Consider the following 263,292-nt stretch of genomic DNA (forward strand, 5'->3'; position numbering starts at 1 on the left):
GCCTCTCGTAACTGGTTGGGCACCAGTTTGATTCTCTGTTCATCTGGATAATCCAGTAAATCAAACAGTATTTCTATGTCATCTAACCAATTCTCACAATCTTCAGACGTCTCAACACCCCTCAGAATCGACGGCTGAAATGACTGAAACTGTTTCAACTGTGTTTCCATCAGAGTTTCTGATACATCTATCTGATCAGTCGAAGTACTACCCTTTCCGGAATTCTTCGAGGAGGTATATCTGATCACCACAAGGGTTAGCAATCACAGGAGATAAATCCATCTCAATCCCGTTCTGATCAGCTTACCTCTGATCAAGAATTGGTTCTGATTCATTTTCAAATCAGACATACTACCAAATCAATTCAGATATTCAGGTAATCATGTAATTAACAGCAGTAAATCATACTTAGCATGCTAGCATACACAGTGTAAGTCAACATTATAATACATCACATGCTAGCAATCACATGCAAGGAAAGAAAACACATTCTACCCCGCTCACTAGCTTCTATCTCAGTCTCAAGAACCTACAGTTCTAGAACCTACTGTTCTGGAACCTAATGCTCTGATACTACCTGTTGTGGGGACCCGGACACTAATTCATTCCTTAATCGTCTTTAGGAATAATTTAAACAATTATATAATAAACAGGGTCTGAATTTTTTTTTTTAAAATACAAAGCGGAAACGTAATGTAATTCACTTCAGATTACATACTAAGCATAAACATATAAATCTTGTATTATTTACAAGAATTCAACTAGGTTCAACTATATATCAGTGCTGAATCCTAAGTTGCTTCGAAGCCCGGATCTCCACGCTATCTAGTCCAGCCTCGTTCTCTTCTTGACCCTGAATGGTATTCTTATTGAACACTGGCGCTCGGGCGGTCATTTCCTACCGCTCGGGCGCCAACAGTTATGTCCAAACATTGTACTTTTCATATGTTTTGCCCAGTCTGGTCTCGGAATGGCCCGGCTATAATCACCTCAGTTCATAATCAATAAATCATCTCAGATTACAATAGTCAAATTCTTGGGCATTACAATACTTCTAAAGTAAAACTAAGTACTTTAAAATTTTCATGTTTATTTGAGCAATTTTTTTTTACAAAAAAATATTAATTGAGATGAATATGTCATCCAAATGCATTTTCCATTGAAATACCAATACTTGGTGAATTTACGTTGTCTATTCGAATATCCAGTATTATAATACATATTGTAAGTATCTCATTTTCGAAATCAAGTATTTGCAAACTCAAAATAGGTATTTCTCAAGTAAAACTAAGTACTTTAAAATTTTATGCTTAGTTTGGAATTTGATATTTTTTAAAAAAAAATATTAAATGAGATGAATATGTCATCCAAATACACCTTTCATTAAAAGACAAATAATGACTGAATTTATGGTGATCGTTCGAAGATCCAGTATTTTCTTACACATTTGGAATATTTAAAGAGCCAAATCAAGTATCTGAAACTTCAAAATAGATACTTTATATGTCAAAATAAGTACTTAATCTTATTTCATGATGAGTGAAGAACTATATTTTTTTAAAAATAAAATGACATGAATAATTCATCATAATGAATTTTTAATGAAAAACCAATAATGATTGAATTTAAGGTGATTTTTCAAAAATATAGTATTTTTTTACACATTTGGAGTATTCAAATAACACAATCAAGTATCTGAAACTCCATAATAGGTACTAATACTTTGGTAGATGTAAAACACACAATTAATTTGGTGGGTAAAATTATATCTTTATTTAAATAATAAAAGGGCAAAAATGTAAATTTATTTTTTAGAGAGTTAAAACTAATTTATAGTGTGTGTCAGGTACTGATTTGTAAAAAAAATCATCTAGGTACTGAATCTTAAAATAAATATAGACAGATGTATTTTTTTCAAATTTACCCTTAAAATAATCCCTAATTATTAAATCGATTTTGTTTTTTTTCTTTTTCAATGTTTAGTAAGATGATGATCTCCATATATATTGTCAAATGAAAAAGAAAAAGAATACTAACAAAGAGATAACACCGAAAGGCGAAGGTAACTGTAAGAGAGTCAAAGCAAAAACGAAGGTCCCGAGAGAATTGAATGCTTGTGACTCATACAGTGGGGCCATATTTGTTCTCAAAATTAACAACAAACTTCAACGACTCACTACATTCATTACTCATTCAATACCAATAAAATCTCACTCTATTTTTAAAAAAAATAAAAAATTAACTATTGAGTGCAATAATTGTCCCTGTTTGGTAGAGCGATCGAATCGTGGTGCTTGAACTGCTGTGCTGTGTAAAAAATTTGAGTTGCATCATTACTATTAGTTATAGCTTTTGGTAAAGCGGTAAGCACTCGGTCCTACAATTGGTATCAGAGCCAAGGTCTCATTGATTGCGAGGAATGTAATTATTGGGAGGGAGATTGTTGGGTGCAATAATTGCCCTGCTTGGTAGAGCGATCGAATCGTGGTGCTTGAGCTGTCGTGCAGTTTAAAAGATTTGAGTTGCACAATCACTATTAGCTATAGCTTTTGGTAAAGCGGTAAGCACTCGGTCCTACATTAGGGTTTTCAATATTTATAGTTTCATTATATTGTCTACTAACTATATCCACTTTTGTTTTTATCAATAAATTGACATTCGTCTATTAGATGTGATGAATTATATCAAAATTATATATCCAACGGAGGAGTATATATCATGTGTGGAAAGTTTACCTAAATGTGCATGTGTTCGTGCTTCATGGGAATTGGGAATAAACAACAGTTGGAAAGAAAGATATTTGCACAACGCAGAAGAATAGCAGGCAACAACAGTTGGACTTCATGCTTCTTGCTTACTTATTTTCAGGTTGCTAAAATATCTCAACTCCTCGTGGGGCAATACTGCTTCTGCCAACTATAAAACGAAAGACTAACCAGGTTGATTTCTGAAGTAGACATGCTAATTGAAAAGGAAGGTGTTTTGTAAAATTTCGGCTTTTTTGTTCATTCATACTATAAAGTTGCAGCGTATCAACCCTTTCGACACGAGCTATTCGATAAAATCGTGATCTCGTAGATCGACGCGATTTGTTCTTCCCTGATATGCTGGAATTTTGGACAACATGTTAAGAAATTACATTTCTCCATGTATCAAATATATATCGATCACTGAGATTTGAATCATTTCATCGGTAAAACAATCTAAGCCTACAATCCGGTGAACTAGTTGGTGTTCGTTTTTCTTCTCATACTCTGGTTACTCGTTCCCGTCTAGTTACCCAAATACTAATTAATACATTATTTTCCCCTTTTGTTTTTATATATAATATTCTACATGCTTATTTTGTTACATTCATAAAAATTTATAACCATTTCACCACATATATATATTATTTCATAAGACTAATGGCGTGCAAAGAAATTACCAACTCAACCCACTTATTTTAAGTGATGAGACAGCCGGTCAGGTTGGGGCGGCCAGCCCGCAATCAGTCCCAACCTGCACAACCCATTTTTAGGAAATTGCAACTCAATCCACCTATTTATTTATATGACGGGTTTATATCACTTTGACATTTCTAGACAATTATTTTCCTAGTTACGTTCTAAAAAAATTGTGACGAAATTTAAAACAAGGCTGCACAATAAGCTTTCTAACGTAATTAGTCTGACCTCATTTACTTTACCACACAAGTCTTATATGCTTAAAAAATGTTTAATAATAAACTTCTTCCGGGACATGTTTGATCAAGTTTACGTATGGGATTGTGCAACATAAATCAACGTCTCAAAATATGACTAATTATTGATTAAAAATGTAATTTAACAGTTTTTATTTACTTTCCAAAAATTATATAAGACTGGGAGAATTACATAGTGAAAAAGGTAACTCTATATTCACCGAAATATAGAGTCATAAAAAACACATATTATGAATAAAAAAGTTTCATATCTATAAGCTGACTAGCTACACTCTTTTCCGTGAAAAATTAATTCTCATTGTACAATAAAAGTCATATGTCTCCATAGTGATATGATAATATTTACTTTGGGACTAAACCTTCGTGAATTTATTTTTAAACTTTATCCAAAAAGCTTCATACATATGAATCTTCCATCTTATAAACACAATATCTTCTCCATATATGTTAAATGTGAGACTTTGGTTACATTATCAACAATCCTCCTCTAATGAAAATGATCACCATTCTTCTCATGGTTCGGATCTCTCCTCAATCCCATCAGCCCATCCTCTCCAATTGGAGGATCATACACTCCTTGCGTTGGGAGCACACACCTTACATGAAATACTTAAGAGTACCGCCTAATTGGAGAGCTTATCACGGATTTACTAGAAGTCTCACCTCATTCGATAAGTCTAACATCATTCGTTTAAGTATCTGAGGATTTCACTCACATGGCTCTGATACCACTTGTTGTACAATTAAAGTTACATATCTCCACAATTGTATGATATTATTCACTTTGGGCCTAAGTTCCCATGGATTTGCTTTTGGACTTTACCCAAAATATTTCATACCAATAGAGATATAAATCTCTCATTATTCATTTATCCAACATTCTTCTTTTCTCTTCATTTATCCAACATTCTCCACAATCACTCACCTTTCCATCGGCTATTTGGTGTTTCGACTTTACCCAAAATAATTGTCCACGTTAAGTAAAACAATCGAAACTTAGTGTTTCAGCTGTTTTAAGATTTAAAAGTTTTAAGTTGCACTGTTACCATAAACTATACTTTTTGGTAAAGCGACAAACACTAATTCATTTTATTTTTGCAATATGTTAAATTCGAGGAAAAAAACCAGCTGATCAAAAACCTCAATTAATTCATGGACAAAGAATTTTACTAAAAAAACTAGAGTATAAAAAAGGTCAAAAATACGACGATTTCCAGATTAGGGTTTTCAACTTCGACTATTTTTTTTTAAAAAAATGCAAGGTTAATTAGCTTATTAATTTTCTTAGGAGGTTTTATGTCACTTAGTAGTTTTACTGGAAATTTTCCATTGGCCCAATATATATCATGTCAATCGAATTTTAAAAAATATGACCACTCAAAATTACCAATGCTTTTAAAGTCGTCATCATCTTTGATTTCGTACTAAAAACATTTTTTTTTAGAAAAATAGTAAAAATAATGAGAAAAGAACAAAAATTAACATTTTTAAGACACTACTGACAATAACATTAACAATTTAATATCTGCATTATTATGTATATGGATCGGAGGAATATAAAAACAAAGAACGACTAAACATTATTAAAATTATGTCGTGTTTTACTTTCTTTTTTTCACAAGACATTTGCTTACTGAGTAAGTCTCTTGTGAGACGATCTTACGAATATTTATCTGTGAGACGAGTCAACCTTACCGATATTCACAATAAAAAGTAATAATCTTAGCATAAAAAGTAATACTTCTTCATGGATGATCCAAATAAGATATACGTCTCACAAAATACGACTCATGAGACCGTCTCACACAAGTTTTTGGCTTACTTCCGTCTCTTTCAAGGAACACTGTTGAGAAAGTCGTCCCTTTTCCTTTCACAAAATCACTATATTCATATATATATATATATATATATATATATATAAGCCAAAAGAGAAAATTACAATTTTTATCATTTATATATATTGTATATTTTGGTTTTTTATTTTTTTAAAATTGGGTTTTAGTTCTGTGCCTTTAAATTTTTGACACATTTTAATTATTTTCATCGAGAATACTGATGTGACACTGTACAGATGACCGCACATCAACGTCATGTTGGTAGAAGGACCAAAATTGTAAAAACTTACAATGGTAGATAACATACTAAAACTGAAATTTGACTATGCGTGAAACCAAAATCTAAAAAAAGACCAATTTACGTGACCACGCTATAGGTTCTCATTTTTTTTAAGAGTTTGATATATTCTAAATTGTTTTTTTTTTATAAAAAAAGTAACATTTAATAATTTAACTAAAAATTTGCACATTATAGGCATAGTTTGGGAAATGGGATAAGGGAGGGATTGATAAATAATCCTACTTATCCCATATTTGGTACCTTTTTAAAAAGCCCATGATCCCTTGATAAATAATTTTTTAGAAGGATAAAATGTCTTTTCTATTAGGTGTGATAATTTTAATTTAATGATCAAATACACTACAAATGACTTAATTGCCCTCAATTTATAAATGATTTTTATAAATCTATGCTAGTAGGTAGAAATTAAAATCAAATAAATATTTTTATTTATTTTTATATATTATATAATATGATAATTATATAAATGAATTCGAGATAATTATATAAATAATTTTTATAAATATCAATAAAATTTAGTATCACTCGATTAACCTTAAAAATTGATATTTGACTTGACTCACAAAATCAATGGCTCAATTATCATATTATATAATATATAAAATTAGGTAAAAATAAATAAATCATGCAAGCACTATCGGCGCATGAACAGATAAAAATATGAATTCAAGCAACAAATTTAAAATTATAAAATTTATTATGATAATGTTAATTTTGTCATTACAATCTAATATATAAATTTAATCACTCTTATTAAAATCATACCAAACATTAAATATAATATCCTACATCTTATTTATCCTTAACTTATCATTATCTTATATATCACATGTTTATCCTATCATGTGTACCAAACTATGTCTATACTTATTAGCAATCTGTCAGATATATTATTTCTACATAATTTATCATTTTAAAATTCACTTTTATGATTAATTAATCAGATCTTAATAATCAAGATATAACTAACTTATGCATGTATTAGATAAAACTTTGATAAACTATGCAGAATATTGAAATAAGAGAGAATTAGATAATCTACTATGAATCATGCCATTTCTTTAGATAAATTATCAAATTCAAGTAATTTTAAAAAAATTATCATTAAATTTTTGATTTAAAAGAGTAAAGGGATATTTATATCCCGTGCATATTTTATTTTGTAAAACGTGATTTCATTGAATTTTTCATATAGTAATGTTAATTATATTGAGATTAGGACTCTTGTGAAACGGTCTTACGATTTTAATTATGTCAACTCTACCGATATTTACAATAAAAAGTAATACTCTTAGCATAAAAAATAATATTTTTTTATGGATGACCCAAATAAGAGACACGTATCACAAAATACGACCCATAAAACCGTCTCAGATAAGTTTTGCCTTATATTTAATATAATAACGATCGTTTTTGTAATTAATATCTTGTTACACGTATCCTGCTATTCTCTCTTTCGGGATTTCTCCTTAAACCGACACTAGGAAAACAAGAAATCTCCATCATCGGAAAATGAACGAAAAAACATGTTAAGAAATCTGTCTTTAGCATTAAAAAAATATATTTTCATGGTCGTTCGAGTCCTATTTTTTTCGAGGCCCATAAATTTTTTTAAAAAAACTTATTATATAGTAGTGTTTGACCTAATATAAATTTATTATTTATCAAAATTTCCTGTTCATATAACAAAAAATTGTTTTTCGTGTGTTCAATATAAACTTTTTTATAATTTATGGGCCGCTCGATAAATTTATTTATAAAATTTATTATTTTTAGGTCGCTTGTTATTTTTTATAAATATAATTTTTTTTTCCAGGGGCCAATATAAAGAAAGAACTTTTTTTATTTCATAAATTTATTATATATATAATTGGACCAATATAAAAACCCACTTTATGTCTCATAGAGCTTTTATAGTGAATTAATTGAAGAAAATAAATGAATATTTCTCAATTGTTCACTTTACTTATAAATTCTTGTTGGTTATCTTTTATTTTTCGGTTATAATAGTTAGTGTAAAATGAAATTTCTCAAAGTTAAAGTTCATCAAAACTTTTCTCTGTAATCAACAATGTCATAAGAAAATATCGAATGACTTGATTATGCTATCAATTGATAAATAAATTACTGAATAAAATTTAGTATTTTTAGCTCTAAAATTTTAAGACGAATTGTTTTTTAGTGATTATTTTGTACATGTTTGATTTTATTACTCAATTATAATATATTTATTTTGACTATTGCGTATTGTTTAGTTTTTATATTATTTTTTAATTCAAGAAAATTATTATGAATCTAAAAAAATATGAATACATGTTTTGATTTAAGAGCCTCTTTGTAAAATTAAACTCAGACCTAAAAGTTGTTACGATCGATCTTGTATATATATACATATTATATACCACTACAAAATATCACTATTTTTAAAATTAGGCTACGAGGCCTCGGGCCATATGAATATATATACATGCGATGCCCATAACAATTTTATGTAGTGGTTTTCTGAAATTGTAATTCATATTCAAATTATAACCATGCAAAAATTTGTGTGAGACACTCTCACGGATCGTATTTTGTGAGACGGATCTCTTATTTAGGTCATCCATTAAAAATTATTATTTTTTATGTTAAGAATATTAATTTTTATTGTAAATATCGTTAGGGTTGACCCGTCTCACAGATAAAGATTCGTGAGACCGTCTCACAGATAAAGATTCGTGAGACCGTCTCACAATAGACCTATTCTTATAACCAATGAACATGAATACAATGTTTACGGTCATTATATATAAACATCCATCCATTTATTATTTATTATATATATTAATCTTCAAGAAAATTAAGTAATAGCTTCTAAAAAACAATTATTACATATAAAAAAACGCCGATGGACGCTATCGAAGTAAAATTGTTATTTAAAGACGTTGAAATTTATAGAACTATCTACTATATTTTCAAAATATTTATATCTAAAAGGTATCTAACGTGTTACATAATTATTATAAGAAACATCCATTTGTCATAATTTGTATCATTAATTAGTTGAATATGTATGTTTCTGAGTGGATGTTATGTGAGACCGTTTCACGGATCTTAATATGTGAGACGGGTCAATCCTGCCCATTTTCACAATAAAAAGTAATAATCTTAACATAAAAAGTAATATTTTTTCATGGATGACCCAAATAGAGACCCGTCTCACATAATACGACCCGTGAGACCGTCTCACACAAGTTTTTGCCTATCTTTTGATACGGTTTTACGGATCTTTATTCATGATACGGGTCAACCATGTCTATATTTACAATAAAAAATAATATTTTTGAAATAAAATAATAATTTTTCACGGTTGACCTAAATAGAAAATACATCTCATAAAATTGACACATGAGACTGTCTCACAAGAGTTTTTGTGCAATTAATTTATACTGAAAATTTAAGGGATCGGGTCCAAAAACACACCAAATTTCTTTTTTTTTTTTAAAAAAAAATAGCCACTCTTAAATTTTTTTCGTCTTCATTTTCATTTAAGTATAAGTGTGGTCCGTGATTTTTTTAAAATAAAAATATATATTATATTTATGCATAATTAACGGCATCCATAGTAAAGACAAAAACACTTTAAAATTTTATAACTAATCTTACTAAACATGCAAATTTCATCCCCTACAATACTAATATGCATAATATGTATTTACAATATTTTATTTATCTTTTTTTTTTTTTATTATGGGTTTTGATTTAAGAGTAGGTCTCTTGTGAAACGGTCTCACAAATCTTTATTTGTAAAACGGGTCAACCCTACCAAATTTAAGGTGACCGAGTGTTTGCCGCTTTACCAAAAGCTATAGCTGGTGGTAATGATACAACTCAAATCTTTTTAAACCGCAGAGCAGCTCAAGCACCACGGTTCGATCGCTCTACCAAGCAAGGACAATTATTGCATCGAATAATCTCCCTCTCAATAATTGCACTTCTTGCAATCAATGAGAATCGAACACATGACCTTGCTCTGATATCAATTGTAGGACCGAGTGCTTGCCTCTTTATCAAAAGCTATAGCTGATAGTAATGGTGCAACTCAAATCTTTTTAAATCGCACAGTAGCTCAAGCACCACGGTTCGATCGCTCTACCAAACAAGGACAATTTTTGCACCCAACATAAGGGATCGGGTCTAAATGCACACCAAATTTCTTAATTTTTTTTTTTAAAATAGCCACTCTTAATTTTTTTCGGCTTCATTTTCATTTCAGTATAAGTGTGGTCCATGATTTTTTTTTTAAAATAAAAATATATATTATATTTATGCATAATTAACGGCGTCCATAGTAAAGAACAAAACACTTTAAAATTTTATAATTAATCTTACTAAACATGCAGATTTCATCCCCTAAAAATACTAATATGCATAATATGTATTTACAATATTTTATGTATCTTTTTTTTATTTATTATAAGTTTTGATTTAAGAGTAGGTTTCTTCTGAGACGGTCTCACGAATCTTTATCCGTAAAACGGGTCAATCCTACCGATATTCACTATAAAAAGTAATACTTTTAGCATAAAAAAGTAATATTTTTTAATGGATGACCCAAATAAGAGATCCGTCTCACAAAATACGAACCGTGAAACCGTCTCACACAAATTTTTACCTTAATTTGATATGGACATTTTTATTAAACCAAATTGGTGAATATATAGTATATTTAATTTACTTTTTGTCTTTCAGATATTGTGAATTTTCATGATTTAACTATGGCCATACTTGTAAAAGTTTGTGCCTTTTCTTTTAAATTAAGAGATCATGATTTATTTTTATTTTTTTCTTAGAAAAATGTTTTCATCATATCATAACCCTAGGTGTATCATATTTTATAATATTAATTAATAATAGTATATATGCATAGTTGCTTCTAGTATAATGTTCTTTTTTCTTAAAAAAAGAAACTTCTTGTATAATGTTACACTTGCCTGATAATGAATTTCATACGTGTGAGTTGTAAATTATTTAATCTTTATAATATTATCAAATTAATTAAACAATAAAAAAGTTCATATTTCAAATTTTATTATTATAAATCTCAAGAAAATTAAATAATACCACCTTCCAAAAATCTGTCATTCAATATAGAGTAAGTCTTTTGTGAGACGATTTCATGAATCTTTATATGTGAGACGGGTCAACCATACCGATATTCACAATAAAAAGTAATACTCTTAGCATAAAAAATAATATTTTTTCATGAATGATTCAAATAAGAGATCTGTCTCACAAAATATGACCCGTGAGATCGTATCACACAAATATTTGCCTTCAAAATACAACTACTATTGAATAATGATGGTATGGTCGTTATCCAAATCTATATACTAAATTGTTAGATATATATTTATACAGAAAACGTATAGTGTATATCAATATAATATTAATCAATATATATGTCTCTAGAAAATGTTTGAGTTGGTTGAGTATTGAACATTGGTTCAAGTGTCTGATTTTATCTATCAACATTTTATCAAGTGAATATGTCGTACATAACTTGTCCAGTACGATTTTTCTGATTAACGAAGTTTGCAAGCTAATGTATCCGCCAAAATTTTTTTTAAGTGCGTATAAAAAGGTGACTACTGCCACTTTTTTCGTCATAAAAAATCAATATTTGTACCTGAAAGACATAAAACATGATACACATATAAATTATCTCTAGAAATATTTATCAGTCATAATTTGTATGATTAATTATTTTATATTGCAAAAAAGGAAGAAAAATAGGATTGTAGCAAAATGCCCACCAATTCAATAATATTTTTTTTAAAAAAAATATCTTTGATAAAATAAAATAATAAAAAAAATTAGCGACTCTTATTTTTTCTTGATTTTTTTTTAAAATAAATATATAAGTGGTCCATGAAATATTTTTGGCCTCTAATGTAATGATTCGCAATCTCGGGCCATACTCTGCCCGAATTAGGTCCAATTAATCAACACGCGAACGTGGCCATCTATATATATATATATATATATATATATATATATATAGATTATAACTTTCCATTTTTTTTATAAATAAATCTTAAATTTATTAAACCATTAATTGTAATTAAAAACAGACATAATTTAATATATATCCTTAAAAAATTTTAAAAATTATAATTTTAAGGAAATCATAGAGCGATAAATATTGATATGGTAGTTGTACATAGATTATAAATTTATTAAAATAAATTATTGTGATAGTTTTTGTTAAATACTTAGGCGACCTTTTCGGTTTTCGGACCACTAAATAATTGAGACATGTCGTTACAAAGAGTTTATTTATTTTTTCATTATTTTTTAATTAACGTAATTATATAAAAGTATGTATCTTGTGAGACGATATCACGAATTTTTATCTGTGAGACGAGTCAACCCTACCGATATTCACAATAAAAAATAATACTCTTAGCATAAAAAGTAATGTTTTTTTATGGATGACCCGAATAAGATATCTGTCTCACAAAATACGACTCGTGAGACCGTCTTATAAAACATTACTTTTTATGCTAAGAGTTTTACTTTTTATTGTGAATATCGGTAGGGTTGACCCGTCTCACAGATAAATATTCGTGAGACGTCTCATAAAAGACCTATTCAAAAGTAATATTTTTCATTGATGATCCAAATAAGAGATATTTCTCACAAAATACGACCCGTGAGACCGTCTCATACAAATTTTTGTCATTCTATAATGCTAACATCTCATTAACCACTCCTCGGAAAATAAAAGCTCATATGTTTGGGCTGAAGAAGTCTTATGAATAATAATCGCGGGAGAATGATATCGGGTCATTACAGTAAAAAACGGATACATAAACTTAGCCATACATATAATACTTACGATCGATTAATAATATAAAACATAATTATCAGAAAATATATTTTTTAGTGAGCATGGGCTGCCACTTACTCTCTGCAGACAACCAAGATACGTAAATTTTGGTTGAAATAGAATCCAAAACTCCTCATCACCGGATTACCATATTCGCAACAATTTTCACGTTGTTTGCTTACAGTGTGACAAATAACGAACCCCACATCTCTCTCAATCTTTCTTCTCATTCTACACAAACGTTATCACACCATTTGTGTTAGACCCGGAAGCTTCTCGAAAAGCAAAGACAAACTCCTCTATTTAAGGCCCATAGGAGTGGCGATTGTTGTGTGGGTATTGTGGTGATGGATGAGTACATTGTGGGAACTGTCTCTGCTTTTACGATGGGAGTGGTTCTTTTCTACGTTTTGCGAAGAAAGACCGTGGAATCTTTGCGGAAGAGGGACCGTGAAAGTGCAACTGTGGACAATGGGTACGAGATTCGGAGTGAGCAGATGAACGGGGAACGCAGCCCAGATGAAGGGTCCGACCCGGATGTTATTGTAGTGGGTGCTGGAGTTGCCGGAGCTGCTCTGGCTTATACACTTGGGAAGGTCAATTCTTGTTCATGCTTCTTTTGTTGTCATTATTTGTTCTTACGATTCGTTGTTATAAAAACGGCAGCCTTTCTTTCTGAAAAAAATATTATCTTGGTAAGAGTTGCAGAAATGGAGGTTTTTACAGAGTTCAAATAATGATGGTGAAAGGAAAAATAGACTCTTGAGATCTGAAAGATCGATCTTTTTCTTATTTCTTTCAGATTTGTGGATTCAGCAGATGACACACTCGTATTTTGTTCAATAAAATTGTTAGAAATGTAATTATTACCGTTGGCCAATTTATGTAAAGATGGGATTTCAACAAAAACTGGATGGCTTTCCAGGTCCAACCTCCTCTCCAGTTTATGTTAGGACTAAAGGACTTTAGTTCGCTCACGTTGTCCGAGATTATAGTGGAATCATTGTCTTCGGATGCTAAATATGCTCAATTGAGCTGATTCACATGAATTGATGTGTCTGTTTTAGTATCTTAATTTGTCATGTTCTTGTTGATATCGTGGGATTGGGGTTAATTGAATAGTCTTACTTAATCGTCAGACAGGTCAGACTGATTTCTCTATTGTATAATTCTCTAAAATGACTTGTAGAAATTAATATTTGAGATTTGGCAAGGATTATGCTTTATTTATATTATATACTAATACAGTTCATTGGCTGGCATGGTTGATTAAATTAAAATTTAAAAAGGTTAGTGGTGACGTGTGGAGGAAATGACACCATATTCAAACTTGCCACTTGTTGTAGCATAGATTTTCGAGTGCATTTGGTGTTGACTTAGAATGGAGTTATCAAGCATGGCTTGTCTCAGTTTCGAAAAGAGGATCATGGAGACGATCAGACCCCAACATGTTTGAAACTAAATCTTGAACGATATGAATGACAATGGATTGCGTACAAATACAATAATACTTCCTTACTTATTAGTATATTCATCTAAAAGAATTTGAAATGCGAGTTTACTTTCAATATTTCTTGTCTCAAAGATATGCTGGCGCTACGGAGAATTGATGAGCTGGCTGAAAAATAGTCACATAACACTGGTGTTGAACTAGTTCACAGCCTTTCACTGATCTAAATCGGAAGTGGTTTGCATGTTCCATGTAGCTGTCTTCTACAGATTGTTTTTTTTACTAAAAAAACTGGTCTTTAAGCATCTACTTGCTTGAGTTCTCAACTTCTCTGTTGATGTTTGCTTTTAGTTTATCTTTGATAAATGTATTGTTTACTGTTAAATATTTCAGGATGGACGACATGTACGTGTCATTGAAAGAGATTTATCAGAGCAGGATAGAATCGTTGGTGAGCTCCTACAGCCAGGGGGATACCTCAAACTGATCGAGTTGGGCCTTGAAGGTGCAATTGAACATATCCAAATTATGCTCATATTATGAAAAGTCCTGTTTTTTTCTCACATCTTAGCTTATGTTGATTCCTTGATTTCATTTTCCTGTATAAGTTATATTTACTCTTTTGCTTTAAAGACTGCGTTGAGAATATTGATGCCCAACGTGTGGTCGGATATGCTCTTTTCAAGGATGGGAAAAACACTAAATTGTCATATCCCTTGGAAAACTTCCACTCAGATGTTGCTGGAAGAAGTTTTCACAATGGACGATTTGTTCAGAGGATGAGAGAGAAGGCAACTACTCTTCCCAAGTATGTACATTTTTATGCCCTTTTAATGTTGCGCTTACATTTATGCATGGTCTTAGTACTTATGTTTCAAGGCCTTGTTAAGTCAACCGTGGCATTTATTGAACAAACCGTTATTTACATTTTGGAAAGAAAATTTTGGCATAATGGGAGCATTGTTGATAGTTTGAAGAAAAGGAAATTTCATCAATCTGATCCAGTTTCACCTAGTAAAGGAATTGAGAATGAGTTTGACAGTGAAAACGAAGTGTTTTGGAAGATTAATTTTCTTACTTTAAAAGATTTTTTAGCATGTTTGATGTCAGCAGTCAATGGTTCTGCCATCTTTCAACTGTTTGTTTGTCTTCTTTTTTTCAAATACTCCTTGTTCAACAGTGTACAACTAGAGCAAGGTACTGTAACATCTTTGCTCGAGGAGAACGGAACTATAAAAGGCGTGCAATACAAAACTAAAGCCGGCCAAGAGCTTAATGCTTATGCTCCTCTTACAATTGTTTGCGATGGATGCTTCTCTAATTTGAGACGTTCACTTTGCGACCCAAAGGTAATTTCAAGAAAGGACAGGATGCAGATAACTGGACCATATCTTCACATCATATTTTCTTTCCATTAAAAGTGTTTTGGCGCCTGAGCTTGAAGAATTGCTCTAATTTTTTCAGGTGGATATTCCTTCATGTTTTGTTGGTTTGGTATTGGAGAACTGTCAACTCCCATGTCCAAATCATGGGCATGTTATTTTAGCCGATCCCTCTCCAGTCTTGTTTTATCCAATTAGTAGCACCGAAATTCGCTGCTTGGTTGATATACCCGGTAAAAAACTCCCTTCTCTTGCTAGTGGGAAAATGGCAGAGTATTTGAAAACAGTAATAGCTCCTCAGGTATGTCAAATATTATAAAAACAGAAATTTAAATATCCAAATTCTAACTAAAAGGTCGCGGACTCGAAAATGTCTTGCTTTCTCTTAGTTTAGACTAAACTTTTCTCGATTGTTTTAGGTTCCATCAGAGCTTCATGATGCGTTCATATCTGCGGTTGATAAAGGAAATATAAAAACAATGCCGAACAGAAGCATGCCAGCAGCTCCTTATCCTGCTAAGGGGGCTCTATTGATGGGCGATGCTTTCAATATGCGCCATCCTTTGACAGGTGGAGGAATGACTGTGGCATTGTCTGACATTGTCGTATTACAAAATCTTCTTAGGCCCTTGCGTGACTTGAAGGATGCCGATTCATTGTGTAAATATCTCGAGTCATTCTACACTCTACGTAAGGTAAAGTTAAAGTACAGAGCTTGATATATCGCCCTAAAGTGGCAAATATATCTTCATTTAGTATTTTATACCGAAATTTTCATATTGTCCTTATTTCACAGCCAGTGGCATCAACTATTAACACATTGGCTGGGGCCTTGCACAAAGTGTTCTGTGCCTCTTCTGATCAAGCAAGAAAGGAAATGCGCCAAGCATGTTTTGATTACTTGAGTCTTGGAGGGGTCTGCTCGAGGGGACCCGTGGCTTTGCTTTCTGGCCTGAATCCCCGCCCATTGAGCTTGGTAATCCATTTCTTCGCTGTTGCTATGTATGGTGTTGGTCGTTTGCTAGTACCATTCCCTTCAGTAAGTCGACTGTGGATGGGCGTCAGATTAATTTTGGTATGTTACTCTCGCCAGCTTGAGTTCATTGCAGTATAACACGAAGCAAGTCCCCCTCTTCTGAACTTTCTATATAACATAAAACTTAAGCATCTTTTTAGTGAAACTCCATTGATCTGCATCTAATATGTTTACATCAACACGAATACCTTATGCTCTGCTTGCATCGTTCATAAATATACGTTATTCATTCCAGGGAGCTTCAAGTATCATCTTGCCCATCATAAAGGCAGAAGGCGTTAGGCAAATGTTCTTCCCTGCTACTGTTCCGGCATACTATCGAGCTGCTCCGGCCAAATGACTGCACATTTTCTTGTTCTTTTTTTCTTTTGTGTCGTGTATGTGTGATACAGGTTCCATGGCAGTGGACCTTGCTGAATGTGTAAAGTGGAACGAAATATAAAAAAAGAAAAGAAAAAATAGTAGAAAAACTTGTTGAAATGGGGAAAATTAGGATATGGAATTGGCTCCAAGAACTGTGAAAGTGAGGGCATCGTGTATTGTTCAGTTCTCCAGTTATTTTTTCATAGGAAGTGTACTACTGTTGGCTAATGCACTGACATTTCCTGTCATATCAAAGAATTTGAAATAGATCTGGAGCTGGGCACAACACCGCTTCATTCGATATTACCACTGTGGACATTGTCCTCATCCATTCATATTTTGTCACGTGTCAATGATTTTTTTTTTAATTTGACCAACCTGCTCAACCATGGTTTCATAATTTCAAAATTTTCAAATCTTCTCTCTCAAGCTTCACGTCATCTCTCTCAGAAGTCAAAACATTAATCTTCCACCCACTAATCTTCCACCACACCGTCAACACATCGACGAACACCACCGTATTTCCACCACGACGGTTTCAGAGTCCACTGTTAAGATGCACCATTAACAAACCAACGGTTTACACCCCCTCTTTCTCTAAACAAATCTTCCACCGTACCCTACAACGCCAACGAAGACCACCGTACCTCCACCACGGCGGCTCCGAAATCCATTGTTACGACGCCGAAGCCAGGTCCGTGAACAATGTTATGTGTTCTATTTTGGTTGTAACAAATTTATAGAACTTGAAAGTACCCATTATTTTCTGATGTAGTCTGTGTGTTTATTAATCTTGCAAACACGCAAAAATAAGTGGCTCAGTAAACTATTGTTCTTTTGACACTAAACACTTGAATGTGGCAGATATCAAATTGTGTAAACATACTTGAATGTGGCAGATACTGTAATAATCCTCTTTTGACACATTGAAGTGTATGGTTGAGAAAGATGAATATAATTCATTTTCGACCTTTCATCAAACTCATATACAAAATGGCGTCTATCTTCTCAGTTCTCAGCAAACACACACCCACAGTATTTAACCAAATGTTTCTGTGATCTGATAACATATGAAGATATTAATTGGGTAAAAAAGCAAATAGTTAAAATAATCAACTTTCATTTACCATCTTTTCATTTATGTCACGGTTCTTGGAGATTATTCACTTGTGTTTTCGTGTATTGCATCAGCAAACATATCATATCAAGAAGATCATGTACACAAACACAGAGATTTAAATCTTCGAATTGAAGTATTCTTACCAGGACTTTGTGAGGGAAAGCACGAAATATCCTTACATATTAAACAAAAACACAAATTAAAGAACCAGCAGTGTCTTTTTCACGATCTAGCATTTAGATTTTGTACGTTCGATCACACTTGAAAAGAATTAAAGATCATTCGGCGGGACATTTTTCCGAACATGTGTAGAGCTAAATCTAGTAAACAAAGGAAAATATATCCGTCGAACATATATCCATCAACGAAGGAAAAAACAACATAGGAGACTAAATCTTGCAAACCAGTATAATAATAATAAAAAAGAGAGCATAAAATTATGAAGACAAACATAGAATTCGAAGGTGGGAAAGCTAACTCGGATTTTGGAAAGAACTCCCTTATTCTCGAGAGTATGAGTATCCGTCGAATTCTTCTGCGCTTGAGGTGAGAAATACGTGTAAAATAGAGTCGTCCAGTGTTAGGATTGGAAAACTTATGCAGACGATAAACTCTTATTATTGTTAAAAATAAACCATAGTTGGGTTAAAATAGAATTTAATTACCACGTGCAGCCATCGGCTGGTTCAGGACAGTGCTCTTACAGTCAGCTTCGACCGAACCCACGACACCGTGGTGTGTACGTCATCATTATTGGATCATCTGAGTCTAATATACATCACGTGCCAAAAGACTGATGTAATTGTGAGTTACAAAACAATTTTGGCTGGTTTTATCTGCTGTAGATTTTATTTTCGGACAATGAAAAAAATGAATATGAATTTATAAACGGTTTGTATTTTCTTTTAAAACAAAATTAGATAATAAAAAGAATTTGGATTTGTGAAACTTTCATACATGATATTCATCAGTTTCTCCTCAATATTTAAAAATCTCGTGCGACATATATTATAATATCGGTTTTTAGTTGGTGGAAATCTATTTTTCTATTTTAATTTTGAAATAATATTGAAAAATAACATTAAAAATATTACATAAAATCGTACAGTTTTTTTCATAAAAAACCAAACCAACCAAACTGAATTAAATTAATTTATTAAGTTGGCAAAAATTTGTGTGAGACGGTCTCACGGATCGTATTTTGTGAGATAGATCTCTTATTTGGGTCATCCATGAAAAATTATTACTTTTTATGCTAAAAGTATTACTTTTTATTGTAAATATCGATAAGGTTAATCCGTCTCATAGATAAAGATTCGTGAGATCGTCTCACAAGTGGACCTACTCTATTAAGTTAGTATCCAAATAATTGAACTGTTGGAAATTTTTTGAAAATTAGAAATTTAATTTAAAAAGCTAATATAAATTGGAATTTAATAAAAATTAATTCGCATTGAAAAAAAAAATTCTTTGGTTTAACTGATTTCTTTACAGGAGTAACCGAAACTAAATTGAATAAACGAACATAATTTCCGATTGAAAAATCAGTCGGTTAAGTAGAAATTATTCTCAAACTAATTTTCAAATAGTATTTTATTATTGATTTTAATTTTGTTAACATCGTTAGCTTTAATATTTACAACGATAATTTCATAAATTACGCACATTTTTTTTATTCGTTATTTCAACACTATTCTTAGTTTATTTATGGTTGATAATCATAATATAATTGATCGATCGATAGATTTATTTATTTTATAACTTGGGAACTCGTAGCCATTAACCATTAGGTGTACACTGAGTAAATTGTCGGATTAATGCAATAGCATGCAAAAAACGTTAATTAGATAAACACACTGGACAAGTCATGTGTGATAATTGTGCCTGAAAATATATTGACATGGAGAATCGAATTAATGATTATTGATCAATCGTTCACCTACTCCACAAACTTGAAATACAATTGATTTATTTGTCGTTCGTATAATCAATAATAGTATTTCAAAAAATTCATGCGTCATATTTATTAATAATTTTAAAATGATAATATCTTAAATAATTTAAAAAAATTAAATTAAAAGGAGGGGCCGCGTTTGAGAGCTCGCCGGCTCGACATTTTTGAATTTATTTTGTTTTTTGTTTTTTATGATTATTATTTTTTATTTGTATTAATTAAAATAATTAAAATCCCCTTATTAGGAATGACAATAAATTGGATTTGATTATCATTCCATATCATCTGTCATCAAGCCCATTTATTATATCTGATCACATCCTCGTAGGGATTCAATTTTATCTTCATTCTCGTACATGTCGAATGATCGAATATTCATATAATACTCAAAAGTACGTCTCTTGTGAGACAGTCTCACGAATCTTTATCTGTGAGACGGGTCAACCTACCGATATTCACAATAAAAAGTAATACTCTTAACATACAAAAATAATATTTTTTTATAGATGACCCAAATAAGAGATTTGTCTCACAAAATACGACCCGTGAGACCGTCTCACGTAAATTTTTACTCATACCCAAATATCATATTACTACTTATAATTATATCTTTACCAATGGAAAAATTTAAAGCTTGAGCAAGTGTGGGACCTACGGGGCGGATCCAATCCATTGGCAAATGAAAAATATATCATATCGTTAATTTCTTCATGCTCGTTCCAAGTTCGTTTTCTTAAATTTGAATTATTTCGAGTAAGTTATAAATAGTTATTTAATTGCCAAGAACAATAAGAGAAAAAAATTAAATATAAACATTAGCAAATTAAATAAAATAGAAGAAATAACAAAATATTGTAAATAGTTTATCTCAATATTATTATCCAAAAAATAATATCAATTTAATACTAATAATTTTCTTCATTCCATCAAGTAAAACATATTAGAATTACCATCATAACCGAAAAATAATGTATGTATACATATACATATATACATATATATATTAATTTAATCAGATATTCAAGTCGGGTATGAGTATGATTATTTAAGATTCGCCTTCATCCTCGTACCCAATCACAATTTATTTAATAGGGTTAAAAATCTCCTCTATACCTTCTTTGATTTGGATCTGATATTGAATTTTCATTGAGTTCGGAGAAAGTTATAATCCCATTCTTGACAGATAGCAGGCCACTCATCTCAAATTCCTCTTGAAATGTTTGGGCCCTTGCATTAGTTTATGAATTAGCTAATTATAGTACATATGGGCCTGTCCAATTATAGATGAGCCCAAATCATACACCCTATCATGAATATCAAGCCCAAACCAACTATTCACCGTCTTCTTCCCTCCCCCGATTCCCGACATTAACAGCTCGATATCCAGCATAATCAAGAATCGATTCAAAAAAAGTTAGTCGAAAAATGCTGAGAACTATCGTTCACCAGCATCGTTCATTATCTTTTTCACCATCGATCACTTCACACTTCCCGCCCCTTTTTTCATGTTTCTCCAACTCTTCAATACTGCGGAGAAGGCAGCAGCATGATGTTCATGGAGATAAATTGAACAATGATCCCGATGCTCCGCCGAGGCTTTTTGTGGTGCAGCCGAGGCTCCGGCCGCAAAATTTTTTGAAAGCTAAACTTGATGAGGCACTCAATCTTGCAAATTCTCTTGAACAGCAGCGAGATGGGTTTTACCAGACGGAGTTCTTGGATAAAGAAATCCCTCCTCATCTTGTTGTTCAGAACCCAACTGCAAGGTCTCCTCGTGCCGGTTAGTCTTATCTTGTCTTTCTTATCATCGTTTTTGTGTTTCTGGCTTTTCACTTTGAATTTGTTTTGAGGTTAGTAATTCTGAAATGTGGGATTTAGCTTTTAGATAGATTGGTGTCGGGCATTAAAAATAGCCGTGGTTCTTCTTTTGAGTGCTATGTGTTTAATACTTGTGGACTACCTCTGGGTTTTTGTGATTACTCAATGTTCCATGGAGATGGTCCATCTTAATAAAACTGATATATGATTATCCTTTTTTATTGTCAAAACTGCAATCGGATAGGACTTATATTCATCTACATCATATGATTTACAGACACATATTTTGGAGTTGGGACTGTGAGCACTGTCAAAATTCATATAAATGAGTTGGAATCAAAGGTAGAGAATACCATGGTTGAAGTTGACATTTTCTCTTTCACTGAGACGTATGCGGCTCTCATTATTTGGATATATTTTGATACACTTTTTCCCCACTGGCAGCATGGAGTAGATGCTATTTTTGTGAATGCTATTCTTTCTGGTATTCAACAGCGAAATTTGGAGGTAAGTTTCCTGATTATCCCACTGTCATATCGAAATTATATAAACGCGTAATTTCTTTTTCTAATCTACTTCATTTATTTATTGTTATTTATTTTCGAAAAAATCTAGCTAGTTATTGGTTATTGGGATTGGTTGACACAAACATATAAGTTATGTTACACTGTCGAATAACAGACTTTTTTGGTTGTTTCAACTTCCAAATTCGTATGTGCACAATTTTCTTCAATGTGGGAGTGTTGTGTGTGCATACATAAAGAAGTTCCTTAAATGTTGGTTCCACGGACATGATCTTTGTGTTGATTTCCTGTGCTTCTTGTGTTGCAGCGGGCCTGGGGCAAACCTGTTCTTGACCGTCTGGGTCTCATAATAGAGATCTTTAATGCTCATGCCCACACAAAGGAAGCTAAGTTACAGGTAACCTGCTATCTTACTCTGCCAAACAAAGGAGCTTGGAAATGTGTTTTTATTTTTCTCTATTAACTTACAGGCTGAGTTAGCAGCTCTTATCTACAAGAGAAGCAGACTTGTTCGTGTACGTGGTCTTGATGGGCGTTACACATTTGGTGGGGTTGGAGAAGCAGAAGTTGTTAGTGCCAGAGGGTGAATTGCTGCAATTTGTTCCTTTAAAGGCTTATTAGCCATTATTATTTGTATGAAAGCATGTGGATGTTTACTAGAGACTTCTTATGGATTTATTTACGATTTTCAGGAGAGGGAGTGGAGGGCGTGGTTTTATTAGCGGTGCTGGAGAAACTGAGCTTCAGCTGCAACGACGAAGGTTTGTTAATTTAATAATCATTCTGATTATTTCTTTCTAACTTATATGTGATTCATCCCAATTGGGGGATATGTTTTCTCTTTATTGAAATTATGCAACTGTTGTCTAAACTGCTTATATTGGTGGTTCCACTGAAAGCAACTTATGGTGCACCGTGTTTTTGTTTTATTGTGATTACTCTTTGACTAGTATGATACAATTGGAGACAAGTAAATATTATTCTGTGCTAGGTAAGAATTTTTTGTCATGAAGTTTACTAGAGGTCTTTGATATGACATGCTCTAGCGTCGTTGCTTCTTGGTAATTTAGAAATATTTAATGCAATTCAAGTCTACTGGCTTTTAACACATACATATCATGTTATCTTTATTGGTAGTGATCTTTCGATTTAGGCATCTATACGTATCACACTTGTAACATATTTACATTCACCTTCTCTTAGAATCCTGGATCGGCGAACTAAGTTGTTATCTGAAATCGAAGAAGTACGTAGAACAAGAGCTGTACAACGTGCCTCCCGTAAAAGGCATGGAGGTTCACAAGAAATTGCTACTGTTGCTGTTGTTGGTTATACAAATGCTGTATGTGGCTCTAATTAAATTACTTGTTCTGTATATGCTTCGTTATAAAATAGCCTGACATTAACTCTTTGGTTTTCTCAAAACTTTTCCCAGGGTAAATCTACGTTAGTTAGTGCACTCTCAGACAGTTATCTTTATTGTGATGATCGGTATGGCAACACTCTGCCCTGGATTGATATATTTTGTAGTGGAACTCCTTTCTGATACCAATTTTGATAACACTTGAGTCTTGATGTAACTCCATTTGTATCAGATTGTTTGCCACGGTCGATCCGAAGTTAAGTAGTGTTCTTCTGCCATCTGGGTAATAGCAGTATCTTTATTTGGCCTATCCTAAATTTTGTAGACTTTGATTTTTGTCTTCAATCCTCGCTTCTACGGTATTAACTGGATTCTGATACTATCAGGAGGAAAATTTTGCTTAGCGACACTGTTGGGTTTATCTCTGATTTGCCTGTCCAGGTGAATATATAGTTGCCTGGTAGACTTCATTTTATTCCAGTTACTGTTTTTCTTTAGGGTCATTAAAATGTCAATTTTGTAGCTAGTGGAAGCATTTCATGCAACATTGGAAGAGGTTGTTGAAGCTGACCTCCTCGTGGTATGAACATTCAGTATCCTCTCTATCGCTTTCAAAGTAAAACTGGTATACTCTGTTTACATGGGTGTATATTTATTTCGCAGCATGTTCTGGACTCAAGTGCTCCAAATCTTGATGAACACAGGGAAACTGTTTTGGAAGTTCTTAGGCGAATTGGAGTGCCTGAGGAGAAGCTTCACAATATGATTGAAGTTTGGAACAAGGTTGCAGTTCCTGACTTGGTCTTGTTTTCATATTTTAGTTTGCATGTAAGATATAGTTTGCTCATAGATAAGATGATGAATGATACATAATATAACGATGATAAATCAATATACTTCGATAAGATAATCGTACATGACGTGATCTTTTGTAGAACTTAAGTTAAGCATTGATCAAAACAAGGATGAATAATCAATTAATGTTTTATCATCCACTCAAGCAGTGTCTAAATATATATACAACAATACATGTGCTAGCACATCGCATTTAATTGATATTATGATCTACATTTCTCTTTTACCATAAAATAGCAAAAATTGTCATCAATTTAGGAAAAATTACAGCCAGAAAAAAACTGTTTACTTTCATCAAATAAAAAAGAAAAAAAGAAAAGATCTGTTTACAAAATAGAGATCTGCTAGACAAAACGAAGATTATATGATTCACCTTGTCCAAAATTATCCTCAGGTCGATCTTCAAGAAACAGAATTAGACCAGACCGAACATGAAGATGAAGATTTCAGGAGCAATTCCTCAGGAGAAGACACATGTGATGTTGCATCTGACCAATTGTATGTTCAACACGATAATGATCAAGATATGAAGTCTCAACTATTCTCTGCCGAAGAAGACATTAGTGTTGGAGAAGCTAACTACGCTGATGGCTGGCTCTCATGTAGGGAAGAGCAAGAATCGTGGGTTGATTATGATAATTGCTCTGTGGGAAGTGGAACATCGGATAACCAACAAAAGGAATTCTCATGGGATTGGAGGGCTGCTGTTGAACGTTCTCAATCCCAACCAGAATCCACTGTACATGTAAAAACATCATCCATAACAGGAGTTGGCTTGGCAGAGTTGTTAGAACTCATTGATGAGAAGTTACCCTGCATGCAAGTGGTGGAAAGGAGCATCTTTGATCGGAAATGGAGACCCCCACGGGAAGCAGACAGCAAACTAGCAGTTCAGCAGTAGCAACATATCCTAGAAATTTAAAATGGCAGTGGTGTTCAGTTCCTGATCTTGGCATCTTGCTCGTCATTTTCCGAGCCAGTAGAGCCTTGATATACGTGAATGGACTCGTGACTGATTGGCTCAATCTTGAGTTGAAATTGGGTTTCAGACACGAACTCCAAGCTAAAACCCCAAACAACAGCATCTAGGGTCCAATTGATATCCACATACAGATCCAGTGCCTTGGGCAACGATAGGAAACCAGGTGAACATAACTTTATTTAGAGTTAGAGCCTGATACACATCTATGTTCTAATAATATGACGAGTATCTATACAGTTGTGTTAAGTACTGTTGTTTCTCATAGGCAACAATAAATTTTTCGAATAGAATGGAAATTTTGTCGGTCAAGTGTTTATTATGCTTCACCAGAAATCATTGCATGAACCCCGACCCTCTCTAAAGCTGTGAAATCTATGGCAATCCCGCACAATAATCTCCCTGTTAGTGATGGCAGATACAACCTTAACAGCACTATGACAGTCCCCCACATATTCTGAAATTCTTCTTTACTAGTATAGGAACAACATGCTCAGTATACAACAGACCAAATGCCACAGCCAGCTTCTCGCTATGATGCCTTAGAATTCTCTCCTCTTCTTCCCTTATTCCATCTTCCCTAACCGAAACCCATCTCACATCTGAAACATACCCGGCTCTCTTCATTTTCTCTGACATGTCCTCCCAAAACTTGTAAATTTCCTTCATCATAGGGTGAGACATATGTTCTGCCACAAACACATGAATCTTTTTCTCCACCTCGATCCAACTACATCCTGGACTCTTTTTCACCTTTTTGTCTCGCATCAGCCTTTTCATGGCCGCCACATCTTCCCGTCTCTTCTCTCTTGTATAAATATGTGAAAGTGTAACATATGGTGCTGCATTCAAAGGATCCAACTCTAGGCAGTGATTGGCAGCCTTTTCTGCTAGTTTCATGTCAGCGTGCGTTCTTGATGCCCTAAGCAGTGATGCCCATACCATAACTGTTGGATTATAAGGCATCATTTCTGTCAGCCTCTCTGCTTCTCCTAGTTTTCCTGCTCGCCCCAAAAGATCAATCATGCATGCATAGTGTTCCGCCTCTTGTTCTAATTTAAAATTTTCGGTCATCATCTTGAAATATCTCTGTCCATCTTCAACCCTACCGGTATGTGCACAAGCAGAAAGAACAGACACAAAGGTTATGCCAGTAGGAGCAATATCTTTGTCAAGCATCTGTTCATAAAGAGATAAACCTTCAAGTCCAAGGCCATGCCGAGCATAGCATGCAACGATAGAATTCAATGAGACGCCATTGAACTCTGGCATTTTATCAAATATTCTCCTCGCATCTTGCAAATTTCCACATTTGGAATACAATGCCACTATGGCATTATTTATGGCTACTCTGTTTGATGGGAAATCAAATTTGATGGCCAAAGAATGTATTTGTTTCCCTTGAGAAGGTGATGACATGTTAGAACATGCGCTAATCACACAAACGAAGCTACTGTCATCGGGAATGTGACCTGCACGTAGCATCTGCTTGAAGCAAACAAGAGCCTCCTCTGAGAACCCCGGGGTTCAGCAAATGTCCAGACTCCAGAGATCATAGTATTCCAGAGAACCAAATCTGGATCACGTATTTCTTCAAACACCTTTCTAGAATCAGACGAATGACACCCACATTTCGAGTACAAGTCAATCAAACCACTACCAACATGTGCATTGCCTCGAAACCATGCCTTGATCATCCGAGCATGGAACTGCCTCCCACCGAGCAAATCCCCCATGCTCGTAAATGCGGTCAAGATACTTGCCAAGATAAACATGTCCACATACTGCTCACATCGGACCATTTCTTGATACAATTTAAGACCTTTAGATCCGTTCCTATGTTGTCCGTATGCCACAATCATGGAGTTCCATGATACCTCATCTTTAACATCACCCATCTCAAAAAACAACCTTTCTGCCTCATCGAGAAACCCATTCCGACTGTAACATGAAATCAAAGCATTATTTACTGAAGCATACCCGTTAAACCCACCTAAAAGTGCCAAACAATGCAACTATTTCATCAGACCTACTTGATCACAACACCTGTGACGACAGCAGAAAAGGTGAACCCATCCATATCTGAACCTGAGTACCGCATGTCCAGAAAGAGTTCTGACACTGACAAGACAACGTTCGCTAACGAGGAGATGAGGGTGTTGTAAGAAATGACGTCCGGTTGAGGAATTTTTTCGAAAAATTGGCACGCATGACGTGGCAATGATTCTTTGGCATAGGCAGCCATCATAACATTGAAGGAGAAGACATTGGGGTCCACTACGGCGTCGAAAGCCTTCCGAGCAGCGGAGAGGCGGCCACATTTGGAGTAAAGGATGATGAAATGGTTGGAAATATAGGTGCATTGTGGGATTAGGAATTTGATGTAAAGGGAATGCAAACATTTGCCTGTAGTGAGGTCCCTCTGTTCTATGCACATTTTCAAAATCTGGCGGAAATTTCTGAGGCTCCACGCCTCCACCCCATTGCCCCAAGATTTGGGTCATTTAAATTGAAAATCAAAATATAGCAGTTTAAATTATATTGTTATTGGCATTTTTGCACTTGGGAGCTTGATCCATATATTTTCTTTAATTTGAATTTAATATTACATACATAAAAGGAATCAATTTAGAATGCAAGTATTTTTCCAAATTCTAAATATACATGAAAATATTTTATTTTTAAAAATTCATATTAAAAGGAATTGCATGTGTGTGTGTATATATATTAGAACCTCCTTGCAAATTCATATTATCTATCTATACTATATTATGAATAAAAAATACCTAATAAATTATTATAAAAAATACCTTTTATATGTACACAAAATTAGGAAAAATTGTAATTTTGATCAGATAAGTTGGTTTGTTTTGGGTTTTAGTCATGTAATTTGTCAATTATTTTTCATATAGTAACTTGAATTTTTTTTGGAATTTTTTTTGTCCAAAACTATTAAATTCACCATTTTTTTTTGTTACAAGAGACGGGTTACCCAACATTGAATTATTAATGTATTATTATTCTTCCACAAAAGTCTATTCTCATCTTGTTTTCTTCAATGATATTGATGTTGCTGAAATCCGGGATGGTAGCTGGGATGTTGAATCTTCACTTGAGGAGCTCGGATCGGATCTTCGAAATCTGGAAGTACAACAAGAACGTTAGAAGGGGACGGAATGTTGTTCCGGCGTAGCCCCGCTCAATTTAGAGAATATAAAACTGAGAGAATACTGTGCCTAAAGTGACTAAATATATGAATGAATAAACGATGAATGAAATATGGTATTTATAGGAGAAGAATAAATATTGATTTGGCAGGTTTAGATTCTCTGAATCTCGGATAAGATTAGATTAAATCTTTGTGGGCTTTACCTTTTTGGGCTTTATTTCTGTGGGCTACCCGTTAATGTCTGAGTAGAAGCTCTCCTAGGCAGGAGCTCGTCTACAGTCTAGACCCTGTTGGAGCTCGGCCGAGACATTTCCAATCAACGCGTTATCATAATCTGGGAGGTCATCTCGATTCGTGATGGGAGGTCGGTAGGGGAGGCCGGCCACATCTTTCTGATTGACCTCTATGCCGACCTCCTGGATGACCTTTCACAAGCTTCATGTGAATGAGGTGACCTCCTAACGGGCTCTGCTATGAAGATGACTTTTCGGGACTTTTTGAATGCTGGGCCCAAATCCACATGGGCTATCAAGATTAGGCCGATCTGGGCCAAACCGACCTCCTAGGGTATGAGATATCATGGAGACCTACATGACTCATGTGACAAAGAATAAAACTTATGTTACACATATCAAAATATATATAACCAAAAAAAAAGGAAACGATATTTTTTTCTCTCTTGTTGAAGTATTGGGAGGTTTTGCTAGATTTCTTCTTTTGGATCATATGAATTGTAATGTGAGTCATATGAGCTTTATTATCGTCAAATATGTCACATACGAAATAATCTATTCTACATAAGTCATATTCGATGTATTGGTCTTTATGGACAAAAAAAATGACTAAATAAAATCTAAGTTACTGAATGAACCAAAATTTGCAAGCTACACGACTTAACAAAAAATAAATCAATTCACAAAACTAAAATTATAATTTTCCCACCGAATTAACTAGATTCGCATATATAATTTCTCGTAGATTTTGAAGAAAGGTCCCTAGATATTACTCGTATATCGATGTTAATGTTTCCAAATAACATAAAGCTGAAATTTTAAATTCAAGACATACTAATTTCTCATCACTGAGACCATTGCTTCCTTTGGCCTCAAAGCACTGGTTGAGGCGCCAAGTGCCTGTTTTTTGGTAACAAACGAACAATTTGTTGGGGACGTATACTTTGTTCCTCACGGCATTGACTTTATAACTCCTTTTTAAGTACATATTTCCCACTCCTCTTTCAAAGCTTTGAAATGGGATTTCTGAATAATATATACTACATTTAATGTAATGTTGACTTGTGGATCGGAATAACTGTTTGACTTCGCCGAAAAGTCAAAACAGAACCCTACCATTTTTTGTTTGTTTGTTTTTGAGTTATGTTCGTTGAGTTTTCATGCATTTACGTGTGCCCTATCGCGGATGATATACGGTCGAGTTGTTAAATGTAGCTCTCGTTGACTTTGGAGCATGTTTTGTCGATTGTCGTTTTGCGCTTCACATCTAGTTTCTTGACCTATAGAATAAATAAGTAATAGCATACCCTAGGCACATGTAATAATAAACTAATAATGCAATGTGTGGAATTATGTTTTTAAGCTTGTTTATGTTAGTTGTCTCACATTGGTTAGATAAAATCTCTGAGAGTTGCATATATGGACTTGAACAATCCTCCCTCTTGAGCTAGCTTTTAGGGTTGAGTTAGGTCCAAGTTTCAATCTTAACATGGTATCAGAGCTCATGTTCTACCATTATGTGTTGGATTGCCCATAGTTGAGACAGTCGTTCTGCCTATAATTGAGTCATTTGTAAACTTCACATAATTGAGACACACGTTCTGCCCATAATTGGGTCATTTGTAAACTTCACGCTCCAGATGTTCATTCTTGGGCGTGGGGGATGTGTTAGTTGTCCCACACCGGTTAGATAAAATCTTTGAGAGTTGCATATATGGACTTGGATAGTCTTCCCCCCTTGAGCTAGTTTTTGAGGTTGACTTAGGTCTAAATCCTAATCTTAACATGATATCAGAGCTCAGGTTCCACCGTTATGTGTTGGACTGTCTATAGTTAGGCCACCCGTTCTATCCAGATGTACATTCCTGTGCGTGTGAAAACTTTTGGAGCGTGATGGAGGTGTGTTAGTTGTGTCACAGCTAGCTTTTGAGGTTGAGTTAGGTCCAAATTTCAATTTTAACGGTTTATGTTTTCTTTTTTCCAAAATTTATCCAAACAAACATGCAGAGTGTCCTTGTTTGTAAAGAATTGCCAATTATCCCAAGATTTGTGGGATATGCTTTCGATACATGGAATCAACCGTATTGATTGGAAACATGTGTGGCACCGATCACCCCATTCAATATTCTAAATTCGAGATTAAATTTCGAGTTCGATATTCGGTTGTAACAAACTTCCGTCTTTATCTTTTAAAAAAGAATGGGTTCAACAGGTTTGTGGATCAACCCATTAGACAAGTTATACCATGCATACACTAGTATGAGAAGCATAAGGTCAGATCTTATGTGAGGTCTGTTTTACCCATACCCGCAATGGACCCGCACGTATGGGGTGGGTTTGGGCTTACTAAATGAGTCATGGGGCAGGTCTCGAGTATAATTTTTCAGATCCGTCCGAGTATGGGGCGAGTCATGGATCCTATAATACCCGCCTCACACCCGTCCCATATATGTTGATATAAATACTCTAGGGTTTTAGTTTTATTAATTTTAATTTTTTAGTAGCACACCTCAATCATAACGGTCTTAGCTATTCCTATGTCAATTGTTGCATTTAAATCTGCTTTTAGCAATAGTGAAGAATAGTTGATCCTCATATTAGTAGGCTTAATTCAATGACTTTGGAGGTGTTGATGTGCTCGTGAAGATGGTGTGAGGTGAGTGAAAGGTAAATAAATCATAGTTTTATTTTGTTACTGTACTTTTATTTTAATTTGTTACTGTACTTTCTCTCTTTAAATTACATTTTTTCACATTTTTAAATTACCGTTTTATTTTCTCAATATACTTTATCTCTTTAATTTTATAGTTAATTCTTCAAGAGGAAGACAATCCTGAAGAATGTGTCTGAAATATTGTATACTCGTTGATTTTATATTGCTCCGTTTAAGTTATGTTATGACTTATTTTTGGGGATATCAAGATTTTTTTGGAGATCCAGTAATTTTTTTTATGTAATTATTTATGTCATGAAAAATACTTTGTTTGTTATTATTCAGTGTGGTCGAAGACATTAATTAATTTTTTATTGTGTTGTATTTAGAGGTTTATCTATTTCATAATTCAGTCATGTGAGAAAAAAATTAATGTTTTTATTTTAAAAAAATTCGGATCTCACGGGTCTACCCGACCCCGTTCCACATCTCCAATATTGGGCAGATACAAGTACAAAAACAAAACAAAAGTACACTATTCTCCCAAACGGGTCCTAGTTCTCGATTGAAATTTTTTTCTACGGTACTTAACTGACGTAGCCAGATAAAGCATTGTATTATTCCATTTGTACGTATACATATACGTGTTTATGTATATGTTATTTTATAGTAGGATCTTTAGGGTCTCTTGTGAGACGTAGACGTATCAATCATACACATATTTACAATAATAAATAATATTTTTGACATAAACAATATTATTTTTTAATAAGTGACTCAAATAAAAGATCTGTTTTTTCAAAATGGACTCATAAAACAATTTTATAAAAATTTTGTGATTGTTTTATTGACATTTACATTTGGACTAAAAAATTTGAATATGGTATCACCCTATGAAAATAACAATGATAAAAACTTGTGTGAGACGGTATCACGAATCGTATTTCGTGAGACAGATCTATTATTTGGGTAATCCATGAAAAAATACTACTTTTTATGCTAAGATTATTATTTTTTATTGTGAATATCGATAAATTTGACACATCTCACAGATGAAGATTCGTGAGACCGTCTCACAAAAGACTTAGTCAATAATAATCAAGGTGCATGAAACCGCCACAATTTTAAATTTGTAGAGATCACATATCATCATTTAATTTATTAATCCGATGACTTTTTAACCTATGGTTTGGCAGTTGACTCAGCCGGCTAGGAATTAATGGTCAGGCTGGTTAAATTTTAGCTCACATATTATATTATACTAGCGATCACACATACGTTGTTTCTGTAATATAATATATGAATATTTTGTATATGAATATTATGTATTATATATTTTTTGTTTCTCAAGTTTTGATTTAGTTATATTATTTACAAAATCAAATATGACATGAGATTCAAAAATCAAATATTTTTATAATTATGAAATATAAAAAGGTAAGAATACTCTATTACATAAAAACACCTTGTAGTTTTTTTTTTTTATTTTTTTGAGAAAATTGATTTTTTTTTTATCTATTAACTTGTTCAATTTTGGGTTTTAGTTAATTAATTTGTCAAATTTAATTTTAGATTACTTTGGACAGCTCGCTGACGTGACATATGACAAATCATCAATTTTCGAGGTTACGTCTGCATTTTTTAATATCAGGTCAGCATTTTTTCGGCGTTACATCAGTGTCACATCAGCAATTAAACCATAATAGTCGAAAATTAAATTCTATTTTACCAAAATCAAACTTTGAAAATTTAGTAAATGAAAACGTAAAAATAAACAAGTTAAAGTTTTATGATTTTTTTAATTAAATTGGGATTAAATTTTATTAGATTTGGTGTCTTTATATAATACTAGTCAAATTATTATTGAAATTTCTCTCAACTTCTGATCTATTTGACTGAAGTAGTGATACTAACGGTAACGATATTTCCTACCGAAAATGTAATCGTAATATTTAAATAAATGCTAAATAATTTTATGTTAAAGTTTAATTAAGAAAAAATGGAAATGCTATGATTTTGACTTAATTATTAATTCGCCCATACACAAAATAGTCAAAATTTGGGTTTACTTGCTTTTCATTTTCAGAGTTGACTAAAATTAAAAAATGTTAATAATTATAATTAAAAAAAAAGGAGCTGTTACCATACATGATGCTGTCCAAAGCATATTTCATAAATAATAAATTTATATTTTAGAGTAACTATATATCTTTGTTTGTGTATCAAAGTTTATTCTAAAAATAAACTAACAAAGATAAAATACCCATAAAAAGTAACTATACGTGACCGTAACTGAAAAAAGCTAGATAAAAATGAATACGAATAGTAAATTTATAAAATCTATTTCTAAGCTACTACATCTGATATTACAATTTGCAATTTCATTATTAAATATCCTAAAAAAAATTCAATGTCAAATAAGTAGTTGATCTCTTTTAATTTTAGGACCTCCTCGTTGACAAAAAATTGCATAATCGGCAAAATTCTAAGTATAGGACAATGCTTAAATAAATAAATAAATATATATATGTGTGTGTGTGTCTAGTTAAATTAGATGAGTTAAATGGACAATTTATCACTCGGGTCGTATTCTTTTATTGGGAAAACTCGTATTCTTTTCCTGACAATATTAGTAACCATGCAAAAGCATTCCGGGATGAGTGACCTGTACACTGGGAAAGAAAATAATACTAGCAAGGTATCGGAAGGGTTTCCAACAGTAGCCACTTAGACATTCAAGTCATTCGGATATTCACGGAAAGGAAATGAAAGTACTATATAGAGAGTAAATAGTGAGTGTGCGTGAAAATATCAAGTGGATGTCCTAAATGATCGATCAAATATGAGAATTTATAGGGTAAAAATATTGATGAGTTTGTTTTCAGTGCCCGACTATTTCTCATGATCGAATGACTGCCCATACTCTGCCTGTCTGACACGGTCACTACTGACAAGTCATAATATTCTCAGTCTCATCATATCACATCTACATGCGACTGACATGCTAATGATTTAGTGGCATTGTGGCCCAGAACTGTGGGCCCAGAATCGGTACCTGTCCCAAGATGCCGGGACACTAGTGTGATGTGACATAAAGAGGATTCCGGTCCCTAGACCACCGGTGGACAGGGTTTTCAATCATCATCTTGGTCTTCTTATTATGTCCAAGCCAAGCAAAGAGCTCGGGTTTGTACGAGCATGTAGTAATCCTATCAACTTTCCTGGTATCACATACCCAATGATGGTTTTTATAAACACACCTCCTTTACCCAAGTTGGTTTCTCACGCCGATATCTCCTGACTTCTCGGTCTCTCATATATTAAAAACAAAGATCCCGGTTTTTTGTTTTCTCTGATTGGACTTTTTGTGGAGCCATCTATAACAATTAAAATACTCCCTATAATTACACACCTTGTTGGAACTTTTCAAATAGTAAGTCTCTTGTGAGACGCTCTCACGAATATTTATATGTGATACGGGTCAACCCTACTGATATTCTTAACATAAAAAGTAATATTTTTTTATGAATGACCCAAATAAGTTATCAATTTCACAAAATACGATCCTTGAACCATCTCATATAAATTTTTGTACTTTTCAAATTATTAGAAGTTTTGATAAAAGTAAAACTTAGGTTTACAGTTCCTAATTATTTTTTTAATGTTTTCTAATTTATAGGTGGAAGCAATGCCAAATCAACTCGTGCTTATCCAACTAAACGTGACATCGATTGATGCACATTAAATATTATTGGCAATAATAACTACTAACTAATTAATTAACCACCAACTTTGATTTACACTTCATACACACAGATTACACGGATTTATTTAAAAGGAGCGTGACTTAAATTAAAATTGGACTGGCAAGCGCGTGGGGTTCGCAAATCGAACACGTGACAAAAAGAGGGGGCAAGAAAATGACTTCAGTACTCGTACTGCTCTCTCTATATATACATGGGAATCCCGATGTCGTTCCATTCCAAGAATCTCAAGCATTTTCTCTCTCTAAGATTTCACACACCAAGTTCGGATTTTGACAGATTAAAATCTCTTCGAAGAGTGCCATTTTTTGGAACTTTCATAAGTTTAGTCAAGCTTTTTTTCGAGGGAATTAGAAAATGAATCTGTCGAGGAAAGCCACGTGCGAATCTCACGGCCAAGATTCCTCCTACTTTCTGGGATGGCAGGAGTACGAGAAGAATCCGTACCATGAGGTCCGAAACCCCAATGGAATTATTCAGATGGGTCTTGCAGAGAATCAGGTTACATTTTTTGGGGGAATATTGGTTTTTTTTTTCTTTTTTTGGTTTATTTATCTTATCGAGACTCTCTTTTTCTTTGTTTTTATGTTGTGTACAGCTCTCTTTCGATTTACTCGAATCGTGGCTCGCGGAAAATCCAGATGCAGCAAGTTTCAGTAGAAATGGGGAGTCCATTTTTAGAGAGCTTGCTCTCTTTCAGGATTATCATGGTCTTCCTGCTTTCAAGAATGTGAGCATGCATTTTGCATAGTATTGATCTATACCATGAATTTATATAACATCAATACACGCATGATCAATTAATAAATATGAAGTATATATTTGTATGTACGTGCACAGGCTTTGGCACAATTTATGGCAGAAATCCGAGGAAACAAAGTGGGTTTTGATCCAAAAAACCTAGTACTCACCGCCGGGGCCACCTCCGCCAACGAAGCTCTCGTTTTTTGCCTCGCCGAGCCGGGCGATGCTTTTCTTCTCCCCGCTCCATACTATCCAGGGTACGTACGTGTATATTTTTCTTCTTAACTTCAAATTTCATTATTAGATTACTTTGCTATCAATGTTGGACCAGCTAACTAAATACTAGTTTTGACTTTTTGTTTGATAATTGATGGAGTACCACACTTACCAAAAAGTAAACATTTTCAAGCTTATGTAGTTATAATGACGACGCCCTAGCTATTATATATCCTATATCTACAGAAATATATATTTGCTTAAAAGTTTGATATTAACTCCATTAAAATTTATTTTGTCAAAGAAAGAAAAAATCATCGATGTCAGACACACGTACGTACTAAACAAATATGATTTAAGGACCACATGTAGCTCTCGCTACAAATTAATAAATGTATCAAATTTTTAAGAAAATTATTATTATCTTGGTTGCAAGTTCTTGTACTAATTATCCAAATACACTTAATATGTGCAGCTTTGACAGAGATCTTAAATGGCGAACTGGAGTCGAAATCGTACCGATACAATGTACTAGCTCAAACGGATTCAGAATCACAAAAACAGCTCTTGAAGAAGCCTACCACACGGCACAAACGCGTAATCTCAAGGTTAAGGGAGTACTAGTCACGAATCCTTCGAATCCGCTAGGAATAACCATGAGCGACGAAGAACTGAATCTTTTAATCAACTTCATCAAGTTGAAAGATATTCATCTAATCAGCGACGAGATATATTCTGGCACCGTTTTTAACTCCCCAAGCTTTGTCAGTGTGATGAAGGTTCTTATGGACCGGAACTGCGTGGATACAGAAGTTTGGAACCGGGTTCACATTGTGTACAGTCTGTCAAAGGATCTTGGTCTTCCGGGTTTCCGGGTTGGAGCAATATATTCAAACAACCCCACGGTTGTGGCGACGGCCACCAAAATGTCGAGTTTCGGACTGGTTTCTTCGCAAACACAGTATCTTCTGTCCGCGATGCTTTCGGACAAAAAGTTTGCCAGGAAATACGTTGTCGAGAATAAAAAAAGGCTCGAAAACCGGCACAAAATGCTCGTTCGAGGGCTGGAAGATGCCGGGATTTCGTGCCTGGAAAGCAATGCGGGACTATTTTCTTGGGTAGACATGAGACATCTTTTGGGTTTCAACACTTTTGAAGCAGAAATGGAGCTGTGGAAGAAGATAGTGTACGAAGTAGGGTTGAACATTTCACCGGGGTCGTCGTGCCACTGCGTCGAACCCGGTTGGTTCAGGATTTGTTTCGCTAATATGTCGGAGGAGACACTAAATCTCGCAATGCAAAGGTTGAAATCTTTTGTCGATGCCATAGATCACCAAAGCAAGAATATTAGCAATGGTTTTTTGCATAATTTTTCAGTCAAGGACTCGAGGAGAATATTACTTAAAAAATGGATACTTCATCTATCCTCTAGTGATCGTGATTGTGAACGAGATCGATAATATATTGGCAACAATTCCAATTTCACTTTCTTCTTCTTTTCTTTTCTTTTTTTTTTTTCTTTTTTTCCCCAATGTATAATTGGGTTTTGGTTAATTTGTGATCAAATTATTTTCTCTTATTGGAGACATTTCATTGATATCCATATATACATGAAATACGAGATAAAATTATGTTCAGAAGTTAACATATAAATTTTGATATTTCAAGAATGATTTATCCAAGTCTTAATGAAATCTCTTGCTTTCCATCATGATAATGATGTGAAATCATACTTTTGGCTACATTTTTCAAATTATATACAAATTTTTTTGTGTGTATCAGAGTAGAAATAACTATTTACGGTGTACAAAAATTGCACGTTGTGGTTTTATATATTAGATATAAAATAATTAACAGTGCACATGGAAAGACACGCCGTAAACAATAATATTTGCGGCGTGCTTTTCTTGAGCATAGCTGGGAAAAATCACTTTTGTCGTAATGCGTGTGTTAATGAAATCTATTGCCTTTTTCTAGTTATGATAATGAGGTGAAATTATTCTTTTGGCTATATCTATCATACCTCACTTATATACAAAATAATTTTTTCAAACAAATAATAGCTATCCAAAATTCACACCATATTTTTAATTTTCTAGTCTAATATATGCATCGATACATTAAAAAGAAATAGATCCAAGTTGCTCGAATAAAAACAATAATCGAAAAAACCCTTGATGCCCAATTCAATATCTAACCAAAATAAATATAAAATTACACCCGAACTCATTAACAATTGAGTAGGTCTCTTGTGAGACGGTATTACGAATCTTTATCGGTGAGACGGGTCAACCCTACCGATATTCACAATAAAAAGTAATAATCTTAGTATAAAAGTAATACTTTTTCATGGATAACCCAAATAAAAGATCTGTCTCACAAAATATGACCCATGAGAACGTATCACACAGGTTTTTGTCTTAACAATTGGGTAATTGTTAGTAACTCGTGAATTGAAATGATAAATGATGACAATCATTTTAACTATAGGCAGACCATTATTATAGAACCCGAATGTAAATATAGCTAATAAATATATGACACGTGTCTTTGCTAGACACAAATGGGCCACACACTCAACTTTCAATCACGGGCTTTATGAGTTTCATTGATATTAGAACTTGGGCTTTGCTAATTGGGCTTTACTATTTGTTCTCTTTCGACCCTAAACTGATATGAACCGCCGTCCATAGTTTCTTGCTTGTTTTTAAACCGGAGAGGTAACACGCAGCAAATCTAATATAATTTTTGGTGAACGGTTTCTCAAAGTTTTAATCAGAAATTCTTCGTTTTTGAGTTCGCTTTGTTAATTGTGTGAAAATATTGAAAGTGGTGAAAAATGGGTGATCCGTGTGAAAGTTCTCTAGCTGCCAATGCCGATGACGATCAAGCTTCAGGTGATGTTATTGTTTTTAATCCGGGAAATTAAGAATTCTTGGGGATTGCGGCACCTACGTTTCTCTAATTTGAAGGGTGCGGAAATATATTTGACCGTTAGGGCCCTGATTTCGTTGTGTTATGTTTTCGTGGGCTTTATTATTATTATTGTCTGAAATTCAAAGTTACCCATCTTCTAGGTTTTAATACCTTACTTTTCGGTGCTTGTTGTAATGAGATTTAATTCTATGTGTAACTTTTTTATGTAGTCATTCTCTGTTTATTTATTAGTTATGATCACAGCACATCTTGTTTCATGGATGAAAATTAGCCTCTTCGATGACTGGGAGAGGCATGGGATTAACCCATAGTTTCAAAAAGAACCCCTCTACCTACCATGAGAAAAAGGGTTCCCTCTTGGTTTAAGCTTTTCTATGCTTTGGCAAGAGTCATAATACTTGGTTTTCAATTGGTGGCCTATGTGCCTAATATCTAAATTTACGGTTATGCTGAGTGAGATGTGTGATTTGTTGAACAGGTTGTTGAATGAGGGTACTGGTCTATTTAAGATGTTGATTCATTGTTTTATTATTATCCTTGTAATGTTTGATGCAGGGAATGAGGTGAAAGAGAGATGTTGGGAGCAAAGAGAAGCTTTACCAGGGGAGTATCAGTGTGTTATATGTGGACGATATGGTGAATACATATGTAATGAAACTGATGATGATATTTGCAGTCTTGAGTGTAAGAAGAGACTACTCTACCTGCTGGAAGAATCACGGTCTTTACCTGCACAACGACCTTTGGTGAAACTACCAGCAACCGATGAGTGCTACTATGTTCAGGATGGGAATAACGAGCCGAGACCTCAATGTCTCACCAATTACCAGACTGATCTGCTCAGGGAAAAACTTGAGATCTGTGTACGTGGAGATTCGATTCCGAAACCTATTTTGTCTTTTAGTTCTTTTGATCTTCCTCAGAAGCTCATGCAAAACTTAGAAGCTGAAGGATTTGAGATGCCAACGCCTGTACAAATGCAAGCCATCCCAACTGCATTAATCGGCCAGAGCATCCTTGTCTCTGCTGAGACTGGATCAGGAAAAACTGGTTCTTTTCTGGTTCCTATAGTTTCTCATTGTGTAAAAGTTAAAAACAACCCACAAAAACCGCTGGCGTTGATTCTCACTCCAACTAGAGAACTCTGTATTCAAGTTGAGGAACGAGCTAAGTTGCTTGGCGAGGGTTTGCCCTTTAAGACGGCATTAGTTGTTGGTGGTGAGGCAATGGCAGGACAAGTCTATCGTATCAAGTAAGGGGTGTCGATGATTGTGGGAACCCCTGGAAGATTGATTGATCTGTTAACCAAGCATGATTTCGAGTTAGATAGCATATCAATTCTTGTTCTTGACGAGGTGGATTGGATGGTAGAACAGGGATTTTACGAGCAAGTAATGCAAATTTTTAGGGCTTTATCACAGCCCCAAGTGTTAATGTACTCCGCTACCATTTCAAAACAAGTGGCGAAGGTGGCAAACTCATTGGCGAGGGATATTGCTTATATCTCACTCGGAAAGCCGAACGAGCCTAATGAGGCTGTGAAACAGATTTTGATTTGGGTTGAGTCCAAGAAAAAGAAGCTGAAGCTTTTTGACATTTTGACAAGCAATGATCATTTTAAGCCCCCCGTTGTGGTGTTTGTGGATTCAAGACTGGGGGCAGATTTCTTTCTGAAGCAATTACAATAGCAACTGGAATCAAAGCTCTATCAATTCACGGAGAAAAACCGATGAAGGAGAGGAGAGATATAGTGAGGTCGTTTTTGGTTGGTGAGGTCGATGTGGTAGTGGCCACGGGGGTTTTGGGTCGAGGAGTTGATCTTCTTCCAGTGAGGCAGGTGATTGTATTTGACATTCCAAATTCGATCAAGGAGTATGTTCACCAGATTGGAAGAGCGTCTCGAAGAGGGGAATCTGGTACAGCAATTGTCTTTGTGAATGATGACAATAACAAACTATTTCCTGAGTTGGTTGAAATTTTGAAATTATCTGGTGCTGCTATTCCTCGTGAACTTAGTAATTCGCGGTATCTGTTGAGTTCCTTCTCTACAGGCAAGATTCAGAAAAAAAGAAAGCATGGCTTCTGAAGGTACTTTACCTATATACTTTTATGATATTTGAGTTACAGAAATCCTTAGAAGTCAGATTATGAGTGTTATATAACGTTCTAAGATTTTTCTGTACTTCTCTGTGTAGCAAACTATCTTTTTGTACTCGTAACTTCATTTGCTCATGAGCAGTTCTGTATTGGATGTTGTAAATATGAACACCTTTTATTATGTCGCCATACAGAAACATACTTAAAAAACAATCACTTTCGTATTTGGGTGGAATGATCCAATTTTTTTGAGGTTTGTGTGCTTGATTTAGTTGGGTGATACAAAAGAATGGGTTATTCTGAAGTTATTTTGGGATCCGAGAGAAGTGGAAAAATACATACATACACATATGATTTCTGTTGAAGAAAACTCAAACCAGCTGGTTTTGTTGGTGGGGCAACTTAGTTTGCTCAAGGACTGGATCATGCACCCCCAAAACAAAAGAGAAAATTAATCGAGTGTGCTATTTATGTATGATTTCGCCAGCCAAAATTCATTAATCTGTTTTTGCTAAATTCTTGGGTCCATCACTAGTTTTAACAGTAATCATTTTGGACGATGTAACGGGATTGATGGCATTAAAGAAATCTGCCAGACATTTCAATCGCCTTGTTGCTTCTGGTAATGAAGATGGATTTGCGCTGAGAATGTTATTTATGGGAATTAAACTGGAGTTATGAAGGATTTTGTTGTGCATGTTCTAGTTGAATACAAGATGGTTTTTTCGCTTTGTATATTTTTGTACATGGAGTGAGTAGTGTGCTCTTTTGTTCTAGATTTCTTGAATCTTGATATACGAGTCAATTAACATCTTATTAGTAGGAACTGGTTCAAAGCCTTGTGTTGTAAATGCCTGAAAAATTCGGAACAAACACACTTTTATTCATGTGAAGTAAATACTTGTGATGATTTATAAAAAAATAGTAGATATCTTGTAAGACGGTCTCACATATCTTTATCACCAGTCAATCCTACCGATATTCACAATAAAAAGCAATACTCTTAGCATAAAAAGTAATATTTTTTCATGGATAACCCAAATAAGTGATTTGTCTCACAAAATACGACACGTGAGATCAGTCTCACAAGTTTTTGCCCTAAAAAAAATATTCCATTAGTATAAAGGGTGTTTTTTTTCAAGTTTAAATTTTCATACTTCTTCGAATTGAATTTCTGAACATCTAGATTCATAATATACATTTTATTCTCAATCTATAAAATAAATAATATAATACAAATCTTATAATAAAAATAATTTTTTTATGAATTTGTATTGTTCATTAATTAAATTATGTGACGAAAATGGGATGTTTACGAATTCTAATTTATTTTGTTTAACGATTCATATACTGTTTTCGAACTCATTTATTTAATATATTTGAATTGAAGGAGATTTCATTTAAATCCCCAACGACACAAATAAATATGCGTTTCTGCATTTTATTTGCAATCATTGATTCACGCAAACAACGTTTCTGCATTTTTTAATCAACAATTATTTTTTGGATGAAACTTGGTTTAAAATAGTTTATACTGAAATATGATATATTAATACATTTCTAGTCTTTTGTACCAATTTTCATTTGGAAAAAATACATGTCATCAATACCAAAATTTGTTATACATGTTTGGATATTCAAAAATTATATATAAGTGTTAGGTCTGAAACATGTAATACTCAAATATCATATATCAGTATCAGATTCTCAATGTTTAGCCCCAGTGAGTGCAGTAACATTTTTGTGTTGGACAAAAACTGCAGAAAAAAATCAGACAAACAAGAACTGAATACGTTTTTAACTATTGGAATGTTCATTTATTGATAATTTGTTCTTGAATTAAAGTAAATTAAAATAAAGTTTCTTTTTCTACAAAGAAAATTGTTTTTTTGTAAATAAATACCTCCAGTCATATTATAAAATAAAATAAAAATCTTCCATTATTGTGAACACGAGTTTTTTTGTTAGACCACGTATAAAATTAATCCAAAATTTTTAAATATTATTTCTCATTTTCTTATTTTTTTTAATCACTTTGATTATGCATCGCTTTTTCTGAAAGATTGATTATGTATCGTTTTTTTAATCATTTTGATTATGTATCGTTTTTTAATCCAATTACTGTGCACTTAAACAATGAGAGTGTTGCATGACAGCGTCCGTAATATGGGGAGTCGATGCCGTATAGAGATCAAGATGAGGCATATCGGAATGCTAGCATATTATCAATTTTAAGGACTGAGCAAGCTCTGCTGATTTTGCTGTATTGATCGCTGAGCTGAAAAGAAACTTGTCTGTGTATGCTTCCCACGTTGTGCTTTTCGGTGGTTCATATGGCGGAAGTAAGAAAATCTTTCTTGTGTTAGCTTGATCCTATAATCCAATATTGTGTCAATATTAAAAAGATCAGTTGGTTTTGGGACAAATGTTCATTAGATTATATTTAACAGTGCTGGCAACATGGATGAGGCTCAAATACCCACACATTTCAATTGGGGGCGCTTGCTTCCTCAGCGCCAGTTCGAGGATTTTGTGCCTCCCGAAACATTTTACGACATTGTCTCCAATGATTTTAAAGTCTGTTTTTCCCTTCGTATTGAACTTAACATTTATGTCACTTTTAATTCAAAAGTGTTCTTTAGTATGGTAATCTTGCTGATTGGTCGTCATGTCAGGGGGAAAGTGTCAGCTGCTTTAGTACCATAAGACATCTTGGATGTAATAGAACCTATTGCTGTAGTTATTTGGCTACGGCTGATTACCCTTATGCTGCTGATTTTCTTATGCCAATGCCTGGAAATCCAATAAAGGAGGTTGATTTGCTGTAAATTTAAAGTTCATATATCTCTAATCTCATGTATAAAAATATATGAATTTTTGTAGCTTAGAAGAATCACTAAAACCATTTTTTTCTATTATATGATATGTATTTGCTGAATTAAATGCTGACGAATCTATGATTTTTGTCAGATACGTAAAAAGATTGGCAATTGCTCCGGTAAGACCGACATCTTAGAGTGAATTTTTGAAGGAGTTAACGTGTGATTGTAAAAAAAAATAAAGTGGATTAACGGATCGTCCATGATGGTCGACCCGACCCGACCTGACCCAAACAATTCAAATTGACAGTTTGAATTAATTGGAGGGAGTGGTTATTTTTCTGCAATGTACACAAGTAAGCATCTTCAACGCTGTCCACATCCCTTCTTCTCGAGAGAGTATCCATCGAATTCTTCTGTGCTTGAGGTGAGAAATCGTGGAAATGGAGTCTTCAGTTTTTAGATATGAAAACTTATGCGGACCGAATAAAACTTGATATTTGTTAAAATAAACCATGGTAGGGTTTGCCAAAATTCACAAATAATTATAAACAAAAATAAATTCATGCATTTTTTTTTAAAACGGAAAGTACTTGTCACGTGTCATGCATCAGCTGGTTCAAGGCAGTGCCCTTACACCCACCGTCGACCGAACTGGATTTTGGTGTCATTTTTTCAAAAATGTTCAATAAATTTTTTTTTATGTAAATAAGCATTAAAAGTTGGGAAAATATAATTTGGAATTATTGATAAAAGTAATTTGTTTTCCATACTGCGATATATAATATTATTTAGATCAGGTTGTAATAAACTTACTTTTCTCATGATAATAAAATTATTTTTAATATATTATTACATATTATATCTATTTTAATTATTCATGTGTTTATGATTTTTTTTTTGAATTTTATAAATTATTTATTATTTTATGTATAAAATAAGTTTTATATATCCATTCTACATCCTAGAATTGGAAATTATTGTATTGCAATTCCTAGATCGTTGAGGCCTTTTCACATCAAAATAAAAAAACAGCAATTCGTATCTCATTTACGTCTTTTTTTGGTATTTTTTTAACCTTCGTCAGCTTGTTTTTTATTTAAAAAAAATCACCTCCTCGAATATATTTTGTATAATTCAAAGCATGAGAGATTTTTATGAATTGCATTATTGCATATACATCGTATATAGCATAAATTGTTGAGTATAGTTACCCGATATATTATAGATTTAACTATGTATATTTATAGATAATAATAATAATAACCTAATATGATAATTGTCAACATATTTTTTCATCTCACAATAAAATAATAAATAAAAAGAAAAAGGTATATCGTTAATAAAATAAATAAATATTTATTATTCTTTCATTCCATTATTTTTAATAGGTTTATTGTGAGACGATTTCACGAATCTTTATCTGTGAGACGGGTAAACTCTACCGATATTTACAATAAAAGTAATACTCTTAGCATAAAAAGTAATATTTTTTCATGGATGACCCAAATAAGATATATGTATCACAAAATACGACATATAAAACTGTTTCACACAACGTTTTTGCCAACGTTATAATATCTTCTAAATTTGGGAAAAGTAATGCATTTGACTTTTGGAAAAATAAAAAAATAAAAGATTGACGCATGTGTAAGTAATCCTCGGTCAACTGCCATAAATAAATAGGGTTTTATAATCTAATTAAGGCAATAATTATTAACTTCTCAATTTAATATTACTTTGACAACCCACCCGATTCCACTTCCCATTGTTAAACCCGGAAACGGCGTCGAATATCGAAGGAGCATAATAAAATGGAGAAATAAATTAAATGGAGGAGAAAAAGTAGGCAGTGGAGTCCACGCCTTTCTGAACAGAAGAACCACACCGAACTCAAATTCCAGCGATTCGAAGCAGAAATTTGAGAAAAAAGGGAATTTTTTGAAGCATTGCGATTACAGGGTTTCGATCGATTGATGGCTAGCTCGAGTTCTCAAACGGAGAAGTTAGCACTGACTCCCAGGGCACCTGCCACCGTTGCACTTTCTCCGAATCCAGGTTCAGTTAGGGCTTTGAAAACCCCTTTGACCGATGAAGTTTTGTGGAAAAGGCTGAAAGAATCAGGCTTTGATGAAGAGTCCATTAAACGGAGGGATAAAGCTGCTTTGATAGCATACATCGCAAAACTTGAAGCTGAGGTATAAATTAACGTTTTGAGTTTTCTTTCTTGTGTGTTTCCTGTGATATAATTTTTTGGAGTAGTTCTTTTTTTAAAAAAACTTTTTTTTAGTAATTCTCTCGATTTTCTGGAGTGGGTTTTAATTTTAGCACTTGAAAGATTCATTGGCTGGTTTTCGTTTTTGTTCGTTCTTCCTTGCTAGAGAATATTAAGAAAATGAGCGTTTGTTTCTTAGCGATTAATGCTAAGTTTATGCTTTGATTTTTGGTTTCAAGTATTACAGCGGGAAATATTTCATTGATTACTCACTGTATTGGATATTTTAATGTCTTTATCTTTTCCGCGAGTGTATTGGTGCAAGTAAGTGTATTTACGCGTGTAGTATTTGTTAGCCATTGACGTTACCTGCACTGGCTTTTATAGTTATACGAACACCAACATCACATGGGCCTTCTCATTCTGGAGAGAAAGGAGTGGCTTTCACAGTTCGAGGAAGCTAAATCTGTGGCCGAATCTACTGAACTGAAGTATAAGCGGTTACAAGCTTCTCATGTCTCTGATTTGGCAGGTGCCAAGAAGCGGGAAGATAGTCTGAGGAAGGCACTTGGAATTGAGAAAGAATGTCTTAAGAATGTAATTTTGTTATGATATATACTTTGCATAAGTATTTGAGGTTCATCGCAATGTGTCCCTGACTTAATGTTTTCCTCAGATCGAGAAGACATTGCATGAGCTGCGGGCAGAATATGCAGAGACGAAAGTTGCTGCAGAAAGTAAATATGCTGAGGCACAAAATATGGTGGAAGATGCTAATAATAAGTTGTTAGATGCCGAGGAGAAACGGAGAGCAGCTGAATGTTTGGAATCAGAGGCGAGTCGCTACCATCGAATCGCTGAAAGGAAGTTGCATGAAGTTGAAGAACGTGAAGATGATCTAAGGAGGCGTATGACGACATTGAAGTCAGAGTAAGTTTTTAGTTCATTTATTAACTTTCTGAAGTGGTTGATGACACCCATTTTGTCATTATTATGAAGGCTTGATGTTAAAGAGAAAGACATCCAGCATGAGAGGCTATCCTTATCCGAAAGGCAGAAAGCTCAGCAACTCACACAAGAAAGACTACTTGAAGCGCAGGGCTTGCTAAACCAGAGGGAGGAATATGTCTTCACTAGAACTCAAGAGTTGGAGAGATTTGAAAAAAAGATGGAGGATTTGAAGTCAGGCTTGGAGAAAGACCAAAGATCCCTGAATGAGGAAAAACTAGCCCTGGAATTGAGAACAAGTTCTTTGTCAGCAAGAGAGGAGGTTAACATATGATTTTCGATTTCTTTGGGCCAATAAGTCATTATGCTTATATATTTCATTATTAGTTCTCTTCTTTGTTTCCTGTATTGGTAAGTCTTGGATATAGGATTATTAACACGATAATTTATTTTAAAATTTTGCTTGGTTCTAGGCTGTGATCAGAAGAGAGCGTGATCTTCTCAAGAAGGAGGAAGATTTACTTCTGTTACAAGCTAAACTTTCCAGTAAAGAATCTGTAAGTAAACTGCTCTAAATGAAATAAATCAGGATACAAACGGTCGAACTTATATATATATTATATATATATTTCAGTGTATCACTGTATGTATGTAATCATATCTGTGTATGCAGCATGAGCAGCAATTTGCTCGTGTATATAGGTGCTTCAAAAGTTACATCCAAAACATTCATTTTAGTTCATGTACCGATATCTTTGTATGCAGCATGAGCAGCAATTTGCTTGTGTGTATAGGTGCTTCAAAAGTTACATGCAAAACATTCATTTTAGTTCATGTACCGATTTAGGATTAATTATTATTATAGAAGGCGAATGCTATTCACCCTGGAACTTTCTGTCCCTTCCTCAATTTTCCTATTGGTACCTTGCAGGACAATGTTCAAGAAATAATTTCTAATCATGAAGCCGCTCTTCAGAAGAAGAACTCTGCTTTTGAGACAGAGTTGGTAAATAGACGCAAATTAACGGAAGATGAAATGAATGCGAAGAGACGTGCATGGGAGTTAAGAGAGTTAGATATGAAGCAAAGAGAGGACTATATCTCAGAAAGAGAACTTGAACTGGATATTGAATCAAAACGTCTTCAAGAACGTGAAAAAGAAGTGGAGGAGAGGTCAAGTTTAGTTGAAGAGAAAGAGAAGAATCTTTTCACTGCAGAAGAAGAGTTGGAATCGAAGAAACGCTCTCTCCAAGTGGAGAAAGAAGAGATCAGGTCAGAAAATGATTGACCTGCAAAGGTCTTTGGATTCTCTGGAGAAGAAGAAAAAATTTATTAATGATGCAGAAGAGAAAGTGAAGGCGATGAAAAGTGAAACAAATGAATTTATCGCACTTGAATTGAGACTCAAAGAAGAGATCGACACTGTAAGTGCTCAAAAGCAGGAAATTGATGCTGAGGCAGAACGCTTAAAAGAAGAGAAGGCGAAATTTGAATCTGAGTGGGAGTCAATTGATGAGAAAAGAGAAGAGCTGGCAAGACAAGCTGAGTATATTGCTGAAGAGAAATTAATCACCTCTAAATTTCTGAAGGATGAGCGTGATAGTTTGATAGCAGAGAGGACTGCAATGAGAGATCAATATAAACAAGATCTTGAGTCACTTTCCCGTGATCGCGAAGCATTTATGAGTGAACTTGAGCATGAACGCTCTGAGTGGTTCAGTAAGTTTCAGAAAGAACGTTCAGATTTCTTGCTCGATATGGAGTTGCAGAAAGAAGAGCTGGAGAATTGTGTTAGTAAAAGGCGTGAGGAAATTGAGAGCTATCTTAAAGAAAGAGAAATGGAGATTGAGGAAGATAAAAAGAAAGAACTCCAACATATTAATTCTCTCAAAGAAACTGTGCAAAAGGAACTAGAGCATGTTAATTCTGAAATGAAGAGACTGGATGCTGAAAGAAAGGAAATAAATCTGGATCGGGAGAAGAGGGACCAGGAATGGGCAGAGCTGAATAATTCTATAGACGAGCTTAAGGTGCAGAGAGAGAAGCTGGGGAAACAAAGGGAATTGCTACGTGCAGATAGAGAGGAGATTCTTGCTCAGATAGATAGTTTGAAAAAATTGGAAGATTTGAAAGACAGATTGGATAGCATTGCTGAAAAGGAGATGCACCTATCCACTTTGCAGGCAAATATTCAGAAATCTTCAAGCTTTTTGAATCCGCAAAATGAATTAGCTTTGGATCAAAACGATAACATTAGCAATGGGTTTGAACATGATATAACAAAGTCTCTGAAATCATCTTCACCTATCACTGCTTCTTTTTCGTGGCTGAAACGGTGTGCTGATAACTTACTGGAGCAAAGACCAAGTAACAAAAAGAGAAGGAAAGAGAAAGATGTGTCAACACAACTTGAATTAGAAGCTGCCACCCTATGGTACTCTCAGACCTATCAATTCATGTTGTTGATGCTGCATATTGATCCTCTATGCAAGTTCATGTTTTCTTTTTGTGCAGTTTGAGTGAGAAATTAAGTGTGCCCCAGATTGATAACGTTGTGGTGCCATTTGATCAGACTCCCGTTAGTGAAGTCAAAACCAGTGTATGTATAGATAAAATCATCACTATTCAAGAAGTAACAACAACAGTTGCTGTTGAAAGAACCATAGGAGACTCTAAGGTAGTTTCTTGTTATTAGAGAATCGCCTTTTGTTGTGCACCAACAAATTTCGTCATATATAATATGCATTTATGGATGATTGTTTACATGCAAGTTCATAGATATCTAGGTTTTTCTCTTCTTTTTTTAGGTCATCTTTGATGATATGTTGATGTGCTATCTTATTTGCTCGCTCATGTTTTTGAACAGAGATTTGCATTGCAACTACATTACGCTTTCACTGTTATGTTTTTGAATAGTTTTCCACTTCCTTTTCTTTGGTCAACATTTATGAGACAAAATGGCTGATTTTTCTGTAGGAAACTGCATCCCAACAGGACGATGAAAAAGCAGAGAACAATGGCTGCTTGGAAATATCAACTAATGGCAAGATTTGAAAGGGTGTCAGATATTAGTCTTAAATATAAATATGTATATTAAATTCGTTTGATCATAATATTGGGGACAAAAATGATTATTCACATTTGGTGCAGGTTTTTGAAGCTGTTGGTTTGCAGACTTGCTGTGTTCTTTAGTTGTGGATCATTATCTTTTCTTATATACATACATAGGTCAAGAATGTAAATCATGTAGGCTTGTATGAGTACACATGGTGTGTAAATTTGCTGATTTCGTTGTTGTGTAGCATTTATGATGATGAGTTCTAGTTCTGGCTCTGGTTCGGATGTATGGTTACTGTTCAGTAGAATATGTTGCTGAGGGGGTCTTATTTTCTGTGTGTATCATTTGCTACTTTGGTTGTGGATTTTGAGGAAATACTAGAGGATGAATCTATGATTTGTTGGAAGCTGCACTGAGATTGTGCTGTGCAAATGAAGTTACCTTTGTGCATTCTTTTATGAAATTGAATATTGTGGCCAGGGGTGATCAAATTTTTTTATTAACCGTCCGAACCGTCTAAACTGAATTGCACCGCACCGTTTTTCATAATATTTTTATAAAAATCGCGATTAAAAATATTGATCATAAACCGTACTGCATACGCGGTTCGGTTATTTTTTTGTCAAGAACCGCACCAAACCGTACCGTTTAAATTGTTTGTCATAATATTGGGTCTAGAATTATAATAATTTGTAAACAATATATTCAACTAAAAAAGTCATCATTTATTATATCTCAATTCTCTTCAAAATTATTATTATTATAAATAAAATTTATCTTTTTTTTAAATTATTCTTTGTATTAGTTTTTTTATTAAAGTATTTATTTCTTTTGCTATAATATTTTGTTTGAAGTTTGAAAGTTAAAAAAAGATAAAATAGTGTAAATGTCATTTTTGTTGTGAATGTGTTGTGTTGTTGAATTATTAACTTAGTTTTGAATCTTGATTATTATTTTATCTATTTTGATCTTTATATGCTTTGAACTATATTTTATATTTGAAAATAATATATTGTTGTTGTTTTCAAATAAATTAGAATATATGTTCTAATATTTTTCATTAAAAAAATCGTAAACCGACCGCAATCGCTTGAAACCGCTCAAAATCGTAAGGCTAATTTTTCATGTAAAATCGCGATTAATTTTTCAAAATACTAACCGATCGCATATGACAATTCGGTTTGAATTTTTAAAAAAAAAAACCGTAAAATCGCACCGTGATCACCCTAATTGTGGCCTTGGTTGCCTGGGAAGTAATCAATGGAGTACAAGATGGCCACTCGCTCTCTTAAATTTAAACAAAATTTATATGCCTCAGATTTCAATATTTAAAGTTATTAATAAATTCAATTTTAAAGTCAAGCATGTTAATTTTTTTCATATAAGCTAACATTAAAAAATTAATAACTATTTTGAAATTAAGAAAAATACTTGACACATTTGCTGACATAATTGTATTATATTTGTAGAAGTATCTCATTTTTATTTTATTTTGTTGTTAATTTTGTTAAAATCATTATTTTTATTATTCACTATTATTATTATTATTTTATTTCATATTATTTATTGTTGTTATATTCTTAGGATATTCGTGGTTAATAATCATAATATATTGATTTATTTATTATATATATATGTATTTTTTAAAAATTGAAGTTTTTTTAAAAAATAATAGTGATTTTAGTAATTAAAAATTTTAATTTAGAAAATAAAAAACTAACAAAAAGCCGGGGTTTGAGACTCCGGTTCTCACTTAATTTTCCAGGACCCCGGTTTATTATTTTTTGTTGATATTCTGGTTAATTTTTATTTATATTATATTATTTAATTAAAAAACCGCATGACAAACGTTACCAAGTGGTAGAAACAGAAAAAAGCCCTAATTTTCCTCGTGGGATTTCTTCCAAAATTTCAAGTTGGGAGCTCCATTTAAGCTTCGAATCGGTGTTTACTACGCTACCAGCTACAGTTTGGGGGTAAGCTTCTTCGTTTTCTGAGGATCTAACTGAAAAAATTCATGGCTATGGATCCTTAGATCTTTAATCTAAACTATGTAAATTTAAACTATGACAATTTATGTTGATTTATCAAGAATCAAACTGAAAATTTAAGGAATGAAATAACAATTTTTTATGCCTAATTCTATTTTGAATTTTAAGCATTGTACAGGATCGCGTATTGAATCTTCATCTGATATTGTTCATTATCGATTAACGGAAATATGAGATATGCCGATATTAATTGAGGATTTGTACTTTGAATTCTGGATCTCCAAGCCAGGTTATGCCAATAATTGAAGGACGATGTTCGTTTTATCTCACCCAAGAATTAGGTGGTTTGATGGTTCACGGTTTGAAGAAGTCATGTTAAGAATGATTCACAATTTTATGCTCTGTCTCTAGAATTAAGAAGGAAACTTCAAAGTTGCCGTTATCCTTGTTATTTCTAATTGTAATATGGAATTAAAGAATCATGGTTATTTAGAATTACCTTCTCTATATCCTTGCACATTTCTTGATTGCTGAAATATATATTGTTTGATTGCATAGTTGCAGCCCCTGTTTTCAATTTCTTTACCATTCCTTTTGCTATACAATCTAGGGTAATTTGTTAAGCCTCTGCTTAAGGAAAAGATGAAAATAGGGTAACATACTATGTTCTTTATGTGATGTTACTTGTTAAGTTGAAATCTGTTGTATGAATTTAATTGTTGTATTGATGCGTAAAATAACTCTTGAATTTCCCATGTTTAAGGATTGGATTTACCTCTTTATTATTATTTTTCTTCCAGTTTGATCGATTAGCCGTAAACATTGAGATGAACGAGCAAGCTGCAATGATGAATCAACAGCAGCAGCAATTGATGAACATGAATCAGAACTTGATCAGTATGAATCAAATGAATCCGCACCACCAGCCTCAGCCACAGGTAATTGTGTTTAATATTGAGTAAACCCTTCGCAAATCCTCCATTTATTTCTAATTTGGGTAATCTGATTGGTTACGCGTCTTGTCGGCAGATGGCTCTGATGAACCGGAGTTATGGCTTGTGGGCTCCTCCGTCACAGTTCCATAACCCTAATCCTGGTGTGATGCAACCGCCTCATTCTACCTTTAACAAAGCATTGGGGCCAAGGAGTAGTTGGAAGGGCAAAAAGGTAGACAAGAGGAGAAAGGAGCAGCAGAAGTCCTTAAAGGCTGGCTCTAATGCTGGTGGAGTTGGTGGAGGCATCAACGTCGTTAGCGGTGGTGGTGTTGGGAGTTCGAATTTTAATAACTACAAGCCTCCTACTTTGAATGAGCTGCAGTATCAGAATCAGTTAAAGACCCGGAAATTCTTCCCAAAGAAGAAGTATAATAAGAACTATACCACACATATGAATGTGGGTGGTACGAACAACAATAATAGCAGATCTGCTCCATTTGCTCCTAGGAATACTACTTCCTTTTTAATTAGAGCAAAGAAGAGTGGCGGTATCGCTTCCTTAGTTTCTCCATGTCCAGTGACACCTGCAGTTTTGCCTACTCCTACATTCTCTCCATCCAGGGAGGTTTTGGTGGATATGGCTAAGGAAGAATGGGGTGTTGATGGATATGGGTCGATGAAGGGGTTGATTAGGTTAAGATCGCCTGGGCATGAAATCGAGGCTCAAGAGGATGAGGAGGAAGATGAAGGATGTTCCAGCGAGAGTGATGTGGAGGAGCACGTCGAGGTGGAGAGGAGATTGGATCATGACTTGAGCCGTTTCGAGATGATATATAATCCAAACAGTGTTGGTGGGATGGAGTATCATAATGTGCTGGAGAATCGAGTGGATGATCAGGATACCCATATTGCTCAATTGGAGGAGGAGAATCTGATTTTGAAGGAAAGATTGTTCTTGATGGAGAGGGAGTTGGGTGATTTGAGAAGGCGGATGCGGCGTCTAGAATGGAGGGGAAATAGAGGTGATGAGATTAATGAGGAGGTAGTAGAGAACGAATCTGAAAATGAAAATGAGAACGAGAGCCATGGTGAAGAAGCTCATTCGATGGAGGACAATGATGAAGATTTCATTGAAGAGAATGTTCAGGGAGATGGATCTTTCACAGGGAAAGGAGACGATCACCATAGCGCCAAAGGTTTTGAAGTAGCTGCAAGTGCAGAGAAGAATCCCGTATTAAATCTTGAAGATAAAGAACTCCTTGGAGGTGATAAGAATGATAAACTTGCAGATGCTGAAAGGAAAGAAACAATTAATAATGATGAGTTTAGGGAAGCAAATAAGACGGTCAAAACTTTTGAAGTTGCTCAAGGTACGGAAGCGGAAAATAAAGATGAAAACGTGATTGTTCATGAAGAAGTAAAGGCACATGAGAACGTTAATGCTGGATCTTCTAACCGTTTGGCACCAGATGTCTGTATGGAAAATGATGGAGCTGCAAAAGATAGTGAGGTTGCAGAGAAGGTTGCTGCAAATTGATGTATGACAGAGGTTAATGAAATCTCAGAGAAGAGCATTGTTCTTTTTTAATAATTGTCTTCTCTCTAAGTTCTTACTTTCCGTAATGCATTCACATTCAACTCGGTTCAGTTGAATATGAATGTGTAGATAATATCATTAGATAATCCTTGTCAGCGGGTATGTCTTGGACAACGACAAGTCTGAGCGGAGATTCGGCACGGTGGTTATGTTCTTGGTTTTCCTTTCTGGGTGTTGAAACTGATCATGTTTCTCTCGGTGCTTGTTTCCTTGTTTCTCTACATGTGTTTTCAATCTTTCCTCACTTGACTGTCATGTTCTCCTTTATAATAAAACTTGTGAGTTTCAAGTATTTGATTGTCTGTTCTGTGCCCTCCCGCTACATTGATTGTGAACATGCCATTAGCACAAAACATTAAACTATGCATTTCCAAAGTTTTTGAAGCATTAATATAAAAAATGTCGACATTTTACAACTTCAGTATATAATTTATTATTATTTTCAATTGATAGTCTCTTCAACCTCGAAATACATGAAGTTGGAATGCAGACTCAAACCATTGTTGTGTTAAATTTATGGTTTGTATTATATTTTTAGCTTTGCTTCTTCACAAAAGTCAAGACAAACCACGTATTCTTTGTTGCTCACTCACTCAACAACCATGGCTGATAACTCTTTACATTTTTCAAATAATCATATTAAAACCATAAAAATCAGAAACTAAAATTTTAATTTAGCCTCGGATCCTCAAAATTCTTACATAATTCGTATCGCAGAGTCACGATTCTTAAAAATAAACTAAAAAGATGGAAAAATATGATACAAACAAATCCTAACAAGGCCAGTATGTCTTTACAACTTTAAGTATAAAAAACCACGTTCCTCTTCAAATTGATAGTCTCTTCAATCTCGAAATACATTGAGGTTGTGTTTAAATTGATATATTTCAAGTTCACTTAATAACATATGTATTTGAAATTCATTCTACTTTGTGTAACTGATGTGTAAATAATTAAGATATGAATTTAATACTTTATCTATTGTTTTATTCTTAATATATGGATTTCAAATTCATCCATCCAAATGCAACCTAAAATTTATATTGTTAATATGAATTCAAATTTTAAAAGAAAGAAGAAGAGTCGATAGATTCTTTAAGAAAATATGGCATTTATTAATTTTTATAATTTTAATAAATTATATGAGCATTAACATTTAACACTTCTTGATATTCGATCTAGGCAAAAAATTGTGTGAAACGATCTCACGGGTCGTATTTTATGAGACATATCTCTTATTTGGGTTATCCATGAAAAGTATTACTTTTATCCTAAGAGTATAATTTTTTATTGTGAACTAGTTTTCCACCCGTGCGATGCACGAACAATTATTTTATCGAATTGATTATTAAAATTAGTATGTATGATAATTTGTTTACTTTCTCTATAACGTGACTTTTTATCAAAGTAAAATGTTTATTGTTTTCATATACATTATACATATAGATCTTAACAATGAAACACTGAATAAAAGAGTCATTTTTGTATTTCGGCTGAAAATTAATATCACGCTTGTATTAGACAATGAATGACATAATGCGTTTATCAATTATATTGTATTCACATATAAATTTATGTACTATGTAGAAAACAATAACTGTAACAAAATAAAATGATAAATATGATACAAACTTTTAATGTGGTTTTAGTTTCAATAAATAATTTAAATTAAAATACAAATAAACTAAATGGATTATAGATCATACAATTAGAAAACAAAAACAAATTATAAATTTTGAAAAACTTTCTTAAATACAACATTTGTCGTTGAATTTTTCGGGTTGCTATCACATATCAAAATTTTTAGATTCTTAGGATTCGTAACTCCTGACCATAACTAAAAACAAGGTTCTTAAAAAAAAGTCCTACATGAGACAATGATTGCCCCTGACTTTTGTTGATTATCATTGCAAATGATACAATCAAAGAATACTGAACTGTCTTCGTTGAAATTTAAAAGGAAGTCTTAGATCAGAAGGCGTCAATGACATTATTGGAATAAGCACTTTATGATCTGCATTACTTCCAGTAAGAATTTTTCCTTCCAAAACATGATTTCCGAGCCTTGTCCCGATCAATCTACATTTTATAATCTAAGAGAATTATCTATGTTGGAGATAAAGTACTTTATTTAATTAAAAAAAATCATATCATTTGTAATATCACTTAACGTATATATATTGATGTTAGAATCAGCATCTTGACTGAACCATGAAAACTAAATTGTTGAGATACTCTGGTTCTCAAATCCATATTTTCTGTTTAAATATTTACAACAAAAAATAATTAAAATAAATAGAACTAATTCTAAAAGAAACATTTATAATAATAACTCACAAGATAAATATATTCAAGTATAAAAAATTAGTAATTTGTATTTAATATAAATTTATTTAACAGAGATTATTAACAATAGCCTACTATACAACTCCATAATCAATTTTGGCCTTTAAATAATTTAACTAACAAAATTTTCCTGTTAAGTATGTCAAATTCCATACGTATATTTTAATTTCAAATATGTTAATTAAACATTTTTCCTTTTTTATATTATTTTTCATGAATAAAAAAATAATAAAAAAGGTAGTTTATATTAAATCGACATACGATTATTTTTTAATCATCTATAAAAATTCGAGAATTGTTGGTCTAAGATTAAAGTTAATTTATTGAAGAGAAAAATGATTTTATACTATTATTGAGAAAAATATATTAGATATCAAAAATAAAATCAAATTAAAAATTAGTTCATCTAAAATATAGATGAAATTTTTTAATTATAATAACCTTACATCTATATATATGTGTCATTAATTTTAAATTAATAAAATGATTTCAATGGAGCACAATTTTTTAAACATGTTTCAAATTTTCAGAATTCATATTTAAATTTTGAATAATAATTTGAATTTGGTTTATAATCCCAGAATGTAATTTAATTTCTGGATTTGAAATTTGAAATGTAATTTAATTTGGTTTGTAATTCCTATGAGAGATTCAATTTTCAAGCAGTTATATACACAGACATTAATATATAGTTTTAATAATGAATTAAATATATTTAGACATTTATTATAATATATATTACCACATTTTTCGTTTATTTCCTTTTTTAGAATGTCATTTAGGCGTGAATTTACTAAATTTAACAACAACTCTTCTTTTATATATATACTAGTATTTCACACGTGCGATGCACGGAGTGTTATTTTATTTAATTAATGATAAAACTTAATAAGTATTAATGTTTGAATAATTATTTAAAATTATTGATATAATATAATTAATATATTTGAATTTTAAATATAATTATAAAAAATTATTATATCAAAATATTAATGTCATTCGAAATAACACTCAAATGATGATAACAATATTTTGTCGTTAAATTGACTTATTATCTTGGTTAAATGGACTATAAATAAAAAGAATAGAAAAAAATGTAAAAAATATTATATTATTTTTTATCAAAATTTTAAGGAATAAATAAATTTTTTGTCATTTATTATATGAATTAACTTTTTATTACAAAAATAATTATTTTTTTGATATGTTAAAATTATTTATATTAAATTTCTATTAAAATACATATTTTGAAGTTCTATTAAGATACATAACAATAATTACAACAATTTACGGACACTCTTTTTAAAAAAATGAAAAACATAATATTATATAAAAGTTTTTATATTTTATTTAGTACGATAGATAGTAGTAAACATAAATTCTATAAAAGTAACACATAACTTAAAATCATAATTGAAATTAAATAGAATGATATAATCAATACATATACTTAAATATAGTTTATAATATAAAAAAACATCAAATTTAAATTCAAATTTTTTAAAAAAATTGAAAACAATTCACATTTAATTATGTATTTATTTCTTATTTGTTTCAAATATTAATGCAGTATGTGAATACATTAATATTGATAATTTTTTTAACATATTATTTTTGACAAAAAATTTTGTATATATATGTGTGTGTGTGTGCGTGTGCTTGTGAACTATATAAAATAAAGGAAATATAAATAATACTCTTAAATCAAAAAATAAAATGTATGAAAAAAATAATAATAAAATTTTGATAATGAAAAATACATTTTAAACTTTAATTTACGTTGTTTCCATATGCTGATAGATCATATTAATGAACTAATCAGAGTTTAAGTACTAAATGTATTTTTGAATGATTTAAAAATAGTTTATGTTTTCAATTGAGTCTAGTTTCAATTTGAATAAATAATATAAGAAACATATAATTCATAGATTACATTTAAATTGATATAAAAATGAATTAAATTCAAATTTAAACTAATAAAGATAATGATATAATCAATTCAAGCAATAATTGAATATTATATTTTCAAATTTCTTCCATTCACATTTGAATTTTTTTAAAATATATATATAATTCTTTATTACAAAAATATTAATAAAAATCACATAAAGAAAAAAAAAAACATATAATTTATAATTAGTAAAAATGAATAGATATTTAAAATGAAAAAAATAATATAATTATAAAAAATAAAAATAAAAACTATTTTTTCGCTAATTTTAAAAAAAATTATTAAATACAACGCATGTCGATTAATTTTTTTGACTAATAATCACTATCATATAACAAAATTTTAGATTGTTTTAGCCTAAATCAATGACATGATACGTATCGTGTTTAGTGTATTGATGTCGGTCACCAATCTTAATACATATTTAATTCTTTAATTTTCGAGAACTATATATTATTATTTTTTAACATGTGATAAAAAAATATTTTTAAATCACATTCAAAAAAATTAATGAGAAATACTTTTTAGAACATTCTGTAATTTCGTCTAAATCCACATTCACAAACAATTTTGTGACATGACACGTGTTTGACTCATATGAATGATAACAATAATTGTTTCATCAATATCTTTATCCAAATGGGTTGTGATTTTATTTACAAAATCTCTTCATAATATACACAACAGCCTATTATTTCGAAAGAAAAATGAAACATGTGATCATATGTAAATTATGTATAAATCAGAAAAGTTATTTTATTAACATTTACTATGTGTATTCCAAAATAATGTCAATAAATTTTATAATTGTCTTCTAATAAGATGTTTACTTTTTTTAGAATTGGTTTAATCATTTTTCATTACGGGACATTTTATACTATCATGTATCCGTGACTTTGTAATATAGAAGAAAATTATCATATTAGTAATACGTAATAATTAAAATTTTGTACGAATAGAAGAATAATATTTTTTACTTCTCGATCATGAAAGACATATTTCAAACTTAATGTCCGTTGTTTTCGTTGTTTCCATATGTATGTAATTCATCATAACAACGAACAAATCTAAATTTAAACGAACATTACATCTTAGAATGATTCAACTCATATATGATGCTGAAAAGAAGAGTAATTTCAGAATTCATTTTTGGAGTAGATAATTTTAGTAAGATAAATAGAATAAAATTGGTTTCTAATATAATATGCAATATTGCATTATTTATAGTTTAAAATTCAAATAAGATATCTCAATGGACAAAAATTATACATTAGATGCTTTTGACAGAATTATATCATACATTAACTATTTCAAATTATGAAAATCTCGAATTGCATGCATTGGGTGTCAAGCATTTCTGATTATTGAGGGTAATATACATGTTTATTGAGAGCAATTTAATGTCTATTTGAAACTCTTTTAAATATATCTCTTTTCTAGTGCTCTCTTATTTGAATTTCTAAGAAGACAATTCAAGATATACAATATACATATGGTTTTGGAAGAAAACTACAATGCATTAATTCTTTCACATTAAGGTAATTTCGAAATAATATATATTTAGAATTAAAAAAATTATAATTATTAAATGGTAAATTAATGTCTATTGAAAAACCTTGTTATAGTGATAACTTTTAACACTCAACCAATTTTATTTTTAGAATTAGAAAAATTAAATAAACTAATTAAATATTGTATTTCTTTTTTAGTAAGTAATATGAATAGGAAATTACTTAAAATAGCAAAATTTATTTTTGAATGATTTACCTCATGAGTGATACCGAACATTGCAATCATTTGTATTTTAAATTTATTTATGCATTTTTTAATTAAACTGATTGATATAATCAATGAAAGTTTTTTAATATAATTTACGTTTTCAATAGAATTTAGTTTTAATTTGAGTAAAAAAAATAAAAAATATATAATACATAAATTACATTTGAATTAATATAAAAACTAATTAAATTCAAAATTTAATAATGAATTGATATAATCAATGTAAACAATAATTGAACTGATCATTTATTGCAGTACACATATGTCAATATTCATGATAAATATTTTTTTTTAGAGATGACATTTTGGCGGGAAATTACTATATATATATATATATATATATATATATATATATCGGGTTGAACCGTTTCACAGATAAAGACTTGTGAGAATGTCTCACAAGAGACCTACTTTTCGATCTAACACTCAAACTAACATCCCACGTGATTTATTTGCACGATCTTTAATATAAACAATGAAACAAATACTTCAAAACAATTTTATATCTACCTAGCTATAAGTTCGTCAGCTTTGGACAAACTTTACGTAGAATGAATGATCTTTCCATAGAAACTCCAGCTTTAGAGACTTCATAAGCTCGGAAAGATGTAAAATAATCAATTGAGATTGTTTTTCAGCACCTCCGATTTATATTTCCGTCATCTTAACCCATCCGATATAAAAATTTCTGATTTCAAAAATCTTGAACAATTAATCTAGCTCTTTCACCAATTAAACACGTGATTACGATCATCTTTTTTCTCTTTATTTACCCTCTCAAACTATTATAACTAATGTAATAAGCTAGGGCTAGATCAAATTCGAATCTGAATTTGATTAGAGCCACATTTACAACATAATCATGCATACAAGCATTTCCATAGAATTGATTCCAATTCTATGGAATCATGACCTTTTTGATTAATTTGACCAATAAAAAATGAGACAAACATGAGTTTAACAATCTATCCTTTGTTTATCACTCATACCAAACATACCCTAAATGTATATTTTGTGTGCGGAAGGGCAAAATAGACTTTTTAGTTAAATTTCATCGAAAATGAGCCCAAATTCGGTCAATAAGTACAATTAGAAGAAAAATTGTGTACCAATTTGTTATTTAATCAAAATTCGAGTATCAAATTATTTTTACTCATATAAATTTAATATTTGCTCAATAACTTGTTTTTTTTAAAAAAAGTTAGTTTTTTTTTTTTTTTTGATAGAGTGACGATTCTGATGCTTAGATATATAATTAATATCTGATATCAAACCAGCAATCATGTCAACAAAAATGACGAAAAATAAAAATTAATCAAATTATTTGACTATAACCAAACTTATATTACCAAACTTATTAACTAAATGGGGAAAATAAAAATTTAGATCAACTTAGAGGAACCATACATGATTACATAGTGGTTTTGATTTTTACTAAGAAAGTATAAATAAAAGTGAAACCAGAAGGTGAAGTTGGGTTGAAAGGTGTGGTGGGTTTCATGAGAATATGGATAGGTATTTTCTACTCTCTCTCTTTCTTTCTTTTTTTCTAATCCCACAAAAGAGTCTTCCAAAGCTATGATGAAATGATTTGTCAGATTCTTTTATTTTATAAAAATAAAGATTTGTATCTTATATTTAATACAATTAGGTAAATTTTAATACAATTGAATATAGAAGTAATTATTCTAGTTAGGTATAATATAATAAGCTAATAAATTTTTTAGTCTACATTACATTTTTTTGCTAATGATATTCATTTTTTTTTTAAAAAAAATTCTTTATGATTTCTAAAATTATAAATAATGATCATTTTAAAACTAAAGAGTGAGGGTAAAGAATAGAGGATAGAAAGTGAGAGAGTGGTAGTGCCAAAAGACTTTGCTTTAATGAAAGTCATTGCCACATGATAAGCCCTTTTACCCTTTGAGGTTAAAAGTTATCTTGTACTTTGCTATTGGCACCATCAAAGTTCTTTTTCCATGTAAATGACACATAACAATCCTTCTCGTCATTCACTATGCAAAGGGGTCTTGATGAAATTAATATGAGTATTGATGATTGTGTTGTGGCACTACTTTATGTCAGACACGTTTCATTATTTTTTATGATATAGCAATTCTCAGCTGCTATCATTCGATGTGTATCGGACAAATTCTCGAACTAGCGCAATAATCTGCAAAATATGATAGCGAAGTAAACCACACTGGATAAGCTCTATTTGATAGGGTCACCCGACCGATGAACACCGATAGGATTTGGCATTGGGCAATGTTGGCTGGCTAAGCGGAAGAACAGGAACTAACGATGGACGCCACAAAACCTTATCCTCTCATAAATATAGTTTGCCAATTAATCATTGGGCAATTTGGCAATAACTCTTAATTCTCAAATTTCAATTTATCCTAACTTTTTAGCCCTTGAAATTTTTGTTTGAGATCCCTATTCACTTAAATATTTTCAAAATTATCATTTAGCTCCTTGAATTTTGTATGTGGCATTTTTGTACCCATCGAGCATGTTCTTAAAAACATATAGTTGCACAAGGTTTTCAACCTATATACTATAATTTAGATGATTTTTTTACATAGTTCTTCATGCTTCTGTATAATAAACTAAACATTGTATTTCTTTGACCGAAGTGCATTTGAGTTATATCCACTGGATTTTATATATTGTTTCTCACAGTTTATCATTTTTTATTCGTCGGTTAAAGTTTTTGGTATTACTTTGGTCTTCCATCTTTTGTGTAATAAGGGTTTGGTACCAAAAAAATGTTGTAACCTTCCTTTCAAGATTCTTTTATTAGAACTTATTTGTTGTTCTATAGTTTGATTTTTTGTTTGAATATCATTTAATGTTCCAAGAATTTCTTCTTGTTTTTCAACAGTTTTCTCAATTTTATGTGGTACATAGTATAGCTAATTACATTAGTTTTGTAACATTTTCTAAATCTTTCTAAAATCTCTGGAGAGTTTAGATTAATTCGATATTATTTCTAAAAACATATTGTTTTGAATTATAACCTTACCTTCATGACTCTTATGTGTTCATCTTTGTTCCTAATGTCTAACCTAGGTTAGCTCTTCTTGTAAATATTTCAAAGTATTGAAACAAGTCATGTACATATTAATCTCGAACATATATTCGGATTCATAATTTTGAGAAGATCTCTCACTCAAACATTTAATTATACAATAATAATATTATTGTATTTTTGAAATGATTTTACACGATTCTGATATCATTTTTGGCCCAGTAAAACAAATAAAAATATTTTTGACATTATTAGGGAGTTTTAACAAAAAATTTATGCTATAAAAAATAAATAACAAATTATACTTTGATTTAGATATTAATTTTCCGTTAATCATTTAACTTAGAATAGAAGTTACCAAAACGCAATCCATTATCAATATCAAATCATTGGCGGGCCCCGTTTGTCTGATCAAATAAATTTTAAAAGTACAATACCCTTAGCAAAAATTTGATTATTATTCGAATAACTAAACTGTTTCAAGATTGAAAATTAATTTATTTTCGAAGTTGATGACGTGTCCACTAGATTTAATGTTTATTACTATTATTATAATATTTCTCAATTCAATCTTACCGATATTCACGATAGAAAAGTAATATTATTAGCATAAAAGTAATATTTTTTCATTGATGACCCAAATAAGATATATGTATCACAAAATACGACATGTGAGACCGTCTCATACAAGTTTTTGCCATATCATATTTTCAACTTGTTTACACATTTGAACCTCGACAATTAATTGTAGGAAAAACATTGTTTATTTTTCAAAAAATTAAATTAAATTTTTGAGTGTTTTAAGAGATGCATAGGACAAATACATTGAATCTATATTAAGAGTAGATCTCTTATGAGATAATCTTATGGATCTATATCTGTTAGACATGGCGACACGATCCATACATGTAATGAAAAGTAATACTTTTGACATCAAAAATAATATTTTTTTATAAGTCGATTTGGGTTAAGTCGGATCGGAGATCCGTCTCAAAAAATTGACATGTGAGACAGTCACAAGTTTTTGCCTTATATTAATGACTGACCTAATTTTCCGGTTTTTCTAAATAATCCATCACTAATATTATTTAGGAACTGAATTAGGGACCACCTACTTTAGAACATTTTTGTGACCATTGTGGACGTTGGCGAAAAAAGAGTTGTGATGATGCATGTGCAAACGCACAATTTTTTAGCCCCCTTTTGACTTTATCAAACAAGTATGCGTGTGTATATATATATATATATATATATATATATATAATTTTGATATGTTATACGATGAAATTTTGATATGTTGCACACTCATCGTGTATACTTATGTGAGTATCGTTGATCATGTGACACTCACTTATTAGATGCACAATTTTGATATGTTTCATCACATCCAATAGATGAGTTATATATAATTGGTGGGCACGATATAGATACGATGGGTGAGCAGTATATAAAAAAATATGTGGGCACGAGGGTGGACACTTCCATATGACTAGATTAATAAAAAAACAAAAATATCCAAAAATTAAATGTAATTAATCTTAATTTATCATTAGTTTGGTATAAAGTTAGGTTTGATAAATATGTGAAATTTTGATGATGTAACACAAAATGAGAGTGTGCAAATTGTTTGTGACCTTGAATCAACAAACCTAACTTTTAATGACCAAATTCGACCATGCATTTATAATTTGGGATGTGATCACTGCCCAGTGGAATGATAATACTCCCCCACTTTCCAATCCACAAAAATACTCATTTTTGTTATTTTTCCATCTCTTTTCCATCCTCGAATTTTTTTTTAAAAAAAGGAGGCAATTTCGACCTTGCTTGTTATCATTCAAGAAGATAGATAATGGATTAAATAGAAAAAAACATACAAAAACTAATATAAACCTGTCTCATTCGTCAATTTTACGATAGAGATATCCAACCAATTCCGATTCATGAAAAAATATTACTTTTCGGTCCACTACTTACTATGACCATCAAAAATCAGAATGGCAAATTTGAAATTTGTTGTCCAAAACAATTATATGACCCAATTTTTACTTTAAAAAATGCCTTTTAAGGAGGATAATTTTTTGAGGCTAATGGGTTGGGAGATGACAAGACAAAACAAATTGGTGATGTATGTGTCTCCCAGCTATTCATTATTTACAATGATTCTAGTTGACATGTTAAAAGGAGGTGGGGAAATGGAATGAAAGGGGCTTCTTTCTTTTAGTTTCCTCCTTGTTGGGCACAATAATATATAATAATAATAACAATAATAATAATAATAATAATAAATATATAATTGGAAATTAGTTACAAGTAAAGTGGGGTTCAAATTATTTATTTGTTTTTTGTTTTTTTGTAGTATAAATTAGGGTCTATTTCGATGCAAAATCTTTCAACTTTAGAAAGTAGTGTGTTTTAAATGGTTTTTTAAGAATTATAAAACAATTTTATGTTTGGCTGTGACCATGATTAAAAAAAAAATTGTTTCATTGGTAAAGAGATATTGAAATATATAGAAACCTAAAAATCAGATTTATGAACTCTCTAGGTTTGTTTTATCTAAGTATTTTTTAAAAAATAATAATAAAAGTTTAAAATACTTATTAACAAGAAAATGTTCCAGAAAGTAGTAGTTCTTTTGTAGACGGTTAATAAATAATATTTTTTTGATCCATGAGCTTGTCTCACAGAATTTTTTACGTCTAAAAAAATAACAATTTTTTTTAAAAAAAGTTAGATTCTCCGTAAAAAGAGGTTCACAAAAAGGCTGTATCTCTCTCTATTTAAATTCTTACATATTCTCTGCTGATCATCCATTTTAATATTATGCCTAATCTCTTAAGCTTAATCGATTTAAGTAAGTTTAAAAATAACTTGAAAATACAAATATTATTATTTTAATAAAACAACTTAATTATCAATAACAAAAATATTAACGAAGTTTTTCATTTAAAAAAAAAGGAAAATCATTTCCTATATCTTACTTTTCCAAATGGTATTGATGTATGCTCCAACAAATTAAAATACTGATATCTAGCGTTGTTAATTGCATAATTATCTTTCACTCATAAATCATAATTATCTAAAAATTTAATAAATATAAGAAAATTGACCGAAATTTAGTGGTAAATATTTTCCATGTTTTTAAAATAAAAAAATATCCCCGATCCTATTACCCATATGAAGAAGAAAATATCACTTATCGTTTTGAAATTATTTAAAATAATAAACATTTTCTATACAAAATATAATTTTCTTAGTAATGATTTTACACACTTAATTTGGATAGTAAAATATTAAAAAAAAAATTAGATTCTTAAAACACCTTCCAACCATCTAACTACATGTAACACTTTGTTTTTGTTTTTTTTTAACAGTTTTGCGTATATCATTTTTGTGTCCTGCAATCACAACTTTCATGATAGTCCATGGAAACATACTCACAGAACTCTCAACTCTCGGCCCGGTAGTGAGTATGTCTCTCCTCATATCTCGAACCCAAAACTTCTGTCCAGACCATAAATACTAGATTAAAAAGACCTGCTACCAATTGAGCAAGCTTACCAATTGAGCTGCTCAGTAAAACAGCTATATTCACTCAAATTTTATGAAACTGATTCGATAGGGCTAATTAGACCGCAACATCAAGAAAATCGTGCTACTCTGACAAATAATTTTCGTTCAAATCCCTAACATAAAATCTAAATTAGTAAATTGTTTGATCACAGCATAATATTATTTCGTTATTACTTTATAATCCCCACATAACTTGGGGGAAAAAGCGCAGCTTCTTTCGGTATATATATATATCTGCAGACGCCACTCTTCAAACACAGAACTCCAAAATTTCCACGAAAAAAGCCTCCAATCTTAATTGAAAAAACAGAAATGGGTTTCGATGAATCATACAAAACACGTCTTGTTTTAGGACTGGGAATCCCATCTTCAGCAGAAGCAAAGAATTCAAGAAAACCACCTTCAGAACAAGGTGATATCGATCGTTTCTGGAAATTTTCCGAGCCGTCGTTGACTCTGAGCTTGTGTGGTGGAACCCAGGATCAGACTAATGTCGCTAAAAGGTCAGATTTTGATGATTTCCACAGGGTTTTTAAGGATCGTGAGACTGATGATTTGTTCAGACAAGATAGTACTGGTGCTTCGTCTTTGTCCAACTTGAGTGTGAAGAGGGAAAGAGAACATGGCAGCTGCGAAGAGGTTGAAATACAGAAAGTTTCTTGTGGAGAAGATGATGGGTTTGGTGAAAGGAAGAAGCTTAGACTCGATAAGATTCAGTCTGCTCGTTTGGAGGAAAGCTTCAAGCGCCACAGCACTCTTAATCCAGTATAGTTTTTTCTCCTTTAATTTTCTTACCACCGTGATTTTAATCTAGTCTACTTTAAAGATTATTTTGATTGTGAAATTTTTGAAATGTTATATACAATAACTTTTTGTTCAATACTCATTTATCAGAAGCAGAAGCAAGATTTGGCGAGGGAGTTGAAGCTGAGACCTCGACAGGTTGAAGTGTGGTTCCAAAACAGAAGAGCCAGGTTTCATATTCGTATCCTTAATTGTATAATAATTATTCAATAATATCGAAGTTGTAGTACGGATCGTGTTTTAGACAGAATTTTCAATCTTAAACTTTATTCGAAACGAAAATATGATATCAAAAACGGTTATTTCCGTCTCTGCAAGTCTTGTTTTCTTGTACGAGAGTGTTGCCAAACTTCTATTGGTATATTTTTGCAGGACAAAGTTGAAGCAAATGGAATTAGACTCTGAATTCTTGAGAAAATGCTGCGACAGGCTGACTGATGAGAACCGGCGGCTGCACAAGGAGCTCAAGGAGTTAAAAACCCTGAAATCAGCGCAGCCGTTGTACATGCAGCTACCGTCGGCCACCCTGACTATGTGCCCGTCGTGTGAGAGGATACACGGCGGCAGCGGCTGTGTAGCAGAAAGCGCGGCGAAGAGCTCTAATAAGATAAGCTCCAACGCAGCACTCGTATAAACCCTTTACCCATCAGCAGCCGCTAAATGCTAATCATTTATTCTAATTAATCAAAATATTATATTTTATTTTGAAAATTGACAAGTTATTCTACCTCAAAGTACATGGAGGTGGTACACAGGCTCAAATTACTTTAGTTTATGATATTTATTAAAATTGGGCAAAACCATCTCAAAAATGTTAATTTTGTGAGACGAATTTTTATCTAATTTAATTCATGAAAAAAATATTATTTTTAATATAAAAAAATTATTATTCATAACATTTATAAACATACCGGACCGTCTTACGATAGATTTGATCTCAAATTTGGAGCGATATAATTAATTCTTTTCCCACAATTATTATTTGCAAGTAAAACTCCGTCACAAGTACTTAAGACTGTAACAATCATCTTTAAAATAAAAAAATCGTTGAAATTAAATGTGTCATTTAATTTTTCTTTGGCATGTGTTTAAAGGTCGCACTTAGTTTGACTAAAATGGGTATATATCCCACGACCTATATTGTGATTATTGAAATGATTAAACATGGTATAATGCAGATGATTTTTTTTTTGGTCATACTCAAATATATAATCCATTGAGAAAGCAATCATCTACAAGAATCGTAAAAGAATAATGCAATTTTTCCCAAAAATTTAATATTTTCCGATAATAATTTAACACAAAAACTTATATGAGACGATCTCAACATATCAATTTTGAGTGACATATCTCATATTTAAGTCTGTCACGAAAAAATATTAATGTTATGTTAAAAATATTATTTTTATTATAAATATAATGAAAGATGACTCAAAAGATTTTTGAGACTGTCTCACATGAGACCTACTCTGATTATAATCGACATATTAAAAAAAGTCAAAAAATAAAGGCAAAGAATTGTGTGAGACGGTCTCACGGGTCTTATTTTTTGAGACGGATCTCTTATTTGGGTCATCCATGAAAAAATATTACTTTTTATGCTAAGAGTATTAATTTTTATTGTGAATATCGGTAGGATTGACCCGTCTCACTGATAAAGATTTGTGAGACCGTATCGTAAGAGAGCTACTCAAAAATAAAAACATATCCCATAAAGGAGTGGAGTACAATTCGACTTTGTGCTTTTTTCTTTTTTTTTTTTTGACAGCTGAAATCTTGAAATTTATTAAGAAGAAGATAGGTATGCAAATAGAAGTTTAATCAACCACAAAGAATATCCATGCTTCCAAACAAAATGAGAGGAGGATGAAAAAGCAAAAGCAGCAATCGAGTGAGCCACCCGGTTAGTCGATCTCCTAACCTGAAAAAGATGATAACTCTCGAGTGCCTCCATAAGTATGCTAATATCCGCAGCAATAGAACCCACATAACTAAGATCCTCTTCTAGCCTTGTGACTGCTTGCACTGCTAGAAGAGAGTCCGAAAGTGATTTGATTAATCTGAATGTTGTGCTGCCTAGCGACTTTAGTGCTTTTTTGAACACCATAACTACAAATTTCTCATAAAATACGTCATTTGCCTAAGTAATCTTAAATTACAATTGGCAGACACTTTTAGAACCTATAAGCTTATAAAAATGCTATATCCGTGTTTCTTCACTCGATGGACAGGTAGCCCAACATCTTGTAAAGATTGAATCATAAAACCTTTATGGAATCATTGATATTGTAGCATTTGAATGAAAAAAATTGAATTTTTGAATTCTTGATTTAAGATTTTATATACAAGTTTACTATTTTATTTTTGTAATATTAAATAAAAAAATCATAATCATCCATCAATCTAAATCATCTTTCTTATTATGTATATGATTCAACATGTCAACTATTAAACAACTTGTTAAAAATATAAGACAATGATTCGAAACGTCACGAAATCCCGGATACCCTCAACGTCAGGGAAAATGCGCTACACAATACCCAAACTGTTATAAACAACAAGACTTTATGTAAAAAACATGGTGAACAAGGAATCAGAGTCTCTTTGCAAACATAAATTAAGTTTTTTGTCTTTTATTTGGGGCTTTTAGATAAAAAGATAAGTTTTTTATTTCGAAAGAATAATAAGGAAAAAAAGGATAATTTTGGAGGCAAATACTTGTGCGTAAAAACTTGTGTGAGATGGTCTCACATGTCGTATTTTGTGAGACGGATTTCTAATTCGATCATACATGAAAATGTATTATTTTTTTATTCTAAGAATATTACTTTTTATATTAAATATTAGTGAGATTGACCCGTCTCACAGATAAAGATTCGTGAGACCGTCTAACAAAAGACCTACTCAAATTTGTGTGATACGATCTCACGGGTCATATTTGGTGAGACAGATCTCTTATTTGAATTATCTATGAAAAATATTACTTTTTATGTTAAGAATATTACTTTTTATTGTAAATATCGTTAGGATTGATTCGTTTCACATATAAATATTTATGAGATCGTATTAACAAGAGAACTAACTTTGGAATATCAATAAAATAAAAGAGATAATATCATAAGATATAATTAAAACTAAAAGAGAGAGATTGCAAATTGCATGATCCAATGTTTGGGGATTTACTTTGAAAACCTTCTACGCGTGTTGAAGGGCGTGGAAAACGCTGCCGAATTTCAAGGGAATTCGTCGAAATAGCCGACACCTTTCTCTTTCTCTCCCACATATACATACACACACACGTGTGTGTGTGACAAATCGTAGCACAAGTGGCATAAACAGAGTGATGCAGGTTTCAGATCTATTTCAACGATTCAACGACAAACATTTGCGAATTGTTCAATCCCTTTTGACAGTTTCATTTAACCTTTCTGGAATTTGATCCATACCCACCAAAAGTTATTATTTCATTTCAACAACTGTACGGATTCGATTCCCTTTTCCCGACGTTGCATTCCATTGTATTTAAAGCAAGCATTGATCGCCTGGTTATTAAATTCTCGTTCTGTTTTCTAGGGGGCTAATCAGAAGCTTAGAAAGGCCCTTTTTTTTTTTGCGGAATCAGGTATGATTTCGTTTCTAAAATTTCTTGATCTGTTCTTTGCATTTTCAAGATTTTATTTTTTTGGATTCGAGTTTGTTGTGTGATGTAAAATGAATGTGAATCTATTTGAAAATGTTGGAAGTTTTATCTTTTTTTATGGGCATTGGTTGAATGTGAATCTGTTGTTGGATCTGGGATAACACTTAATTGGCATTAATTGTTTATAATTTATCTTTCTATATTTGTTTCTTTTACTATCTTGTTCTGGGTTGGCTTAAGATTGACAAGATCTTGTTATTTCGTCATTGTTTATGAGGTCATTTGACTAATAATGGAAGTGGACTTTCTTGATACTTCTGTGAAAACATGAACTTGTGATGCTTGTTTCAGACACGGTTTGGGGGAAAAAACAAAAAAGAACTCTTGAATCTCCAGATTTGGTGTTCAAGTGTTCGATGCGGTTTCTTTGCTCGTGGATAAGTTAACATGTCTTTGTAATAAATGATGTTTTGGTTCAGGTATGGGTTGTAAGATAAACTATCATTGTGACATTGTTTGGTGTTGCTGTATACTAGGCTTGTAAAACGGTGTTTTTGATTTTGGAACTGACACCATCCGCTTACAAGAGAAGGTGTAATCAGAGTTTCACGTTTGTGGTGGTTTCGACTTAGTCGTTCGTGATGGGTTTGAATTAGATTTGGTTACGGCTCGTATTGAATCGAAGTTTCAAATTAAAAATACAACTTGATTTTATTGTATGTGAACGAAGGAATTGAAATTATATAGATTAAATTGGTTACATGTACTTCGATTTTTATAACTTAAGATGGATTTATTGTTTCATATACTTAGGTCCCGATCTTGATTCTGGAACGAAATCGGTTCTTAAGTAGATTCAAAGAGAATTGTGGTCGGTATACTTTTCAATTTTGTAAAGGTTGCTCCAGATGATAAATTTTCATTTTCTGATATTAATCATTTTAATCAGTAAACATTCCAAAGAAGAATCTTTGCTAAGTACATTCAAGTTTCGAATAATGTAACCTCGGATCTTTTTGCAAGATGAACAAAGTGGTTAAAGTTAACATTGTGGCTTTGGTGTAACATCAACTGCCCTTTTGTGCTGGATTGCTTCAAGAAAGTTGTTGTTCGTTCTTTGGAATCGTCGCCAACTATTGTGCTTGTTTGCACTTGAGTCAATATTGAAGCCTTAGATTTTTTTTTTCTCTCTGGTTTACTTATCTTGCTTATGTCCTCCGTCGATTTTATGTTTCTAACATTTGTAGTTTATAAGTTCTTATCGCTCTTTCTTTGACAGTACAAATTGGGAATCCGAGCTTTTCGGAGGGCGATTAAATCTACTCGTTGGTCAAGATTAAGTTGAAGTCGCAATGTTTCGGCAATCGCCACGTAGGAACCCGAGAAATAAAGGATTCAAGGTGAAGCATGTTCTGCAGCTATGTTTGCTTCTCGGAGTCGGTATTTGGTTGTTCTACCAAGTCCAGCACTCCCGTGACAAGAAGGCGTCCTATCAAGAAAATACAAAAGTTTCAGAGAAGGTGCAGGATGAGGTAGACACTATTAAGCTTGGGAGAAAGGATCTTTTGCCTAAAACAGAAGAAGAAGAAGATACTGTAGATGAGAAGCCTAAAGAGGAGACTTCTGAGGAAAATCCAATGCACTTTGATGATGAAAATAAGCTTGAAGATCGGGGGCAAGATCAAGAAAATACAAAAGAGGGAAGTGAAAATCGAGAGAGTGAGGAGACTAAAAGTACTAATGTGAATGATGAAAGTAAAATAAATGGCGAAGATCCAGAAAATACGGTGAGAGATGGTGAAGGAAGCAAAGAAGAGGAAAATGGAGAGAATCCTGAAGAAAATAATGAAAAAGAAGGTGAGGAGAAGTCGAATGTGGAGCCAGATGTTAAAGAGGGTAAGGTTGATGATGGCGAAAATGAACTTGTGAAAATTGATGAAACAGATCAAAGTGGAGAGAATGGCAAAGAAAGCAAGGAGGGAGAAGGTGAGGAGAAGGCAAATGTGGAGCCAGATATTGAAGAAGTTAAGGTTGAAAGCAGTGAGGATGAAGGTCTGAAAATTGATGAAACGACGAACGAGGAGAAAGTTGATGGAGAGAAGGTTGTTAATGAAGGGGATGGCACAGAGAACAAAAAAGAAGAGTCGACAGAGGAGTACGAGCGCAAAAGTGGTGATAAAAACGAAGAAAATGGAAGTGGAAAAAAACATGATAATGAAGAGAGAGATACGGAGGAGAGCAATGGAAAGAAGAATGCAGAAGATACGAAAGAGCAAGAGGGAAACAACATGATAGATGAGAATATAGATGGTTCGACTGAAAAATCAAGCGCATCAGATATAGCAAGTCATGGTGGAGCTGATAATGAGGGAAAAAAAGAAGAAAATGCCAAGGGAGAAAATATTTCAATTGACAGTATGGGCCAAGATTCGCAAAATTTGACAGAAACACGTAGTGTTAGTTTGGATGGCTTGAACGAGGAGGATAAGTTGGTGAGTGTGAACCAAAGTGATAGGGAGGATCATTTGAAGAGCAACAGCGATCAGGACGAGTTGAAATCAAGTGACCTTGATGATGGGACGATGGAGAAGAATAATTCATCTAGAGGCGATGAACATATGGATTCTCAGAACCACGATTCAACAGCTGAAACTACTGATGTTAATGATCAACATGATCAGGATAATGATAAATCTACCGATGATTCTGCTCAAAGCCAACAGGAACAAGATGAAAAAACTGTTACCCAAGATGAGAAGAGAGATGCGAAGTCTCCATCCTCAACAGCCGAAAATTTGGACGTTTCAAAACAAGATTCAAAGGGATCTGATCTTGATAACACAGGAGATGGGAAGATTGTTGATTCCCAGAATGCCCCAGGCCTAAAAAATGATACTGAAACATCGGCTGAAAATGTGAGTAACAATTCGAGTGAGCAACAGAATCTTGATAAAGGTTCAGAAACAGATGGGAGTGCGACCTCGTCTAATGACAGTAACGGGGCCGAGCAGGGCCAAAATACATTGGAAAATTCATCTGATACTTCAAATACGGTTAGTGATGACTCATCTCCAGGCTTAAACACGGACACTGATTCTAGCCAACATGATGAGGCTTCTTCGATTCCTCAGGATGAGAAAGAAGCTCGTACGGATCTTGATACTCTTCCAGATTTAAGATCGGAATCTAAAGATGCCATTGCTTAGTAACATTCATTGTTTGTTCTTTATTCAAGATTCTTAGGTTCCATGTTTTGTTTCCTTCGTTTTTTTACCTCTTATGTTTTCTTTCCTACAAGTGCATAGGCAACTGTGATAATATATTATTCTACACCCTTTTATCTTCTTGCTTTTGATGTCTGTTCAAGCAGATTCAAGTTATAGCGTGGAACTTCGCAGTTCGCAGTATGTTGAGTAATTTTTTTAATCTCAACCCAGATGTTTAAATTAGACACGGGCCGCATCACCTACGTAATGTGTGAACAAGGGAGAACTAAGTCTATGATTTTATACAAACTTTCATTCTAAAATATGACTTTCTTCATTAAAATATGTATGTTCCTGAAACCTGCATGTATATGTGTGTGTATAGAGAGGGATCTTAAAAAACAAACCCAATTCAATTATTTTGTAGTAATGGGTGTTGAAGAAAAAAGTTTCTTGTACATGATTTCTCAATTCGCTGGTCAATATGGAGACAAATGCACATCGAAATCCTTGGCTAGATGGAGAAAGGAAAACAAGGCAAGAAGCATACCAAATGTTGAAAACATTGCACGCTTAAATGCATGTTAGGAAAAAAATACACCTCAAATTTTACTCCAACGATCCTGTTTAGGAAATTTAGAATTGTTATTCTTGAGGATCCCACAACACATCAATACAATGTCTATATGAGTATTGATAACATTGTTCTAAAGAAGATCGTTTAGTTCCCCTTTTCAATTGCTCAAATAGAAGATATTCATGATCCTCAGTGATGAGGACCATCTCCGTGTTCCTTACCCTTCTCCGCAGCTGATCTTAGTTGCCGCTGCTCCTCCTTATAGATTCGGTTTCTACGTTGAAACTGCAATAAACGCGAAAATATTAAATGCATCATTAAGAAGATGATGAGAGGTGGAGGTGGCCAATAACTGCCTATCACACCTCACGGAAAGAAACACTTTCTATAAACCTTGTAGTTCAGTTCGCAAGTATCCCATATGTTATGAATGGCTTGTAACCCTTTTCTTAATCGGAATGGATAGAAAAGTTGAAAAACCAATGCCATATTGGTCACCAAAGATTGTGCCTAAGACTGACCAAAATACCATATGAAAGCTAATACTTTTACAAAGGGAAATGCAGAAACAAGGTGAATAACCTGAACCATAATTATAGCCAAGCTTCTGTGATTTTCTCGACTGGATTTTGGTTCGTAGATAAAGATAGAAATACAGGCACATGAAAAGACTTCGCCCTCACCACATGACGAATTGACCAGACCCTCGAGTTTCTGGTATTGCAAACCATGCTTAAGCCATTACGCTACTCCCACAGATTTCACCAAACCATATCAACTTGATACAAATCAACCCCAATCTTATCAAGGACACATAAGAAAAAGGCAAAGGACTTGTAGTGTGTTTGGATTAATTGAGCTCGTTGAATTAGAACCGGTAAGAAACATATTCACATTCAACTCGAAGCAGTTTTGAATTTTAAATCTAATTCTCAAAACTAAATTCCTTGATACACATAGCACTCTTTTACTGGTTGACCAATGGAGTCACTGGTTATCAATTGAATAAAGCTAGCCTTTAAACACACCACAATACACAAACTTAATCTTAATCGGCAACAAACACAAAAAATCAACAATATTAATACTCAAACAGAAGTGGGGCAACTGAAATCGAGCTGAAGAGCCCAATATGCACCATTTAACAGAAACAATACCTAAAATCAAAAGAGAAGGAAGCAAAAGGAAATCTTACCTCTTTCGAATGGTGGAGGCACTCGAAATAGTCTTCACGAAGGAGGGCACAATCCTTGGGCTCACGGCAGCGGGACATGCATTCGCTAAAATCCATCCAGAAATCGTAACATCTACACTTGTTTCCTGTTATTCCCCAACCAGATGCCATTTGTTTCAGTGTCTCCTTGCCAGGGTTCAGTCGACTGGATTAGTCTGGGAATTGGACGAATGCAAATGAGAACTAAAATTCATTAATAACTATATTTAAATAACAAACTAATTTGATTCAAATAAAAGAGTTTTTACAACAGTTTTTATACTGATAGAGGATAAACAGCCTTAACTAATGAGAGCTCAAGTTTTAGATTCAGCCATACATGTTGTAGAGATAACGTATTATGCTTCAAGGATGTAATATCATTACATACTGTAACAAGAATTTCCTCAAGTTGGTCATGAACCTCTTTTAGCATAATTCTCGAAAGAAAACAGAACCAAACTCTTCATAAACAAAAATGAAACCTGAACATAATTCTGCCCTATCTTCCTTCTCTACCAATCCAATAATCAATCTCCAATTAAGTCATAGCTAAGTGAATTCCAACAAAACCAGAGCAAAACATCATGAAGTTGACAGAATGAAGCCGGATTAGTGAATCTGTCCAACTCCATAAATCAAGTAGGAAATTCGAACAGTACACAATCCCACACACAACCCGATTTCAATTCGCTTTTGAACTCAGTTTACCAAACTATAATGAAGAAAACGGAACGAAATCGACATATACTCAGAAACGGATTGGAATCAATAATTCTGCCCAAAATTTTAGAATTTTTGCAATTGAATTAGGAAAAAATAATAATGCTCAAAATCTTCATGTGCAAATCCATTCTTACCTAGTACGTCGAACGGAATCGCGCCTCCTGGGAGAACAATAATACGATCAAATCGAAGGGGAAATTAGCACTCATACACGCTCGATAAACTCCTTTTTTTTTTTTTTTGAATTTCCTTGGGTCAATTTTCTCTGTTATGGGTCGGGTTTTGTAGAATAATGTGTGGGCCGTTCTGGGCTGGAGAAATAATAAAGACCCTTTTTCTTTGTCTTTTTTTTTTTTCTAAAATTATAAAATGTCAATTTTAATCCGTATTTATTGAGATGTGATATTCATGTATTTTTTTATTAAATCATTTATAGTAATATAACTATCTTTCGATGATTATTTTTAATTATTTATTTGTATAATTAAATTACTAATGTCATTTTTAAATTTTATAATTAATTATAAAACATTAAAATGGTATTATTAATTTAAATATAAGAGAAATACAAAAAATGATTATCGAGACATGATTACAAGACCATAATCGATTCAACAAAAGATACAAGACTAAAAAAATCACAATTCAAATGATTAAAATTGACATTTTGTTTTTTTTTATAACATTTCTTGTTACCTGATTAGAGTATTAGGAATAGAAAATTTGCATGATAAAAGAGTTTGTAACATCTCCTGAAATAATTAATACCCACAATTATTTGATTTGATATAAAAAAATTAATTAAATTGAACAATTATATTTTTGAGATGAGATATTACAAACAATCACTTTAATTAGAATGCCAATTTCAATTCCAAATTCTCTCAAACCCTAGCTAGGAAGCCAAAAGATAGGGAAAAAGAAAAATCAAAAACTTATGTGAGACGGTCTCATGGGACATATTTTGTGAGACAGATATCTTACTTGGATCATCCATGAAAAAGTATTACTTTTTATACTAAGAGTATTATTTTTTATTGTGAATATCGGTAGATTTGACTCGTCTCACAGATAAAGATTCGTGAGACCGTTTCACAAGAGATATACTCAAAAGAAAATGTCTGCAAACCAAAACTATTTCCTAAGTGCTATTAGTGACTCGTTTTTCTCGACCTGAAAGAAAAGAAACAGTTCATGTAGAAGTGAACTGATTCGCTGATCGTTTGACAAAAACAAAATATAAAGATTGAATTCTCATTGTCAGGATTTTACAATCTTCGATTATCAAACCAACTTGAGAAGAGTAATGCAGCATGTAGTGAATTAATAAGTTCAATGATTATTTGTGAAAAGTGCAACTCTTTTATCCAACTAAGCGCCTTCCTAATTCCCAACGCTTCAGATATCAAAGGATTTGAGAGTCGTGGGATTTTATTTTTCTTGAATGGACATATCAACCCGGATGGGACATTAATTTTAAAAGTTGTTAGAATATACTAACTCCAACATTTATTGGGAAAAAAATTGTCATAAAATATATATACATACATACCGATAGACATTTAGTTATCGGCATGTGAAAAAAAATTATTTTCAACTGATATACTTTCTCATAAAAAATTATGAAATTCGTTTCATGGAGCAATTTTTTTTTTTGTAGAAAGGACATAATCACAAGGTACAATTGCATTAGGTTGTGACTGAATTGACGGATTTCAAATATATTTTTGTTATTTAGATAAATAAGATCATAAACTTCAAATTCATCTCTCACATGTTTATGTAGTCACTACAACAAAAATGTTATACGGCTTTTATAAAAAATCATTGTCGTATGTGTGTTGTTGAATGACGATTTTCTTGTAGTGAGTATTTCATGTTAATAAGAATGGATTTCAAGTTTACCCAATAACGGTGTCATTTGAAATCTATTTTCTACTTTTTGTTACCCATAACAATAACGGTGTCATTTGAAATCTATTTTTTACTTTTGTTACTGATAATATGTAACTAAGTAATGTGTAAATTTAATATATTGTAATTTAATATATTGTTTCATTGTAAGTAATAGAATTAATCGAAGTAATTTCAAATTCTTCTTCCCAAATGCACCATTAGATATCTCGGAAGAAATTTTCTGTCACACAATATGTTACACATTAAAATTGGCTAAAAATCATGAATTGATAAAGGATTAACGACTGATCAGACATCCACTTATCTAAAATCTAACGATATTTTCGTAAGAAGAAGAAAGAAAACCTCTGGATTCAAATGAAATACAGCTATACAGCTACGTAAAGATCAAGAGAAGAGCATTTCTTGGATTAATTGGTTCACATCAATGGTTAATTTAGACACTAATAATAGAAGCAATTTTTCCTTTGATCCAAAAAAAAAAAAAAGAAAGAGAAGAGATCTCCATAATATGTAAGAAACTAGACCTGAAAATTGATGAATATGAAAGAAAAAGGACAAAGACGTTAAAAGAAACAAGAAGCTAATTTTACTTGGTGTTTATTCATCTCATATAAGATCATATATATAGGAGATACAATCATAATCAACTCCACTAAACAATTCCCTAAATATTCTAAATTAAAACAAAGATCAATTATTCCATAAATACTATGCAATGATCTGCAATTTATTAAAAAAGGAAAAAGGAATCAATGCTTGATTTCCGTGAAGGATGTCAACTTTCAACACTCCTCCTTGATATTCTTCTTTAACACTCCAAGCATTGATCGTAGCTGCTGAATCTTAGCTTTGGGAAGTGCCTTTGTGAGAATGTCCGCAACTTGATTCTCTGAACTGATATGTTCAAGTTTTATTTCTCCAATCTTCTCGGCTTCTCTAATTGCATGATATTTAACATTTATATGCTTGGTTCTTCCATGTTGCACATGATTTTTTGCAATGGATATTGCTGATTTATTATCAACCCAGATTGTTGTTGCTTGCTTTTGAGGGTGGCCAAGATCTGTTAGAACTTTTCTAAGCCAGACAGTTTGATTTGCTGTATTTGCAGCTGAGATATACTCAGCTTCTGCAGAGGATTGAGCCACCACCTCTTGTTTTTTTGAGTTCCGTGAAAAAACTCCACTTCCAAAAGAAAAACAGTAACCTGATGTGCTCTTTGAGTCATCAATACTCCCAGCCCAATCACTATCTGAAAAACCTTGAAGGTTTCCACTTTCAAGTTTGCTAAACCAAAGCCCAAAATCAGTAGTCCCTTTGATGTATCTTAAGACCCTTTTAGCCACTCCGAAATGAGTTTTACTTGGGGTTTGCATAAATCTTGAAAGCAAACTTGCTGAAAACATTATATCTGGTCTTGTTGAGGATAAGTATAGCAAACTACCAACAATACTTTGTAAATAGAAGCATTTGTTTTTTCACTTCCATCTTCTTTTGCTAGCTTCTCATTTACATCCAAAGGAGTTGCTGCTGGTTTAGCTTTGTCCATATGAAATTTTTTCAGAATTTCCCATGCATACTTTGTTTGAGAGATGAAAATACCTTTATTTGATTGGCTGATTTCCATTCCAAGAAAATATCTCATATCTCCCAAGTCAGACATTTCAAATTCTTGCTCCATCTTCATTTTAAAACCTTTTACAGCCACTGCATCTCCTCCTGTCACCAAAAGATCATCAACATATAACGAAATCATTAGCTTTACTTTATCTTCGGATTTTAGTGTATACAATGTGGCTTCATTTTCACTTTTAGCTAGGCCATTTTGTAACAAATATACATCAATCCTGCTATACCAGGCTCGTGGAGCCTGCTTCAACCCATAGAGTGCCTTGGTGAGTTTGTAGACTTTATCTTCTTCCCTGAAGACTATAAATCCTTCAGGCTGCTCTACATATATATCTTCTTCAAGTAAATAGACTTGTCAAATTGGGTTAGGCCCGTCGGGTCGGGTTGGGCCGGCCGCCCCGCTATAAAAATTTAACGGGTTGGGTTGATAAAATAGCGGCCCGTTTGGAGGCGGGTCAAATGGGTTGAGCCTGTTTGGGTTGCGGGTCAAGACGGGTCGAGCCCAAACGGGACGGGCATTCATTACTTCTGTCAAAGTGATAGTTGAGAGATCCCTCGAATCTTCCAGTGACGAGATTTTTGCATCGAATCTCGCTGGGACACTTACGAGGACTTTACTCACTATTCTTCGATCCGGCAGATCTTCTCCATGAAGCCTGAGGTGATTCACTATCCTCATTAGCCTATCAGTATAATCCTTTAAAGTTTCAGAATCACTCATTCTAAGAATCTCAAAACTCCCTCCACAAATTCAGTACTTGAATTTGCCTTGTTCTGTCACTCCCTTGGAACTCTTGTTTCAATTGGTCCCAAGCTTGTTTTGTTGTTTCGCAGTTCATGATTCTTGTGAAAATAAGTTCTGAAACCGATGAGTGAATTGCAGCCAATGCTTTGTATTTCTTTGCAATTTCTTCACTGTGTTGGTGGATTTGTGCTATTGTGGGATTTTCTCTCAATGGTGGAGGGTCTCTACCTGTTTCCACAACATCCCAGAGGTCAAATGCCTTCAAATATGCCTTCATTTTCACAGCCCAAAAAGGAAAATTTTCCCCGTTGAAACTTGGAGGTGAAGGAGTAGAGAAACCTTTGAATGCCATTGAGTTTTTTTTTTAAGTGTGTAAAAACAGTGGTTGGGAATGAAAAACTTGCTGGCTTCTTCTTCTTTTTTTTTTCAGCCCTTATAGATCATAATGCTCTGATACCATAATGAATTTGAAAGAAAAAGGACAAAGACGTTAAAAAAACAAGAAGCTAATTTTACTTGGTGTATAAGATCATATATATAGGAGATACAATCATAATCAACTCCACTAAACAATTCCCTAAATATTCTAAATTAAAACAAAGATCAATTATTCCATAAATACTATGCAATGATCTGCAATTTATTAAAAAAGGAAAAAGGTTCCTTGAAGGATGTCAACTTTCAATAAAAATTAAGGTGGTAATATATATGTACGTGTACTGCCTGGCTCCTTTCTGTCTGCCTTTTCCAAAGCTTTTCAGAACAAATATCAACCAGTAAACCTCAGAGCCCACAAGTAACGAAATATTCGATGCTGCTAATTCGTCAACTTGAACTGAGACGAGAACTGATGGGAAATGACCATCGAGGGACAAGGAATTAACCCCGGTGGACAGCTTTTCTCCATGTTAATGAACGAGGGTAGATCGATCATGATTTACATAAAAAGATGAAAGAAATATGAGCTAGGAAGGGAGAAAAGAAAAGGGTTTTCTTGTGAAGATAGAATATATTATGTCATGTAATGAATGTATGGAAAGCTGGTTCCTCCTCCTCCTCCCCCTCCCGCGGCCGATTACCTCTCTCTTTCTCCGGCGTGCCGGGTGGTGGAGCTGAGGGAGGGAGGAAGTGTTGGAGAATGGGAGAGGGCGGAGGAAATGGAAGACAACGCTCGCACTCGCCGTGGAAGGAAAGACACGTCTTCTTCAAATCACGAGCTCCTGGTTTTCTGGTCATTGGAATATGATTCCTAGTTAGTTATATTATATTGTATGCAACCTTCCGTACATTTAAAATTATGTGAAACATTTATTAAGTTAAAATTCCTTATATTTTAAATTTGAGAAGCCATATGATAAATGTAATATCAAATTTAAGCTTACATAATTGCAATTATTCTGTAAAAAAAATACGAAAATAATCCTATAATTTGACATATATTGGATTTTGTTCTTGTAAGTCTCAATATATGATATTCGGGCAATAATCAACTTGTTATTTTTTCACCTTTTAGTTTTTTTTCGTAGAAGTATTATACATTAAAATTTTATTAAAACGTAGACACTTGAATTGTTATATATATTGTATAAAAATTTTAAATTAAATTATTACTATCAACTATAATTTTTACCAAAACGTCGATGTTATTTATGTGGTAGCTAAAAATAAGATGACAAAATTTGTGTGAGACGGTCTCACGAGTCGTATTTTGTTAGACGGATATCTTATTTGGGTCATCCATGAAAAAGTATTACTTTTTATGCTAAGAGTATTATTTTTAATTGTGAATATCGGTAGGGTTGACCGGTCTCAAAGATAAAGATTCGTGAGATCATCTCACAAGAGATCTATTCAAATAAAGGCAAAAACTTGTGTGAGACGATCTCACATATCGTATTTTGTTAGACTGATCTCTTATTTGGGTCATCCATGAAAAAATATTACTTTTTATGTTAAGAGTACTAATTTTTATTATGAATATCGGTAGGATTGACTCGTCTCATAGATAAAAATTCGTGAGACCGTATCACAAGAGATATAATCTCAAATAAAATAGTACTTTCAATATTTGCAATAGGTCCCCGGTTTCTGGTAAAATACAGTTACATTTTCCCTTTCATTCAATCAACTCATCAATGATTTGATGAATTATGCATACGGCACTCACTGATCCAACTGCATGGATTTCCTCTACCACTCATTCTCCTTCCTTTAATAAAATAATTATTTCCATTTTCTTATTATTATTTACATAAATATAAAATTCATATTAAACATTCTCGAAAAATCAATTTAATTAGACGGATTTTGAATATGATTTTTTATGCTTAAGATAGTATTTTCTTTATAAATATGGAGTCAAATCAACTCGTTTCACGATTAAAAATTTTTTAGACTGTCTTACAAGAGAGTTACTCTGACATAAATTATAATTTTTTTTATGAGTTTGATCAGTTATATCATATTTTATGAGTAATTATTCAAAGAATAGGTCTCTTGTGAGACGATATCACAAATCTTTATCTGTGAGACGGGTCAATTCTACTGATATTCACAATTAAAAGTAATACTCTTAGCATAAAAAATAATATTTTTTCATGGATGACCCAAATAAGAGATCTGTCACACAAAATACGACCTGTGAGAGCGTCTCACACAAGTTTTTGTCTTATTCGAATTATGTAAATTTGTTTTTATTATATATATTTTTTAAATTTGAGTACTTCAATTTTAAATAATATTTACTATGTAATTAAAAAAAAAAGTCGATCAATTCACTGATGATTAAGACGGCGGCAGCACGTGTAAAATTCAATGGATCTTTGAATGATCACCGGTGTCTGATTAAATATTGATATTAAGGAATAAAATCTAGGTCTTGCTAATTTTAAAAAGTAGTTAATTTATTTTTTTATTAATAATTTTTTATATTTTAAAAAAATCATGCATATCTTTCTAATAAATTTAAAAATTTGTAGTAAAATAGTATTTTATTATTTAATTTCTGTATAATAATAATTTTCAAATTTACTCTTTCGAATCATTTTACTATTAATTGACCTTTAGTTATAATTTAAAGTCTACATTTGGCCCTGACTTGGAGAAAAGGGGAAAATTAATGAATTGATATTTTTTTTGAAAATATATTCCAAATGACCTTTATATAATTTCTTTCTAAGTTAAGCTGATGTTCATTTCGAACAATTCTCAAATAAAAAATTATAAGGTGTCCCCTCAATATACAGAGATATTATATGCCATTTATATTTAATAAAATTATTTATATAATAGAAATAATAAATTATAAAATGCTCTCTAAAATTTTTAATTGTAATGGATCTATTCATAAATTTCGAGCTCAATAAAATTCGTTTTGAATATTTTTATTATATTATAATATGTAAACCCCTTAGAATTACTGTATTTGCTAATATTAAATAATGTTCAAATTTTTTATTATCATTCATCTTATATATTTAATAATTAAGATAAAAAAGTAAAATGTTCAATAAAAAACTCCCCACGTTATTTTTTTCGTTTTCCTATTATTCTAAGCAATGTCTTATTATCCTAACATGGAAGCAAATATTATAAATAAAACTTACAAGAAAAAATTATTATTTCCAAATACTAGTTATATTATCTAAAGATGTAAAACGTGTACTCGGTGAACTAGTATTCATTAAAACTCGACTAAACATATGATGAAAATAATATTACACTATATTTTTTAAGATTTATTTATTTATATCATAATGTAGGAGGGATAGAGGCACCGTGTGTCACGCCCCGAGATCAATGCGTAGATGACATTTGATATTGTTTAACAATTTCATTGAAAACAATAAGTCTCGTAGCATAGACAAAAACAAGTTCAATTCATAAAAAAAACATTGTCTTTACATATGTGAAATATGAATAATTCGGATGAAGAGAATAAAATATAATCATGAAATCGGGGACTTAATCTTCATAACTCGGTATTTCTTTATCAGCCCCCAAAATTGAGCTTGTTTCGTCTCTTACACGTGTTCTTCATTATTATCTGAGGAAGGACGTATCGGGTGAGCGTTTTGGGAAACACTCAACAAGTGAAGGTCGGTCAAATACAAGAATAATAAGTTATACATATACATATCTTTGAAAGGATCATTTTTTGAAGCAGAATAAATTATCTTTGATCTTAGACTCCATCTGGGGCCTTCTCAAATGAATAGGCTCCCTTTGGAGTCTTTCCCTCATTTGGGCTCATTCTAGGATTTTTTCCCATAGACAGGCTCACTCTGAGGCATTTTTCCTCACAAGATTTTCCGATGTGCCATCATTCGAATCATATCAAACAAACTTATCCCATTGAAATAGACGAATCATACGGATCAAATCGAAACGAAACGGACACAACGAATCGGATCATAACAAAACTTAGCAGAAGATGCAAATGCAAAACACAATATACAATTGAATTTTAAACATATATAAGCCTTTAAGACATATATAAGTCCACTTACTGTAATTCAAAGGTGCAATATAAACTTGATCGATACTTCTATGGATTATAGGAAAATTCCAGACAGAACTCGACAAGGGTCCAGGTAGCACTCTAACGTGATTTCCCGATAGAACAACACCTTAGAATGTTGATATAAGTTGCACGATCCTTGCTAGAATTCAGGAATATGGTAGCTACACTATCGAACTAGTACAGTTCAAACTTGCTTGGATTTTTAGCGAACTTTGGAATACTTGGGACGAACACGGGCAGTATTTTGGGCGAACTTGGGCAACACCTCGATCATGATTTGGGTAGCACTTGGACGTGTCTAGCTACTGCACAAAATGGTTGATACCGGCCTTTTCTTTTTTCCTTGAGGTGGCCGAAATTATGAGTGATTTAGGATCGGAGGATTTTTGGTGCAAGAATTTGTGAAATGGCTAGCATGTATTTATAGGTTAAATTGTGGCACTCCAAGAGGTGGTTTTGGCCAGAAACTTGGTGCCCAAGTAGTCAAAATTTTATCCACAACCAAGAGTCATTTTGGTTAACTCAAAGGTCATTTCTTGTACATTAAAGTTTCAAGTTCATGAGCTAGAGGTTTGCATCATCTAGATACTCGACTTCGGCCTTATGGTTTTTGCGAAGTCTAGAGATCTATTATTCTAAATTTTGAACAATTTAAGATGTTTCGTTCTTTGAAAGTTCCGGTCCTCGCACCGTAAGTGGAAAATAATTGCCCTAAATGTCAAATTAAAATCTAACAACCAAAGAGTAAAAGACATACATAATTGAACCTTTGAAAAGCTCCACATTTGGGCGCTGTCCCCTCCCCAACATTTACACTTTGCACCCAAAACTTGATTTATAATCATCTGTGAACAAATTGTCGATCAATCGAATAAATTTAATTCAAAAGTTCGATTTGATTTATTTGGTAATCCATTTTTATTTTTAAAATATTGTTTTTCTGATTCACTTCAAAACATGTTTGATCTAGCTTTTCCAAATTTCATCTTTTTAAAAAAATAGTTTATTTTGAAATTAAGTGATGAAGATTCTATTTATATTTAATTTATTTCTCAGTATCATTTAGTGCGAAGGATATGACTCCACCTTCTTGTCTTTTACACAAAACTGTCTTGAGAACAATGAGGTCATTGGCGAAGCTGAAAAAATAATCTTTCTTGAACAACTCATAAGTCGAATTTTAGCCCACCTATGGAGGAAGTAGGTCGAACTACTCAAGCCAAGAACCAAGGATCGGAACATCGAAGATCACGAAGGGACGATGGGGAGCGACGACAGCATACGACACTGGAACAAGGAATGGAGATCGGGTGACGGCTTTGTGTTTAACATGCGTGAGTTCAAACTTGTGTTTGGTTTGTATGACATTTTTGTTTCTTTATAATAATTACTTTTAAAAAGTTAATTGAGGCGGTGGGGCATGGGGGCAGGTGCCCCTTCATGCCTTAGGCAGGCAGGGATCGTCTCTGGATCGTGTGAGTTGAGTTCTAAAATAATCAGATTTAAAAACAGTTATGATATCCTTATCCATCAATTTTTTGTTGTCATATTATAAATTTTTATCGTCAAATCCCACAAGCTAAATCATGCCGATTATGATCAGTAATTAGGAAGATGGTCGTTTCGTTTTTATAATATTTTGTTATTTAACGTTTCAATTACTTTAATCAATATATCTAACTAACTGATTTTAAATCGATTTTCTTATCGATTTCCTGAAAATATTTGATGGGGAAAGAAATCAGGTTTAATCCATTCGACCAACTGTGTTACCCAAACTCACAATTACATAATTATCATCATCATCACATGAGGTTCGTGGGGGTATGAAAATTATTTTTTATATGGGCGATCACGTGGAACTTATTTAAAGCGTGTGGATGAAATTACCTGGGCCTCATCTATCGATTAAACCCAACATGGGCCTTAACTATATAATATTCGGCCCAAGTTATCAATGTATATGATTCCAAGATTCCCGCACATTGGTTCTAAAGAATGAGTATGTCTCTTCTTGTAAGATGGTCTCACGAATCTTTATCTATTAGACGGGTCAACTCTATCGATATTCACAATAAAAAGTAATATTTTTAGTATAAAAAATAATACTTTTTCATGGATGACCCAAATAAAATATCTATCTTACAAAATACGACTCGTGAGATCGTCTCACGTAATTTTTTGCCCTAAAGAATAATATATCCTGAAAACTCGAGATCTTTATATTAATAAATTGAGTAGGTCTCTTGTGAGATGGTCTCACGAATCTTTATATGTAAGACGATCAATCCTATCAATATTCATAATAAAAAATAATATTTTTAGCATAAAAAATAATAATTTTTCATAAATGATACAGTGAAGTAAATTTTTACCTAATATTTTTTGATATCATGACAAGTCTTTTTATTTAATTTCGAATTTACATTTATTTCACGCATCCCAAGCAAATTCTTGCGTCATCGTTCCCAGAAATCCAATTTGTAGGCATTTTCTACGTGTTAGTGTACAAATATAAGCTCGATCGGTGACCCATTTCACCTGCTTTCAGTTTTCTCTGATCATCCTCATTCCTCCCGTAATTTGCTGCTTTAGTTTTCTGTTTCAATCGAAATCATGCATCAGTGTTCGGATGTTCATCAACGCATTGCTAGAATATCAGTTCACCTTAATCGTCCTATCGATAAACTTCATGTATGTGATCAATCTTTGATTTCATTTCCCTTTGGTTTCTCAATTTGTGGTGATAATTGTGAATTGCCTGGTTTAATTTGATTCTATGATTCATATGACATGACTGAGCTAAGTTGAAGTTCTGAGTTTTTTAGTTTAATGGATTCAGTTTACTTCAATTTGTAATTTTTACGATAGATGAAGTTCTTGATCAGGTAATGCCTGATTTTCTTGGAAAACCTTGTTTGTTCTGGCTGCTTTAGGATTGAGTTGTTTTCACTTGAAAATCTTTGGAGAAAAAGAAATTCTACGCCATTATGGATACCCTAGCATTGCTCCTTCCCAAAAGTAGAAAACTAACTTTGAATTTCTTGTTAGTTTGGGTCCCAAAATACAAGAAGACGTTCATTCTGATGTCTTGATTCACCCCTGATGCTTGTTATTTATTCCCTGTGTATGTATGTGCGTAAAGATTAGGGGGACTTCGAGTATAAGTCGTGTAGATTGGCAATGCTGATGAAGATGAATCCTTTGGTTTCTGTGCTTCCTTTGTACAATGTTGTCAACACTCCTGGCGTAACATCAGATATCAGCCATATGGATACTGGTGTTGTGGTAATTTCACCTTTAATCTCTTCATAATTTCTGTTTTGTTTGTAAATTCCTTATGCTTAAGTAGCTGGAAGGACGGAATTCGCAGTTTTTAATTAATTTTATTCTATGGTTGCAATTCATTGGTAGAATAAGAATGGTCCGATGTGATGCTTCACATATTGGTGCGCTAAAGTTTCCTTGCTTCCTGGGTCTAACATTTGTCCATTTCAACACATTTTGGGTACTTTATTGGAAGAAACTCATTCATGACTCGTGAGCCAGTGGATCATGCTTTTATATCTATAACTGAAATTAAATATGTCAAATGACTGGTTGTCAGCTTATATTTGACATTCAAACCGGTATTGAAAACATCATTTTTGACTTCGTATCTCTGAAGATGATCTTATTGCAATGGAAAAAACTATGCTACTTGAATATGACTAAATTTATGGATTTGTAGGTTCGTGGTTTTGTTGGTCAACAACAGTTGGAGGACGCACTCACTGGAATGGACCTTGTAATCATTCCTGCTGGTGTTCCCAGGAAACCGGGAATGACAAGGGACGATGTTTTTAGCATCAATGCAGGAATAGGTTAAGACTCTTTGTTTGGGAATTGCTAACTGCTGTCCGAAGGCCATCGTAATCTTGATTAGTAATCCAGTGAACTCCACCATTCCAATCGCAGCTGAGGTTTTCAAGAAATCTGGCACCTATGATCCTAGGCGACTACTTGGTGTCACAAAGCTTGATGTAGTCAGAGCTAACACATTTGTGGTAAGAAAGTTTATCTCTGATGTCTATAGTTGAATCTAATTTCGTACTTAATTTATCCTTAATTGATCTATGCATTCTGTTAATTGTGATCGGTTACCTGTATCTATGTGGGACTTGATTTGTATGTTCTTCACGTCTTAGTTCTCTATTTTTCTGTGATTGTATTTTTATGTTCTCTATCTTTAATGTTCTCTATCTTTAATTCTTGCTTGATTATACGTGAAAAGAAAATAAAAAACCGGTGTAAAATTAATAATGGTGAGTGATTATTCATGCTGTATTCTTCTGTCAGAACTTTGCTTCTTAAAATCCCAAAATAGCTGCTTTCATTTGTTTTATTCGTATAAAATATGAGCAATTTTTATCTTTACTCTATATTGATCTATATCTTATCCGATAACAAATCTACTTTATCCCCTCACTATCTTTGAATCTTTGATAATTGTTGGGTTTCTTGGGTCCATCAGAACTGGAAAAATGACATATCAACATTTATTTTCTTTTTAAAACTGTATGGAATGTCTATGTTTGAAGGGTGAAGTTTTGGGGCTAGATCCACGGGAGGTTGATGTCCCGGTTGTAGGAGGCCGCGCTGGTGTGACAATTCTACCTATTCTCTCCCAGGTTGAACTATACTTATTTCCAAATAAGAATGCTTTTACTGCCGTTTGCGGATTAAATTATCTTGTGGAATGTAGGTTAAACCTTCTGTTTCTTTCACCCAAGAGGAAACCGAGCGTCTGACGTCACGCATTCAGAACGGAGGGACTGAAGTTGTTGAGGTAAGCATGTTTCTTGTTTTGAATTTCAAATTTGGACACCGTTCGTTTTGCACTGATGATTCTATCTGGAAATCTTTGGCGGCCTCTAAACTCGAATTTTTCTTCTTTTTTTTAAATAAACACATTATTTCATGGTTTTAGTTGCTCTTCAAAATACAACATTGGTACGATCAAATAAATTATTGATCAAGATTGGAAAATAGAGTTGGTGATTTTAGACTGAGAATAATGTAATTCAATGTTTCAATCAAGAAATTACACACATGAGATAAAGTCCTGGGCATTGGTATTTAAGATAAATTATGGTTTTTTTATTGAACAGGCCAAAGCTGGAGCTGGAGCTGGATCTGGATCTGCGACACTTTCAATGGTAGGCTCATTACCATTGTTTTCATTGAAGTCTACCATGAAACAGGTTTCGCCATTATTTTCTAATCCCGTGACCTAAATGGAAACTTTGAAAAAACGTCACAGGCATATGCTGCAGTAAAATTTGCTGATGCGTGCTTGCGAAGCATGAGGGGAGATGCAGGTGTCGTTGAGTGCGCTTTTGTATCTTCTCAGGCATGTATTGTAAACCCTCTAATCTGTGAAATCAACCATTCTGTTGTATCCACTGAATGACACTATTCTTTGGTCTTTCAGGTGACTGAACTTCCTTTCTTTGCTTTGAAAGTACGACTCGGCGCAATGGAGTCGAGGAAATATACTCACTCGGTCCACTTAATGAATACAAGAGGTGCGAAAGAAAGAGCTCATGATCTTCCATTATACATTACGATGTTTTTTGGATAAATATTTGGTTATACTAAATACGACATGAGGATAAAATCTAAAAATGTGCACAAATTTCCCTGTGAAAAAGAAACAGACGTAAAATCCCAGTCGTTTTCAAATCAATGCTAAAATCCCCTATATTGAACCTTTTTACACATGCATGATTCATGTGTTTAGGTTCTTGTCGACCAAGTTAAAAAAAAAGTATGTATATGTTTCTTATTTTACTAGACAAACCAAGCAGTAAACTGTGAAGAGCTATAGTTTCACACTCTGAAGTAGATGAAAATGCCGAGTAAGTCCATTCAACTATTTTATTAAAGAACAGGAAGTCGAGTTAACTCTAATGACCATCTACACTTTTTTCCCGAACCGAGTCCTTTTCGTTTGGTTTCAGGGCTATTTGTATCATACTTGCATAGACTGAAATTTGTTGGTCCCACGTGCGGAATTTGAGATAATAAAACTCGAAAATAAAGAATAAACTGGACACCAAGATTTACGTGGAAAACTCCTAAAAATTATTAGGGTAAAAACCACGGGCAAGATGAAAAGAATTTCACTATAATATTTTGTGATGTACAACTCACTCACTCTATTTCCAAAGAGAACGCACTCTCTTAATACAGGATAACAAAATACCTCACAAATATTATAGAACTAAGCACTCAAATGCTTATAAGATGAGAAAAAACTCGAAAAAAGAATGATTTCAGAATGAAGGAAGGAGCTCTATTTATAGAGCATCTGTCAGTGTGAATACGCGTTAAAAAACGCGTCTGATAAATTTCCTCCAGCATTTCATTCAGTAAAGGCAGCCCACGTTTTTTTTCGATTCTCAAACTAAGCCAACCATATGCATTAAATGCATTCATTCTTTTGCTGACATTTCTCCCACTTGGAAATTTGATTGAGAATCAAACACATCTCCACACATCCTTTAATCTTGCCTTCCCTGCTGCTTACGTTTCTGCTAGGCCACTTGAGGATCTACACCACTTAAACTTATCAGTGTTCACGGGCTTGGTCAGAAAATCAGCTATGTTGTCCTTCGTATGGGTTTTCTGCATATCCACGCTTCCTTCCTCTACTACTTCTCGTACAAAGTGAAATTGTACTCCAATATGTTTTGTCCTGGAATGAAAGGTTGGATTCCTTGCGATGTGCAAGGCACTCTGACTGTCACAAAACAAAGGAACATTTTCTTGTTTGTGTCCGATCTCCACCAATAACCTTTTAATCCATATTCCCTCCTTGCAAGCTTGAGTAGCTGCCATGTATTCTGCTTCTGTTGTAGATAAGGCCACAACTGTCTGCAATTTCGAAACACAGCTTACTGCTCCCCCTGCAAGTGTAAACACATAACCAGTAGTAGATTTTCTCTTATCAGGATCACCTGCATAATCTGAATCGACGTAGCCCCTGAATGTAAAATCCGATCCTCCGTAATATAATGCAGCATTCGAGGTACCCTTAATGTATCTAAGGATCCTCTTAACAGTGCTCCAATGCTCTCGTCCAGGATTCGCCATATACCGACTAACTGCTCCCACTGCTTGAGCAATGTCCGGTCTTGTACAGATCATGGCGAACATCAAACTTCCCACTGCTGATGCATATGGTACTCGAGACATCTCAATCCTCTCTGTTTCACTGCTAGGACACATCTCGGAGGATAACTTGAAGTTAACAGGAAGAGGGGTCGAAATTGTCTTACTATCTTGCATGTTGAAGCGTTGCAAAACTTTCTTCAAATAATTTTTCTAGGAAAGCCAAATCTTTCTGTTACTTCTGTCTCGATGAACTTGCATCCCTAAAATCTTGTTTGCCGGTCTCAAGTCCTTCATATCAAATTCCCTAGCCAACTGTGCCTTCAATCCTTGGACCTGATTTTTGTTGGGGCCTGCTACCAACGTGTCGTCCACATACAACAGCAAACTAATATAATCATCACCAGACCTCTTGAAATATGTACAAAGGTCTGCACTCAGTCTGTTGTATCCAAGGCTCATGATATAGGAATCAAATCTCTTGTACCAACACCTCGGCACCTGTTTGAGACCGTACAGAGATTTTTTCAACCTGCAAACCAAGTTCTCTTTGCCTATTTCCGCAAAAAATTCTGGTTGGAACATATAGATTTCTTCTTCAAGATCTCCATGAAGAAATGCCGTTTTCACATCTAACTGTTCTAGATGTAGGCCAAACACCGCACACAATATCAGTACCACTCTGACTGTTGTAAGCCGAACCACAGGAGAAAATATCTCATTGAAGTCAATGCCTTCTTTCTGAGCATACCTTTTACCACCAATTTAGCACGATACCGCTTCACTTGGTTATTGCCATCACGCTTGATCTTATAGACCCATCTGTTTCCAATGGCTTTCCTCCCTTGTGGTAGTGTAACAAGATCCCAAGTTTTATTCATGTCTAGCTATCATCCACAAGGATACATCCAAGCTTTGAGTAGCCTCGTGGAAACTCGATGGCTCACCATCCTCTAATAATAGACAATATGCAATGTTGCTTTCAGTGACATAATCTGAAAGCCAACTTGGTGATCTTCTGTCTCGAGTTGACTGCCTCACATTGGAAACCTCAGACTCAACATGTTCTTGTTCTCCGTGCTCTGGTACTGCTTCACAAGAAACTTGACCTTCGTGCGTCTTATTTTCCACATGAAAAATAGTAGTTTCTGAATTTGGTGTGCCTTTGTCTCCCCTTACTTTATCTTCCTCGAAGATAACATCCCTGCTGATGACAAGCTTGTGAACAGTAGGATCCCACAAGCGAAACCCCTTTACTCCATCAGCATAACCCAAGAAGATACATTTTCTGGATTTCGAATCCAACTTCGATCTTTCTTGCTCATTGTACAGAACTTACACAGGACTTCCAAATGTATGCAAATGAGAATAATCTGTCGGCTTCCCGGTCCACATCTCCATCGGAGTCTTCAAATCAATCGCCACTGAAGGAGAACGATTGATAATATAACAAGCGGTTTTGATTGCTTCTGCCCAAAATGACTTTTCTAGACCTGCAGTCATCAACATAGCTCTTGTTCTGTCCAACAAGGTTTTTTGTTCATCCGCTCCGTCACTCCATTCTGTTGAGGTGTGTAAGCCGTCGTAAACTGTCTTTTGATGCCCTCATGTTGACAATATGCATCAAATTCGTCACTGGTATATTCTCCTCCATTGTCAGTCCTCAGACACTTGATTTTCTTTTCTGAATCAAGTTCAACTCGCGCTTTGAAATCTTTGAAGACTTGGAAAACATCTGATTTCTTCTTGATCGGATACACCTAACATCTCCTAGAGAAATCATCAATGAACGAGACAAAGTATATCGCTCCTCTTAGGGATACAACCGGTGCTTGCCAAACATTCGAATGAATCAGCTCCAATATGCTTTTGCTCCTGGCAGTAGAAGTGCCAAACTTTAATATGTGTTGTTTACTGGTAACATAGTGCTCACAAAAGGGTAGTGACACTTTTGTAAGTCCCGGCAGCAACTTCCGTTCTGAGAGAATTTTCAACCCTCGTTCTGACATATGCCCGAGCTTTCTATGCCATAACACTGTTAATTCTTCTCCTGAACCAATTGATGCAACATCTAGTTCTGCCTCTTTGTGTGTTTCTCCCAAAAATACATACAGATTTGCAGCAACATTTTTCGCCTTCATAACCACAAGCGCGCCTTTCACAATTTTCATGATCCCGTTCTCGATCCGAGTTTTGCACCCGATGTCATCCAATTGCCCCGAGGACAAAAGATTTTTCGTCAGTCCTTTCACATGTTGTACCTCCTGTATGGTGCGAATGGTGCCATCAAACATTTTAATTTTGATAGTACTGACCCCAGCGATTTCCAAGGCATGATCATTTCCCATGAATACAGATCCTCCTGAGACTGGTTCATAATGATCAAACCATTCTCTCCAAGACGTCATGTGCCACGTCGCTCCTGAATTCATAATCCATGTGTCACAAAATTTGTGCGTGCCTTCAGCAACTGTTGCTGCTTCGCTGAATAATATTTCACCACCGCCTGAGGTACTGACCATATTTTCTTGAGAACTCTTCTCGATACTCGTACACTCTTTCTTGAAGTGCCCTTTACCGCCACATTTAAAGCAGTAAATATTTTTCTTCTTACTTCTTGACTTTGATCTACCTCGCCTTTGGCTCTCACTAGAGTCACGGTCAATAAATCTTCCTCTTATCATCTGCAAAGCCTCTGCCTGCTTCGAAGTAACCAACCTGTTTTCCTTATTCTTGCGCCGACTTTCTTCTCCGAGAACCGCAGTTAAGACATCGTCAAATTTTAGAAAGCCCATAAGAATATTGTTGGTTATGTTGATGATAAGTTGATCATATGAATCTGGTAGACTTTGAAGTAGAAGCTCCGCACGTTCATTTTCCCCTATTTTATGGCACATGGAAGTGAGTTGGGCAAATAGAGTATTTAGTGTATTGATATGGTCGGTCATCGATGAGAATTCCGTCATCCGAAGAGTATAAAGCCTTCTCTTTAGGAAAATCATGTTGTGTAGCGACTTGACCTCGTACATCTTTGTCAGAGTATCCCAGATAACTTTGGCTGTTTTTATCTCAGATATACTTGACAAAACTTCGTCAGCTATAGCCAAGTGTAAATTGGCAACAGCATTATCATTCATCTCATTCCGCTTTCCATCATCCGTAATCTCCACCGGTCTATCTCCAATAGCTGCCAAGCAATTCTCCTTTCTTAAAACTGCTTGTATCTTTATTTTCCACAGCATAAAATTGCTTCCATTGAACTTTGTTATCTCGTACCTTCCCGCCATTATGTCTACAACAATTTTAGTAGACCGGACAAAATAATCATGCCTTAAATAAAAAATCTCAAAAAATCTTTTCTGATGTGGAAGATCAGTCTAGGCTGCAACCACAGAGCATACTCAGAATTTTAAGAAATTTTAAACCAAGGCTCTGATACCACTTATTGGTCCCACGTACGGAATTTGAGATAATAAAACCCGAAAATAAAGAATAAACTAGACCCGAGATTTACGTGGAAAATCTCTAAAAATTATTAGGGTAAAAACCACGGGCAAGATGAAAAGAATTTTACTATAATATTTTGTGGTTTACAACTCACTCACTGTGTTTCCAAAGAGAACAAAACACATCACAAATATTATAGAACTAAGCACTCAAATACTTATAAGATGAGAGAAAACTCGAAGAAGTGATGATTTCAGAATGAAAGAATGAGCTCTATTTATAGAGCCTCTGTCAGTGTGAATACGCGTTAAAAAACGCGTTTGATAAATTTTCTCGAACATTTCATTCAGTAAAGGCAGCCCACGTTTTTTTTTTTAATTCTCAAACTAAGCCAACCATATGCATTAAATGCATTCATTCTTTTGCCGAAAAAATTTATCTTTAATTTACAAAACAGGAGGAGTTTTAGGCCTTCTTATGTTTCTTTTTCTCTATGGCAGGGTTGGATTAGAGAAGACAAAGAAAGAGTTGGCCGCAAGCATTGAGAAGGGCATTTCCTTTGTGAACACGTGAGTGCCCATAGCGAAGACTTTTCTACCTCATTACCCTTTTCGCCATACGAATAAAGCTCGAGTCGTTCGAACGAAGTCGTAAATCGTAAATGAATGGCACGTATCTTAGTTGTAGTGAAGCGTTCTTATAAGGAAATTAAATGCTCTCTATAAATTTAGTCGAGCTTGAAGTTTACATATATCTTTTACAAATTTTCAAGATTTCGAGAACTCTGTTCCGAATTACAGCAAGGGTCCAGCTCGATCTTCTTGAATTCTCAAGGCCAAATTATAGGTAGGGAAGGGGACTCTCCTTGTATTATTGGTGGGTGACAAATAAAAAGGAACAAATATTAGGATTACACGTACTTGATTCTTTTGAACATTTGACTCATGTAGTCATTCATATTTTGTCCATTTTACGAATTAATGCTATCTGAAAAGTTTTTGGTTCAGTGATCAATGAATAAAGTGAAACTATAAATGATTAAAGTATATCTCACTCATCTTATTTGCACCAATCATATAACCTGCAGTACATGTAATTATTACGCATCCCATTTCATTTTCCCCTGTATCTCTAAACTGTAAGAATTGCAGAAACAGGAACTCTACGTACGATATATTTATTGTATCTTTCTCCATATGACCATATTTAGATCCTTCTAACTTGATCGAAGACACTAAATTTTACACACACGTACCTAGAGTTGCAAACAAGTTGAGCCGAGTTCTAGTAGCACTTTACTTGAGCTCGAATGATTTTTAATCGACTTGTATCGAGTGTCGATTAACCTTAAGTTAGATCATGGTCTTGACCGCATATCTCAATTAAAGTTTTTTTTTTCTAAATATCGGTGATTTATAGTTTATCTGAAACTCAAGCCCCAAATTTGAGACAAAGTCTTGTATTCGAAACTCAATCGTAACAAATTTCCTCTGAGGAAGGAAAAATAAAAAAATATTAACTTTTTTTTTTGAAGTAAATAATTATTTTTATTGTCCTTACTACATTTAATTTTTAAGAAATGCTTGCCATCTAGATAATGGAATGTGACCAGAGAATGGTCGGGTTGTCAACATACAAAAAAGAGAAAGGGGCATGAAAAGAGACAAAAGCAGGGTTTGCACCCAATATTCGACAAAATTACTTTTACATTTTTTCTTTGTTTTTAGTATATTATTATTATTTTGACCAAATGAAATGAAATTGTCCTTTTGCGTTTATTATTGATGATTTTAGGTAAATGGATAGCAATTGATTGTAATTGGCACCATGAATTTATTACACTCAACGTCTGAGAAAATTATGTGACACATCGTATAGTCACTTTTGAGGTTTGCTTTCAAATAAATAACTTCTTTAGGAAAAAAATTATATTAGTTTATTTATTTAATTCAAACGGATAAAAATAAGTTCAAAAAAATATGGGAAATTTAACCAAAACCCACAATAAAATTGTTTAATTCCAAGAAATTCATAAATTTATATATTATTATACATTATTAATTTTTTAAGTTTGAAACATTATTATTATTATTTTACTACATAACAGAGCTGGTTTTCCAATTTTCCAGGTTTACTCCATTAACCTACTTTTAACGGTGAGACTATATTTGGTACGAGGGATTAGGTGAGTTTATACTTTTTAATCTACCTAATCTCATGTTTAGTATGATTTTTATTTAATCACTCCTCACCTCCTAGTAGGATTATTTATCCAACCCTTAATATATCCTATTTTTCCAATGTTACTCTTCTCTTATATCCAAATTCACCACCACTTCCCGCCACCGACCGTCCATCGATCGCCGGCCGATCGCCGGCCAACAACCGCCAACTGCCGACCGACTGTCGGCCGCCTCCGACTGACAGCCGAACGCCGGCAGACCGCCGCCGCAGCCGAAGTGGATGTGTAATTTTGTCAATTCATCAAAAGATTCTTAATTATCTCATTCTTAACAATCATATCAAACATAATATTATTTTATCATTATATATTATATTTCTGCTTCAATCATTATTTTTATCATTCTTTTTTACGTAATTTTATCATACAACTAAATGTAGCCTGAAAAAAAAAAAAAGATAATGATGCAGCACAAAAAATAAAGAAACATGGTGAAATCACACCCGTCCAATAAACACATCAGGTACATAATACTGCCAACAAAATAATCCAACGGTCACGGGCCTGCCAAATCAGCAGACTTTTAGCCTTTTGTCGAATCATATAATTCACCGACTAAATCATCGTGACTACTCAATACACACAATCGATTGATGGAATATTTTGCAGCTACATCTCAATAACCAAAAATAAATTATTTTATTTATCTCTATTATTTAATATTTAATTATTAAAAATTAAGAAGCGTGGAGTAACTGGGATTACGAATTGTTAATTGATGACCCTTTTCCGATTTATTAAGAACAAGTACCACTCACGGTTGAGAAACATAATATGATACAATAAAATATTATTTTAAGGGAAAAATAATAATCATCCTTTTCAATCAGAAAAACTCTTATGAGACTGTCTCACTGATCAATTTCGTGGGTCGAATATCTTATTTGAGTTATCCATGAAAAATTATTACTTTTTATGTTAAGAGTATTACTTTTTATTATAAATATCGATAGGGTTGACTCGTATCACAGATAAAGATTCGTAAGACCGTCTCACAAGAGACCTACTCATTTTCAACTTTATTATGGTTGTAATATTTTTTTTTTAAAAAAATGATAGAAAAGAGTTCTGAAATTCAAAAACAATATTAAAAATGATCTTCGTTAACCCAAAAAAAAAGTCACAATTTTTCTTTTAACAGAGCAAGTATTGCTCCTCATATGATTAGAATATTTGAAATTTTGGGATGCAAGTCTAGCTCCAATGTATGGAGCCTTGTTTAAAGTTATGAAATCAACGCATGCACATGTTCAAATGACCATTTAAAGGAATTTTCCAAGAAATAAAACCAAACGGAACAGAATATAAATGGTGCATTCCTTTATCCTAAGGTTATCATATTTTATGTTCACAATAATTGTCGATTGGTCCTATATTTAATGAGGAGAGATCTCTTTACTTTACTTTAAGGCAAATGCAGAAGAGTTAGTGTCATGCTTCACTTGCATTCATTTCTCATTATGAATCCTGATTCTTTGCAAAAATAATACATTGTGGTTTTCAAGTGAAACCCTTAACCCACCCCCTCTTTTCTTGGTAATTGGAACTAATTGCACATTGCTCAATATAAGTCAATCCTATTTTCTAGGCCAATTCTTTCATTTTTAAACACAATTATCTATAAACCAAACCCAACAATGATGATGATTGTATTAAATGATATTGTAACATTTTGCATATTTTGAGAATATTGTAAAAAAAAAAAAAATCGGTTTTCGGTTGAGTCTACTCATTTCTATAAAGCTAACATGAGTGATGAGATATGGCCATTGATATTTGATTTGTCACCCACTTTGCAAAACAAGATAGAAAATCAAGTACATGCCAGTAAAGATAATTTAAACTAGATTTGGAAAAAGCCCACCACCAATTCTTTTGTACACAAATTAGGAAAAGGAACACCACCACCAAAATCATGACATTAGAGTGTATGCTAGTACCCAACCCCCGGAGGAAACAAGTAAAACTGATAAACTTAGGAAATAAATAAACCCCAAATATTAAAGCTACCCCATTTTTTGAAATGGCAAGGAGGGAAAGAAACTATCACTTGCATATCCATTAGAGAGCGCATGCGTCATATGCTGAGAAGATCGGGTGGTGGTGATTGAGTTGGCTGAGGTTGATGGCTCTTTGCATCTGCGGTGACAGATTCGACGCTTGATGCTCCATCCCCGAGCTTGGAGCCAGGCGGCTTTGGAAGCTCTGTGAGTATTTGCACCACCTCTCGCATGGTGGGGCGCTCGACTGCTTGTTCTTCCACACAAAGCATAGCTACGTAGAAAATATGCATCATCTCGTGAAGGGGGACGGTGGCAAGTCTTGTATCAAGAACCTTTAGTACTCCTTCCTTGTTTCCATCAGTCATTTTTCTTACCCATTGAACTATGTCTACTCCATCACCAAACTCCCCCACCGGCTTTCTTCCGGTTACAAGTTCTAAGAGAACTACACCGAAGCTGTATACATCGCTCTTCTCGTCGACCTTGAGCGTGTATGCATACTCTAAAATATCAGGACATTAATTAATCCACACAGATATTAAATTCTAGAGAGCCCAGAAAGGTAACATCACATAGATAGGGACGTAAATTATATGGCAGGAAAGTTAGCCAGACCAGTTTGCAATCCAAGAATGTTAACAAAACTTGTAAATATTGCAAACAAACTGTAGGGTCGAAGGACCCCAAATTAGAACCCGAGTCGTTTACCATCATTTTCATTGCGACCATCCTATCATTAATTAATATCAGTCAAAATACACTCATCAATTTGCATCTCAACCTGTTTTTTTGAACAGTAGTTGAATACATACAACGTTGAAAGAGACTGATATTTATAGCATGTTAAACGAACCCCCATAAAAAATTCAGACCATAATGACTGGATAATAGATCCCAACGTAAATTGTAACCACTCAAAAAGCGTTGGAATAAAAAAACATCATTAACAAGATAGCCATAATATCACTAGTTTCTTAACCCAATTTGGATTGTAGTTAATACCTGGAGCAATATATCCATAAGAGCCAGCAATAGCTGACATGCACTCGGATGCTCCCGAATCTTGCAAGAACTTAGCCAATCCAAAATCAGCTACATGAGCTTCGAAATTCGAATCAAGGAGGATATTGTTTGATTTAACATCACGGTGAATAATCAAAGGCGAGCAGTCATGATGAAGATAGCAAAGGCCTTTCGCAGCCTCCACCGCGATTTTATACCGTGTATCCCAAAGCAAATGACCTCCTTTCTTGCCATGAAGCACTTCCCCCAAGCTTCCATTAGGCATGTACTCGTAAACCAAAAGATTAGTTTCATGATTTGAACAGAACCCCAACAATCTAACAATATGCCTATGCCTGATTCTCCCCAGAGTCTGTATCTCAGCATTGAACCCATGATCATGGGACGAGCCGCGACTCATCACGGGCAATCTTTTAACAGCCACCTGTTCGCCATCCGGCATGACTCCCTTGTAAACTATTCCAGCACCGCCCTTCCCAATTATATTATCTTCTTTCAGACAATCCAAAACATCATCACAAGTAAAATCCAATCTTTGGAAGGCAGTAAGCTTCCAGGCACGTGAGTCGCTCGCTTTCTTTAAGGACCGAGCCTTAACTATAGCTGCCACGGCAAATACAATGGAACAGACCAGCAATCCGATAACAAGTAAAAGCTTCATGGACGGAGAGAAAGTCCCTTTCTCATGAGGTCTTTCAACCCCATCAGAAACGCCACCTTTACAAGGCCCAAGATAGGGTCCGCAAAGATTTGGATTGCCCAAAAACGAAGTGTAGTTAAAGTAACTAAACTGACCAGTGCCGGGAACCAAACCAGACAGATTGTTATACGAAAAATCAACAGATGTTAAGCTCTGCATACTAGCAATTGAAGAGGGAATGCTGCCTACCAAATTGTTTTTAGACAAATTCAAGTAGTTCAAAATCCTCATACCGGTTATCTCAGCCGGAATCTCACCGGAAAGTTGATTCCGGCTAAGATCAACGTAAGTTAGCAGCTTGCACGAGCTTATCTCAGGAGAAATCGGGCCCGTAAATTGGTTGCGGCTGAAATCCAATTTTGACAGCTGCTGTAACTTCCCTATGTCGGATGGTATGCTCCCTGAGAACATATTACCATCGAGCAGAAGCTTCTGTACACCCACGAAATTACCTATACTCGGTGGCAACGGCCCGGTTAGGTGATTGTTGGATAGACTAATCTGGCCCAGAGTAGTGGATAGCACATTAGCCTCTGGAAATGAACCAGAGAGAAGATTATTCTGAAGCTCGATTTGAGTTAGCTGAGGCAAACTCAACAGCCCTTTGGGAAGGGAGCCATTGAGAAAGTTGTCGCCCATGCGTACCCGATTCAATGACTCGCACTGACCTAATGAATCAGGAATCGGGCCAAACAAGAAATTTCCAAGAGTAATCAAGGTCTGAAGCTGATTACCATTACACAAGTTCAATGGCAAATTTCCGGTCAATTTGTTTGAACTAACATCTACTTCTTGCAGATTACCATTCGTCCCAAGATTCTGGGGAATACTTCCCGTGAAATTGTTCTCCCACAACTGCAACACCTGAAGCACCGGCAACTCGCCGATGAAATCGGGAATAGAGCCGGTGAGCTTATTCCTAAAAAGGTTTAAGAGTGTCACGTTTTTAAGCTCCGAAAATGAGAGTGGTATTTCGCCAGAGAAACCGTTGTTTGAAAGATCCATAGATTTCAAGCTCTTCAGGTTCCCAAGTTCCGGTGTCAAAGGCCCAGAAAACCCATTCACCTGGAGAAAAAGGGTGTCCAAATTCAGTAACTTCCCGATCTCCGCCGGAATCTCACCAGGAAAGCCCACAGTTGGCAGCATCAAACCGTATCAAGTTGGATAAATTCCCAATCTCTTTCGGTATCCCACCTGAAAACGTGTTGAAATACCCAATGTACAGCTCTTTCAGCTGAGACATATTCCCTAACTCGGGTGGAACAGTCCCCTTTAATTCATTACCCGAAACGGCGAGGTATTCCAGATGTGGAAAAGAGCCAAACTCCGGTGGAATTTCCCCACTAAAGAAGTTTCCTCCAAGATGCAAATGGCGGAGTTCGGTGAGTAAAAAGGCTTGCGAAGGGAAGTCCCCTGTCATGTTATTGTTATATAGGTCGAGAACCAGTAGATTTTTCAAACCGTATAGCTGAGTGGGGAAGCTGTCATTGAAGAGATTGTTAGAGAGATTAAGATAACGCAGGCTAACAATGTCACCGATTTGTTGAGGAACTGCACCAAATAGGCCGTTGGCGGCAACAGAGAGGTTATAGAGAAACCGGAGTTGGCCAACGTCCGCGGAGAGTGTGCCGACAAGGCTGAGATTCGATATGTCGAGGGCAGTCACTCGACGGTTGGAGGAGTCGCATGTCACTCCCTTCCACGTGCAGTGGCTGGTGTTGGCATTCCACGAGGCTAAGGCAGCTTGTGGATCTTCGGTGATCGAAGCTTTTATGGAGAGGAGAGCGCGGTACTCCGGCAACCTCGACCTTCTAGCAGCGTTGGAGTGGCTGAGATGGAGGTGAAGGAGGAAGAGTAGGAGGAAACGCATTTTGTGTGTTGTGTGCATTACGATTTCTCAGTGCTTGAATTTTGTCGCTTTGTTGAGAGAGTGGAGGAGGATGAGAGTAAGATGGGGGAAGAAGAGACGGTTGGTTTTAGTTTTTAACATTTCGTTTCTTTTAAAGATTTTAAATTGTTTTTTTTTAAAAAAAAATTCAATATTTTTTAAAAAAAATTCAGTAATTGATGATTGGCTATGATGGTTGATAACCTAATTAAAATTCAAGTCTCATAAAACTAATTTGAATATTGAGCTAGTTGCTAAATCCTTTCTTAATCATTTATTTTTTATTATTCATGAGAAGGAATAATCTTACTTATATTAATAATAAAAAATAATATTTTTTTATATTTAATGATGTTTTGGTCTAGTAAGAAGAGTAAGACTCCAAAATCTTTATGATTTGGATTTAAATCTCACTTGTGTAATGCTATGAATTCCAAGACTCTCATCAATGTACCAATGTGAGTTTTGGATTCGATGATTGTCTTTAATGTACAAAGATGAGTCTTTTCGGCGCCTCAAGTCATGCACGCTTAATATTGGAATTCTTATGTGATGAACTTCCGAAAAAAATGCAATTTCTTAATATGTATAGTACTATCAAATATTTTAAACATTTCTGAAATGCACAGTTTAATACCTGAATAGTTTTGAAATCTTTCTTAATCCGGCGTAAAATCGGTTCATCATGTTCTCTTCGCTTAAAAACATGTCAGGAGCCGCTCATTATCCGTACAACCTCATATACTGACGATCACTCTGAGTCCTCTTTAACCTTGGACGTCACAACTTATATGATTATTGATTATTTAGATTTAGATTAAATTTAGTTTAGATATGTCAGATTTCTATTTGTATAATATACATATATATATATTTTTTAAAATGATAGCTTTTCGGGGTAAAAAAAAAAAAGAAATTGATTATGATTGTAATGACTAAAAAGGGCATTTTTTACATTAATTAACATTAGTCTATAAAGTTTGTCTTTTATACAGTGGTTGGGGGGAATAATAGGGCAAGAAGATTTTGAATATCTGTCGTAGATCAGGAAAAAGATTGAACGGCCCCATTTTTATTATCTTTATCTTCTGAAGTTTGTCTAGGGAATCATCTTTTTCGTTCTTTGTATTTTTTTCTTTCTCCATTTTATAAATTTTATAAATGAAAATTGTGATCTTATGAAGTTATTGTTTACATGTTATAAATAGGCTTTCATGTTTCAAGATCATCACTTAGTAATTTATCCCAAAATTTTGTAAAACTAACGTTCTATAAATAAAGAATTACTTCGTCAGAAATTCAGGCAGAATAATCAAATTCAGTTTTCTATCTTATATGTGAATACCAAATTCTATAAAGAACATATATACACGTGTGCATCGATATACTTGTATATATTGCGTGTATCGATATACTTGTATATATATAAGTAGCAGGTAGTCATGAGGAAGTGTCATCCCACCTAAACCAGCATGTTCTTCTCTCATCTACTCGTTCTCTTGTTTATGCGTAATTAGTTAAGTTAATAATTTTGATAGAAAATAATGATACCTTTATATGCCAATCCAAACTGATAAAATCTGTTTTTTTTTTAATATAAATAAATTAAATTATTTTATTTTATTTTTCGTGATGGACCTAAGTCATGGCGAGGTTGCCCTATTATATTTTATTTCTCAAAATCAATATTTTCTGAAAGAACAAGAAATTAAAATTTGGAAAGTTACTCTTAAGATAGTCAAGAATGAGATACTTATTGGAAGGAAAGGTTGTCGAATTATTCAGAGATAGTCAAAAGATTTGAGTTCAAGTGTGAGCAAGACATCGGTTTAACCGAAAAATCGATCGAACCGAATAAAATCGTAAATTCAGTTCGATTAAATCAGTTGATTATTTTTTTTCAAAAATATCAGTTTCATGGGTTCGGTTTTGAATTTGAAAAATTGGTTTAAATCGATATAAATTTATATTTTTTTTATAAGATTTTGAGTTTGACTTGATTGTGATTTTCTTAATTATAAAAAAATTGAAAAATCCAGATTTTTTTTAAAAAAAATTATTATTTTTTTGGTTATTTACAGACTGAAATAATCAATTTTTATTTTGATCTTATAAAATCAACCAATAAAATCTTTTCACAAGATTTTTGTCATAAGTACAAAATAATATGTCATTATTTTATGGAAATTAGGTAATCGAAGTTTAAATTTGTTGGGTTACAATAATTGTTCGTGTTTAGTAAAACAATCGAAATGTGACGTTTGTGATATTATACGATTTTAAAAAATTTGAGTTGTGATATTATTAACAATTATAATTTTTGATAAAACGAAAAACGATAGCTCTTATAATATTTTATTAATTTTGAATTAGTAAATTTTTTTAAAAAAAAAATAGAATTAGTTGGTTTTGCCAAAAGTGGTCAAACAGGGGGTGACTGACCTGACGTAGATTTACATGAGTGGTGTCGCTTTTTACAGCAGCCCACTTAAACTTCTTAATTGGCTTATTAGCAATTTACCCCCTTTTAATTACATTCACTGAAAAGACTATAATGACCTCCTTGCGCATTCCTAAACTCAATACGGGAACGGGACCACAACAGTAAACCTTAGCCAAGTCGAATGAATTATGTCAAATATATTTCATGCGATAAAAACATCGTACGCATCAGTGCTGTGCAGTGTATTGTGTTTGCGCAGCAGCCAAGAAAATGGAGCCAGCCCCAGAACCACCGTGCGAGTGTTCGATGATCACATTATCCGAAAGCTCGCTTCCCAGCATTTCCCACACACTGCTGTGCAGATAGTTTCCAAATATACGATAATGTTCGTATAGCCCTCCTTCCATCGTTATCACGCTCCTCTTGTTCGCGAGTCTGCCCTGTTTCTTAACGATTCCGACTATTCCAGCTCCGACCAATCGAGCTCCACGTTCGACTACAATGTCACATACCTCTGCTACTATTTCCCTAGCCATCGGACTTGAATCGTTTATCTGAAACCAGCTCATATTAGCTAGTGTTGGTATAAATATTACTTTTAATAAGATATCTCTAGCAATCTCATCTCATTCCATCCTCCCAATATGCAACGTGAACATCTTAAATATCAATTTCGGCGGTTAGACCTCGCCATTGTACTCCGCTCGATTGCGACTCCTTTAATCAAATAACAATTCAAGAAACTAAGGAAAGAAACACATATAACAGAGCACCTCAAAGACTTCCTTCAGCTTCTCAGTCACTACTTCATAATCCTCAGATGTATCTTGGTGCATTGCAGCCATATCAGGTGACCTGAATACAATTGAATGAAGAACTCTTGAGTTTCATTTTTAATATATACTTCTAAAAAACCTGAAGTCTCGACCCTAAATTATTTGAATTCATTAATATATAATCAAATTTACTTATCAGTCTCTGTATTACTTTAACAAGTAAGGAATGGCTAGTTTAGGTGGCACACAGTCTCCGAATAAAGCAGTTTCCCGAGCCATCTTCAACAGTACTCTCCTAACAATCTCTCCCAAGTACATTCCAGAAATAAGCTTCTCAAAAATCTGGAAAGCATACCAAGAATTCAACTATATATGATTGAATATTATGACAAACATTAAATAATATTGTAGTTTCGGAAAAATTTAACTCCTAAATATTACTCGGTGTCCCGGATTCGTGCTTTCAACATCCAAGGAGACGTCGAACTCTGTTAATGGAAGATGGGAGGACGTATAGTTTCCCCATTGCATGTTAACAACCTGACAAGAATTAAGCTCACTCAGTCTGAATATTGTTTGATTATTGGTTCCGAATTTGCTTACCGTTTCCGAAGAATTCGGTTGTTGTGCTAGGAGTTTTGAGGCTTGCTGGGGCGATTCAATGTAAGAAACATCTGTTGCCATGCCTAAAGTCACAGCAGCGACACTTTCTTTGCTGTAGTATCTTCCACCAGCCAAATTTCCAATTGTATCATCAACCTACATATCCCACTCACACAACCAAATATTTTACCCGAATATTTGCAATGCAGCTAAAATGGATCAAGAATTGAATTCCTAACTTACGAGTGCAAAAACTTGCATGTTTAAACCGTTCTTCTCTAAGGACTTGTTGATTTGGTCTCTCAATTCCCTGCCAACCTGATCATTTATATACACGCAGACATACATTACGTTCCATTGCGATAATCAAATCGAACCGTCTAATTAGAATACTCAACGGTGGCGTCGACTGACAAATCTTTCGATTCAAAGTTGATTGTAGAGGTGAACGCCGCAGCTTGATCCGCCGGAAACGACACCGTAAATCCCAGTTTATGTTCTCTTGATCTTGCCTCGCCTTCTTTTGCATGTATCGAAACGAATTTCGCCAGCTCAAGGGAGATGAAATCTAGTAGTTCCTGATAATTCAAGTTTGATAAGTAAGGATCAAGTGCTTGGGTGAAATCCCATTAGTTTTTAGGCTTAAAATTCGGGACATGGCATACCTTGCTAGAATTAGCATCCGCCATTACAGAAGAAGGAATTTGAACCTCTTGGCGTTGCAGTTCAGATACAGGCTCATTCTTGCCGTCTAATTTGGCTCGCAACATTACAAAATTTGTTCCCCGCAGGTATATGCCGTAATATGTTCCTTTTTCATCCCTGTCACGCATGGATATTATTTATATCGTATATTAATGATGTTAAAAATTATAAACACTTTGAAATACAAATATTATATTAGTTTTAATCTAAAATTTGTTTACCCTGAGGGAAGTGGTGCCTGATAGGAGACGAACAATGGCAGTGGGGGTCTGCTGTCGCCATCCGTAATATCAACGGCTAGTGCCCTCTGCATTTCAGACGCCAATTCATTGGCGATGTGCCAAAGCTTCGCGACAGGTGTGGCGCAATCTGTAGCGAACTTTCGCAGTATTCGCTGCGCATGCCTCAACCGCCGCTCACTGCGATGCTTCCAATGCCGTGCTAACAGAGCTGCCCCAACTACCGCCGCAGCCGTAGTCACGGCCGCAGCCACCACCACTTCCTTCTTCATATCTGCCGCTGCTGGTTGTTTTGATCAGTAAATTCGACGTGGAAAGATTCAAGTCCCATTTTGTTATGGAAGCCATGAAAGTTGAAACAGAAAACACGACTTTGGTGTTAACAAGCTTAGTAAACGGCTTGTGATCGGATCCGATTTTAACGTCTTGCATTTCGCACTTCATCTTGATTGGAGAACACGTGTTGAATTTGTTATATATATATATATATATATATATATATATATAAAACCTTGTAATTTTATCCAACAGCCCAGGAACACATTGAACGTCGTTTGGTTCATGAAATGCGATAAGAAAAGAATGTTTGATCAAAATGATGAGAAAAAAAAAATCGAGAATAAATGAAATAGTGTAATAAAATAAATGTTGTTTGGCATAATTTTAAAATAATAGATTAATTTCGTGTGTTGCCTTGCAATTACAAAGACCGAATTAGTAGTATATTTTTACATTAACTGAATAAATAATTATTCAGGAACACTACAGTCTTGCAACCCTGTCCAGTTCCTCCTCTAATCTAGATTCAGGAATGTTTACCAGATATAACTATGTTACAAAATTCTAGCAACAAAACTAAATCAATCCTCCGCCTAAGTCCAAATCTTGACCGTCTTGTCGTTTCCAAGAGCGCTAGATGCGATCATATTTTCAGTCGGGTGGCATGACACGGATAACACCACATCCATATGGCCTTCGAGCTTCTGAACAATTTTCCGGGACTGGAGCTCCCACAAGTACACACAATTGTCCTCAGATCCACTAACAATGTACTTCCCATTTGTTATGGAGAATGTTGAAGAAATGCAGTATTTCGAGTTGACATGGCCCGTGTATGTTTTCAGAAATTTGCCGGTGGACAGGTTCCAAAGCCGCTGCAAGCAAAAGATTCAATGTTACACGGTAGAGAACTCGACAAAATCGATGCAATGCAATGCAGGTTCAAAAGACTGAGTGAACGCACATTCTGTCTTACATATTGGGTAGCAATTTTAAAAAGTTCTCAGTCGAGGGAAGAATGTGTATACCATCACACTTGGCGAGTCATACCTGCTTGTTTGCCAACTGTGAATAAATTTAACCTCACACGAAAATAAATAAATCTGCAAAGGATGCACAGAACTTTATATTCACTAAGCAGACAGGGTATGAATCGGGGGTGATAAACTCTTGGTTCCACAGTCCAAGAAAAATGAACCAATATGGAACATACAAAGTAATAAAATAGTAGTAATTTTCTTCAAGCCAATATGTTTTCTCTTCACTTAGTTACTCGAAATATGTTCTAAGCCTCAAACATATCAAGTTGTGCCCTGTTCTAACCAAGATAAAAAATTTACAAGTTATACTCAGTTCGATCTCAACTAAATCAATTAAGGTTGCACTTGGGAAGATTGATAGGTTTGAAATCAACGGATTTCGATTAATTTTATATAAACATGCACTTCTTTAAACAACAAAATTAGATTTGATTACATGTGAAATTCATCCCAGCACAACCTGAAGTATTAATATCAAGAAAATTTAGAACCAAGTTTCCCAACAGAAGATTGAGAGAAGCTCACCAAAGTATTATCCAGAGTTCCGACTAGGATAAATTTCCCGTTGGGTGAAAACTTGACAAAACTAACAGGCGGATGCTCATCATCAATGAGAGTCTTCATACAATGTCCAGTGGTAGTATCCCAAATCCTGCAAAGCCCGTCATAACTACTCGAAACAATAATCGACCCGTCCAAATTGAAATTAACCGCCGTTACAGGGTCGGAATGCGCGGGGAGGACCCTTCAAGCATTTCCCCGACTTAACATCCCAAATGCGGACGGTTTCGTCGAATGAACCCGAGGCCAGCATGTTGGACTGGGGGTTAAAGTTGACGCAGAACACGTAGTTGGAGTGGCCGGTCAGGGATTTTGATGTGGGACCCACTCGTGACGTCCCAGATGCGGATGGTGCAGTCATCGGAGGTGGTAGCGAGGAAGCGGTTGTCGGAGGAGAAGTCGAGATCGGAGATCCCGAGCTCATGGCCATGGAATTCGTGGTGGGTGGTGGTGGGAGAGGAGACGAGGTAGGTGCGGGCGGTCTTGTCGGCGGAACCGGAGGCGAGGACGCTGCCGTCGGGAGAAAATTTGACGCTTGAGACGGCGCGTTTGTGGGAGCTCATTGTGTGCCTGAGACTGTAAGGTTTAAACGATACAGCTGCGTCCTCCGCCATTGATGACATTCAGAGCTTTTTGGTGGTGGTTATATTTTATACGCCACCATCTAGTCTAAAATGTGGCACCACTGGTGAGTGGTGAGCTTACCAGACCGGATCCATCCGAAATCGAGTCGGGTTTAGTCCGGTTTAACATTGAACAAAATCTAGTATCGATATTAAACTGGATCAGATCGGATCGGACGGGATTGCTTAAAACAGGATCCTATAACAGGTTTGGAACTTAAGTAGCAAAAACATGACATGCATTAAACACTCCTCGTATGATCTCTGAAAGTATCGGGGCATTCAAATTTCATCGAAGGGTTACGAAACAAATCCGGCACCAGTAGTTATTGCAAGAGCAAGCTTCATCCTTAAAATGATGGAACCGGTTAGCATCTCTTTCCATGATAATCTCTTTTCTAACCCCAAAGCGGTTCATTTTATTCCTTATCAAACCTCCTTCATCAAAAGTATAGCTTGAGCAATAAATATTTGAGATCATAACATATCCTAGGGAATTTTCAGGATACAATTCCTTTAACTTTGATGATGCTAAGTTGGCCATATGAGTTTCTTCATGTTTTCGGCATGCTCCAAGAAAAGCACTCCAAACAACGAGATCCGATTCCATTGGCATTTTTGTTATAAAGCATAATGATCGAGTTGAGGAACGAGCTCCATATTTCTCGAACATGGTTTCGAATATCTCAGTTCCTTCTTTCACCATGGCTGCACGCCGAGAGCAATGCAACAATTGTCGTGTCATCTGGCGCAACATCCATTTGTTCAAAGAAATTCAGTGCTGCTTCGGCATCACCATGTACTGCATAAGCCTTCAACACTGAATTCCAAGAGATGATATCTCTAAATAGCATTTCGTGAAATACTTGCTTTGCGTCATCTATAGAACCACATCGAGTATAAGCATGAATAAGAGCATTATTGAGCACTAAAAAATTCACAAAGCCTACTTGAATCACCTGAGAACGCATGGCTGCGGCATGCCTCTCTGTCACAAGATTCGAACAAGCCTCCAATAAAATGGAAAAAAACGTAACAATCTGGACTCAAGTCCTCCCCACTCATCTGATTGTAAAGGAGAAGAGCTTGGGGCCCTATCAGAAAAATATTGTCATGATTCCAGTCCATAAAACAACATCCCGATGCAAACCAGTTGTCTCCAAGAACAACATATAACAATCACTAACCTCTCCAACTACACTGGAATAAGCTTTTATTAAAGCAGTCGCAATCCCAACATCCAGTCCCAAGCCTATTTTCAGGCCAATACAATGCAATTGCCAGCAACACAAGGACCCCATAATAATATCAAGTCCACACAAGGAAGAATTTAAGCTCAAGAACATGGTGCGATCAAAACCAATACCAACACGAAACATTCTTCTAAACAAAGAAATGGCTTTATCAATTTGTCCATGCATTCCAAACCCTGCAATCATTGAATTATAGGTAACAAGATTGAGAGTGTCAATTTCTTCGAATACGTTACAAGCCTCAGCACCCGAATTGGAACCATTCTTCCAATACATTGCCACCAAAGCATTACCGCACCACACGTAAATCCAACCCTCGAAACCTGTTTTCAAAGCAAGCCCGTGTACTTTGAACACCGTGTTTATAATCACAAACCGAAATCACGCGTGCATATACAAAATCATTGGGTTTAATATGAAATAACATCTCCGAAAACAAGCCAAAGCGTTCTTCCACATCCCGTGCTGCGTTTACCCTGAAAAACAGTTAATCTGTAAATATTGTAACAAACACTAACGTCTCAGGAGTATTTTCTGTGTGCGGGTCGAATAGTTTTTGAGCGCGAAACTCTGGTCCTGATCACACGTATAAAAAATATTAATTTTTATGTCAAAAATATTATTTTTCGCTCAAATATGGATCGAATCAACTCATTTCATGTCAAAAGTTACCTACTCAAATATCATATGATTATTTTTAATTTTTTAATTCTAAATAATAGAGTTAGTCATGATTTCTTTTACAAAATAATGATCTTCAATTCGATTATAAATTATTGGATAGAATAATTGTCTTTGTCTGTTAGAGCTATCGAACCTTAATGCTTGAGTTGCTGTGCGGTTTAAAAGATTTGAGTTGCACCATTACTACTAGCTATAGCTTTTGGTAAAGCGACAAGCGCTCGGTCCTACAATTGGTATCAGAGCCAATGTCACGGGTTCGATTCTCATTGATTGCAATGAGTGCAATTATTGGGAGGGAGATTGTTGGATGCAATAATTGTCCTTGCTTGGTAGAGCGATCGAACCGTGGTGCTTGAGCTGCTGTGCGATTTAAAAGATTTGAGTTGCACTATTATCACGAGCTATAACTTTTAGTAAAACGGCAAGCGTTCGGTCATACATAAATATTAATCTAAAATAATATATAAATAAATTAATTGTGATTTATCCTATTCGGATTAGTTAATTGAGAAAAATGGTTCTGAAAAAAAATATTTAGCGATAATAAAATTACTAGTAAATGTATGAAATGAGATTTTCATATCAAATATGAATGTTGAGTACCAAAAGCGATTATTCTAAGCACCCTCGCCTCTCGGCATTAGGATGTATATTATATAGATTAATTAATAATAATTGATAATTCCATAGAAAATTTAGAAACATTTATATTCTGTGTATAGATATTATGTTGTACGTGGTATAAGATAATCGAAGAATGCATATTTGTGATATAAATAATAAAAGAATTGATAATTATACAAAAATTATGTTGTATAATTAATTACATATTATTTCATATATTAGTTAAATATAAATTAAACAATCAATAATCATTCTATCAACCACTATCATCAATAAAATATATTGTTTTTTTCAAAAAAAAATATTTATTTCGGCCCCACTTTAAATCATTTATTTTGATTTAAAAAAACATACCACCCCACTATATATAATTTATTTTGATTAAAAATAGACTTAGAAATATGGAAATTATGTAAATTTCCAAAGTTCAACTGGAATCATAATTATAACAAACACATAGTAGACCACAGTTCATTACCTGTAACATTTTTACAAGTTATTCCAACCTGACACATCAAACATCAAATTCGTTCATACAGAACACACACATGCAACTTAGTTTTTCAAACAATTTGACACAGTGTTGCTAAAGGGGCTGACGAAGAGGGGAAGGAAACAGTACAAATATAACATGAAGTTGTCGGAGACACAACGCACGCAAGAACACATGAGAATACAAGCAATACCAAACATATCATTGCATCGAGTTAAAGCATTCGACTGCTTCTTTCTGTTTGTCCTTTTGGGTTGGTATTCCACCATCAATTGTGAAGACAGAAAGCAGCAATCAGCCATGGTCGGATGCTAGTTTGGGCTTTTAGATTTTTCCATGGTCCGGGGAGCTGTAGAGTGAACGAATCATGTTTACAGTCCTAAATGCATCCAGAGTGGAACAGAAAACCAATGTTTCAAATAGTTTGTTCCCTTCTAAAAACCGATGACAGAAACAAAAATTTCTCACCCAAACCAATAGCATCAGAGCCTTTCATGATTTTGAGTCTCTTGCAAGAAATGATGAACATCCTAAAACAGTAACAGTTGTCAATACCATGAAAAAATTGGGGTGCATAATGTATAATATATGAGAACAATTCATGCAAGTTAAAATGGATAATGCTAACAGTCAAGCCATTAATCAAATGTTCTCACAAAAGTATGCAGTTGAAAGATAAAACAAACCAATTCTGGAAGATATGGAAGTTTTTCTGGCTGAATGAGTAGATGCACGGGAGTGAGGTTAAAATTTTAGCCATCGCCAATCTAAAAAAATTCCTTCAAGATGTAACATTATGTCATTTTTTTGCAGATATTTGTCTCATGTCACCAATGATTATTATTGATGCATTGAAGTATCACATTTTACAAACAAAGTAAAAATAAAAAATATCAGATCTCGAAAAACTTCTGACTTCTGGAATTTATGGCCTTGCATTCAGCAGATCAAATATTTAACTTTTAGTGCAAAAAATTCAAGTGGCGTTGCATTTCATTTTGCTGCAGGTTGGTAAAATCCTTGATAGCAGACATAACCTATATAACCATGAACATGGACAGAGCTTCAATTAAACCGAGAGAACAGCCACGAAGTACACAGAGTAGTTTCCTTGGCATGAATTAATTCTGGTAGTAATTGCCACAAGCAGATACTCATGATTCCTGTCAAACTTCTCACTCAGTGTTCACAAATCTTAAATAAATTGATTTTGACGACTGAAATCAAACATTGTTATGGTTGATGACACTCAGCCAATTACCATCGTACTTGGTCGCAGGCTTATGGAGAAGACCAATGTATTTGGATCCAGGCTTATGAAGAAGAAAATGAGTTCTTAGTCATTGCAATGTACTATGCTAGTGCGGGAATGCAAGGTATCTTTTAAGGATGTTATTCAACACCAGTATAGCTGTAACAGAAGGCAAGTATTTGTTCTTTCCAACATGCAGAAAATAAAGAATAAGCAGGAGGCATGTAAGAACAAACTCCATGGCATATGGATATTAGGACAACTATCGCAGTTTTGTAGCATGTCTAGTTAGCAAACAAAGGAAAACTCTGTAATTTTTTATTTGATGGTTGTGTCGACTTGATACTTTTTTCCATTTCAGTACCAATAGCGTAGAGTTACTTAGTGTTACTCAGGGATTGTAATGGGTCGGTACCACTAGGACCCAAGACCTGGCCCATTAATGCTTTTAAGGATACATATCTACCCTACCCGACCCGACCCGACCCATTAAACTTAAACCCGTACCCGAATTTAACAGGTTGGACATGTTAGACCCACCAAAGAATTATATTTATACTATGTTTTGACATATTCAGATTTTAATTAACATAATCACAACAAAAAATAAATAAAGTAGTTCAAATTAAGACTTATAACAAAATTAACGCAGTCAAATTAATTATTTAAAACATTCTTCATGAAGTTCTTTCTCATCACCAAATATTGTCTTAATTTTTATATATAAATAAACATAAAGAATGAGAAAATTTTGTTAAATGACATTGTTTTATATATTATTGTTAAAGTATAATTAAAAATATATTTATCATCCGCATAACTTTGGACTTTACAAATATAAAAAAGCACTGTTAGTCTGCTACATTACTAAGAGCACCCACAATGGGGTGTTATAATGCCCATTTAACACTCCTCTCAATTGTAAGTGGCCATTAGAGAGAGGGCATTCAAAACATTTGAACGCCCCTCTCTCATTTTTTTTAAAATTTTTGCAATTGCATGAGCCACAAAACGCGCGGGACGGCTTTTTGGATTAAATTTTTTTTATTTTTCTTTTTCACGCGGGCCCACGTGTATTTGAAATACACTTTTTTTTGTTAATTTTTTAATTTTTTCTTAATGGTTGGATTTGTTTTTTAAAAAAAAAAAATCATTTATAACCGTTGTAAATTTTCAATTTCTATTTTTTTAAAATATTTAATTAAATTCGAATTAAATTATAAAAAATTCAAAAAATTTGTAACGACTGGTTTCAATTCTCTTCTATAAATACCCACAAATGTGTACACATATTTTCATTCCAACTCACTATACTCTCCAATTCTAATCTCTAATATTATCCCATCTATTTTTTTTAAGTTTCAAAAATCTTATTTTCTATCCGAAATGGATGAAAATAATAAGGCATTTTTTACAAATTTCTTGAATTCTACAAACAACCCGCAAGAATATCCATATTCCCAAAATCCAAAAATTATCAATAACCACATCAATTTCCAAATATGATGTTTCCTCCCCCAAAATCTTCAAGGTTTTGGAAATTCTATGAATCATCTGAATTATTTCCCTCGAGGTCCATATCAACCGCTTCGAGTCGAATATTGGCAAAACATGAGTCATCCGTATTTCACGCCGCCGGTTGTTCATGGATATAGTACCCCGCACACAAATGTTATGCCTTTCACATCTCCGATGTCGAATGAACCTGCAACTCTGAGTTTTGTCCCGGAGACGCAACTTTCCGATCGTGAATCCCCAATTGAGGTGGTCAATTTAGAAAAAGCGGTTTCAAATGTCTAGGGTTCAAGAAAGCGTTCAAGTTGGACAAAGATTGAAGGCGAGGTCTTAGCGAGAAGTTTTGTCACTATCAGCGATGATCCAATAATCGGCAATGATCAATAGGCGGATGCTTTTTGGGGACGTGTTGCAAGCTACTACAATGAGAATCGTCCCACATGTTGAAACACCAGAAGTGCAAATGTCATACGGTCACATTGGCACAATACAATCCAAAAGAAGGTATATCGATTCAACGCAAATTATAATAGTATTTACAGTTCATATCGAAGTGGTCACAGTAACGAAGATATGTTGAGCTTTGCGTACGAAAAACTTAGGTATATTGTGGATTTTGAGAAGATGGATATTCTTGCGGGTTGTTTCTAGAATTCAAGAAATTTGTAAAAAATGTCTTATTATTTTCATCCATTTCGGATAGAAAATAAGATTTTTGAAACTTTAAAAAAAATAGATATGAGAATATTAGAGAGTAGAATTGGAGAGTGTAGTGAGTTGGAATGAAAATATGTTTACATATCTGTGGGTATTTATAGAAGAGAATTGAAACTAGCCGTTAAATAGCCGTTAAATAGCCGTTAAAATTTTTTTTTGATTTTTTATAATTTAATTGGAATTTAATTAAATATTTAAAAAAATAAAAAATAGAAATTTAGTTATAAATGAAAACAAACAAAAAATTAAAAAAAAAAAACAAATCCAACCCATAAGAAAAAGGAAAAATTAATAAAATTAACAAAAAAAATTTATTTCAAATACGCATGGGCCCGCATGAGAAAGAAAAATAAAAAAAATTAATCCAAAATGCATGGGGCCCGCATGGGGCGGCTGCCCCACTCGTTTTGTGGCGCCTGCCAATTACAAAAATAAAAAAATGAGAGAGTGACGTTCAAACATTTGAACTCTTCTCTCTCTTGTAAGTGGGCATTATAATGCACACTCACAATGGAGAGGGGTGTTAAATGGACATTATATTTAGGGTGCTCTGATATATTATACACACACATACATATATATATATTAGTATTAAAACCCTGACGGATAGGGTACAGAACGGACCCAACCCGTACCCCTAAGGACCCAAAATGTAACAGTTGTACGGGACCCAAGGCCCATTTTTTCGGACCCATACTGGCCCCAATCACGCCGGGTGGGGTATGGACTAGACCCAAACTCATTGTCATCCCTACTCACTCATCTTCCATTTATTAAAAAAAAAAACCTGCAAAACACAATAAATTTCATACATATAAATGCAGAAAAGTAAGCTTACTCCCATGGCACATCTCCAACAAGCATCCAATCACCATCCTTGTCCTCATATGTCAGCACATAATCTGGTCCATGCAGAAGATCCTTCAACTTACTCTCATTCAGCATCTCCTTACTTGGGGTTCCATTGGACCCACATTGTCCTGAAACAAGAATACTCTCCTAGAACCTGTAAAGGCTAAAGAAAGAACCTACACTGAATTAACAGCTTACCTATGGTGAAACAACCGAACATTTTCTCCAATCCAGTGGAAAGTTCTTGATAGGAGGAATATGTTCTCAGATCCACTTTTCTCAGATAAGGAGCAGTAGCCATGCTGACCTTGACAAATAAAGCACCAGGTCCTGGTTTACCATCAACCTCATCATTGTTCTTTGAGGTTGTGGTCAAAGTATTCTTCCTATAAGATCTGATAGGAGGCCAACCAACAACCTGTGCCCTGCAACACGACATGACAATAACAGAGACAAGCACCATTGAATAAAACCACCTCACTCAACCATAATTATCTAAATCATTTCCTAAACTTTCCCCGTGAAATTTTAGCACTTACTTAGCAGCAGGTGCACTGTTGGTGTTAGAGTCAATAACCTTCTTATTGCATTCCTTGGATGTTTTTGCAGGTATATCTGGCATAACATTTGTCCCAGTATTACCAGCTAATTTTGAGTGTCCAGAATCAGAACCTGCAGGATTGAACATCCAATTTCCCACACCAAACAAGGAACTTTTCGATTCTGATAATTCATTGGCAGTGTCACAGAATCCTCTTTTACTCCCAGAAACAACTATTTTTTGTGACAATGAGCAGACCCCATCCTTCGACGGAACTAAAGGAAATAATTGCTTTTCATCAAGCTTCCCCATGCTGGTCAGGTTAATGTCTGAATCTCGTTCGGGGGATTGTGATCCAGGAAGACCAAGCCTCAATTCTGTCGCCTTCAGAGTTAAATTCTTCTTGGTTTCCTGGGTTACATCAGAAACTGCAGAGCTGTCCACCGAGGAACAATCAGTCAGTCCCAGGTAATTGCGCTCTTTCAACCCCAGGCCATTCTGAGAGATAGATTCAGTTGATGCTGAAGAAGCCATCAAAGAAACATTACAATGACTTTGATCCTCACTGCCCAACAATGGTGGAGACATAAAATCGAAACTTTTTTATGATGTTGTGTAAATCTGCAACACAACAACTGTTCAGTTGTCACACTTTATTGATTCAAATAACCGAACTCCGAAGACCTATCATCTGGCAAAATCTTGACACTTTACCACAGGGATCTGGGAAACAATTGTTTCATGTGTATGTTATGTAAACAAGAAAATGCTTTTTAAAACCAATAATTAAAGTATACTATGCGAACAAACAGTTCAATAAAAAGATTCAAAACACAAACAGCTCACAAATTTTAAAAATATCCAGTCGCCAAAGCAGAAAAAGGTTCGCAGACGAAAAGGCAACACACTGTTTTCTTCTCATTTTGTTTGACAAACAAGAGGAACTGCATTCAGGTGGGAAATCGATAGCAACACAAGATTCAAAAAAATACATGTAAAACTTTTCATCAAAGTATTACTCTTTAAGTTTTGCAAGGAAAAATTGATAGATAAAAACGAAAATATAAACAGCAGAAATCATAGCCTACAAGAAAGAGTGGCCAAGCAAAAGGGGTTACAGGGCCATTGTCTCCCTTCTGTATTAAATTTTTATGTCCCTTCTTTTCAATTTTCTCGTAGATTTATATATTTATGCTTATTAAATATGCAAAAAAAAAAAAAAAAAAGATTTCAAATCCTAAACTTCAATAGTTTTTGGTCCATCTGTACGCCAAATTTCTGGCTTCACAACCTCACAGCAAGAGAAACACTAACACAGATAATAAAATAAAGAAACAAAATTACAAAACGCAGAGAACTTTAACCAACATAAAATCAAAGAAGATCCACATTTCGGCTCCCATAAAACACATGCTAATTATTAAGAACAAACATAAACCATACACCCAGGATTACTAGATCTCAGCTCAATTTTCAGCACACCTAACCCAAATCAAACAAAAAGAAAACGGAAAAGTTACATTTGCATAACAACAAAAATACATAACAGAAAACCGGATATCGAAGCGCCAGGGACTCACAACGCAGCTTAGAAACAGATTATGATCGAGAATTTCGAATAACTGTATGAAAAGCAGGGAACGCAAAGCTGAGAGAATTTCTCAAGGTCCCTCCATCTAGTAGAAAAAGCCAAGAACAAAAACATGAGGGGGAGCTTTGTTTTTTTTATTCGGCCAAGAAACTCAAAGCGCAGAATCACAGTGAAACTACGAAAGTGCCCCTCGTTTGTATTTTCTGACATAGTCTGATCAACGACTGGGATTGGTTGCTGCCAGTTAATCGCGGCCGTCGAAGTAAAATAATTGCTTCTGTTTTTTTCCCTGTACATGCTAATGTTTTTTTGGTGGTAAATAGGACGAAATCATATGTTATATTCAGTATTTTAAATCACATATATTTTATTTAAACGAGTTTTGTTTATATAAATTATTTAAAATTAAAAGTACTAAATACCATGAAAAACAAAATATAATTAATCATTTTCATCTATTTTTATTAAAAACCGTCAATATATTATTTTAAAAATAGATTAATAGAATTGTTTATCAATGATTAATTATATATTGTTCATTCATAATGTTAAATATGTTTAATTTTTAATAATTTGTGCAAACGGAACTTGTTTGAACAAAATGTGAGTACGGTTTGGAGCACAAAAATATAGCTGAGGATTTCGTCTTATATAAATAATGGAGTAGGTCTCTTGTGGAGACGGTTTCACGAATCTTTATATGTGAGACAGGTCGACTCTACCGATATTCACAATAAAAATTAATACTCTTAACATAAAGAGTAGTACTTTTCATGGATGACCAATATAAGATATATGTCTCACAAAATATGACATGTGAGACCATTACACATGTTTTTGCCTAAATAAAGATAATAAATTGTAAAAATGGCGAATATGCCATTCTTAACAAGATATATCTAGAATGAATTATGGAGTATCTTCATCTTAAAATGTAGCCTTTTGATATGCAATTTTTTAAGCTTAAATCACCTAGAATTGATTGTTGCATGGGTCGACTTCTCCTACAGTAGATAATATTACACTTATTTATCATTCTATAAATATATATAATATATATATATATATACTCACACACACGTGTGTGTGAAGTAGTTTATAAGTTTAGAGAGGTTCTACACTCACAAAACTAGAAATCGGTTGGATTTAAGTTCTCCACAAGAAGCTGTGAGGGAAAATAAGTTCTCGGAAAAAGGTTGAGTTCATGATGCCTATTTACATCTACTTCTAATTTGTCAAAGGATCACGTGTATTTGTAGTTTTCATTTTTGTTTTAACACGTGACAGCCAAAAATGTCGATATTGTTCGTAGTTGCAAACTAATTGAGAATGCATATATGAATATTTCATTTGGATTTACAAGTATAAGATTTTTCATAAAAATTAATATATCTCAGAGTCGATTTTATAATATAGATATTTGACCCGTCTCAAATCATGAAAAATTGTTATTTTTTACGTTATTAATATAACTTTTTCATGTTAATTATGAATATAGTCAGGGACGGATCCAGAAATTAAAGTTGAGGTGGACTTAAACTTAATATAATAAGTTAATTTATATATATATATATATATATATATGTATCAAATATGAGATATTAATATGAAAATAGTTAGAAAAATGGCATTGTTTTTTTAAAAAAAAAAAACCTATTGTTCCTAATGTATTCGAAATAGGAGAGTTAATTTTCAAAAAATAAGTTTAATCAATAGCATTTTTCAAAATTTATATATTATTTAAATTAATATTTAACCTGTGTAATATAAGACAAGTTTCATTTAGATTCAAAATTTACATTTTAAAACTAGTTTTAATATATTTTAAATGTACTTTCAAAATTAAATTTTATTAAATAAAATAATTGATAAAATAAATTTATCACTTTTATGAGTTATTTGCACCAAACTCCTTTTGAAATATCGAAATTCTACATTATTCACTGTGAATGTTAAATAGGTATTTTAGATATTAACTTTTATGAGTTATTTGTACCGTGATATCTTTTAAAAAAATTAGACTGTGCTTAAATCTCTATATATTTTTACCAAAAAAAATTAGAATTGGCTCGAATCTCTATAACTACTTGTAAAAAAAAATTGGACTGGGCTAAAGCCTAGGACGGGTCAAATATAGTTCCGTCCCTGAATATAGTCAACTCATCGCCCGGGTAATTTTGAGACTGACTTACTTTAACTTGTCATAATTTTTATATTTGATTTAAAAAAAAAGGCAAGTGACGGATACATGGATTATCTCTTTTATCTCATCTTGAAATCTTAAAGTTCAGTTATACAATTTCAAAGAAAACTTATAAAAAAAATCTTAACTCGACCGACGAAAAGAATGCCGAAAAATAATACTATAATTTTTTATTAATATATTTAAGTAGCTGATTTTGTATATTTTATACATAAAAAAAAATAAGAAATAAAGGAGGGGGGTGGGGGGGACAGAGAAAAACAAGGAGTTGGAATATTGATAATTCGTGAGGGGACAAGAAAGCAGCAATTGAACTTGTTTTGCCGGGTGGTGACTGACTCGGACTCTCATCATAACCACTCCCCTTTATTCTAATCCACTCTCCTTTTATTTTATTAATTAATTGAATAGATATATTGTGAGATAGTCTCACGAATCTTTATATGTGAAAAAGTTTCACGAATCTTTATCTGTGAGACGGATTAACCCTATCTATATTCACAATAAAAAGTTATACTCTTAGCATAAAAAGTGATACTTTTTCATGGATGACTCAACTAAAATATTCTTCTCATAAAATACGACCCGTGAGACCGTCTCACACAAATTTTTGTCTTAATTATTAGTCAAACCATTTTATTTTATTGCTATTTCTATTTTAATTATGATATACATAGTATTATAAAAGGCAAAAGCTCGTGTGAGGCGGGCGGTCTCACGGATCATATTTTGTGATACAGATCTCTTATTTGGTTCATCAATAAAAAAGTATTACTTTTTATGCTAAGAGTATTAATTTTTATTGTGAATATCGGTAGGATTGACTCATCTCACAGATAAAGATTCGTGAGACCATCTCACAAGAGACCTACTCATTCTAAAATTTCGATTATATAAGATTAGAAATTTGAGTTACAAATATTTTACTAGGTAAGGCTTTTTTTAAAATGTAAGACCTGAAATTCAAAGCAAGTTGTGAATTTTTGTGGATACACATGTGTTGTGTATAATAATATTATTTTTTAAAATTGGAATAATATTAAATTTAGTATTCACATTAACTTGACGTACGCTTTGTTGCAAGGGAATCATTATTAGCTGCCAATTACCTTTGCACGCTTGCTCCCCATTCCTCTTCATTATAGACAACCAACCTCAATTAATGCTACAAATATTATATTAGGGGGTGTACATTCCGTTCGGTTCGGATTGAAACAAAAGTATTACAAAAAATCAAGGTTTTAAAAAACGTGAATCGTCCTGAAGTGCGGATGTCGAGTTTCAAGTTTTTCAAAGTTTAAGTGAGATTAGTACATGCTTAAGTGTGAAAAAATATTTTTTATTTTTAGTATAATTGTAATTATCTCAAACCAATAAATAGATAAAATACTACATAAATATGATAAATTTAAGTCTGATACATTAATTATCATATTTATAAAAGCAAAAATCACAAAATTGCAATATTTATTTGTTTTTGTAACTAGAACACATTAAAAAAATGCAAAATATTTGTCGAATCATTATCAGACATGCTTAATCATAATTAAAATTAAAAAATAAACATCTAAATTATAAACCTAATTTATTATTTAAAAATAAAAAGACATATCTTCAAATAAAAAAATTTAAAAATAAATAGATGCGATTAATTGTGCTTAAATACACTTAATTAAACACTTTAATTCCGCTTAATTCGGTCAAACTACAGTTTAACCGCTTTTTTCCGCTTTTCTCCGGAGCGAGGCGTTTTTGTCGAGCTTCACGCTTAAGCAGGATTTTTAGAACACTGCAAAAAATTATTGACCAAAACCCGACTCAAAACCTGAAAACTCTAAATCTGAACCCGAAACAACTTAGCCAACATGACCAACCCGATTTATTTTTTTGTTATGCTACATTAATACATTATTTTTTATTTTAACAATATGATTATCTAAATAGGTCGGGTTGGTTGCAATTTTCACCGTGCATGATATTTTATTTATATATATATATGTGTGTGTGTGTGTATGTGTGTGTATATACACACACAAAATATACACACACAAAAATTCTCTGAACAAGTCGGTGGGTTTGAGTTGAAGGGTGAACTAACTCTTAATTCAGGTCAGTCTGAACTCAATCCAACACAAAAAAAAAAAAAAAAAATGGGTCCAACTTTTGTGTCCGACCCAATCTAAACCGAACTCGAAAACCATAACCCTTACCTAGTATTTTTCGAGTGGGTTAGGACTGGGTTGCCAGGTCGGATAATATTTGACATCCTACATAAACGAGTCGATTTCTAAAAAAATTAGGTATGAGATTGTTCTAAATTTGTTGAATTTCAATCTCGATCTCAAAATGGTTTATCTAATTCTTATTAGTTATTACTAGCATGAATCATTGAATGCCATAATCTTATAAAATCTCTACCTGGAATTCTGAATTCGTCTCCGAAATGAAAAGCAGAATACATGTATTAAAAACAGAATGTAACCAAATTTGAAGCTAAAATGTTAACTAACCATCCACCTTGACCAAAAATTAACATTTCGAGGGTTGTTGCATGAGCTAAAGGTGAGCAAATGTGGTTTTATACGCTTGTATGATGCGGTGGATAACATATTAAAATTAGTCGTATTTGTTTTGTACGTGACTCAAGTTCAACAAAGGAATATTATTTTGAAGTCATGTGTCATTGTTTAGTTTGAAGTATATTGATTTATCATTCTTATATTATGTATCATTCATCATCTCATCAATGAGACAACCGTTGCCTATTATACTTCAAATATTGAAATTATCGGGGAAATTTACATTTTGGTAATGTATATTTGTCTTTTGAAAATTTGATCATCTATGTTGTCAAATTTTACTTTTTAGTTTTTTTATTTTATATTTTCTGTAATTTTAGTCTTTTTTCTTATGTACAATTGATATAACATCGATGCGGTCATGTGCGAAGTTAGAATCTTAGTTAATTGTAGACAACAACATAGTATAATTAATATATAAATTAAGCATCACAAGAATATTTGATTTTTTCGAGTTTTCATGTTTTGAAATATTTGTACAATAACTTCATTATCGACTGTTATAAATATTTCATTATCCACAGTAGACTAATGAGACTATCATATATCTAATTATCAATCATTTGATTCAAAACACATTCTCTACGATAGCAACCAGTAGAATTAATATGAATTATATTATTATTAGATTATTTATTTAAAAGTAATTCGTTATGATTATATAGTAGTGTATGAAATATTTTTTTCAAAAATAAAAATGAAACTATATAACATATGACATTCTAGTTTTTACATAAAATTTCAAAATCATAAGTATTATTTGAATGAGCATCATTGCATGTACACAAAAATTATCATGATATCGTCCTACGGAATAATTTTATGGGACAAAACTTTTTTCTGACACGACTTATGAAAAATATTATTTTTTAATATTAAAATATTATTTTTTATTTTATATATGTTACGGATCGAGCTGTGACATATTATCAATGGATAAGATAATAATAAATTTTATTGAAAATGTTTTGGACGATCTACGTTATGACGATGGAGTTACCTTATCTTCGTAGAGAAGTTTGTAAATGAGAAATTTGATTTTTTATTTTTTTTCAAATAATAAAAAATTAAATCAATAAAATAGACGTCGGTTTAATTGGACCACATGTCCAATTAAAGACTGGCACGTGACACCCTATCCCCTCGGGTACTTGCTGTTTACGGGAGGATCGACTTAGCATGGCCTAACTGACATCCCCGCACAAATTTTTAAATGACAAAAATGTTTAAATTCAATCCATAAAGGCATAAACCAACCTGTGCTATCCTTTTTTTTTATTATTAAAAAAAAACAAACAAACAAACAAACCCATTCTTATCATACTAATAATTTGTGAAAATACTTAGTAATATAATCTGACATACAATAATAATAATATAATAAATCTCTTCTAAGTCGATTTCGCAAATCTTTATGAGTAGGTTTCTTGTGAGACGGTCTCACGAATCTTTATCTGTGAGATGAGTCAATCCTACCGATATTCACAATAAAAAATTATATTCTTAGCATAAAAAGTAATATTTTTTCATGGATGACCCAAATAAAAGATATGTCTCACAAAATACGATTCATGAGACCGGACAATGTCTTAGTATAAAAAATTATACTATTTCAGTATTTTGGACTGGGCAATGTCTTAGAAAGTTCGAAAATTAAATTTTGTCAAATTATACATTATAATATATTTATTTTTTGAACTAATTAGAGAAGCATGGAGAACGGAATTATTTTATATTCCTATTCATCCTAACCCTTCTGCTTCGGGTTCAAATACGGTGCTTGTCTTGTATTTCACAAGGCCCAGTCCAAGCCCATGTTGTATAATACAAATTTTCGGTTTTTTTTTAAATGAATTTTAGCACGCACTGCTTAAGGTGCATGTTAGACCCATACCCGGTTTGTTTGGGGCAGGTATTGATGTGAAAGTGCATGTTAGACCCATACCCGGTTTGTTTGGGGCAGGTATTGATGTGAAAAGTGGGTCTTGAGTCGAGTGAGAGTATTAGCTTTTGGATCTTAATGGGTGCAGGTTGGGTGACAAGCAGGGCCGTGCTTATTAAGAGGCGAATGAGTCCAATGACTCAGGCCCATCTCGTTTTTGGGGCCCAAAAATTTTTTTTAAAAATTATTATATATAATACTAGTTACTAGATAGCCCAAAACTAAGTATTTATTAAATGGAACTTACTTAGCCTGTTATCAATTTATTCCTCAATCTTCCCCAATATTCATCTGCAGATAAGCCCTAATCGACTCCAGTCGTTGCGTCGTCTCTAGGTTTGATTGAAAGACTCGTGAGGAGCTGTAAGTCTATTTTCTCGTATTTGCTTTGTTCGGGCTTCTAATTTTTTATTGTAGTTTTTTACTTTCTTCGGGGCTTTATGTGGTATCTATAATCTACGCTTTTGACTGAAATTTTGGTGGATGTAATGCTTATCCGGCTTTCAATGTGTAGTGTATTTTCTGTTTTATACAGACTTGATTAGTATTTTTAGCTCTAAAACTGTTATGCGAGTTATTTTTTAGTGATCATTTTGGACATGTTTGATATTTTTATTCATTTAGTTTTTTATATTGTCTTTAACGTATTGATTTAATTTGAAAAATTTCTATGGAACTAAAAAAAATATGAATACACATTATGATTCAGATTTCTGTTTTTAAAAGTTAGACTCAGTCCCAAATATTGTTAGGATCGGCCCTGGTGACAAGACCCAACCCATGCTCCTATATATATGTGTCATCTATTAGTAGTGATCTTTGTGTTTTTATATTTATATGTACAAAATAATGGAAATATAAATATATTGTTAATTAAACTTTAATAAAAATATGGCAAAATTTATTATTTAACAATTATTTATCTCATCTGATGTGATCACGCTGAAATTGGTGAGCCGGGTAAGGAGCTCCAACGGATCGAATCAGTAATTTTTAATGTTAGGAATTTGAGGGAAAGTAATGGCTTGAATTAACACCTGCAAACAAGAAAGTAACTCGTGAATGGGCGTCGGAGGAGTGTCCGGCGTAGCCACTCTGATGCTTAAGTCATCAGGTTGAAGATAAACACAAGCAAATATATGAGAGAATATATGTGAGTGCTTAAAAGTTCAAAGATTTCAGAATCATTAAATGAGAAGTATACCTACTATTTATAGTAGAAAATGAGGTAGGTACCTCGATTCTCGTGCCACCTACTAAGTATGGCAAGTCGGTTGCCCATACTATAGCTTCTGATGACTTTTATGACACTCCAAGACCAAGTGGTTCTGATAGATTAGACGGCATGTACCAATCATACTCGAGTGTGGTGCAATTCTCGAGGTGGCCTGAGTGGTAAGGTACTCGGGCATTTGTCTGAGGGTCCGGGCTATTGGGCGATCACCCGGGAAGAGAAGAAGTGCCCGGGTCTTGAGGAAAGTGACTGGCATATTGGCTCTGATCTAGGCTATCCAAGTAATAAACAGGGTCAATGATGACTCGGACTCTTATGGGGGTATCATCATCTTTATATTTAGTTATAGATATTCTGAATGCGATTGAGTTAGTGTCATCTAAAAAAAATTGCTCTTGATGGATGAAAAATGTGATGATTTACTTGGAAAAGAAGTCTTTTTGCATGGCGCGTAAAATTGATGTTTTTGATTTAATACTTAGCATGTTGATAAACGAGGTCGAGCCCGTTATCATCAAGGCAATTTCACCCTTGAGTATCATTATCGGGTATACTTTTTTATTATGTGATAGATTTACAAATACACTAGATTAATGTACGTTTCAATAAAGATGAGATAAAGTTACTCGTACTTAGTTTTGCCTTAAATCCTCAAAATGCATATGTTTCTTTGAGATATCAGGATATATGAAAAGAGTAGGTCTCTTGTGAGATGATCCCACGAATCTTTATCTGTGAGACATGTTAACCTTACCGATATTCGCAATAAAAAGTAATATTCTTATCATAAAAAGTAATACTTTTTCATTGGTGACCCAAATAAGAGATCTGTCTCAAAAAATACGACTCGTGATACCGTCTCACACAAGTTTTTGCCATATGAAAATTGGTTGAAAGTTTTATTCACGAGATTTTATTAGTGACGAAAAGAAGCGAATAGAGATGTGTTTGAAACGTTACAAGAATAATGTAGTCAAAGGGTTAGACTACAAAAATATATAATCTATTTTTGAGTTGCATCAATGGTCGTTGAAGATTAAAATAATTACTATATACGACCTTGTTTTTAGATTGATCGTGTTTATGTTTATTATTTCAGTTTCTACGGCTACTACAGAACGATCATTCCTAGTTATGAATATAAATCAAATCTAGGTTTCAGAACAAAATGAAATATATTTTTCTCTCGAATGCATTGATGATATATATTAAAAGAGAAACTGCTATAAATATTTATATAGATGTTATCATCGAAGACTTTGAAAATTTTAAGAAACATCGAATTTATAATAGTTAAAAATATTGTTGTTAAAAATGTACATTTAATGGTTAGATGAATATAATCGATGGAATTTTTGTCATTTTTTTTTTATTATTTTGTCTTTCTTTCGTAAACAGACTTCAGAGTGGAAATCCTAAATCCGTCCCTGGAAATACAGTTCAACTCCATGCAATGTCCTGCTTTTCATAGTGATTGATTTTTGTGTCAACATTATAGTTTTTTCGTGTAAAATACTTGATTTGTATATATTTTATCTCAGAATTAATTGATCACCTAAACCACCGATTATCTGTAAACTTATTGGTATCCAAATATCTATAATTATTACTGCCCAAATTCCTAAAACAAACATTTACATATATCAAGTATATGTATAAAGATTCCATGATAAATTTCAACTCGCCAATTTGATAATCTCACTTTAATAAAAAACTTTAACCTTTTTCCACCAATAAAGCCAAGCACTCCGTACCAAGTCAAGGACACCCAGTCTCCACTTTACACGTACCCCATCAGAATAAAAGTTAAATATATATATATATATAAAATAATAATAATAATAATAATAAATGAAACATAAATAATGTAAAAAAAAAAAAGTTCCCTCTATTTTATAAATCCCCACCATTCCAAATTCCCTCTCTTCCCCAAACCAAAACCATTCAACCCAATTCGCCTACTCCACAACTGAAACTTTCTTAGAATATATTTCTTTCTTGACACTTTAAATGTGGGGAAAGGTCAAAACATACAAACCAAGAGATAATTCCAATGGAGAGTTCATATCATGTTGCTGCTTTGGATTCTCACGATACGGCTTCGTCTCGACCCACAATCGGGTTTCCGCTCGGTATGGCCTTACTATTGTTGGTCATATTCAGCCTCAGTGGTGTATTCTCGTGCTGCTACCATTGGGACAAGATCCGACGTTCTCTCACGACTCGCGCCGGCGATTTGGAGGCTAATGGCGATCTAATTAGCCACTCCAACTCCAAGCCCAAAGACCCCAACATGGTACACAATTTTACTCACTTATGTACATTTAAATATGCGACTATATAATCATGATCAATCGATCACATTAAAGTAACAATTATAAATTATTAGCTGTTGGCATCCAATCCAATCCAATCCAATCCAATCAATCTTTGTTCCGTAAAACTAGTTTTTCTCATACTATTTTTTTGTTGTTGAAAATTAGGATAAATCCATAAAATTTGACGTGAGTAAATTTACTAATTATATATATTTTTTAAAAATTAAATAAAATCAATCGATTTGTTCTCAATTTTAAAATTTTCTGTGTGATATAAGTTTTTAGAATAGGAAATATTTCAACAATTGTCCAGCATGATTATCTGTTAGCTATTTTGACTCTTTACATCTTCAAAAATGGCTCCTCCACCTTTTAATATTTTTGTAATTTTAATCATTTTTTTTTTCCATTGGATAATCGATGCCGTTTGTTGGTATCATGTCAACTCAGTACATATCAACAAGTATAGGAAACTAAACTTGAAATTCGACTACTTGACATAAAACAAAATTTATCAGAAATATCGCGCTTTCGCTTTCAACGGATGGTTATTATTATTTCTGAGTTTGAAGCGATATAATCAGGTCCCACAAGTAATACTAATGCCAGGTGATAATGTTCCCAAATTCGTTGCGATGCCATGTCCACGCGACCCTCCGAGACGGGGAGAAATCATTGTTGAGGTGCAAAAGCCGCCGCTGCAGCAGCCTAAGCCTTCGAGAATTGCCGTGCCTTTGATTTAGCCGGTGGCTGCTGATGTCCATATACACGGCGGAGGCACAAATAAAGAATTTAAGCCATACCATGTACATATATATATGTATATGTACATATATTTGGTTTGTTCTTTGAAGAAATCATGTCCTTAAATTCTGATCATTCAATTAATCTAATCTTATTAGAGAATTATTCAAAATAATAATTATAGACCAAGTAATCCCACTTGAATTTTTTTAAAATCAAGTTACTATAATATATATATAAGTTTTAATCATTTTTTTTTAAAAGTCGAATATTGCTTTTAGAGAAATACATTCGATACATGTATCGTCTCTTTTAAACCAATTAATCCATAATTTGGGTTGGGATCTTATATTTGTTCCCAAAATTTCTTCCAATTTTTTTTGTTTTTTGAAGACTTGAAATTTTCAGAAAGAAAATCAAGATTGTGTTGATTTTATACCATAAAATCAAAATCCAAAATCAATGCAAATGGACAAAAACCCATTGATCATCCAAAGCTAAGAATGATTCTTGAAATTGACATTCACATCATATTGCACTACAAAAGCATGACCAAAAAGGTTAGTGCTCTAACGTAATGTGGTTAGGTTTTTCGCCTTTTACAATTTTTCCTATTCATAATTTGAAATTCATGATCACTTTTTTAGAAGAAAAAAAAGAAAAACAAAAACTTTTGTGAGACGGTTTCACATATCGTATTTTGTGAGACGGATCTCTTATTTGGTTCATCCATGAAAAAGTATTACTTTTTATTGTAAATATCAGTAGGATTGACCCGTCTCACAGATAAAGATTCGTGAGACCGTTTCACAAGAGACCTACTCAAAAAAATATACATGAAAACTTTCCTTTTAATTTTTTTATTATTGAAATCTTTTTCCCATGTGGGTAAATTGAATGTTTATTAATTAAAATCAAACTTTACAATTTGTTACAAAATAATATGTTTCGAATTAATAAATCTAGCTAGCTTTAAATTTCTTCACACCACTTTTAAATTTTTCTGAAAATATCTTGAACAACTTTTATATAGTTGGTCGTGTGATTAATGATTATCTTATGTAGAAAATAATAAAGATGTTACAAAGCAGCCTATTATCTCCCATTTGTTTATGGCTTGATTTTAACATGCATCTTGGTGTATATCTATCCAGATGTAAAATTGGTCGTTTGATGCTCCCATCCCAAAAGACTGATCTATTGGGATGAATTGTACAATATATATTTGTGTGTGCAGAGCTACTTAATTATAGGTAAGTTAATGCTTGCTTATTTCAGATAAATATTTTTTTTTAAAAAAAAATTATTTAAACTTGCTAGAGGTTTAAAATACACAATATATCAAAAAGTAGGTCTTTTGTAAGATGGTCTCACGAATCTCCATCTGTGAGACGGGTCAACCCTACCGATATTCACAATAAAAAATATTACTCTTAGCATAAAAAAGTAATATTTTTCATGGATGACCCAAATAAGATATATGTCTCACAAAATACGAACCGTGAGACCCGTCTTACACAAGTTTTTGTCTATATCAAAAATTGATTAGAAAATAAAGATGCAAAACATTTTTAATAAATTGCAAAAATACGAAGACAAAAAATCAAGGCAAAGCACGCACTTTGTGGTCTTTCACTCTAGCAGCCAGGTCATATGGAATCTTAATTAGTGCTCTTATCTTATAAATTAATTATGAACCACTAGTACTAGAATATATATATATATATATATATATATATATATATATATATATATACACACACACACACACACATATACACACATACACACACCCGTACTCTCGTGCACGCAACATATATATACTAGTAATGTTATGTACACATTGCGTATTTGTACAATTTGAGTTTTTTAACGAAAGCAAAAAATCTTGATAAAATTAAAAAAATGAAAAAATATAACATTTTCGTAAACAAATAATCACAAAAACGCTATAAATACATCAATTTTAATATTTACAAAGCTGAGTGGAATTTTCATAAATAAAAAAACAACAAAAGGAATCAAAACGAATGTTATTTTTAATAAATAATAAATCATCTAATGACTAAAAAAAAAGGAGAATATATAAAATGTCTAATTTGCTTAATAATTTTGGTTTTGTTCGGAATTAAGTTAAGATATAATCGTAATTTCATCTCAAGTTTAATCAATTAATTAAAAAACAATTAATAAAATGTTTCTACTTTAATAAGATAATATATATAATTGACAATTAAGATGATACCACACAAATTTAACTCTACGTAAACCACACAAATAATTGAAATAAAAGGCATCACAAAATGTTTAAAGGATTATATTTTAGAACAAAGAGTGAGTTACCCACTCGACAAATAATAAATAAATTAAATATATGAAAATTGTTGATTTGTGGCATCAAAAGATTGTATATATACAAGAAAATAGTGGAATTTGGTCAGCATTAACATCGAAATTATTAAATGTAGGCAACTACTCCAATGATTCATCAAAGTGGAATTAGTTTGATTTCCAGCTTTAATTATAAAGTTACTAACGCTTTGATTTGATTCCCAAGTTACTCATATCATTTAATATTTCTTTGTTTAAATTTTGATTACCTCATTTTGTTTTAAAAAATTTTAGTATGTTTTTTGTTAGATGATCTCATAGATGTCGATCACTCCAGTCCATACATACAATGAAAAGTAATAATACTGACATAAAAAATAATACTTTTCATAAGTTAAGTTTTGTTGGAGATCCGTATCACAAAATTGATCAGTCCAGTGACAGAGCCAAGGGGGACGAGTGTGATTGTCCGCTCTCAGTTTTTAAATTTAATTGATAAGGGGTCTAAAAATAATTATATTTTTCACTTTTATCTTAATATTTGCTCGATAGTCTCACATGAATTATTGTGTGTTTTTTTGGATATATATATTCTTGATATTATTTTGGGGAAAATCTGAAAGATATTACAAGTGAGAGAATGAGGTATAAAGCTCCTCTACTCTGTGTTTTCACATCGAGAACTCAATCGTATGTATATGTAAAATACAGTATTATAAAAAGAGAGAGAGAAATAAATTCGACGAAACCTAGAAATCGACCACTGATCCAATTATAGTAATCTCTACCACACAAATTAGAGCCAACATATTCAAGAAAAACTATTGAAATGTGATATTTAAGCTGTCGTACAATTTTAATGATCTGAGTTGTATTATTATCATCAGTTAAACTTTCGATTAAACGATAAATATTTACTCTACGTAATCATAGCTTCAATATGTAAATATAAATATAGAATATTTATGTGCTCTTCATTTCGTAAGGTATAAAATAGAATTGAAATGGATCACAAATTGTAGAATTTTGAGGGTTCTTTTATCACCTTTTTGGGCCTTATATGTATTGTTTAGAGCCCATTTATTAGCCCAAACAAAACAAAAATTAATAGTACTATTTTTTTTTGTTAAAAAAGGAAACAAAGCATTTGCGCTGCCACAGAAATCTGCGGCCTCCGCCGCCGTCCTCCGCATTAGTGCGATCGCTAGCGGCACTCGTAACCGGTGGAGAAGCGTAGAAGCAGAAATAAATCTTCACCGAAACAGTAGGGCCAAGAAACCTTCAAAAACCCCTTCTTTTTTCTTTCATTTTCATCCGGACACCACCCCTCGAATTTCTCGTAGGACGTTCGTAGGTCAATTTGGAACGAAAACCAGGCTTTGAAGCTGTAAATTTCGTCGCCTTTATTTATTTTTCATATTTTCTCGAGGATTCGAATTTTGTAGTCAACACTCAACCCGTGCTTACATCCATCGATCTCTCTCTTCCTTCCTCACCGGAAAGATAGAGGATAGAGCAGTGAACAACGGAAAGTTTGAGGGTTGTGTTGCATCTACCGCATTTATCATCTTTGTTCAGTCTTGTGCTGTGTTAAACGGGACATGAATATTCTTATGTATATACATTAATGCTAATCTCAAATTCAACACAGAAATGGTGTTATTGCTTTACCACTCAGCGAGCTTATAAAGATTATAATCAATCACTAATCATTTTGTGCAGTTGAGTTCCGCACTTGAGACTTCGGAAGCACAAGTATGGAAGATGAAGCAGCGGATCAGCCGCCTCACAATGTGGATAGCGAAGTCACCGAAACTACATTGGACGGCTCCTATTCCTGGCCAGCGGTTCATTACGACGTCCCTCCATACAGAACCTACCATTTCTTCCAGCAGTTCAGAAACTTGCCCTTGCCATCGAATGCGAACAACTTTCTCAAGGGTGTCAAATGGTCATATTTTTTTCCCCAAGTTTCTGATCTATTTTATCTCGAACTTCGAAAATCTGAATTTTGAACCATCACGAACTTTTTCAACTGCAATTTTTGGGTTTTTTTTCCTGTCAATAGGTCGCCAGATGGTTCTTGCTTTCTAACATGTGCTGACGACAATACTCTTCATGTTTTCACCTTGTAAGTCTACAATATCAATTAAGTGAAGTTCGTCGATCTATTGTTCTTTTTCCCGGTTTATCAAGTCTGTTTCTTTCCTTTTCTTTTATTTGATATTTGAAATTTGGTTAGTAGGGTAGTTCTGATCGGCAGTTTTGTCATGCTTCTTTATGTTTCAGGCCTTACGATGATAGCGGCAATCCTGTAAATACTTCAGCTTCAGTTACTGATGCAGGTTCCTCACTTATCTTGATCTTAAGAAATTTTAGATATGTCGCACTTGTGTTTGTTTTGAAACAAGTTCAAATTTTTATTGATTTTGGTCCGCATAATCTAATGTTGTTGATAGAAATTAGCCGGTTTTTACCCATTTAACATAAAACATAACACAAAATAGTAGTTCATTTAAACTTGTTTTCTTTTATTTGAAATTTGGTTAGTAGGGTAGTTCTGATAAGGGGTTTTGTTATGCTTTTATTTTTTATTTTTATTTTTTATGTTTTAGGCCTTACGATGACAGTGGCAGTCATGTAAATACTTCAGCTTCAGTTACTGACGCGGGTTACTAACTTCTCTTGATCTTGAGAAATTTCAGATATGCCGCACTTGTGTTTGTTTGAAACAAGTTCATATTTTTATTGCTTTTGGTTATACATAACCCAATGTTATCGATAGAAATTAGTCAGTTTTTTACCCATTTGAGAAATAACATGACACAAAATATTAGTTCATATAGACTAAAAGTATCATTTCACAGTTCATTATGGAGATCATGTAGGAATATGATATTGCCATAAGCTAGCTCCTGAAGCTAATTTTGGCAAATGTATCTTAATTAAACCTTAACACCAGTCACATTGTGAGATTTACCTAATGATGGCCATGTCTGAGATAACCCATTCTTTATGTTTATTTTGAAAGAATAGAACTCCAACTCCAAAAGCTAGTCTATCGGGTGAGAAGGGATTTAAAATTTAAGTTGCACACTGATGATCTCTTATGCCACTGATGTAAGATTGCAACACTTTTATAGATGAATTTATCTTTTAAAGCTAGGTGGTATCGTCAATGACAGCGACTCATCACCATATTTTTTTTTGTTGACAAATTCTACTGAAAGCGTCCTGTTCGCTTGCAGATTCTTATGCAGCCAACCTTGTTATAACTGAGGGAGAATCAGTCTATGACTATTGCTGGTACCCTCATATGACTGCCTCAAGTAAAATTCATGACATGATTTTATTTGTTGATATTGTTATAAGTCTTGCAATTAGAATTTATTTATATCATTGTGGTTCTCTCAGATCCAGATTTATGTGTATATGCAACGACTACTCGAGATCATCCTATTCATCTTTGGGATGCTAATTCTGGACAGGTGCTGCATTACCAGTATGCATTATTAATTAGAGATTGATTGATTGTGAGAAAGCTTAACTAAAGAGTTGCTATTTTGTATTTAAGAAGTCGTCGATAATAATTCATGTTTGTAAGATGATAATTTCGATATGTAGTTCTTAACTTGGCTTTCATGTACCCATCTTGCCTTATTGTTTTCCATCATTAACAAGGGTTCTCTGCTGAGTTGTCAGTTACGTTGCACATATCGTGCCTATGATGCTATGGACGAGATTACTGCTGCCTTTTCGATTGGCTTTAACCCTGCTGGAACTAAGTAAGTACTTACTTTTTTTAAAAAAAGTAAAGTGAGTTCTTACTTAAACAATTGGAGTCACACACCAGTCGATCAATTGCTTTTTAACATCTTTTTCTTTCCTAGATTTGTTTTGCTATGAATGATTGATTGATTTTTGTAATCATATTCTGATGGGTAATGGCTGCATTTTGTTTCTAGTCTAGTTCTATTGCCCACCATGATTGCATAACACGGCATGATCTAAAAATCATTGCCATTTAGTGAGCGCACCTTCCAGCAAATAATTCTCTGATCATGGATGTGCACTTTCACCCTTTTTTTTGTATTATATCCTCCTTCGGCTTCTCAAGAATCTTGCATAAACGTTCTCTTGGGCTTTTAACTTTTTTGAGGTTCCTTGTTCTTCTCTGGAGTGTGAGCATTTTTTATTTTCGTTGCTTCATATTTGACGTGCCATCTTTGTTTGATTTAAAAGTTATCATTTTGATTGACTCATGATGCTCCATAATTTCTTATGGTTTTCATTACAAGGAGTTCTGTGTTTTACTGCTGCATGAATGCTTTTCACAAATTTCAGGATATATGCGGGATATAACAAAACTATCAGAATATTTGATGTTCATCGGCCTGGTAGAGATTTTGATCAGCATTCAACTGTTCTTGGAAACAAAGAAGGGCAGCCAGGTAAGTTTTTGAGATTGCAGACTTAGTAAAATTTTCACACACACAGTTGTCTGTATGTGATACTCCACCTGCCCTCCATTCCATATGTTATTGAGTTTGTCCTTTTCAAGTTAAACAAGTTTTCAGTAATTTGTTTTCATTTGAATATATTTTGTTTTGTGAAGTGGCTATTTTTGAATCTGAACCAGCTTCTTTACTCCTTGGTTGGAATTGATTTTTCTTTATACAACAGTCAGTAATCTAGCCTGTGTAGAATTAATGCTCCTTCCCATTCGGTAGTGACAAAGGTTGTAGTTTTGCTTATTGAAGTAACGAGTGTTGGTATGCTTTTATAAGATTGCTCTTTCGTTTGGCCAGGCATTATATCGTCAATTGCCTTTTCTCCTGCTTATTCTGGAATGCTAGCGGCCGGTTCCTACAGTCAAACTACGGCTATATATAGAGATGATAATATGGAATTGCTATATGTGCTGCATGGACAAGAAGGTGGGGTTACACATGTAAGTTAGGTGGTTTGTCATTTCTTCCGATTAAGCTTTCAAATATTTAAAAGTCATTTTCAATTCAAGAAGTGCTGCGCCTCGCAGGTTCTGTTTTCAAAAGATGGGAACTATCTGTATACCGGGGGAAGAAAGGTTGAACTTCGTGACCCAATTCTCCCTTTGGTCTGTTGCTTGCTACGTTTTTATGTTGATTTGCATCAATTATAGTTCACAGGTTATAATGTGCTGGAGGAGTAACGGAAAGTAACGTTGAAATAAATAGACATGCAAATATACCTCTTATTTATGTTTTGCTTTGACAGTGGCATCCATTGTCTCTGTGTATGTTCCATTTTCATTTCTTAGGAGATGTTTAGTGCGAGTACAGGATGACATTTGTATATGGTGTTACATGAATAGATAAGGAATAAAGGATGAAAAATATGTGTTAATTGAGCTAAGGAAACTTTTGTTGAGTCTGATTATTTTATTTATTATATCTTGTTGGTGCCATTCGATAGGGATTTAAAATTTACATGTGCATGTCTCAAAATAGTAGGACTACATACGCAATAGCAATGATGAAACAGAATGAGAATCATTTTTTGAAAGGTAAATGTAATTTTCCATTCATAGGCACCAAGGGGGCTGGTGTGCTTCCCTTGATTCACCAATAGATATCAATATAGTAATAGTTTCTTGTCTGTTTTGTAATGGAAACTTCACATTTCTTCTCAATTACTATGCAGGATCCTTATGTAATGTGCTGGGACATTCGCAAAACTGTTGATGTTGTATACAAGTAAGTTTTCTATAACCAAGTTGTAATAAGATTAACAAGGACAAATATCAATCACCCTCGGCAAAAAGTTTCAGTTAAAAAACCTTCCACGGCATTTTCTTCACGAAATACTAACTAAATCCAAGCTCTTTAAATGTAACGGAATATCTGGAATTATTAACTGCAAATGTTTGATGTTTTACACATTTCATAACCCTGTCGGTTAGGCTTTACCGATCAACTGAAAGTACCAATCAAAAGATTCAGTTTGATATAGAACCTCTTGGTCGACATCTTGGAACAGGCGGTCAGGTATCAATGTAGCTTTTACCTGTTCTCTAGCTGGTCCATTCAACACTTAAATTTAATTTTCGTGCTTTTTAATTCCTTTTGCCAGGATGGTCTTGTGCATATATATGATCTTCAGACAGGGCAGTGGGTATCTAGCTTTCAAGCCGCACCAGGTAGTCTCCCCCATTTCTACGTAGATATGCATATTTGTAATGAGTGTCTTATCTTGCCATTCAATTTGTATCCCAGACACAATTAGTGGCTTCTCTTTCCACCCCATTCTTCCGATGGCAGCTACAGCATCAGGACACAGGCGATTTGGAGCTCTGGACGTGGATGATTCTCAAGAAATTATGAATCCGACTGGTATTAATTTGAGACTAACTCCTGCAAATTATTATCTTTCAACTTCAGACTTCATCAGATACATATTTAATCAGCAATGAACATATTTTTAATTAAATTTGCAACCTGGATTTGTATAGTGTCGAATGCAACAAAATTTCCCATACTTCAAACCCCAGACACCTGAATCAATATATTTTCTTGACATGAGCACAAATGTTGTACATTTACTCCAATATCACAGTCCCTGAACATTACCCTTTCGGTCACGTATCATTCGAAACTCAAGTATTCCAGTAATTTTTACGATTTCTAAATAAATATCCGGAATGCGGTTATCTCAAACTTTTTCTTTCTCCATGTTCAGGTGATGAAAATTGTGTATCCGTATGGAGCTTCTTCTCTTCAATGGGAGTTAGCACTGTTGGTGGTGATTCTGGATAATACTAGTCCAACGACCTGTTGTCCTAAAACAATTACAGGTTTATTTATTCTCAGTGGTTTTATTGTGCATTGATTCATTACAAGCAGGTGGTGGAAACACAAAATAAAAAACATATTTTAGTTCTTTTTTTTTCCTTTGATTTATATTATATTATTTCAAAATTCTTTCCAAGATTCCATAAAATCAATTCAATTCCTATTAATTTATTTATCACTGCCCCACTAATAGGTGGTGGTAGTGGGATTATCAATTATAATGCAACATATTACCTGGTATGACTTAAAGTTGTCTTGACAGTCTTAAGTTATTAATAAAAATCAGATATATTTAAAATCAGGACTAATTAAATTTAAATCAATTCTTGGGTTAAATCGAATGATGATGTATAAAAATAAAATTAATTTAATTGTTGTACACAAGAAGATAAAAATGGTAATTGTTTAGCATATGTATTAAGCTTGGAGAAATAAGTTTTTTCATTTATAAATGTTTTTTTAAATTATATATTACTTTCAAAAAATAAAATGGTGTCTGGATGTAGATGTTCTAAAAAAAGACACAGAAAATCTCGTGAGATAGTCTCACGACTTAATTTCGTAAATTGAATCTCTTCTTTGAGTCATCCATGTAAAAGTATTACATTTTATGCTAAGAATATTACTTTTTATTGTGAATATCGGTAGGATTTATCCGTCTCACTGATAAAGAATCTTGAGACTGTCTCACAAGAGACCTATTCAACAAAAGAATGCTAAATAAAGTACTTGTTCACAAGCCAAAAAGTTTGGTTTCATGCTTGATGATATGGTTTCTGTATCCAGATTATTTGAAATATCGTATGAATAAAGAGGATTTGGATTTTAAATTCTTATTCCAGATCCACTCGCAATTTGGACCAAAATATATGGATTTTGAAACAAATGATTGCGTATGAGGTGAGTTTGGAATAGACAACCACCACTCAGAAAATAGGGTAAAATGATAGTTTAGTATTTAAAATCTAGAATAAATTAATACAATCTTTCCATCCAAATAAATCTTACTTATTTGAATTTGAATGATTTTTAAATTCAAGGATTTAAAACCTTTTAGCTTTAATGTTTCGTTATTTTTAATTTTAATGATGAATTATAATTTTTTAGTGTTTGATCAATGATCAGAAGTTCGATTATCTTTATCAAAACTTTTTCGTATGAGCTTGCCATATCGGACTTGTCCAATATAGTATAGTTGACTAACATGATTTGAAGAATGTTACGTTAGTTCGAATATTTATCTAGTGTGTCGAAAGATGACGCTTGCGAATTTCAACTTCATAAAAAAAGAATGTTTTCAGTATACCAAAGAAAGCCAAGTTACATCCTAAAAAGACTACCACGGCTTAAAAGCCATACATTTGTAAACATAACATGTTCTAAGTAGGATGATTGATTCACATAATCGTAGAAAATATCTAATGTGATCATACATACAAATAGACGTAATAACAAGTTAAAAAAAAATTCAGATGCGTGAATATCATAGTGTTTTATGGATTCTTCAAATTACCATATAAATGCGTAAAGACATACATATATATACCATATTAAGTAATCACAAAAACTCATATGAGACGGTCTCACGGGTCAGTTTTGTTAGACGAATATTTTATTTAGGTCACCAATGAAAAAATATTATTTTTATGTCAAAAGTCCAAAAATGTTACCTTTTATTGTAAATATGAATAAGGTTGATCGTATTACGAATAAAGATCCGTAAAACTGTCTCACAAAAACTTACTCGTAACTAATTAACATTCAATGAATAATTTAATCTTATCACATAATTTTCATCAACTGCTTAGTTACGTATTCAATTATTCCATCTTATGCTTGAATATACAATTTTCGAGAAAGTTAATTATTATGCAGGAAGTAAAAGAATCAAGACTAGTGATTGAAGATTATATTTTTCTGATAAATTGGAAATGGTCAAGGTTATATTTATTATTTTAGTATATATAAAAAATAATGAGATAGAGTATGACAAAAAAAATATGCAATGAAAATAGAACAAAATAGTTTTGAAATATGCATGATTTTTTTTTAAATTCAAACATATATTATTAAAAATGATATAATAAGAATTTATAAAAACTCAATTGACCCTTCGTTTGATGGAATCGGCTCCTTGATAATTATATGTAGCATTCATAAGCCGTAACTCCTAGCATGACTTGCAGATACATGTTTCAAACTTCAAGCAATTGTCCTACACCTCTCACCAATTAAAAAATAACGGGTCTTTTGTGAGACTGATAAACACTGCTTGTATTTATATATATTAAATATCTTATGAGACGGTCTCACAAATTCGAGACGATCTCTTAAGAATTTTTGTGATATATATATAATGTAAAACAAATAGTACAGGCATGTGCAAAACCAGCTCATAGTGCATGCATGTAAATTTTAATATAGACCCTTTTATGGGTGGTTGATACAAAGGTCAAGCAAGCCACGAGCTCTCCATTTCCCTTTTTATTCATTATTTTCATTTTTCCCCACCTGTATACTATTTCTCGTATTTGATTCTCATCTACATCCCAAAATTAATAATACTTTATTTTAATAAAAGTATCCTAATAATTTTCTTTATTTTTTATAATTAATAATACTTTTTTTTTAAAAAAAATTCCTAATAATTTTCGTTATTTTTTTTATAGAAAATTTGTATTATATTTCCCTTATTTTTCTAAGAAATTGATGTATACATATCCTCGTCTGTTCTATTTTATCTTTCCACGAAAACGTATATCTAATAAAATTTATTCGATAACATTTAAAAAAATTTAATACAAAAAATCATAAACGTAGTCAAACTTTTTTGCTCATAAAAACTATAAATAAATCATCAAATTTATAAGTAAAACTAACAAACTATATTTTTGGACAAGAATAAAATTTATAGAGTATCTCTTGTGAGACGGTCTCACGAATCTTTATCTGTGAGACGGGTCAACCCTACCGAGATTCACAATAAAAAGTAATAGTCTTGACATAAAAAGTAATATTTTTTCATGGATGACCAAAAATAAAAGATCTATTTCACAAAATACGACCCGTGAGACCGTCTCATACAAGTTTTTACCAAATTTTTATCAATCTATTTTTTTATGTGTTGGATAAATATATGAATTCCTCCAGAATTTACCAAACACATTAATATCAAAATGCATTTTTTCCTTAACAAAAATATGCAAATATTAAATATTAACATGATATATTCTATTATTATACAATATATTGATAATTAATTAACTCGATAGCAAATATATGTGTAGAATTAAGACCAAACTTTATCAATAATTATAATACTAGCTAGTGATTGACATATATATAATTATGAGATAAATTATGAATTTTAATAGAAGAAAAATAAATTAAAATCAAACAATCGAGATATCTAAAATGGGATGTAAATAATCTATTACTATATATTAAACTTGAGACACCTATATTAATCGATTTGATCCGTCAAATTTAGAGTAACATGACTAACATCGCTAAAAACAACTTTAAAAATAAAAATACATCACATAAATTCTAACACATACTGTTAATTTTAACATATACAACACATATATCATGAAAGTTAAGTGTAAATACCATTTATCTTCATTATATCATGGATATGGTTGATATACATTTGTGTATCACTTTTAAAAAAAACTTGCCGAGTGATAATCACTTTCAATATATATATACACACACACACACACACACACATTGCATGTATAGGCCAAAAGTTTTGTTAGCTGATACACAACTTTAATTACTTATATTTGATGGCGCACAATCCATGTAAAGCGACGGTTGGACTTGAGGGACTACACATACTAAGGTGTCAATAGGTACGTTTGTTAGGTCGATGAGTTCGAGAAGCGAGATACATACTTTAATTATCGTGTTATCTTATATCACGTTACAAAGATTAGTTATATTTTTTCTTGTTGTAGGTTCTGCCTCTCCAAGAAACTGGTCTTACCAATAAGATGCGATGTTTCTTTTTACAGTACTTCACCCAACCAATCGGGTTAAATAACAACATTAACAATTTAACGCGTGAGAGCTTCTCACAAATCACTCGTTTCAGTACTTATCTCGATCATGAACGTCTAACTCAATACATATATAATTTATGAGTAAAAAATAAGGTGTCAACTCCGTGCGGATACATGGTATTAATCATGTGACTAACTAACTAAAAGATCACCAACCTCTCACATGCAAACTTAAAATACTAATTAATTTATTCTTATAAATATTTGTCTTTTAATTGTCATGTTGGCGATTTTATTTTTTATTTTTAAAAAAATATCATGATTTATAGTACAATCACAGCTAGAAGATTCATTCTAAAAGCATCTTAAATTTTCGAATATAATGTCATGTACTTGCTCAATTAGTTAAATAATCGCAAATTTTGAAAAATATAAATGGAATTGTTACTCCAATTCATCAAGAATCTGGCCCTAATTTTAATTGTTTGGCCTTTTGGTGTAACTTGTATGGTACCAAAAAAAATTGATTTTCAAATGACTAGATTACTCATATTTCACAAAGTAAATTGTTATTATAAACGTCCTTAAAAATTACACTTCATCATATCTAATTGATGAGTGACACTTCATTAATGAGCACAAAAATGAACACGATTTGTGAGCAACATATCAAAACTATATATAATAATAATAATAATAATAATAATAATAATAATAATTTTTTTTTTTAATTAAATTGACTCGATTTTAAAAAAAATCATTTGAAAAGAAAAAAAAAAAACTGCACTGCACGCAACACATGGGCATCAGTTACACATTCAATATCCTAACATGAACATAGAATATATTAATGTCTTTAGTTTCTTGACGTTAAATGTTTTGATTGTACAAGAATATCCTCATTAATGCCTTCAACTACAAATTCTATCATGCATGCATTACGTATCGCCTTCAACTAATATATATAATGTTGGTTTGCAATAATTTTTTTGTTGGACAGAGATATCGAAACATGATGTTTATTTTATTATACGGTTTAAAAGATTTGAGTTGTACCTGAAGTAATATTTTATTCCTTTATTATTTTTATAATTGATATTATCAATTAAAAATTTTGTGTTTCTAGATTATAAAATCTTGATTGATTTAATTCTAGATAATAATATCTTGATTGACTTATTTCTAGATATTATAAGATTTGATTTAATATGTTATTTATCTCTAAAATATTTTATCCTTATTTGAAAGAATTTTATGTATATATATTAAACTCTTGTTTCCATGTTTGTAGGATTGATTTTATGGGAAGATAATGTAGTTAAGATATTGTTGCATAAATACATAATATTGAGAGAAAAACGATACGACTTTTGAAGAAGGACATTCACACAGCTGCTGGAGTTTTTCTCTGATCGGGTGATCACTTTTGCAGGAGTTTTTTGCTGAACCTACACGTAGTTCATAGTTGAAGATTTTTATGTTGAAAAATTTGTGTGATTGATTCATATTATATACCGTGTTGCTGATTGGTATTGACGATATTCAAGAACAACACTGATATAAAGTGTTGATCGAAGAGTAGTTTCGTTTGGTTTTAAACAATACGATTTTTGGTTCATTCATCTAGTATTTACTTTGAGTTTTTGATGCAGTTTCAATTCTTTGGAGTGTCAATGAATTTAGTTTTGTTATACTCACTAGTATTGTTTTGGTGTAACCGATTTACATAATTTACGTGTGTGTTAAATAATCAATTTCCGCTGCATATTGTATGCTTGTGTTGACAACACCAGAGTACAACACTAATTTCTGATACATACAATATATTAATTTTTTGTACGTTTATGAGCAACAACCTCCTTTTCAGAACAGTTAACACCAGCTGTAACTTTTGATAAAACGTCAAACGTTTGGTCCTATACATAATAATTAAACGAAGCCAGCATAAATTTCAACTAAAAAGGAGCTCTTTCATCAAAATTGACATAGTCAAAATTCTTTGCATCATGTGTTTTTCGTCAACAAAAATTGTAAGTTAAAAAATAAAATAAAAAATTGGCGTCAAATATCTAACTACCCATAATTAAAAATATGACAACTAACACTAGTAAACATAATTATATTATTAATACTTTAATTAAATAACATATTTTTTTGTCATAACCCAATGAAAAACTTTCAACCATTATTATTATTATATAAATTTACGTTAATAAAGTTAACATACGAAACAAACAGTTACGAGACTTGGTCGTTTTTATTGTTTCTTATATTTATCGCCGGAGTTTGATAAAGAAGTCTGCTATGTTTGTATGAATTTTTTTTTTTTTAAAAGACAGTATTTATTAAATAAAACATATTTAAAAATAAATTTAATTTTTGAAAACATAACACTACCTAGATTATGTTATATATTTTAAAATTTTAATTTTTTTATTAAAAAAATATTCCGACAAAAATGATCCCGAAGGATCTAAAATTCACATGCAACTGTCATAATAATCTTGGAATATTCCATCGGCTTTTTCAAAAAATATATTTTCGAAAGGACACAGTATCGACTTTAATCCCATCACATAAAATTACACATACCCCACAGGCCAAAATCAAAGACTGCCGCTCATTTCAATTTTTTTTAAATCACATTCTTCCTTGTATATAATTATATCGACGTACAAGTTACGTGATTGTATATTTTTTTATTAATTATAAAAATTAACGAGATACTAAACTATAAATTGAAATGATGCGAATTTTTTGTCGCTATTATAGATATTCTCAATGATATAATAAAGATTTAACAATATTGTTGCCACATAAAATTATTTTTTTTCCAGACAGGACACTAATTAATTTAATATTTTTTTATAATGGGATTGATAGAAATATGAGATGGTGTGACATTAGGATCGTTTAGGTCACGAGGTAAAACATTATGACCGTGTTCGTTGTGTGAGGAGGGGTCGGAATTTCGGGGATACCAATGCTACTTGGTTGTCTTGTCACATTTCTTGTATCTCAAGTCGTTTTCTTATCCAAAACATCAAACATTTTCACGTGCTTTGAAACTCCTATGAAATCGTTTCACGATTTAATTCTCTGACACATACATCTTACTCGATATGACTCATGAAAAAATATTACTTTTTATGCTAAAGTATTAGTTTTCATTCCAAATATGAACCGATCCGTCTTATAGATATTGATATATGAGATCATCTGACAAGATACCAGATTATTTTTGTGGCTTTTAAAGAAACATTTAGTGTGTTTTCGTTACGAAATCAATTTCTGTGTTATTTTGTATTACATAAATTTCTTGTGATACTATAATTCCGACATTATTCAAGATTTACCAGAACTAAATTAAATTTCACTCTTTGAGATATATATGGATATAACTTTAGCTAGTATTTTCTAAATCAAATATCAAATACAGAAAATATAATAAGAAAGTAACACAAATTTTGCAATTTTCGTAGACTGAAATTAAAAAGAACCGGATATAGTAGTATACCACAAAATTGCCCCATCAGTCTTTGTTGGGCCCCATCGCTTCCTTAAATCTCTCTCCGTGTGGACCCCATTTTTTTATCACTTTAAAATCAGCAATCCCATGATGTGTTACAATGTGATCCCCATGCTATAGGGGTCATAGCTTTTTCCTCCAAAATTCAGAAATTCAAATTTAGTCCCCCAAGTTTCACACACTTTTCAAATTTATTTGGATAGCTTCATTTTATCAATATTAGGTATCTTGTCAGATGATTTCATTGATTTTTTTTTTCCCGTGAGACATATCAATCTGATTCATATCTAAAATGAAAAGTAATGTTTTAGTATAAAGAATAATATTTTTCATAAATCGGGTCGGATTGAAATCCGTCACACAATTATTAGAATAAGAACAAAAATGAAGTGTTGGTAAGTCAAAAGACTAAGGTGGAATAATCTCGAGGAAATTTGGTTTGGCAAATGGCTTTAATTTGAAAATTCTATTATGAATTATTGAGTTCGTAAATAACTAAATAAGTCCTTGATTTCGTATCTCTTTTATTTTTCAACTCAAGAATTTTATATGAAATTTGAAAATATTTTCATATGATATCATCCAATTTTGAAACTAGTTTTAATCAGTATTTCAAAGAGGCATAATAAGCGTAAATTGAGGGCATTAGGCTAGCAACATGTACAATATATATAATCATTTGGTCAAAATTGAAAAAGAGTACTATATTAATTTTATAATAGATATATATATTTAATTTAAACAAAACGATAAAGTTACGTGGAAATTGAGATCAACTATTGTACATATTAAAAAATTTGAGTTTAACAATTAACACAAAATATAACTTTCGATAAAATTTGAGTTTCGTAAAATGTTCAAACGCACATAGAGTTGTATTGATTAATCCTTGAAATCAAGACTTTCGCTATAGTAATAGAACTTTGGAATCTATGTTTTAATGATTTGGGGTCTAGTTGCGAATTTTGAAAATAAACGGGCGTTATTTACAAATACAAGAAATATGAGGAAGATTTCACTATTTATTATGATTTCAGCTGACAAAGGCTAGTCCAATACAACCCAACCGCAAAAGAGAACAAAACAAAAGATTCCATGGAAAGGCAGAGCTCAACCATCAGCAATGGCAGCTCAAAGGTTAAACTACTGTGCAGCTATGGAGGCAAGATACAACCCAGGCCGTCCGATCATCAGCTCTGCTACATCGGCGGCGACACCAAGATCCTCGCCTTCGATCCCAACGTCAAGTTTTCCGAAATCCTGGCCAAGCTAATCAACCTCGCCCAGAGAAACGAGTCCTCCGAGGTCTCGATCAAGTACCAGTTGCCGGGAGAAGATCTGGACGCTCTGGTATCTTTAATCAACGACGAGGATGTGGAGCACATGATGGTCGAGTATGCCCGCATGCAGAGGATTTCAACCAAGCCCGCCAGGCTCCGCATCTTCGTCTTCGACAAACCCGGCTCGAAGATCAACCCGCCGGCGAAAGTACCCGGCCTGGATCTGCCGTTGAACCCGGATTATCTGTTCGGTTTCGATAAGGAGTACCAGCCCAGCGTCGGCTCTCCGCTGGATCTGCTGCAGATTCCGGGCATGTTTGAGGAAACTACTAAAAATCACGCGACTATCCCAAATGGGACGACGGATGCGGCGGTTTATTACAGGATTCCGGCGGTGGGTAACGGAGGCGCGTACCACACCGGGCAGTACATGTTTGTTCCGGGCCCATGCATGGTAAAAGACAGCAGGGAACAAGCTGTGTACAGTTTTGTCCCGATAATGCCCTCGGTTCCGGAGCAGAAAATGATTGTTTCCGGGGGAAATAATCAGCCGGTGAGGGTTAATCAAGGTAAATTTTGAGTGTTAATTTTGCTTGAATCGAAGGATTTAATGCTTAAGTACATAATTAAGAGATGATAATGAGTAAATATGGTGTTTGATTTTCCATTCTTTTTGTTCATTTCAAACTTTGTTATTAGGATTATGACTGAGATTTGTTTGTAATCTACTTAATTAATTGTGGAATATTTTGATTATTTCTCGAATCTTGGGTGATTTTTTGGTGTGTGATGTATATATTTGAAGTTCTTTTTTTGGTGTATTTATGGCTTATTTTTATTGGCTATTTAATTTATTGTTATTGGTAGAAATTTCTAATTTTATCACATAATCTGCGATGTTTCTTATCTGTACGATTTGAAATTCGAATGCGGGGATAGTTTGACTTGGACGTTTGAAATATATAATATAATAATTAGTTTTTTTTACGTATTTGGGAATCTTGAAAATGATAATAAAAAATAAATTATTATTATAAATTATTTCCTTTTTAATGTATTCACAATTTTAAAAAAAATATTAGCGAGCTCTTTGCTTGAGATTGCGGGTCGATATATAGGTGGACTTTAATTAGATTGGTGATACCTCGGAAGAGCCCGAGCAATCAGATCATCCTAGGACTCGGGCTGAGGAAGAGTCGAAAAGATAAGGGAAGCTGGGGTAAAAACCAACCCAGGGAAGGAAGTACTCTTTTATAAATCATCTTTGGGCTTGCGACACAAAGGAAGATGACCAGACCAGCACATGTTCGAGTGAACTCGGGCCCTAAGCTTAGCTCGGACAGTATATTAGGAACTTAGAGGATCGGGGTCATGTCCTCGTTCTCGCACCACGATCATCTTCCCGAGTACCTCGGTACATGTGTCAATTCCAGTCCACAGATATGAAATGCCATGCTTCAAAATCATTGGTATGTCATTCATCACACATAAAGATGATGTGACTAGACTAAAGGCAGTATGAGCTGTCAGATATGACAGTATCAAGAGGCAGGCCATGTGCATCTATTGTGGGGACCCGGACGCTAATTCATTTCATAATCATCTTTGGGAATAATTAAAACAATTAAGATAAACATGATCTAAATTTTTTTTTTAAATACAAATGCGGAATGTAATGTAATCAATCTGATATACATATCAAACGTAAAGTACATGTCTTGTACTCAATACATTAAAATCAAACTAGGGTTCAACTACTATATATCAAGTGCTAAAGCCTATCTACTTCTGATCCGGATCTCCACGCTAACTTGTCCTCTCTCATTCTATTCTTGACCCTGATTATGTCCCACCTGTTGTCATGCACACATACAAACACAACAACAGTCGGATAACTCCGGTGAGAAAATAATCCCAGTATAAACAATGCATACATGCAATCATATAACAAATATAAAAGCATGAAACAGCTATCAATAACATGTATCAAATCTGAAAGACATGAATCGATATAAAGCTGTAAATAAACTCTGAACTTGTCATCTCAGACTCGACTCATCTCTAATCTAGGGATCCTGATTCCTGGATATTACCATATACCGAATCTCTGCAATAGAAGACGATCTGCTCCTACGCAACATCGATATAACTCAAGCATCCAGTGTCTTGGTATATCCGCCAAAGACTTGGCATATCCGCCAATAACTAGGCATCTCCGCCTATGGCTCAATACACGCTTTGCTATAACTCAATAGACTAAGCATATCAATATCAGGAATTGCAAACATCAATGCAATAAATAAAGTATGTGGTTTTTGGGAAACTCAAGTCTAATCTAACTCGAGTCGATCTACCGGTTAACATTGATTTATACCTTTATTCATGTTGATCTGACGAAGTCGATGTCTCGAATTCGAAGTCTGTCAATACTTAATCTGGCAATGACAATATCGAGTAGTACAATATCAATATACCACTCAAATCAATACTGGATATAATCAGAATTCAATCTAATTATGTTTCAACGGCATAACTGTACAATCTCAATATACCCAGCAATACAAATCAACAGACACAAATATCAACTCATAATCGATAATAATACAATCTGATATCAAATCTCAATCAAATCCATTCTGAAAATCATAACAATTTCATACTGTATCTGTTATTCGATAGGAACACAGTACCGAAGTCGGATTCAAATTCTGACGGGCGGATCTTGCACAAACTTCAAATTCCTAAAATAAAAGGCGTAAGAATTTTCACCTATATTTCTCTGAAGCTTTTCTCGATTCTTGTCGCTTCAGATGTCGGTTCATCTGAAGGAAGGTAACCATATATATATATATCAATGCATGGTGAGGCGCAAGTGGCTTCATCCTTGTGCTGCACGTCTCGCGCATATGCGCGACCTCCCTCGGCACATATGCGCGAGACCTACTGGTCTCAGCGCGTGTCTCTCGGCAGCTCGCGCATATGCGCGTCCTCACCCGGCGCATATGCGCGATGTTCTTTGCAACTCTCTGCCATACTCGCGCATATGCGCGGGTCCATGTCGTGCATATGCGCGAGGTTCTCTGCCCACCTCGTGCATATGCACCCGGCTGGGTCGCGCATATGCGCGAGGTGCTCAGTCCTCGCACATAACATTCTTTCTCCGGTCTTCCCCGATTCGATCCGTTCCGTCTATAATCATATCAATTTATCAATAAATCATTTCAGATTACAATAATCAAAATCTCAGGCATTACATCTATCTTGTCATAAGTAGCAACCGAGCACTGAAAAAGAAGGCTATCATTATCTTTTACGTTATAAATACTCATGCTTACTTTATCTTGGAGGTCTATTCACTTAACATTTTTACACAAGTACTCAATATACATCTCTATATTGAACTTTATTTTGCGTAAAACACTTGACTGACTTACGCGTCAGAGTGATTACGTCGAAAAACCTTGTGGTGCTCCTCTAACGTTCTTTGCTCTGAAAGTGTGCAGATTCTTCAACCTGAGTACCATCTGTCTGGTATCCAGTGTGCACAAGAAGACCCGACCCGGTGAATTGCCCATCCAGCTCACCCGATTTGGTCATCATCATTAACGTCGTGTGTGGGAAATCATTTATAAGACGTAGATATGGTTTCTACCGGAATATCAGTGCGGAGAGACGATTCTCAGAGAGAGACCACGAGCTCAAAGGTCCCCATCAGCACACTTTCACAACCAATCCATAACAACTAGCTCACTGGGTAGTTGTGACTAACAAGAAAGCCATTGTGGAGAAATTACCTCCCGACAGAAGTAACATGCATCGATAAGATGAGTCTGATGATGAATCCCCTCCTCAAGATAAAGCGAAGTAAGATCAGAGTTCCCAGGAGTGTTCCAAGTCCCTCAAAAGGCCACCGACTAGTGGAGAATGTGCTTGGACTTCAGTGACTTGAAGAAAGCTTGCCTAAGAATTGCTATCCCTTAACCAATATCGATCGACTAGTGGACTCTACCTCGAGGTACAAGTTATTGTGTTTCATGGATGCCTATCAGGGATACGACCAAGTTCTTTTGTCCCAGTATGATCATGATAACGTCAGTTTTATAATCTCGAGTAGAACATTTTGTTATACAATTATGTCATTTGGTTTAAAGAATGTAAGGACCACTTACTAGCGAGTGATGGATGAGATCTTTGAGAAGCAGGCAATGAGAAATATTGAAGTATTTGTTGATGATATCCTAAATAAGTGTGAGCCTATCTCGCTTCTCGTTTGGCCACAAAATCAACCTCTTCATAGGCATCTATCAGCATACGAAGGCCATGTATAAACAAAAGATAAGAAATAACTACTCAAGGCACAAGAAGCAATAAAAATAAATCTTACCGAAAAAGCTCGAGTAGTGCCCTCGAACAGCTTATGGTTAGGCTCCAAGCACTAGAAATGAGCCTCTTTGCTGGGGGAGGTCAGACTCTTCACAACCGCACCCTGTCAAGGAGATCTCATCTAGAAAGAGATTACATCGGGCTATTGGGAAGCTTGGTTGATACTGCTCTATGGAATTTCGGGTGAAGGATGAGGTCCCCGGATGGGGTCTTGGGCACCCTCATCAGTGTCACTAAGGAAGACCATCTCGAGCTAACCGACAACCTTCCACTTCCGGCGGATGAAGGTAATCACGTCCCCGGTCTTTGGGGGAAGGGGTTGCTCGTGATCTCGTTCCTCTATCCGAGCCTCAGCAAGCCTCACCTCTCCAGTGGCCTACTAAGTCGCCACCCACTCCCGATTTTCAGCGACCAACTACTCTTCAGCCTCCTAGGCCTCAACTGATGTCATGTTCTCTCGTTCGCTTTCTTGTCCGCCACTTTCTTTTATGTCGCAGCTTTTTGGGTTGCCTGTTTCTTCTTTTCTACGGTCTTTTTAGCGTCTCACCTTTGCACAAAAGATGCTTGCATCTCGAGGTTACTTGTGAAGGACAAGTAAATATCAATAATCATGCGTAAAAAGGTAAAAACTAAATAAGGAGATAACTTAAAATTACTGGGTTGGGCACCCGAGCTGCAAAGTTCATCTATTGCCATGTCCTTAGGGTCCTCAACTCGGATGGCTCAACTCATAGGCCACGAGGTTTTTTGCTGAAATAAGGAGGATGAAGAAAATTTCTGCTACCAACTAAGGGAAAGCACCCGTGTCATCGGATCATCATGAGACTCAAGCCTGATATGGGTCGAAAAGATAAGAGAAGTCGGGGTAAGAACCAACTGGGGAAAGAATGTGTAATTTTATAAACCATCATTAGGTTAGCGATACTAGAAAAACTGATTAGACCAACATATGCTCGAGTGAATTTTTACTCTCAGCTTAGCCCGGGCAATATATTAATACTCTATCCACCAAAGTATATTATCTTACATCAAAATTTTTATCACTTTATCAATTAATATATTATTATTATAACAGACAATGACACCAAAAATTAGTTAGTCTAAGTGTCTCAAACTTAATAATATATTATAGATTAATAATTGCTTTCAAATTATTTTAGATAATCCATCATTTATTTCTTTCTAATGTATACGTTTTTATCAATAATTTTTCTTCAATTAATTTTAAACTATAAAAAAATGAAATATGAATTGAAGTGTATAAATTTATTTTTTATATGTTATGTTGCACAAAAAATATGTGTCGAATTCGGAAGAAACAAAATTATTTGGACAGTAGTGGGCTATTTAAATCGGGCACGTTTTAGATCGATTCTTAATGGGCTTTTTGATACCGAAACTTTTAGGCCCAAGATTGACTGGTTCAACGTGTTGCTCCTGTAAGTGTCTCCCTTACATGGATCCAAAAAAGTGTTGGCTTAAAGAAATAAAATTCCAACAAAAACAGATTTTGTGGACTTGCACGGCATTTGAAGTATGAATTAATACAATTATATATATATAAACAATAAAAAAAAAGTAAAATTATTTTTTCCCATACTTATTCAATTCGAATTTACGATTTATAAAAACAATTAGAGTAGGTCTCATGTGAGACGGTCTCACGAATCTTTATCTGTGAGACGGTCAACACTACTGATATTTACAATAAAAAGTAATACTCTTAGCATAAAAAGTAATATTTTTTTACGGATGACCCAAATAAGAGATCCGTCTCACAAAATATGACCTGTAAGACCGTCTCACACAACTTTTTCCAAACAGTTATTCCACCGTTAAATTAATTAATTGATCAAATATACTCGGTATATTTGTATAAATAATCAAGGTTATGATACAATAATTATCCTTGTTAGGAGAACGATCGACACATGATGTTTTAGCTATTATATTAGATATTTTAAAATATCTGACTTGCACCGTTATCACTAACTAAAAATTTTGACAAAACAACAAAGACTCGATCGATCTTACAATTATATTTAATTATTTTCTTTCCCACATTTCCAAATAACTCATCTTCTCATACGAGATCGGAATCAAGACATGGGATGTAGAATCTTGTCTCCGTTATTGAAAAAGTTTCGAAGTAAATATTTTAAAGTCTTTGGATGTAAGATTATTATTCATAAAAATTATGTATTTTAATTTGAAATAGTCATGAAAACAAATAAGTATGTGATCCGTAATAAAAATATTAGCACTTTCCATTGTACCTTTGTATGGGTATCTTTGACAAGTACTCATCATGTAGTTAATTGTAAGCTTGGTTAAAGAGTTCATAAGCCACAATCTTTCAAGTCTGTATATACTTTACTTAGTTCAGCTCATAATTAATAAACAGTAGATCTTTTGTGTGACGATATCACAAATTTATGTGCGACGATATCACAAATTAACAGTAGAATTCATAAGCCACAATCTTTCAAGTCTGTCCACGCTGGCGCAAAGGGTGAACATCATGGGCCTAATTTGAAATTGAAAAGGATTGACTTGTGTGCAAGCGTACGAGCGTGACCTGTGTACATCAAATGTTGGATTGATCAAGGCAAAAATCGCCTAGCTAGGAGGGGCTATGCCACCTTTTACAATTTGTTTTCCTCAGAAGAGACCTTCCACATGCCTTGTGAGACCTTTCACATACTTGACACTTGGTGCTCTATCCATCTGACGGGCTGTTGCTTTTTTACCTGCCTATTGATGGCAACCTTTGGTCTTTCGTATAGATGCTATCAGCTTGTATAAATTGAGTATTTGTGCAACATCACTGCGTGTATGTTCCTTGTATCTTTGGAAACAATCGTCTGGTTAAATTCTCGGATCACATACCGAAGTGGACGAATCCGTTTTAAGAAAATTGTACTTGCTACGGGTCTCGGTCTGGTTTTATTCTTACATACACGATACTCATACTTTCAACAGTATATTTATTCTGTTTACTTCTTTGACTTCACGAGTTTGCTTCTATAATTATGATATTAGCAATTTCTTTAAACGTATATTTAATGAATTTTTTTCATAAAAAATAATATTTTTCACTCAAATCACCACATATTACACAATATATTTTTGATATAAAAATTAGTATTTTTCTCTTAAACATGAATATATTACACAATATCTATTCATGACATAACTAACAAAAAATGATATTTTTGCAATAAAAATATTCTTATGATATAAAAAGTAACACGTTTTATTAGTCGGATCGGAGATTCGTCTCACAAAGTTGATATGTTATACGGTTTGACAAGAATTTTTGTGATAATAAATCTAACGATATTAATGTTTGTGAAATATAATTGAGAAATTAAAGTTGACTGTATTCTGATATCTTGAATTTTACCCAAATTCAAAACTATATTCGGGAGAATATATTCTTTGCTAATTCATGCATTTAAAATATATACCATGGATAATAATACCTAAACCCCAAAAAGTAGTATGTTATCATATTGGATATATTAAGTTTTTCTTAACAACTCCACCATCACACAAATAAATCAACACCGATAAAATAAATAAATACTCGTCGCTTTTCAAGTATCGACCATTTATGCAATTAATACAATTTGAGTCAAGAAACTTAGCGAGAAACGTAGTCATGAGAAAGGTTTAAAGTTCATCAGAGACGGTTTCACGAGTCAATTTTGTGAGATATGCATTTTATTTAAGTCACCCATAAAAAAACATTATTTTCTTTATCAATTGATATCCATAGAAAAATTTCCCTTTTCTTCTTAATCGATTTTGCTTTATATTACTTAGCTTTATTGAGTTTTAAAGGTTTGGTTTTCTAAAACATGAGTACACAACCAATAACAAGATCAACTAGATAGAATCAATTTTTTTTTGTACAATATGGGATATATATGTATAATTTAGTGATGCAAAATTTTCACATATAGGTGTGAGAAAAATATGAATGTAGATACAGAATTTTTATATAATTTAATTTTGAATGAATCAATATTTTTGTTATCTCATATAACTAGAAGAGAGTAAAATTTAAATTCCTCTAGCCATGGAGGATTTCTTTTTTCATTTTGATTTATAAACTATAAGGGAAAATCACAATTTTAATCTTGTAAGTTGGCTTGTTTTGAGTTTTGATCTTTGTGCAGTACATGTATTTTTTTTTTAATTTTGATCATTTTTCACACGAAACCACTGAATCCAATAAATATTTACTTATTTGACATCGATATTCTCCTATACGGCTCATGTATGGAGAATGAAGCTTATATTATAGGTTTTAAAATTCATCTAAACAAAAATAAAGATAATCGATAAGTTTTTTCCTCTTATTTTGAAATATTGAGTGACTTTTTGCCTTATCTTTTCCTTTTTCTTTTGTTTAAATTTATTTTAATGAGTATAATATAGGTTTATTCTCGCTACAAGAGTTATATAAGATGAAATCAATGTCAAATAAGTAACATTCGATTGTTTATAGACTTGTGGGGAAAAAGAAATTAAAAAAAAATCCAAATTATTGGATTTAAAAAACATTGAAAAATTACTTACACTAAAATTTAAAATATGTCAACGTACAAGCCTAAAATTTTAATTTTCCCTAAACTATATATAATGAATTATACATGGTTGATTACCCTAAAACTCTATGCTTCCAAGTTCTTTAATCTTCTTTTATTTTGGACCCCTACTCGAGTCTATTTAGGGAACTAATAAATTGAGAATGACGCTTTTTTTATTTAAAAAATCTATTGGCAAACCTTGTGAATGGGGAAAACTTTAGTTAATCCATATTCACGTCGTTAAATTAGTTTCTTTTGAAATAGTTATAAAAAATGATAATCGTAAAATCAGGGTCAATTATCAGCTACGTTACATTTATTTGTATAATTTTGGAACTCAAAATTTAAATTATACGGGTATGATTAAAGGCTTTCTAAACAGCTACAGTTGTGGAATTTGTATTAATATTTTCATAATCGCTCTGGTGATCGGACCTGTTTGTTTATAAAAATGGTTCAACTGGTCGAACTGTTCAATCAGACGGTCTGACCGGAAAATTATTACATCATATAAAATAATAATATAATAAATAATATATTTTAAATTAGAAAAATATTTTATATGTATAACGAAGTTTAAAATCAAAACAGCATATATATATATAATCAAATATAATTATAGTATATTTTTTAGATACAAAAATAAATCAAAATAAACTCTAGTACTACTAAAATAATATTTTTGACAAAGTTCAAAATCTAAAAATAAAAAATAATTTTTTTAAAAAATATAAGAAATAATTAAATTCTCAACATATTTTAAAAAATAAAAGTGGTTAACCAGTCAGACTGATTTTTAACAAGTTCGTCGGTTCACGATCGATCCGACCGGTTCTTGGCTGGTTTTGGCATTTTCTGACCGATTTAACTGTTAAATCGTTTATAAGTAAGTCCGGACTAGACCAATAGCCAATTCCCGGTCGAATTGATCGACGTGTCTGATCCCGTTTTAAAAACACTGATTTGTACAAATCAAAATTGTTAAATTGTAAAACAATATTAGTATTATGTTATGTTCTCTATTTTTATTGGGAAAATTGTTGGTTCAAAAAATCTGATAATATATTATATTTGGTTAGCTTTATATTTGAGATTATTTGTCAAGAAAATTTAAAATATTATTCTTGACAAATAATCTCAAAAATAAACTTAACCAAATATAATATTTAACATAATCAAAGATAAGGAGATAATTGAAGAAAATAACTGTCTGAATATGTTTAGTGATGTGTTGAAGATATGATGAAGATATTTTATAACATATTGCAAGAGTTGAAAAGATAATATTTATCTTGAATATGATGAGTTGTTCTATATAAAAGAGTGTTCAATCATTTTGGAAGATTCCCAAGCGTGGTCATACGTGGTCGAGGAAAGTCATGAGCTTTTAGTGTCATAATATTTTGAGAGAATATCAGTTGTTGTGAGTGACTTTTTGTGAAGAAAAGCGAAACTGTTTATTATGTGTCGTGATATCTGCTGAGACAAGCTACTACCAATTCCACCTTTCATTATGTTTTGAGAGCTTTTCAATACTAGTATTATACACATATTCTGACCCTTATTATGATTCATTCCTAAGGAGAAAACAATCCGTATGTTATCGAATGGAGTTCGATCAAGGTGAAGTTGAAGACGATCATTGCTTCCCAACAGAAATCTATTGAATGTGATCGTCATAAAGATATCATTAGAAAACATGAAATTTTTTTAATTTAAATGACTCCTTGTATAATTGCAACAACATTGAAGTTGAGTGGATTTTCTTGATAATTATGCGTGACCTAATGGATGTAGGTTGATTGGACCAAACCACATTAAAATTGTATATGTTGTTATTTTTTCTTTCAATTTTACATTTCTTAATTAGGCTAATCGTGAAAACTAAGCAAAACAAGAGAAAACAGATAATAAATTGTATGATCAAATACCTACCACTTTACTAAATATTATAGACGAACGTAAGGATGCAACTCTTATGTTTTGTTTGCTTTTTCAATCGGAATACATTTTATTCCCCAAAAGTATACATGTTTTGGCATAAATAAGTGTCTCTATACTTAATTTTTTTGATTTTAAATAATTTGAGTAAATTTTTTACAGATAATATTTAAATTAAGTACATTGAAGATGAATTTTATAAAAATTTTAGATCAAATCGAGTAGTAGGTTTCTTGTGAGACGGTCTCACAAATCTTTACATGTGAAACGTGTCAACCATATCGATATTCACAATAAAAATTAATATTCTTAGCATAAAAAGTAATACTTTTTCATGGATGACCCAAATAAGATTTGTCTCACAACATATTACTCGCGAGACCGTCTCACACAAGTTTTTGCCTAAATCGAGATAATTATTTTTGAACTACAGAATGACACCAGTGGTTTACTTAATTAAACAACTTATTTATTATAATATAATAATATCTAATATCATTTAAAAAATATCTATATATATGATATAGACAATTTACTTTCTAATGCAACCTTTTTTTTTATGTCTAACATATATTAGATAATCATATTTTCTTTTACACCCCATCTTTCTACGAATGAAGAAAGTTTGTTACAGAAAGTTAAAAGCATTTATTATTCTTACCAACCCTACAAATTAAATCTATTATCTTTGCCACAATTCATCCATTCCGCGTGCCTTGCCATGTTTATATATTATCTACTATGAGTAAAAGTACTCCAGGCCTGATATATTTTCAAAATAAATGATTAAATCTTGTGCAAAAGTTCATATATAATTCTCCAAAAACTTTTATTTCTTGTTTATTTAATCTTTTATTCTCTCTTACTTCAGGGTTTCGATCTTGAAAATTTCACAGAGATGGATGAACCACCAAAACATGCGTATGCATATCCCTATCCTGCTCAAGGTGAATTATATTTCGAAAAAACAATGTTTTCGTCTTTCTTTTTACGTATCAGAACCACATAATTACACTACCAGAAGGATTTTTCGAAAGGGATTTTGATTAAACTTGAAATGATTTGTTTTAGTACTTAATTTTAATTCATGCAGGTCAATATCAAGGCCCGCCAGTGATGGCACCGCCACAGTATTATGCGGCACCGCCTCCCCGGAGAGAAACTGGTTTTCTTGAAGGATGGTAAGTACCTCGATACCTTCCTCTCAACACGAGAAAAATAAAATTTATGAATCTATTGAAACCAAAAGGTTTAATTTTGTTGTAGAATGTTTATATATTTCGATGTTTTTGATTTCATTTATTTTGACTCGAATATGATAATTCATGCCAGTCTCGCTGCTTTGTGTTGCTGTTTCCTGATTGATGAGTGCTGCTGCGATCCTTCCATCATCTTCTTATGCTGAGAAGATTTCATTGTGAAAATTAATTATGGGTTTTGCTCATAATTAATTATGATATTTATTGCATTATTATGTAAAATGCTTGAGTTTATTCAACGTTATTATATTAACATGTGGATTTTGTAATTTTACGTTTATTTTTCATCATATAATTAGTCCAATTATGTTATGTTCGTCTATTAAAATAGATTTTATGATCGATTATATGCTTATTTTTCGTAGTATACGTACAATGCAACAATGCCCTCGCGCATTAAATATTACTGGGATAACATATATATATATATATATATATATATATCAAACGATGGGGACAGAAACCCGTAAATCAATCACTTTCACATAAGCCAAAAAATATAGTTTGGTAAGTGAAATTTCTTTCACATAAGCCAAAAAATATAGTTTGGTAAGTGAAATTTTCAGAATATTTGATTGATTTACGGGTTTCTGTCCCCATCGTTCGAATTTCTGATAAAAAGCGACAAGGAAGAGTGACTTCATGCATACATTTGAAAATTTATCGGATTCATGATTTACCAAAATACGATAAGGAAGAATGACTTTACGCCACCCAAGGTTAAAACTTTCCCGTGACATATGATGCGAAATTGGCTCCATCAGGGGCGGAGTTACAATACTTTTCATTTGGGCTCCAAATTTTTTTTAAAAATTTTATGTGTAAATGCTACAATACTTTTCATTTGGGCTCCAAATTTTTTTTAAAAATTTTATGTGTAAATGCTACAATACTTTTCATTTGGGCTCCAAATTTTTTTTAAAAATTTTATGTGTAAATGCTACAATACTTTTCATTTGGGCTCCAAATTTTTTTAAAAATTTTATGTGTAAATTTTTGTATAATTTTAGATAAATTTGATATTAGCTCGGATAGATCAATTTAAAATATTAAAAAAATTTAGAGTTTAAAATTCTAGCCCGCGTAAAATTGGATTATTGGCTCCGCCACTGGGGTCCATACAAGAATAAATATTTAGAACAAGCGTCTTCTAGTCCCGGCCACATGCGTAAACTGTAATTCCATGCTAGAACAACCTTGGCATCTATTCTATACATGCCAACATTCTTTGGGGCATCTGGCACTTATGTAATGAAATAGTCTGGAACAACATTTCATTTTCCGCAATTCGGATGATTACATATACCATTGACACACTTAATGAATGGCTTGCTGTAAAAACGTTAGAAAAACAAGCAAACCATCAGCCGAACATGCGCACATATGTGGTCTAGAGGAAACCCATGGAAGACTTCTTCAAATGTAACGTGGATGCGGGTTTTAGTACCGATAAAAGATCATTTGTGGTTGGTATGTTAATCAGGGACTCAAATGACTCCTTCAAAATTTGCAGAACCGGTCTCCACTATGGAGCAACACTTGTAAAGGAACCAGAAGCACTTGCAATCCATGAAGCTCTAAGCTGGATAAAAGATATGGACTACGACAAGGTAATAGTGGAAACAAACTCAAAGATATCATCAGATGCAATTTGGCCTCACTATCACAGCATGTCGTTCTATCATCAGGAATCAGAGTTCACTCCAAGTTGAACAAGTTAGGAGACAAGCAAATAGAGCCGCTCTTACATTTTCAAGTTTAATATAAGTTCTCAATGTTGTGTGTGTATATAATAATAATTGTAAGAACCGATTTTTTCAACCTTTTAATTAATCATGTATAAGGAAATCTTAGAGCATGTGATATTTTTGTATAGGACCTTCATAGTGGAGAATATTGTATATGAGAATAAATTGGAAAATACAAGATCAAGTCATTAAATTAGGCATATCAAGGCATATTTTCAAATTTGGGAATATATTGCAAGATTGAGATATCTACAAGATCTAAAGGAAATCTTAGAGCATGAGATGATAATCAAATTTTTGAATTTGATATCCTATGCCTAATGGGTGTGATGCTTGAATACAAGGAAGCTTTCAAGGTAATTAGAAGTAAATCAACTAAGTTGCTAAGAAAATTATCCCATCCCTTGCACCCAGATTTTCGAGCAAATTGAGAGCAATGAATTGAGGTATAAATCTCACAAATTAGGCATCTAAATTTCGAAAAAATAAGCAAGGAGATTTGGAGTCAATATTGTAAGATTGAGGCAATTTTTAGCATGATTTAGATACCATACTTAGTCCCCTACTCCTCCCCTATAAATACCACATCAAAGCCTAGCATTCCCTACACAAGATTTTCGAAATTTCCCTTGATGAAATTCTCGAAATTCAGCAGCTCTCGTAGCCGAAGCTCTGCCCGAAAATCGTCCCGAAGTTAGCCTAAAAATCGAGCCGAAGCGCTGCCCGGACGAGGAGCGAGAAGCGACCTAAATCCCGAAGCCAAGGATCCACGTTTTTTAGCATCCAAACATAGTAAGTGGGCTGTTTTAAATATTTAAACTTCCAGAGTATGCATGTGTTCGTTTTGTTGTTTTAGAAAAGTACGGTCGAGCACCGTCGTTCTGTCTATACGTTTTTATGAAATTTTGGTACGTTATGTGTTGACACTGTGAGGATTCCCTGAAAATAGGTGGAATTCCAACATATGGCCCTTCACGTTGGATAGAACCGTTTTATGGCCCCGCCCCCTTAGAGAATTAAAACTTAGGGACTGACGTCAGTAAACCGTTAAAGGTGAAAAATCGCAGTGTTGTTACGATATGAGTACGATGTTACGATTATGAAAAAGCATGATGTATTTATATGTTATTTTCAAAAATGTTGTAAAATTTTTATGATGTGTTCGATATCTCCCGCTTGCTGAGTATTTCCCAAAATATTCACCCCCTTACAATCTGTCCCAGAGAAATCCGCGGAGGAAATCGAGAAGGATGAATCGGACCAGTTTTGGGGCTGGTGAATCCGAGACTTCAAGATTTTAGATTAAGTGTAACTTTTAAATTTAGTTTTACGTTTCCGCAATCAAACTCTGTCGTTTTTGAGATTTTGTTATTGTAAAGACAATGGTTATTTCTTTGAGATTATGATTCATAAACTGATTTCGATTTATACTCTACTACAAATGCTTGTTGTTTCGATTGTGTGATTGTTAAATAACGTCGGTATCAATCCCGAGTCTCGGGACGTGACAATAATAATTAGTTTGAAATACCTTTTGAGTTAGGTTGTTTGAGTTATTTTAGTTAATATGATTTTTTTAGTACGTAGTGGTATTTTCGATATTGAAAAATAACTACTTGAATTCATGATATAATTATAATATAATAAATTCTTCTAAAAATAAGTAATTTACATAATTTAGATCTTAAAAAAACTTCTAACCGATCAATTGATATATGAATAATGCTAAAGATACAATTAAAATATTGTTACAATGATATTTACAACTATTATATTGCAAGATTTTATATTCAATATAAAGTGAGATTTTGACGGACTAAATTTTCGGATTGAATTTTTTGTGTTATATAAATTGATTTACAAATATGAATATAAACTAGCGTCACTCTCGATCTACAATGACAAATTAAAATACAAAACGCGTTTGCCTTTTACACGTCACGTTTGCACCCACTCCAATCCCTTGAAAACATAAAGCTGCGGAGCCAATTTCAAACGACAAAATTCTTGGTCTTATTATAGAATTATGAGTGCAAAATTAACCTCATCAAATAGGTATTTTCTAACTTATTATGTTGTGCGCATATACATACACACATATATAATTTTATTTTCAAAATAAATGAAATGGTCTCATATGATCTCAAAAAACTCGTAACTTTTTTCCAAGAGATGTCCGAGTTGGTGAAATATGTGGACGTTTGACAAAAGTTTTGTGTTAAATAATTTAAGACTTTTTGGACAAAATTACTAGATTTGAATTGCTTATAATCATGTACTTTTGTATTAAGTTTTATGGTTAAACAACATTAAAATAAAGACTAAATTACATAAATTTTGTGTACTCCACAAAAAAATGTTTTTTTAGTATTATAATATGGCAAAAACTTGTGTGAGACGGTTCACGGGTCGTATTTGTGAGACGAATCTCTTATTTAGGTCATCCGTGAAAAAGTATTACTATTTATGCTAAGAGTATTACTTTTTATTGTGAATATCGGTAGGATTGACTCGTCTCATAGATAAAGATTCGTGAGATCATCTCACAAGGGACTTAATCAATAAATATTATTTAAACTACTATTGTTTTATTTTTGTCAAGATATCCAAAAATTGGAGATTCTGGTAAAAACAAATATCACAACATTTATTCGTAAACGACTATAATTCATTACTTCAAAAATTCAAATTACTAGAATCTATTGTCGAAAACATACAAGCCTAAGCAATGACATAATTGTATTATTAATTATTATAAACTTCAAATAAGGTATTTTTGGAGGTTTTTTTGAATCAATTCCCCTAAACTTAATCTTTCGATCCAGCTAAATTAATTTAATCCATACATGATTTACAATTTAATATACTAAAAAAAATTTAAAATTCAGTCGAAACAATTAATTTGATATTGGTTTTCCTACATAGTAACAATTCATATCCATAATTTCAATTTAATAATCAATAAATATTAACATAATAAATATTGGCCCCGACATGCAAAGTTATATGGCAAAAACTAGTGTGAAATGGTATCAAGGGTTCTATTTTGTGAGACGGATATCTTATTTGGGTCATCCATGAAAAAATATTACTTTTATGTTAAGAGTATCGGTAGGGTTGATCCGTCTCACAGATAAAAATTCGTGAGACCGTCTCACGAGAAACCTAATCAAGTTGTATCCACAAATGACCAAACATTCTTTCTATAATTGTTAGGCTTTCATAGTTTACAAAAATGAAAAGAATATAAATGTTTAAACGTTGTTTAAAATGTTATCCTATACATTCATTAAAAGATTTAATCAATTTACAGTCAAATTATATATATAAAAAAAAGATATATACTAGATTAAAAATGTAATCGGTACATTTTCACTCGCAACTCGGCGTTTGGTCTAGTCTTAGATAAAAGTACTACTTGATCCTCGTATTGTTAATTATTATATACTTTAATTTTTTTAAAAATTAATTTTCCACGACAAAAAGACTCACATATTTTTATCTATAAGACATGTTAGCTCTATTCATATTTACAATAATAGATAATAATTTTAATATAAAAAATAATATTTTTAATGAGTGATCCAAATTGGAGGTCCGTCTCACAAAATTGACTCGTGAGAATATCTCACAAAGTTTTTGTGCACTTCCTATATAACATATGCAGCCCTATGTAATTATCATCACTGAGACTGAGAGTACACATATTATTTAAATGGGGGTATGTGTGTTATAAGTACAATAACACAAATATGAGATTATTTTATGGGTCAATTTTGTGAGATAAATTTCTAACTCGACCCAAAATATGAATAAATATTACTTTTAATGTGAAAAATATTACTTTATATGGTAAGTATGGACTTAGTTGAGCTGTTTAATGTATAAAAATCTTTGACCCCATTTCATATGAGATTTACTTGCACAATATTTATATTTAGAAAAAATTATATTCTTTGGAGAAATAATATTTAATACTACTTTTAATATGTGTAAATGAATTGTTGATTAAAAAAATTGCAATTAATAATTTAATCAATAAAATATTAACAAATTTGTTTTTTCATATCCTAATAAATATCCTATTTTAATTTTGATAAAAAAAAAAGTGATAAAGTGAAGATCAAAGAAATTATGATAAATGAAGATTTAAAAATACACGAAATCCTGAATTCGCCCATGATCATATTAATGTTATATTTTAATTATTAAATGATAATTTGAAAGATTATTATTTCTTTGCAATCCACGTCAGAATTTTTCGTTTATTATTATTATTATTATTATTATTTGGAAGAATATAATTTGTACCCTTCCCACATTCATCGTACCATACCCCGTTACTCGTCTCTCTCCCGAAAACCATAACCTCTCCGATAAACAGAAATGGGAGGTGATATCTTCCACCGGCGGCCATCCTACGTCTCCGCCAGCGTGACACCGTCGTGTGTTCCGGTGAACGAAGAATACTCCCGCATCCAGACCACCCAATACAAGTGTCCGAATCTGAACCGTCGACTGAGGAAGCTCCTCGGCAAGATCGGCATTTATGGGAATCGGAAGCCCATCACCTTCCAATACGACCCCGTCAGCTACTCGAAGAACTTCGACGATGGCTTCCGCCGGGATGATGAATAAGTGAGGTGTCAGTGTTCGAATATGTAAATTTAGGAGTCACTGATTTATTCTCTTTAATATCATTTTCTGGTTCTTGTTGTTTCAAAAATTTCGGATCACTTTTCTTAAGGTTTATCAGTTTCTTAAGTATAATGTTTATAACAATCTTATTGTAATGCAGTAAGAAATTGGTCGCAAGATAATATATAATCCGAGCGCTCTTTTTCGACATGAACGATGAGATTCAACATCTTTACATCATTTCATGTTTTGTTCAAATTTACTATAATTCGAGTTAAAAAATAACTATATCATTCTTATTTTTCAATTTACCGTCCTTCCAACGAGCCAAAGCCATATCTATTTAAAGTTAAATTTTTGAAGCTCTATAGCTGGAATATATTAAAATAACGACCAAATCTTTTCTTCCTATAATCAAGCTGGGTTATATAACTAAAACTTTGAGAATGTCAACTTAAATTATTTTTAGAAGTTCCAGTGAATTTGAATTTGAGTGACAAATGTATATTCTTCAAAAAAATTGTATATATAATATAAAATTTAACTGGATCAAAATAATGTAATAAATATTTGAAGGCAAAAATTTGTGTGAGACGGGTCTCACGGGTCGTATTTTATGAGACGGATATCTTATTTGGGTCATCCATGAAAAATATATTACTTTTTATGCTAAAAGTATTACTTTTTATTGTGAACATCGGTAGGATTGACACGGCTCACAAATAAAGATTCGTGAGACCGCCTCACATGAGACCTACTCATATTTGAATACTTATGAAATGTATAGTTTTTTTATTACAAAATATGTATGATTTTACCTTAACTAGTTCCAACTATAATTTATCTTTTGTCTGCGGGAGAAGAATATCGATAATTTTTAAGGATAATTTTATTTTAGAAAAAAAAATACTCTCTGTTTGGATAGGATTATTTTCTTGAATTTTGGAATTATTTCCTAAATATGGCAGTTATATATATATACATATATATATATATATTATATATATATATATATATGCATGCTATTATACTATCTTCCTTATGGCCCAAACGGGCCTTTCGGGTATCTTGTTCTGTCCTGGGCCCAAGGCTATAAACCCAAAAGCAGTGTGTTAAGACGTTGGAACTACAAAAATCTAAGCTCGGTGCATTGTGTACTATTATTTCATCCGATTCAAAGAATGTTATTTTATATAATTAATGATTAAAATTAGTAAGTGTTGATATTTTAATAATATTTAAAATTATTGATATAATAAAATGAATATATTAAAATTTTAATTACTATTATAAAAAAAATTTAAATAAAAATATTTATGTCATTTGAGATAAAAATCAAATGATGATAACTATATTTTGTCGTTAAATTGACTTATTATTTTGATTAAGTGGAACTACGGTTAATAACAAGAAAATAAAAAATATTTAAATAATAATATTATTTTGTTTACCTTGATTTTACACAATAATAAATATTTTTCAAAAATTTCAGATTTTTTGTCTTTTATTAGATGAATACATTTTGATTAAAAAAATAATTATTTTTAGGACATATTAAAATATTTATATTAAATTTCTATTAATATACATATTTTAAAATTCTATTGAGATACATAATAATATTAACAATTTATGGACACTTTTTATTAAAAAAATTTAAAAATGTAATTCTAAGGTCCTGTAATTAATTATCTGGTAATTTGACATAATTAGAATAATTATTGAGTTATAAATTAAAATAATTATTTATTGAGTTATAAATTAAAATAATTATTTATGCCAATTAAATTCAAGAAGTCTGTTAAAAATATGTATTTTGAATATCGGAGAATTTAACGATATAAAATACATATAGAATTTAAATAACACACGAGAGCAAAAATAAATACAGACCGGGATAAATGGGCTTGATCAATTACTATTTTAGTAACCCAATACACTATATATATATATATATATATATATATATACGCACACACACATATACATATACATATAGATACACACAACTTATCTTTAGAGTGAGAGAAGTAAGAGAAGGAAAAAGAAAAGAAAGAAGAGAACCCCAAATTCCCGCAACCCTTGGAGCAGCTGCGGAAAAATCGCGATATCTCCTCTGTCCGGCGTGGACATCTCGATCGGTCTGAAGGGTTGTCTTCCTAACATTCTAAGTTTCGATTCAAGCCATAAATCGCGAATTTTGAGTAAGGATACAAGTAGATCGAAGCTGCTGTTCCGGTGCTCTGTTTCTGCGCGAATTCTTTTGGTTTTTGGGTGAGAGTTTTTGTGTTGCTGTGATTTTTGTAACTTGAATTTGTAGAAATGATATAAACAAACTTTGTAGTGCTTTATGTTAGCTGTTTATATCCACTGGAAAATGAGTTTTTTATTAGAAACGGATTTGTTATGATTTTTCTACTAAAATGTATATATATAAATACATTATTTTCGAGAAAAATCTATAATGTATAGTGTTCAAAATATCATTAAACCAAGATTTTCGACTAATTTATAATATTTGGGGCACTACAACAAAAATGGCTTTCCGAAGCCCATAATGCACGCTGCAAAGTTGCAAGAGGTTAAAAGCTCAAGATTTTACGCGGCGTGCATGTGCACGCTGTTAATACTATTATCAACGGCGTGCATATATATGTTGTTAATACACTTTTCCGCAGCGTGCAAAGTACGCCGTTAATAGTAAAAAAAAATATTTACGACGGTTTTTGACAAAACCGTTGCAAATCAGCGACGGAAAAAAACCTCAAACCCGTTGCTAATTCAGCGACGGTCTTTAAATTTAGCGACAGTTTTAAAATTTCGCGACAGTTCTAAAACCGTCGCTAAAGTTTGCGCAAAAATAAAAAAAATTTACTTTTATAATTTAATAAATTTTTATAAAAACTAACAATACAACTATAATATTAATACTCATTCTCTTAATTAACAATTAAAAAATTAACTATAAATTGAAACAAAAACACGTATTTAAATCGAAAATAAAATCGTATAAATAGAGAAAAATTTTAAGAAAAATTTTAAGTGATGTGAAGTAAAATGAAACGGATAAATAGGGAATTTGCGATTTTTTGCGACGGTTGTTTATTAAACCGTCGCCGATGTATGTATATTAGCGACGGTTAATGAAAACCGTCGCCGATTTAAAATCGGCGACGGTTTCTTTGAAACCGTCGCTAATATAGCGACGGTGTTACAAAACCGTCGCTAATTTATGTATATTAGCGACGGTTAATGTAAACCGTCCCGATTTAAAATCGGCGACGGTTTCTTTGAAACCGTCGCTAATATAGCGACGGTTTTACGCAACCGTCGCTAATTTAAAAATTCGAACTCATTTTCTGCCGTGAATAATACCATTGACGGCGTGCTATTAATGTACGCCGTTAATGTTTGAACATAATTTTTTTTTTAAAAATTTTTTTAAAAAAATGATTTACTTTTAACAGCACACATAAACATGCACGCCCTTAATATTATTATTAACAGCGTGCATTTATTGTGCACTACGGATAGTCTGCGGATATTACTATCCGCAGCGTGCTTATAATGCACGTCGTCAATAGTAATATCTACAGCGTGCTTATAATGCACGCCGTTAATAGTATCAAGTTACTATCCGCAGCGTGCTTTTAATGCACGTCGTCAATAGTAATATCCGCAGCGTTCTTTTAATGCACGCCGTTAATAGTATCAAGTGCAACACTATTAACGGCGCACATATGGGTGCACGCCGTGAAAGGTAGTATTCGCAGCGTGCTTTTAATGCACGCTGTTGATGACGTGCTGCGGTAAATCATTTTTCTTGTAGTGGGGGAGTTTTTTTGTGAAGGAACTTTGGACTAAATCCAAACGAGCGTAGGTTTAGAATTTGTGTATAATAAATTGTACAAGAAATATGACTTCAAGAAATAGTAGACAAGGATTATATATAGTAATCATAATTAACTAAGAAATCGACGGTAATATATTGATTGAGTAGGTCTCTTGTGAGACGGTCTCACGAATATTTATCTGTGAGATGGGTCAACCCTACCGATATTCACAATGAAAATTATTACTCTTAGCATAAAAAATATATTTTTTCATGGATGAGCTAAATAAGAGATACGTCTCACAAAATACGACTCGTGAAACCGTTTCACACAAGTTTTTGCCATATTGATTTACAAAGCATGTTTTGTAAACGAATTAATCCTGTTTTTTAGTTTAATTTAAATAATTAAATCGAAAATTACGTCATTTAATTAGAATCACTAAACCCCACAAAAATAAATTGTGTTATATTTAATTTAATTGTGGTGACGAGAGTCAAAACAAGTAGGCTGTGATAGCTAAATCAGAAGACATTATAATAAGCAGAAGCTCTCGTATCGTTTTAACAGAAGCAGTACTTTTCGAGTACTTAACGGCTTAGAAAAGCATAATCATATCTTATAAAAGCAGAAGCAGAACTTAGTTTGAACAAAAAGAACTTAACGTCTTTTGTTTGATAGTTTCAAGTCTTAAATATTACCGTTACTTTACCTGGTACTAGTATTAATTGCACCATTAATGCTGTACAAAGACATTTAACGCTCCGTACTAGTTTTGGTATGAAACAAAGAGTGATTATTCTAAAGTATTCTGCATGACCCTTTTTAGGTATTAAAGCTGATTCTACTCAGAAGTCAAAGAAGCCGTTTTGTTTATAGACGTTGGATTCAAAGTTTTCTATATATAGGGATCAATCCTATATAGAAAACAACGATCTTTTTTTTATCAAGCAACACATTATATATCCAACATTATTTTGAGCAAATCAAAGAACTACTCGTTATCTTCAAAAGCTCAACATACGAAAAAGCAGCACACTCGTTATAGCCTTTATCTGATCTTCTGAGATCATGTTGTGCTGATGTTTCGTTATCTCTTCACAAGCTTTACACTTTACTACATCTTGTTGAGAAGAGTATGTAATCTGGGAAAGAGTCTTTTCCAGAATTTTATTGTATTCGTATTACTGAGTTGTGAAGCTAAAAGTTTCAGTAGGCTAAGGGTAAGTCATATTGAAGTGAGTGTATACAAAAGTTGTATATAATAGCCAAAGTCTTTTAGTGATACTTTCTGGAAACAGAAGAAGGGGAGACGTAGAAGATTTGATCTTCGAACTTACAAAAACAACTACTGTCTACTGCCTACTATTTTATTGTTTTCACCCTCATACTATCAGCTCGTTTTCGCACTTATTATTGTGATCTGCTGGATATTTATTCGAACAAGATAAGTTATAATCTCTAACATGATTCTAGCACCTTTTGCAAAAACGTCCAACAAAGAAACGAGTTTATTCACTCTCCCTCTAAACTCTCTATCGATCCCCAACAAATTGGCAGAAAGCCCCTTTGTAGTTATTTTTCCTTTTCTTTCACGGGAAAGAAAAAGCAACTTATAATTTTTTTTAAAGAAAAAGCGCCTAAAATAATTTTGAGATTTATTGCTTGTAATTACTATATTAAAATTGAAATTTCAATTTTCACACATTAAACATTTAGCAATTAAAAAATATCATATATAAATTGATAGCGATCTTCATTTTTTTTCCTTTCTCGGTTGCTAATTAATGAAGGTAAAAGCTTTAGTTTTAACGAATCATGTGTAAATGAGGTATTACAGTTGAGTTAAAAAAAAACCTCTTATAAGATTGTCTCAAATGTCAATTTTGTGAAACAAATTTATGATCCGACAAAACCCGTAACAAATATTAATTTTTTTATGTACGAACTATCATTATTTTTCACTGTAAAAATATTATTTTTTATTAGTTATATTAATGAAAAAATATTGTGTTACATATACTGATTTGAGTAAAAAATATTCGGTTTTTTACGTTCAAATAATTACTTTTCATTGCAAAAATATCATTTTTTGTCTCTTGATTAGGTTAAGAAAAAATATTGTTTAATATATGTTGATTCGAGTGAAAAATATTAATTTCTATGTCAAAAATAAATTGTATAATATACACTGATGTGAATGAAAATGATTATTTTTTTATGTCAATATTATTATTTTTCACTGCATGTATGAAGTGACTCGATCTGTTTCACGAATATAGATTCTGAAACCATGAAACCTACTAAAAAATACATAAGATACATAAAATTATGTACACACAGACACACACACATATATATACCATTCTATTAAGTTTGAAATACTTAAAGTGACTAACTTTGGTATTATGGTCTGTTTTAATAATTATATATATTAATAAAATATTAAAATTTTAATGTAAGTTATATGTAGTTCAATGGATATAGTCATTGTTTTTTTGAAATTAAGTTATAGGTTCAATTCTTATTAAGGTCATTTTTTTATTCTTTTATTTTTCTATTTATTTTTTAATTTATATATCAAAATTACAGTATAGTCACTCGCTCTTTCTTATAATTATATTTTGATCCTCATTTAAATATAAACCAAATTAATTATTAAAAATATTATAAAAGCATGCAACCGTGCGTCGATGAACTAGTATATATAACCGTACTTATTCCAACAATTGCAATTATTTTAACTATTGAGAATCTAACTCATGATATAAATTTTGATAATATTTATAAAAAATTATAGTATATGATAATACGTCCAACCCAAATTTTCTAAATGATGTGACCGTCAATGAGTCAAGTTTAGATTGATAACGAAAATTATTGCTTCTCAATCATTCGGAATAACATTTATATTATTATTATTATTATTATTATTATTATTCATGAGGATAATATTCCTGATATGTTACAAAACGATTATATCACATATAATTTAAAAATCAAAATATACTACAACAAGACACCATAAAATTTTGAAATACTAATAATAATATCTCTTACTTAAATGATTAATTATAAAAAAATATAAAAACCTATTTATAAATATCTGACTCTAGTATAGTTTGTAAATTCTATACGCAAAAATTATTTAGCACGTAAAATATATAAAAAAAAATTGTATATTCACAACTTATGTACAAGATCAACTTCGATGGTTTGACTTATTGTAGCCACACAAGTAAATGTAAGCATCTTTCAACCTTTCTCGATCGGGGTAGCTACTTATCTACGTTATGTTGTATACCATCTATGATTCGTGTGAAGTATATTTCTCACTAAAATATACGTTATGAATTTAGACGTTTACAATCATCTCCTTTAAATCTTTAATTATTCATGCACATAGTTCGATTACTCGATTTACTATATGGGTAAAGATCTCTTACCCAAATAGGATTCCCATTTCTTATTAAACTTTTTATATGAAAATACACAAAAGTTTTCAACAAATCAAGCCGCTATTATTGCCCGAGTCAACTAATGCGTGCCCCATACCTTCTTTTGACGGGGAAATTGGTCAAATAATTTTGATATTTGTTTAAAAGGAAACGATCGTATTTCAAATATATTCGAGGAGATCATTTTTTCTTTAAAAAAAGTTGATTGAAGAGGTCATTTTTTTAAACAACTGATTGAGGTTTAAAAAAATACCCCTCTTTTGACATACAGTTTTTATTAGATTTTTTTTTTGAGAAAATATACTAATTGGACTTTGCCAATTGCAAATAAATAACAAGGAAGAAGTCAAACTTTGGGGTATTAATTGATGGAACCCCACACTAATAATTTCTAGAATAGAATACAATATTTTGACATTACATTTATATCCCTTCTCGCTATAAAATCTCTCATACCAATTCCATTTATCCAAAATTTTCAGAAAGGTTTTTGTTTTGTTTTGTTTTTATATTTCTTATTTTTACCGTAATATATATATATATATATAATCTGTAATGGAGCATTTGTTGGGTTTGCTGAGGATTAAAGTGCTGAGAGGGATAAACCTTGCTATAAGAGATTCCTGCAGCAGCGATCCTTACATGGTGGTTAGGTTTGGCAAACAGGTTAGTTAATCCATCATTTCTCTCTTGGTTCTTCTTCTTTTTTTTAAAAAAAAAATCTTGGGATTTTCAGTTCTTGGATTTTTTTTTTGGGGTTTATATATGTATACATCAAATATATGAAATCTTCTGTGTATGATTTGATCTTGATTCATGTTAAATGAGTTTGTGTTAAGAATCTTGGTCTTGATCTGTTTTTTTTTCAGCACAAAGTCATTAAATATATCATTGATTGCTTATTTGACTCTGATAATTTCCTGTGCGTCATAAAATCTATATTATACATGTTAAAATATATCTAAACAAAATAAAAAGAAACAATGACATTTTTCCCTTCATTTTAAAAAGGATCAAAACTATCTTTCAATATATATATATATATAATAAAAATTGTGTGAGACGGGCTCACGGGTCATATTTTATGAGACAGATATCTAATTTGGATCATTCATAAAAAATATTACTTTTTATGCTAAGAATATTATTTTTTATTGTGAATATCGTTAAGGTTGATCCGTCTCACAGATGAAGATTCGTAGACTGTCTCACAAGAGACCTACTCAACTATGTTTGCAGTATGTATATTTTGAGTAATAAAAAAGATGAAAATTATATAGAAAAAAATCGGAAGCAAACCAAAATTGACAAGTTATACAACTAAATCTCAAAACTTGTCAAAATTTATAAGACTAAAAATTGCAATATTTCGGTTTTTTAAAATAATCACAATATTAATACAGAGTAATTTATACGTGGGGAAGTTGTTGAAAAATTCCCAATCAAAACATTTCTTTGGGTTCACTCCCTATCCACAAAATTGTGGTACTATGTCATACAAAATGTGGTACACTTCATGTGGAAATGTGGTACTAAAAAAGTATCCAGGGACTGAACACAAAAAAAATCGACGGCTGAGAACTTAAGGACCAATTTTCGTTTGACAAGCAGTGATAATGTCAAATTTTACGTATAGTTTTTTTTTAATAAAAAAATTTGATTTTATTCCTAGATATTTTATATCGGGCCCTCGACATAACTAATGGGAAACTTGGGAGAACAACTTGGTCAAAGTTTTATTTAAAAAATAAACAATATCCCAGTGGAATGAATTATACATGATTTTGAGGAATCTTTCTGGATTAACAATAATTGACTTATGATAACACTAAAATGTTTGTGTCAGAATAAATTAATATCCCTTACTGCAAATTCCTGAATCATTCGTGTAAATGTAATATTCAGAAACTAAAGACTCGCGTGGTGCAAAATAATCTCAATCCTGAGTGGAACGAAGAGCTTACGCTATCCATTTCGGATTCCACTATTCCTATCAAAGTGGTAATTTCTTATTCTTTATTTATGATTATTCTTTATTTGAGTTAGAGGACAAATTGAGTCTTGACTCGGAGACTTCGACTGTTAGATGAGCTAAGCAAACAAGTTTAGGAACGTTAAACAAAAATCTATGGTGACGATGATACTCATGAGCAGTGTTAGTTGACCGAATTAAACGTAATTAAAGGCGTTTAATTAAGTGTATTTATTTTTATTTTATTTTTTATTTTGAAGGATATGTCTTTTACTTTTTTTATTTTAAAATAATAAATTAGGTTTATAATTTAAATGTTTATTTTTAAATTTTAATTATGATGAAACATGTTTGATAATGATTTGACAAATATTTAGCATTTTTTAATGTGGTCTAGTTGCAAAAACAAATAAAGATTGCAATTTAGAAATTTTTATGTTTTTATAAATATGAGAAATAATACAGACTTAAATTTATCATATTTATGTATTATTTTATCTATTTATTGGTTTGAGATAATTACAATTACACTAAAAATAAAAAACGATTTTTCACGCTTAAATCTGTGCTAATCTCGCTTAAACTTGAAAAGCTTGGAGCTCGACATCCGCTCTTCGGTACGCTTCACGCTTTTTAGAACCTTGCTCATGAGAGTCGGATTTCATTTTCTCACTAATTGTGTTTCAGCAAGTATACGATAAAGATTTATTCACGCCAGATGACAGAATGGGTGATGCTGAATTCGACATCAAAGAATTCGTAGAAGCTGTAAAAATGAGACTGGAAAATGTTCCCGACGGAACTGTGTTCACAAAAATTAAACCAAACAGGGAAAACTGCTTAGTTGAAGAAGCTTCAATTGTTTGGGAGAATGGTAAAGTTATACAACATATGTTTCTTAGGCTTCGCAACGTCGAACGCGGCGAAATCGAACTTCGGCTGCAGTGGATCGATGTCCCGGGATCCCGAGGTTTATAGTTTGTCAAGAAACTTAGTGCGTACTCGAATGTCGCTTCCAATGTTCCAGATTAGGATTAAAGTGTTGTTTTGCATGGGGAAAGGAACCTTTTCTAAATTCTATTTTTGAAAAATAATCATCCTCGAGGAAATTTGGGGAAATGACCTTATCATTTTTTTAAAAAATAAAATAAAAAATCATCTCAAGTGTATTAAATACATGGGAGCCCTTTTTTTTTTTGAAAAAAAATTGTCTGACCAAAGTTATTTTGCTAATTGTGAACGTGAGTGAAACATATTTAATCAATAAAATGTTTATTAATATATCTTTTGGAAATCACGAAATTGATCGTATATTTGGCCTCATTGAAATGGATTCACGTAAATTTTTTTTTTAAAAAAAAAAGAAAGAAAAGAAAATGACTGATACGATACTGGAAAGAGGGAACCAACAGCGGCCCACACGTATGAAAGGAGCACCGAGACAGTTGGTGGATTTTATTAGCCATAAATAATACTAGAAGGAATTGATTGAGCCTTACTGTGTATGCAAACAAATGTTTTGTAAAGTGTAGAAAAGAAACACGATTTTACTTGTAAAGCCAACTTTGTACTGAAGTATAAATAGTGAAATAAAAAGAAAGAAAAGGGTCGAAAAATTTGTTGACTCCAATCTCTGTTCTTCTCTGTCTTCTAAAGTTCTAAACTCCCACGGTGAAGTCTTCTTACGTAATCGGGTAACCGGTCGAGATCAGATCAAGGAAGGGTGCTCTAACATTGGTGCTCTCGTTGAGATGGCGGAAGGAACTAGGTTTGCTCGACTGGAGGAAAATCTAGCAAAGCTCGCTGCACTTCAGGAATCGCAGGCGATTCTTATAGAAAAACAGAATTTGAGTCTCGATTCATTGACGACTTCAGTGAAAGAGCTTACCGTTGGATTGCAAGCACTCGACGGTAAGGTTGAGCAGCAATGGAGACGCAATTCTTCGATGTCCATGTCAACTCCACAACCACATAATGAATCCCGATCGGACACTGCTCGTGAGTTTCCACAATTCTCTAAATCAATGCGTGTGGATATTCCACGTTTTTCTGGAGAAAATCCCTCAGCTTGGGTTGCGCGAATCCAAAGGTACTTTGATTACTACCAAACACCCGAACCTCAGCGCTTAATTGTTTCTTCTTTTCATTTGGATGGGGATGCTTTGGATTGGTTTGATTGGATGAGTCGTAATGGTTTGATTCACGGATGGTCGGAATTTCTAGTTGCGATCAACAAACGTTTTGGTCCGTCCGAGTATGAAGATCATTTTGGAAAGCTTAGTAAGCTCACACAAACAAGGGACTTTGGCTACCTATCAACATCAATTCGAACAACTTGCTAACAATATTCTAGGCGTGCCAGAACATGTTTTAATTAGCTGTTTCGTCTCGGGGTTACGAGGTGATATTCGGAAGGAAACTCAAGTTTACAGGCCACAATCATTAATTCAAGCTATGGGGTTGGCTAAGTTGTATGATGACAAGTTCTCTGATTCCACTATGTTTTATCCTAGTGGGTGTGATAAGGCACCACCTATTATTCCTCGTTCCATGTCAACACCAGGTGCACTTCCCCCGCTACTTCCCATTCCACTAGGGCCAAAGCAACCTTATGCCATAAAAAAACTCACGCGAGCGGAGATGCTTGCTCGACGTGAGAAGGGGCTGTGTTATAATTGTGATGAAAAATTTTTTGTTGGTCATAAGTGCAAAGGGAAATTGTTTTTGTTTGTGACAGAGGAAGATGAGACCATCGAAGAAGGTGGCATCCAGGAGGTATCCTTTAAACAACCTTTTCCGGTCTAGGAACGTGAACTTCCTGAAATTAGTCTTCATGCCATGGCTGGTCAAGTTTGTCCTCGGACTTTACGACTTAAGGGGAGGATCTCGGGGCTACCGGTGCAAACACTAGTTGATGGGGGGAGTACACACAACTTTATTCAAGAACGTCTTGTCAAGTTTTTGAAGATTCCTATTGTTGCTTCATCTCATTTTTCGGTTTTGATTGGCAATGGGGAGACCATGGAGTGTCGAGGTTACTGCCCGAAGACAATTATTCACCTGAATGATGAACCATTTGAGGTGGACTTTTATGTGCTACAGTTGCAGGGGGCAGAGGTGGTTTTAGGGGTCCAGTGGCTTCAGATCTTGGGCCGCATTATCATGGACTATAAGCAGCTCTATATGGAGTTTTTGTATAACGACAAATTAGTTCGCTTACAAGGCGAACCACTGTTACAGGTGCAGGAAGTCCAATCACATCAACTCCGGCGTTTGACACAAACTGAGAGTATTGCTCAATGTTTCCAACTAATTGCTATGTCGGCTTCAGCCCCTGCTGGTACTTCCACTCCTTCGATGCCAGAGTCATTAGCACCTCTCCTACAGTCGTACCAGGATGTTTTCATGGAACCGAACAGCTTGCCACCCCATCGCACCATTGATCACTCTATTCATTTACTCCCCCACGCCAAACCAGCCAATGTTAAGCCTTATAGGTATGCTTACTCGCAGAAGGCTGAGATAGAAAAGCTTGTTACTGAAATGCTTGAATCGGGCATAATTCGCCATAGCCAAAGTTCCTTTTCATCTCCAGTTCTGTTGGTCAAAAAAAAGGATGGAACTTGGCGCTTCTGTGTGGATTATCGAGCCCTTAACCATGTCACAATTAAAGATAAGTTTCCTATCCCTAATATAGATGAACTCTTGGATGAATTACATGGTGCAACTATCTTTTCTAAGCTCGATTTAAGAGCTGGCTTTCACCAAATCCGTGTTAACCCCGTTGACATCCCCAAAACAGCCTTCCGCACCCATGATGGCCATTTTGAATTCCTGGTAATGCCGTTTGGCCTCACTAACGCCCCTTCCACTTTTCAAGCCTCCATGAATCTTATCTTCAAACCATTCCTTCGTAAATTCGTGATCATATTCTTTGACGATATTTTAGTTTACAGTCAATCCTTTCATGATCATCTTATTCATCTCACCACTGTCTTACAGTGCCTGCGAGATAATTCTTTTTTTGTTAAACAATCCAAGTGTTCCTTTGCTCAAACCTCTATTGACTACCTGGGGCATATCGTTTCTGCTCAAGGGGTCCAACCAGATCCCGCAAAAGTCAGGGCTGTGCTTTCTTGGCCAGCACCTAAGAATTTGAAGGCTTTAAGAGGATTCTTAGGGCTTTCGGGGTTCTATAGAAAATTTGCTCGGGGCGATGCCCCTGTTGCTTATCCACTCACCGAGCTTTTAAAAAAAGATAATTTCGATTGGTCGCTAGCAGCCCAAAACTCTTTTGACCAGCTCAAGCAGGCTCTCGTTCATGCCCCTATCTTGGCCCTGCCAAATTTTTCTCTACCATTTCAAATTCAAACAGATGCATCGGGCATGGGCATAGGAGCTGTTTTAATGCAGCAGGATCATCCCATTGCTTATTTCAGCAAGAAACTTCCTTCTCATTTGCGTAATGCTTCCACTTATGTTCGAGAATTGTTCGCTGTCACCCAAGCTGTTCTTAAGTGGCGCCAATATCTGCTGGGTCATCACTTTTCTATTTTAACCGACCACCATAGTCTCAAAGAAATATTAAACCAAGTTATTCACACTCCCGAACAACAAAAATACCTCGTTAAACTATTGGGGTATGACTTCGATATTGCCTATCATTCGGGAAAATCTAATATTGTGGCTGACGCCTTATCTCGAAAGTTTGAACCCGACCCCTCCCCTCATCCTAGCTTGAGTCAAAATTTTGCCTTCTCTGTGCCAACTTTTCAGTTCATTGACCAACTAAAGGCAGAAGTGGTCACTGACCCTTATTATCAAAACCTTATCTCCACTCCTTCCACCTTGTTACATACTCCATTTTACATCAGGGATGGGTTGGTCTATAAAGGCCATAGGATTTGTCTCAGCCCTTCTTCACCCATTATTCCCAAAGTGTTGTTCGAATTCCATAACACACCGGTTGCGGGTCATGGAGGGGTGCGCAAGACGATGGCTCGAATTGCTCCTGGGTTTTACTGGGAGAAGATGAAAGCCGTTATTCAGCAGTACGTGGCAGAATGTGTTGTGTGTCAGCAGACCAAATATGGCACGCACAAATCTTAGGGGGTTACTACAACCTTTACCGGTCCCGATGAACGTGTGGGACGATATTTCTATGGATTTCATTACGGGGCTCCCTTCTTCCAATGGGTTTACTGTTATTCTGGTGGTGGTCGATCGACTCTCCAAATATGCACATTTTGGCACCCTTAAGTCTGGTTTTACAGCCTCGACAGTGGCCTCCTTGTTTGTTGAGATCGTGGTCAAACATCATGCTTTTCCAAAGAGTATCGTTTCGGACCGAGACCCCATCTTCTTGAGCAAGTTTTGGTCTGAGTTGTTCAAGTTTAGTGGCACTTCCTTGGCTATGTCTAGTGCTTATCACCCACAAACGGATGGACAGACGGAGGTCCTTAACCGATGTTTGGAGCAATACTTGCGTGCATTTGTTATGCATCAGCCTGCAAAATGGTCTCGCTACTTGTTATGGGCAGAACTTTGTTATAACACCATGTTTCATTCTTCAATCAAAATGACGCCCTTCGAAGCTGTGTTTGGTAAGCCTCCCCCTTCTATACCAGCGTATGTTCCCGGGGCCTCTGCAATTGAGGCTGCAGATGCATTATTACGGGATAGAGATGAATTACTTTCCACCCTACGTAACAATCTGTCAAGGTCCCAAGAGAGAATAAAATTCCACGCTGATAAACATCGCTCAGATAAGGTTTTCGAGGTGGGGCAATGGTGTTATGTAAAGCTACAGCCCCATAAGCAGTCTTCTCTCGGCACCCAGAAATTTACTAAGTTGAGCAAGCGTTTTTATGGGCCCTTTGAAATCGTCAAGCGTGTTGGGGTGGTTGCATACAAGCTGGATCTACCAAAGGAGATCAAAATACATCATGTTTTTCATATTTCCGTTCTTAAATTTTGCCCGAATCCGGGGAGAGTCCCCTCTTGGCCACTGCCAGTTACTGTCACCGATAACCAACCCTTACTTACTCCATTGGCTGTTTTAGACTATCGCAAAGTTCGACTTCAGAATTCTTGGTCTTCACAGATACTAGTGCAATGGTCGGGATTGCCGTTGGAAGAAACTTCATGGGAAGATTTAAATTCTTTTCGCCAATTATACCCGGAATTCCACCTTGAGGACAAGGTGCTTTTTGAAGGGGAAGGAAATGATACGATACTGGAAAGAGGGAACCAACAGCGGCCCACACGTATGAAAGGAGCACCGAGACAGTTGGTGGATTTTATTAGCCATAAATAATACTAGAAGGAATTGATTGAGCCTTACTGTGTATGCAAACAAATGTTTTGTAAAGCGTAGAAAAGAAACACGATTTTACTTGTAAAGCCAAATTTGTACTGAAGTATAAATAGTGAAATAAAAAGAAAGAAAAGGGTCGAAAAATTTGTTGACTCCAATCTCTGTTCTTCTCTGTCTTCTAAAGTTCTAAACTCCCACGGTGAAGTCTTCTTACGTAATCGGGTAACCGCTCGAGATCAGATCAAGGAAGGGTGCTCTAACAATGACCCTTCGGAACAAATTTTTTTTGAATGAAATTAATATCTTTAAAATTGTAATTTTATACTTTCAACTCAGATAAAAATCCACCATCAACAAGCGACCAAATTTGTAATTTTGAAATGGGAAAAATAATAATAAAGTCCGACGTCCATGTGAAGCCCACAAAAATGTGTGGGCTCAAGTTTTCGAAAATATGGCAAGGATCGAAATTGAAATTATGGTAGAGAATTCTATAATAATGGAATGATTTGAATCAGAATTTGGAAATGATTTTCGACTATTTGTGGAATGATTTAAGGGGGAAATGAGCATGATTTTGTGCCAAAATTAAAAAGGACGTAACACCTGTAAATAGGGCCTCAAACCAGTCGAAATTAACATTTTAAATTTTCGAGAATTCAGCACAACACACGCACTTAGAAATCATATACTATAACATATCTGAAACATTTACTACTCAAATATCATATATTAATAATAAATTTTCAAAATTTTGTACCAATTTTTCATCCGAAAAAAGCGTATCATTATTAATACAAAAATTTGTTATACATGTTCGGGTACGCAGAAGTCATATAATAGTGTCAGATCTGAATCATTTAGTACTCAATATCATATAATAATAGCAATTTTTCAAGATTTTGTACCGAATTTTCCCATGAAAAAGACGTGTCATTAATATCAAAATTTATACATGTTTGAGTACTAAAAAATCATATATCAGTGTCAGCTATAAATATATAATTTTGAAATATCAAATATTTGTTCCAAATTATAATATTTTATAGCGAATTTCATCCATAAAAACACATTTGGACTCAAGAAATGTAGAAATATTTTTTTTGTTAGTCAAAGACTGCAAAAAAAGAATCGACCTGATAGAGACTTAACATACATTTAACTATTAAGACGATAATTTATTGATTATTTGCTCTCAAAGGTGTTTTTAAAGGAGTCGACTTATTGTGTTTTGGGTACATATATATAATCTCCTAATACCTATCAAAACTCAGGGAAGAATATTGTCGTATTCTACTTCTTTAGATTTATTATGAGTATGTCTTTTATGAGACGATCTCACATATTTTTATTCATGAATCTAAATCCAGCCTTGACAAGTGCTGATCTCGACACAAGATTCTTAAGAATGCCCGGAACAAGTAGCACATAAATAAGAGTTAATTCCTTGCCGGATGTCATCCTGAGCACCACCTTTCCAAGTCCCGCGATTTTTGACGTATAGATTTACCCATGAAGAGTTTTCGTCCACTAATCGGGATATAGGTAGAGAACATTTCTTTTTCGACGCGAACATTCGTTGTTGATCCTGTGCTGATGAACCATTCTTTTGGGTTGTCCACTAGATTGGATTCAAACGCAACAGCAGAAAGCATGAGATCCATCATGTCATTTGAAAAATTCTCATCTTCGGTGATGTTCACTTGGTCTCTTGACTTCTTTTGATCATCTTTCTTTTCTCGGCAATCTCGTGCGAAATGATTTGGCTTGCCACAATTATAGCAATTTCCTTTAAACTTTTTGGGTTTTCTTTTCTTTGGACCATTTCCTTGGTGCTTTCTCTTCTTGCTAGTGTTTTGTTCCACCAAATTTGCCGTCGCTTCAAAATTGCTCTTTCTGGCCTTCCTTCGGATGCCTTCTTGTCCTCATCAATTCTTAGGCGCACAATCAAGTCTTCAAGATTCATCTATTTGCGTTTATGCTTGAGATAATTCTTAAAATCTTTCCATATAGGAGGCAAATTTTCAATCATTGCTGCCACTTGGAATGAATCACTAAGGATCATTCCTTCGTAATGAATTTCTTGCAAAATTACTTGTAACTCTTGCACTTGGGCCATAATCAATTTGGAATCAATCATCTTGAATTCAAGAATCGTCCGACAATGAATTTCTTCAAGCCAGCATCCTCAGATCTATACTTTTTGTCAAGTGACTCCCATAATTCTTCTGCAGTTTTCACTTGACAATACACGTTATATAGTGCATTGACGAGTCCATTCAAGATATAATTTTTGCATAGGAAGTCGATATGATTCCATGCATCAATGGCTGTCCTCTTTTGAGTATCTTGTTCTCCTTCATCAACAGTAGGCGGATCTGCTTTGAGAAATTTCGTCAAAACTAAGGTGGTCAAGTAGAAAAACATTTTTTGTTGCCAACGCTTGAGATCAGTACCAAGGAACATTTCATGTTTTTCTCCATGATGGACAGTTGGAGTTGTTGTACTTGTTGAGGTCATTTTGGTTCACATATGGTTTTAAGATTGTTGGCAGGTATTCTTTTATTTTTTTTCTTGGTAAATCTCGGGAGAGAAATGGAAGAACCAAAAGGTTACGAGAAAATAACCGAGACAAAAGTTTGACTCTTTTTTTCTTAAAACGATATTGTCCCACCCCGGTGCTCACGATTGTTGGCAATTCGTTTCCCAATATACAACGACTACAACTTTAAAATAGTAGCACTACAAATTTTAAAGCGACACAAACTTGAAATGTTTAGAACGCTACGAAGATGATATGCAAACTTTCTAATTTCGAATTCTAAACGTTAAACTTAAAAATCTAATTCCAAGAGCTTAAATCTTACAAAACTTGGATTTAAGCGCAAATATTTAAAAAATTCAAAATTAGAAGACAACTCTCGAATTTAATTTCAAAGTTCGAATTTAAGCATAAAGAAAATTCAAACTCAAGATTTTATAAGTTGAAAATTTGAATTTTAGGCGCTAATTCTTGAAAATTCGTATGTAGAACTAAATTTTAGAGAGAAATGAAAAGAAGAGAAATGATGCACACACACACACACATAATTCTTTCTATTCATTAATCTTTTCACTCGATAAAATTCGAACTCAATTAATTTCTCATTCACCGTTTTTCAAAAAATAAAAAATTATATGGCCGCTTAGGCAGATTTTTAGCCGTTTCGAGGGCTGATTTTTTGAAAAACGTTCAAATATATCGCCTTTTTAAAAATTGAGAAGTCGGACGATCGTAAGCACCTTTTAGAGCCCTAGTCGACAATGAACTCAGAACAGCTCGAAAGATTATCTTTTTCAGAATTCTTAAGGTCAATGTTATATCTTATACATGGAAAAAGAACCATATCCGTAGATGATTATATGAAACAAGGAATCTAAAAATAAGATAATCTTTTAAAGTTTCTTGATGAAGATACTCTAAGTGAAAATAGTAAGCTTTTTGTGAGATGGTTTTGCGTAAGGATGTAAACGAAGTAAATCGTCGCAGAGCTATTCGGAGATCGGCTCGATAAAAAGCTCGCTTGACTTTATATGTTAATCATATCAAACCAAGTTCAAGCTCGATTTCGAGCTCGATAATTTAATCAAACTAAGCTCGACTTTGAAAATATTCAGCTCGTGAGATTGCAAACATGTTCGTTAATAGGCTCACGAGCTCGAGATCGACTCTTTTGTTGAGTTGACAAATAAAAATATTAACGCTGAGAAAATTTACACTTTTATGTGTGATTTAAAATTAGTTCATGGATATATTTAATCTTTATCAAACTCGAATTAAGCTCAAATTCGAGCTCAATTGTATGTTATAAGAGCTTGAAAACGAGCCAAGCTCAAGTCTGACTTGTTAAACATGGTGAACGAGCTATTAATGAATCAAGCTCAAGCCCGGCTTGATTAACATGATAAACGAGCCTTGAACGATCCGAGTTCGAGTTTTTACGAGCTTAGTAATTTCAAGACAATTCGAGCTCGAGCACTCTATCAATCTTAAACGAATCAAGCTCAAGTAGAAGATTAATTTTATAAATTGAGTCATTAGACTGTGTGAGAAAAAAAAATTTCAAGTGAAAATGTTTCCAATTAATTCACGCCATAATTGAAATCACAATTCAACCATCGTAGTACTTAATAATAATTTTAGCGAATAACTTGTCTAGTCGATGTTTTTTCTGTCATTCTAATATGGCTTTAAAATTAGGTCCATAATTGTGTGAGCTGTCTCTTTCGTAATTTATAGCTCTTGTCTCTGATTTATTCAACTTAAAACTACTTTTTTATTCTATAACTTTATGCATGTGAACTTTGATTTCATCGATAAACATGCATGCCCCTACCAATATATATAAATATATATAATATATGGCGGTGGCAATGGTGAAAGATGAATTTGTTCACGACTAGAAAAGAGTGTAATTTTTCACAAATTTGAAAAAAACTTTTTATCCTCCAATTTTCCCAAAATTTAACCCTTTTGTGCTTTTTATTTTATTTTATTTTCATCCGATTTAATTCTTTATTTGTTAGAACTTGGTATTTTAATATTATAGATGTATACAACATATGATCAAAGAACGCTGTTGTGTATCTATATATATATATTATGTAATTTGACATAAAAACTAATTATTGTTCCGTAATTTGATATTGTAAGGAATCGTTTTGTTCGACAGATACTAGTAAACAACAAAAATATCAGAATATGATGTAAAATAGTAAATTTGTGTTTTATCAAAATTAAGTGTTGTGCCAGATGTTACAACATCTCGGACAACATGCAGCGGAATATTATATTTTGTAACACAAATTGACTTTAAATAAATAGATGGACGAAATTAAATTTGCACAAGTATCGGTGACTTATGGAAACATTAATCACTAGAAAAATCAATCGTTTACAAAAACCTAACACTAGTGATTATGACAAAAATCAATTTCCTCAACAAGTTGAGAAAACAAATGCTTTCTAAAACCAAATAACCAGTGTAAAACTAAAACAAGAAAGCAAAAACGTGTTGCTAAAAAGTAGATCCAAGAGAAGCAATCTTAGCCCAACTTCTTCCCAGATGCTGTCCGCAGATGTTCTCAACATTCACAGAAACACTCTATCACACTCTTCACAGCACATCTCTTGAATAAAGTTTTCTCTGAATTCCTGAACGTGCACACGTGAGTGAATATTGACCGAGAGAGAAGAAGAACCCTCAATGATACTTAATTAGATCAACAAAAAAACATAATATTAAAAAAATAATTTAAATCAATAAAATATATCAATTAGAATTAGAAATAATATTTTCCTTCGTATATGAATTAAGTTATAGTCTTTTATTTAAAAATATAAATCTTATTGCAAGAACTCGATTGATTTTGAACTTTTGGTCATTTTCCACTTGATTACTTATAAGCGTAGTAGTATAAGACGACAAACATCCTACGGCCCCGACCTTGTAACCTAATGATCCATGATCATCAGGGGGCAAACATCCTACGGCCCCGACCTTGTAACCTAATGATCCATGATCATCAGGGGGCTAGATTGTTAATAGATCATCACGACCAGCAAACAATAATAACAATAAATTAGAGTCATCTTCTTCGGTTAATGCATCGGTGTCATCGTCTGCACGAAAAGACAGACGAATGTATATATTCGTTGGTGGAACAATTTGCTTGATACAGCGGAGAAAGATATCTCGTTTGTTGACGATAATTGGGAGAAAGAGGGATTAGGAACTGGACAAATCAAATCCCAGAGATTCATCGTTATGATGGGAGTGATCACTGTGCCACCAAATGAACTGACCGGTGAGTAAGATTTATTTAATGGGGTGGGACTCACATTAAATAAAATAATATTAAGATCACATCCCACATCGAATGTTTACAAAAATGAACGAGGGAAATTTGTTATAAATTGAGCCTTCTTTGTTTGTTTTTAGTATCCCAAAATCAAAAACTTTTCAGTTTTGATAAAAAAAAGAGTGCATAGAAAAAATAGTGTATTTTTTTTTGAGTGTGGAAATTCTCTTGTGTGAGTTGGAGAAATTATTTTCTCGGTATACTCGGGGTTTGGAAGTGAGAAATATTGAGTGTATTGGTGTATACACTTGTTGTAATATTTCTTCCAGTTATAAAAGTTGCAGTGCTCCATGGACGTAGCTTATATTGGGTGAACCACGTAAATCTTTGTGTTCTTGTTGGTTATTTTATTCCGCATTTTTTGGGTGCTATTATCATCGTGATCGGCATCGCTTCGGGGTAGTTTTCCAATAATTGGTATCAGAGCCTTGTTGTGAAAATTCTTAAAAATTCTGAGTATGCTTTGTGGTTGCAGCTCTGTCTGATCTTCCACATCAGAAAAGATTTTTTAGATTTTTTTGTTAAGGCCAGCGAAGTGATAGCTGGAGATGATGGATCGGGACCGGGAATCAGCAAGTTCGACGGAATAGATTTTTCGTTCTGGCGGTTACAGATTAGAGATTATGTGTATAGCAAGAAGTTGCATCAACCTTTATCAGGAAAGAAGCCGGAAAAGATGGAGGATGATGATTGAAAGCTTCTTGACCGACAAGTGTTAGGTGTAATACGATTGACCCTAACGAATAACGTGGCACATAACGTGGCGGAGGCAAAAAAAACGGAGGAGATGATGTCCATTTTGTCGGACATGTACGAAAAGCCATCGGCAAATAATAAAGTACATCTCATGAAGAAGTTATTTAACTTGAAGATGAGAGAAGATGCATCGGTGGCTAAACACATCAATGAATTCTACACGATTGTCTTACAACTAACATCGGTTGAAATTAAATTTGATGATGAGATTCGGGCACTTATTATTTTGGCGTTTTTACCAGACAATTGGGAACCAATGCGGGCAGCGGTTAGCAATTCTATTGGAAAAAGAAAGCTACAATTCAATGATGTCAGAGATCAAATTCTTGCCGAGGAAGTTCGCAAGATGGATTCTGGTAAAGGAACATCATCAAGTTCTGCTCTAAATCTCGAGGATAGAGGAAGAGGCAGGAGTGGCGAAAAGAGTTTTAACCAATGGCATGGTAGGTCCAAGTCAAGAAATGGAAAAGACAATAACACATTTGAAAAGAATATGAAGTGTTGGAGCTGTGGTGAGACTGGTCACTTGAAAAAAAATTGCAAATCAACAAAGAACGACGCTAATATTGTTACTGAGGAGGTACATGATGCTCTATTACTATCCATGGAAAGCCCGGTTGATTCTTGGGTTATGGACTCGGAAGCTTCGTTTCATACCACTGGTAATCGTGATGTATTCGATAATTAAATTGCGGGAGATTACGGAAAAGTTTTCCTGGCTGATGGAAAACCTTTGGAAATAATTGATATGGGTGATATCCGGATGAAGATGACAAATGGATCTGTCTGAAAAATCAACAAAATAAGACATGTACCAAAGTTGACACACAATCTGATTTTAGTGGGACAGCTTGACGACGAAGGTCATAAGGTGACCTTTGGTGATGGTTCTTGGAAAGTGAAAAAGGGAGCCATGATTGTTGCTCGAGGAAAGAAAACTGGAACACTTTATATGACTTCCAGTTTGAGAAATAAATTAGCGGCTGTGGATGCTGGAGCTAATTCAAGTCTATGGCATAGTAGGCTTGGGGATACGAGTGAGAAGGAATGAAGATGCTTGTTTCAAACGGAAAGCTACCGAAATTAAAGATCGTTGAACACAAGCTGTGTGAAACTATATTTTTTGGAAAGCAGAAAAATGTGGGCTTTTCAGAAGAGGTTAGAGAACCGAAATCAGCTGATTTGAAGCTGGTACATACTAATGTATGTGGACCATCTCCTGTGACATCCCTTGGAGATCACTCAAGATATTATGACACTACTGTTGACGATTCGAGCAGGAAATTTTGGGTTTATTTTGTGAAAAATAAATCGGATATTTATGAGACCTTGAAACAGTGGGAGTTAGCCATGGAAGATGTGATGGATTCACTGTCATCCAATCACATGTGGCAGTTGTCAAAACTTCCTGAAGGTAAAAAGGTTTTACATAGCAAGTGGGAGTACCGGTTAGAACATGACGGTAGCAAGCGGTACAAAGAAATACTTGTTGAAAAAGGTGAAAATGAAGTCATTTGTTACACTGATATTTTCTCTCTGGTGGTAAAGTTAACTACTATCAGGACTGTACTTGGATTGATGGTAAAAGAAGATTTACATCTGGAACAGTAAGATGTAAAGACGACGTTTCTTCATGGTAAGCTAGATGAAGAAATGAATCAATCACACGGATTTGAAGTACGAGGGAAAGAGAAAATGGTGTGCAAACTTCAGAAGAGCTTGTATGGTCTCAAATAATCTCCAAGACAGTGGTACAAGAAGTTTGATGATGTAATGAATAATGATGATTTTCAGAGATATCAGGCTGATCACTGTTGTTATGTGAAGCTTGATGGTTATTATATCATACTACTGATATATGTACATGATATGTTGATAGCAGGAGCTTGTCTGGAGGAGATTGATAAACTCGAGAAAGAGTTGTCAAAGGAATTTGCTTTGAAGGATTTGGGTGCTGCAAAACTAATCCTTGGAATGATGAATGGAGTCTTGAAGCTTGAGAAGATTTCTGGAAGCAAAAATCCAGTTGATATGCTCACGAAGGCTGTTATCATTGAAAAACTGAAGTTCTGTTTGACTTCAGTTGGTTTCGTGGACTAACAAAAGAGGTATAAACTACTGCACTGATGGTGTGAAGACATGATTGAAATCAAGTCTTCAAGTGGGAGAATTGTTAGGTAAGATTTATTTAATGGGATGGGACCCACATTAAATAAAATATTATTAAAATCACATCCCACACCGAATGTTTACAAAAATGAACGAGGGAAATTTTTTATAATTGAGCCTTCCTTATTTGTTTTTACTATCCCAAAATCAAAAGCTTTTCAGCTTTGATAAAAAAGAGAGTGCATAGAAAAAAGAGTGTATTTTTTTCTTGATTGCGGGAATTCTCTTGTATTATTTATATGGTGATATCAGTGTATGACGAATATTTGTTATCTGGATGTTGGATGTATTAATTTGGGATGTTAAATAATATAATGAGTTTATGTTTTTTAGTTTTTTTTTTATCGTTTTGGTTATTTATGAATGAATTTATATTTTTATGTCTGATTTAAAATTAGTTCATAGATATATTAATTTTTAACAAGCTCAAATCAAACTCAAACTCGAGCTCAATTCTATGCTTTACGAGCTCGAAAACGAGTCGAGCTCAAGCCAGACTTGTTAAACATGATAAACGAGCTATTAATGAATCAAGCTCGAGCCCGGCTTGATTAACATGATAAACGAGCTTTTAACGAGCCGAGCTCGAGCTTTTTTCGAGCTTAGTAATTTCAATACAACCGAGCTCGAGCCTCAAACAATCCTAAATGAACCAAGCTCAAGTCTAATAATGTTTGGTTTGATTTGGATTGTTTACATTCTTACTAAGAGCTATTTGTTCATATCATATCCTAAAAGATCAACACTTGTTACTTTACCAACTTTAGTTGTTCAAAGTTAACGGTAGGAAAATTTGTTCTTCGTGGTGAACCAATGATTCTCAAACAAACCAGAAATTGTTGGTTTGAATTAATACTAAGAGTTTCGACTTAGGTTGTATGATAAGTCATAGTTGATATCGGTTTGTACAATGATTATATAAATCAAAATCTTGTGCAGTCACGCAGGCGCGGGCCCGTGCTCGAGGCGTGACAGAATAGTATCAGCCAGTCACCAGAAAGGAACACCGAGAAATAAGTGCTATATGGGGCAAAGTGCTACGTGCATGGAGCCACCTCTTGAACCTGTGGGGCAAAGTGCTTCATGACGGGAGTCACCTCTTGAACCTGCAGGAGCCACATCTAGATTCTCGATGTTGATGGATCGAGTGGTCAGGCTGCGATGAGGATGTCGCGTTCTGAAAGAGGGGTGATTGTGATACCCTTGTTTCACATCTTAAAAATTAAAGATTTAAAATGAGTTTATAATGGGCTTACAATGGACTTTTATATCAATTTGGGTTAATCATTTTCGTAAAAGGGATGTCGAATACGAAGTAGTTGATATAAAGACCCATTGTGCAGTCACGCAGACGCGGGCCCGAGTTCGGGGCGCGACAGGTTGATGATTATTTACAAAGAAATTAAGTAAAAATGAAACACAATAGTAATATAAAATTTTATTGGATAAGATCATTACTAGCGATTTGTCGAATATGATTTTGATAATTGAAAATCAAAATATTATCTATATATTATATTGAGTTAGGACAAAAACTAATGTGAAATGGATCTGACAGGTCGTATTTTGTGAGACATATATCTTATTTGGGTCATCCATAAAAAATATTACTTTTTATGCTTAGAGTATTATTTTTTATTGCGAATATCGGTAGGATTGACCCGTCTCACAAATAAAGATTCGTGAGATCGTCTCACAAGAGACATACTCTTGAGTTAGATGGTCTATTATGAAATGCAAGAAAATAAACAGGATAAAAAATAGATTTTCGGAACTTTTTATTCTAATTTATTATTTGGATTCGGGATTTGAAACAATCAAAAACGATAATAAAAAATATTTTTCGTTTTGTTTCGTTTCATTTCATTTCATTTTTATATAAAAAATTATACATAAATTTTTCCTAAAAAATAAAAAATGCCCCTGTGCCCCGTCTCGGCCTCGACCTCTAATTTACACTTAAAATCTTCAAATAATTAACTAAAAATATCGTCACAGGCAATATACACCACTTTTTATTATTTTTCGCGACGAAATTGTCACCACCGATGAGTCTATCATTGATAAATTGTTTAAAAAATCATGAATAAGTTTAAATAATTTATTCGATTGATCTCAATATACACCATTTCTTATTATTAATACAATATTTTCAATTGATTATCTAAATTTAAAATTTAAAAAAAATACATTCAATCAATTGAACATATTGTAGTCGTCACTTTTTGCCGAGTCCTAGTTGTACTCTTTACTAGGGATGGGTATAACACGGTATACCGTATCGAACTACGGTACCGTATATCGTACCGAAAATATCGGTATGGAATTTTTTCATACCGATACCGATACCGGAAATTCGGTATACCGCACATTCGGTATACCGAATTTTTGGTATGAAAATAGTTCATACGGTACCGTACCGACACCGAAAAAATTGTCGGTATACCGAAAAAATTGTCGGTATACCGAACTTAAATTTAAAAATAATAATAATAAAAAATTATTTTCTGTATTTCGGTATATACCGAAATACCGAAAAAAATATTATGTACCGATACCGATATCGAAAATTTCGGTACGGTATGATACCATACCGAAATTTTCGGTATCCCGATTTTTTCGGTAAATTCGATATTTTTTCGGTACAATTTTTTGGTAGTTCGGTATTTTTTCCCACCCTACTATTTACTTGTGTTCCGTTTAATGGAGAAATAGTTCAGTGGTCAAGTCGTAGCAATTTGCGAAGTACACAGAAAAATGGACTAAAAACACAATAATTTAGCTGTTTTCTTTATCAATTAGTAGGTAAGGACAACAGCACAAGTACATAGTGGATAATTTCCATTTTTTACACAATCAAAACCAAATGCATAAAGGCGAACGCTCCTCGTGTAATTTACTTGTCAAAATATATATTATAACACATATTTTCATCACGGTTTAGTTGGGTGTGCAATTCAATTATGAGTAGGTTTTTTGTAAGATCGTCTCACGAACGAATCTTTATTAATGAGATCGGTCAATAATGATCATATTTATAATAAAAAGTAATATTTTTTTATGGATGATGGAATATAATATCTGTGTTATAAAATTTACGTAAGAAATCATATCATAAGAATTTTTTTCTTCAATTATTCATTGATTATTTTATCTAATTAATAATTTAGTGATTATTAAATATTATTGGGTCCCTTGTCTCCCATCGTTTTCGTCACTCCACATCACAAACCAAACTTTCAACTAACGGTCAACGATGGTGTTTGAAAAATTATATTTTTCTATAAGATTTTTCTGTGACTTATTAGAATAATTAATAATTTTTTTGACTTCATCCTCTCACTGTTATTATTTATTGTTGCTTGTATATAGATTGAATGGATATATGACCACAATTTTAGTAATTTTTTTTTTTTTTTGCATTTAATAACTTTATGTGAACAGATTTCTTTGCATTATGAATTTATGATTTTTGTTTTTCGTTTTTACTTTCTTGATTAAGAAGACTTTTAATTAAAATTTATTTTAACTATCAAATAAGGAATTTTAGGAGCTGTAAAGTATTATTTTAAATAAGTCCTTGAGATGTTTTAACAATATAAAATAAAATAATAAAATAATATTTTTTTTATATCATTGTGATTTAAATATATTTTATTGCAAAAATGATAAAATTGAATAATATTATTACAAAAATACAAATAATTATTTTCCCGCATTTTTTAGTTATGTAGCATTGAATTTTGTGATGTAATAAATTTATAGAAATATTTTGATTTTTAAAATATTGAAATAGCATCGTTAAACATGAGTTTGGAACATTTTACTTTGATGTAGCACCTGTTGTCTGTCTCTTTCGAATTGAAAAAATGTTTTAAAAAATATTTTCAGGAGTTTTCAATATCAATTCTAGTCAACCATTCATGTTAAACAAGACTAATATATATGAAATAATTGATACATGAATATAGTTGCTCTTGCGTCGGCTTGAATGGTATCGGAGCATGTGACCGGTAGGAGATCCACCTTTTGTACCTACAAGGAAACTGTTATATTCACGATATGTACTATGAACTTATTAGAGCCACTTTTAGATTATCGGTGTTTGTGGATCAATGAGTTAAGGACGACGAAAGGGTGATTGTAGTAATCTTTGCCTCACACCGGCTAAAAATAAACGGTTTATAAGAGATTTATATGAACTCCTATAATAATTTGAGCTAATCATTTTTTTGTAAAACAGAAATAGATATGAAATAGTTGTCACAAGAGTCTGTTGTGCAATCACACTTACACAACTGAGCATATAACATTTTAAGCTATGTTAAAGATCTTACAATTTAGTGAAATATCCACAAAACTTGCTTTAGCCAACATTTAAGCTTAGTTTGAAAATTGGGATTTGGAAAGAACAGAATGAAAAGGAAAGGAAATTTATAAACTTTGATTGTTTGAGATTGAGAAATTTTAATGTGAGAAAAGATAATGAAATGTGGTATAGATTTAGGGTAAAAACAATTCTTCAAATATGGACATGGGTATCCCCAAAAATACAGAAAATGTAGTCCTTGTCTTAAATTTTAATTCTTTTGTGTAAAATTTTGCATTTTGTTGGTTGGTTGTTGGGTTATAGATTATTAATCATATCAAATTAAATTTTTAGTTGCAATTTTTTGTATTTATTTTTTATCCATGTCAATCAAAATATTCATTATTTATCTCACATCCATAACATGATTAAATTAAAATCACAATACCATCCTCTATATATTTAATTTTTTATATTAATTGTAATGTCTCATATTCAACGACTGTCCCAACCATATCAAGATGAATCTTTCCAGCGTGCTTACGTCCTCACTCACACATGTGAGAATCCAAATTTTTGGGCATGTAATTATTTGTTTAAATATAGACATGTATAATAATTTATTTTTGAATTATGATATTATTGTAAAAATAATAAATTTAAAAATATTAAATAATACATGATCTTTGAAATTTCAAGACAATAAATACATGGAATTCGAAATCCAATGCAAGATACACGATAAATTAAGGCTAGATATCCACTTATTTGGAAGAAAATATTACATACAAGTCAGTTTTTTTCAACAAGGAATCATCTCAATATTTATAGAAGGAGTATCTCGAAATTTATTGAAGAAACATATACAAACTAGGGAAGGATATCAATCGAATTATGGTAAGATTTTTACCACCCCTCTATAAATAGGAGAATATTTCATTCAAAATTTACACCTCAATTTTCGAGTTTTCTGTCCATATTTTCGAAATTTTCTCTCCAAAATTCTGCTGCAGTCATCAAAGTTCTATCCAAGTTCACATTAATTATCGGTGCAATCTCATGACACCGGTGATCACCTCCCGCCATCCTCGACCCCAGGCCTCACATTAATGATTTATTGAAAATGATAAAATGTATATTACATAACGTCTTATCTTAAATTTAACCAATTAAACCAAACATATTATTTATTCAATATTATTCCATATACTGAACAAATAATAATCACAAAATTTATTATCTATACAATCTCATCAACCACCGAACTAAACTAATCCCAAGTAAAATTACAAAATTAAATTATTCTTACCATTATGTCATCTCAACTCATCGGTCACTTTCTGTCGATATTTATACAACAATGGAGAGTGAATAATGTTAAAGCTATTTGTAGAATCACAAAATTTTTGGAGATACGGTCTCACCCTCATCAGAAAATTAATGAATTAATTAACTATTTTAAGGGAGACTTGATGATTAAGACAATGACTCGAGGCATATAGATGAATATTTTATTTACAAAAAAATTATTCATATATCCAATAATTTAGTGGGGGTAATGGACGATTTTCTTAATATATTCCCAATATAATATTGTGGCTAAAGAGCTGGAAAAAAAAAACATTGATTAGGGGTAAACAAATAGAACTTAGAAAAGTTAAATTTTACATTTTTTTGAAGAAAATATAAATAAAATATCAAACTTGTTCTCTCTTAAGCAACATAGAAAAGGGTTAAATTGGTTTTCTTTTAAGTTTTAAGCAACAAAATCAGTTCTGTCAGTGTGTGTGAAGAATATAGCTTACAAGGGCGTTTTGATATTTTGAATTGTTGTAAGAAACTTTTATTTAGTAATATATGTATATCCAAAGATTATTATAGTAACTTAGTATAATTATTCTCGAATTAACAATAATTATTACGCAGGAGCTCAGAGATACGAGTGCATGGAGAGTTCTCCTTCTTCATGTTTATTCAGTTCTTGAAATGATTAGTCTCAGGTACATTTTATATGCTACACACTAATTAGTAAGCTAACTATCCTCTAACTTCTTATTAACCGGCTAACTATCATATTAACTAACTTACCGTATGATTGTATTGTATATGAGTATATCTATATCTGATAATAATACATACAAAATAGTTGCAAGATAAGGATTTTAAGTGTCGTTAGCTGTAATTATTATTATTTTTTTACGATGCAAAGAGTGTATATGTACGAAGACTTCGGCTCGATTTATGTATGATTAGGAAATACATTAAAAAATAAGCGTCATTATTTTATTTTTTTAACGTACAATACAAAAAAATCTTAGGCTTAGCAATAGAAAAATCCATTATTATTCTGTCGCAAAACACTTAGCGATGGACGTTGCCTTGTCACAGAATCAGTGATGTGATTATTTTAAGAGAGAATATTTTTTTTATTCTATTAATTTATTTAATTTTGACTTTTTGGTTAACTGAATTTTTAAATTTCGATCACATTAATTTTTATTTTTGATCATTTAAGTACAATTGCCGACGTGACATCGCACGACAATAATTTATGATGTCACGTCAATATTTTCTAATGCGACTTCAGTTTTTTTTCGTGTGACATCAGAACTCCTAAAAATAGGACCGAAAATCTTAAAATAGTATATCAAAACCAAATTTTTGAAAAGTTAGTAGACTACCCAAAATATTAAAAGCCAATGGATAAAAAACTACTTATTTTCCCTTATTTTTATGAAGTAACTTGTTTCCATTTTTTTAAGTTTGAAAACAATTTAATTTTAAATCAAATCGTTTTGACACTATACAAGGATTTAAGGGAGGGTTGATGTCAATATCAAGATCTTACCACTAAGCCAAAAACTATCTGTTATTTTAAAAACTATTTTATTTCTTTATATTTGTGCAGGTGTAGAGTACATCTACTTAAGTACACTAGAAAGATGGGTCTATCTGTTAATGTTATCTCAAATCTCTTAAAGATCAGTCTTCTCTATTTCCTACCATCACTCATGCCTCCAAAAGAGGTAATATTATCCGTTAAGATCTGGAGTCACTCTTTTATGATCCACTTAACCAATCAGATCAAGCGACATAACATTAGCAGATTGACGCATGAGAAAATCTCAGGATGTCATTTATATCAGCACTACTCTCACTCGTGACGCTTAACCAACATTCCTCCCTAAAAAGTATATAAATATGCTTTATTGGAAACTCAAGCTCATGACCTTGCTCTGATACTATTTTTTTGGATCAAACACTTACAATTAGGCCAAAAGTTATAACTATTAGACAAGCAACAACTATATATCATTATACCGTGATAGTGCATAATGCATCTACTTGGCTTTAGTGGATACACATGAGTCCATGGAGTTGTGTGTCTATCCACTGATGTTATCTCATATTCTTTATAGATCAATATTATCATTTCCATACACGTTGTCCCCGTCCCCAGCAGAGGCAATATATTCCATCAAGATCTGACGTAACTCTTTTATAGCTCACATAGACAACAGATCAAGCGACACAACATCAACAACTTTATGCAGGAGAACTTCTCAGGAGGTCACTCGTGTCATTACTACTCTCACTCATGCATGCTTAACTCAAGAGTTTTCAAGAGTCTCATGCATGCTTAACTCAAGAGTTTTCAAGAGTTTGCAAAAATATTATATTTTTAGATGACTAGTTAAATATATATATTGTGAAGAAGTGAGAAAAATTTAAGCTGGAATGTTTAGTAGATGTGTGATTCTAATACTGGTTTTTTAATGCAATATCCAAAATACCTTTACTGGATAACTCGCTTCTCTCTTCAAAATTATTCTTCAAAATTATTTTAGGCCAGAGTGTTTAAGATATTTCTAATTATTTATCAAAATATCATAATAACTTTTTAATATGAAAATTACCATGAGACTAGCTTTGAATTTTTTCTCAAATTAAACAAAATTTAACGCAAAGTCTGAGGTTACAAAACACAAAAAACTGATTTTATCGGGTACTCGACTACCAAGTTTTATTGGATATGTTTTTTCTTTATCCACGTATTGGATATCAGATTAAAATTACTCGAACGTGATGAAACCCAATGTAACACCCCAGATTCGACGATTGTTCTCATTGTACCAAGACGAGTCTTTAAGCATGTTTATGTCCTCACTCATACGCACTCTATTAAACTTCCCATTGGATCACTCATCCCAGAATTACCACAATTCAAGCATTCTTAATTTTGGAGTTTTATGCGATGAGCTCCCGAAAAAAGATATACATTCTTGATATTAGTAGTACCTATCAAATATTTTAAGTACTCCTCAACTGCACAGTCTTATACCTGAATAGTTTTTAGAATCCCTCTCATTCCGGTGTGAGATCGGTTCGTTCATGTTTCCTTCGCCTAGGAGCCTGCCAGGAGCCGCTCATTATCCGTGCAACCTCTTAAAAACGACGATCATCCCCCGCGCTCTTCGGCTCCGGTATTCACATATCCACCAGCTTCTGCTTGGTTCGTCCCCGAACCACACCATACTAGAAGAGGTCAGCTCTGATACCAACTGTAACGCCTCAAATTCGACGAATTTTCTCAATGTACTAAGACGAGTATTTCAAGCGTGCTTTTGTCCTCACTCAAACGTAACCTATGAAACTTCTAAGATTGGCCTCTCATCCTAGAATTGTCTCAAGTCAAGCACGCTTAAGTTTGGAGTTCTTTTGTGATGTGCTCTCGAAATGAAGATGTGTTTTCTTGATATGACAAGTACCTATCAAATCTATTAAGCACTTCTCAACCACACATTCTAATATCTGAACAGTTTTTGGAATATCTCTCATTCCGGTATGGGGTATTTTCATTCATGTTCTTTTTTCCTTCATCCATGACCTCATAACACCGACAATCTTCCTCCGTCTTCTTCGATCCCAGCTTCATACCCAACCCACGCCCACCCCTACATTAATTGTTTTTGCCGTGCACAAAAAATATTCAATCTTTTTCCAAAGAGATTTGAAAAGAATAACTTTTTAGCAACAAAATATCACTCACAGTCATGGTTCAAAATCGCGGTCGCGGAGACCATCGCGGAGGTCACCGTTCCGCGACTGTCCCAGTTCTCCTGACATTTCGCGAAACGGTCACGGCGTTGATATTTGATTAAAACAATATATGTAAATATATTTTTAAAATTTTATTCATGTCTTATTGAATCACAAATCATATCTTTGTTATATATCAAAATTATCACAATCCTCTCAAAATTGAAATATAGTGTTAAGAAAGTTTTAGGTTATAATCAATTAAACTTTTCAAAAAAATTCAATTGGAGGTACATATGTTAACCCAAATTGGAATAATATTTTGTCAAAGTTTACTTTCGAGTTATATATTATTTAACATCAACTAAAATACATCAATCAAATGATATTTAATTTATCTGAACCATATCGGTTACACATATCCTCCTTGAAAGCTTTTGTTTTATGACTTTCTTTCATTGCTTTTTGTAATGCTCTATTTTCCACCTCTTCTAATGTTTTTTCATTGATATTATCAAATCTATAATCATCCTCACTGTCAATGGCACTTCCGAATTCATGTATACTATGTTGAATTGCACTTATTGCAATTTTTTTTCCTCTTTGATTAGATTTCTCTCAAACTTAGTCTCTTGAAAATGTTTCCATAGCATCAATAATATCTCCTTTGGAGCTTTACTACATGACTCAACATTTCTAGAAACTTGTGCAATATGCTGTTTTAACCTTGTAATTCCTCCGCTTACAACTTTTCCACAAAATTTGCATTGTATTGTCTTTCGATTATCTCCAATAGATTTACCAAACTCACAACCAATATCATATTTTGGATGCATTCTTCAAAATACTCAGTGATCCATGATATTTGTTATCGAAGATGCAAAAAGTAAACTGATTAATACAATCTACTGAAAATATTGACGGATAAAAATATTTTTCTTAGAAGAAAGAAGATATCGTACCTTATAAAATTTCGTGCCTTTGAACGCAAATAATAACTTTATAATCTCCAGAATTCTAGAAAAAAACAGGCAAAGATTCAAACAAAATACCAAAATCTCAAATATTTATCAAATTTCAACAACTTCGAAATTATAAATACAAAAGATAAAGAAATATAATGTATTACTTTAAAAGAAAGCACAATATATCTGTACCTTATAATTTGGAGTACGGCATAATTTCAGCTACAAAATTGAGTATGGATATGTGTATGATATGCAAATCAAGAAAATGGTAAATTTAAGCATTACACGGTGCTTTCAAATCAAATAGACTACTTCACAGCAATGCAATGTACATTATTGAAAAGATATCTCGCAGATGTAGTTTCACTTGGAGACATTATTTGAAAAGATATTTTGCATCTAGATCGACCAACTCGACCCAAAAGACAGGGTGGAGACCTGGGTTGAGCTCGACCCAGGTGTAAAGAGCTCGACCCACCTCGACCTCGATATTCTATAAAAAAATTCTTTTAAATCCGCAATTATATAACCACAGCCTCGTATATGCCCACCAATGAGGTGTTACTCGTATGTTTGATGTGATGAAGCGTATCAATATTATATATACAATATGTGAGTGTCACCTCATTGGTAGACAATATAACAAAATTGTGTATATATAATATGCATGCATGTGTGTCTATATATATATTGTGTTAGTATCAAGATGATTTTTCTATTATATATAGTATCACAATGATTTTTGCTTCATTTTTTTAGAAGATATGAAGGGTCTTGATTACGAAATCTGCGGTTTAACATTTAGATATATCCAAAATCTTGGAATACTTAGCCAGCAGGTCAGATTTTCTTGTAATAAAATATTTTAAAATTTAATCATTGCTGACAATATAACGTGAGGCTATGGGGTTCACGGAATTAATCTGCACTCAAAATTTCTACGTACAGATCTTTAAAAATTGCATATAACTTTTGACCAATTTTTCCACGTGTGCCAACTGGCACACTTGTCCTTTTTTTCCGGTAATATCCATCGTTTCGAGGAAATTTTTGTAAATTATATAAATATTTGTTATAAAAATTTTGTCGGTGCTGGAGGATGCTTAAATATAATATAATATAATATATTGGAGATTATATGATATTTTTTGTGTTGGGGACATTATTCTCAAATGTTAAAATGAGAATTAGCACTTGTCCTGGTATTTGGTAAAATGTTTAAATGATAATTTAATCAAAATGTTAATTATGAAAATGTGAATTTTGAGGAGTAATGGCATTCACGTTATGTTAGGGGGATAGGCTCACCCCACTTGATAGGAGTGTCAATTTGGCTGGTTTGGGTTAGATCGAGCATTAGTACTATTCAAAAACTGTTCAAACTTAACTCAATTTGAACACGAGCCAACCTGAACCCGAACTCGAATCAACTCGATCAAACGATTTTTAATTTTTTAAAAGAAAATTAAATAAAATTCAAAAAAAATAATATTTTAAATAAACACATAATAACAAAATCTCCCTCGTATATATGATTTAAATTTGAAAGTCTAATCGTAAAAAAATAAAGTATATTTACTAAATCAAATAAACAATTGTTTAAAAAAGTAAAAAAGGTTCAAAATAAATATTAAATTATGAAAATTTATGATATAAATATACAGTAAATATTTTTTTAGACATACAATATATAAAAATATAAGCAATATTTATTAATAATATTTTTAAAAAAAATTAAGACTTTCGGGTGAACCAACCCAACCCGATCATTATTTCGGGTCAACTATCGGGGTCTTAACCCGATCTGACCCGAACCCGAAAACCTCAAACTCAGACATGATTTTTTTCGGGTTGAACCATGTCAGGTTGGTGGTTCGTGTCCGATTGTAATACCCCTACCACTTGATCAAGCACAGAACTGATGGTCCTTACTAATATATGAGTTGTCTGATTCAATGATTATGGTACTATGACAAATGAACATTCACAAATATATGATGTAGTAGTCTATGATTTAAGTTAATGAAATATTTACTTTAAAAAAAGTGTCTCGGCCAATAAGTTCGCAATAATCGTGTTAAAATGTTGATTCAAGACTTGAATCGATTGAAAGATAGATAGCTCATTTTAAATATTTTATATCAGTGTTCTAAAAAATGATATATGATAAGCGAATAACTATCTACCATCAAGTACTTAAATTTTTAGACGAGGTCTAGGTTGCTTTTTAATAATACAAAAATATAAAATAAAAATAAAAAATCCTAATTGTCGACAATGAGAAAAGCTTGTTGATCCCACGTGCGGATTTGAGATAATAAAACCCGAAAATAAAGAATAAACCGGACACCGAGATTTACGTGAAAAACCCCTAAAAATTATTATTAGGGTAAAAACCACGGGCAAGATGAAAATAATTTCACTATAATATTTTACGATGTATAACTCACTCACTATGTTTCCAAAGAAAACACACACTCTCTTAATACGGGAGAACAAAACACCTCACAAATATTATAGAACTAAGCACTCAAATGCTTATAAGATGAGAGAAAACTCGAAGAAGTGATGATTTCAGAATGAATGGGAAGCTCTATTTATAGAGCCTCTTGACCGTGTGAAGACGCGTTTTATACGCGCTTCCGTCTTCTGAATTTTTCAAACAATCAAACAGCCCACGTTTCTTTTGCCAATTCAATTCAAATATGCCAACATTGATGACCCCTCATTTAATATTCTTGTCAACATTTCTCCCACTTGGAGATTAGATTGATAATCAAACATATCTCCACACATCTTTTCAATCTTGTCTTTTCCTGCTGCTTACGTTTCTGCTAGACCACTTGAGAATCTACACCACTCAAACTTTTCAATGTTCATTGGCTTGGTCAGAAAATCAGCTATGTTATCCTTTGTATGAATCTTCTGCATATCCACACTTACTTCTTCTACTACTTCCCGCACAAAGTGAAATTATACTCCAATGTGTTTCGTCCTGGAATGAAAGGCTGGATTCCTTGCAATGTGCAAGGCACTCTGACTGTCACAAAACAAAGGAACATTATCTTGTTTGTGTCTGATCTCCTCCAATAACCTTTTAATCCATATTGCCTCCTTACAAGCTTGAGTAGCTGCCATATATTCTGCTTCCGTTGTAGATAACGCCACAACTGTTTGCAATTTTGAAACCCAGCTTACTGCTTCTCCTGCAAGTGTAAACACATAACCAGTAGTAGATTTCCTCTTATCAGGATCACCTGCATAATCTGAATCGACATAGCCCCTGAGTGTAAAATCTGATCCTCCATAACATAACGCAGCATTCGAGGTACCCTTAATGTATCTAAGGATCCTCTTAACAGTGCTCCAATGCTCTCGTCCAGGATTCGCCATATACCGACTAACTGCTCCCACTGCTTGAGCAATGTCCGGCCTTGTACATATCATGGCGAACATCAAACTTCCCACTGCTGATGCATATGGTACTCGAGACATCTCCATCCTCTCTGCTTCACTTCTAGGACACATCTCGGATGATAACTTGAAGTTAACAGGAAGAGAGGTCGAAATTGGCTTACTATCTTGCATGTTTAAGCGTTGCAAGATTTTCTTCAAATAATTTTTCTGCGAAAGACAAATCTTTCTGTTACTTCTGTCTCGATGAACTTGCACCCCTATAATCTTGTTTGCTGGTCCCAAGTCTTTCATATCAAATTCCCTAGCCAACTGTGTCTTCAATCCTTGGACTTGATCTTTGTTGGGGCCTGCTACCAACATGTCGTATACATACAACAGCAAAATGATATAATCATCACCAGACCTCTTGAAATACGTACAAGGGTCTGCACTCAATCTGTTGTATCCAAGGCTCATAGTATAGGAATCAAATCTCTTGTACCAATACCTCGGCGCCTGTTTGAGACCATACAGAGATTTCTTCAACCTATAAACCAAGTTCCCTTTGCCTATTTCCACAAAACCTTTTGGCTGGAGCATATAGATTTCTTCTTCAAGATTTCCATGAAGAAATGTCGTTTTTACATCTAGCTGTTCTAGATGTAGGTCAAATACCGCACACAATGCCGTCACCACTCTGACTGTTTTAAGCCGAACCACAGGAGAAAATAACTCAATGAAGTCAATGCCTTCTTTCTGACCATACCCTTTTACCACCAACCTAGCACGATACCGCTCCACTTGGTTATTACCATCACGCTTGATCTTATAGACCCATCTGTTTCCAATGACTTTCCTCCCTCGTGGTAGTGTAACAAGATCCCAAGTTTTATTCATGTCTAATGCCTCCAACTCTTCTTGCATTGCTATCATCCACAGGGATACATCCGAGCTTTGAGTAGCCTCGTGGAAACTCGATGGCTCACCATCCTCTGATAATAGACAATATGCAATGTTGCTTTCAGTGACATAATCTGAAAGCCAAACTGGTGGTCTTCTGTCTCGAATTGACTGTCTCACATTGGAAACTTCAAACTCAACATGTTCTTGTTCTTCATGCTTTGGTACTGCTTCACAAGAAACTTGACCTTCGTCCGTCTTATTTTCCACCTGAAAAAATAAAAGTTTCTGAATTCGGTGTGCCTTTATCTTCCTTTACTTTATTTTCCTCGAAGATAACATCCCTGCTGATGACAAGCTTGTGAACAGTAGGATCCCACAAGCGAAACCCCTTTACTCCATCAGCATAACCCAAGAAGATACATTTTCTGGATTTCGAATCCAACTTTGATCTTTCTTGCTCATTGTACAGAACGTACACCGGACTTCCAAATGTATGCAAATGAGAATAATCTGTCGGTTTTTCGGTCCACATCTCCATCGGAGTCTTCAGATCAATCGCCACTGAAGGAGAACGATTGATAATATAAGAAGCGGTTTTGACTGCTTCTGTCCAAAATGACTTTTCTAGATCTGCAATCCTCAACATAGCTCTTGTTCTGTCCAACAAGGTCTTGTTCATCCGCTCCGCCACTCCATTCTGTTGAGGTGTGTAAGCCGTCGTGAACTGTCTTTTGATGACCTCATATTGACAATATGCATCAAATTCGTCACTGGTATATTCTCCTCCATTGTCAGTCCTCAGACACTTGATTTTCTTTTCTGTATCAAGTTCAACCCGCGCTTTGAAATCTTTGAAGATCTGAAAAACATCTGATTTTTTCTTGATTGGATATACCCAACATCTCCTAGAGAAATCATCAATGAACGAGACAAAGTATCTCGCTCCTCCTAGGGATACAACCGGTGCTTGCCAAACATCCGAATGAATCAGCTCCAATATGCTTTTACTCCTGGTAGTAGAGGTGCCAAACTTTAATCTGTGTTGTTTACTGGTGTAACACAGTGCTCACAAAAGGGTAGTGATACTTTTGTAAGTCTCGGCAGCAGCTTCCGTTCTTAGAGAATTTTCAATCCCCGTTCTGATATATGCCCGAGCTTTCTATGCCATAACACCGTTAATTCTTCCCCTGAACCAATTGATGCAACAGCTAGTTCTGCCGTTTTGTGTGTTTCTCCCAAAAGTACATACAGATTTGCAGCAACCTTTTTCGCCTTCATAACCACAAGCGCGCCTTTCACAATTTTCATGATCCTGTTCTCGATACGAGTTTTGTACCCGATGTCATCCAATTGCCCCAAGGACAAGATTTTTCGTCGGTCCTTTCACGTGTCGTACCTCTTGTATGGTGCGAATGGTGCCATCAAACATCTTTATTTTGATAGTACCGACCCCAGCGATTTCCAAGGCATGATCTTTTCCCATGAATACAGATCCTCCTGAGACTGGTTCATAATGATCAAACCATTCTCTCTGAGACGTCATGTGCCCCGTCGCTACTGAATCCATTATCCATGTGTCACAAAATTTTTGTCTGCCTTCTGCAACTGTTGTCGCTGCGCTGAATAATATTTCACCACTGCCAGAAGTACTAGCCATATTTCCTTGAGAACTTTTATCGATACTCGTACACTCTTTCTTGAAGTGCCCTTTACCACCACATTTAAAGCAGTAAATATTTTTTTCTTACTTCTTGACTTTGATCTACCTCGCTTTTGGCTCCCATTGGAGTCACGGTCCATAAATCTTCCTCTTATCATCGGCAAAGCCTCTGCCTGCTTCGAAGTTACCAACCTATCTTCCTTATTCTTGCGCTGACTTTTTTCTCCGAGAACCGCGGTTAAGACATCGTCGAATCTTAGAAAGCCCATAAGAATATTGTTGGTAATGTTGATGGTAAGTTGATCATATGAATCTGGTAGACTTTGAAGTAGAAGTTCCGAACGTTCATTTTTCCCCATTTTATGTCCCATGGAAGAGAGTTGGGCAAATAGAGTATTTAGTGTATTGATATGGTCGGTCATTGATGAGAATTCCACCATCCGAAGAGTATAAAGCCTTCTCTTTAGGAAAATCATGTTGTGTAGGGACTTGACCTCGTACATATTTGTCAGAGTATCCCAAATAACTTTGGCTGTTTTTATCTAAGAGATACTTGACAAAACTTCGTCTGCTATAGCCAATGTGTAAATTAGCAACAACATTATCATTCATCTCGTTCCACTTTCCATCGTCCGTAATTTCCACCGATCTATCTCCAATAGCCGCCAAGCAATTCTCCTTTCTTAAAACTGCTTGTATCTTTATTTTCCACAGCATAAAATTGCTTCCGTTGAATTTTGCTATCTCGTACCTGCCCGCAATTATGTCTACAACAATTTAGTAGACTGAACAAAATAATCCCGCCTTAATAAAAAAAATCTCAAAAAATCTTTTCTGATGTGGAAGATCAGTCTAGGCTGCAACCACAGATCATACTCAGAATTTTAATAAATTTTAAAACAAGGCTCTGATACCACTTGTTGATCCCACGTGCGGAATTTGAGATAATAAAACCCGAAAATAAAGAATAAACTGGACACCGAGATTTACAGTGAAAAATCCCTAAAAATTATTATGGTAAAAACCACGGGCAAGATGAAAAGAATTCCACTAACATATTTTACGATGTACAACTCACTCACTGTATTTCTAAAGAGAACACACTCTCTTAATACAGGAGAACAAAACACCTCACAAATATTATAGGACTAAGCACTCAAATGCTTATAAGATGAGAGAAAACTCGAAGAAAGTATGATTTCAGAATGAAAGAGGAGCTTTATTTATAGAACCTCTTGACCGTATGAAGACACGCTTCAAACAATCAAACAGCCCACGATTCTATGACCTCTCATTTAATATTATTGTCGACCAAGCCTGCACTACAACCCCATTACAATAAAATATTGGATAAACTATACAAACCTGAAAAACATGACCACCGACATATTGTGGTGGCATGACAGATCATGATTCCATTGTCTTAAAAGTAAACAAAAGCAATCCATACAAATTACTATATACGTGTGTGTTATTTATCTATATTACTTCTCGAATTTTCAACTTCATGTTATACATCTCTTACTTATTTTATGATATTCGTAGAATTGAATGTTTGTCGTTTCGTTTTACCAAAACTTATAGTTAGTGGTAATGATGTAACTAAAATCTTCTAAATCGTTCAGTAGTTTAAGCTTATGGTTCGATCGTGCTACCCAAAAAGGACAATTGTTGCACTTCAACAATCTTCTTCCCAATAATTGCACTCTTTACGATCAATAGAAATCAAACTTTGTGACATTGATTCTGATAACAATTTTAAGACCGAGCGTTTGTCGCTTTGCCAAAGATTATACCATGTGTATGGAGCATTTCAAATCTTTTAAATCGCACAACAGTTAAAGTGTCATAATTCAATCGCTCTACCCAAACAAACATAATTATTGTACCACAACAATATCGACTAAACTATGATATGGTGTCGATAATTAAATAATCTGTCGAAGTATATTTTATTTTTCTATTATTTTATCGAAAACCTTTTTGGAGCTACCAAAAAAAATCTAGCATAATACACATGTCTCCGTGAAAGTTTGTTGGACGGTACGTTGCATGGGCCAAATCTATTTATTTTCCCACGTGTGAACTATCAGTGTATATGTGTGTATATATAATATATTTGTTTTTTTTTATCATTATAAATATTTGTTTTTCATTGTTGAATTGAATCAATTGTACTAAATAATTCGACACGATCAATCGAATCCTCAGACGCACAAATAGTTCAAGATAGTGGCCGGGATTGCCCATTGTATACATGCCAAAAAAGGTGCGAATAAAATACATATTAAAATACAAGTAAAAAAATGGTATAAAAAATATGTAGTAGTTATTAAGCACACGTTACATGTAAAAAAACGACACAAAATCTTGCATTGAAGAATTAATCATTGAGCTAAAAGGGCCTAGAAATCTGTAATATGAAACGGCAAAAACATTAGACATAAAATGAAATACTATCTAAATTGTTGTGTAATTACGAGTTAGGGTGATATGTTATTAACAAAAGAGCAGTTATTATATGAGACTGGTATCACGAATTTTTATCTATGAGACGGGTCAATCCTACCGATATTCACAATAAAAAGTAAAACTCTTAGCATAAAAAGTAATATTTTTTCATGGATGACCCAAATAAGATATTCGTCCCACAAAATATGATCTGTGAGACCATCTCAGCCCTAATAGAAATATACATAAAATTCAACAAACTAGTTAATTCAGTATAAGCATATCAGAAGACATTTCGTGCAAGATCATAACACCTCTATCGATTTCAATTTAGGGTTTTTTCGCTGAAAATGAACTTAATATTTTTTGGTCATGAATGAATCTAAGTGTTGACTGAACTATGAATATTTTCGTATCAGGACAAACACAGTCATAAGCAAATCATATTATTCAGAAAATATTTTGATCATAAATACCAATTTATTGTGACTGTTTTATATCAGTACTCTAATCATTTATTGTCGTGTTTTATTTTGGTAAAAAGATAAATGACATATGACATCGATGATTGTTTATATTATACCTTATTACGATCGATTTATATTCGTTCAAATCTGAACATCACAATCTCGCTATGAAAGCCGATTCAAGAATCAGATTGGACTTTACGAATTGTTTATATCTTTTATCTATCTGATGTGAAGACCCAAGAATATGGCACCAAGAATTGGGCACAAACTTTCCGAAAATTCAGCAACATTTATGTGTAAGGGCCATATTTTCACCGTTTATCATCATTTTAATGGTGGTTTTGACTCATATTTATTCAGTCATTTAACAGCCACTTAGAACCAATATTTCAAAATTTTAAACGATCATTTTGACACATGATATTTAACTGCATGTAAAGCCACTTCAAGGCTGTTTATTGCCCTTAAAATTGAGTTATATCCACTGAATAAGGGCTAAAATTCTGCTATTCAGATTCTATATATATCTCCGCCTATAAATACAGCCTCATGCTTGTGATAAAACCATGCACACCAAAAGAGCACCAAAATTTTCCTATTTTCGAGCAAGATTGAGCAGAAGAATTTGAGGCATTACTATGCCATTTTTGGAGGTTTACAGTAGCAAAAACTCTGTCGTGAATTTCAAGCACGAAATTCTGTCCAATTCGAACCACTTCAAGCATCCGGAAGGCAGCCCTTGTTCGAATTCTTCCAGCAACTTTGTTTACGTGTTAATTCAAGAAAAAAACAAGACAAGCGAGCTTATGTTTTAAAATAAACAAGTTTTTAATCGATCGTTCACAATATGATTTGTTTTGTTCGACCTTCGATTCTTTCTGTTTTGCTAGGTATGTCCATTTTCGTCACAATCATGTTTACAAATTAAAAAGTACTGTGATTTTTGAATTATGAATAGTCAAGGGACTTTCGAAACATGATAATAGTGCTCTGATACAGTAAGTAATAATAATTTGTTAGGTAAGATTTAATGGGATAGGGTCCACATTAAATAAAATAATAAAAATCACATATATTACATCGAATGTTTATAAAAATAAACGAGGGAAATTTGTTATAAATTGAACCTTCCTTGTTTGTGTTTAGGATCATAAAATCAAAAGTTTTTCAGGTTTGATAAAAAGATAGTGCATAGAAAAAAAGAGTGTATTTTTTTCTTGAGTGCGGGAATTCTCTTGTGTGAGTTAGAGAAATTATTTTCTCGGTATACTCGGGTTTGAGAATGAGAAATATTGAGTGTATTGGTGTATACACTTGTTGTAATATTTCTTTCAGTTATAAAAGTTGCAGTGCTCCGTGGACGTGGCTTATATTGGGTGAACCACGTAAATCTTTGTGTTCTTGTTGGTTATTTTATTCCGCAAGTTTTTTGGGTACTATATTAGCATCGTGGTCGGCATCGCTTCGGTGTAATTTTCCAATAACTGTTATCAGAGCCTTGTTGTGAAAATTCTTAAGAATTCTGAGTATGCTATGTGTTTGCAGCTTTGTCTGATCTTCCACATCAGAAAAGATTTTTTAGATTTTTTTGCTAAGACTAGAAAAGTGATGGCCGAAGATGATGGATCAGGACCGGGAATCAACAAGTTCGACGGAACAGATTTTTCGTTCAGGCGGTTACAGATTAGAGATTATCTATATAGCAAGAAGTTGCATCAACCTCTATGAGGAAAGAAGTCGGAAAAGATGGAGGATGATGACTGGAAGCTTCTTGACCGACAAGTGTTAGGTGTGATACGATTGACCCTAACGAAGAACGTGACACATAACGTGGCGGAGGCAAAAACAACGGAGGAGATAATGTCTATTTTGTCATACATGTACGAAAAGTCATCGGCAAATAATAAAGTACATCTCATTAAGAAGTTATTTAACTTGAAGATGAGAGAGATGCATCGGTGGCTAAACATATCAATGAATTCAACACTGATTGTTTCACAGCTAACATCTGTTGAAATTAAATTTGATGATGAGATTCAGGCACTTATTCTTTTGGCGTCTTTACCAGACAATTGGCAACCGATGCGGGCAGCGGTTAGCAACTCTGTTTGAAAAGAAAAACTAAAAATTCAATAATGTCAGAGATCAAATTCTTGCCGAAGAAGTTCGCAAGATGTATTCTGGTGAAAGAACATCATCAAATTCTGCTCTAAATCTCGAGAATAGAGGAAGGGACAGGAGTGGCGAAAAGAGTGTTGACCAATGACATGATAGATTCAATCAAGAAATGAAAAGGACAATAACACATTTGAAAAGAATGTGAAGTGCTAGAGCTGTGGTTAGACTGGTCGCTTGAAAAAGAATTGCAAATCAACAAAGAACGACACTAATATTGTTACTGAGGAGGTACATGATGCTCTATTACTATCCATGGAAAGACCGGTTGATTCTTGGGTTATGAACTCGAGAGCTTCGTTTCATACCACTGGTAATCGTGATGTATTCGATAATTACATTGCGGGAGATTACAGAAAATTTTTCCTGGCTGATGGAAAACCTTTGGAAATAATTGGTATGGGTGATATCCGGATGAAGATGACAAATGGATCTGTCTGGAAAATCAACAAAGTAAGGCATATACCAAAGTTGATATACAATCTGATTTCAATGGGACAGCTTGATGACGAAGGTCATAAGGTGACCTTTGGTGATGGTTCTTGGAAAGTAAAAAACTGGAGCCATGATTGTTGCTCGAGGAAAGAAAACTGGAACACTTTATATGACTTCCATTTTGAGAAATAAATTAGCATATGTGGATGCTGGAGCTAATTCAAGTCTATGACATAGTAGGTTTGGGGATACGAGTGAGAAGGGAATGAAAATGCTTGTTTCAAACGGAAAGCTACCGGAATTAAAGATCGTTGGACACAAGCTATGTGAAGCTGTATTTTTTGGAAAGCAGAAAAAGGTGAGCTTTTCAAAAGAGGTTAGAGAACCGAAATCAGCGGATTTGGAGCTGGTACATACTGATGTATGTGGACCATCTCATGTGACATCCCTTGGAGATCACTCAAGATATTATGGCACTAGTGTTGACGATCCGAGCAGAAAATTTTGGGTTTATTTTGTGAAAAATAAATCGGATGTTCATGAGACTTTTAAACAGTGAGAATTAGCCATGGAAGATGTGATGAATTCACTGTCATCCAATCACATGTGAGAGTTGTCAGAACTTCCTGAAGGTAAAAAAGTTTTACATAGCAAGTGGGTATACCGGTTAGAACATGACGGTAGCAAACGGTACAAAGAAATACTTGTTGTAAAAGATGAAAATGAAGTCATTGGTTACACTGATATTTTTTCTCTGGTGGTAAAGTTAACTACTATCAGGACTGTACTTGGATTGATGGTAAAAAAAGATTTACATCTGGAACAGTTAGATGTAAAGACAACGTTTCTTCATGGTAAGCTAGATGAAGAAATGAATCAATCACAGGGATTTGAAGTACGAGAGAAAAAGAAAATGGTGTACAAACTTCATAAGAGCTTGTATGGTCCCAAACAAACTCCAAGACAGTGGTACAAGAAGTTTGATGGTGTAATGAATAATGATGGTTTTCTGAGGTATCAGGCTGATGACTGTTATTATGTGAAGCTTGATGGTTATTATATCATACTACTGATATATGTAAATGATATGTTGATAGCTGGAGCTTGTCGGGAAGAGATTGATAAACTCGAGAAAGAGTTATCAAAGGAATTTGCTTTGAAGGATTTGGGTGCTGCAAAACAAATCCTTGGAATGGAGATCCTTAGAGATCGGGTAAATGGAGTCTTAAAGCTTGAGAAGATTCCTGGAAGCAAGAATCCAGCTGATATGCTCACGAAGGTTGTTATCATTGAAAAACTAAAGTTGTGTTTGACTTCAGTTGGTCTCCTGGACTAACAAAGGAGGTATGAACTGCTGCACTGATGGTGTGAAGACATGATTGAAACCAAGTCTTCAAGTGGGAGAATTTTTAGGTAAGATTTAATGAGGTGAGACCCACATTAAATAAAATAATAAAAATCACATATCCCACATCAAATGTTTACAAAAATGAACGAGGTAAATTTGTTATAAATTGAGCCTTCCTTGTTTGTGTTTAGGATCCCAAAATCAAAAGTTTTTCAGTTTTGATAAAAAGTGAGTGCATAGAAAAAAGAGTGTATTTTTTTCTTCAGTGCGGAAATTCTCTTGTATGAGTTAGAGAAATTATTTTCTCGGTATACTCGGGTTTGGGAGTGAGAAATATTGAGTGTATTTGTGTATACACTTGTTGTAATATTTTTTTCAATTATAAAAGTTGCAGTTGTCACGCCCCGAGACTCGGGATTGACACCGGCTTTGTTTAATAATTACACAATCGAAACAACAAGCCTTTGTAGTATAGTGTAAACCGAAATCAATTTATAAATCATAATCTCAAATAAATAACCATTGTCTTTACAATAACAAAATCTCAAAAACGACAGATTTAGTGCGAAAACGTAAAACAGAATAACTATAATAAACTTAATCTAAATTCTTGCATGTTCACCATCCCCAGAATTGATCAGACTATTCTTCCTCGAGTTCTTCTTCAAGCTTATCTGGGAAAGGTTGTAAGGGGGGTGAGTATTTTAGAATACTCAGCAAGTGGAGGATATCGAACACAACATAAAAATTTTACAATATTTTCGAAAATAACATATAAATACATCATGCTTTTCATAATCGTAACATCATATTCATATCATCACGACACTGCGATTTTTCACCTTTCAACGGTTTACTGACGTCGGTCCCTAAGTTTTAATTCTCTAAGGGGGCGAGGCCATAAAACGGTTCTATCCCACCGTGAAGGGCCATATGTTGGAATTCCACCCATTTTCAGGGAATCCTCACAGTGTCAGCACATAAACGTACCAAAATTTCATAAAAACGTATAGACGGGAGACGGTGCTCGACCGAATTTTTATTACTGTTTTTTTTATAAAAACCGAAAAACATGTATGCACAAATCCGAAACATTAAGTTTAAAAACAAACCCACTTACAGTGTTTGAATGCTAAAAAACGTGGATGCTTGGCTTCGGGATTTAGGTCGCTTCTTGCTCCTCGTCCGAGCAGCGCTTCGGCTCGATTTTTAGGCTAACTTCGGGACGATTTTCGGGCAGATCTTCGGCTAGGGGAGCTGCTGAATTTCGAGAATTTCAGCAAGGGAAATTTCGAAAATCTTGTGTAGGGAATGCTAGGCTTTGATGTGGTATTTATAGGGGAGGGGTAGGGGACTAAGTATGGTATCTAAATCATGCGAAAAATTGCCTCAATCTTACAATATTGACTCCAAATCTCCTTGCTTATTTTTTCGAAATTTAGATGCCTAATTTGTGAGATTTATACCTCAATTCATTGCTCTCAATTTGCTCGACAATCTGGGTGCAAGGGATGGGATGATTTTCTTAGCAACTTAATTAGTTGATTTACTTCTAATTACCTTGAAAGCTTCTTTGTATTCAAGCATCACACCCATTAGGCATAGGTTATCAAATTCGAAAATTTGATTATCATCTCATGCTTTAATCCTTAAATCTTGTAGGACATCTCAATCTTGCAATATATTCCCAAATTCGAAAATATGCCTTGATATGCCTAATTTAATGACTTGATCTTGTATTTCCAATTTATTCTCATATACAATATTCTCCACTATGACGGTCCTATACAAAAACATCACATGCTCTAAGATTTCCTTATACATGATTAATTAAAAGGTTGGAAAAATCGGTTCTCACAGCAGTGCTCCGTGGAGTAGCCTATATTGGGTGAACCACGTAAATCTTTGTGTTCTTATTGGTTATTTTATTCCGCAAATTTTTTTGATACTTTATTATCATCGTGGTCGGCATCGCTTCGGTGTAATTTCCCAACATAACCAATATATATCATTACTCCTTAGAAAAATTGCATATATGGGACTGATAAATAACAAGATAGAAAATAAGATAAATTTCAGTTCTATATGTTATATGATATATCTATGATATATTTTGAGCTTTGTTTCGCATTCTACCTATACCACGTCCATACTATTGTTGTGACAAGCTACTATAACATCTGTTACAAAGTATTATACAAATCACTTTTATTTTATCATTTTATAATTCAAGTTGTACGCTTTAGCACTATTTTGATTTCTATCACATTTTAAAGACAATGGTGGATTATGATATAGACTATTTTTTGTCAAGATTTGTACTACGAGACTTGTTATCTGATGATTTTTAATTGTTAAACAACTTCGGTGTTGAACGCTCCAGTCTCAAGGCATGACATCTGAGATTCACAAAGAAGATCAAGCTTTGTTGAAATACTATCAAACACACGATCTAAAGTCTTATATGATCTTTTGAAGGATTTTATGTGATGTTTTCTCACAAGTATATCAAATCTTTATTGTTTGAAGTGCGAGTTGTTGTAACTTGGAGAAAGAGTCTTTTTGTGCAAATTCTATTAAGTTTTATTGTACTAAGAGTTTCAGTATGACAATTAGTATGTCCTACTAGGTAGTTGCAATTTTTGTAATTGTCAAAGTCTTTTAGAAAGATCGTTCTGGAAATAAAAGAAGGAGATATGTGGAAACGATTTTTTCTTTCGAACTTCTTTAAACAATTCTCCATGTGGTCTACCGATTTTGGTCTGCCATTTTCTCAAGCCTTTGGTTCATTGAGCTCAATTGGACTATTTCCGCACATTTACTTGATAAGTGGTACTGCTGCATCCATAATTTTGAGATTTGATCTTGACTGCTAACAACAATTATGATCCCCGAAGTCTAAGGAAAAAAATTTAAGTATCCCCTTCTTAACACCTCCACTCATTCTAACGTAAATCTTGAAAGGAAAAATATTGAAATGCAAAATTTTTCCCTCAAGTCAAGCAACGAAATGAGATAAGAAATAGAAAGGTAGGTAATCGACCCAAATATCTCTCTTAAAATTCAAGGATATATTTTTTGTATGCGACAGACGAGTGAGGATGAAAAATTGTGTGATATAATTAAGGAAGTGTTTGCAATCTCTTATGAAAAGTTATTTAAAGAGAAAATCAAGTTTTGTATCCATCACATTTATCCTCTTTGCGATTTTGATTGTCTATATTATCAAATATAAGTTTTAATCTTATATGTCTATTTTTTGATAATTTTAGTTATTTTTCATCGAGAGCATAGACATGACACCTGTGAGAACCCAAATTTTTTGGCATGTAATTATTTTTTAAAATATACACATGTATAAGAATTTATTTTCGAGTTATGATATTATTTTAAAAATAATAAATTCAAAAATATTAAATAATACATGGTATTTGAAATTTAAGCCAATAATTACATGAAATTCGAAATCCAGTGCAAGATACACGACAAATTATGGCTGAATATCCACCTAATTGGAAGGAAATATTACATACAAGGCAATTTTTCTCAACAAGAAAGCATCTCAATATTTATGGAAGGAGTATCTCGAAATTTATGGAAGGAGCATCTCCAAATTAGGAAATTATATCAATCGAATTATGGCAAGATTTTTACCACCCTTCTATAAATAGGACAAGCTTTTATTCAAAATTTACACCTCAATTTTTGAGTTTTCTCTTCATATTTTTTAAATTTCCTCTCCAAAATTTTGTTGCAGTTATCAAAGTTTTTTCCAAGTTCAGAAAATTATTTCTCCGGCTCCAATGCTTAGAATCCAATCTCTACCATTCAAAATATATAGTCATATCTTTTGAATAACATATCCAAATTTGAGCTAAATCCAACGGTAGTCTTTGAAAGAAACTATTTAGATTCTAGGCGAAAACAGCATACCTACGGTTTTTTGTCCATAAGCAGGTTAAAACGACTTCCAAACTTCCAAGAAGTTTATTTTAGTTTTCGCTTAATAAGTTGAAAAAGCTTCCACATATTTTTATCGTTTTAAGAATCTACGTTGTAAGGACAATCTTATGATTGATTATGAGTAGTAAATTTGTTTTTGGTTTATACTGTTCTACGAGACTTCTTGTTTTCAATTGTATAGTTGTAAAACAACGTCAGTGTGGGGCTCTTAGCTCCTAATCGTTATTACAATGTACTTTGATTAGGGTTAACTAATTACAGCAAAAAACGAGTTTAAAATTTCTTTACAATGAGCCCAAAATATTTCTTCTATAATTTAAATACTAAAAATAGTATTTAATCCCACATCATAAACATGCCCACACGTAATCAAAACCAATCATATACAAACAACTCATATCATCGGGACATGCCCCGGTATATAAATACATATACATATATACTGGGAACAAAGTATAAACCTCAACTCAAACTGTGACTCCCTCCAGAAATACCCTCTCCGGTCTCCTGATATCCTCGAGTACCTGTCATTGTCCACACACAAAGACAACAACAGCCTCCTTTGGGGGTGAGCAAAGCTCCGTATGGAACAATCATCATATGTACCACAAGTATCTAAACAATGATATATGGTATGCAATGCATGTATGTCGTTGAGGTATCAGGTCAAATGCCCATCCACTGAGCACATGTCAGAATCAAACGAATCGCTATCAAATCAATGCTCGAGATGGCACACCGGCCTCAATAAAGGATACTCGTATGATAGCGTCGACGAAGCGCCATCAAATCCCAAATCTCATATCAATCGTCGGGGCCACAAATGTCTATGCTTTAAGGGTCGTGTAATACCAAACATAGCATTGTGTTCACAAACCCCAGAATCCAATCAAATCATATCAGGGTATCCAATGATCATAGCTCAACGTGCATGTCATGTATCGATGTATGCATCAAACGATGTGTGTTAACAAAACATTTATTTTATACATCGATATTCCAATCACAATGTCATGTAGGCCACATAAACTCAACAAATAAGGCATATACACATGTATTCTCATTCCAATCAATCAAACCAATCAAACATATATCATATAATACAGATATATGTCGTATGTTACCTGGTCGCAACATACCTCAATTCTTCGTTTCCAGTTGATGTAGCCTGAAGATATCGGTATAATACTTTATCTACATCAATAACATACTCATTCCAATCAATAACATAATTCAAAATCATTAATATGAGTTTCAAATATCTTTTGAAACTTCAAAAGTTCATATCAAATCCAAATCATATCATATTTCAATCCCGACTTCGAATATGAGTTTATTGTCGGTTATTCTACTACATATAGGAATTTCAACTTCAAATACATGCTATTCCAGCACTTTGATATTTAGAGCTGCTGGAACCAGAAGAAATTTACCTCAGTCAGAAGCCCTCGACGCGAAGATCACAAATATATAATTTGTTTCGCGTTTAGACAGCGTTTCGAAGTCGATTTGGACGGAAGAAATTAAAATCTCTCGAAGTCCTTCGAACTCTCTGAAAGAAAATGACGAAGGAAATAAGAAAAAAAAAGCATTCTTATCCTCATCTCTCTCGCGCTCGGACGATAGAATTCTCGCGCCCGATCGCGAGACATTCTGCCCCTGACTTTCACTTACACCGCGCTCGGGCGGTCAAAAATCACCGCTCGGACGCGGCAAGTCCTGTCTGAGTACTCACATATTCTACACTGGCGCTCGGGCGATAATCTTCTACCGCTCGGGTGCCACATGTTCTGTCCAATTTCCCAACTTTTGGTACACTGGCGCTCGGGTGGTCATTTTCTACCGCTCGGGCGCCAGATGTTCTGTCCAAATATTGGTTTTGGTTTTATATTGGCGTCCGGTTTTTTCATTCGAGCTCTTACAACGTCAATTCATATCCAATATTCATTTTCTCAATTCCATTGTCATAATATACATCAACTACATAATCACATGACAATTTCATAAATTATCGATAATCACACAGGATTTACGATAGTACGATACACGGTCCTTACAGTCAGTGTCAACTAACCTCGGTCTCGGGGCGTGACAACATTGTACATGTCAAAGTAGCTAGCATCAATGCCACGTCAAAAAAGACTAAAATTGAAAAAAAAAAAAACAATCAAACAAACAAACAAAACAAAACAAAAATAGCGGAATAAGATTAAAATTATACAAGATAGATAGACTATCAAAATCGCAAAAATATATATATTCATGACCAAAAAAAAAAAATTTCCCCCAAATAATCAATTTTGTGTTTCCTAGTCTCAAATTTTCCTTCTACTTCTGCTCATTTTGATTTTTCTTACGCTTGATATTTTTTAATATTAATAAATTTTTCGAGGTTAACTGAACTGATGTGATTTCTCACTAAAACAGAATTAACCTAACCAAATTAAGATCGATTGTTTCAGTCAATAACCGAATTAACCGATTTTTAAAAAAAATTACAATAACAAATTATATGTGCAATTAATAATTGGAATGTGCTATTTTAATCATAATAAAACATATTATTCATAAAAAAAAATTAAAATAATTATTTACAATGTTAAATATAAAAACATTAAACGAATATAATAAATGATATATAAAGCCTAGTAAAAATCCAAATTAATTATTTAAAAATTCAGTTAACCGAATATTTTTTATGAAAATCTAAAACAGAACCGATTTAACCGAATTAACTATATTTCAATAGAATTTGATTTGAATATATTTGAATATCGAAACCAAACCGATTTGATTTAACCATGCTTCATTATTAACTAACTGATGTTGTGTAATTTGAAAAAGAAATATAAAATACACTAAGCCGAAATAAATTAGGTCGCGCTCAAATGAAAGAATTTGATTTGGTTAGATTTGAATAATGGATTTGAAAAAACATTCATCTTGATTGTATTTCAAATTCATTATAATTATCATTATATTTACATAAAATAACAAATTTACTTTTATGTCTTGCTCCATCTACACATGCAATGTCTTGCTCACCCTTTTATTTCACAACTATATTTTACTCTCTCTCTACGCACACATAGAGAGATATACATACAAATATTGTTAAGATTGGACTTTGGCTAGCTCACAGACAGATATATATGTATACATATTGTTAAGATTGGAATTTGGCTAGTTCAAGGAAGGTTTGTCTAATTCCAAATATGTAATTTTCAGTTATTTTATTTCACCGATGTGGGACAACTAACTGTTGGATCTGAGTTTTCTACACCCCCAAACGCAGCGGAAGTTTTAAAAATTTATTTATTTTGACAATCAAAATATGTTTTGCTTTGGGCGCTCGTATGATTTTATCATAAACATTCATAGGGCGTTAGAATTGTTATACCTTTGATGAATAGATCACGTGGCTCCAACTAATCCGGTATAAACGGATTAGATCTTGATGAATCCCTGCGAACTTTCCTCAAGAGAGTCCTTGTTTGATCCTCCTATCAAGTCCACGACTAGATGATATGTTTCTTTTCCAAATTGCACTAGAAAATTTGGAAGAGATTTTACGTTGGAGACTAAAACGAGAGGTGGCTCAACCTTGGAAAGAAAATCAAGGAGGCCGAAATTTGCTTGGAGGATGGAGGCTGATTTTCGAAAAATCTTATGGTGTGGTGGCTAGGGTTTTGACTTGCATACCATATTTATAATTAAGTCATAGCCTAATTACATAATTAAAATAAATGGCTTGATTTAATTAATTGGACTAGTCCAACTAGTTTAATTAATTTAATCAAAGTCCATTAAAACTTTAATTATTTAGTATGTTGGACTTGTACTCCTACAAGCCCATTAAACATACTTCCCACCAATTTTAATTTAATATTTAATAAATTGAGTTTAGTAAATTAAATCCATTATAAATTCAACATTTGAATTTATTATTTAAATTATAAATTCAACTACTTGAATTTTATCCAAAATTTAATATTTATAAACCCAACTTTTGAGTTTAATAAATTAAATTATCAAATTTTATAAATTCAACTCCTTGAATTTATTCTCTCAAAAATTAATTATCATAAATTCAACTCTTTGAATTTACTATATTATAATGTAAATTCAATATCTTGAATTTATTCTCTCAACGGGAACAAACGATCCAGTACTTGTGTGACCCTCAATGGTTCAGGGATACAGCTAACCGTGGGTTCACAACTCTTTGTGATTCAGGACATAATCCTTTATTCGGGCTTACCATAATTAGCCTCATTCTTTTCATCAACACCTTGACCAAGAATGTCAAAACTCATTTCTGATTGCACCCATCGGATCATGGTAAGAGCGTCTAGTAGCATCACCCCATGATCCCCTAGGTATCACTGATAGTGTCTGCAAGAACCAGTCGATTATGATTAACGTACAGTACGGTCCTTTCATCTCATATATCCCGATCGAATCTGCAACCATTGGTTCATGGAGGGTTGCATAATAATTCGATAACTATGTGATAACTATAATAGTGGCATCACGTGTACTATTTGAGAACTCCTTCTCTAACGTACATCTCATACTCTGACCAGATATTCCATGCACTATTATTTCATCAGATCACACAGGATATCCACGCCCGTAGGTGAGCGGTGAATCCCCGACTACAATGCACTGGCTCCTATATGTGTCGCAGTTGTACCCAACCTCGCCACCTGATGACTCTCCTGGAGCCGGTAAACGAGTTAAAGCACAACCCTAGCATATAGAGCTTCAGTGTTGTCCCGTGTCGTTAGGACTAATGGTGTACAATCATAACCACAGACTTATCCTCTCGATGAATGATAACTACTTGGAAAGTCCGAGGGAGGGTTGTTCGGTATAATCATCATATGACTACTCATCTGCATGTTTGGACATCTCTATGCCCTTACCAAAAAACGCAGTACACAACATCACAGATGTTAGTCTCGAGTTCAAGCGACCTTTATCCCTGTTTTAGGCGGCTGAATCGACTAGGAACTAATTTAGAATATGCACTGTTTACAAATGAGTTTCAACATCGAATTACGATTCATTTGTATTAAAGCATAATCAAGGACTTTATCTATGTTGTTTGCATGTGTATACAGATAAAGTATAACAAGACCATAAAAAGTTAAATTATATTAAAATAAAGATTGTTTATTACACTTGAGTCAATAAATTCCCTAGCCAACCGTTGGCTTGCAGGGCATCTACTCTAACACTAACGCACCCTCCTCATGCCCAGGAATGAATATCTCGAGCGTGAAGTTTACAAATGACCAAACTATGGATAGAACGGGTGGTCCAACTATGGGTAGTACAACACATAGCGGTGGAACCTGGATTCTGATACCATGTTAAGATTGGGATTTGGATCTAACTAACTCCAAAAGCTAGCTCAAGAGAAGAGGATTGTATATATATATATAGTCACGTGTCACCAACTTACATTATTTGTGAAAATTAAGCAAATAAAAAAGAATATGGAGAGAAGATAATTTTAGAGTGGGGAAGAACCCAAATGTGGTGGCAAATGATGCACGTCTAACTTGTGGGTTTGACAGTGAAGTACTGCATGCATATAAATAGGTTCCGATGGGAATTTACTCCATCAATCGTTTCCCCATTCATATGCTTAATCGTATTTGTTTGATTAAGGGGTTCTTTTCTTTTGTCAAATCGCACAAGGAAATCTCCAACTATACATTATTGAAATGGAAAGTTCCCATTCTTCCGGAGTTAGGAAAGGCGCGTGGTCTACAGAAGAAGATGTTCTATTGAAGAACTGCGTGGAACAGTATGGAGAAGGAAAGTGGCATCTCGTCCCAGTTAGAACAGGTAATTCCCTTTATAGCATTGAATACTAAAGATTCGTCGTTATTTTCTTTTTCTGCGAAAAATTCTGAAGTTTTATGGTCACTTTTCAGGATGCACACTGAGTTTTGTTTAATATTTAAACAATGTTTCAATAGTGAACTCAAGAGAGACAAAATCAACTTCTCTTGATCGCTATTATCATTTAATATCTTCTTCTTTTTTCCCGACTCACTCTAGAAAAAGGGGTTTTTTTCCCCTTGATGATCACTTGCATTTGTTGTCTATAGGAGACCTTTTTTGAACAAAAATAGCTACGAAAACGATTAAGAAGATCTTTTGATTATACGCTATTGATCGATCTCGGACGAGTTTCTGAAATTTTTTCAGGGTTGAACCGATGTCGGAAGAGTTGCCGGCTGAGATGGTTGAACTATCTTAGGCCAGATATTACAAGAGGAAACTTTTCAAAAGATGAAGTTGATCTCTTGATCAGGCTGCATAAGCTATTAGGCAACAGGCAAGTTTTATATATATATATATATATATATATAATATTCGGCTCAATTGTGTTGTTTTGTGGAGATTTGCTGTGCATATAAGCATAAGACACATGGTCGCTTCATATTTATATTTTGAAAAATTATTGCATAAAATAATTAAAAATATTGTCTGTGCTCATTTAACCAGAATTTCATACCAACAAATCGATCTCCTTCCGGTTGAAAGATTTACGCGTATAAACGCAATTCATAATTAAGTTCGTATACTGCATGTGTTGAATATTATAGCTAGTCGGGGAGATAGTTTTTTTTGTTTCGCTAATTGTCCGACCTTAGGTTTTATTCTATTGAGTTTTCACAGTTTGGTTTTGGTTTACATGATTTTAATTTTCGCATAATTCGGTCTGATTGATAACATCGAACAACTTAGCAATTAGGGTACCACAGTGCTGAGTGAAAGCTAGGAAAAAAAATCACAGTTGGTTTACGAAATCAGATTTTAAAAATTTAGTGGACGAAAATCCAAAATAAAAATTTTAATTGAAAAAAATAAGTTATTTTCTCATTACTAGTCGATAGATGCTTGAATTCAATTATTTTTCTTTATTATTAAAAAGAGAAGTTGTCATAAGTTTTGCATTTTAAAATTTTTAAATGTGATCTACTGTTAATTGTCTCACATCGGTTGGATAAAATTCAGTGAGTTGTATATATGATCTTGGACAATCCCCCTCCTTGAGCTAGCTTTTGGGATTGAGTTAGGTTTAAGTTTCAATCTTAATATAGTATCAGAGTCAGTTTCCACCGTTATGTGTTGGACTGCCTATAGTTAGGCATCTTGTTTTGTCCATAGTTAGTCATTTGTAAATTTCACGCTCCAGATGTTCATTTTTGGATCTGAGGGAGTGTGTTAATTGTCCACATCGGTTGGATAAAATCCATGTGAGTTGTAAATATGGTTTTGGACAATTCTCATCCTTGAGATAATTTTTCAGGGTTGAGTTAGATCCAAGTTCCAATCTTAATATATATTAACATCTACAAATAATTTTTTTCCTAAAAAAAATTGATGGATTCGCATTAAATTGCATGCATGTGAATGTTCGTACCTCAATACAACGCATTCTGCTACGATCGGTGCACGCCCGAGATTGTCAGCATATCCATACGAAAATGAAATTGTCCGAAAATATCGTTAACAAAATCTAGAGATTGCATTAAAAGTTTTAAATAGAATTTTTTTAGTTATTTATTTTAAATATGATGATTTTTTTTAATTTCTGAATTTATCTTTTTTTACAAAAAATTTATTCTTGGAGCGTTTCGAAAATTTAAAAATTCAAAAATATGGATAAAAATATTTTATTAATTTTTTTATAAAAATGAATTTGGACGAGGTATGATAGTTATAGGTGAGCTTCAAAATTGCAAAAAAAAAAATTAAATATGAGATAGATTTTATGATATTTTTATTAAACAAAAATTGATTATTTGTGTACTTCAAGAGGTTTTTTAGTAAGTTCTCTTGTGAGATGGTCTCACGAATCTTTATCTATGAGATGGGTCAATCCTACCGATATTCACAATAAAAAGTAATACTTTTAGCATAAAAAATAATAATCTTTCATGGATGACCCAAATAAGATATCTGTCTCACAACATACGACTCGTGAAACCGTCTCACATAAGTTTTTGTCTTTTTTTTTTGCATTTTAAAATAATACGATGACTCAAAAGTAACTACTAAAACCTTACCTTTATTATGTGATAGACTATACTCTACTAGTTTATCTTGACACGCGATGCAGCATTTATATTAATTTTTTGTGTTAGATAATTTTTTTGTTAAAAAATTAGAGATGATATTAAAATAAAACTTTACAAATGATTTTTTACTAAATATTTTTATTTTATGATATGATTATTCAATGTGAAGATATAGATAAAGATAAATAACTATTTTTTTTTTTGGAATATCTTCTACTATTTTATTAAGTTGAATTGCCCTTAAAAACAGTTTCTGATGTCATGGTAAATTTTCGCATTATATTTATTCGAATATATTTTTTTATGGCAAAAACTTATGTGAGATGGTCTCACGGATCGTATTTTGTGAGACGGATCTTTTATTTGGGTCATCCATGAAAAATTATTAATTTTTATGCCAAGAGTATTATTTTTTAATTGTAAATATCGGTAAAGTTGACCCGTCTCACATATAAAGATTCGTGAGACCGTCTCACAAGAGACCTGCTCTTTTTTAGTTAAACGAAGATGAAGTATTTTCGTACTTTGAGGGAGATCTTAGGAAGATCTTAAGCAGTAAAGCAAGTTCTTTCTTTAGAATATCATTTTATACAAAGATCATATAGAATAATCGGTCTATATTAAAATATTATAGTACTTTAAGTACGGATATCCAATTAATCTAATTTTTTTTCTCACAAACGTAATTCGGATAGACAAAATTTTCGAACTTCTGGATTTTTTTTAGCAACATAAAATGGTAGAATTGTGCGTGAAAATGATTAGTGACATTCACAAAAAACATAAAAAAAAATGATTTCTTGTTTATGATTTTGAGGATAAGTTTATGGAAGTTTCGTGTTTCTAAAATTTTTACGTGACAATGACGTGGTACTGTAAATCTCGTAAGAGTAAGTCTTTTGTGAGATAGTTTCGCGAATTTTTATTTGTGAGACGGGTCAATCCTAACGATATTCACAATAAAAAGTAATATTTTTTCATGAATGACCTAAATAAGATATATGTCTCACAAAATACGATCCATGAAATCGTCTCACACAAGTTTTTGTGTTCTCGTAATAAAGTTGGGTTAAGAATTTCAAGATGTGTCCAAACTTGCATGTCAACCGTACGACACTCTATATATGATTGAGTTTGCCATGTTGATGCATATGATGTGCTTGTAGGTCCACATTAATTTGGGACTTGCAATTATTATTGGTAGGGACCTTTTTTTCTCTTCGATAACTAAAAAGTAACTACGACTCTTATATACGTATAGATATACATATATATTTCTTGTATCTTTCCTGTCCTGTTCTTTTCTTTTTTTCTTTTTTTTGAAAATATATGTTTCTTGTATCTAAATAATCAATAGATGTCATTAATAAAAATAGAATATGTAAATATAATTCACATTTATTTTCATTGTTTATCTTATTTATTATTTAACCCACCAAATTTATGTCAATATGACAGGTGATACATTAGTGGTTGTGTGGCATGACACATCTTAGCTAATCTAGCCTTGTGATTGATGACTTCTTATTCTACATATTAAAAGTCAACAAAAATAATTAAACAAATTAATAACATTCCAAGAAAATATATAATTTATGTATCTATAATTTTAATTCATATATATTGGAGTGCAATATCTGTTTATATTGGGTAAACAATCGAAACGTGGCGATTGTGCTGCTATACGATTTAAAAGATTTGAGTTGTATAATCACCATCAACTATAGCTTTTGGTAAAACGTCAAGCGTTTGGCCCTACAATTGGTATCAGAGTTAGGGTAACTGGTTCGATTCTCATTGATTGCAATGAGTACAGATATTATGAAGAAAATTGTTGGAGTGAGATAATTGATCATGTTGGGTAGAGCAATCGAAGTGTAACGCTTGTGCTAGTATACGGTTTAAAATATTTGAGATGCACCATTATAATCAGCTATAACTTTTGGTAAAACGGTAAGCCACATTTTCCTAAAAGTACTTTGTTTCGAGTAGGTCTTTTATGAAACGGTCTCACGAATCTTTATCTGTGAGACGGGTCAACCCTACCGATATTCACAATGAAAAGTAATAGTCTTAGCATAAAAAGTAATACTTTTTCATTAATGACCCAAATAAGAAATCTGTCTTACAAAATACAACTCGTGAGACCGTCTAACACACATTTTTGTCCTTTGTTATTCACGTTAGGAAAATATTTTTTGATCCACTAATTTGTCCATTTCTTGGTATTGTTCAATAAATTTTCATTTTTTAAATTCTGACACAATAATTTTTTAAATTTTGACTATTTTAATCTATTTAGTCCCGAAAATATTCAATTTTCGCCAAAACCCATTTATTAAAATATGGTCAAAACACATTTTGATATCACAATCATTGAATGATTATGGTAAAATCTATATAACTTGTAAGTTTATTTGATTTGTTCGATTTTTTTTTAAATTTTAAGTTACTTCCAAATAAATTGAAAATCAAGAAATCCACAAATTTTTGAAAACTTTAGGGGGTGTATTCAATGTAGGAAATTTATTGATTTTTAATGACTTTTGTAGATTTTAAAAGTCTAGATGTATTCAATTAAGACTTTTATATACTCTATAGAAGTCTAGTGGTATTCAAAATTGACTTTCATAGAGTTTTAAAAATTCAAATGGTATTCAATATTGACTTTTAAAACTCTATAAAAGTCTATATGTATTAAAATTTTCAATAGACTTTTAGTAATTTAATGGAATTCATTAACATACAAACATTAAAGACTAAGGTACAACTATAAATTGTCCAAAATTGTATTTGGTTCAACCCAAAGATTTGGTTGGATCTTTAAAACTTCTAGCTCATATACAAGCTATTTATTTATCTATTTGTTGCTTCGCATAACATCTTTTCTTATTTTCTCTCTTCTCATCTATCTCTATCAGTCTCTTAAACTTTCGAAGTGTATCTCTATTTATATTTTCATATTTTCTTTTCAAAAATTTCATTTTTTGGATGAATTTTCATCTAATAATTTTTATTTTAATATCATAGAAAATTTTGAGTTCTATAATTGATTTTATGATTTTTAATTTATGACTTATATAAATTAATATAATATCCAATAATAATACAAGATGATCCAAAAAAATGTCTTTTAATTCTTAATAATTGAATAGACTCGCAACAAACATGATTTTTTAAATTCTTTTTAGCATTTTTAATTAATATGTATGCTATGTTATTTTTATACAAATTATATTCATACAATGCTAAATAATATTTTTTTCACATGGATATTATCAATTCAAAAACAACGTTACGGATTAATCAATTGATGTATTTTAAAAAATTTATGAATATGCATACAAACGCACATATATACACATGTAAGGATTAAATGATTTAACTTTTATATAAATAAATTTAACTGAATATGTTATATATATATATATATATATCAATTAATTATTGGTTCAAGCAAATTAATAAAAAAAATATGTTATAATTAAGTACAAAATTTATAAAATTTTATTAAATAAATTGACAAAATATATAAAAATCTTGCAAAAAAAGTCCACATGAATCCACATAAATCTATTTATAAATTTGTAAGATTCTGTAAAAGATAAAAATCTATCAAATCTATAAAAGTCTATAATTAAAAAAAACATTAAAAATAATCAAAACTCTCGATTGAATACACCCGTTGCATCCATCAGTGTGTGATCGACGTTTCGAAAACTTTTGCTTCAGCCACTGTATAATCAACTTTTCTGACCAAAAAATGAACAAAATAACCAAAAATGAATATTCCGCAAACAGATTAAGTTTTGCAAAAAAAAATCGATGAAGTTATTTTTCGAATTGTTGTTAATCAACTTGCTTGATTCCAATCCCGAATCAGATGGTCGCTGATAGCTGGACGACTCCCCGGAAGAACAGCGAACGACGTAAAGAACTTCTGGAACACTCGGATGAAGAAAAAATCAGGAGAACGAAAGGGACAACCAATCCAGAAAACTATCACGAAGACAAACATCCTACGACCCCGACCTCGCACCTTTTCTAATCTAACTATCCAGGATGGGCCAAGAACTGCATTGGTGACAGATCACAACCACGAACCAAATAATCCCAAACAAAGCATCATCAACAACAACGATAATAGATTAGAGCCGTCGTCTTCCCAAGAAGCCAGTGAATGTATCCGTTGGTGGAGCAACTTGCTTGATGCAGCAGAGGAGGATAAATTGGAGAAATATATCCCACTTCTCGATGATAAAGGAAAAGAACCTGGATTATGGACGCGACAGATCAATCCCGGGGGATTGATGGATGATGGGGACGACTCTCTACCAGCAAGTGAAGATTTCGATTTTTACGACGACGCTTGGGAGCTATTAGGGTTTGAAAATGATCAGAATAATCTTCAGGATGGCATGATTCCGATTGTGTAGACATTAATATATCCGTTTGGTGCTGTTGAAGATTGATAAGGCATAAATTTTTATGAATTTTATGTTTGTCTCATTTTTAGTCATCCAAATTTCATCCATTGGTCCACGATAAAGTGCATGTAGGCAGCGGCGGAGCCAGGAATCTGACTTTATCCGGGCTTAGAATTTTAAACTCTGGAATCTTTTAATATTTTAAATTGATTTACCCGGACTAATAACATGTTAATCCAAAATTTACATATAAATTTTTTTTAAAAAAAAAATTGGACTATGCGGGCATACATGTACCTCCGCCTGTGCATGTGGGCTACATATATGAGACATCCAAAAAAATTGGACTATCCGGGCATACATGTACCTCCGCCTGTGCATGTGGGCTACATATATGAGACATCCTTTTCTACCAAGCTAATGAACATATGATAAAATATGTTACGATGCAAATTTTATAATTATATTCTTTGACAATCATGGTTGATTTAGGTTTTGGTGATGAATTATGTGTATAGATCGTTGAACTATGCAAAAAGAAAAAGAAATGTGTTTGCCTTGTCTATTTGCTTGCTAAAAGCTAAATGGATCAAAACTTAAAATTAGATAGGTTAGTTTATCTAAAATAATTATTTTGTATATTATAAAATAATAAACACAATCATCATGCAAATTAAAAACATATCAAATAGTATATTATTTATAAGTATATTTTATTCATCCCTATTAAGTCACATTTATTACTCATCATATCATAACACCGAGCGTGTGTTGGTACAAGTAACGAGATAAATCAATGATTGATTATGCTATAGATAACAAGATTGATATATTATTAATCAAAATTATGTGATACTATTAAGATTGTTTGGTTTAACATTTTGAATATGTGATTAGCTTTTAAATATTAATAAATTTATTATTATACCCTTGCTAAGTTTACTTATTTGTTGTACACATTTGAAAGCAATACATACTATTAGATAATAATAATAATAATGTTAATAATAAATATATTAATAATCTTTGAATTAATAAGTGTAAATATCATAAATTAAATATAATAAAAATAAAAATATTATTAATAAGCATAACCAACGTTAAAATTTATTTTTTATTATTTTATTAAAATATATACAAATAAATTATTTTTTCAAAATAAAAATATATCTTTATATTTTTTAAAATTTAAATCAAATTAAATATAATGATATATATTAAGTATCAGGATCGACATCTAACGTACAACACTCTAAAATAAATTTTTTATTCAATAAATAACTTAACCCACCACTTGGATTCAATAAAAGGAGAAAAATGTAATTTATTGAGTTTTGATAGTGTATCACAGTTGATTTGTTAGAATAATAATCAAATAGTTATCCACAAAATTGGATCTTAAATCGGGTCAAAATGATTATTAAAACATCTTAAAATTTTAATCAAACATTAGATAAATGTTTGACTATTAACCTATCATTGTTTAATCCACTCAACCAAACACACTCATATAGTTTAACTTTGTCAATGGAAAAGGCATGGATAAAAATTAGCTTCGGCGGCTTAAAACTTCAACGAGACAATTATTTTATATCACAACTTACTATGCTTAAAAAAAGGTTAAAATTTGAAAATAAAATAAAAAAACATAAACTTCATTGATGAAGTTTCAAAAACAAAAACAAAACTATCAAACAAAAACAATTTTAAAAAAAAACAACCAAACAAACAAACATTTAACGTACAAAAAAATCAATGCAGTTTTAAAAATAAAAAAAAACTATTCAAACAAAAAAATTAAAGGAAAAAACAAACATTTAACGTATAATAAATATAAATAAATGCAAAACATCCAATTATATTTACTTACAACTGAATTTTATAAAAATATTAATCATCTCTCCCCGTCAACTCTCCACGAACTTGTCGACTCTCCACGAACTTGTCGAGAAAAAGCAAGACTAGACACTACCAAAATTTGAGTTGGCGTGGCTAAAAACTTTCCGAATTTGGTGGGAATGTGTGGATCATGACCAAAGTCGTGTTTTCAAAATTACTCATTGGTAAAGGAATGGTGAAAGACACAGTTGAGGGGTAAATGGTTATTTTTCAAAAACAAAGTTTTATCAGGCTTGTTTTTCAATTTACATTTCCAAATGGTTAAATGTAATAAAAAAAAATACAAACACGAGGGGTTTATGTAATTTTAGATGTAATAAAATTTATTTATTATTTTTCCCAAACGACATCAAGGGAGGTATATGTAATATTTAACTATAGTTGAGTTTTTTTGTTAATATGACAAATATCAAATGATGTTGATGTAATTAATCCAGTTATATTTTTTTAAAAGGAAATGGAATTCACATTAGTGTAAATTGTACCAGTATCTCACACGTGCGATGCATGGTATATTAAAATTAGTAAGCTATGAGCGTTTAAATAATTACTTAAATTATTGATATAATGAATAATTTTAATTATTATATATAAAAAAATGTATATCGTAAGAGATCATATTCAAATAAAAATAACAATCATGCCGTTAAATCGAAATATTTATCGTTGCATTTGATATTGATTGAATTGAACTATTACTAATAAAAAGAATAGAAAAAAATACTAAAAAATCATATATCATTTGTCTGTAAAAAAAATGTCCCAAGCAACGTGGGTAAAAGATATCATACTGATAAAAAGATGGCAAAAATTTGTGTGAGACAGTCCCACGGGTCATATTTTGTGAGACGGATATCTTATTTGGGTCATCCATGAAAAAATATTACTTTTTATGCTAAGATTATTATTTTTTATTGTGAATATTGGTAGGATTGACTCGTCTCACAGATAAAGATTCGTGAAACCGTCTCACAAGAGACCTATTTAAAAAAATATGAAAAAATACTGAAAAATCATATATCATTTTTCTATACAAAAGGTCCCAAGCAACGTGGCTAAAAGACATCAAAAAACGCTATGTGACCATCGCAAAAGTGAATGTTGCAAGGAAAAGTGTGCCACTTGATTACATGTTATGAGACAATACTGCTCCTCCTCCTCCATAGACCTTCGGCAAATTGGAGGAGCGGCTGAAGAACAACATTAGAAACAGAGAACGGTGAAACCTTGTAAATGGCATCAATGACATTAATATTATGTCATATTCAATAACTCGTCGAGTCAAATTGAAAATAAACGCGATTTAGTATCCTCCTTTAGGTTATCTCCAACTCAAAACTCTATTTTAAAAGACAACTCTATTTTAAAATAGTGCACTTTTTGCATCAAATACAATATTCATCTCCAACCCATCTACTTCAAATTTTACTCTAAAAAAGAATATTTCGTAAAAAAGAATATTCTCGAAATATTCTTTTTTATTTGATTTATTTAATTTTTTTCTTATTAGTTATTAAATGTGTATTTTTAAAATTTAGTGATATAATTATAATTACATTTTATGTTTGATATAATTAATATTATATTATTAATAATTGTGATAATATTATTAAAATGATTGATTTAATTATTTTAAATATATTATTCAGGAGAAAAATAAAGTTTTGTACATAATTTAGTTTGTTTATCTTTTATTAAATTTAATTATTTTAAATATATTAATAATTATTTGTGTGTTAGATGTTTAATTATAAAATTATTTTAAAATCTATTTATAAATTTTTATAATCAAATATTTCAATTTTTATTATTAATTATCTAATTATTAAAATAATATGATATATCATATTATTATATAAATAATATTTATAATTTTTAATATAAATATTTATAATATTAAAAACAAAAAAAGACTAAAAAACAATAAAAAAAAACTAAAAAAAAAGGCTTTCCTCTGCGCAATTGCGCAAAATACTCTAAGCCAAATTTGGCGCAAAGGGAAATGGAGTTGCACTATTTCACAAAATAGCGCAGTTTCATTAGAGAAGACCTCTACGTCTTTTGGCACATGGGTTGGAAATGCCCTTAACAGCATATATTTCATGTTTTGATTTTTAGTCGCTGTTTGTTTTTATCATTTATTATGTGTGAGCATGCAATAAATGCAACGAGGGCAAATGAGCCTAATCGCAAGTAGTTCCACCGGAGTCATGGATCTCGGTGAATTAAGAAATCTCTAAAAATCTTCTGTAATTTGTCGGTGTGAATGCAAATGTCAGTGATTCACTACAAATCAATATTTGACATTTGAGAATTATAAAGTAACTAGGAGTTAGTTGATAGGTTAAGTCAATCTAACGCTAAACCATGCACCTCACTAACCATTAGAGATGACAAAAGGTTAGTTAGGATTCTATATTCTCTGTATCCATCATCATTTATTAAATTTATTATCACCCTCATCCCATCTTAATCGGATAAATTCAATTGCATCCTTATCTCCAAATCCGTCTAAGGATTGAATATTCTAAATCTACCCAATTATCATATTACCACCTATAAATGCATTTTCTTAAATTTGAATTATTTCGAGTAAGCTACGTATATATTTACTAAATTGTTGAAAACAATAAAAAAAATATAAAAATTAGTAAACAAAATATTATAGAAAAATAACAAAATATTATAAACAATTTATCCTAACATCATTATCCAATTAATTAAAATAATATAAATTTTATACTAATAATTTTCTACATGTCATCCAACTAATATCATTCAACAAAAACATATTGGAATTAACATCGTAGCCGAAACTACATATATCAACTAAAGCATAGCTGAAACTATTTATCTTTTACATGTTGAATGATGTTTACAGTGTAGTCACTCATTATTCTTATAATTACATTTTAATATATGAATTAAAAAATATATAGAAAAAACAACCTAAGTAGTAATTAATCCTACAACTTGAAGTTTATTATACAAATGATCGATCCGCTAAACTACATACGATTTGCATTGAAGTTTTAAAATTTTATTAATTTATATAATTATTAAAACAGATCGTGAAACAAAAAATTAGTTACTCTAAGGATCTCACACTTAAAAATATAATATAGATATATATATTAATTTAGTCGAATATTGGATAGAGTATGGGTAGGATTCTTTAAGATTCGCATTTATCCTAATACCCAATTACTCATTTATTTAATCATGTAAAAAAAAAAAACCCTCCATGCCCTCTTCCATTCACATTAGATATCGGATTTTCTGTCGAGTTCGGATGAAATTATCATCCCTACTAGCTAGCTGTTAAAGTAGTTAAGAGATAAACATCGGGTAAATAGTATTTTACACCCTCATAAAATTGCAATAAATCACAAAGCTCCATGTTCAAAATTAATGGTTTTTACACCACTGTGTTTTTAAAAATAAAGCACATTTAATCCACGTGATTTTAATACTCAAACACATTTAAAACTTTTTTAAAAAAATATGACCGGTTATAAGAAATTACTCAGGGTTTTTATTGCAATTGATTTTTAAAAAAGTTTTTTTATATTTTCACATTAGTTGTTGATGCAGTGTGTCCATTAAAGATCTCATGCATCGCTTCAGGATATATAGCAGGTGCATGATCCATTGACAAATTGAAATAGAGCAACAGATAGAGAAAGGGCTTTTAGATTAATACATTTAAGGTGTGATTGAGGAGATAGATTTGAAATTCATGCATTTCATCTAATTTTATTATTTAAAATGAAATAATAGATGAAATCTTAATTCACATCTTACTAATTTACACATTCATAATACAAATAGAAATAGTTTCAAATGACATTCTTATGGAGTGAACTTGAAATATATCTTTATTAACATGAAATATTATATCGGTCTCATGAATCTTTATCCGTGAGACGGGTCAATCATACCGATATTCACACTAAAAGTAATATTTTTCATTGATGACGCAAATAAAATATACGTATCACAAAATACAACCCACGAGACCGTCTCACACAAGTTTTTGTCATATAAGTAATAAATTGATTTAAAGTTTATAGTCTTATTTTAGTAAACAACGTAAATACATTTTAAATTCATCAATCCAAGTAAAACATTATATTCGACCCATTATCATCTCTACATGTGGATCACAATGGGTATTTTCAGCCCTCAAAATGTGGCTAACGTTCTTATTCCCGAATGAAATTCATTTGAAAATATGAAGTTAATAGCAAGTACAACATCTATCATCTAGAAAACCAGTTTTCCGAGTTTTTACTTAACAGTTCTGCATATTTCAATATCTAAAACTGTGGTTACGTTCTAACTTCCACTATATTTTAACCATCCATAAAGTCCCAAATCACAGAATTAGACTATTGTAACCGTCACTCAAGAATTACCCAAGAATGATAACAAGCTAGTAGATGTAGATAATTTATATAGTGTGATTAATTAAATGATATTGAATGGTAATTTGAAACAACTTAATTATTGTTTTTGTATAACATAAAATTAATTTATTGAATATGAACAAATTATTTGATAGAGGAATTATTGATCATGATTGGACAGAAAACGCGGTTGCATCAACAATCCCATTTGCAATCCTATGCGGGAATCCGCGTTGAATAAATACACGTATTATAATGATAATGCAATTCAACCAATTCAACTACCCAAAACACACTAAAGTCGTGTAAGCCACAAACTTTTAACCACCCTACAGCCCACGCCGGCCAAACTCAACTTTGTCCTACAAATAAAGCACCAATGCTTTAAATGCGTATTTGTCAAAATTCTCATGACTAGCATTTAAGTAGAGTATAAGAAATTAGTATAGGAAAACTAATAAATAAAATGGAAAATATAAAAAATTTCAATCAAACTAAAGATTATTGAGTTCTCACAATGTTTCCCAATTATTGCTTTCAAATTAAATTTGTATCGGATTTCAGATTCTTATGCTATAAATCAGCATTAATCAGATTTGATATTGGCATATTACGATAATATCTTTTATTCGATTTTATTGTGATTTCATCAATCAAATCCATACTCAAAAATATAATGTGAATGAATAAGTTTTCTCTATCTGAATTTTGAATTTCTTTTCCATCAATTCATGGAGGCATATGCATATTAAATCATGAACGATAGGAATTTTTCTGCGATTTTACAGCTTCGAATTATAAGCTTAATTCATCAATCTTTTTCATTCATGAGAAAAAAACTAGTTAAAACAGAAAAAGAAGAAAAGCGATAGGCCCTAACAAACTAGAAGCTAGTGCTTATAGAAACTGAAACTAAAGAGTCAGAATATTTACGTGCATTCATCTCGAGGATCTGGTCATCATCTTTTTGAATTCCTCGAAATCAACGCATCCATCGCCGTCGACATCGAAGGATCCGATCATCCTCCTGCAGTCCTTGAGCGAGCACTTCTCTCCAAGGCCACGGAGCACCGTGTGCAACTCCTTGGCGGAGATCTTGCCGTTCTTATCCTGGTCGTACAGATCAAACGCCTCCCTCAACTCCTTGTTACTGTCGCCGCCGACGCAGTGAAAGGCTTTGAACTCGTTCAAGTCTATGAAGCCATCTCCGTCGATATCTAACTCAGACATTATACGCGCCACCTCGTCCTCGGTTGTTCTGGAATCGAGGCCATTGAGCACCGAGCCGAGCTCCGATGGAGAAATCTTTCCGTCGCCGTTGGTGTCGAATTTCTTGAAAACTTGGCGTAATTCTTCATCTCTGGTTAGCGGAGCTGATTTCTCCATTATCGATTGTGGAGAGAATCGAACAAATTTTCTGGGAAGAAAAAGTGGAGAGAAGTTAATAAAAAGAGATCTTCTGTCGAAGTGGGTATTTATATTGAGGGTTTAACGCGGTTTGAATAATACGCGTTTAGAGGAATAAAGGTTTTTGTTTGCTTGTTTCCTTATCAACGAATACTTTCATATAGAGTAGAATTCTACTTGTATGGATTTCATTTTTTTTAATTAATTTATTTTATTTCCTTTTAATCTATAAATTTAAAGGCTTTTAATTTTTATTATTGCATCACATACATTCGTGTGATTTTTAAGACTGTTTTATGGATCAATTTTGTGACTCAAATAATTAATGAAAAATCAGATTTTATACTAAAAATATTAATTTTTATTTTACGCATGGATCGAAGTTTCACGAAAATAGATCTCTTCGCCGATAGAGATCTACGTTCTATCATGTAAATGTATCTTTTCCTTTATTTAAAAAGATATTCCTCAACTTTTTATTTATGAGCACACGTCAAGTCTGGTTCATGGTTCGATGCAATGCACGGATAGTTCGGTCATATATCTTAGAACGCAGATTTTTTAAAAAAGATAAAATGTATTGTGGTAACTGCTCATATCAGATCCGAGATCTGGCCAATCTAAACCGGAATTAGTCATGTATCGGAGCGGTTCCGTGGTTTTAACCATGAAATTGTAACCAATTTCGGACCGGTTCTGATTTTTTGGGTTCGGAAGTGCATGTGTACTCTAAGCCACGGTTTGATTCGAACAATGATAATGCATGATGTATAATAATAAATGGGTCTTGATTAAACATGGTATCAAACTTAAATAATCATTTTATATTTGCACTAAACAGTGTCTTAGTAAACTTACAATTTGAGAACAATATCATCGCTACAGTATAAGACATATAGCATGGAGATAAGCATAGCCGTACATGTGATTCACAGGGCCTGAAGCGATATGTTAAAAAAAATCTTGTTGTGATAAATAACCGTAAAGCTCAGTTTGTAAATTAAAAATAATCAAACAATAGATATAAAGAAAATATAATTTACGAGTTATATATTTATCTATTTGTGATTTTTTTCTTCGTGCGCTACAACTTCAACATAGTTATAACGTAATGCAGTGTCATATGAACAATTATATTGAAAAAAAATTGAAATTGACAAAAATCTTAAGAAATGTTGTTAAAATTGAAAGTGAGGTCAATTGAAAGTGAACACGAGAAAGCTAAAGTTTGGACGTTACCAAAGTCAGGTAATACAGATGCAGAATTAGAAATGGGTTTGGCTTTTCCTACCTGCTAATATTATTATTATTATTATTACTAGAAATGGGTTTGGCTTTTCCTACCTGCTATTATTATTATTATTAGTATTATTATATAATAAAAATATATTTGAATTCATGTCTTACTTGTTATATTATTTACACAAAATATAATAGATTTTAAACGATGTTATTATTAAGTGAATTTGAAATACATCTTAATTAACATGAAACTCTATATAAATATGTATGCAGGCAAAAACTTGTGTGAGACGATCTCATGAGTCATACTTGTGAGATGAATCTCTTTTTTATTGTGATGTGAATATCGCTAGGGTTGATTCATCTCACAGATAAATATTCGTGAGACCGTCTTACAAAAGACATACTCAAACATACAAGAGGTGAATTTGATGTTCATGGTTTTGTTTCTCTAAAATAACAAAAACATATTTAAATAAATTTGAAATTCATTAATCCAAATAGTTTTAATTTATTTGAGTCGATAATTGTAAAGCCCAAGATGTTATCAATTTTATGAGACCCCGAAAAGAAAATATTATGGATGACATTTTTGTAATTAAGTGTAAAATATTTAATTTAAATTTGATGGCAATTTTGTAATTAAGTGGAAAAATATTTGATTTAAATTTGATGGCAATTTCGTAATTATTGAGTGCTGAATTGCAAATAGTGAAGAATTCAGAGACTAAAGTGCAATTAGTTGGATTGGGTGGGACACTTGTCCTCACCATGCATATATAAAATGTTAAATCTTCATTCTTTCGTATCAAAGGAAAAGTTTCAGGGAATCCCAAGTTCATTTCTTCTTTTAGAAATTTGATTGTGCGGTATCCGTTTATCAGAATTTCGATCTTAACACATTTCTGAGATCCTTTCGTCGATAGCTACTACAGGACGTAAGTTTTATTGAGTTCTGTTATCATTTGAAATTATGATATGGGGGGAATTGTTATTTAATTATTATTATGTGTTCTGGAAATACTACACATCGTAGAATCGAAACCGGATTGAAGAACAGATTGATTATGGAATTGTTATGAATTTCTGATTATATGGACTGAAAATCGGACAGATTTAGATTATTGATTGATTACAGATTGTATCGGATATGGGTTATGATTTGTAATTGATATTTGTTGATATGGTATTTACGGGGATATTGAGATTGTGCCGTTATGCCGATGATTTGAATTAAATTCAGATTAATCAGATTCTGTATTGTATTGGGAATGGAATGTTGATATTATTATTCTCGATATGTCATTTCAGAGTTACAGAGACAGTCTTGAGTTCAGAACTGATATTGCTTCAGACCCAGACTACAAACGAAAGGTATAAGTCAATGTGGTACTGGGAGATCGACTCAAGTAGGATATACTTGAGTTTTCCTAAATCACATACTTCTTATTATTATGTTCATTGCTTTGACTTGATATGCTTGTTCTATGGATGTATAGAAAGCAGATATTAGTCGAGTGATCTTGTGACAGAAGTGTCTGATAGTGGTGGGATCGCCATGGGCACATTGCACGATGTCACAAGATAGTGTATTGGCGATAGTGCCACAGTCTGTGACGGATAGGTCAAGACACTGGATGTTTGGTTATATCGACGTGGATAGAATCAGAGTTTCTTCTATTACTGTTGGTCGATATAGGAATACCAACGTCTGGAAACCGGGATCCCTATACTAGGATTGAGTCTAGTCTGAGTTGTGGAGTCACGAGCATTGTCTACAGTTTTATATTGATTATGTTTCAGATTTTGATACATATTGCTGTTATCTGTCCATGCTTTTATGTTTATCATATGATTGCATGTTCGTTGATTTATACTGGGATTATATTCTCACCGGAATTTTCCGGCTGTTGTCGTGTTTGTATGTGCGCATGACAACAGGTGGGACAGGATCAGGGTCGAGGAGATGACGAGAGATCATGATTAGAGTGGAGACCACGGACTTTGATGTTGCTGTAGATAGGATTCAGCACTTGACATTAGTTGTTGAACCTTAGTTTGAGTTGATGTTTATTGTACAAGACTTGTGCTGTTATACTGATATGTATATAAGATTGAATTACATTACGTTCCGCAATTAAAAAAAAATTTAGACCCAGATTAATTAATTGATCCATTTATCCCAATGACGATTAAGAAGATGATTAGCGTCCGGGGTCCCCACAACAGGTGGTATCAGAGCCATAGATCCTTTAGACGGAAATAGAAGCTAGTGAGTGGGGTAGATTGAGTTTTCTTTCCTTGCTTTTGATTGCTAGCATGATTTACTACTTTAATACATGTTTACCTGATTATCTGATTTTGATATGATAATGTATATTATTGAGAATGAATCAGCACCGATTCTAGATCAGCGGTACGATGATTAGAAAGGGACTGAGACAGATTTGTCAATTGTGATTGCTAACCCTTTTGATAATCATATATGCCTCCCCGAAGAGTATCGGAACATGGTAGCACTTCGAATCCTCCAATGGATGTGACAGCAACACCGATGGAGACGTTGCTGAAGAGATTTCAGTCGTTTCATCCACCTACACTGAAGGGTACTGAGATAGCAGTGGATTGTGAGAGTTGGCTGATGACATTGAGATGCTGTTTGAGTCCTTGGATTACACTGATGAGCGGGGAGTGAAACTGATAGGGCACCAGTTGAACGATGTGGCAAAGAACTGGTGGATTACAACAAGGCGGGCATTGGAGCATCGAGGTACGACTATTACCTGAAATGTATTTAGAACTCAATTTTATCAGAGATTTTTCCCTGTGTCATATAGAAAGGATAAAGGTGCTGAGTTTGCGAATCTGAGACAAGGGCAATTGAACATTGAGGAATATGTGTCTAAATTCTCTACACTACTGAGATTTGCTCCACATGTGGCCGAGCATGAAGAAGCGGTGGCTGATCAGTTCATCAATGGCTTGAATCCGGAGATATTTACATTGGTGAACACCGGGCGACCAAAAAACTTTGCTGACGCCCTGAACAGAGCAAAGGGAGCAGAAGCTGGTCTGATGAGACAGAGAGGAGCTTCGTTTGTACCTCCAGCACCGAGACCACAGCAACCACCTCCCCGGTTTGTGAGTGGCAGCAGCAGTGGGGGAAAGAAAGACTTCCTGAAAGCTAGAGGGAAACAGTTCAAAAGATCTGGAAGCAGTTCATCCAGTTCTAGTGGCTCGAGACAGACCGGTCAGGGCCAAAGTTATACAGGACCTTATTGCAGCATTTGTGGAGGGAAGCATTCCACATAGCAGTGCCAAGGAGTGTTTGGCAGTTGCCGTATTTGTAGGCAACAAGGACATTTTGCCAGAGTCTGCCCACAAAGAGGTACTCAGAGGTCACAGGGTGCCGAATCATCTGGATCAGTGGCTCAGACAGGGAGACGACCATCTGCTATCAATTCTTTCCCGCCAGCACCGTCTATCCAGTCACAGCAGAGGCCAGGAGGAAGCCAGACAGTGAGCCAGCCTCCGAGACAGCAGGCCAGAGTTTTTGCTTTGACTGAGGAGCAGGCACAAGATGCACCTGATGATGTCGTTGCAGGTAACTGTTCTATTTCTGGTTACCCTGCTTATGTATTGATTAATACTGGTGCATCACATACATTTATTTCTGAGAGATTTGCACATTGATGCATGCATTACCTGTTGAGTCCCTATCTACTGTAGTATCTGTTTCTTCTCCTTTGGGAAAAGGTCTTGTGTCAGTGACTTCTGTTAGATCTTGTATACTACGATATGACGGGCATGTGATTTAGTTAGACTGTATTGTGCTTGGGTTGTCTGATTTTGACTGTAGAATCGGAATTGATATGTTGACCAAGTACAGAGCTACAGTTGATTGTTTCCACAAGATTGTGAGATTCAGACCTGAGATGACTGAGAAGTGGAAATTTTACGGTAAGGGTTCTCGAGCCAGAATTCCTTTGATATCCGTATTATCTATGACTCGATTACTGCAGAAAGAAGCGGAAGGATTCCTTGTATATTCAGTTGATTTACTGAAGTCGAGTCCATCATTGGCGAACTTGCCAGTGGTGTGTGAGTTTGCTGATGTCTTCCCAGACGAGATTCCTGGATTGCCTCCGATTCGAGAGATAGACTTCAGCATTGAGTTGATGTCAGGTACAGTTCCGATTTCTAGAGCTCTGTACAGAATGGCACCGATTGAACTGAAAGAGTTGAAGGATCAGTTGGAGGATTTATTGGCCAATGGATACGTCCGACCGAGTGTATCTCCTTGGGGTGCTCCCGTGTTGTTTGTGAGGAAGAAAGACGGTTCAATGAGACTCTCCATTGATTAGCGGCAACTGAACAAAGCAACGGTAAAGAATAAATATCCATTACCCCGTATAGATGATTTGTTTGACCAGTTGCAGGGTTCTTCTATTTATTTCAAGATCGATCTGAGATCTGGATATCATCAGCTGAGAGTCAGGGATTCTGATATCTCGAAGACAGCGTTCAGAACCAGGTATAGACATTATGAGTTTATTGTCATGCCGTTTGGTTTGACCAACGCGCCAGCTGTGTTTATGGGTCTGATAAACCGTGTATTTCAAAAATATCTCGATGATTTCGTGATTATTTTTATTATTGATATTTTGATTTATTCGAAGAATATGATTGAGCATGCAGAACATTTGAGAACTGTGTTGAAAATTCTGAGAACAGAGAAATTTTATGATAAACTGTCAAAATGTGAGTTCTGGTTGAGACAAGTAGTATTTCTGGGTCATATCATATCCGGAGATGGTATATCAGTTGATCCCAGCAAGGTTGAGGCTGTGATTTCTTGGCCGAGACTGACATCAGTGCCAGAGATTCGCAGTTTTATGGGTTTGGCAGGATATTACCGTCGGTTTATTAAAGATTTCTCGAGCATTTCCAAACCGATTACTCAGTTAACTCAGAAGAATGCCCCTTTGTGTGGTCAGAAGACTGTGAATCCAGTTTTCTGGAATTGTAGAAAAGATTGACCAGTGCACCGATACTTACTATCCCCTCAGGTACTGGTGGATTTGTTGTTTATTGTGACGCTTCTCACATAGGTTTGGGTTGTGTGTTGATGCAGCGAGGGCATGTGATTGCTTATGCCTCGAGACAGCTGAAGCCACACGAGACTCTCTACCCAATTCATGATCTTGAATTGGCAGCCATTGTATTTGTTTTGAAGATATGGCGACACTACCTCTACAATGAGAAATTTGAAATTTATTCTGATCACAAAAGTTTGAAATATCTGTTTTCACAATCAGAACTGAATATGAGACAGCGAAGATGACTGGATTTACTGAAAGACTTTGATTGTGAAATCAAATACTATCCGGGGAAGTCCAATGCAGCAGCTGATGCATTGAGTCGAAAGGTATATACTTTATCCTTATCGACAATAGGTGTTTCGAATTTGATTGAAGACTGCTGTTTGTCTGGATTGGTATTTGAGACAAATTGTAGACCGTTGAGATTGTATGCTATACAAGCTAAACCAGAGCTGATTTTGAATATTAAAGCGGCTCAGAAAGTTGATCAGAAAGTTCAGAAATCGATTGAGATGGTCAAATCAGGTCATCAATCAGAGTTTCAGGTACGTGAGGATGTACTGTATGTGAATGATCGTCTTGTTGTGCTGAATGTTTCAGAGTTGAAACAGCAGATATTGACTGAAGCGCACAGCAGTCGATTCAGTATCCACCCTGGTGGCAGAAAGATGTATAATGACTTGAAGACACAGTTTTGGTGGAAGCAAATGAAATCTGATGTCACAGAATTTGTGTCAAAATGTCTGAATTGCCAACAGGTAAAGGCTGAAAGAAAGAAACCAGGAGGTCTACTGCACAATTTTCGATTCCTGAATGGAAATGGGATCACATTTCCATGGATTTTGTGACGCAGTTACCGAGATCCTCCCGAGGTGGTGATGCGATTTGGGTCGTGATTGATAGATTAACCAAATCAGCATGTTTTATTCCGTACCAGATGACATGCAGGTATGACCAGATGGCTGAGATTTATGTTAGAGAGGTGGTCAGATTGCACGGAGTGCCGAAGTAGATTGTATCAGACCGTGATCCTCGGTTCACTTCGCACTTCTGGCAGAGTTTACAGCAGGCTCTAGGTACGAAGTTGCATCTGAGTACCGCATATCATCCACAAACTGACGGACAGTCAGAGCGGACGATGACATCGGAGGATATGCTGAGAGCTGTAGTGCTTGATTTTAGCACTGGATGGCAAGATGCATTGCCACTTTGTGAATTTTCGTACAACAACAACTATCAGACGAGTATTGATATGGCTCTTTTCGAAGCGTTGTACGGAAAGAAGTGTCGATCCCCTCTTTATTGGGATGATATCTCTGAAGTTCCTGAGATTGGACCTGATATGATCAGAGATATGATAGAGAAAGTGAAACTGATTCAGAAAAGAATGAAGGCAGCACAGGACAGACAAGCCAAATGTGCCATCATTCGACGCAGACCGTTGGTATTTGAGGCAGGAGACAGAGTATTTTTGAAGATTTCACCTTTCAGAGGAGTTGTCAGATTTGGCAAGAAAGGGAAGTTGTCTCCACGATACGTTGGTCCGTATGAGATTCTAGAGAAGATAGGAGATCGTGCTTATCGACTCGCATTACCGCCTTCATTGTCAGGGATACATGATGTCTTTCATGTATCTATGCTGCGGAAGTATCTCCCCGATAATTCTCATATTATTCAGCCAGACGAGGCCGAGCTTGATGAATCTCTGAGTTACGTTGAAAAGCCGATACAGATTATTGATCGTAAAGAAAAAAAACTCAGAACAAAGACCATCCCACTTGTGAAAGTTCAGTGGACTCGTCATGGCATTGAAGAAGCTACTTGGGAGACTGAATCAGATATGAGACAGGAATTCCCAGAGTTATTCCACTTATGTGAGTTTACTATTTTAGTTTCTGTTATTTCTGGTTTGATTGCCTGTGATATGATTGCTTGAAATTTTGAGGACGAAATCGTGTCTCAGAGGGGGAGAATTGTAAAGCCCGAGATGTTATCAATTTTATGAGACCCCGAAAAGAAAATATTATGGATGACATTTTTGTAATTAAGTGGAAAAATACTTAATTTAATTTGATGGCAATTTTGTAATTAAGTGGAAAAATACTTGATTTAAATTTGATGGCAATTTCGTAATTATTGAGGGCTGAATTGCAAATAGTGAAGAATTCAGGGACTAAAGTGCAATTAGTTGGATTGGGTGGGACACTTGTCCTCACCATGCATATATAAAATGTTAAATCTTCATTCCTTCGTGTGAAAGACAAGGCAAATCGAAGGAAAAGTTTCAGGGAATCCCAAGTTCATTTCTTCTTTTAGAAATTTGATTGTGCGGTATCCGTTTATCAGAATTTCGATCTGAACACATTTCTGAGACGTAAGTTTTATTGAGTTATGTTATCATTTGAAATTATGATATGGGAGGAATTGTTATTTAATTATTATTATGTGTTCTGGAAATACTACACATCGTAGAATCGAAACCGGATTGAAGAACAGATTGATTATGGAATTGTTATGAATTTCTGATTATATGGACTGAAAATCGGACAGATTTAGATTATTGATTGATTACAGATTGTATCGGATATGGGTTATGATTTGTAATTGATATTTGTTGATATGGTATTTACGGGGATATTGAAATTGTGCTGTTATGCCGATGATTTGAATTAAATTCAGATTAATCAGACTCCGTATTGTATTGGGAATGGAATGTTGATATTATTATTCTCGATATGTCATTTCAGAGTTACAGAGACATTCTTGAGTTCAGAACTGATATTGTTTCAGACCCAGACTACAAACGAAAGGTATAAGTCAATGTGGTACTGGGAGATCGACTCAAGTAGGATATACTTGAGTTTCCCTAAATCACATACTTCTTATTATTATGTTCATTGCTTTGACTTGATATGCTTGTTCTATGGATGTATAGAAAGCAGATATTAGTCGAGTGATCTTGTGACAGAAGTGCCTGATAGTGGTGGGATCGCCATGGGCACATTGCACGATGTCACAAGATAGTGTATTGGCGATAGTGTCACAGTCTGCGACGGATAGGTCAAGACACTGGATGTTTGGTTATATCGACGTAGATAGAATCGGAGTTTCTTCTATTACTGTTGGTCGATATAGGAATACCAACGTCTGGAAACCGGGATCCCTATACTAGGATTGAGTCTAGTCTGAGTTGTGGAGTCACGAGCATTGTCTACAGTTTTATATTGATTATGTTTCAGATTTTGATACATATTGCTGTTATCTGTCCATGCTTTTATGTTTATCATATGATTGCATGTTCGTTGATTTATACTGGGATTATATTCTCACCGGAATTTTCCGGCTGTTGTCGTGTTTGTATGTGCGCATGACAACAGGTGGGACAGGATCAGGGTCGAGGAGATGACGAGAGATCATGATTAGAGTGGAGACCACAGACTTTGATGTTGCTATAGATAGGATTCAGCACTTGACATTAGTTGTTGAACCTTAGTTTGAGTTGATGTTTATTGTACAAGACTTGTGCTGTTATACTGATATGTATATAAGATTGAATTACATTACGTTCCGCAATTAAAAAAGAAAATTTAGACCCAGATTAATTAATTGATCCATTTATCCCAATGACGATTAAGAAGATGATTAGCGTCCGGGTCCCCACAACAATATTGGTCTAGAGTAAAGTTTAAAGAAGAATATTACAGTCATGTTACTGTTCCTGTGAATCCTACGAAGATGCGCGTAATTGTTCCTGTGAATCCTACTAACCCTAAAAAAAGATGGTAGATCGTTGTCACGAACAGAAATGTTGAAGCACTATAAAATACCGGACGAAAACCCTTCAATGTTCACAAAATTATAGCTACTTATAATGAGCTAGTGATGTAAAAATAAATACAAGATTTTGATGATTATACTAAAACTGTTAACGATTATTTGAATCATCGAATAAATATTTATAAAAAAAAAAAAAAGTAGGCCATGTTTAGAATTTTTTAACAAACAAGAGGTCGAGCTTTTGAACTGAGTTTTCAAGCAAATACGTCCAGCAGTCAGTATCTAATCAATAAAAAAAAAAAAAAGGATCAGTCTCTTATGTCAGAATGGTCCCTCGTGAATTGAGCTTTTATTGATATGAAATCAGCTTCAATTTTTGTTTCTAATCCATAAAGATGGAGAATTTTTAGACATTTACATAAACAAACACTAACTTTTTTACTCGTAATTTATAGTCTCTCGGTTGTTTGTAATTTCGACAAGATCATTTGCTTTGACTTGCATTTTAAGGGTTTTTTCCCCCTAAAAATAACATAATATAATTAAGAAATCATGGAAGTAGTGCAAGGTCGGAGAGTTTTATGGAAATAATTTGAATATGCTATACTAAAAAAAATCTAGTCGTCGGATCAAGATCAAGATCAACCGTGTAAAAAGAAAAAGCTGCGCTTATTTGATATTTTTTTCAACACAAAAACTCTTGTAAGACAATCTCACGAATCAATTCGTGGGTCGAATATTTTATTTAGGTCATCTATTTAAAATTATTATTTTTTATTCTAATAATATTATTTTTTATTGTGAATATTGGTAAGATTGACCCGTCTCATAAATAACCAACTTTTTGTTTCAATTAGGCTCGCGTTGATTTCAGTGAATTATCACTTTGGTCTTATGGCAGAAAGAAATTTTAACCAATAACAAATAAATTGGGTACTTAAAACAAGTTCCATTAATTATTTTCAAAAATAAAAAAGCCATTATTTAGGTAAGAGATGAATACTTTTTGGAACACGTTTCACTACGAATTAATTAATTGTAATAAAATGCAGATACAAACATAACGCGAATAAGTTGTAAGAATTTTTAAAATATTAAAACACGATACGGTTTGAACACGGCTATAAATTTATTTATAATAAATTTTTTATTTCAAATTGAATATGTATCGCAACATTTTGATGTATACATGTGAATCTTGCTGCCTACTAAAATAAAAATGTTTGTTTTAGTTGATATAATCTTTTACATCTATAATTAGAGAGGGTTAGAACAAAGTTGTCAGCTTCATTTGGTATTTCAAATCGTCGTAGACTTTACTAAAAAAAGTCTCGCTTGTACGAATTATTAAAAATCAAACGCACCAAGCATGCTATATAAACAAAATACAATAAATCACAAACAAAACGTTTGATTAATCGGGATATGTAAAGAATCAAGGAACACAATTGCTGTCCTAAGCTGAAAAGGATACATAAATATGCCTAATTCATGTAAAGGTATTATTTTGCCAACACAACATTAGGGAAAATTAGAGTTCAGTGAATTTATATACATACAGTAGCATACATTATAAACCCCAGTTCCTTTCTTCAACCAAACCAAGCCGAAGATCCTTGTCAGAAATAATCGACGAAAGAAACCGAAAATCAATATATATATATATATTTATATTATATATATATATATCAACTTCTTCATATATCACGGATAGTTATGGTGATTGTCATCATCGAAATCGACTCCTAGCATAGCTAAAGCAACATGATTCTCCATATCATTCTTTGCCCAATGTCGTTGAGGGCAACTATCAATCAAGCCATTGTTACCTGTCAAATAACCCTTCTTTCTCTTTAAGGCCGTAAGGTCTTTTCCTCTCAGAATAGCAACAATTTCATTAATCTCCGGTCTCCTGGACTCTTCGTTGTTCAAGCAAGAATTTGCGGCGTGAACCATTCGAGAAATCTGATTCATGTTCTTTCTTGTGTACTTTAGCCTCGGATCAAGAAATTTTTCGAAACCTCTTTGCTGAAGTAATGGCTTTGCCTGAAAAGGTTAAGGAGGAGAGTATTTTTTTCATCGAGATGGGCTTACAAGTTACATACGCGGAAACATCGATGTAAATTGACCAACAAACTTTGATATAAGTATCAACACTGTAACCGTGGTTTAAAGCCTAATCTCAGCTAAGGATTGAAATTTCTGAAAAGAACAATACTTAGGAACAAGTACAGATGATAAGATTTTGAATTGTTGAATCCAAATAATTTGAAAGTGATTGCTTTAATAATTTAGCTACATACCAAACCGGAATCTTAGCATATAATTGTCTCTATGTGCAGCAATAAGGGAGGTCTGGCAGTACAGAACTTAAAAATGTGGACCATTTTATATTTGCTATCACATTAGTATTAACAATGGAGGTAAAGTGGAGAATTTAAAACAAATGGCCTACCCATAAAACAAGATTTTCTTCCCCTCGAGCTCTTTTCATCTCGATTGGCTTTCTTCCTGTTATTAGCTCCAAGAGCACGATCCCAAAAGCATAAACGTCGGTTTTATCAGACACTTTACCATGCTGGAAATATTCGGGAGCCAAGTACCTATTCACAAGATTCGACATTTTGAATCAAAATTAACAATTAAGAATAGCAATCAGTTATGCTAAACTGATAGAGATCGTACCCAAATGTTCCCTTAACAGTTTTACAAAGGAATGGAACCGAAGGTGCAAGAGTCCACAAAGCCAAACCGAAGTCACACAACTGTACAAATCATCGCAAAACAAAATAGTAATTAATAACAACGGTCATGAATTTGGTCATGTGACTCAAGAAAATCACAAGATTTTTCATCACCTTAGGTGTCTTTTTGGAGGAAAGCAGAATGTTTGAAGGCTTAATGTCCCTATGAACAACACATCTTTCGGTTCCATTATGCAAGTACTGAATTGCCTCGGCTATTCCCGTGGAGATCCTACACCGAGCCGACCAAGAAAGCAATGGACCACCATTCACTCCCCTTTTCTTCCCTACACAAAGACATTGCATCTCAAATTACTTCAATTTTTTCGCAACAGACTAATTTACAAATTCGTTCGCATAGTTCTTGGATGTAAAAGACCTATACCGTGCAAAAGTCCCTCTAGACTTCCACCGGAGACGTATTTGTAGACCAAAAACAAGCCCTCCTCAGCATCAATGCAAAACCCGACTAGCGGCACGATTCGATGGTTACGTAGAGAACCAGCAATCATCAATTCCCTACAAAATGCTTTGGATGACTCCTTATCTTCTTTGTTCAACCGTTTAATTGCCACTGCAGTTCTACGAAATCCAACTCTTCCTCTAAACACACAGCTCAATGCCCCTCTCCCCAAAATTCTACCTACTCATTTCAACAAATGCAAATAAAAAAGGGAGAAAATCGACAGAGAACAATAAAACTCATTCAAAAACCTCATTCTTTTTCCACTCATAATTAACATTGTTTCCGTACCTTTGGAGAAATTTCTAGAGGCCGAGAGGATTTCTGTGTAGCTGAACCTTATCAATGAGCGTGCAACAGGAGAAATATTCCTCTCCAGTGATTGAATTGTCCTCCATCTCAACTCCCTAGACTTGGAATCATTCCAGAATCCACCGTCCAAATTCACCATTAAAACAGTAGTAGAATAAGAACACCCATTATTCAGAGTCATTGATTCGAGCTCAACCTGAGAACAGATATTGAACCTAAAAGAAGAGTGAACTGAATGTGGCTCCTCTGCTCTACAACCGCCAGATTCTGCCAGCAACCAGGCCTTGTGCTCCAAAATGTTGCCACGGCTACTTCCTTTGTCCAGATTCACACCGAAGAGCCGGCGGCGGTGTGGTATCACACAACCCAAACCAAAATCCCAGATCATTTTGTAAAGAAAAGACTTAAATTTTACATCTGTTTCATCACATTCAAAGTTTTCACGATAATCTTGATCAGCATGGGTGGATAAAGTCTCTGTCATTGAGGGAAATGGGTCTTGCGGAGGCTCAACAAAGTTGGTGCAACCATTTCTTGAAACACCCATCTCGGGTAATGGAAATCAAAAGCCAAAAAAGCACAAAAACCCAGAAACCAAAAGGCAAAAAGTGCAAAGAAAAGGGGCTAAAACAGAGAATATCGGGAATCTGAATAAATATATACAATATAGGATTATAAAAACATCTGGGACCGTTTGCTGTTGGGAAAATTGTGGTTACGGAAGGGAACGAAATATGGTTCGAAGAAGCAACAGAAAACTTACACAGGTAAACGAATGCGGTGACATCTAAAGCTAAAATAATGGAATTATGCAAAGAACGAGAAAAGGGTGAAACTGGTGGAGAAGGATATGGAGTGTTGTTCTGTTGAGCATTTTGGTGTCGATAGCGAACAAGACGGAGCGGAACCCACGAGAATATACTTTATTTATTAGCTACTATTTAGTCCTCGCAAGTCGCACAAGTCGCAAGTCGCAAGTCGCACAAGTCGCAACCAATGAACTCTGCCGAGTTCTCACACTCTTTTCCAAATTTAATAAAAATTAATGAAAAAATATTTTTTAAATCATATATGTAATTTACGATTTTAGATTTTTACGTTATAATTTAATTTTAATCATTTTATATAATTTTAATATATTTTTTTCGGGAGAATTTATCTGACACGATATAAGTCAGTATCATATTTGTGCTACAATAGTGTCGCATAAACTGCACATTAAAAAAATTATTATTATTAAAATTGAAATTTAATAATTTAGATGATCAAAATGATAACCAGACAAGCTAACCCAGAAATAATTTTTCCAAAAATAAAAATCATTATTTTTTAGAAATATATTTCAATTATAATCATTATTTTATTCCATCGAATTAAATATTAAAATAATGCTACATAATTTATATAATTAACTTTGGTTGTTTAAAGATTAATTCAATTTATTTTTTTATATACGTAATTAAAAGTATTTTTTTTTCAAATTAGACTTTAATGTGAGTAGATTAATGGCACCAACTCGTAATTGCTTTTAAATGGTTGGTTCAGAAGTCGTGAGGTAGCTTCAAATTTTTTTTAACGCTTATTATTTTATGGATAATACTAAAAATACAACAAATATATCATTATAGCGATATATATAATTATTATATCGCGATATTTTACTGTTATATCGCGATATTTTGTATTCAATATATAGTGAGATTTTGACAAATTGAATTTGACAAAAACTTGTGTTAGACGGTCTCAAGGGTCGTATTTTGTGAGACGAATATTTTATTTGGGTCATCCATGAAAACGTATTAATTTTTATACTAAGAGTATTGCTTTTTATTGTGAATATCAGTAGGTTTGACCCGTCTCACAGATAAAGATTCGTGAGACCGTCTCACAAAAGACCTACTCATTGAATTTTTGTATTGAATTTTTTATGCTGTACAAATTGATATACAAATATCGATGTACATGTAGCATAACTCAATTCAGATATGATGGTCATTTATATATTACTAAATTGAAATAGCATTATGAATATCAAAATTGATAGGGTCATGTAATGATTAAACAATTGGTACGACCAATATGATGATAATGAGCAAAAAACTTGACAAAAAAAAAAAACAAATTAATAATTAGTCATACCAAAGACCAACTTTTATCTCTATTTTTCATATTATTTATAAATATAGTATAAGATATATATATTAAATACTATAACATATTAAAATAATTAATGTAACGACCCATTACAGGTTCAGTGGATCGCCCATACGGCCTACTGTCCCGATCGACCCAAGGCTATCTCGATCTTGGGCTCCCTCAAAGAGGCATTTTCCTTCACGGGCTTTCCATGGACGTCGTACGGGTTACTCATAGGATCTCTCCCTCCTTACCAAGGGGTTTCTAAATTGAGTCATTTGTAGTGATTCTTGAATATCTAATGAGTGTTCCTTCGCCTGCCTTAGCCCCTCTACCGGTTCTATCGCTAATTTATGAAAAATACCCATTGGAGATTATTACTAGTTAAATAGCAATTTGAATGCCTAGCATTGCTCCATTCCCTTCTCTTCAACTGGCACTTTTAGAATCAGCCTTAGAGAACAACCTTCTCATTTCAATCAACAGATCAGTCCCTTCACGTGTACAAAAACCCGAAACCAATTTCTTCAGCATAGGCTGTTACTCCTCCAATTGTATTTTTGCCTCCGACTGTAGAGCAAGTTTTGGAAAGTCCTCCAATGTGCTCAATCTCTGGAAAAAAAGATTCGCAGAAACAAGAAAGGCCAAAATCATAATGTGATAATGTTGTGACACCAAAAAGAAGCTTTAAGTTTCTATTTTATCGGGCTTGCTTGTTATCCAGGTGCTATGATACATAGCTTTGCCTATTATACTGAATATCGTTCTTTAAGGTTTTTAGGTGATTGCTAGCATCGAATTTTAACAGGTAATTACTCTTGAAGTAAACATTGGTTTATGCTCATAATTAGGATGACATACTTTTTGTTGGTTGATATTCTTTTATTTGTCTTGGAAAATCACGTGATAAAATTGATGAAGCAAATGACTACGAGAAAATAGTCGAGGCAAGAGTTTGATTATTTTTCCTTAAAACGATATTGCTCCGTCCCGATGTTCACGGTTGTTGGCAGTTCGTTTCCCGAGATACAACGACTACGGTTTAAAAATAGTAGCACTGTAAATTTTAAAGTCACGCGAACTTTGAAAATGTTTAAAACGCTATCAAAATTGTATATAAACTTTTCAATTTCGAATTCTGAGCGTTAAACTTAAAATCCAATTTCTAGAGTTTAAATTTTGCAAAACTTGGATTTAAGAAATAATTTAATTCAAAAATTCGATTTAAGCGTATAAGCTTAGAAAATCTAAACTCAAAATTTTATATCTTGAAAATTTGAATTTTTAGCGTTAAAGCTTAAAAATTTGCATATAGAACTAACTTGAGAGGGAAATGAGAATAAGTGAAAATCGTGTGTTGAGTGCAAATGAATGGATTCCTATCTATAGAAGATGAAAAGCCTTAGAATTAAGAGACATGTATCTTCATTAAATGATGCATTATTTTACAAAATTCAATCCCAAATGCCAAGTCACTAATGTGGCGCTTCTTATAATCATTTTGATTAATCTTTTAACTCAATAAAATTCGAACTCAATTAATTTTTCATTTACCCAAATTGGTAATCGAGAAATAATTTTGTTCGTCACATAACTCGTTCAAATTATTTTATAGATTCTAAATGAGTACAAAGCTCATTTTTCTACACCTTTTGACCACATCATGATCCAACCTTCGATTACTTCCGATTTGTTGCTATTTTACTTGGCAGCTCAATGTTGTCGCAGTGCCTTTCATTTTGTTGTTTTCCACCACGGTAAGGCCCATCTAGCAAAAACTGACGTGTGCCTGCATTTAATTGTGATGTAATTACCCATGAGTTCGTTCACTTTTGTTTGAGTTAAAGTGGTACATTTCCCTCAAGGAGGCACTTATATAGTTATAGTCCGAGCATCATATTGTCGTTTTTACGACAGCGAAATTGTGGTTATCCGAAATCTGTTCTGAATTCTTTTGTCTCCATGATTCATATTTTTATTGTTAAGATTGGAACTTGAATTTAACTCAGTCCTAAAAGCTAGTCAAGGAGGGAAGATTATCCGAGTCCATATATGTAACTCTCAAGGATTTTATTTAACCGATGTGGGACAACTAACACACTCTCTTCATGTCCAGGAATGAATATTTGGAGCGTGAAGTTTACAAATGACCCAACTATGGGCAGAACGGGTGATCCAACTATGAACAGTCCACACATAGCGGTAGAAACTGATCTCTGATACCATGTTAAGAGTAGAACTTGGACCTAACTCAACCAAAAAACTGGCTCAAGGGAAGGAGGATTCTCCAAGTCTATATATGCAACTCTCATAGATTTTATTTAACTGATGTGGAACAACTAACACTTATTTTTACTTTTTTTATTAACCTCAACTAAATCCTTGTCTTATGTACTTGCTGTTTATAAGCTATATCGATCAAATGCAGGCAGGTCAACGACTGTCGCGGTGCGTCGGAATCAAGTCCCTGCTATTTAAATTCAAGCAAAATATACAAGACCAATTAGGGGATGTTGGTTCTTGAGATCCATTTAGTTAGAGGAAAACTTATATTTTGAGATCAATTCATGCGCTAAGTTTTACCTTTTTGGCAGGGTCTTCTTCATTTTCCATTAAAATATTGTGCTTCATCCTTATACCCACTTTTCGCTCAAAATGCAGGTTTCGTTGCCCGAACCCAGGTCTTGATTTTCCATTAAAATATTGTATTTCATATTAATCAAATCATAAATTAAAATTACAATCTTATTTTTATATCTTTATTAATTAATTTATATACATTAGGTATTGAGAAAGAACATCCTAAAGTTAATCAATAAATACCAATTTATTATTATCTTCAGTCATACTCAAATATTATAATAATCACGATTTATTTATCCATACAAGTCCATTAACTCAACTAAACGGATTTTTAAATATCGTTTGGTGCGAATCAATTAATGAATAAGAGAAGAATAATAAGATGTGTAATATATAACGATAAATAATATTTTTTTTATAATTTTAAATTATATTATTTTTTTACTGTTTTATAATATCTTAAATCTTCTTTCAAATGCAAAAAGCTACCTAAGCTTATAAAAGGCATAGCGTAAGATTATAAATTATGAAATTGTTTGGAGAGAAATTTATTATTTTTGTAACGCCCCAGATTCGACGACTATCCTCATTCTACCAAGACGAATCTTTCCAGCGTGCTTATGTCCTCACTCACACGCACCCTAGAAAACTTCCCAGGGGATCACTCATCCCAAAATTACCTCAAGTCAAGCACGCTTAACTTTGGAGTTCTTATGTGATAAGCTACCGAAAAAAAGATGCACTTTCTTGATATGAGTAGTACATATCAAATCTTTTAAGCCCTCTTCAACTGCACAGTCACATACATTAACAGTTTCGGAATCCCTCTCCTTCCGGTGTAAGATCGGTTCATCCATGTTCCCTCTGCCTAAAAGCTTCCCAGGAGCCGCTCATTGTCCGTGCAAACTCATGGCACCGACGATCACCCCCCGCCCTCTTCGGCCCCGGACCTCACAATTTTTCATTAAATCATCCATCCTTGAAGAATTTTTTTCACTCCCCAATTTATTTTTAGTAGTAGTATATTAAATAAAAATATATTTATATATGGATTTTATAGGCAATTTACACACGAATCATTTATATGAAAACAAAAAAAAAATTCTAAAACAAAACATTACTTTGCATGATAACATAATTTCTAAAACAAAACATGTATAATTTTCACATACATATTTTATTTTTTTAATGGTATGATTTAGATATAAAAATAAACATAAACAATTTAAAAACGTTGGATATTAATTTTGTCGATGTTCATTAGAAAATAGGAAATTGAGCTAACCGATAGCATAGACACTATAAATTGTTCCCATTTAAGAAAAGTAAAAATATATATAATAAGGCACAACCAATGAGACAAGACGAATGCATTTATTTTCGTGCGAATGGTTTTTAGACACCATTCATTAGCAAAACATAAATCGATGTTGCCAAAAAGTATAATCGAAAAAATTATATCCATATCAACTCACATGTGCAGTGTCATCACGGCCGGTTGATCGAATTTTTTATGTGTGTATATATATATATATATATATATATATAATCGATGAAATTGAGATAATTAAAATTCGAGACAAACATGAGATGAATAAAAAATTATTACTCATCTCACTTTCATCCAGTGCACCATACGGATACGCTAGCATTTGAAAAATAAAATTGAATGTGTTTTTCAAAATTAGATTGGGGAATATTGTTAGGATCAATCTCTTACTACTAAACCAGAAGTTATAGATGTTGGCCAAACACAAATTTATTTTTTTATACTTCTGGCAGCGTAAAATGCACATGTTATAGTGCTAATGAGTCAGGCTGTTCCATGAGTCTGGTGATGCGTGTGTCTGTCTGTTGATGTTGTCCTATGTACCTTAAAGATCAATTTTACCATTTTTCTAATGGCGGTTCTGTCCCCACCAGTCACTATTACCCTTTTAAGATCCGGTTTCATTCTTTTATGGCCCACATAGTCAATCAGATTAAGCGACACAACATCAGTAGTTTGACGCACGAGAACTTCTCAAGAGGTCACGCATCTCAGTACTACTCTCACTCATATACGTTTAACCCAACATTCCTCCAAAGTAAGTATATAAATATGCTTTTGGGGAGACTTAAACTCATGACCTCATTCTGATACTAATTGTTATGATCAAACGTTTATCATTAGGCCAAAAACTATAGTTGTTAGTCAAGACACAACCTTATTTTCTTATAATTATGACAACACATAGTTCAACTACTTTGGTGCTAATAAATCGTGATGTTAAGCTCATGAGTCAAAGAATATGCGTGTCTATCTGCTGGTGTTGTCTCATATCACTTATATATATGTCTTATCATCTCCTTACTGTCGGTCATGTCCTCAACAAAGACAATATCGCCCGTTAAGATCTGATCACACTCTTTTACAGCTCACCTCACCAACCAAATCAAGCGGCGCAACTTCATAAACTTGATGCACGAGAACTTCTCAGGAGCTCAATTATCTCAGTATTGGTCTCATTCATATACGTTTAACCTAACAAATATGATGTTTGATTATATTTTTGGAGTGAAAAATTTTATATTGTGAATGGAACATGAGGTTAGAAGTTAGAACGTATTGGATTACTTAATTTTTAGTTATTATATAATTGGCTGAAAATATAAAATATTTTGTGATGTAGAAAAATTGATTGTAAATTGAATATGGAAGTAACAAGAAAATGATTTAAAAATAATTGGCATATCTAAGGAGATAATTTTATGTCTATACTATGCGAATAATCTCTGCATACATAAAAAATATAATTTATATATGATGTATTTTTATGTAAACATTTTTTTCTTATCATCAAAGTTAAAATTTTGAATATTTATATTAATATGTTCCATTTCTTGTGAAACTAAATGTTTTGTGAAAAAAGACATTCCAGAAAAGAATATTTTACTTTCTCACACATTGTAATAATTCCAGATATATGCGTACAATATTTCACATTTCATCAAATATTTTATAGAAATACCAAAAACATCACATGAATTAATGTTCGTCTATCCTGTCGGAATAATATTTATTAAACTATATACAAATTCAGTTAAATATTTCTCAATTTCTTGTTCAATTTTTTATCGAAATTAAACTATCATATCTCTTTTCAATTTCCACCAAATTAAAAATAACAAAGAAGTTCAATTTCTTTACCAACATCTTTCAAGTGAGCTTGTCACACATATATTGTTTAGTATAGTTTATCTGACTAACATAATTTAAAGATAACTGCGTTAGTTCAAAAGTTTACCTAGTACTCAAATAGCAGCTACGAGTTTACATTTTATAAAAAAATTCATTATAAAATTGAAAATAAAAACCTACTTCTTTTTCTTATTTTTCAGGAATCACATGCATAACGTATGACATAACCACTTACATATGTGACTAACTTTTTCATATGCCGATAAGACTTTTTAAAAATTTAATAAACGTCCCTTGTAGCTTTTTCTGAAGACAAAATATGAAGAGACAAAATTTTAATGATACATTCGCCGACTTCTTATTAAATTTTCTATACAATTTACACCACATCCTTTAATTTCTCATCCGTATAAAATAATAATTATCTCATAGGAGTTTTTTGCATGATAACTCCGCCAATTTCGATATCTCATTCGTAGTGCATGATCAGTCTACCAATTTTTCTGATAAAGAAGAGATAAAATCATGGTAAGATGTGTAACTCGAACATGAATATATCTTGCTCAAT

General features: G+C 33.2%; 18 protein-coding genes, 1 long non-coding RNA gene and 4 pseudogenes across 31 annotated transcripts; 14 read left to right on the forward strand and 9 right to left on the reverse strand.

The window, feature by feature from the left end:
* Positions 1-12,835: 12,835 nt before the first annotated feature.
* Positions 12,836-17,247, forward strand: LOC142530817 (squalene monooxygenase SE1-like). Of its 2 annotated transcripts, none has more exons than XM_075636665.1 (8): positions 12,836-13,306; positions 14,554-14,665; positions 14,896-14,968; positions 15,341-15,509; positions 15,625-15,843; positions 15,962-16,237; positions 16,339-16,617; positions 16,814-17,247. In XM_075636665.1, exons 1-8 carry the CDS (start codon positions 13,058-13,060, stop codon positions 16,916-16,918), a joined length of 1,482 nt encoding a protein of 493 aa, XP_075492780.1. In that variant the 5' UTR covers positions 12,836-13,057; the 3' UTR covers positions 16,919-17,247. The 2 variants fall into 2 exon arrangements, with proteins under 2 accessions (XP_075492780.1, XP_075492778.1); XM_075636663.1 differs by having other exon boundaries at positions 12,842-13,306; positions 14,794-14,968.
* A 4,101-nt stretch (positions 17,248-21,348) lies between these two features.
* On the forward strand, positions 21,349-25,857 carry LOC142530815 (GTP-binding protein At3g49725, chloroplastic). The gene is made up of 13 exons (XM_075636662.1): positions 21,349-21,795; positions 22,111-22,175; positions 22,278-22,340; positions 22,665-22,754; positions 22,828-22,940; positions 23,050-23,118; positions 23,561-23,699; positions 23,793-23,848; positions 23,953-24,003; positions 24,107-24,161; positions 24,244-24,300; positions 24,384-24,503; positions 24,970-25,857. Exons 1-13 carry the CDS (start codon positions 21,441-21,443, stop codon positions 25,474-25,476), a joined length of 1,740 nt encoding a protein of 579 aa, XP_075492777.1. The 5' UTR covers positions 21,349-21,440; the 3' UTR covers positions 25,477-25,857.
* A 23-nt stretch (positions 25,858-25,880) lies between these two features.
* On the reverse strand, positions 25,881-28,048 carry LOC142530813 (pentatricopeptide repeat-containing protein At3g49710). The gene is given in 4 exon segments (XM_075636659.1): positions 25,881-26,003; positions 26,005-27,072; positions 27,075-27,601; positions 27,604-28,048. Coding segments are annotated over 4 exon segments (2,106 nt in total). The 5' UTR covers positions 27,992-28,048.
* Positions 28,049-35,599: 7,551 nt separating this feature from the next.
* LOC142530821 (1-aminocyclopropane-1-carboxylate synthase 3-like) lies at positions 35,600-37,887 on the forward strand. Its single transcript, XM_075636669.1, has 4 exons — positions 35,600-35,874; positions 35,972-36,103; positions 36,214-36,374; positions 36,809-37,887. The coding sequence occupies exons 1-4, from the start codon at positions 35,731-35,733 to the stop codon at positions 37,791-37,793; spliced, it is 1,422 nt and encodes a 473-aa protein (XP_075492784.1). The 5' UTR covers positions 35,600-35,730; the 3' UTR covers positions 37,794-37,887.
* A 1,124-nt stretch (positions 37,888-39,011) lies between these two features.
* Positions 39,012-41,532, forward strand: LOC142530816 (DEAD-box ATP-dependent RNA helicase 41-like; annotated as a pseudogene).
* Positions 41,533-46,000: 4,468 nt separating this feature from the next.
* On the forward strand, positions 46,001-50,839 carry LOC142530812 (uncharacterized). The gene is given in 10 exon segments (XM_075636658.1): positions 46,001-46,384; positions 46,789-46,998; positions 47,078-47,331; positions 47,401-47,671; positions 47,823-47,906; positions 48,281-48,622; positions 48,624-49,783; positions 49,864-50,026; positions 50,326-50,392; positions 50,500-50,839. Coding segments are annotated over 10 exon segments (2,781 nt in total). The 5' UTR covers positions 46,001-46,162; the 3' UTR covers positions 50,508-50,839.
* Positions 50,840-52,243: 1,404 nt separating this feature from the next.
* On the forward strand, positions 52,244-55,222 carry LOC142530819 (uncharacterized). The gene is made up of 3 exons (XM_075636668.1): positions 52,244-52,383; positions 53,199-53,336; positions 53,428-55,222. The coding sequence occupies exons 2-3, from the start codon at positions 53,226-53,228 to the stop codon at positions 54,868-54,870; spliced, it is 1,554 nt and encodes a 517-aa protein (XP_075492783.1). The 5' UTR covers positions 52,244-52,383; positions 53,199-53,225; the 3' UTR covers positions 54,871-55,222.
* A 12,608-nt stretch (positions 55,223-67,830) lies between these two features.
* On the forward strand, positions 67,831-69,332 carry LOC142530825 (homeobox-leucine zipper protein HAT22-like). Of its 2 annotated transcripts, XM_075636672.1 has the most exons (4): positions 67,831-68,122; positions 68,183-68,384; positions 68,514-68,593; positions 68,796-69,332. In XM_075636672.1, the coding sequence occupies exons 1-4, from the start codon at positions 67,932-67,934 to the stop codon at positions 69,055-69,057; spliced, it is 735 nt and encodes a 244-aa protein (XP_075492787.1). In that variant the 5' UTR covers positions 67,831-67,931; the 3' UTR covers positions 69,058-69,332. The 2 variants fall into 2 exon arrangements, with proteins under 2 accessions (XP_075492787.1, XP_075492786.1); XM_075636671.1 differs by having other exon boundaries at positions 67,834-68,384; positions 68,796-69,322.
* A 2,292-nt stretch (positions 69,333-71,624) lies between these two features.
* LOC142530814 (uncharacterized) lies at positions 71,625-75,413 on the forward strand. Of its 2 annotated transcripts, XM_075636661.1 has the most exons (3): positions 71,625-71,901; positions 71,997-72,045; positions 73,343-75,413. In XM_075636661.1, the coding sequence occupies exon 3, from the start codon at positions 73,416-73,418 to the stop codon at positions 75,267-75,269; it is 1,854 nt and encodes a 617-aa protein (XP_075492776.1). In that variant the 5' UTR covers positions 71,625-71,901; positions 71,997-72,045; positions 73,343-73,415; the 3' UTR covers positions 75,270-75,413. The 2 variants fall into 2 exon arrangements, with proteins under 2 accessions (XP_075492776.1, XP_075492775.1); XM_075636660.1 differs by having other exon boundaries at positions 71,625-72,045.
* Positions 75,414-75,792: 379 nt separating this feature from the next.
* On the reverse strand, positions 75,793-78,073 carry LOC142530826 (NADH dehydrogenase [ubiquinone] iron-sulfur protein 5-B-like). Of its 2 annotated transcripts, XM_075636674.1 has the most exons (4): positions 77,920-78,011; positions 77,545-77,611; positions 77,042-77,235; positions 75,793-76,131 (listed from the first exon to the last, which is right to left on the reverse strand). In XM_075636674.1, the coding sequence occupies exons 3-4, from the start codon at positions 77,189-77,191 to the stop codon at positions 76,036-76,038; spliced, it is 246 nt and encodes an 81-aa protein (XP_075492789.1). In that variant the 5' UTR covers positions 77,192-77,235; positions 77,545-77,611; positions 77,920-78,011; the 3' UTR covers positions 75,793-76,035. The 2 variants fall into 2 exon arrangements, with proteins under 2 accessions (XP_075492789.1, XP_075492788.1); XM_075636673.1 differs by lacking the exon at positions 77,545-77,611 and having other exon boundaries at positions 77,920-78,073.
* A 5,034-nt stretch (positions 78,074-83,107) lies between these two features.
* LOC142530675 (malate dehydrogenase, glyoxysomal-like) lies at positions 83,108-98,341 on the forward strand (annotated as a pseudogene).
* Positions 98,342-101,273: 2,932 nt separating this feature from the next.
* Positions 101,274-105,150, reverse strand: LOC142530811 (uncharacterized). Its single transcript, XM_075636656.1, is given in 3 exon segments — positions 101,274-101,950; positions 102,451-104,293; positions 104,295-105,150. Coding segments are annotated over 3 exon segments (3,036 nt in total). The 5' UTR covers positions 105,060-105,150; the 3' UTR covers positions 101,274-101,522.
* Positions 105,151-107,718: 2,568 nt separating this feature from the next.
* LOC142530818 (putative hexokinase-like 2 protein) lies at positions 107,719-110,177 on the reverse strand. 2 transcript variants are annotated; one of them, XM_075636667.1, is made up of 9 exons: positions 109,808-110,175; positions 109,547-109,703; positions 109,280-109,459; positions 109,125-109,199; positions 108,882-109,037; positions 108,720-108,818; positions 108,490-108,620; positions 108,276-108,357; positions 107,719-108,056 (listed from the first exon to the last, which is right to left on the reverse strand). In XM_075636667.1, the coding sequence occupies exons 1-9, from the start codon at positions 110,095-110,097 to the stop codon at positions 107,730-107,732; spliced, it is 1,497 nt and encodes a 498-aa protein (XP_075492782.1). In that variant the 5' UTR covers positions 110,098-110,175; the 3' UTR covers positions 107,719-107,729. The 2 variants fall into 2 exon arrangements, with proteins under 2 accessions (XP_075492782.1, XP_075492781.1); XM_075636666.1 differs by having other exon boundaries at positions 108,720-109,037; positions 109,808-110,177.
* A 365-nt stretch (positions 110,178-110,542) lies between these two features.
* Positions 110,543-112,375, reverse strand: LOC142530823 (COMPASS-like H3K4 histone methylase component WDR5A; annotated as a pseudogene).
* Positions 112,376-112,495: 120 nt separating this feature from the next.
* On the reverse strand, positions 112,496-115,684 carry LOC142530677 (pentatricopeptide repeat-containing protein At1g71420-like; annotated as a pseudogene).
* LOC142530822 (auxin-responsive protein IAA9-like) lies at positions 115,329-120,847 on the reverse strand. Its single transcript, XM_075636670.1, has 5 exons — positions 120,258-120,847; positions 119,917-120,143; positions 119,705-119,846; positions 115,851-115,912; positions 115,329-115,731 (listed from the first exon to the last, which is right to left on the reverse strand). Exons 1-5 carry the CDS (start codon positions 120,845-120,847, stop codon positions 115,694-115,696), a joined length of 1,059 nt encoding a protein of 352 aa, XP_075492785.1. The 3' UTR covers positions 115,329-115,693.
* Positions 120,848-131,687: 10,840 nt separating this feature from the next.
* Positions 131,688-133,048, forward strand: LOC142531246 (uncharacterized protein At5g65660-like). The gene is made up of 2 exons (XM_075637341.1): positions 131,688-132,104; positions 132,711-133,048. Exons 1-2 carry the CDS (start codon positions 131,862-131,864, stop codon positions 132,867-132,869), a joined length of 402 nt encoding a protein of 133 aa, XP_075493456.1. The 5' UTR covers positions 131,688-131,861; the 3' UTR covers positions 132,870-133,048.
* Positions 133,049-136,340: 3,292 nt separating this feature from the next.
* LOC142530895 (uncharacterized) lies at positions 136,341-142,166 on the forward strand. 4 transcript variants are annotated; one of them, XM_075636804.1, is made up of 15 exons: positions 136,341-136,465; positions 136,924-137,152; positions 137,270-137,332; positions 137,491-137,546; positions 138,450-138,530; positions 138,616-138,689; positions 138,904-138,986; positions 139,546-139,652; positions 140,010-140,152; positions 140,240-140,287; positions 140,884-140,936; positions 141,143-141,227; positions 141,313-141,379; positions 141,456-141,572; positions 141,919-142,166. In XM_075636804.1, exons 2-15 carry the CDS (start codon positions 136,959-136,961, stop codon positions 141,993-141,995), a joined length of 1,248 nt encoding a protein of 415 aa, XP_075492919.1. In that variant the 5' UTR covers positions 136,341-136,465; positions 136,924-136,958; the 3' UTR covers positions 141,996-142,166. The 4 variants fall into 4 exon arrangements, with proteins under 4 accessions (XP_075492919.1, XP_075492917.1, XP_075492918.1 ...); XM_075636802.1 differs by having other exon boundaries at positions 136,347-136,816; XM_075636803.1 differs by having other exon boundaries at positions 136,347-136,741.
* A 20,248-nt stretch (positions 142,167-162,414) lies between these two features.
* On the forward strand, positions 162,415-163,340 carry LOC142531564 (uncharacterized). 2 transcript variants are annotated; one of them, XR_012816328.1, is made up of 4 exons: positions 162,415-162,520; positions 162,641-162,716; positions 162,863-162,950; positions 163,102-163,340. It is a non-coding gene; the product is annotated as an uncharacterized LOC142531564 (long non-coding RNA). The 2 variants fall into 2 exon arrangements; XR_012816327.1 differs by having other exon boundaries at positions 162,501-162,716.
* A 13,763-nt stretch (positions 163,341-177,103) lies between these two features.
* Positions 177,104-179,806, forward strand: LOC142531594 (protein C2-DOMAIN ABA-RELATED 4-like). The gene is made up of 3 exons (XM_075637788.1): positions 177,104-177,371; positions 178,611-178,706; positions 179,365-179,806. The coding sequence occupies exons 1-3, from the start codon at positions 177,261-177,263 to the stop codon at positions 179,653-179,655; spliced, it is 498 nt and encodes a 165-aa protein (XP_075493903.1). The 5' UTR covers positions 177,104-177,260; the 3' UTR covers positions 179,656-179,806.
* Positions 179,807-226,561: 46,755 nt separating this feature from the next.
* Positions 226,562-233,545, forward strand: LOC142531277 (transcription factor MYB75-like). Its single transcript, XM_075637375.1, has 3 exons — positions 226,562-226,796; positions 227,163-227,292; positions 232,926-233,545. Exons 1-3 carry the CDS (start codon positions 226,673-226,675, stop codon positions 233,476-233,478), a joined length of 807 nt encoding a protein of 268 aa, XP_075493490.1. The 5' UTR covers positions 226,562-226,672; the 3' UTR covers positions 233,479-233,545.
* Positions 233,546-236,410: 2,865 nt separating this feature from the next.
* LOC142531882 (putative calcium-binding protein CML18) lies at positions 236,411-241,233 on the reverse strand. 3 transcript variants are annotated; one of them, XM_075638151.1, is made up of 2 exons: positions 240,711-241,233; positions 236,411-236,558 (listed from the first exon to the last, which is right to left on the reverse strand). In XM_075638151.1, exon 1 carries the CDS (start codon positions 241,161-241,163, stop codon positions 240,717-240,719), a length of 447 nt encoding a protein of 148 aa, XP_075494266.1. In that variant the 5' UTR covers positions 241,164-241,233; the 3' UTR covers positions 236,411-236,558; positions 240,711-240,716. The 3 variants fall into 3 exon arrangements, with proteins under 3 accessions (XP_075494266.1, XP_075494267.1, XP_075494268.1); XM_075638152.1 differs by lacking the exon at positions 236,411-236,558 and adding an exon at positions 238,552-238,686; XM_075638153.1 differs by lacking the exon at positions 236,411-236,558 and adding an exon at positions 239,806-240,139.
* An 11,558-nt stretch (positions 241,234-252,791) lies between these two features.
* LOC142531917 (pto-interacting protein 1-like) lies at positions 252,792-255,778 on the reverse strand. 2 transcript variants are annotated; one of them, XM_075638186.1, is made up of 6 exons: positions 254,804-255,778; positions 254,429-254,692; positions 254,164-254,336; positions 253,991-254,070; positions 253,761-253,908; positions 252,792-253,351 (listed from the first exon to the last, which is right to left on the reverse strand). In XM_075638186.1, the coding sequence occupies exons 1-6, from the start codon at positions 255,369-255,371 to the stop codon at positions 253,010-253,012; spliced, it is 1,575 nt and encodes a 524-aa protein (XP_075494301.1). In that variant the 5' UTR covers positions 255,372-255,778; the 3' UTR covers positions 252,792-253,009. The 2 variants fall into 2 exon arrangements, with proteins under 2 accessions (XP_075494301.1, XP_075494302.1); XM_075638187.1 differs by having other exon boundaries at positions 252,794-253,351; positions 254,435-254,692.
* Between the last annotated feature and the right edge of the window lie 7,514 nt (positions 255,779-263,292).

This window comes from Primulina tabacum, chromosome 17 (assembly GCF_025594145.1).
Source record: "Primulina tabacum isolate GXHZ01 chromosome 17, ASM2559414v2, whole genome shotgun sequence".
NCBI classification, from domain to species: domain Eukaryota; kingdom Viridiplantae; phylum Streptophyta; class Magnoliopsida; order Lamiales; family Gesneriaceae; genus Primulina; species Primulina tabacum.

Coding starts and splice junctions, on each gene's coding strand:
- LOC142530817 (XM_075636663.1), top strand. CDS start 13,058: ATGGATGAGTACATTGTGGGAACTGTCTCTGCTTTTACGATGGGAGTG. Junction 14,666..14,793: donor GATCGAGTTGGGCCTTGAAG/GTGCAATTGAAC, acceptor TTTGCTTTAAAG/ACTGCGTTGAGAATATTGAT. Junction 16,238..16,338: donor CATTCTACACTCTACGTAAG/GTAAAGTTAAAG, acceptor CTTATTTCACAG/CCAGTGGCATCAACTATTAA.
- LOC142530815 (XM_075636662.1), top strand. CDS start 21,441: ATGCTGAGAACTATCGTTCACCAGCATCGTTCATTATCTTTTTCACCA. Junction 22,941..23,049: donor GAAGTTGTTAGTGCCAGAGG/GTGAATTGCTGC, acceptor TACGATTTTCAG/GAGAGGGAGTGGAGGGCGTG. Junction 23,700..23,792: donor TTGTTGGTTATACAAATGCT/GTATGTGGCTCT, acceptor AACTTTTCCCAG/GGTAAATCTACGTTAGTTAG.
- LOC142530821 (XM_075636669.1), top strand. CDS start 35,731: ATGAATCTGTCGAGGAAAGCCACGTGCGAATCTCACGGCCAAGATTCC. Junction 36,104..36,213: donor GTCTTCCTGCTTTCAAGAAT/GTGAGCATGCAT, acceptor GTACGTGCACAG/GCTTTGGCACAATTTATGGC. Junction 36,375..36,808: donor CCCGCTCCATACTATCCAGG/GTACGTACGTGT, acceptor TAATATGTGCAG/CTTTGACAGAGATCTTAAAT.
- LOC142530819 (XM_075636668.1), top strand. CDS start 53,226: ATGAACGAGCAAGCTGCAATGATGAATCAACAGCAGCAGCAATTGATG. Junction 53,337..53,427: donor ACCACCAGCCTCAGCCACAG/GTAATTGTGTTT, acceptor TCTTGTCGGCAG/ATGGCTCTGATGAACCGGAG.
- LOC142530825 (XM_075636671.1), top strand. CDS start 67,932: ATGGGTTTCGATGAATCATACAAAACACGTCTTGTTTTAGGACTGGGA. Junction 68,385..68,513: donor GCCACAGCACTCTTAATCCA/GTATAGTTTTTT, acceptor CTCATTTATCAG/AAGCAGAAGCAAGATTTGGC. Junction 68,594..68,795: donor TTCCAAAACAGAAGAGCCAG/GTTTCATATTCG, acceptor ATATTTTTGCAG/GACAAAGTTGAAGCAAATGG.
- LOC142530814 (XM_075636660.1), top strand. CDS start 73,416: ATGTTTCGGCAATCGCCACGTAGGAACCCGAGAAATAAAGGATTCAAG.
- LOC142530826 (XM_075636673.1), bottom strand. CDS start 77,191: ATGGCATCTGGTTGGGGAATAACAGGAAACAAGTGTAGATGTTACGAT. Junction 76,132..77,041: donor GCCTCCACCATTCGAAAGAG/GTAAGATTTCCT, acceptor CGTTTATTGCAG/TTTCAACGTAGAAACCGAAT.
- LOC142530818 (XM_075636666.1), bottom strand. CDS start 110,097: ATGAAGAAGGAAGTGGTGGTGGCTGCGGCCGTGACTACGGCTGCGGCG. Junction 109,038..109,124: donor ACATGCAAGTTTTTGCACTC/GTAAGTTAGGAA, acceptor TGGGATATGTAG/GTTGATGATACAATTGGAAA. Junction 108,358..108,489: donor GCCATTCCTTACTTGTTAAA/GTAATACAGAGA, acceptor AATTGTATTCAG/GTCACCTGATATGGCTGCAA.
- LOC142530822 (XM_075636670.1), bottom strand. CDS start 120,847: ATGTCTCCACCATTGTTGGGCAGTGAGGATCAAAGTCATTGTAATGTT. Junction 115,913..119,704: donor GTTGGAGATGTGCCATGGGA/GTAAGCTTACTT, acceptor TTACTGTTTTAG/GATGTTCATCATTTCTTGCA. Junction 115,732..115,850: donor CTCTGATGCTATTGGTTTGG/GTGAGAAATTTT, acceptor TTCACTCTACAG/CTCCCCGGACCATGGAAAAA.
- LOC142531246 (XM_075637341.1), top strand. CDS start 131,862: ATGGAGAGTTCATATCATGTTGCTGCTTTGGATTCTCACGATACGGCT. Junction 132,105..132,710: donor AGCCCAAAGACCCCAACATG/GTACACAATTTT, acceptor CGATATAATCAG/GTCCCACAAGTAATACTAAT.
- LOC142530895 (XM_075636804.1), top strand. CDS start 136,959: ATGGAAGATGAAGCAGCGGATCAGCCGCCTCACAATGTGGATAGCGAA. Junction 140,153..140,239: donor AAGAAGGTGGGGTTACACAT/GTAAGTTAGGTG, acceptor TGCGCCTCGCAG/GTTCTGTTTTCAAAAGATGG. Junction 140,288..140,883: donor TGTATACCGGGGGAAGAAAG/GTTGAACTTCGT, acceptor ATTACTATGCAG/GATCCTTATGTAATGTGCTG.
- LOC142531594 (XM_075637788.1), top strand. CDS start 177,261: ATGGAGCATTTGTTGGGTTTGCTGAGGATTAAAGTGCTGAGAGGGATA. Junction 177,372..178,610: donor TGGTTAGGTTTGGCAAACAG/GTTAGTTAATCC, acceptor TGTAATATTCAG/AAACTAAAGACTCGCGTGGT. Junction 178,707..179,364: donor CCACTATTCCTATCAAAGTG/GTAATTTCTTAT, acceptor ATTGTGTTTCAG/CAAGTATACGATAAAGATTT.
- LOC142531277 (XM_075637375.1), top strand. CDS start 226,673: ATGGAAAGTTCCCATTCTTCCGGAGTTAGGAAAGGCGCGTGGTCTACA. Junction 226,797..227,162: donor TCTCGTCCCAGTTAGAACAG/GTAATTCCCTTT, acceptor AAATTTTTTCAG/GGTTGAACCGATGTCGGAAG. Junction 227,293..232,925: donor CATAAGCTATTAGGCAACAG/GCAAGTTTTATA, acceptor ATCCCGAATCAG/ATGGTCGCTGATAGCTGGAC.
- LOC142531882 (XM_075638151.1), bottom strand. CDS start 241,163: ATGGAGAAATCAGCTCCGCTAACCAGAGATGAAGAATTACGCCAAGTT.
- LOC142531917 (XM_075638186.1), bottom strand. CDS start 255,371: ATGGGTGTTTCAAGAAATGGTTGCACCAACTTTGTTGAGCCTCCGCAA. Junction 254,337..254,428: donor GGGACTTTTGCACGGTATAG/GTCTTTTACATC, acceptor GTCTTTGTGTAG/GGAAGAAAAGGGGAGTGAAT. Junction 253,352..253,760: donor AAGAAAATCTTGTTTTATGG/GTAGGCCATTTG, acceptor TAACCTTTTCAG/GCAAAGCCATTACTTCAGCA.